The following is a 277,921-nucleotide window of genomic DNA, read 5'->3' as shown; positions in this document are numbered from 1 at the left end:
AAATGCAGCTAAATGATTCGTAAACTTTGATTGTTCTGAATTGATTTCATTCATCGTCAATCTTATTTTTCCTTCTTTTCTTTTTCCTTCCGTATTGAGTAACGCTTTTATTGAAATTTTCGTCGACGACGTTAAAGATTTAATTTTGATTAAATTATAGAAATTAGTTAATTAATTCTTATTGTTAGCTGTAATAATTTAAACAAATTTTACGTCATAAATAATGTAAATTAAATTAATTTTGTTTTTTTTATTTCTTTCAGAAGAAAGTATTTTCTTTCTTATTCATATAACATGTCAGTTATTGCTTTTATGTAGGCTTCGATTACACGAAAAACACTCAACAAGAACATTTTTGTTCCTAAGGGGCCTTGTACTAAGTGCCCAAGCAAACTACTCATCTCAGCAACAGGTGCAATCTGGCTGAGATAATTCTTTACATCACTATACACTCTTCTCACTCAGCACAATTGAATGCATGTGAAAATAATATAGACACTTTAATAATTGTTCTTGAAGTTTTATTTTAACATTTTAAACAACCTATTTTAAAATTATACAGGATGTAGGATGTCTTTATTCAATAAACTTTGTACATAACATATACTGATTATCACCATTAGATGGATATCATTCATAGTTAATGACATCAATATAGCAGTATAGTAGCTATTTCATTAGCAATTGTATATTACAATAGCTTAATACAGAATATGTGCCTCTTAGCATTTAATAACTGTTTACTCTATTAAACTATGAAAACAAACACCTTCTGCAGATTATGTAGTTACTATTAGTAAAATTGGATTATAGACATTAGCTGGGAATTTCAACATGTAAGTGAAAATCTATTATTAACATACATACTGTTTTAACAGTTTGGTTTTTTTAATTTGCAATAGTAATCTGTTGATATAACGAAATTACCTGGAAAAAATTATATTCGTTTTTAGTTAATTGTAAATCCATAAAAGAAGCACTATTTTTAACTAAATGTTAGCCAATAAAAAGTATTACTTGAGAATTTATTGTAAAACTCATTCTAGAATTTTTCTAATTATTTCCTATGCCAATTAAAATACTATCATTGGAAAAATTATGTAATTAAATTATGGTATGCTAATTATTTTGTAATAATAAATTTTACGCTTGGATAAACGATAAAATAAAGAACAGAAAGCGAAGATAACAAGCGAGTTAAGAGGGGAAAAATAGATTGAACATACCTTAACACTCAGTGGATACAAGAAATTTAATTGAAAGAAAATTCAAAGAAGATCTTTTGTTATTGTTTTTATCACGGCAAAAAGGGCTGTTCTAGCCTATATTCGTTAAATACGAGCATGAATTGGGTGTGATATTAAGTGATTTAATTTAATAGCGAATATCAAATTATACGATAAATACGAATATACGAATAAAAGCTGTTTTGATAAGACGCGATACGTGAAATAGTTACATCCATTTTTAAAACAATATTTTATCAATTTAACTTTTATAGACACTTATTTCAAATTCTGTCAACAATTTAACAATAAATTCATTGCTTATATTTAAAATTCCATTCTGGATTTTGTTCTACAGGCGCATAATATAATGTAAGCAAGATAAAAGATATTAAAAAAAAACCATATTTTCTTTATATTAAATTTATTATTCGTTAATTAGACATTGTCAAGAAATTTAAATTATCTACAACGTTATAAATTTACTGTTACAATCTTAATGAAAACTCAGATTATTTATCACGCCTGGCTAAGTTTCCATCTTTTACGATTTATTTAAATTGCAATTTCTATTCCTCTTAATATGATGGAATAATATAATTAAATTTTATCAAAGCGAGAAAAATTAATAATTAAAATTATTAAAATTTAGCATTTATATGACTATAAATAATATAATTTTGTTATTATCGAATAAAATTTTATTAGTGAAAATATCATTCATTATGTGATAAGTTTCGTAGTAAACATAAAATCGTTATACATTAACGGTTTTAATGGTTAATCGTTCTACAGAAAGTTAAATTAAATAATCTGAAATCGTTATAAAAATAGTTTTATACCATTATACAGACAAAAGTGGACACAAAAGCGTTTTCCAAAATTCTGATCATCAAATTGTTTGGAAAGGCAGTCTATTCTACCTATCTACTGCTTGCCTTCTCCTGGCAGTCAGCTGTAATGACTTCTAATTAACAAGAGTGTGGAGCAGTGTATTAAAGTGATGTAAAGCAGACCTCATCAGTAGGAGTTCATTCGATAATCTCTCCAAGACAAGGAAATTATCATCTTCGTAGCAGTTTCACATGCTTAGCGTTATTTTCTTTTTGGGAAGTTTTAAAACATACTAAAATATCCATTTACTTAAAAGTATGCTTAAATCATACTTTTGATTTTAGTAGATGGCTTTAACTTTCAGCAAAAATAATTAAATTTTCTTAAGAAATGATATTGTTGTATAAAAATAATAATTATAAAAAATACAACTGAAAATACTTTCCTTTTTATACAATAAATTATATACGTATATAATATAATCAACTTTATTATAATAATTTTAGAATTATAATAAAGTTAAATATTAATAAAGCATTATAATAAACTTTTTAATAAATTCTGTAACTTGTTACAGAGTGTACTGACTATAAATACATAAAAGCGAAGTTCTAGCATAAGAATTGTGCATTTATCTTTCACTGATTCATATGAAATTTCACTTGAAATGTTAAATAAAATAGCACCCGTAAGATGACATTTTCTTTGCTAGAGTGAGCAAGGGAAAGAAATTAGTGTCAGCATCAACGCTTCTACAAATGTCATGTTGTCACTACCCTTTCATTTATAGCACTACCAATGCTAAAGAAATTTTTCTTCCACCAAAACTTTCTTCAAATAAGACCCAATCGTTTTATGATTTATAGCATCTTCTAGACAGCCGTGGATGCTTTTCGCCAAATCTGTCACTCGACAATACACGGCTAACTTTTCTTTCTTTTACCGGATTTTTTTTCCAGCAAAAATTAACACAAAAGTGATAAGTCTATACCGTATTTCCACTTACAAAGAACAGCTTTAGATATTACTATCATAAAATTATTTATGCTATTACGACGTGTTAGCAGAAAATCCCGTTTTCTTATCAGCTTCGAAACTGCCACGAGTAAATAAAGGAGTTTCGCCAGAGATGGAATTCAATACAAGAGGATTTTCGTTCGTTTTAGTTTGTGGTCTTATCAACCAAAACTGGATGCTTTCGGATAGGAGATAACAGGTGGTATGTTGAATGTGATACGCAAGAAGATTTTGCTATCTTCTACAAAGTTCTGAAATTGAATATGATGCTGAAGTGAAATTGCACGCTCTTATGTTGAATTTATCGATTTTTGTATTTATAGAAGTTGGTGGAATTTTAATCTTCTTAACGTCATAAATCTTCTGTTAATATTAAAGGAATGGGTAAATGAGAGCGGGTATTCATTTCATTATAACATTTATTCCAGTCGCATTAAATACTATAAATTCATACAAGAGTATTTTCGTTTTATGTATTTATCGCTAAAATAATATTGTAATCTTGTTTATATTCAAAATTTAGCGAGTTTCTTTAATGTACACTCATTTGTTGAGCGAAAAACTAATTATGTTCCTTTTATAAAAGATAAAATTTACGGTTTAAAAAATGAAGGAAATGATGAATTTCCTTTGAAAAATCGAATTAAATTAGAATATCACGTATCAATTACTGAAGTTGTTTCTGCAAGATTTATCTGAAAGTATCTATCAATTCATCGATGTCAATGAATATTCTTCTGGTAGACTTGAAACAGTCTCGTTCGCTTCACTAAACGCTATAATGATGACTTTTCTCACGCACAATCACTCTCTCCAATGGACATTGTGTTAAATCACTATCATTAAAGACTTACCTTAGGCGTTAGGCTGACCATCTATTTAAGATAAGGGCATTACATCTCCGCATGAAGAAATGGTAAGTAGTGGTAATGCCTCTAGGAGTTCGATTATAAGTAGCCATAATAATAATAATAATAATAATCTTATTTATGGCTTATTTTGTAAAGGTCTTTCCTTTTTAACATATTCTAAACTCCAAAAGGAGTCAAATTATCATTATTAAACATTTAAAATTTCACCATCTTGACAACATTTTTATGTACTTTGAAGACTCTTTTTCTTTATCAATAATCTGTGTTCAAGAAAACAATATTTATCAAAAATTTTATTCTAAACCAACGATCTTCAAAGAAATAAGGCACACAAGGCATCAATCTAGCACGATATTTTCTCGATTTGATTAATGCGAACGTTGTTTATCTACATTTGAAAACTTTTAAAGTAAACACAATTTTATTTTTGTATCAATATGTCTTTCGTACGATGAGTTATATCTTAATAGAATTTTATTTAATAAAATCATTAAAAGTATGTTTTTTAAATTGAAAATTGAATTCAAATTCATTCGTTTTATTAACGTAATTCGAATATGTCTAATTAAATGACAAAAACTCGATTAATTTTAATAACTAGTAGTTAATAAATTCAACAAAAAATTCGAATTCATTAAAAAAACTATGCATCTTGATGATAATTTTTATAATGTTTAAAGAAAATTATCATTAAAACTTTCTGTATTTACTATAACTGTATTGACAAATTTTATAAAAATTAATAAAGGTAAATCTTATAACTGTAAACAACTTAATTTTTCACAGAAGGTGGTAAAAGTTAACAACATATACTCGACTTGCTTCAATTAAAAAAATTGCTAATCAATAAAAGAAGGATCCAAAATATAGAAAGTTAAATCAATCGTAGAAGATTGTATTCTTTTATTTTTTAAAGATCAAACAACTATTAAGACATCCATTCCATGGTTTTTCTTAGTTTTTCTTCTTTTTCTGTCTGTAGAATTTCTTTTAGTTGATCCAAAAACAATGTTACAACAATCAGCTAACAAAGATTTGTTTTTCTTTTACAACAATACATCACTAAAAGTGATATACATTAGTTAGAATAATTGTAATTCAGATATTAGAACTAATGATCAATTCATCATTATTCTTGATTATTATATTCATCAAAATATAAATATATGAAATTATATTTTATATTTTAAGTATGAAGAATGAACTTATATTCATGCAGTAAGATTTACTAAACGAATATCTGAAAAACTGAATAGTTGCACTTACAAAGAAAAAACTTTTTGCATAGATAAATGAAAAAAAATGATATTCAAAAACTTCAGATGGTATTTTAATGAAGATAAATTCCAATTAAACTGCTTATTGTTCTCTTATTAATAATGGAGTGGATAAGGTCAGGAATGTAAAATTTCATCTGACATTAACCTTAACATGACACGAATGTAATGACCTGTACTCCGTCAGAATTCATTTAACCGCACACATTCCCGCATCGAAGGTTTACCTGACATTATTGCATCCAGCACAAACAGCTGTGACGTCATCTGCACCCGTTTACAATTAATTATTGGATGCATAATTGGTGTGCAAAGAAGAAAAGTCTTCATAAAGCTTCTATTTAGTTGGGCGCTATCAGCGAATGATGATTAATGTAAGGAGATGACGAATGAACTTGGTTTGGCAGAATACTGGTCGATAACGAGATTTCTTTCTCCTCGGAGCTCTCTCCATCACTTTCTTGTCGATAGAAATGGTCAGAAAGACTTTGCAAACGCCATTCCTCACTCCTTTCCTCTCCAATTCCTAATACGTTTTATTGTCTTGTTTTCGGTGGTGTAATGTCATTCGGACGTTAATATATTTTCATATCGCCTACAGATAAGTTATATATATGAAATTATTAGTAACTTTTAACCTTTCTCATGATTAATATTACTATTAAATAATATTTATCATGAGAATTGATCTTTGAATGAATTGATTTTATATTTTATTATTTTCACTCCAAGAAAATCTAAATATTAATCAAGATATTTTCAAATTTATTCAAACGGAAAATTAAATTTTTTAAAAATTTTATATCATTTAATGATATATAGTATATTATAATTTTTATAGAATGTAAAAATATAATATTTCAGTATACTTTTTACATATTTAACATATTCTAGGGGCATGTTGAATTTTTAAAATTTAAACAAAATTCTTTAAAAAATAAATAAAATATTAGCAATAAAAATGGCTAGTGGAAGAAGAAATAATTATATAGAATGATTTTTATCAGAAGCACTCCAGTTCTTTTGTAACGATTCACTTCGATGATACTGCAATGATCCAATCGTTACGGTAGCATCGAAACGAATGAAAAGCTATTAACAATAAAAATTGCTTATAAGTTATAAAAATAAAAATCTTCTTCAATTATCTATCAATTATTTTTCTTTATAAATTCACAAATTTAAGTAATATCTTGTGTTTGTATAAATATCTAGAAAACTGGCGATTTTTTAACTTTTAAATCACAATAAATTTAACACAATTCTCAACAACATTAAAAGGAATTTTTAATTTAGATTATAATCTATTTAACATTTTTAAAATGAAATAACGATGATGTATACGAAGTAATAAAAAGTATAAACGATAGATAAGAAGCGACAGCCTTTTCATTGATGTGAACGATTTGTTTCTCAATTTTACTATACAGTGAAAGATAAGGTACAGATACGTGACGTCAATAAAAGAGATGCCAAACAATGGGTGGAATTTATCAGCAGAATGTCACATCCCAGTTCACTAACGACGATTCGTCCCAGGCCGTTTGAGAAAATTAGTGAAAGCTCCTCGTTATAACATTATCGTATTTTTAATTATATAGCTATCAAATTTTATAACTTTTCATTCAATTTAATCACCACATCTTCGCACGTTATCTCTTATGAGTCTCCATAATGAAGTCAATTTATGTTCGTTAATATAAAATTACATACTACTTAAATATAAATTAATTTTCAAAAATTTGTTATTCCCATTCTATGTCACTTTTCTTTACAAATTCCAATTATAATTACAATATTTAAACTTTTCGTGTTACGTTTTCCGATCGATTCAGAGGAAATTACACGTTAAACAAAGGATTTTAATTTATTATTATTATTATTTACTTATTTTTTATTGAAAGTTCTGAAGTAACAAGAAAAATTGAAAAAATAATAATATATTATAAATTCAGAAAACTGAATAAACAAATCGAGTGAAACAGAAAGAATTGATATAAAAAATAAATAAAAGATAAATATAAGAGAATATAAGTTACATATTTATGAATGCATGATGCATATTTAACGAAATTTGACGGATCATAATTTAATTTAAATTTTCAATGAGTTGTTTCAATAATATAACAAACCATAAACCGGAATAATAAACACAAAGTAGTACATTTCTCTTATTATTGGTTTGTGGATATAATAGATTGGGAAGAGAAATTATAGAACCGTAATTGTATTTCTACACAAATAAAATTGGCATTACTGGATATATCTTTCCTCGCAGCTGTAACACTTTACAGTAAGGCCAATATTCATTCTAGATCAAGTTACACCAATAAATTATCCGTGAAGACTGGCATTAAACAGAACTATTTTTACAACCAAATTCTTTTTAATATCTCTATTAACTGTAATATTTTCAAACAAATGGTGCGCTATTTTTAAAAATAAAGTTTAAATTTAAAAAATAAATATACGTAAAATTTTATAATTAACAGTAGACATTCAAATCTCGGTAATTAATATATTTAAATGACTTCCCTTACAACAAATTAACTCTTATTCTGGACAATTTAAGATTGTTATCTTTCTTAGTTAGAATGTCTGTTGCAATGAATTCAAATGATTATTTAGAATCAGTGTTGATAGGATTTGATAACATGGCTACTAAATAAATATAGTTTAATGGAATTTTAAAAGGTTTAAAATACTTTCTGTTTTTAGTTTAATAAATGGAAACGTTTAGTGTATTTCTGTATTATATTACTTACATAATTATTTTTATATTATCTGAATTAAAATATTGATAATATCATGTAAAGATTCAGCAATACTACAAAATTTTAAGCCAGTATATAGCTTTCTTTCGTGTATTTGTACACGAAAGAAAAGGCTATATATGGAATTCTCTGTATTATTATTTCGTTATGGATAATTTCAAATGGATCAAACAAATGTGCTCCCAGCATTCTTATTTACTTAAAACTTCTCTTTTAAGGAATCACCATAAACATAGATACGACGTAACTTTAAATAAAGACTAAATAGTTATACTCGTATAATATTTTATCCGAGCTCTTACTAAATGTAAAAAATAACGATTTTATTTTTTTTCCTCGTTTGTAAAAGAAAAAAGCACATATGAATAATTTACTAGTAAATTTGTAACTTGAAAATCATTAACAAAGTTCTTTTATCTATAGTACATAAATTTGATTAATATTTTATGTAAATTACTATTTAGAATGCATATATATATTTCCAGTTTTATCCTTATATCTTAAGTTAAATAAAATAATAATAATATTAAATAAACAAATTTATTATATAAAATATTAAGTAAAGATAAATCTGAATATATTTATTCTCAAAATTAAAATATTGCTTATTGAAAAATGTAATCTAAATATAATTAACTCTTATCTTGTGTCAAAGACTAACTTTAAGATTTATTCTGTTGTCAAATTCAGAAATTTTCTGTTATTTTTCATCCTGTTTATGTTAATTTCCATTATCATTATTTATATAATCCTGATGCTTCTCTCTTAATTTTTAGATTTAACAATGATCTGTTTATTATTTGCTTCATGTCGTAAATCGAATATAATTATTAAGCAAATAAAAATAGTATAGTAGTTTAATTAAATTAATTATTAATATATATCTAATAGTTGTTTATCAAAAAATAAAAAATAAAAATATATTTTCTATAAAATTTATATTTCTATTCTCTCTTTATATATATATTTCTTATATCAAAGTCTTCGCAAGTTAAAAAAATAGGACAGCATTCGATAAATTGTAAGTTTTTTCAGTTGAAAAATTTTAAATTTCAATTTTAGGTTTAATAGCAAAAACGTTCGAGTAAAACGTGGTTTTATATTTATATATCCTTACTTGTATAAGAATTAAATGTGCGATTATTCTATATTCTTCTAGTTTCATCATTTCTGTCCTACTATCATCTATTTAATTCCGGTTTTATAAACTTGAACTTTCCAGTCTATTAAAAATTGATTTAATTGCAATAAATTTATATCTTACATCGCTTTTATGCTTTTGTTTTTGAGTATATTTATAGTGTACATTTATTCAAAAATTGTAAATTTTCATTATTAAAATTTATAAAAGTTTTAAGAAAAGAATTTTACGTGAATTTATCAAATATTTTATAAAAGATTTCAAAAAATTAAACGTTGGAAGGTTTAAAGGACAGAAAAAGAAAAACTTTTGTCTAATAACATTTTTTTCTATTTAATGCATTGCTGCGATGCTACAGGCGACAATAATACGAGGCTTTCAAACGTTTTACTATAATGTACAAAAAATAGTTTACAATAAATATTGAAATAATTACCCTCCTACTTCTACACGTACTTCTGTTCAACGTTCATTATTGGATATACTATAATTGAAATCTATTGAATTATACTTAATCGTATCTGCGGTTGCTTTAATATGGAGGACTAGACCTCTGTTTTGACAAGATTCTCAAACCATAGGCTTCACATATTCCCAAAGGAATTCATCTAATGGCGATTGGTCTGGCGATTGGGGAAACCATGCGATAGGACCACCTCGCCAAATCCAGCGCCGATGAAATTTTTGTGGTAAATAATCCTTCATATTGTCCCAAGGTGATCGGAGCATCATGTTATCACATTCCAACTTCTTGTTGTAAGTAGTGCATCCTCCAATACTTCTGACAAAGTTTTCTCCAATAAAAGACGATACGATCCATCCTGGGTTGTAAATTGTAAGGCCTAATGAAAACGTTATCGATGATTCCTACCCAGATGTTCACTTCAAATCAGAGTGATAAGATCAGATAAACATCACATAGGAATTTATTTCCATTCAGTCATGACAGTTGGAAAATTAAATAGCTCTTCTCGCGTGAAGAGCTGTTGTTTTGTTCGCGTGAGAAGAGCTATTTAATTGAAGGAAAAGCAGCCTGCAATTAAGCCTATTCTAAATACAACTGCACAAACTGAGTCGTGCCAGGGTAAGATTTGCACATGTTGTCTGCTAAATGAATGCAGCCAATGCTCATACAATATATTCCACAGCATATTTCGATATACATACGGCAATTTAATCTATTGATATTTAGGGCGATAAAAGTGTTTGCTTTGTAAAAATGAATATTTTAGAGCTTGATATCTACTTAGCAGCATCCCAATAGGAAAACTGAAGAATTCCGCTTGAAAGGAGCAGTCTAACAGGGAGAACATTCTCTTCTGGGGATAGCGCCTTATTATTACAAAGACAAATGAAATGTGGTTAAGGACGTGGGTTATTAAGGAACTTTAAGAAACATTTATTAAAGTCAATTTTGTTACTATAGCTCTAATAGGAAAATACACTTTTGCTGTCTTAAATAGATCTAATTTCCGTATTTGCGGTGATGTAATTTATCCCTATTGGCATAGGCAATTGTACGGCTGCTTATAGAAGAATTGAACTCACTTGCGCGAGCTGAGCTGCCTCAAATTGCAGTGTCCTTCTTAAGCGGAATCTTCCCTGTCCATCAGATTTAAATGAGCAACCTGTTTCTCACAGATATCGTTAAGAAGATAGAATGGAGGTCAGAAATAGGTGTTCGCACAATCTTCGAGCTTATCTTTCGTTGCTGTTCACTGCTCCGTATGCTAAATCTCTTCCGAGGTATACTTCTGCATGCCGCAGTTTCTATCTTGATTAGAAACTTTGGTCAACTTTATCTAAGACGTGACGCGATGGAAATCTACATATTTTTTCATCATTACTTGAGGCACATTTAAATGCTGATAGCACCGCAATAGCACATTACAGAGAGAAATGTTGTTATCAAAAATATTTCTTTTTGTCTTTTATAGCCTCATAAACTTTGTTGATCTAATTTTTTGCAACATGTTTGGGAGAAAAGCTTACCTATAAATAAGTAGCCTACTGTACATGTAATGTTTATATAATGTTATTTATACTAAATTATCTAAAAATTAGCAGCTTAATAGAGTATAAAAGTTAGAAAGTTCTTTTGTACATATATATAAATAACTTTAAAATCAATAACTTAAAATTCAAATAATAATTCTTGTCTTAAAACTTATGAAATGATGCAATTCTTCCAAGAGATAAGCATTAAAGAAATCGATAAAAAACATAATAAATAAATAAAATAAGTAATCCCTTTTGTCTGTAGCTAATGTTTATAATATCTAGCAGACTTTTACAACAATTACATTAAACTTAAAACGTTCGATACTTCTACAGTAGTAATCATAGTTATAATTATCTTATGAATGATTTATTGAGACATAAAACCTCAACTAAGCTCTCAATGTCCTACAATACGTAGTAATGTTAACAATCCAAAACAGATTTCGGAAAGTTTTAAAATTCCACGGAATAATGAATTATGTTATCAATAAAACTCCCTTAAAAGCATAAAGTAAATTATACAATCAAAATTTTATAATTATTTTTTCGAAACTTTACAATTTTAGAAATTAATGATTTAATGTAATTTTTTTCGCAAAAACCTAGTAAATGTAATGTAAATAAAAAGATCCTGTCTATTATCTACATCTCAGTGAATGTGAATTTCAACAGATTGTTATACACAATACTAAATGCATTATAAATTAAAATATTTCAGTATTGTTAAAAGAATTATGTAAGGATTAAACATATAAGGATTGTGTGTATATCTATATATATATAAATACTTACAGAAGTATATATTTATATAATGGTTTACTATCATGAAGTAAAAATTCTTTCGTCTAATATCTTAAATTTTTATCATATTTCTATAACGATTGCTTTTAAGTGCGGTTTTCTGTCTTTCTTTAAAAAAAGCTTTTATAGTTACTTTCAAAAATTCCCTTGTTTTATATTCTTGGGATTTATTTACTGACTATTTTATATTTTCTATGCTATTATACTTTTCTTTTAATACTTTTCTGCTTCTAAAACCAAAGGAAAAATTTCTTTAGTTAATTATTTTAATTTAAAACGAATTTAATAATATTTAAACTAATTGTCTGGCATTTAATATTTAATTTTACACATATAAAAGGTATTTATATAAAATAATATTGTATTATCTTCCAATTATAATAGCCTGTAACTAGCAATATTAATATATAAAGGAATGAGCTTTTCAGTTAATAAATATTTACTTAATTTTTTCGGTCAAATGTAGATATTAAAATAAACATTTTCATTAAAACAATATAAAAGTTTCATGATAAATTTGGCAAATTTTGCAGCAGTACAATAAATAATGGGTATTGAAGTTTATTAACAAAATTTTATTTTGATATAACTGATAATTATATGTGTTCAATGTAACTTATTTTCGTATAACATAAAGTATGTAAAGAAACTTATTTTATTTAATTGAGAAAAAATGGTATTACCTTAAAATGTAATTAAGATATTACAATTAATGTTTACCATTAAAATTAATCAGCAATATTTATGTAAAGAAAAAAATAAAATAATCCATCAATTAATATACTAAATGACAATTTTACGGTATTAAATCATTACCTTAAAATGAAATATAAGAAATTACAATTAATGTTGAAAAATCCTTATTGTTGTGATATTTAGATTTATAACTGAAGTTAAAAATGAGGAAAAGTTAATATACATTACTAGTTAAATTATATACATAAATTATAGTACAGTACTTTAAACGAATTGCCAGTTAGTTGATAAACTTAAATAACTTAATCTGAGATTATTAAAGATGTTATATTAAATTATACTCTTGTAATGCCATCATTAAATATTTTCGAATCATATCCAATTGACAGTATTAATTTGAATATTTAAGTTAATTCGGATGACAGAATTCGAATGTGTTAAAGGACATTAACGTGTTTAAAACGTACGCAATATGTTAAAATTAATAAAATAATATTTTAATAAATACAAATTAAAATATATATTGAATTATTGTAGTTTGTAATATGCGATATCGCATAAAATTCGCTTTCAGACATGCAAATAAGTCAGCCGCAAATATATGTGTCTAGTCTGCTTTCAACCCCTTCATTTACGTTTTATTTGCGTGGAAATTGGTTTTCAGATAACTGTTTGTTCGATGTCGCAGACGGAACCTAAATATTGGAATGTGGTAGAGTGCAATTGGAAAGATGAAAGTAGGATAATCCCAAACCGAGGTAGCCAGATGGGCAGGTGTGGCAAGAAACATCGTTCACTGACTCTGGAGGCAATTCCCGAAGGTAGAGGATATTGCCAAAAGACAAGTCACGAGTAGATTCGGAACAAAATAACACGGCATATATGGCTGTAGTGTTTCTTGTCCTTTTGCTAAGTTACTGCATTTGGCCATATTCACAAGAACAGCAGTATTAAGATATATAGATATATAGTATCGGGAGAATTTTGTATAAACAGTCTCTGTACGCAAAAATATCCAATAGTTTATTTTCCAGTAACACTATCAGGAAAGATATGATCGTATCGTCGGAAAAAAAAGAAGTCTCAAGAGATAATATCGACATGAAAAATGTATTTTGCGTGAAAAAATTCGACATTTAGTTTAAAATAACTGAAATTTATTTTGAATGAGACAAATATTATAATTATCAATATATCAAATCATATTTCAATGTATTAGTAGAATAGCAATTCAGAAAAAGTTCAACTAAAAATTACATAGATTTTTAAGATATTTTTAGAGAAACAATTATTTAAACTAAACTATTGAAATTGTTATAAGTAAATGCAATAGGCTATTTTAAGAATTAAATATAATTATATAATATTTCTAAGCATAGCATGAAAGTAAGCTAATTAAAACATAATGTATTGACTTCATGCTATATAACAAACTGCAAAAAATAACCAGAAACATAAACTAGGTCTTTAGGGAATGAATAAATCCCACTCCACTAGTCTACACTCTCATACATTTGAAACTTTCGTGCAAAGCATGAAGAAATGATACAAAAGGCAAACACTGCATCCACGGTTATTACTCCCATTTTAGGAATAATTCAAATTGTATGTCTGATACAAACTCATTAAGTTAATAATCTTCAACTATTTCTCAATTAGGACACTTTTAAATTTCATATCGAAAAATACTTTCCAAATGTTTTACATTGCATCCATTCACATCATTAATTATAGATCTTTCAAAAATTCAGAAATTTAATTGCAGTAATGAAAATTCATTTTTATTGCTTTAGAGTTAAGCTCATTCCCCAGCAATTGTTACAGAGTATATCATTCCACATTCAAATATTTAAAAAATAGAAAAAGAAAGAAAGTAAACTAGCTGAATCATATTAATTCGACGTATTAAAAACTTTGCCAAAATATATAATAATAGCATTAATAATTTTTTACATTTTATAAAATTGAAAAAATGCTATAAATTTGGAAGCTATTTATTTAATTTGTAAACTCTTTTATACAAGTGTGTATTTGAGTCAACCCATTCTACATGCATAAGAAAACAAACAAAAATAGGATAAATACACACTTTAATCGGCATATTTGATTAACAATGATTGAACAACCAACGTGATGAACTGACAGTTGATTACACGAAGTATACAGTACATATATTAGGAATTGAAGACTACAGTTTTATCCATTTCATTACTCTATATAGATTACTATTAAAATTTAATAGAAGTAAATAATCATGATTACTTTTATGTTAACGTACGAGAGTTGCTAGTCGATAAATAATTAGTTAGAATAACCACGTATCGGAATTACGTGATCAAATAATTAAATCAAGTAGATCTAATGGTTACATGATGCATTTTTACGTGGTTAGACGACCGAATGTTTCTAAATCTAAACAAAAAAACCAAAATACCAAATCAATTGGCAACTCTCATATGAAACCTCAATACAGTGAATTGTCTAAACCAATATGTATGACAAAGTGTTTCATCGAGATGGTGGTAAATGATCACGACTCTTTCAATCATCGATACTATTTATTCCCATAATTTTACAGATACAACTTTATTATTACTATCTTTTCTGATAATGTTAGATGCTTTGTCATCTGCATAATTGAATTAGTTTAGGGAAAAAATACTGCAATCTTCTATTTTCATACTGATTCCATCTTATTAAAGAGATGTTTCGGAATTTGGGATGCTGTAAATTATGAATTATTTAAATATCTTTAATTAACCTACTTTTTAAATAGATTACTTTATTCTTAAAATATATATTATTTTAATTCCAATTTCCTAATAAAAACTATACATTGTAATGAAGTCGTCTATACATTATATAACATAATTAACTGTATATAATTTGCTCGAACCAAATTATAAATAAAACAAAAAGTTCTTATATTTTTAAAAATTTAAATGTGATTTAAAATGTTATTACATCAAAAAAAAAATCTGTAAAATCTTAATTTTAAATTTTCTATGTATCAAATTAAAAAGTAAAAAATTTAAATTAGATAATATTTTATAAAAAAAATATCTGCGAAAAACCTCATTTCATTATATTCTAGTATATGTAAATATAATTATCTCTATTAAAGTTGTAGTCTTTCAAATTAAATGAAAACCTACAGCTTTTATACTGATAATTGCATCTAAAGATGTAACAATTTATCTCATTAAAACATTTTTTCCCTCTTTTAAAGTATTTTCAAATATATTTTAAAAAATTTATAATGTAATTTGTTTATTTTAATGGATTATTTTAACTCATTTAAATCAGATTTTATTAAATAACTTGTTATGGCATTTAACAAAATCCTCATATATTAACATTTATTGATAACTTTTTTGGACTGAGATTCATGTTATATAACTAACTTGAAAAAAATTTTAAAAATTTCTTCCAGAGCTGTTTTATTTCTCTGATCTAAACATACTGAACGAAAAAAGTTAAAAAGTCTGATTCAAAATATAAGGATGGGATTTAATAGAAAACATTTAGATTAGACTGCAATAAAATGAAAAGTTTACACTAGGATATACATTCATCAGTTTTTACTGCTTTATGAAATGACTTCAAAGAAGAAAAATCACTTAGCTCTATGATCTTCAGTATTTTTGACCTAATTCATGATGCATCACTATAATATTCAATAGAAAAATAGTGATAAAACAAGTATATTAATAATAAAATCTACAAATTTTTATATGACCTGTTTCTAAAGACTCTAATGATTAGCAAAATTTGTTATTATAAGGCGTATTGTTAACATGAAAAAAAAAAATACAATTTGACAATATAGCATTTAACAATTTCTATGAGAAAATTACCCGTGAATTCAGTTATTCACTGTTCTTTACTTAAAGCCTGAATATTTTCCCTCCATAAATCTCCATTTAAAGTGGTTCTTTATATAAATGTATTTTATGAACCGATAGCTCAAATTTTCCTTACATCATCTTCACTTGAAGAAATATTCTTAAAATAAGAAATATACTACTAGTCGATTCTATCCAGATTTCCAATATGTTTTAGAAATAAATTCATAGTACGATATATCCAAATAGTTCGCATCGAATCTTTGAGTTTTTAATAAAATAAATTTATTCAAATTTCACTCTATATACTTATACTAAATAGTAATTTAATCATCAATTCATTTTTATAAATTTTAAAAAATAATTTCATTAAACATATTTTTTTTCAATAAGAATTTTAGACTAAATCTGATGCAAACTTCCCTTATTTTGTGAAAGAATATTTTATTATATTAATAAGAAATTATCACTGCCATTAATTGTTGTCGATTATTTTTGAAATTCTTTATTATTAGCCAGAAAATTTATTATCTAAAATTTTATTTTTTCACAAAAATATCATTTATTAATTCTATTATTTTCTATTTGAATTAATTCATTTATCAACTATCCAGTTCTTTGGAATTCCTCCAAGTGTCATAAAAGATTTCAAAAATTATAACCCTTATAATTTCCCCGAGGATGTTTTCCATCCATCATTTCTACATATTTTTTATGCTTTCTAATATAAAAAAAAAAATTCAAGAAGGCTTTCCTTTCTTCAGAAAGAATATTTTATAATATTTTACGTCTTCAAAAATATTGTATCATAAAAATAATACTTTATATTTTTTAAATCTAATAAACAAAATACTAACCAATGCTTTTTAAAAAATATATTGATATAAAAATGTTCATTCAAAAATATATTTTTAATATACATTTGAACTTTCATTTACATATTAACAATTAATCGAATCCTAAGGATAAAACAGAGGACGAATAATTCAAATAAATATACGTTAATATTTTTAGTATATTACATAATATTGGGGGGCGTGTGCTAGTCGTAGGAGGTGTTGGTGAACTTTTTAGCGGAGCTTGATAAGTGCGTATTGATGAATTTCGAAAGCCTTAAGTAGCTATAATATGACGGTTCCAAAGAAGTGGATATTTATAAACAGATTATCTTTGGTTTTAATTATAAGTTTATTATTAATTGCTGGGATTGAACCAAATCCAGGTCCTCTACCTCGATCTCCGCAACAAATGAGTCAAATGGATATGCAAAAAGGGGGTAGGGTAGATTACGTAAGGATAATCTCAAAGAAAAGGAAACAGGAAATCAATTGAATGACTTAATTAGTAAAGTCTATTATCAAATAGAGGAAGATCTCAGTAAGAGCAGTCCAGTGACTTCGAGAACCACAAAAATTAATGAATATTTTGAAACAGTGAGCCATAAAGAATTACAGATAAAGGGCTAATCTCAATACTCATTAAAATCGATATACGAACTGATATAGGATAAATTTTCACAGTTCCAAAATGAACTTCACGGAATTAGAACAGAGGTTAATTCTTTAAAAGAAGAAAATAAATATTTATATGGAGAGTTGTCTCAACTATCCCATAAAATAGAAGAAATGGAGAAAATATCTAAGAACAACTGTTAAATACATGATACTGTACGTTGAATACAAGGAATTTGAAATAGACAAGCTGGTTAATGAGCAAAACAATAAAAATATTATAATTATACTTATCCTATATTATAATTCATCACTTATAAGAATCCTTATCGATAAAGGAAATTAATCAGTTTATAAAAAAGGATTTGGGAATATCTAATAGTTACATAGAAAAATTGGTTAGATTCACCAACGACAAAACCAAACCTATAGTGAAAGTTCCATTAGACTCCTTATTCGATAGGAATTTAATCCTTAGAGAATTTTGGAGGAAGAAAGATAATTTAAGTGATGAGAAACGGAAGAAAATAATATTGACAACGGATTTATGTAAGAGATCAAGGATGAGAAGAAAAAAATTATTAGCAATAATTAAACAAGAAAAACTCAATGGCAACAAAATAATTGTAAGAGATGATTATTATATTAAGGATAACAAAAAATATTCATATGATACTAACTTGGATAAAGTGATTCAATTGAATGGTGTTTTGAGAAGGAATTAACAGTGAACTTCAGAAATAGATTTGAAATGTGCCCAATTTTTACGGAGGTTACTATTAATTTTTCTCATGATGGGCACTAAGTGAAAGTAGTAATAATCTAGTGGCTGTTAAATTGAAAGTTAAATTGATACAAAATGTTTTGAAATCCTCTGTTTCATGAAAACAAAGACTGTTATAATCGGAATATTCTATATGGTGTAATAGAATTCTAGAGTGTTTTATATATTAATGATTATACGCTCTGAATTTCACTCTTTAATATAAAAAAATTTCTTTATTTAGTTATGATTATATAAAAGAAGTTAACAGATTATATTAATATTAATTTTTACGAATTCCAATCTTTGTTGTTATAGATGTAAACTTTTTACCCAAAATGTATGTTTTATTTTTTTAAGAGGCACTGGAGCTATGATTCAGGCAATACCTCCGTATGCCGAACAAGTTTATTAATAGAGAGGATACGGCTAACGTTTTTAACGCGAAAACGTGTACGTCGGACGTTCAGCGCCGTCTTCCTATAAGCCTAGAAGTTTGACAATGGCGTTTAGAACGTCAGTGAAATCACGCTCGACGTTCCAAACGCGATTGTAAAACCTTTCGGTTTACAGGAAGGGGGCGTTCAACGTCCGACGTACACGTTTTCGCGTTTAAAATTTCGGCCTCAACCTCGCTATTTTTACAAAAATGTATGATTAAAGAAAATGGATAAGATGTTATTACAGTGGAAATAATATGTTATAATAAGATTAAATCATCTGTGATTGGTTAACATCTGAAATCCCCTTGTAACAGGTTAAACCCTATTACAATAAACTTACTTAATATTGAAGATATAATTATTTACGTGGATAAATGCATCTAAATAAATGGCCCAAAAGTCAGTTAATCATACTTTGTCTTTTTTTTTTTTTTTTTTTTGCTTTTTAAGTACACTTATGAATATTATTGTAAACTAAAAAAAACAACGTAATTTTCTTTTAGAAAATGGATAGAGAATTGTACAGATTTTGGTACAATTAGTTACAAAATGAGACAGCAATTTAGTCATCTTCATAGTGGTTAACTAACTTTATGGCCACTCTGTGTGATATTGTTTACACACACACACACACATATATATATATATATAATTTATAATTAGTTAAGCATTGTTTGTATGTTATACAAATAATGGTTAACTATTGTATAAATTGTACAAAAATTATAATTATTATTTGAGTTATATTAAATCTTAACTTTAAGCATTATTTTTCTTATTTGTGCATTATTAAATAACTAGAATCATCGATTGATTTTACGAGTAAGAAAATGAATATAAATAAATGACCTTCAAATATGCTTAAAGCAATCAATCAAAAGTCAAGAGAGTAAAAATCTAAGTATATTTTAAGAACTATTAAATATTTAATATCTAAAATTCATTTTAAATATAAATTTACTTTTCTTTAATGGAAAAAGATTAATACTTTGCACTTTGAAAGATTTTAATAATAATTACACTAAAAAAGTTTTTCAAACATTTAAATGTTTTAAAATACATAAACATTAATTACGAGGGAAAATTGTATTAAAAGAATAATTTAAAAAGAATTTTAGATAATGTATTCAATAGGAAAATACTTTTTATAACATAAATATTTAGGATACCTGATGCGAATCTCTGAAAACCATTAAAATTAATATTACATATATAATAAACTATTATTAATTACAAACATGTAATAAAATTCTCATCGCTCTGAATCTTATTCTCTATGGATATTTAAATTTATTAATATGGTAATATAAATTCCATTAATTTGTATTACTTATTTCTGTATTGTTAAATTAACTGTTAAGTTAATAGTTTCCTTGTCAGTCGTGTAAATATATCACAATTATCGTATTCAATTGATTTAAAATTTTCATTTTGATTGTTATAAGAAAAATCAGCAAAAAATGTTTACTTAAAATTATTTATATGTATTATTTTTATTCTAATTTTAACAATTACTGTTTACAATTATAAATACTTCTATAAATTGTAATTTTTACAAATTTAACTACTTTAAAAATTCCATTATTAGGTACTACTTATTCTCCATTTATATTAATGCAACTATTCATTCCTTTTATTGTAATTCTAATTTTTTTAAATTATTCACTTGAAAGAAAGAGAGAAACTCTATATACAGAATGTATGATAATAAAGTAAAATTTTAATCAAGTGATTTTCACCAGTTAAATTTTATGACTTTTAAATGAAATTTATATATATATCCACAAGGAAATATTCATGCATATCAGTGTATTATATAGAACAATCTTTGAATTTAATAAATGTAGAAAGCAAATGCGCATTTTAATAAGAATCAGCTTGAATATATATGCTATACTTTTACTATCGATAAAATATTATATTACTTCTACAAACATAAAATGCAATTTTGTATAGTACTAAAATGTCAACTGTTAGAAACAACACTAATATAATAAACAAGATTTTCTTAACAGTTATATCGGTTAGTTTTATTATTTGTGAGTAAAAAAGAAAAAAATACGATGACCCAAATGACATATTTTGGTTTTGTTTACATCTCTCTATATTCTTTTTCATTATCGAGTGAATAACACAGCATGGTAATTCAATAACAGCAATAATCTATTTTATATAAGAAACTGTAATATTTATGATCCCATTATGGCTTGAAGAATATTAAAAACTGAGAATGAATCGACATCGTGTACTTTCTATAGGCAGATAGATAACCATATCTTATCCGGAAGGTTTTGAATTAAGCTTATGAAAGACATTAAGGTAATGATGGTTATAATCACATATTGCTCTACTGCTGGTGCATCTAATACTTCCTATGCAAACGAGGAGGTATTTCGAAAATTTATTGCTTTTAGCAAGACGTAATTAATAACTCGTGATGTTAAGATTTTTAATGAAAACAATATCTGCCAAACGACCATTTATTAACGTTATATTTATCATTTCTTAAATTTTTTTAATGATTTTACATGAGTAACGCGACACGATCACGAATTTATCGTATTTCATACATTAAAAAAATACATTTTTCTTATTTCATATTTAAATAATTTTGTTTAAAAAAATTTGATAATTACACGCTAATGATTTTCTTATTTAAAATTAATTTATACAATTGTAAAGGTCGAATTAAATTGTATAAAATTATTTAAATTTTTACGTCTATTTGACATATTTTATTAAAAATTAAAATTAAATTTATAAACAATTCAAAGTAGAATTTATTAAATATTTTACTGATATGTTATCCATTTTAAATAACGGTGTAATTATAAATGAATCTTTAAAACTAGTAATTTAAATTGAATAGCAATTTTCCAAGGTTAAAACAATTTATTTTTATTCGTGAAAATTAGTATAATTATAGTTATTTTTATGTAAGCATTATTTAAGTTCATTATTTAACAACTGCGATTAAACAACTTATTAGAAATCTCCTAACGAATGCAATTCATCACAATAGGAAGGAGGAGAAAAAAAAAAAGTAAAATCATCAGTGGATACTCGTCCATAGCCTAGTCTTTGCTAACAATGGTATTGGACATCATATCCTAAAGGTATTGATCATCACACTCCAATTCTTTGCCAACTGCCTTTGTTATGAGCTGCCAAGGTTCCTCCAGTCATCAGATATATAGAGCCAGAAACATACCAGAACATTCCTACTTTTGGCAATTCTTCTGAATCTATAAGGTTTTACAAAAAAAAAATTTTTCTTAATGAAAAGTTATTTCAAATGAAGCGAAACTGCAGAATTTTTGTACTATAATAAATGTGAGATATTGATAAAAGAATAAAGGATAATGGTACAGATATTGTCATTGCTTATAAAAATTGACAGTAATGGCGATAAAATTATTTTAAGTAAAAGCTTTACTTAAGATCAATAAATTTCATGTTTTATCTGTAACAATACAAAAAAGTTTTACATTGAACTTACTTTTTAATAATAATTTTATAAACAATATAAAATTACATAACATTTATTTATTTTTTAATAATTATAAATTAAAAATGACGTGAAAAACATAACAAATTATTAATTCTTCCAAAAATTATCTAATAATAATTTTAAAAAATGTTTAAATTATAGAAAGATAAAATATAATTTTTTAAATATTAGAATAATTAAACAATCTTTACAATATATAAATTTTATGAATAAATAATAATTAATATACAGAAATAATTTTATACGTTTTTATAAATTATTTTACAATTTATTAATTTATAAAAATACATACAGTATTTTTAAAAATTAATGTGTGTTTTTTATAGCCTATAACATAACGCTTTATTCAATTTTGTCAATAAAATAAAACTTTATAAAAAATATTTTATTTTAATATTTAAAATAAGAATTTTATATTTCTAAAAGTAATACTTTAGAGGTTTTAGTTTTTAACCAATAAAATTAATGTATACCCTAACAATATAATTAAATGAATTTTAGAAGGAAAACAAATGAAAGAATCAAAAAATAGTGAAGAATTTTTAAACCAATTTATAGATAAAGCAATTTCTTTCAATGCAATACTTCTTACGAAATAATTCTTCTAACCAAAACTTTAATTTTATTTTTATCGATTTTTATATAAAAATTCTAAAACTAAAAATATCATTAAAAAAATAATTTTTACAGATAGATTTTAACCAACTTACTAAAAAAATATATAGTAAAACTTTTATTGATTAATTTTGTTTTATCCATTGCCTGCACTCTCCGAGATAAAGTAAAATTTTTCGAGAAAGAACTTTACACATCAAAGAAATTGAATGAAAAGAGTATAATATACAAATATGAATGAAACATAAAGATATCTTTAAAAATTCAATCATAAGAAAAGATTATATTACATTTGATTATTTTAAATGTCAATAAAAAGATTGCATCTTTATGAATTATTTTAAGAAGAAAAAAATATTAATAAATTTTTACATATTTTTTTTTAATATAGGCCTAATTTAACATGAACTGGACGTTTAAAAATAAGAATAATTGGTCAAGTAATTCGATATTTTGAAATAATATAAACAGTTTATATTAGTAAAATATTAAGATATATATTTCGTTAATCAGATATAACTTTTTCTATAAAAGATTTTTTATAGTAACACAAATTCCTACAAGGCAAAAAGGATATCAAGTTTGAAGCATCTCACATCCAATCCAAAATGGATAAACGAAGAAATCTGAAATTCCACAAGATATGAAATCTGGATCACTATTCACTATTCAAACACGGATGGACTAAATTCTCAGAGAGCACCTAGCAATATTTTTTTGTAAAAAATCGATTTTAGTGAAAATATTCTATTTATTCCCTAAATATCTTTCAATAGCTTTTGATAAGATTTTACAGAGTTAAGAGTTAAAAAGGAAGAAAATAAACAGAAAGTGAAGAATTCCTTTTATATTATTCTTATTAATAAAGAATTTAGATATTATTTATTTAAAGAATAAATCATCATATAACTTTTTCTCTTTGTCTTCGGTTTTCTCTATCACCTCAAGCACGTCGAAGTCAGGTATATGAAAGATGGAGGAAAATTAATGAGCCTGAACAGGCTGTCACCCTTTTCAACTTTTAATTAAACCTCTAACCATTGTATAGATGTTGCCGTTGTAATTACAAAAAATATGTTTTGGTGAAATATAAAACTGAATATATCTGGAGTCTTTTGTTGTATTTTTATAGTCATATAAATAAAAGAGTTAAGATTATTTTAGAATAAAAATATGTAAAGATATTCAATGGTAGATTCGTAAATGTAGGAAGTAACTTATATAGTTTATCTATTTATAATTTCTAAAAGTGTCTTTTGCAAATTACAGATGATAATATAGAATAATAGAGAATTAGGTATAAAATTAATTTTAGAGGATATAAATATAATAATAACTTAAAATATACATGTTATTTTAATGAAAACATTGAACTGTAAAGTTCTCTATTTCCAATTTTTTACTGCAAAAAATATTTTGTACTAATAAAAACAAAGAATTAGTTACTCGATAATTTAATATATTAAATACTGTACTTAGAAATTTCAAACAATTATTTTTTTTAAATTTACAAGAATTGTAATTTCAATACTTCAATATAATTCGCGTTATCAAAAACAATAAATTTACTAGAAATTTTAATTACAAACCCATATTGCAGATAGGAAATCCAAACAAACCGAGTTCAATTTATTTCCCGCATGAAGGTACTTCAACTTAGAAAAACACCGAACCGAACGAAATTTATAATACTTTTCTACTTCTTTTTACATTAAATCTTTTTCTTTATTAGACATTTAGCTCTGTTTCTATCACATCTCTACATGGAATAACGTTTAATACATTCAATAATTTTAATTTATTCCCGAAAATAAATGAATTTAAAAGAAATATATCTTTATTTTACAAATTTAATAATACAAAATTTAAGATTTTATTAAAATAGTTTTAAATTACATCTATACCAAATTTCGTGATTCTGACGTTAGTTAATTAAAATTTTTAGAATAAAATAGCATTAATTCTAATTTGCATTTCAGATCCTTTTAGACTAGCCGATTTAAATGATATATTCATTTATAAAACGGAATAAATCTCTGAAAATCGCAATTTAAGTAAGGAATGTAATGCTGATAAATTCTGTTATGAAATCAATAATCAACGGTAATTACTTATAGCAGAAATATAGTTACTGCAAACTAATTCACACATACGTCAGATTTAAAAATATGTAATAATTTAAAGAAAGTGTTATTATTAATTATACGTAAAATATATTTTCCGAAATTCATTTAATGGTATAAAACTTATCTGCTATTGTTCCCTAGTTGAAATGCGTTAAGAACTGAAAAATCTTCATAAAGTTATAAATATTTTAACGAAAAATTAGTCCAAAATATCAAATTTTATACAGATTTAAATCTGCTTTTATACTCTACAAATAAATGAAAGTGGATTATTTAAAACGTAAACTTACGAAGTGATATAAATCAAATATAATTAAGTAAACCCAATTATCGTTACTTAAGGCGCGAATTTCAATATTGATATAGATAATTTTTCTAATTTTTAAATTTTATTTTGAAAGTGCCGAAATTAAATTATGTACCGAGTTGTTGCGACAAAAAGGAAGGGTAAGATCTCGTTTACCAATTAGAGTGATTGAGTCGAAGGTTGCCTGACTGAATGTGTATTCAGTTTGTTGATTCGAGCGATTACGAAAGTATTGCTATTAAACTCTTTAAAAGTCTTTACAACTTTCAGATAAATATATTTTGTTAATGAAGAAGTAAAACTTGCTTACAGATCCTATTAAAAATCAATCGTAAAGTTTTCAAACACAGAAATAAAAGGTAATATAGAAACATAGTATTCATTTAATTTATTACCTAACGGTTAAGTGACCACAGAATGTAGTTTGCTTTAGTTTTAACAATATCAACAAAAGTGAATTATGGAGCAAACAAAACAATATAAAAGCAATTATTTTATTCTCTTAAATTCGACTAAATTAAATAAATTTAAAGATTATAAAATAACATTTTAAAACAAATCAAAATATAAAATTTAGTACGACCTTACACACGTAGATTTATCAAATTGGAATTCTGGATTATAAATTTTAATTTTAACTTTGTTATTTATTTCATTTCTACTTTCTTTAAAATCGTGTAATAAGGATATAAATCTGTTGCAGGAGACGGTGAATTCTTTCCAGTGTCGAATAAAATTGGAAATTTTAAGAAATGAAATAATAATGAAAACATGATAACTCGTTACACGTTACTTGCATACTCAATATATTTTGAAAAATAATTAATTTATATAACTCGAATTAGAAATTACAGTAAAACCTCGCTAAGTCGAACTACGTTATATCGAAGCTGTATACAGATACCGGGCACAATATATAGGGTTTTCCACATAATACGATCTCGTTAAGTCGAAATTGTTAGTACTTCTAGCTCGAAACTATTTTCCCATATACCCTCGTTCTTTGATCTTCATTTTCTCTTATATTCCGTTTGCATACAGACGATTTAAATAAACACTACGACTCCATGCCGAACACAACACCACGCCATTGCAACCTTACGTCGACTTCTTTACAGTATGTTTACCGGCATTCTGATTGGAACGCGAGGGGGCGCCTTGACAACGCATTCAAAAGCGCTACAAATTGTATACAATTTTGTAATCATTCTGTGAACAGATTCTTGAGAAACGGCTTGATGGCGGGAAATTTATGGCCATAGAAAAATTTGAGAAAATCTGGTATTAAACTCTTCTTAAGTCAGGATTTTTTATTCCTTAAATTTTGACTTAACCACGTTTTACTGTATTTGAAAATCAATTTTCTTTCTTAGATTTAATACGTGATAAATATTAGCATTAGTTTTCCTGTATTCTGAAAGACTTGTTTAAAAAATTTAATTTCAAATATTCTTGAAGTTTAGAAGCTAGGAATATTTAAAATATTTGAAATTTAAAACATCATCTCACTATAATTGAAGATATTTCTAAATTTAATTTATTCAAAAGTTAAAATTCTGATGCATCACTTCAAATCATTCATGATGAATAATAACCATTTTGATAAAGAAATGATAAGACTTAAAAAAACTCTATCCAAAATTTTCTTCCATACTGACATATTAATGAAATATAAGGTTATATAATAGCAAATAACCCGATTGGGTGTCGTTATTTCACATTCAGTTTAAAATATTCGTATTATTACAAACTTAATCGAAAGTTGAGTAAACTAGTAAGGATTCTATCCTCTAATAAAGTTTGAAGTGAGTCATTAGATATCCTAGTCATGTAAGAGTGGAAGGAATGGAGAAAACGGATAACTCAAACTGGTTAGTGCAATAAATAGAAAAGAGAATAGCAAGGGATACAGGAAGAGCATAGCAAATGATGTAATTATCTTCTAAGCAAGGAGAAACAAGAGAAGCACGTTCGAATAGACTAAAATAGAAATTATTATAAGTGCAATTATCTGCTAGTAACAGAAGATTGGATCTTTCTAATTTTAAACCATTAATAAACAGAATTTAAAAAGTTATATAAATATTATTTTGTTCAAATGCTCATTAGATGTTTAATTATAACTTTGATTCAAAAATTCATTCTTTTATGTTTAGCTTAAATTGCATTGTCATCAAAATAGCAAACACATTATTTTTATATTTATATAAACTTGTAATCTTTAAGAAAACTAATTTATATATTATTCCATTTTTTTTCTCTTCTAAATAAATGAGAAACGTATAAAAATCACACATTTAATATTTGTCTTTCTACTTCATTCTAGTTGAATTTTTAATAATAAAATATTATCACCGAAAGTACAAATAATCAAATTTGAATTTATTATATAAAAATGTAAACTTAAAAGGTAGATGATGAGCATTCCCCTTTGCAACCACTAAACAGGGAAGAAATCGATAACTTAATTATTTCTCCCCATCAATTTATTCAAACTAAAGCAAAGAAGAAATAAATATGTTTCGGCATATTAACGACTTAATAAAAATCAAAATCAATTATACCGTATTTTTATAATAAATTATTATTCATCCATCTTCAATAAATTTAATTTTATTTATGAAAATATACTAATAATATTTCAATTTTTCCTGTTAAAAACTGCATTAAAAACGATTCATTTCGTGTAATTCCGAAGAGGAAAAATCTAAAAATTATTGCTGTTTTTTAACCAAATTTAATTTTTTACGAAAAGACAAAAAATAAACATCTGCTGTATCATTGTGACAAGAAGAGTTTTCTGAAGTTTTCTAAAGTTTAAAGTAGAAGAGAATGACACTAAAAAGGTTAAAATAAATTACAAAGACGTAAGCTTTTCAAACGAAAAGAATATTAAGAAATTTCTGTATTATATTTAATTTTTATGTATTTTTCCTCATAGATAATCCTATTATTTTATAAGATAATGAAGTAAACATCAAATTTAGAAAAATTGAATTTAGATCGATTATCAGCTTCATTAAGATAGAGAAAATTTGCTTCCTTCTCTCGCGAAAAGTTTCATTAAAATCTAAGAAACAATTTCAGGTCGATAAAGTTTATTGAATTATAAAATATACTTGTAATGAAAATAACATGCTAATCTGATTTAAACGTTTCTAAATATATTAAAACATAAATTTTATTTTTTAAAAAAAGATGTTTTTACTTCCTTCTAAATGAGATAATTTCTTAAATTAGTATTATAAATATTAAAAAAAAACAAAAATATAAAAAATTAATTCGTAACTTTTTTATGATTTAAATTTTAATTTTTGTTAAGTAAAAATTAAGTTATTTATATAATAATAATAATAATAATAATAATAAACATGTCATATTGTGAGAAAATTCTTGAATACAGACACACACACTGATACACTTCTTTAATTTCTGTTTTGGTTACTATGCCTTGACTTTGGTTCGGCATAGTACTTAGCCACCGGTGTTAACCGAGTATATCTAACTTAACCCAACATAATAATAATAATAAACTCCTACAAATCACACATTCATACACCAAGGACATACAAATGGAATTTGGCCTAGATAAATGCAAAACAGTTCACATAGAAAAAGGAATCCTGAAGAAAGAAGATTTTGCACTTGGAAATGGAGACGTTATTGAATCCATGGAAGAGGGCGAGTTCCATAAGTATTTAGGATTCCAACAGGCCAAACTAACAGAACATACACAAATAAAGCAAAGATTAATTAAAGAATACCAAAGTAGGTTAAATGCTATTCTCAGAACACAGTTAAATGCAAAACACACAGTTAAAGCAATAAACACATATGTCATCCCAGTACTCACATATTCTTTTGGAGTTATACATTGGACTCACACAGATCTTGAGCAACTTCAAAGGAAAACAAGAACAACACTTACTAAACATAAACATCATCATCCTAAATCCGCCACAAAAAGATTAACCCTTCCACGTAAAGATGGCGGACGTGGCCTGATTGACATAGTTAACCTTCACTACAAACAAATGCAGTCACTGCGAGAGTTTTTCTATAAAAAACAAGAAACATCACAATTACATAAAGCAGTAACTCTAGCAGACTCGAATAACACACCATTAAACTTACACTCACATCATATGGACACAACACAACATATAAAAAGCATAGACACCATTAAGCAATCGTGGGCTCGAAAGGCACTCCATGGCAGGCATCCTTATGATCTGGCTCAGGATTTTGTTGACAAAACTGCGTCAAACAGCTGGTTAGCTCGGGGATTCCTCTTTGGGGAGACGGAAGGATTCATGATCGCCATACAGGATCAGGTCATAAATACTAAAAACTACAGAAAACACATACTCAAAGATACAACACTCACAAATGACACATGCAGAAAATGTCATGTCATGCCAGAAACTATACAACACATCACCTCTGGTTGCAAGCTCTTGGCACAGACAGATTATCTACACAGACATAATCAAGTAGCAAATATAATACACCAAGAGCTTGTAAAGAAACACAAATTAGTAGACATCCACGAGCCATACTACAAATACATTCCACAGACAGTATTGGAAAACAACACGCACAAAATGTACTACGACAGAGCCATAATCACAGATAAAACAATTTACCACAACAGACCAGACATTACACTCATTGACAAACACAATAAAACCACATACATTATAGACATATCCATTCCAAACACTCACAATATACAAAACGCATGCACTGAAAAAATTAGCAAGTACACAGAACTCGCCCAGGAAATAAGGCATCTGTGGAGGATGGATAGGGTGCTTATTCTACCTGTCGTTCTCTCTTCTACAGGTGTCATACCACACACACTACACAAAAGCCTGGGCACATTAGAATTGAATAGAAACACATACATCACACTACAGAAGGCCACTATATTGAATACATGTCATATTGTGAGAAAATTCCTGAATACAGACACACACACACTGATACACTTCTTTAATTTCTGTTTTGGTTACTATGCCTTGACTTTGGCCCGGCATAGTACACAGCCACCGGTGTTAACCGAGTATATCTCACTTAACCCAACATAATAATAATAATTTCTAGACTAAGTTGATTACTTCCAGACATAGAGACATGTTTTAAGGGAAAATATTAAGAAATTTTGTATTAATTCAAACAATAAATGCAACATATAAAATTTTAATTTCATTTTATGTTACATGTATTGTTTGAATGAATAAAATTTCTTAAAATTTTCTTTTAAAACATGTTTCGGTTAATGTTACCTATGGTTCCAAGATGGCGGCTCATCTGATTCCAGCAAGGAAACGGGACGCATGTTCTAACCTAACCTAACCTATTCTAATAAGTTTGTTGGTAATAATTATGGTAATTTATTAGAATAGGTTAGGTTAGAACGTGCGTCTCCACTGTTTCCCTTCTATTTGCTGGAATCAGAGACGAGCCGCCATCTTGGAACCATAGGTAACATTAACCCATGTTTCTATGTCTGGAAATAATCAAATAAAATAAAATTTTATATCATATTTGATTAGTTGATTAAACGAAATTTAAAAACACAAACTTTAAATAGTTTTTAATCATTTTCAAATCATTTCAAAAATATAATATTTAACATAAAACTTAGATAATAACCTGTTAGATTCAATTTTATTTTAAAAATATCGTAAAAAATTTTACTCCCGTTTAGCGAGAAGAACAGAAAATTGGCAAAAACTAAGCCCTTGACCTAGAATAATCAACCCGTTATGGGGGTACTTAGCATAAATTCTTTTATATTTCGACATCATTGCATTTTCGAAAACTTTTCAATTTTCCTCCTCTTTTTTATTTTAATATGTTAAAATATCTTCTCTAATTACATCGTAAACTAATATTATGAAAACTTATTTTAATGGAGTGGGTGCAATTATGCTCTACGATATTTGTACAGGACCGGAAATAATTATAAAACATTAAATAAAATAATATAATTATTCATTTACCTTGAAATTATTTTTTATCAAAATTAAAATGTAAATGTGAATTATCTTTACGTATTTAATATTTTGTACTTTAAATAGAGAGTGTGGATACGAAATTTTTAAAACTATTCAAAGAAATTTTTTATATATAAATTGAAAATTAAATTTAAAACTAATAGCGAATGATGTAAAAACTAGAGCTAAAGCAAGATATTATTGAGATTAAAATTCCTAAATGTAGTTGAGTTTTCAATTGCTTCAAAATTTACAAATTAACTTGAAAAATATACACTTAAGTAATTGATGTAGAATATTTATAAACATTAAGAAAATTAAATAAATAATTAAATAAGTATATATAGTCAAACTTCGATATAACGCACTCGTGAACAGCATAACGTTCATAAAGTGTCAACGAATACTTATGAACGGATCTTCTCCATAAATATTAAGTAGCCTATAGAATCTTCCACTGTGAGAATTTCTGAATTTACGATTTTGCATTGCAAACGTTACTATCACAAATAACCTGACTTTCAAACTCTCAAATGCAAACTTGTATATCGACCTTACTATTATATATAATTCATGTTGTTTAAGATACTTCAATTTAGCGCCAAACTCTAGTATAATTCCACAAGCAAACTAATGATGGCGATAAATCGAGGTTTGACTGTATACAAGTGAAACGTTTTTGTTTATTTTTATAGCATTTACGTATTAAAAGTACACGTAATAATTGGCATTTCTTATTTTTTATTATTGCATTCGCTGAATTTTATTAATAAAAATTATTAAAAATAAAATTTATATTGCAAAATTCTCACTTTAAATATACAAAAGTTTATTTCTATTCATTTAATAATATTTTTATAAATTTCATGTAATTTATACAATTAAAATATCAAATAAAAATTATAATTAATTTATGTAATTGAATAAAGAGAATAAAGTATTTATTGTAAATACTAAATTTAATTATCATCGATTATAAATAATTTATATTAGATAAATATTTACACTATTAATAAAGTAAACGATATAAATAATTGAATACATTGTAAATTAAAATGTTTTTGAAGGAAAACAATTTTAAAGTTTAAAACATAAATGTATAATAAATGTAAATCTTATGGTTATGTCATATCATTGAAAATTCCACAGCAATAATTGTATTAAAAATAAACATTTAAATTCCTGTAAGCAATTTATATCAACAAACAAAACTGAATTTTTTAAATATTTATTTTAAAACAACAATAAGAGTAGTAAAAGAAAAAATACTTTTTAAATTACATTAGGCATAAAACAATTTAATTTGTATGGTTTATTTTTCAGAGGAATTTAACTAAAATGAAATAGTGTTTAATGATGCAGATATAAACATATTTCTTTAGTTATAATAAAGTTTCAAGTAGTATATATATATATATATATATTTCCTTTAGATCAAGACAAGAATCTTTATAATCTATTTTTATATCTCAGAAATTTCGAAATTAAATTGCATTTTTCTTAAAATAAAATTGAATTGTAGTAGTAAAGTATATTAGATTTCTTACAATAATCCAAATGATATTAATAAAACTGTACTTTCTCTTTCATAATGCTTATATTTCCTTTATTATAAAAGTTATATACGATTATCAAATAACTAATAAAATACTAGAAGATTAAACAAATTTAAGAAGAGAAAAATATGAATTTTACTTCAAAATGACATTTACAAATCGATGTAAATTATTTAACAGAGTTAAACGTGTTGCAAGATGTTCTGTATATTCAGAACATCTGTCTAAACATCGGTTACGTTGTACGAAATGTCCAAATTTTAGTAAACAGATAGACAAACAGCCATTCAAAAACAAACAAAAAATTTTTATTCCTTCTTAGGAACTATAATATAAAATTCGATCATAATATGAGAGTTACTTAAGTGCCAGAAAGGCAAACAAATATCTTTCCAATATGGAAGTTTCAATATAAAGTTTTATATGTTTTTCAGTGGAGCATACATCCAATTGAAAATAAATAAATGTAATTGTGAACATTCGTATTTATAAAAAAAAAACTATAAGAATTTAAAATATAAAATCTCTGAAAAATATATTTAAGATAAATTATATATTTTAGCAGTGGGATCCATAAAGATATATCTTATCCTATAGATTTACAATCACGATATATCATCGGAATTACAACAATAAAGTGTAGCTTCCTGTTCTAAATTATTTATGAGTTTATATATATATAATATTTAATCGAATAACTAGTTTGATCGTTTTTATGTAAAAGCTTATTTTTTCAATATAAATATTTTATTTTTATAAAAACAAGTTTCTCAACGTGCTTAATTTTTGTTAAATACTTCAAACAAACTCCATTACTTTACAGATTTGTTTGCTTAAGCGATCAAGAATGTTTTTTTGATGTCTGGTCTTACTATTCTTTTATCTTCACTCGCACTTTATTCTCTCAGAAAAATTTAATTTTATTCGTTTAATATTGTTGTCGACAAACTAAATATAGAAATGTGCACGAATTTCATATTATGAGAGGAAGTGAATTAAAATTAATTATATTTTTTGTTGATTTCGTGAAGAATATAAAGAGAACTTCGTGACAAGAATTCAAAGAAAAATTTCAAATTAAATTGAATAACTCAATTAATTACATGATAAGATAATATTTATTTTCAATTGTACTAATTTGTTTAAATTTATATATAGTAAATTTAATTTAAGTACTATATTAATATAATAAAAATATTATTATTATTAGTACATATTTTTATTTATTTTCAGACTCTACATCTATTTATTAAACAGAAAAAAATATATAAAATTAAATATATATTTTTTAAACGTTCAGTAATTATTATTATTTTTTTAAATATATAAAAAAATAATTTTAAAAAACGTAAAAATAGTTATATTTTGTTAAAGTAATAAAATTTTAAGCTGTCTTTACCCTTTTTTATAAGCTCAACAAACATAAAAAGACTGTAATGTATGACTTAATAAAATCTAGATAAGTAATTCATAAAATTGTATATAAAAAATAAATTAAAAACAGTAAATTTATGTAAAACTTAATTATTTTTTTGTTTTTGTATAAAATTAATTTTGTAGCTCTAGACATTATTTTAATTATCAAAAACTCTTAAAATTGATATAATTATTCTAACTGAAAAATATCTTTAATTTAATTACAAACAACTTTTATACTTTGTATAATTTTATTTTTTTGTATTTAATTTATCATCGAATTTTTTCCTTATTTAATTAAGTAAAATAAATAAAAATGTATAGGTACAGTACAAACGTACTAAAATACATGAAGCAAAAATCTTATTATGCTACAAACGAATGTGTGTAATAGCGCTTAGTTGTTCTAACAAATTAAATTCTACAGATGTAGAGGAAATTCAAACCGGTTCAATCAGTGACGAAACTATTTTGGAATTCAAATTTCAGGACATTTAACCTTTAAATACCTCCCTTAATTACTGTTGGAGCTTGTTAGTGACAAAATATGATTTTAAAAACTATCATTTGACATTCAATTAAGCAACAAAATTTCGAAGAAAAGCAAATAATATTAGGTTGAGTTTTAATTAATATCGATACAAGTGTAACATTAAAGTTGCCTTATAGCTAATTTCTTACTGTGCTAATAACGTTATCGGTCTCAGTAGGCCTGTTCTTTGCTATTATTTAAGATAATATGAATTTTTACTTCATTTGTAAAATTTTATTACGTTTTTTTTTTTAAATTAAAAAGTAAATTTGATGACGTTTTGTTAACATTAATTCTATTTAAATCTGGTAAATTCAGAATTGTTCTTTATTTTTGCACGATAATGTATACTTAAAGATGAAATTTTCTTTAAAAAAAACCTTTAGGAATACAATTAAAAAGACGGAAATCATAGTCAAATATACAGTTAACTGTTGTGTTATGTTCCAGATGCACTAGTGGATGCAATTATTAAGCTAAGTTTAAGACGACGCCTTTCTTTTTACAAAATAGATATAATTCTGGTTGGTTCAACTGGTACTGGTTAAAAGATTAAGACAATTTAGTCTTTACAATGCTTAACTGACTTAATAAATGAGCCAGCCAGCATTTATATATAAATTTAAAAAATTCTATTTAAACATTCTATTAAATAATTTTAAAATCTGTTTAATGATTTATGCAATGATTTTAAGAAAAGTTTCTTGATATATTAGATTATTTTAAAATGAATTTAATGAATTTATTAAAAGATACAAGCAAATTAAATGTAAAATAAATACCTAACAGATTTATTAGGTGACATTTAAAACATTAATAAAAGTTATGAAACGATTTTAAAATAATTTTTGTAGAAGTACTTAATGATATTTATTCAATAATTTTAAAATAAGCCTATCAAAACTGTTAATGATTTTAGAATAAATTATATGGAATTATTTATACATTTTTATAATACAATTATAAATGAAATTAATTAAATTAATTTATAAAATTAAAAACATTTTTAAAAAGTTTTCATTTCTAAAATTATCTAAACAAAATAAAGGGAGATATTAAATTTTTAATTAATAATATATATATTATTTTAAAATATAATTTTCTAACATTTTATTTTGAATTACACCCGTGTTTAGTAATTCTAAATTGTTTAACATGTCAGAAACATGCATTACTTTACATAAAAAAACTATAAGAAAAAATTAGCATTTAAATGTAAATAAATTATATTATAAGAAATGTAAATAATAATATTATTATATTAAATTGAAAAAATTAGCATTTAATTTTAATGCTGGATCAGGAAATTTTAATTTCCCAATTGAATGTAAGTTTCGGGACTGTGCTTAATTTCTGAGAAACCTGTTCAAAATATTTTTAATTAAATAAATTATATTATAAAAGAATACAAATTAAGTTTATTTTATTTATTTATTTTTTAAAATAAGAATTACTTATTGCTTGTTATTCAAGATGGATAGCTGCATTTTTCGGAAAATTATTTACAGTATAAAAGCTCTTGAGACTTGGCAATCGCTAGTAATTTTAAACTGAATTATAGGGCCATTTGTTTTACGTTTTTACAATTAATCCCTAAAACGTTTTCTGCATGAACAACTCTGAAAAAAACTGAAGAGATTTATCAAATAAACCGTCTACACGTAAAATTTAAATAACTCGAACTTTTTATTTCTTTATTTTTTAATCTATGTTTTATATAAAGTGATCTATGACAAAATTTGATTTAAAAATGTTCCTCTGTGTATAGATATGATTTGTAGATCATCATCATTCTTCCATAATTACAAAAAAAACTTGCTCAAGAAAATTAACACGAGTCATTTATCAAAAAACAAAAGAAAAATGATATAAAAATATAATTAGATTAATTTAAAAAATTTATATTAACGTTGTCCTGATCTATAAAAATATTATCAGTTAATATTGTAATAATAATCATTTACAATAAATTTTATTCGCGTTAAATAGGAAATTATGTAATACTTATTGAGTTTAATTCATGTTATTTTATCTTAATCATATTTAAATTTTTAAACTATATTAAGCTAATTTAATATAGATAAATTATATTTCTAGTTAAATATATTTCTCTTGCTCTCACCTAACACAAACTGGAATTTTTTAAATTAAATATGTTAAATTTAAATCAAATATTTATCGATTTAATGCAAAAATAATCCTAATATATATAAAATATTATTTCAAACAACGTATTTAAACCAAAGTAGACCTATTTTAGATGATCAATAACATCTTAAATAGAGTCTAAACAACATATATCAAACATTTCACTATCAATCATATATAATTTATGAAATTATGACAAAATTATTAATGACAATATGCAAATGTGTATCTGTTGCATGCAATATTACATGAAATTACATAGGGTATATGCCCTTAAATGGACATATCAGACTATAATAAGTACCGTACTGTACTATTATACTGAATGTAATATTTTTTATTCGGTCTTATGTATTCAAAAAATAATATTTTCAGTATATTTTACATTTTTTAAACATAAGTAATGGTAATAATTCTAAAAAATATATATCTAAAAAAGTTTATATAAATCAAATTATATCTTTTGGCACGATTTACCAATAGAGTATATATTTTAATATTATGTATGTAAATTCAGATCATCCTTTATATTGACTAATAAAAGAAAGTTTTATATATATATAGTACATTAATATTTCCAAGCTTAATCATGTCTAGTTGTATCCAATGTATTTCTACTTGGTATGAAAAATGTCCTCCGATATTGCTTATAACGTGGAAATAAAGTTTGAAACGTATTAGGACGTTTCCATTTGTAGTTCTTTGGAGCTGAAGTGCTAGCCAGTTATCTTGTTAGCACCAAAGAAATCGATACAGCGATGAGACTACTGTTCAACAGGAAAGGAATACTGCTACTTTGGAGGAATTTACGAAAAAAGAATTCGATAGATACGATAAGAAGAAGGCAGAACTCGGGTACAAGTTGTCATAATCTTTTATTTGGAGAAAATCGATATAAGTTCGAGCATCATCATATATTTTCCTTCTCGGTACACACTTTCACTTGACAATTTCATTATTATGTGGCTTCAAAAAAGTGTTAGATCGTCTTCTCCACATTATTATTTGTGACATTTCAAAAGTATTAAAATTTAAAAATCGTTTATATAAATTTTTAAATTAAATTATATTCAGTTAAAGTGTTAATGTCGAATTTTAACCGTCAGAAAAATGAAATTTTAGACAAACTTTAAAGTCGAAAATTGTAGATATTTTTTCAAATATTATATGTAATTTTGGTCTAAATTATAAAATATTTAACTGAGAATTTAATTGTAAATCTATAATAAGTCGTAAGATTTATGCATCTGTCAAAGCTTTAACCATAAAATTTGAATTCAGTATTTAAAATTACATATAAATTTATATTAAAATTTCACCTAAAGTCAAATATAGACATCAGCTAAAACTTTAAATATCAATTAAATTTGAACTCATATTCAAGATTATTTTAGAGGTTTAATTAGTCGAATCTTTAAAGACTAAAATACTTTTCACACCATTTAAAATGGAAAAAAAGTCTGGAAGACATAGATGAAGCTTAAAATCATATATTTCTCCAAAATTTAAGAACATAATGAAAATATTTCTAAATGTCTTTAATATAATTAAGTATATATAAATGTATTGAGTATTTTCTTTCAGATATGCTTGACATATTATATTTAATGATAGTCTAATCAAACATGTAGGTAAACCGTGTGACGCTAGGATATAAAGGACAATTAATGGGCCGGATTTTATGGGATGTTTATCGGACATTAAAGATTGGAGTTTAGTTAAGCTCGGAAATTAATTTTCCTTCATTAGCTGTGACTGTTTAAAGGCATGGATAATTTATGCGATGCAAAGGAGCGTAACCAGCAACTTCCAAATTTGAATTTTATTACTTTTAAATAGATACCACTTTAGCATTACTTTTTATATAAAAAAAATTATTTTTAAACTTCTCAAGATAATAAACATTTCTAAAATTAATTGATTAAAAAAATACATATAAATTGAACCTCAAATTTAAATTCAATCTCAAGAATCAGTCAAATGTCTTAAATATATTTTAAAATTAAACAAAAAGAAATGATTTGCATATTTAATAATTTAGAATAAAAATATCAGTAACTATATTTCATTGTTGAAATGTAATTTTATTTAATTATTTAATTAAATTATTAATAGTTTGCTTTTATGTTTAATGATTCATTTAAATATGATTACGTATAAAATAATTTCTGTAACAATAAAAAAATGATATTAAAAGTTAAAAAAAGACGAATGTAAATAAGTTTATATATAATAAATTTTTATATCCTGATTTTATTTTCGCTTTTTATTACGGTAATGAAAATAATAAGCTTTCGTTGAATCGATCCTATTTGACGCCTTAAAAAATTGACCGCTTCTAAACAAATTAAGTTTTAGTTTTCAAAATAAAGTCATAAAAATGTTGAATATTTATGATATAAATAGTTGCACCAGCTAAATGCATCTTATTTCCATTTGTGTGGATGGCAAGCTGTCGGATAAAAATATTACTCGACGATCTTCCAGCCAATAACTCACCTGCTTCAAAGTGTGCACAGCACTCCATAAAGTTTACATTGGCAGAGGGTTTTATGAAAGTTTTCTGTCTGAGGTTCAGGTGTTCGAAGAGAATATTTTGATAGAGGAAACGCTAACTTGTTATCAGAATTTCACTCATTTTATAGTCGGTGTTTATTGCTTTAAAAATGACTAGCCAAGTCAGTCTACTTCGGTTTTTTAGTATGAAACAACAATGCAATATCTATAGTTTTAAATTAACTTGTTACTATATGTTTATTCTACTTTTTAAATGAAAAATGATCATCATCACCTCATTTAATTGTATTTTTTTATAACTATAAATTCGAAATTAAGTAATATAAAACATACTTAAAGATATGTTTGCTTGAAATTTCAATTACTGTATATGTTATTTATTAATTATATATCAAATTGTTACTAAAAATATAGATTTTTCTCTTAAAGAAACATAAGAAATGATTTTTATTTTATATTCTACACAGTTTTGCAAAGATATTCTCACAAAATGTATTTAATTGCAGTACACTCACATAAATTATACAATTAATTAATTGAAAATATAGAACAATTTAAGGTATTTAACATAATGAAATTCTGTTTTATGGAATTTGAATCTTCGTTAATTAGTTTTATATATTTGATTAGGACGATTTTAACATATAAAATTTATGTCATTTTAACTAATAATTACAGCTTTGTTGCAATTAATCTAAACACAGTTTATCGGATTATTTGAAATTTTTCAGAATTTTTCACTTAACAATAAAGCAATAATTTAATAATATTTAAAATAAAAATACTTATATTTAAAAGGCAATTACTTTCATACAATTCGTTGACAAGTTGATTATTTTTATTTTATTACCTTTAAATTAAATAAACAGATAAACTGACAGATACTTACAACTCCCTTTTAATTCTAAAATACGATTTAAAATTTTAAATTAATTCGTTAGATATTAAAATGTTATTGAATTTATAACACAGTTTTAAATTGTACAAACCAAATAGAGAAATAAATTAAAGATTAAAATCTTGCAAATTTGATTCGAATTTAAATTTTGAATATAAATAAATTTAAATACGTTTACTTTTTCATCCAAAAAATTAAATAATTTTTAATTTTAACCATTTAATGTATAATATTTGAAGAAGATAATGATGATTACCATCATAAATTGATTTTTATTAGCTTATGTTTTTGTTTAAAATTAAAACATAATATTTTATTATTAAATTAAAGTGGTTTTAATGTAATGCAAACGGATTCCTGAATTATTTTTCATTATTTTGGGTCAATTACATCATTATAAACCATAATTATCATGATTAATAATAAAATTACTGATATAATAATCATATTTTCATCAGAAATGATACATAATATACAAAATTAATCTTAATTAATAATGAATGAAAAGTGGAATTTTTTCAAAAATAATATAAAAATTACGTTTTTTTAGAATGAATATTTTGTACAAAAGTAATGTATTTGAAATATAAAATTTTAAATATGAGTTTTCCTTAGTAATATTTGAATATTATAAAGTTATACAGCCTAACCATTCATAAAATTAAAAAAAAGTATGATATTTTAATGAAATATTTCTGAAATTAATGAAATTTAAATAAAACAAAAATGTCTGAATTTTTTAATATAGAAAATCTTAATTTAGGAATTTTCAAACAGAGAATGAAACATAAAAAAATGACAACACTACTTAAAAAAAGTAGAAAACCAATAAATGTCAATTTATCTTTAGATAAAGACTTTAATAATCCTCAGTAACAAACATTGATGTAAAGTTTGTCAAACATAACTAAAAGGTAAACATGAAATATTCTCGAGATGGCTTACTGTAAAGACCAGTGTCAAAGTAGTGGAATTTCTCATCACATGTGGCAAATCTTTCATTTCCAACGGATCAGCAAGAATAGAGAAATGTCCAACAGGAACAACAGTGTAAATAAGTTGCAGTGGAGTCCCGTATTGCGAATCGGGTCAATATACAGACACCCTACGTTGAAAGAACACACAGGAAACTCTTCACTACTTTACATCCCACTTTTCGAGCTGGATGGATAGCCATGACGTTGCCATGACAACTGGAAGCACAAACGGTCCAAGGAAAGCCATTATGACACCAAGGTATTTGGAGTTGTAGGAGTTGATAGATTACCTGAAATAAGTACTTAGTTAATAAGAGGACGAATAAAATGCAATCCACGATATGCACGTCCTAGTCTTTCTGTTGATGTAAAATTCCATTCTTAAATGAATTTAAAGTGTTGTATCCAATATTAAAATTCATTAGAAGGAAATTAATTCATTCGAGTCGCTAGCAATCTTGTAGTCAGATGTTAATTTAGTAGTGAAAGATGAGAAAAGATCAACAATTAAAACTTAACGACATTTTTGTTTGTTTCTTAGACAATCACAAATACATAAATTAGACGGCACTAAATAATGAAATTCGTGACCGTGAATTAAAACATATTTAATTTTAATGTTATTAAATATTCGAATAACTTTTCCTAATGAAATTATTACACATAAATGAAAACTACAATTAAAATAATCTATTTATTAAAAAAGGGATTTTTTAAATAAAATCTCCTGAAAATAATAAAAGGGAAAAAAATATAATAATTAAATTCTTCCTTTAATTAAAATGTTTTCAAAAAACTTAATGTATTTTGTTATTCGTTAAAGGATAGAAGATATCACTCTTTCATAAACGGATTGTATGGAGAAGGTACTCTTTTTAATGGATCCTTTAAAAAAATATTTTCTTTATGAGTAAAGCAAAAATATTTTTTACTACCGATTCGTTCTTGTTCGATAATAAAAAGTATCTGAATATAGACAAGACTTTTTTTAAATATAAATTTCGATTCTTATTTTTAGTTTCCATCCGCTTAACTATTTGAAAATAGCTTTGAGATTTAAAGCTTAAAATTTCGTATTTATTTTAGTTTTCTTTGCCAATGCAAGTTTTATTTAAATTTTTTAATTAAAAAGGCATTCTGCTGAAATATATACATATATATTAAATATATATTTTAACAATCATAGAAGTTTTCCTAATTTAAATTAAGTTCATGGCTTACTTTTACTCAGCAGCTTCACATGACTTTCTATAATCACCATAAAAATTTTACTGGCTTTTGCATAATTTCGGCTATCGATAGAGAAAATTTCGACTTAAAATTTTAAAATATTTTTAAAGTACAAGAAATGCGAATAATTTCTGGAAAAGTCCTTACCATTTATTTGTTGCACCTTTACGTGTGTATCAAAACATAAAAGACGTGTAGGTACTAAAAATATATTTACATTAAAAATATTTACATGTTATGAAATACCACCTATATATCTAATAATTCAAATATTAAATAATCCAACAACGAGTTGCTTAACTTTCCCGGTAACGTTTAAATCTACTTGTGTGGCGCTATCTGTTACGATATTTAATTTAAAAAAAACTTTTTATAATTTTAATTATTATTATAAAATGGCAAAAAGCTTAATTTCTAGGGTAGGAATGGGTTTTATGAAAAATTGATGCTAATATCGAGTAAAAACGTCATTAAGTCCGGCCCTACTCGAGATATGACACACGACTCTCCTTTATATCTCACCCAGTCGACCTTTAACTAACAAAATTTAATAGTAATAATCCCTCGAATACACAAACCTCTGTGCAAAATTTCAGAAATTTTCGACAAAAGGCAGAGGAGTTATTAAGCTTCAAAGAGGATGAACAAAATTGTGCCATACACACTCACTAACATTCATACATACAGAAAAACCTTTGAATTATTTTTCATTTCTCCACGTTTCAAGGTCTCTTGAGTTTAAAATTAATTGTTTAAATTAAGAGCATTAAAAATGATCCCTACCAAAAGTCATTAAAGTGCATACAAAAATATTCAGTTTTATACCTTATTATTTGACTTTAAAATTAAAATATCATGCCAAATGATTTTATACTTTTAGAACTTTTATACTTTATGGCTCTAATTATCTTGTTATTATACGTGCTTGGATAAAATTTCAATTTTAAATTTCTTCAAGAAACAGGATAAGATATTAGGATAAGTCTCTCGTCATTAAAGCAATTACGAATACATAGAATTAGGAAAAAAACTGGATAAAGTTTATAACAAAGTGAGTTACATTGTAAACGTGTGGTAGGTGATAATAGTAGAGACTGGCTAAACACCAACTTAATAGCCTATAAACTTCCCAATAAAAATAATTTATAAGTATGAAAGCGATGGTAGAGTAAGTATGAATGTCAGGTTGAAATGAATTCTAAAGTTTTAGTCTATAGAAAAACTCTGTTATACGACATGTTGCACTTAGTAATAGAACTAAGACTTAAGTAAATGTTATTTTTATGATATAAACGGGCTATGATTTTATGAGACTGTTAGCAATGGAAGAATAACTTCGACACATTTCTTCTGATAGATTCGCTTCTAGATTGCTGATATTGCACAGTTTAACTCTTAGAACGCTTAGTAAACAAAGAAAAATATGGGACTATATCGGAAATCGGTGTAAAGTCTTTATTTATCGCTTAGATTTTGTTTCAAATAATAAAATATAATAATATACATATAATTTTGGTGTGTAAAATGAATTACGATTAACATCAACCATAAAGGGTGAGCAATATAGTAGTAATGTTATATTCTAGATAAATAGATAAATTAAGTAAATTCAACTGAAAAAATAAGAATTCTTAATACATTATATAAATGAAAAGAAAGTTTTGGAAAATAAGAAAAAGTTTTCATCAGTGATGATTCTTTGATGACCAATGCAGACCAATGTCCTTGATTTCATCTTCAAAACTACCTCCATTGAAAATGATGAGTAGAATGCCCTATCCGGAACAATTCAAGTAATTTATTTATGAACTAAAATTGAATTTTGTAGATTAGATTTTTACGTAATTTATATTCTAGAAGTGCGAAATATCGGAAATTCCTAATGTTATACATCCATATCGTTGGATGTATCGATTTAATAGAGTTTAAATTATATAACAAATTAATATTTTTATAACCAGGGAGTCGCAGTACCAGATAAATTGTTGTAAATTTTACTCTTAAATAATGGTAATACATTGTACTTTTTTTAAAAAAAATCATATATCATGGATTCCGAAAAACTTCAAACCAGAGAAAGAAGAGAAAAATCAGCAACAGAATTCTAGATTCTTCTCAGAAAAATCTATAAAATGGAAAGAAAATATTCCAAAAAACACTAAGAAATACGATTATTTTAATTGTAAAGAATGGTCTAAAGGGTTTCTAGTGAATATTTTACTTGTATTTTACGAATTAACTAAAGAATGTTCTTGAATATTGGAAAATAAAAAAAACCCGAAATTTGTAAGACATATAAATGTTATTTTTTTATATTGTAAAAATTAACGTTAAAGCTATAAAATTAATACTTCTTTGTTTTAAAGAATTTTATCAAATATTTTCATACTTAGAAATTATCTATTAGAATATATTACTAGAAATATCAAATCTCACAACTATTTAAATTGTATATACACTGTAAAGGTAGAAAAATTAATCATTTAATAACTGTAAGTTATATGCTTGCCAAATTTCCTGAAATTGCTCATTTTACAATTTTACAAAAAAAAATTAAAATTTATTCAAATAAATTCAACTTTTATATTCCACGAATTTTGAATATTTTTATACATTTCACGTATAACTAAAACAATATATAGAGGCACATTAACGATCAAATTTATTTTCTCAAATAAAATTAAACAGTAAAATCGATTTAAATTTTAACTTTAACGAAATGTTTATTGTCCCAGTTAACTTTAAGCCGCAACTTGGCGAATGTTCAATAAAATACATCTACTATCTTTAGACCAACAATAGAACAAACAAGTTGTTCTGTGAGAAAAAAAGCACTTGTTTCTTCAACGGCTATAACTGACAAAATTCGATTAAAGTTTGTTTTATTTTGATATTGTCCTAGAAACATGATAACGTCGTACCATGTCTAAAATGCCTATAACCCCGGCTAGACAAACTATTTGGCCTGCCTCTGCCTTCTACAGATTGAAGGATCCAGAATTGTTGTCCGCTTTCTCAGTGTTTGGGTCTTGGCTGAAAATCTTCGCATCAGCTGAAACACAATAGAAGGATTTCTTCAATTGTTTGCAATTCTTCTTTGTAGTACGAAGCTTTGTAAGAAAAGCATTCTTACTTTCAACAAGTTTAAATTTTACACTTTATGTATTTATCTTTTAAATATGTCGTAGTACTAAGATGCTTATATTTCCGAGAAATCTCGAAAGAAAACTATAAAATTAGTCCGATATTTGCACATAAAACAATTTTTTTTTCCTGTTGATTTTTATTTATGCAATAAAAAGTATAACTCCTTACAACGTATCGATTCTAAATTTTTCATACGACTCGATTTTTCTTATTTATTATACGCTTATAAAATTTTCAGTTTCGAAAAACAACATTGAAAACTAAACTGAAATAAAATATAAAACTGTCAAAAATAGCAAAAATGTTTTATTATTATAGTAAATTTTTATTATAAATATATACAGTAGATATCCAAACTGGAAATTTATGGTACGCTTACTGCTTGTGTTAAAATTTTGTCATTTTTAATGTAAAAAAAAAACTAAAAATGGTAAAAAAAGTCTATAAATCTATTTATTTGAAAATCATATTTTTTCAATTCATCTGAATTTGTTAAGTGTAAAAAAAAATGTTCTTACTATCTAACATTTAATATTGCAAAAGTTAATTTAAGGGAGTTAATATAGGCAGTTTGTGTTGGCGTAACTATTTTTATCATTGTGATATAATTATCACTTTTAAACTAATGCATTATTTATTATTTCTACTTTAAGATATTTTCTCATTTAGAGTTTATAAACTCCTTCTTAAATTTAAGTTAAATGAAGATTGCCGGATCGATGATATGTAAATGAAGCATCATGAAATGCATGCATGCTTGACAATGTTCCCAAGATGCAAACTCTCTAATCATGATCATAAGTCGTGCAGTTAGTTGTCAACAGCTGCTAACACTTTAGATATTTAATCAAGTAAGGCGAAGTCACCTGGTACAGTTTACCTCTTTACCGAGATGACTGACAACGATTAATACCACATCCACCCACAGATAATGATGTCAATGACCTCTTGGGATCGTCTTTCCAAATCAGACTTGCCTTTATCCTAACTGGACTCGGTTCCTTGGCTCGTGATCTGTTTCCGCTAATCACAGCCAGCTTCCGGAGGAGTCTTCATGGGTCATTAAACGTCCAGAAGCGAACCTGGACTTCTCTGATTAAGGTGATCAAAGATAGAACGAGGGGAGGGTAAGAAACTTGACGAATGAAGCAAAGTTTTATGTAAAAAAGCCACAGTAACAAAAGTAAAATTGATTTAATTCTGATTAACAGAGTGCTTTACATTCATTTATACAACAAATTCGTTTTTTTTAAGTTAAATATTTAACTTAAACTTATCTTTTCGAGTGTTAAATATCATTAAAATGAAACTACAAAGTTATAGTTACATTAATTAATCATTTAGATCAATCTTTTTCGTGTCAAAAATATAACTTTTGTATTTAAATACATTAATAAATTTTTATATTCTTTGTTTGTTTCTAAAAATGTTTACGCTTCTTAGTTTAGTAACTTCATTTATTTTAAAAATCAATAATATCTAATGCATAAAATAATAATAATAATTATCATGTAAATTTCATAATTAACTTAATAAAAGCTGATATGTATTATTACGATTTTTTTTCTTCCATAATTCTTTCGAGATTAAAGGAGTAAAATAATCATAATTAAAAGAATTAAAATGGGAGGATGGTATAAATTATGATTAATAAAAATTGACCGTTCCTTATCATTTAATCCCATGATAGATAAGAAGAAAAAATTTTTAATTAAACTGTGCAATATATAACTATTAGGAAACTTATCCTCATAAATATTTATAAGTATCTTCACGTTTTATACAACGTCAAAATGCATTTCGATCCTGTTATTTTCCTCTCCTCATCCTCTGATATTGCACTCCTTCACATATATATATCCTATCCTAATAAGTTTATATGGGATACTCTAATTACGTATTGTCTGGTATCAACATTCTTCACATGATCTAGTGTGAGTCCATATTCTTATTAAGTATCTTATCAGTAAAAAAGTCACATTCTTATCTTGATTTAGTAATAATATAAATTGTTTTTTCTATATTATTTAATCTCTATAAATATGAAAAAATTGCAGTAAACAAAAAGAAAAGTGTCTCTAAATTTCAAAATGCTTTAATAAATTTATATTTTTATTAATCATAAAAATTTAATTTATATTAATTAGATATATTATACAATAAAAGTTTATTATCAAATATAAGAGTAATATAAGAGTACTAAAAATTTCCTAACTTAATCAACGTTAATAACAATTTATCAATTTATTATATGACCAAATTTAATTATTTTATAAGTTATAAAGGAGATAAAGTCATCATCAATTATAAAAGTTCTTTTTGTAGAAAGTAATTTCTGCTTTAATTACTGCCAATAATGTTAATAATATAGAAATCCATTTTAAATTTGATGAATATCAAATAAGTGAGCAGTGAATAAAAATGAATTGTAATTATGACTCCATTTGATGATATTTATATCTCTGAGGGACTATTGATTTTGAACGTGCCAAGAACTTATCACGATAAAATGTAGTATAAATGTCATCGACCTGACTTTTATATTTCCATTGGGTGTTTATAGCCATATAGAAAATAGTATCTCGAGTCAAATGATTTGCAGCTTTTGACAGTATCTGCGCCTTAAAATACTAAGAAAAAAACAAAGTTATTATGAGACTTTTTTAAATCTGTTCATTTGATATGATATATGGCAATTGCCGCAGCAAAATTTGTGTCTCTTTTCACAATTGCAGCACATTATTCGTTTCTTGCTCCCTATACAAAAAACATAACATGCGCTGAATTTAAAAAAGTTGTCATAACACTCTTTCTTATTAGAATATATATATTAACATACGAAACATGTAAATACATTTATTTTATTTATACATACTTAACATGCAATTTAGAAAATGTTTATCGGTATATTCCACAAAAAATAAAGAATATCTTTCTAATTAAAGAATAAAATAATGCTTATAAATACTAGAAATATTTAAATTTTATATAAAAGAAATTTATCAAACTAAAACAATAAAATATTTATATTTCGTTTTAGAATCTTCGCATCCATAACTTTTGTGAATAATCGTGGAATGCATATCAAATGCTAACTTCCTATTATCTGTAAACAAACAGTAATAGAGTTTGATGTAGACTGATATCAACACTACTATTGCTTGCAAACAAACAATAATGGTGTCGATAACAATAACAGTATAGAGACCTAACGCAGAAAAAGCGGTTCTTTCTGACTAGATATGCCGAACCTATTCAAAATATCTTAAATATTATCATAAAAATTTAAAAAATTATCTCCCGATATTTTTATTTCGTTAATATCTGATATATTGGAGATACTGTACAACGACACGGACTCAACACGAATGATATATAACATATACAAAGACGTTTCGAGCCATTAACCATACGAGATAATCGAAAGAGGAATGAAAACACAGCTAGGATTATAACAACTAAAAGCCAACAATACAATTCATTCCTAAATTGACAATTAATAATTGTCTAAAATCATTTGAAATGCTAGCAACTTATTAAAAATACTTACAATAACTTCACAAATATATATGTTTATATTTTTTGAGTGAAATATTTTTGTGAATTGTATACATTTTTGAAATATTTTTAGCTCTTACTATTAAAAATACACAAAGGTATAGTAGAGTCGCGATTATCCAAACTTCGATTTATCCAAGGAGTTAGAAATGCTTCAGAGCTCTTTTAGAATAAACGAAAACTTATCGATTTATTGATTCTATGTTTTGGGATAAAACATTTATACTAAATTATAAAGTTACTACTTCTTGCTAAACTCACAAATAAAAAAATCTCTTTACTAGTAACAGAATCTACTCTTGATATGAAACCGACTGAGGAAGTAATTAAGTTAAATATTATATATTAAAATAAAGTAAATTTATGTATAAGTTAATATTTATAATATGTTTTAAATTAAATTTTTAATGTAAAAATAATTAAATATAAACTGCATTTACCTTCATATATTGAGAGAATTATATAGGGGTGCAAAAGTAGGTATACAGTTGTTACTATGGAAATAATATGCAAAAAAAGCATAGAAGAAAGAATATTTTTATGCATAAAATAATTTAACAAATAAGGAATACATAAAAAAAAAATAAAAAAAAATAATAATGAACATCAAACATCTATATTTCTCAGGTTCACAACTGTATATCTACTTACGCACTCTCCCCTGTATATTAAAATTGAATATATATTAGGAGAATACCTATAAAATAACATTAAAGGTAATTATAGTAAGAATTATCAAATTATTAAAAAAAATGAATATATCAATATAATAAGGAAGATATGAAATTAGTTTTAGGTTTTAAATTCGAACGAAAATAATCTGCTCGTCATTTCTATAATTCCTACCGAGATAATCGGATTTATCGTATCTTTAATTTGTACTAAAATAAAATATTTAAAAATAAAATATGAATTTCACTCAGAATTTAGAGGGGGAAAAATGTACATTCAACAAGTGAAAATAATTCGTTTATTGATGCAAGTAAGAAGCAGAAATGTCTCGAGTAAACAAAGAATTCGTGTTTAGGAATTTCATTATCTTTAATACTATATTTATGTTTAGGTACGAACAATGTATTCAGCATCAGTCGTGCCTGCTTCGTTGTGAGCAGTCACGCGTAGGACATATTCTCTACTGGAAACCAAATGTCTGATGTCAAAATGCTGTTGCTAACCGATATTCTTTCTGTCATTTGTTTCCATTTTCTCTGAAATTTGGGTCGATTTAAGATAGAAAAATATTGCATACGACAGTTTCCACTACGTTAAGTAAAAGATGCATGAAAAATGTTGTGGATTTTTAGCTAAAGAAAAAGCCTTCGTCTCCGATAATATAACAATTGTTGAAGGGTGGGAATAGGGGAAAAAATATTAAAATAATAATTAAAAAATTTATCAACGTGTGTTAGTACAATAATAAAAATATGTTAAAAATATTTTAATTTCTCATGTCATTAAGAGAAAATGGAGAAGATAATGCTTCCAAAAAATACATATAAAAAGGTATAATAATAACGAAAGATTGATTATAAAAATATACGAAGGGGAAAAAAAGTAATGAAAGTTCATCTCGGTGGAAGAATTTTAATAAAAATTGTTAAAAATAAACTATAATAATAACGGAACTTTTTAAAATTTAAAAGAGTTTCAATAGAGTAAAAATAATTAGAAAAATGCATATAGCTAAACACGATTATACGTTGTTTAAAAAAGAGAAAATTACAAAATTACAAAGTTAAAAGACCAACATAAATGTTATCATATTTGCATCTGAAAGTAAAAAGTTTAAATTTTTAAATTTTTATTATTTACATTTTTAACTTTTGATTTTTTTATTTTTCTTATATTTTTTATAAAATATAATAAAAGATGATAACATTTTTTACTTGTGTACACGGCCTTCTATAAATGATATAATATTTATTTAAATAATTTTATAGGTTTTTTTGGTTAATGGTATTTTATGTAAATTTTTAGCTTCCTATTTACATTTAGCAAATTAAATTCATCTACTTTTTATAATAAATTCTTTATTTTAATGTTATAAAGGTATTATATGTATTTTTAATGGTTATTTTCCTGACTTTTCTGACAATGATTCGAGTTACTTATATTTCTAGGACGTTTATTTACTTTATATTTGAAGAAATCAGTAAAGTACGTCATTTTATATCCTGTATTTAAAGAAAAATATGTGGGCAAAGTGCTTGAATGCATTCAAGAACAACCTCTGGTTCCCAATGGGGAGATATCCATGGGGAAATACATTTCGTTCCATCAAGTGGTGAAACGGTTTGATAAAAATATGTGCACTCTTTTTTTCTATCATTTATAATAAACACTTGCAAGAAATCTTTATGTAGTATATTCTCATTTAATTTTTAATATTAACCAAACTAACGATAATAAACCGATCATTATTTTATTGATAAAAGCAGAGTTTCTAGTTAAATAATACAATTTTTTGACTTATATTGAAAAAATACTGATAAATTATACGTATATATAGATATTTTATCAACCATTAAGTTAAATTATTTCTCGAATTCAGACAATTTAACTTTGAAAATATTTCTTTGAAGTTATTTAACCGTTAATTTAATTAAATTTTCCATTTTTAAAATTCTATTTAAAAATGGCTTTTGGACCGCAAAAGAATGTGATGTTTCAAGAAATATTTTAAAATTAGGAATTTATAGCAAATTCTTGCGTTAAATTCGATAATAAATCATTTTCAAGATAGCAACTTCTGACAGTAAATCAGAAATATTCGTGTCGCCGTATATTTATTACTAAAGAATATTGGAAATACTGTTTTCTCTCGTAAAGAACTATATCTGTCTCTATTAATTAATAAAAGTCGTTTTGTCGTCATACCTTGGAGTAATCAGCTAATGGAACACTTCTACATTTCATTTTAAGATTGACCCGAACCCTAAAGCCAATGAAGCATAAACTTTTCCATCTGTATTTTCTACCGAAATCTCTACTAACTTACTTGCTTATTTCTTGATATTAGTTCTCTGTTTAAATTACTTCTCTTAATTACACATCATTCGCTGTCATTTATTCAAATTTTCTTGCATTTATTTCTAATTCTATAAAATTTTTCAAATATCAATTTCGAATATATTCTTTCTTTTTCATCATTATTATTATTATTATTATTATTTTAGGTCTACGTATTAAAAAAAAATATATAAATTTATAATTAAACGACTTTTGTATAAAATTCTCTTTTTTATAATACAAATGACTGTTGTCTGTCCTTCTTTAATGTCGAGAACGTTATTAGAGATGAAAGTCGAGACCAGATATGGAAACCTTATAGAGAGGTGGCCCGATTAATCCGGTCCAGACCGGAAGTCACGTGATTTCAATTCAAAACTCTTCCCCAGAACTGTTACATAGATAACCGGTATGACTTCGTTGTTATGAGGATAAGTATGATGTACAGGAGCAAGATACTACTAATTTGAGATCGAGAGCATATATTTTCAATTAAATAAATTAAAAATATGATTAAAAATTTTGCTCGTTCACTTATATTTTTATAAGATATAACGAATTAATTTTTTAATCAAATTACTATAAGAAATCTATATATTGTATTATTCGTAGTTATATTATAAGCTTATATATTATTATGCTATGACATTATAATATTATAAGAATGCTATGCTTTAGTTTAATGTAGTAATATATATGTGTGTATTTTACATATAAACAGTATATGTAAAACTATGTAAATTATGTGTATTTGTATATACAAAAAAAAATTCTATATAAAAATATAAGATAATATTTTTTATTTATTTATTTAACGATTAAAATATATAACATAAAAATTTATATTTTTTTATAATAAATTAATAGTTATAATATTTTGCATCGATATAAAAAAATAATTTTAAAATAATATAAAATATAAGATTAATTTTTAAAATTTTTCTCTGAAATTATTTATAAATATTTCATAATATAATGTATAAAATATAAAGCAACATTTATTTATTATTTATCATCCTGCATGTTAGATTTATATATATTTCAATAATATTTTAACAAATAAAAAAATTATTACAGTAATATATAAAAATAAAATGCAAAATTGTATTCCATGTTTAGGTGATAAACATAAAATATATGTACTATTTCCGTATATTTTTATTGTTTCTATATAATTTTAGAATTCTTCAACATAACGTGCAATCTATAACATAGAAGGTTCATAAACTATAAACATAAGGTACTTAATATTTTTCTTATAATCTAAATTAATATAATATATAAATAAAATATTTATAATAATTTGAAATTATTTTTTGAAATAAAATAAAGTCACTTCTCTATATATTTCTAAATCATATAGAATACATTACTTATATATAAGCCAAAAGATTACACAATAAAATTTATTTATTACTCTGACAGAATATTTTCCCATCTTTATCAAAATTGAATGGTTTTCAGTGATAGAAAAACTAATTTGTTATAAACATAAACATGATAGAAAGCATTATTCTAGACAAGAAATGATAATCATACGCGAGTGCTTTATATATATATATATATATATTGTATATCGATCTAGTCTGGCAGTAGTCAACAACTATCAACCGGATATGGAATCCTTTTGTTACATTCCCTTTCCGGAAATAAATCTTCCAAGGTGCTAAACATCTTATCGATACTAAGGTAAAAAATGTAAAGCAACAGAAAATGAATACATTCCGAATATCAGTATATAAATATGAATAAGAATTTATTTGTTTTTTTAAGAATAGGAATTTCATAACTCACCTGGGCTTTTGTTATTATAGTAATTGAATCACTTGCTTCTTTTGCTTTTAAGCTGTTTGATCCAATCGTTTATAGTCAATAATACTATTCGCATTTAAGTCGCTTTCAGACTAAATTGGTTTCTGCTATTGCCTTTTCTCTCTCCTCTAAGTTTTATTACTTCCATTCTTTTTCTCTGATTTATAATACAGGATATAATACCGAAATATTTAATTCACTTGAAACACAGGATATTTATAGATAGTTTTGCACGGTTCACACAGTACATTATATATGTGTATATAATCCATACTGTGTATATATATATATGTCTGTATGAGATGATATATATATATATACACACTATATATATAATCTCATACCGATAATCAAGTAACCAGAATAAGAAGTTAATTAATACATTTAATTTTTTAATGTATAAATAATTTATAAATAATTTTTTAACGTTGAAAATAATTATAACGAAATATTTAAATTCGATGTAAATTATAAATATGATTTTAATTGTAGTCAATTTTATCTGTATTGCGAATTCGTCTCGCAGGAAAGTATCATTTACAGGCATAATTAACTAAAGTGATAAAGATTACTCACCGTTGTAATAATTACACTCCAGACAGAAGTTGCTATATTAAGTATGATTACAATTAATATCTCTTGTCCTTAATACACATAGAATTCTGTAAGAATTTAAATGCCTTTATAGTCAATTAAAAGTATTTAAATTTTTTTTTTTTAAATTTAAGAGTAATTATCAGAGTCAAATTTTAACTTTTTAAATTTTTTCTCGACACATAACCAGCATGAAATAAACAAGTAAGCATTCGGATAGTCATAAATAACTAGAGCTTACCTTTAAATTTTAACCATCATCATGCAGCCTTGCACACTAATTGAAAATGTTACTGTAGAATTTGTTATTAACGGAGGAAACGTCGTCGTACAGCAAAGATATTAGATGATAAGAATTCTGAGTGATGTTTACAAAATTAAACATTCTTACAGCAATATAGCTTTGTCAGTAATGTATAATAATATTTATTTTGCGCAAAGGAACGTTGAGTAAGGTATATTTCGACTTTCCATTATTTAAATGACGTCAATTTACACAAATCGTAATTTTAATATTGTTGAAAGTATGTTTGTACATTAAATTAATACCCACATCAGGAAAAATAATTTACATATTACAAATGTTACCACTTTCTGAAGATGTGATATAAAGTTTATCAGATGTAGAAATCAACCTATTGTTATTACATTCAGCTATGACTTAGCGTTAAATCTGTCGTTATGGTCAGTTAAATTTTTCCTACGACTTTCCGATTCTGATAAGGATCTGGAAACTAACGTTCTGTAACAGATGCGATAAATTTAAATTACGCGTATTATATCCTTTGCAGATAGGCTACAAATTAAATAAGGTTATAATATATCAACGTTTAAAGATAAATTTTGGGGCGAGGGGAGAAAAAAAAAATTTTTAAACAAATCTCGTGGCACCATCTAGTATTAACAACTGCAGGCGAAAGGTATAATATTTAAACGATCATAAAAATAATTTCAAAAATAGTTAACCTCGTATCTTCTCTCATACACAGCTTTCATTAATGTATCTACACCATTAACTCGCAAATTTATTGAAATTTTCGAGTTAAAGTTTTATAAATGCGCTCAGTTTTAGCCTTTATAGCGGGTTACATAATTTTTAAACCATTTTATGGCTAGAATATGAAGAATGACATGCGATTATTCATATCATCGATTTACATCTACAGTTATTATTAGATTTGGTTAGAATTGATTATCTTTTCATCCTCTAGTGACTTTGTATTTAATATTGATAATAAATACCTATTAATTAGAATATTGCATGGTTTCTCTAAATGATAAGCATGCATTAACTTGCGGTTTGATGATATGTACCAAACTGACAGCTTTATCAACGATTACAGACTCGCTCCTTTGTTATTTCTCTTTGATAATTTCTAAAATTCTAATTGTTAAAATAATTGCAATTTTTTCAACATTATTTCTCATTTTTTAAGTTAAAAAGTTAATTTTTGTATTTTGTATTATTTTATATTATTACTGAAACCGTTTTGTGTTACCATTTTAAAATTTCTTTTAAAATTATTATTTATTTAAAAATGTTTTCAATTAAATCGGTTTTTGTTATTTATTTTACAATTTATTAACGCTATTATTAATATACATTTTTCTATAAATAAAAATATTTAAAAAATTATATTAAAATAATCACAAATTAGTAAATATTTCTAAGTAGTTATATATTATTGTATGAAATTATTTTATAGGAAAAGTATTATAACATTAAAATTATTTTAACGTGCTACCATCTGGTGTTGAAAATATAAACTTCGATAAATGCTACCGGTATTTTTATTATTTTAGTTATTTAATTTTATGTAATATTCTAATAATGAAAAATAAAATTTTAATTTGATTATAACTTAATTTATAAAAACCAAAAGTTTAATATTATTAATAATATTTATTCTAACTTTTTAATTTTATTTAATCTTCTAAACTTAAATATTAAAAATCTTTTACATTTTAACTAGAAAAAGCTATTTAAGTATAATTTATAAACACTTAAAAGTTTATATATTAGTATATATGAATATTAGTCTCAGTTTCCTATATATTGTATCTGTTAATTAAGTCTAAATTGTAAAGTTATCATAAAAAATATATTAATTTTAATATGATTCTATATTAATAACTCAAAATACTAATTATGCAGTTTCTAAACATGAACAATCTAATTATTTTAGGAATTTCTAATACGCAGTTATTTGATATTGATAGTTTCTGCTTTAACATTATTTGAAAGCAAGCGAGTGAAATGGAATTTTACAGGAAATATTGTTTCTATATTCTATAATTATCATGGAAAATGAATGATTTATTATTGGATTTTAAAAATGATTTTCTATTTACATTTATCAAATTTAATTGTTGTTCCTTGTTAAATTAAAAAAAAAAAAAAAACATTAAATTAAAAATGAAGTTATTGGCAGGATTAAAAAGTATTTTACATTGTTTTAATCATTAGTTTATTTTATTTTAAATTTATAATTAATTAAATGAATAAAAATATGAATTTAGAGTAAAAGAAAACTGTAAGATAGCATATATACTATCAGCATTATTATACATTACACAAAACGAAATTTAAAAAATAATTACAAATTATAAACACAAAATTGCAAATGTAAAATATTCAACTTCTTATTAAATAAAAAATGAACTGAAATTCATAACTTCTATAAAAAATTTATAAGATAAAATGGACTCTTGAAGTGAATAGTTGTAAAATTCGTAAATATGTTTATATATAGATTATATTTAGCAAATTTAATGGTTTCAGCTTCTTTCAATAACTTGTTTTAAATATATTTTATATTAGCAATAAGCATACTCCAAAGCTACGATTACAATGTTTTATATAAAGAGTTTTTCAATGGTTGTGTATGCAAAACACTGAAAAAATCACCATTCTGGCTTGCTTGTTGGTCTAACGAGTAATGCTTTGTTGTTTGTCTGGGCCGTCCAAACTAATATTTGATCTTTCAACGGATTTTTTAATATTATTTCTGCCCTGAAAGTACTGACAAGAGAGCAAGACGTTATTCGCAGTCGGTAGGATTCCAACCGACGAAGTTAGAATACAATGGATTTCGAGTCCATCGCCTTAACACTCGGCCACGACTACACGTGTGAATATCTCTATACAGTTTTTTCGTATCTTAAAAAATAAAAATATAAAATCCTCCAAGAATAATTATTAATAATTAATCAATAATATACATACATACATACACAGACATACAACATAAAATATCCGAAAACTTCAAAAATTTTTAGTTTTTCTTTTAATAAATTAATCGTTATGGAATTTTACAGTTCAATTTTACTCTAATCCAATTTAAATTCAGAAGCAGATTTTTATATATAATGAAACTGTTTAAAAGTAATTTTAATGGAAAATCTGTGTAAATAATTTATATGCATAAACAGAGAATTGAAATAAAAAAATAACATATATTGAGTGTTTCTATATTTAAATAATATTTTGTTATCTGTCAACTTCATCGATAATTCATCATTTTTAATGTATAAATCTGAACGTATTTACAAATTTAAACTTGATATAATAAGTTTTAAAATATGATTCTTGATATTTCACTAAAATAAAATTGTGCTAAATCGATTAAATCGAAGTTTCCTGAAGTTTCCTTTATCGATTTTTTCCCCTATCGACTAGAGAAATTTATTTGAAATTAATATGACAAATACTACATTATTTTTCCATCGGTTCCATTGACATACATTTATTTGACATTATCTATATTTAATCTATGGTATAAGTGATTGATCTCTTTAAACCTATATCATTCTTTAATATTTTAAAAATTGTAAGTTTTCTTTTTTTTTAATTTTTTTGAAATGCAAGCCACCACAAAAATTATATTGTTATGACAAAAGACGTGACGTGACAATATAATTTCATTGTGATATTTATACGTTCACTTAAAGTGATGCGTGATTTTCAAGACGTATAAAAACGTTAAAAAATATACAAATTGTACAAATTTATATACAAATCGTTATATAAATTATATTATTATCGTTATATACAAATTTATAATAAATCTAAAAGCAATTAAAATAAAACTAAAATAAGATATTGTTAATAAAGGTAACAATGTCCCAGACTATATATAAATATACATGGAAAAGAAACTTGAATAAAAACCTTACATCAAATTTCTTACTTTTATTCTTATTATTTATCTATTTCTTATATTATTTGTTACATCAAATTGATAATAAAATACCTTTATTCACCTTCATTCAAATGAATATTTTTCTAATGAAATGTCTAAAATTAATAATTAATCGAGAATATTAAGATAAGAAAATAGAAAATTCGATTTAATACTGAAATATTAATCTATAGATTAAAATTAATAATTAACAAATTTAAGCCTGTGACTGAATTAAAACTATGTATAACTAAATTTCTTTTATAGATATTTAATATTTAAACATATTTTTCGGTTGAATAATTTATTTAGATTTTATTGCATAGAGATTATTATAATAAATCGGCCAAATATCTGCATTAAACCTTACGAAATCTAAAATTTCTCTTCGAAATCATTCCTGGTTTTATTTGAATTATTAAATAAAATTTTTCAAATTTAATATTTCTAAATATAAAGTATTTATTTATAAATATATTAATTTTATTTGATATTACGATGAAGTATATTTTGTCTCTCCACAAAATTGACAAATATAATTGATAATATTTACGATTTGTATGATCATGTTTTCAAAATATCCCTATTAGTGGTGATTGTATTTCAATTATTTTTGTTTTTACGCAATTTATTTAAAAATAAATATAGATACAATTACGGAATTATGAAGTTAATTAAAGAATTTAACCTCAAGCTTGAAGTTATATTAATGAAGTAGAACATATTTTATAAAGTAGACCTCCCTATAACACGGTAGATACGTTCCGTGTTATATGAATCCGTGTTGTACGAGTCACTTAATACATGAGCCAATCATTACTAGAGAAATTAATCTGATATAAATCTTTTTTTTATAAATTATTTATTTATCATAAATTTTTTGAATAGCTAGTTTATAATTTTAAAAGTTTTTTTCAATATGTTTTCTTTTTAATTTCCATTTGAATTATTTAACTTGATAAATTCAGTGGAAAGCATTTTACTAGTTTAAATTTTTCAAAGTTCTCCTCAAGTTTCCATCTTACAATTACTTTTATCTTCTCATTACTTTTTAAATGAAACTTTTACTTTCACGGCTCTGTTATAGCCTGTATAACAGAGGGAAAATAAGGAGATCGGTCTAAAGATGATTCACGAAGTTTTTCACATTTTTGAAACGTTGAGAAACGCAAAAAATTCGGTGAATTTATCAGTGTGTATGAATGTTAGTATACTTGTGGGAGCACTATTTTGTTCACACAATTTGAAATTTAATAACTACTGTGTCTTTTGTCGAAAATTTCTGAAATTTTGCAAGGAGATTTGTATATTAGAAGGATTGATACAGTTAAATTTTGGTGGCTAAAGGTCGAGGAAGTATGGAGATAAAGGGGGTCGTGTGTCATATCTGAAGTAGGGTCGTACTTAATAAAGATTCTATTTGTTATTAGCAATTACAAAACTCATCCATATCCTCAAAATTAAGCTTTTTGCCATTTTATAATAATTAAAATATAAAGAGTTTTTAAATAAAACACCATAACAGATGGCGTCACAGGTAGTTTTTCCGGGAAAGTTAAGCAACTCGTTGCTGACTTTTTAAAAGATTATTTGTAAGTATGCTAATTTAAGATTTGTCGTATGTTTTGTCTATTTTTAAGCTATACTCAAATTTATCATTCTCAATTTATAGACTCAACATTGAATAATTTCGTTAAAGTTTCCTTTATTTGTTAATATTAAAACTATGTATTGATTAAATAAGACAATTTTGACAGAAAATTTAAGAATTAAAAAGTTAATAAAGCTAATTTGAACATTTTTAAAATTTATATAGGATACTTATTTTGTCAAGACTTTTGAATATACAGAGCGGCCATAAAGTCTAAATATACAGATCACAATCTCTCAAACAAATGTTTGAGATTATATTTTCTGTTAATTACTCATTTTATTTAATTTTTGATAAGGCTTAAGGCAGTATTATGAACAATAGTGAGTAATTGCGTTTGGCATTCTTAAAGTGTAGACTTAATGTGATAATTCGTTTCGAGGCATTGTGAAAAAAGAAAACTTCTCAACTCTGTCTTACGAACGGTCGAAGATTAAAACACAGCTTTTAAAAATCAAAGAAATTGCTTTAGCGAGTTCAATTGCCAAAATGTAAGATTTCTAGGACAAGTAAAAATTATCAATAGAGAAGTGGTGCTGAAAATGAAATAAGTAACGCCCGATTAGCCTATCAAGTACTTCAGAAAATCTCTAATAACGGTTTGCTATCAATCTCACGAGTCAGTAAGTCTAAATTTAACACTCTTAACATCAAGTTTTTAGAAAATGATCGACGGACAAAATTTTTAGGATAAGATCACAGCTATTAAATCGAAGGAAAATGGTGGATCGATGTTAAACCCTTATAACTTTCATAAAATTACGTGTTTCACCGGGCCGACAGGTCATTTTCGTTCGTGTATTCCTAACTATGTAGCGATTGTGAGACCTTTCGATAATCTAAAAAGGTTTCTTCTTTTGTTTAGAAAGAGGAATATGAACATGTCTACCAGGAATTTGTTAAACGAATAACATCCAATTCTATACACCCAGTTCCCGATTGAAACCTCGAAAACTGACAAATATAACTCTGTAAGGCATGAGCAAAAGCTAATTGAAGGCGCCCGGACGTCTAATCACCTAGAACGAGTGAAGACAGGCATTTGTTCCAGTGCTCTGAGTTGAGACACGAACAAATTTCAGTGCCAGATCTATGAGTTAGTAGCAAAGAGATCCGAGCAGATTTGTCGTCTGAATGGAGATTTCATCATGTCAGTGTCTTGTGAAAAGTCTCATGCCCTCGCAATGAACTGATACTCATCCGAGTAACATCCAATTTCCGAGATTTATCCGGACGGGCAAATACTCAGATCGTGTGAAATGAGTCTAAATGAGAATTGTAAACCGTCTTTTCTGAGGAATGAGATATTAGTAGTAGTAAATAGGATTTGGAGGAATTAAGACACTACTCTTCGTAACTAGCCCTAATAAGAGGTCAATTAGCCCAGAGGGGTTAAAATCTTTATCAATTTATAAATGATAGATACCATAAATAGAAACGAAACATACAAGAGATTTTAAAATAAATATAATAAAATGCATAAACTGTATAAAATTTAATGAAATAAACGAAGCTCAACCTCTCTCCCTTGTCCGACTTGTCGTAACACCCTTCCTCTTTCATTTATGAACATCGCCTACACTCAGTATAAAATTAAACTTGCTTTTATTTTTATTTTTATACTAGTGTTTATATTATTATAAAATATGGAAATTTTTTCAAAAGAAAAACTTATGTTTGCAATTCTTGATGTTAAAAATCAAAAAACTTTTTATATAAATTAAAGGATTAGACAACTTAAAATTTTTATTTTTCAAATTGTTATAATTCAAAGATATTATGAGTTTATAAATATTTATTTACTAGATCATTATTGATGAATAATTTAAATACTCTAATTTAATTAGTATTAGTTATCTGAAATTTGCATTTGTTATTGAAACTGTGTAAAACGAATAAATGTATCATTGTAATTGTTATCATCATTATAATGGTTGATTTTAATAGAAATATTATCTGTATTATTAACAATTCAATGTTTATCACACGAATTATTTTCATCTATTTACTCTCTTAATTATTAAAATTATGCTAGAACTTTTTAATTATTTGGAATTTTCGATAGACGTTGTAATTTGTCACAATGATCTCTGTAGATTTTTACAAAGAGTTTACTTCAAGGTAATTTACGACAAAATTATTTACTTTTCAACGTAAGTTTTCTCTTAATCGATCTTACTTGTTCTTTCAATTATACATATTATCATGTCATTTGAAACAAATAAAATGGTTAAATAATGTAAAGTAATGCAGTTTAGTTTATCTATACTTATCAATAATTTATTACATCACGTTTATAACATTTTTGTATATTTTGATAATTTAATAATTAAAAGCAGATATATAAGTTGTAGAATATACAGTATATAATTTACATGTAGTAATGTTCAAAATAACACTCAGTCGGTTTAACGAAACACAAAGTTTATATTTACAATACAAATGTACAAAATAATACAAAGTAGAGTTACAATTAATTATGCACAACCACTAACCCAAGCGACAACCGACTATATCCGTACAAGTTCGTCGGAAAAACTCCTTACGATCTCCGCAAACAGACTTGTAATTAGCAGCACCTCCGAGTCAGGAACAAGTTCGTAATAAACCACTGGAGTTCACTTTCCCCAGATTTCCGCAACGTCCAAAGAGAGAGACAGAACTTCGATAACAACGATCCCAATCCGATCCCATCCGATCTTCCGTTTTCGCCGAAACTGCTGCTTATATAGCGGCCGGCGTTTAAATCCTCCACCAATCAAATTCGAATGTTTCCACAACGTCCGGCCAACGGTCACTTTCCGCCAGCCAATCGTCCGTCTGTCGTCGATTTGAAACACAACGGATCTTCTAACGGCTCTTTCTAACGGTTTTTCCGTCAAGAAAGTTCGTTATAGTAAAACAGGGTGGGAATCACGCGCCTTGGCGATTCCATACCATGTGACACTAATGTAATATTTTTAATACTCATTATAATTTTTAAGAGAAACATTTTTACAATTAAAGTTATCAATTTTTGCATAAATTTAGTTTTAGCTACTAAATCTCTTAATTATGATACATGTATTCGTGAGATCATTTATAAGAAATAACATTACTTATGACTCAAATGATTTAATTGATAAATAAATTGCTCAATAAATTTAAAAATTTAAATTACTATTTAACCTTTTAATATATAAAACAATATTAAAAATAAGTTGCAAAAAAGTTGCGACATTGAAAAAAAAACGTCTTCTTTTGTGAATAAGAAGAAAAATTTTTCGATTATTTACAGTTTGTCTACTTTATGTAAATAAATGAATTCTTAAGGGCAATCGGTATAAAGGGTGATTATGATTAAACAGACGGAGTTTAGAGCTCTGTGTAGAAAGGAACTATTGGACCACATGCAACTAATTTTGGTGTGCACATTTTCCTGACCATGGGATTTCGATTTCGCAAATAAAAAGTCTAATTTCGCGCTGATATCGCTGCAATTTGCATATTAGATAGGTTGTAATTCAGTCAATAAAGAGATGCTGAGACACAAAGGAAATGAGTTTAGTGTGAAGAGTATAAATTCCATAACCTTTAACTCTTCATAGGTTAGCATGTCATACAGAGTAATTTTACACATGTTAAATTGAGCGCACAAAAATGATCAAGTAGCCAATAAACCAGACTAACGGTTACACTATACGTATTATGCATTTTCCTGTTCTAAACCGTGTATTTAATTAACAAACGCACTCGACGACGAAATCTCACTGACTTGGGTGCAGTTGTCTCTCATGTAGCGAAATTTTGTTTTCTACGACAGCTAAGTTAGGAACATCACTGTGATAAACATTGCTCTGTAAAGTACACAATAATTAAAAATCGCAAGGAATAAAGTTTAGTGATTATGGTGGCCATGTTGTTGGAAATTAGCGGCTAACCACTTGCATTCATTCATGAAATGCTGGTGCAATAACCTTTGGCACATTAACGCCGAAATCAGGGGATGCTCCATTTTCTATAAAGATTGTGGTATCCAAAGAATTTCCTTGATGAAGTACAGTCAGGGATAACAAATTTTCAAAGCTTGTCTCCATACCTAGAGGCATTGACAAAACATGTCACTGCCCAGGCAGGGCCGGATTTACATAGGGACATTTGGGGACGGTGCCCAGGGCCCCCACAAAATAGGGGCCCCACAAAACTATGTTTAAACATAATTTTTTTTTTCCTATTACTGCGACAGCCTAGTGTGGCTTAATCACGAGAGCCACAGGCAAAGAAAACCAAACCCGGGAAAAACCTATGAAACATCGGAAAATTTCGGGAAAAATTTTACATAGGTATTTTTCAATTAAATTAAAATAATTAGTTTTACACAATAAAATATATGTATGTTTACAATAACCTTATTTTTAAATGAAATTTACAACTTCATAGTTGAAGTCTAGTTGAAAGTACAGTATTTTGTGTAAATTTTCTAAATCATCAAATTTGCCTACTCTTAAAGGTACTCTCTACCCCACCGAATTTGTGCCCAGGGCCCCTGGATTGGTAAATCCGGCCCTGTGCCTAGGTAGTGTTTTCTTAAAAGAAACAATAATAAAATACGATCGAGCAATGAAGGATGCTGTAAACCTGCACCATGGTAATTTTTGATTGCTGAAAGGAAATTTTTTTGATAAACGTGCGAATTTTCTCCGGACAAAATGTGAGTAATTGACCTCAAACGTTATTATATTTTTTGAAGCCGATATGTTTGGTTCGAATTTTTTCTTATTTTGAAGAATTTGTTTTGTTAAAAGGGCGAAAATTCCCTACCCTCTATTAAAATTAATCTCAATTTAAAAAAAAAAACTGACAACTTTTCTCTCTGCTAATTGTTGCTTATGTCAGTAGATTCCAGTCGAAATAGCATCTACGATTTGATAAAAAGTTTCATTCTCCCTTATTAACTCCTAACTGTTTGTCCGATCTGCACCAAATTTTTTATACTTTTTCTCTGGAATCCCGATGAAAATATAGACTATCATTAAATCTGGATATCCATCCCTCCTCATTAAAAATGGCCATTAAACCGTTTTAATTAATTTATTCAACTTAATAATATTTTCTCAAATATTTTACGGGAAAATTGTCGGTAAGAGAATAGTAAAACAATTGTTAACAAAAAAATATGTGGATGAGCAGCAATGACGTTAGAAATATGACGTCACTTTCAGTGCTTAAAAGACTGCGAAAGGAGAGATGAGGTATAATTTCTAGTCGATTTTGACAAATTGGTGATTGGTTAAAGAAAAGTTTGTAAAGTAGATTTACCTTAAAAGGTAAGCATTTCTTGTCGAAGAAGCTTTTAGTCCTTTGCTTTTGAGCATAATCACCAGAAAGCAATTCGTTACTAAGAGATGTTCTATAAAGGGTTAAACTGCAATAATGCCACAAAATTTTCCGCTCTATAAGTAAGGCTAATCACCGTGATACGATATGCGTACTATAGCTGTCTCGAGAATTGTCTATTCGCTACTTCACTAAGGCATTTGCGACTCTTCCATTTTCGCCATTTCACTGGTTTGTGTTACCTTCCTAGTGTCATTAAAAGCAGGGACGGATCTAGGTTTTTCGGGGCCTAGGGCTTATTGAAGTCCAATGGGGCCCCATTTTACTTAACCTAACCTAACCTATTAACTATTTTTAACTATACGATAAGTGCTCATTGTTAATGAAAAAGTATTAAAAATTTGTGATAATAATTCAATTTTTGTGGGCCCTTCTCACTTGGGGGCCCAGGGCATAAGTCCTATTAGTCCCTATGCAGATTGTCGGATTAAAAGTTCTGATTAAAAGTTCTCATTTCTTCAAAACTTTAGATAATTTTCCTGAAAGTAGTAATGGTCAAAGGATCTTATCGCAAGGTCTTTAGACATCAGAATTCCTCGAGTGCAGCATTACATTATCTGTTGCTTTAATGGTAAAGGTTATCTAGTGATGCGCGATCATGTAATTTAAGCACCATGACTTATCGCTAATCCACATTAAACACTCCTTTCAACCTTTATTAACTCAATTTGTCCTCCAACTTAGGAAATATATTAACTGCGGCAACATTAGCACGAAATTTCACCATATTGGAAATCTTGAAACTAAACTTTTTATTTGCGAAATCGAAATCCAAAGGTGAGGAAAGTATGCAAACCAAATTTGGTTGCATCTAGTTCAATAGTTCTTTCTAGAGAGGAGCAAGTCCGAGTCCAAAGCTGGAGTCTGCAAACTTCGAAAATAAATTTTAGGTATCCTTCTTTCCACATTCCTTATTTTGATTACATTCAATAAATTTTTACACAGTTAAACTTCGGTTTCCTTTACTTTGTAAATTATAATTTTAAAAAATAATTTTCGACAACATATTTAACATGAAACGTATGTTAAAGTTAAAATAATAGGGAAATTTTGACCATTACAATGGATATAGTTATTCAGTGTATACAGTGTGTATATATACATATATGGTGGGAAAGAAAGTCACTTAACACCCCTGCTACAGAATATAGATGTACCCAAAGTTAATTCGCTCATGTCAAGAACACATTAGATCAAGAGGAAACAGATTGATGTGTGTTACACGCACGGCCGCCATCTTGATGGCAGCCATATTGAATGCAACTCCGAAACTGTATATGGTCATGCGACACATTATTTAGAGTCAGAATTTCACAAGGAATTGATTTCTGAGAGATTTTATTGACATACCTCAACGGTTACAGAATTATGCACGTTACGTGATGTGCTCAATGTACGTTTTTTGGGTACATTCTATATTCAGTAGCAAGGGTGTTAAATGACTTTCTTTCTCTCCTCTCTCTCTCTCTCTTATATATATATATATATATATATATAAGAGAGAGAGAGAGAGAGAGAAAGAGAGAGGCAATTCTAAGAAGCATTATTAAACAAATTTCATTTACAGACGTATGAATATAAGTACAAAAATATAAATCAAAACAATTTGATGTTTGCTACATACAAATTATAAAAAATTTCTAGCTTCATAAAGAATAAAATATACAGTACAAATTTAACAGTAAAATAGTTTGCAATATGTCTCATCCTTAGCGGTAAGTTGATATTAAGACAAATAATTACTTTGACAGATTTAATGTTAACCATGGTCTATATATAACGGCGGATAAATATGCCAAAAAACCTGTATTTATAACTATTAAAAGTTCTCACATACGAATGCATTTCGGGGACAAATTCCCCTCAGAGTATTACAAAATAATCTGTATCACAATCTTCATATGTCATAAAACGTTCTGGACAAATGTAAAAATAAAATGAATATACTAAATTATTTGTAATATGTTATAGATTTGTAATTTCTTTAAGTTTTTAGTAGACTTATTTTCACTTATATTAACAACTATACGTTTTGTGACCGTTTTCTGCGTTAGCGCACTTATTGATAACCCTGTAAAAATACGGAATTATCTTAAAGAAGTCCGTAATTTAAATATGACTGTCATAGAAACTACGAAATATCTGTAGTGGTTGGCAACCCTGCCAAAGACTGATTTTTCACGCATAAAAAAGGAATGAGTACAGTTTGTAAATTGCATTCAATGCAGAACGTTCATAACTGTAGTTCTTACTTTACGAAAATAAAGTTCACTATAATAATCTGATAAATGTAAATGCTACAATATATAAATTTCAGTGACTTTGACAAAAAAAAAAATATTTTATAATGAACTATCAGCCTGTTCCATTATTTTTATTGATAGCAAGACATTATTTACTTTCTATGTTTTTACTATGTTTTTACTTTCCTGGCTGTTGTATAAAAGCAGGGAAGTAAAAACATAGTAAATAATGTATATAAGTATATATAACTTATATACAATATTTAACAGAGGGAAAGTACGACAATCTGTCAAAAACTGACCTCTCCAAATTTTTACATTTTTGGACTGGGACCGTGAAGCGTCGGCAAATGCAAAACAAATTCGTGGCGTTTTTTCTGTATGTATGGATGTGTGGGGGGACAATTTTGTTCATCCTCTTTAAAGCTATGCTCCTATGTTTTCTGTCGAAAATTTCTGTTAATTTTGCAGGAAGGTCTGTTTATTAGGGAGATTAATGATATTAAATTTTGGTAATTAAAGGTCGAGGGGTGGGTAGATTATGGAGATCATGTATATCTCCGGTAGTGTCGGACTTAATGACAATTTTACTCGACGTTATTATCATTTACAATTTGTTTTTTTTATAAAACCCATCCCTACCCTCAAAATTAAGCTTTTTGCCATTTTGTAATAATTAAAAATATAAAAGTGTTTGAAATAAAATATCTTAACAGATGACTCCACACGCAGTTTTAAATGTTGTCGGGAAAGTTAAGCAACTCGTCGCTGGATTTTCTCATTAGAAATTGACGAGGGTTGGATTGATGATTTACAAGCAACACGTGGGCGATTTGCCGAAATTCCCTATAAAAAATTGGCTTCAATTTAGGAGTTATGCAAGCTAAGAAAACCGAAAACTCCACGTGGCCAGCCCGTTGAAGTGCGAAACTAAGACCAACTATTACTGTTGAGTGGTTTTAGTCACTAGGCCACTGGTGGGTGGAAATTATTGTGGAAAGTAAAATATAACTAGTTATTTCTCAAATTCCGGAAAATTATAATTGATCGCGTTTCAGTCTACACTTATAGATTTAAAACTTATAATAAATATATAATGAGAACTATACGATTATATAAAAATGATATGTATGCTCAAAATGATGCCTTTGTGGATTTATCTTATTTTCTATTTTTCCGTCTTGAAGGGTGTTTGCTGGTCGCCGGAGGTATTAGTGAACTTTTTAGTAGATCTTGAAAATTGTGAATTAGCGAAGTGGAAAACCGTAAGTAGCTGAAACAAGGTGGATCGAAAGGAGTGAATATTTGTAAATAGATTATCCCTGGATTTAATAAGGTGTTTATTAATAATTGCTGGAATTGAATCAAATCCAGGACCTTTTACCTCGATCTCCGAAACAAATGAGTCAAGTGAATATGCAAAGAAGAGGGCGAGGTAGACCACGCAAGGATAACGTCAAAGGAAAGGAAAAAGAAAAACAACTGAATGACTTAATTAGTGACGATTATTACCAAATAGAGGAAGATGTCTGTAAGAGCAGTTCTGAGAGTTCGACAACAACAAAAATTTATGATTATTTCGATACATTAAAAGATACAGAACCACAGGTACAGTACACGAGGAGACTCAATACACATTAAAATAGATATACGAACTAATACAGGATAAATTCTTACAGCTTCATATCGAACTACAAGGAATTAAGACAGAGGTTCATTCATTGAAAGAGGAAAATAAATATTTTCATGGGGAGTTGACAAAACTGTCCGAAAAAATAGAAGAAATGGAGGAAATATCCAAGCAAAATGGCCAAACAAAAGGTATGTTGGAATTTGAAATAGATAATCTGATTGACGAGAGGAATAATAAAAATATCATAATTATGAATTTTCCGTTTAATTCGACCGATTATGTAGAGGAAATCAATCAGTTTCTAAATAAGGATTTGGATATAACGAACAGCTATATAGAAAGTTTGGTTAGATTAACCAATGGTGAAATAAAACCTATAGTGAAAATTTCATTAGAGTCCTTCTATGATAGAAATTTGATTCTTAAAGATTTTGGAAAAAGAAAGATAATTTCAATAATAAGGAGAGGAATAAAATAATACTGCAGACTTATGTAAGAGATCAAGATTGAGGAGAAAAAATTACTAGCAATAATTAAACAAGAAAAATTCAAGGGTAATACAATAATTATAAGAGATGACTATTATATAAAAGATAACCAAAAATATACACATGATATTAATCTGGATAAAGTTGTTCAATTGAGTGGCTTTGTGAGAAGAAATTGATAAACATTTTGAATTTAATAACAAATAATTTGATAGAAGTACGTTAATAGATATACGGAAGGCTAAAATCTGGAAAATAAAAAATTTAGAAACAGATTTATACTTGTCCATTCTTACGGTAATACTTATCCATTGTTGTTTACGACAGGAAATCGTGGAAAAATACCAATTACACTACCGAGATGATTATACTAAAAGTTCTTAATTGTTATAAAATGCTTTTGAAATTTATCTGTCTCGGGATATCAATGATAGATATAACCAAAAATTTCGTGTGTAGTAATACAGTTTCAAAATACTCATAAATTAATGGTTACCAATTGTCATTGACTTGGATGAAGAGAGTTATGAGATAGATACAACCTCCGTGCGTCGTTAAGATCATTAACGATAATATCAAGTTTTTTTTTTTTCCATATAGTAAAACTGTAACGGGTAATATGACATGCGTTTTAATTATTTCAGCTTATAAGATTAAATTGTATATTAATGTTAATGAAAATAGATAAGATGTTAATGATGTTGGAATTAATACGTTAAAATTGACAAAACGAACTGAGGTTGGTTTTCATCTGTAACCCCCCTCTGTAACGGAAAAACCCATTACGAATAAACGTTATTTACTTATATCAGGAGAAGACAGAAAAATATCTAAATTTAGTCCATAGGGTTAATGTTACGTATGGTTCCAAAATGGCGGCTCGTCTCTGATTCCAGCAAAGAGAAGAATGGAAACAGTGGGGACGCACGTTCTAACCTAACCTAACATAATAAATTATAGAATAGGTTATGTTAGGTTAGAACGTGCGTCTCCACTTTTTCCTTTCTTCTGTTTGCTGGAATCAGAGACGGGCCGCCATTTTGGAACCATACGTAACATTAACCGTCTATCGTTTATTAAAATATTTTATTAAACCACTAGACTAAAATTCTTACTTTTAATTATATATGATTTGACATAACGCTATATTACTGCTGTTATTCCTCAAAATAAATTTTTTTTCTTAGTCTCCAATTCAGAATATATATGCAAGTTTTCGAATGATAAGATATATATTTAAATTTGTATAACTACATCCGCTTAATATTAAATTCGATATAAAATTTTACGGCCAAGAATATTTTCAAAATAAATACTTTTGAAAACTTCTCTCTATAATGATGTATTTTATGCGTAATTTAAATCACATAGAAATCTGAAGAGGATATGATAGGTAATTATGTTTAAACACTATAAAAACAGATAAAGCTGATAAAATTTTTACTGGAATATCATAAACCGATTTTTTATTTTCGTCTTCTAGTTGAAATTTTAATTTATCTTATAATCTCTATGTGAGCTAATATTAAATGTCTAACTCTTCGGAGATAAATATATATACAAAACTATTTTTTGAAGAGAAAAATGAAAATTAGATCGCAGAAACTGCACTTTTGCTTATTTTCTTGTTATTCGTAAATAAGCAAATTCATAATTTTCTAGCCTGCTTTTCTCATCTTTCAAGAATTTTTCTCGATTAATCCATCACTTCATTGCTTTTTATTTCAGCTATTTATGTAAAAGATTTTTCTAGTGTCTGCATTAGATGATTTATTAAATCTTACTTAAAAACTCTATATATCAGAAATAACTCTTTATAATATTGTGATTGACGATGAAAAATTAGTTTCGACAATAGTATTGAAACTAGAAAGCTCCGGAATAAAAAGAAAGTTGAAGAACATTCCAAGTGAACGAGTTAATTATAAGGAAGATGGATGGTACGCGTAATCATATACCTAATTTCAGATACACAATGAGAGAACAAAAAAATATCAAAGTCGAGTTCTATTTAATGACAAGATCTTTTATAATGTCGACAATAGAATATAGAGTCTATTAAGTTTTACATTAATATTTGCGCTTAGAATCTTTTTAGTAATGGAAAAGGTATATCGCAGGCAAAATAATTCAAATCAGAAAAGAAAGTATCCCAATCCGTTAACTTGTGGTCCGCAATGATGGGACAGATGGTCCTCAGACCGATTTATATTTATAAAGAGCAAAAGTTTGTTCAATGATGATTGATTTTAAATAGTTTACCTCCAATTTAATTATGTTTCCGCATGTATTCGAAACACGCTTTTAGATTTATTCCGTTGTAAATGGTACAGTATGTTCCAAACATTGTTAATACCCAGAAAGGTTTTTAAAAAAATTAGGCCTACATAACTTAGTGGTTGTAGGGTATGGAATCGCCTAGGCGAGCGATTCCCACCCTGTTTTAAAATAACGAACTTTTGTGACGGAAGAACCGTTAGAAAGATCCGTTAGAAGAACCGTTGAGTTTTAAATCGACGATCGACGGACGATTGGCTGGCGGAAAATGACCGTTGGCCGGACGTTACGGAAACATTCGAATTTGATTGGCGGAGGATTCGAACGCCGGCCGCTATATAAGAAGTAGTTTCGGCGGGAAAGGATCGGATCGTTTCTATCGAAGTTCTAATTGTCTCTCTCGTTGGACGTTACGGAAACCTGGTGAAAGTGAACTCCAGTGGTCTACTACGAACTTTTCCTGACTCAGAGGTGTTGCTAATTCTAAGTCTGTTAGCGGAGATCGTAAGGGGTTTTTCCGACGAAACTTGTACGGAATATAGTCGGTGGTTACTTGGTTTAGTGTTTTGTGCATAATTGGTTGTAACGTTATTTTGTATTATTTTGTATAATTGTCTTGTGAATATAAACGTTGTGTTTGTCAAACCGACTGGGTGTTATTTTGAACATTACTGTGGTCTTCAAAATTTTTTTTAGAAATTTTACTTGTAAGCTTTAAGCTTTAAAATGTTAAGAAAGAAACAATGTGTTAACCTATATTGTAAATACATCGAATGAAAAGATCCGAAGTGAGATCTCTATTCACATCGGAGATTAGTTTTAATTTAAATCACTCTGTTAATAGTAAGTAAGTAACAAGAATAAAAATTATTTTAAAAAATAAACTAGATTTTGCACTTTCCACTTAATCCTAATCAATAGTAAGGTAAATGTATAAAATTCTATCCTGATAATTTTGATGATAATGAAGAAATGGAATAGTAAACAGTTTTATTTCCTCGAGTTTTAGAATAGACATTGATGAGAATGCATTGAGGAAATAAAAGGATGATTAATACTAAAAAGAAAGATATTCAGAAACATAGAAAAGATTACAAAGGATATTTAGTTTAGCTCCTTCTTTAGTAATTTAAGAAAAATATATAGCTTATTGCCAGAGATAACAGCAAAGAAACTGATTTAATGCTCACGAAAATATCTTTTTACTTCGAATCAATCAATTGCGTTTAATCACTCTTGTCACAGTTTGACATAGTGTCTTAAACAGCACTTTCTATTTTTTTGCAGCGTTTATCTTTTAGTAGATTTTTAAAAAAATAACATTATGTTATAACCTTCCAGATGTAACAAGTATTCAATTGGGATTAAAGGGTTTTTTTTTACGTCAGATAGCTTAAGATAAATGATTTTTCCAAGAAAGAACTTTTACCATTATTGTTAAAGTCAGAGTTTACTAATTAATTTTAAAAATTATTTAATAAAAGTTTTAGTACCGTAAATTATAATCATCATCATTAATTGCAATTGCATATTTTGTTTTTGATTCATTTTAATTCAAAATTATATTATTTATTAATTAACTTACGAAAAGTATAATTATAATGATTAAAAGTAATTATAAATATGGTTAAGTAAATACAAATTAATTTATATAAATATAAATATTTTTCGAAATTTAGCAATCAATTTTAAATATTAAAAAATTGAAGTTCTACTCTTGCTGTAGTTTTTTTAATGTTTTTCTAATGTTAAAGAATGTTAATGAGAACAGAACATTAAAAATTTCAAGAATAATTCATGCAGAATTAATAGGAAAAAATATAATTTTTCTATACAGATGAGATTTTAATATGCTTGCATTTTATTAAATACATAAATTATATTTTTACAAGAATATATATTTTAAACAAATTCTAAATTAATATATCATTTATATTTTTGGAGAGTTAATTCCAGGCCTTCTAACTGGATCCATATTTTGGTGATAAATGTTATTTGGAAAGAAAACGATTACAAAAATACTACAAAAACTGTAACTAGAACAGTTAAAACCTGTTTTAAATACTAATAAAAAATAAAAATATCGTATAAAATGAATATTACAAAATAAATATTGTGATAATATTATCGTTATAATTATTCATAACTAGATTTAGAAGTTATTCGTAATTGAATTGAATGAATGTGAAATAAATAATTACAATTATCTCGAAGAATGAAATATTTAAAAATACGAAAATAAGATTCAGAAAAACATAAGTGAATTTTTTCTTTTTAATTCTTTCCTCCTAAAGCTACTAAAATGGTCCTTTTATGGAAGTTAATCGCGAATTTCCTCACGTCAGTGATAAACGACAAGCTGGATGTATTCAATTTATTAAGCAAATTTTTTTGGATGATGATCCAAAAAACTTTCTGAGCAACACGGACTCAAACCAAGTTTCTCAGAGCAGCAGGATGTTGTCTTTATCGCTTCGTCTATTCGACTTTCATAAACGAAATATTAGATTCATATTCTTGAATCCATGAGATTATAACTCATATAATATCGTATAACCTCGATAATTTAGGATTATTGGAAAAAGTTATAATTAGAAATGTTTTCTACTTATTTATTTATATTGCTAGCTTCAATAATAATAAGATATTTATTTTGTAAAAGATAATAACAATATATATGATAAATTATTTTTATTTTTGGCTTTTGGAATTTTTTAATTCTTTGTTACAAAATGGTTTTTGTTCTAATCAATGAATTATTTCTTTTAATACTATATTTATTTATATTTTTTAAAATTTTTATACATTAAGCAAAATATAATTTTAATTTATAAATTAATATTATTTCTTTTATAGAGCTATTTTATTACAATAAAAATTTTAAATTTTCATTCTGCTTTTTAAAATTTGATAAAATACTCTTATATATATAAAAATATTAGATATAATTCGTTAGATTATAAAAATCTATTGAATTACAGTATATTGCATTGCACTGCCATCTGGTGGTGTAAAACGTAAGTATTAAACTCTAGTATGAGAGAATTTCGTTAAATAATTTAATTTCTAATATAAAATTTACTTTAAAGAACAAATTACACGTGATTTTTTAAGATGAAATTAATTAAGTTCATAAATTTTAGCAAATTATTAAAAATATTTTTACTAACTCGCTATTTTAAAGCTAAACTTTTTCCTTTAGTAGAAAATAAAATATGTAAAAAATTATTCAAGTATTAATCGTGGAAAATTTTTAACTTAAAACAAATATAAATAAATATTCTAAAACAAAATGTCTTCATATTATTTTAATACCTTTTAAATCACTTTTACAGCTGAAATCACAGTTTAAACTTATTGATAGAAATGTTTGTGTGAAGTAGTGAATAGATTTCCTATCAGTTAACGCATTCTAATTCTAACTAATGCCAACATTTCCTATAGGAAATGATAATATTTAGCTGGAAGAGTTATAAATGAGCAGTTGTGATTGTTATTCAACGTATTCAATGCATAGATTATGTCAATTGTGTTAATATTATCTACATACTTAAGATAATTTTCCGAAGAAAATCCTTTAAGAATACCCTTTAAATTAAATAATGATACAATACGAAACTAATTAATTGATGAAGTTTACTACGTTAATCTTAGTAAGATGCTTTCTAGACAAAAGCGCTAAGCCATAATCTTATCCTGGCACAATATTACTATCAATTATTAAAAAATATACACGAATATATTTATTTATATATTGCTTTAAAATTATAGAAAATAAACTGAATTTAATATTAAACGAGCAATTATTTGTGACATCGTCACAATGCAATTTTTAATCATCATTTAATTTTAAAACGTAACTTCAGTTCCAGACTCGAAGTTTCTATATATTATAGTAAATTGGAGTCTCGGGCCCCTAATTTTTTCATATCTGGTCTCGATTTTCATCTGTCTCCATGCTTGAGATTAAGGAAGGACAGACAGAGAGATACAGTGGGAATGTATAGTGGGAAAGTATACTATGTATATTAAAGTATGTATAGTTCGAGTTCGAAGATACAGCGGAACTAATAAATTTCTTAAATCGTACAAAATCTCATCAATTACATCTTAATTAGAAACTCAACATATAACAAATAATATTATTTATTTAAATGTATTTATTCTATAATTATTTCATAATGTTTTTCTGTCATAATTCAACAATTATAATAGTTTCTCTTAGAACTTCTCTATTATGAATAGCCATTTTAAACGATTCTGACACAAAATGATTTTATAATTAAGAATAAGCCATTTTGTATCACTTTGTGCCTTGTGATGATAAAAGATAATTTTGATACAACACAGTATTATTGCAATGATGATAATATTTAAAAAAAAATGATTACTTTAATGACTTTGCTATAATCACTTTGGACCATATAATATAATTAATGTTTTAATAATTTTTAAAGTAGAAAACTTTTAAAATGCTTTCTATTTTCTATAAATCTATAAAGGAATTTTTAATTATAAAATGAACAGTTTATTTTAATCGCTGAATAAAAAATTATTTGAAAGCGCGGAGTCTGGATAAAGTCTCGCCTTCTTGGTGCTGGAGCTAAGGACAGTACTGCCTAGAGCTTCACATGACTAAACCAAAGTTAGAAATTTAGAATCTTTCTCCATTTTACTTAGTTTCTGATCGTTCGGCATCACACGAATATCAATAATATACTGTTCGACATCTGTAATTATCAGCGCCTCTACTGTTTTATCTTGGAATATGTTGACCACGATTACAGCCAGGACGATCTGCTTACTGTACTTTCTTCTGAATACATATATACATGCATCCACCTTCGAAAAATCAACTTTTAACAGCTTTCATAGAGAGTTCTGGATAATTTTGAGGACTGTGTCCAACTTGATTGCAATTGAAACTTTTAATATTGTCAAAGGAAGATTTTATATTCTATTTCTTCATTAATTTGTATAGTTTCACCTGTACTTGTCGACGGAACATTATTTCATTTACAATTTGTTTATTGTGGATATGGTAATGTGTATTTTAATTTCTTTTTTTGTATTGCTCAAACTTGCTTGTATACTAATAGCGGCTACAATAGTTCTTCTGCAGATTCCAACTTCTTATCATACAATAACATTTACTGGCGATTTCATTAACCAAACCTCAATTAATCATCAAAGTTTGAATCGAGAGGGTTTTCTCAGTATTGTCAACGAACTGCATGGTGAAAAAATTTGAGTAAAATGTAATTGCTTTAAACAATTAAGCATAATTACAGATGATTTTACTCAAGTGCCACATTCGACAAATATTACGTATAAAAACATGTCAACATTTATTATTCAGATTGAAATATGCAAAAATCAGTGGTTATATAAAGTCAGTAGCATAATTTTCCCGATAAATTTTGCTTTCTATTACCTTAGACAAAGTTACCTTAACAAAGTTTGCGATGCGTAACCAATATTTTATGCATCATTGAAAAGTTCAGGTCAATTTACAGTATATAGTTTTCGTTATAACCTTCATTTTTGGTTTAGTACTTTTTAGTTTCTTAGCTTGCTTGTAAATAAAATACAATATTCAAACAATTTATCCATTATAAATAAGACACTAAAAATTTATTCCCTATGATAAAACTGCCATAAAATTGTTTTTATGGTGTTTTATACACATCCAAAATTTTATTATAATGATTTTTGATAGCTAAAGTTATGTAGGAGTTTCAAATAAACTATAAAATCCTTTACAAATGTAAATCTGTTATTTATATATTTTAATTTTAGACAAAGTCTATTTTAACTCAAATCTTGCCTTAACGTATGTTAGTTTATTTCTCAATGTTGAAGTTCTTTTCCAGCACTTTAGTCACAAAATGTATTTAAAAATCCTGTTGTCCTCGTCAATTAAATGAATTCATAGATGTTGAGTACTTAAAAAATTTTTTATATATCTAGAATATTACAACATAAATATTAAAGATCCCATTATACGCTTATCCCATAATAAAAAAATATATAGATTAAATTTCCAACTCTTTGTCACATATTATAACAACATGAAATCCAATTCCACGCACATAAGGCGTTAGAATAAATTTAGACAGAACTGACTTGGACTAAGATTGTGAATGACACGTAAGTAATTTCAATCTTTATTCGAAATCGTAGGACAAAAGAAAAGATATTGTTGACTCGAACCTTTTACGTTGAGTGTAAGTAGTTTTCTGCCATTTTATCCTTAGTTTTGGTTTCGGATTCGTGCTGAAACTAAGCCTTTCGGAATGTTCGATATTTTAGTTTGTAAAAAGAGAGTGACCAGTAAGAATAAACAAAATATGGCTACAGATGGCGTAGATATGAATGAACTAATATAGTTAATAAAGAGAACTCTAGTTAACAAGCTGAAGTATAAAAATTAAAGTTTACGGGAATAAAGTAAGAACTCGCAGAACTTATCTTGGATAACGTGAAATGTCAATAAATGAACGTATTTTTGGATTCGTGTGGGCGTTCACAGAGAGGGAAAACAGAGCACTTGCCCTCTGGGATCAAAGCATCAGTAAAAAATTTTACAAATTATAACCTTAAAAATGATTGATATATGCAACCTTACACCTTACCTTGGGTCACTTTAATGCAATATTGTATTCTATAATCAACTTGTGAAAAAAACCCACAAATTAAATAAAAATTTATTGATGTAATTATTTAATTTTTGTCTCCAAGCTTTGTTCCAATGAGAAATTTTCTGCGGACGTCCATGGGCTTGTACTGATGTGAACATAATAATGAACTGTTGTAATTCCAGCTTAAAGAGAAATAGGAAAGAAGCCTTTATTTTAGTTTACAGTGAGAAATTCACTTGCCGGTGATAGACATACATGAATGAACACGAGAAGTGATAAACACATTTCGGGTTTGTTAACACTGCGTTGTGGTCACTGAGGGAACCTATTTTTAGCAAGCCCATTATGGGTTCGCCAGGCCCACAATGGGACAACCGGTTGGTGAGGGACGGGGTTCGACATATCAGGACGAACCACCCCCCCAAAAAATTCTTGTGATTTTCTGTCTGTTATCCTTCATTAATCTGGAGAACAGAGTTAGATAGAGTTTAGATGGATGAAAGTTCGTATGTAATTAGGGGCCAGAGGCCCGGATATATACGAAGTTTCAGTCTGGACCGGAAGTCACATGATTTAATTTCAAAATTTTCATCAGAACGGAGTTAGATAGATGACCAGCATGACACTAATGTTATCAGATAAAGTATGATGTACAGGGAAAAGTTATCACTAAAATCTAGATCAGATATGGTGCTGGAGACCCCGATTAATTATGTATGAACTTCCTGTCTAAACCGAAAGTCACGTGATTTTAAAATTAAAAGATGATTAAAAATTGATGCCCGATATTGTGACGATGTTTACAATAAATAATTGCTCGTATTTTCAGTTTGTTCTTTATTTCATTTTATTAACGTTAACTGCAGAAAAAATAATCTTTAGCCGTACTACTGTCTGCTACTGCGAGAATGTCTGGTAAAATTATATATGATGTATGAGCTTTGTTCATAAAGGGAAAAGAGATCCAAGTAAGCCATTTTTTATGAGTTACTTTGTTTGCCTTAATATTTATATTCAAGTAAGTTAGATTATAAATACTTTTAAAACAAAGTATTTTGAATAAAATGCTATTATCTTTGAAATAATTTTATTCATTTTCTAATTACACTGGAAAATTTCATAAGTGATATTAGAAACTGTGTTTTACTTTTAAATATATTGTCAGGTGTTATAAAATTCTAATTTTTTTCCTTCATTCCCTTCGGAAAGGAAACCTTAAATCAATTTGAGCAAGTATTTTTTGATAGAATATTAAATAGGTTCTTCCAGATTGGTTTAACTCAATCTCGAGTATGTATGTGAATAAATAAATATCATTTAGGTCCACTGGATACAATTCTATTAGAGATAATAAGTTAAGCTGATATCTATAGTTAATTTTATGTAGAGCAGCCCGGCCAAATAATTCTTTTAGACAATGATTTCTAAAATTGATTTGTAAGCAAATTATATTCTAGAATATAACAAATATGTTTTTTGGTTTTTCTGTTTGCAATTGTTTATGTAAAATTTGTCATATAGAATAACAAAACTGTGGGTACAATTTATTAAAAATATGCAAATTATTAAATATTATTTCTACAGACTTAATTTTTAGATTAGAGATGCGTGAAATAGAATTAATTTAAAGCATTTCACTGCTCCAATATTCGTTTCACAAGTACGAAGGCGATTTTTTTCAACCTTCGATGGTCCATAAAACAAAGAAAAGCGTAAATAACAAAATGGATTTTTTACCAAAAGTTAGATACAAACATGGTTAGTTTTCGACATAATCACCGTGAAAATTGAGGCATTTGTCATATCTGTGGACGAGCTCTGCAATTCCTTCTTCATTGAATGTTGCGGCCAGTGACTTGAGATGGGCCTTAACGTTGTTTTAAAGATAGTCAATAGCGAGGTTGAGGCCGAAGTTTTAAACGCGAAAACGTGTACGTCGGACGTTCAGCGCCGCTTTCCTGTAAGCCTAGAAGTTTGACAATGGTGTTTGGAAAGTCAGCGGAATCATGCTCGACATTCCAAACACCATTGTCAAACTTCTAGGCTTACAGGAAAGCGGCGCTGAACGTCCGACGTACACGTTTTCGCGTTTAAAACTTCGGCTTCAACCTCGCTATTAGTCTCGAACCTCTGCCCTCCTAGCCACTTTTTCAGTTTAGAAAAGAGGTGGAAGTCTTTATATAGTAAAGGAGTGTGAAGACTTCCACCTTTCAGACTTCCTTTTAGACCAACTTTCAAACTTCCACCCAGCTTGGAACTTTTTAAACACCCAGCGTATAACCCGATAGTAATGTTCAAGATAACCACTCAGTCGGTTTAACGAACACAAAGTTTATATTTATGATACAAATGTACAAAATGATACAAAGTAGCGTTACAATTAATTATGCACAACCACTAATCCAAACAACAACCGACTATACCCGTACAAATTCGTCGAAAGAACTCCTTACGATCAAACAGACTTGTAATTAACAAAACCTCCGAGTCAGGAACAAGTTCGTACTCAACCACTGGAGTTTACTTTCCCCAGATTTCCGTAACGTCCAACGTAACGAGAGTTAGTTAGCACTTCGATAACGACGATCTTCCCCCGATCCGATCCGATCCGATCCGATCTTAAATAGTCGACGGCGTTCAAACCCTACTCCAATCAAATTCGAATGTTTCCATAACGGCCGGCCAACGGTCATTTTCCGCCGGCCAATCGTCCGTATGTCGTCGGTTTAAAAACTCAACGGTTCTTCTAACGGCTCTTTCTAACGGCCGTTCCTAACGGTTTTTCCGTCAAGAAAGTTCGTTATAGTAAAACAGGGTGGGAATCGCGCGCCTTGGCGATTCCATACCTTACACCGATCTAGCGCCGAGCGACTTCCACCTCTTTCCTGAACTGAAAACTTAGCTAGGAGAGCAGAGGTTCGAGACCAATGACGATCTTCAAAACAACGTTATCGGTTGAAAAAACCGCCCTCGTATTATCAAAGACAGCCAGCAAGTCTGAGTTGGATGCATTAATTTATGTTGTTTAGTATTGCAAAAGTTCTGAAACTTTTGATATTCTTCGACTGCTTTAAATACGGACTGGTCTATATTTTAGGTCTATATTGAAATAATTTATAGATTCTATCCCATCGAGTAATTTCTTGCATGCTCATTCGCATTCGTGTAGCATGCATTCCTCAAATTACGAATCTAATGCAAATAAATTTTGGTATTTCATCTTTCAACAACTTTCCCATAGAATGAGTGCTTCCTATCATCCCACTCGCAACACCAGCGATAAATTCCGTTAAATTCTTTTTATAGAAACATCGTTTTGCACTTAAAGTATAAATATCTGTAAATAAAGATTTGACAATTTCCATCAGCAACTAGTATTAGAGATAAAATTTCATCTTTTTGTATTGTTTTGCCTTGTACGCACAACAATACTTAGTGCAACTTTAATCCGTAGATTTATCGATAATTAAAGAAAATTTATTTGTTATTACGTGACTCCTTAAATTTTAACTGCAAACCGTAGTAAAAAGTCGAATCAAAGTTTCTATACTTTTAAAATGATTTTATGCGCTTATAAACGTGTATTTAATAATTTACTAGTTTCTCCTATCTACTTTATATAATCTAAACATTAGATTTAAAAGAATCTACTTTTTCTTTAATTTTTCGTTATATTAGTTTAGTAAAACTTTCTTCGGAAATAGTAATTAAATTATAATTTTTGAAACATTTCAATCAAATTTGGGATGTGCGGCACTTTTGTAACTGAAAGTAGCGAGCATGATAAAGACTCAGCAACTATGAACGTGTAAACAGTCGCATTCTTCAAGTATTGATAATAAGTCTGCTATCGAGCAATTTGTTTCAAGATACAAATCAAGTATTTTGTATTGTGATGTGTATATTTTGTATTATCTTAATGGTATGAAACGCAACAATCGATAGTTTGAGGTATTTTCAACTCTAAGATTGAAATAATCAAATTAACATTTATCCTTCGCTAGACATGACGCACCCGATCACGGAATTCGATGGTTTGTGAGAATTTACCAGCTATATTACTAGAGCTAATTTGGGGCTATATTACTAGCTGGGATTAATTAAGCTATTACTCACCTTGTGGTTGTAGGCATACTCATTGACACAGCTCAAGAATGGCATCTACCCCAAGGTTGTCATGTGAAGACTTATGGGCAGTGGCGTAAATTGTTCGAAAGTAGTTTTAATTAGAAATTACCACTTGAAGAATAGATAAAGTTACCTAACAATTGATACATTGAATATTTGATAAAAATTATATACGATGGAAGAAATTTGAAATAAAATGGTTGCGAAAAAAGACAATTTCTTAAAACTAGTTTAATGTCTTTGGATTATACAATGGTTTGACGTCAAAAGATTAGTATAAAAAATATCAACACTATTTTGGAGGGCATTATTTGTTGTTCAGGGGTACATTCTTCGTGGCCTCCAAAAACCACCATTCTCTTAAGATCTGCTGAATTTTCAGCTTCAAGCTTTTGATTAATTTAAGCCTATAATTATTGCCATAGTCTGTCGTCTCTTTAAATTTGCTCAGAAATTTTCAACTAGCTGCAACTGGGACATGTTATAAGGTTTTGACTTAGAGCATTTAAGGATTCCATTTGTGCTCAAGTTAATTTATCCAATGTTTTCTTAGCGTAATGGAAGCTGACGAGATAAGACCAGAAGATGTTACTTTCACTTTCATGTTTTCATTAATGAATTATGTTTTCTGTAACGATCAGCATTTATAGCCAACCCAGACTCGAAAACTGTGGATTGGACATTTTTTATTCGCAGATGACCAACCACAGCATTACCTTCTTTGGATACTTATATTTCATAATATGTTTTGTTTCATCAGTGGTAAGACATGTAAGATGCTAATAATAATCTCTTTGACACTGAGTGTGAAATATGTTTCATCATCCGTCACGCAGTTTATCTTGTTTTTGGCAGAGAATATCTTTTGCACAAGCTGCTTCAGCCGTCCTTTTTGAGCTTCTTTTTTAGCTTAACTCATGTCTGCTTTAGTTTTACAGCTCATCTCTTTATTCCCATGTCTCGCAAAATTCTTTTTAACCATATTTTTTATAACATTTAAACTTTCTGCCTAATTCCCAAAACCATTTTTCTACACGACTCGCAGTTACAGGTTTCAGTTTCCTTAGGATCGGTTGTGAGGGATGAGACGACAAGGGCGCCACTCAACAGCGAAAAGAGGAGTTAGTGGAGTCACGCGACCGGAAAGTTCATGGACAGTCGTCCCGCCATTTTCGGAACTGTGTATCAGTTTCCGAACAAACAATAAAGTGTATTGTTCTTAGCCTCACCCCTTTCTGTGTTATTGCGCATAGTCACAACATCGGTTTTGGTTTAATTCGATTATGGAAACGCGACACATGGGCAATCTGCCGAAATATACATTACAAAGCAAAATATACATTTTTTTTCTAAATTATAAAAATCATTAATGAATAATTTAAACATTTTCAAAAAGTCCCAAAAAGTCATCTAGACAAATTTTAATTTTCAATACTCTTTTATAAACGTATATCATAGATATATCTACAATACAATAATACAGTATCATTTTAAACTATGTACACATATTCCTGTTAGATATTATAACACAAATAAGACATTAAATACTTTAGCAGTATAAAAAAGCACCAATAAAATTCTAGTTTTCGTCAAGAAAGATCAATTATCTGCCATTAAAAGCAGTCATGTAAAAAACACTTGAAATTCTTCAAACATAACTAACAGGGTAACACAAAAATATTCTCAAGCTTTTTTACTCCAAAGAGCTGATGTCAAAGCTGGGAAATTTCTCTTCCAGAATGGTGAAGCTCATATCCATGGATCAGCAAGTACGGATATAAATCTAACAGGAACAACAATATAAATAAATTTCGAAGGATGCCCGTATTAAACGGCTGATCAACATAGATACAATCACCATTTTAAAATACGCGAAATCTTCCCTCTTCGTCCCTTTTTCCAAAACTGGAGGGATAATCATGACGTTGCCATGAAAACTGGAAGCACGAACCGTTCGGGAAAGCCATAATGACATCGAGATATTTGGAGTTGTAGGGAGCTGATAAATTACCTATAATTTAATATAAAATACGATTAGCGGATATAAAATAAAGAAGTGCATATATTTTTTCCTCAGAATTTAAAATACGTGAATCTCGTACTTTATATACTTACCATTTCATATATATTTCTCAGCACTAATGGTAAGTTGTTATAGAACCAATAAAAATATTCATATAAAGAAATTGTTTCTTAAGATATATCTGAAAAACAAAGGAATAAGATAAATATGTTAAGTTTATTTTATTTCTTAATAGAAACAATATAAATATTTTTTATTAAATATATTTTATTAAAATAAAAAATATTAATGATCATTGTTCATAATTAGCAACAGTAATTATTGTTATAGTGTCATATGAAAAAAGTTTGAAATCATTTCATTAAAAGAGAAAATGGTCCCGCGTTGATAAGCTGTTGTTTATATTTTGTTACATTTTAAAATTAATTCCAGAAATTTAAAGCTGCTTCTTTTAATTCTTATTGATTTGATGTTGCTCTGTGAAAATTATTTGAATTCATCTATAAATATTTGATAATATTTAAGACATAGATGGAACTATTGCTTAGTTATTTCATAAGTGTCTTGTTTCAATTTAAGTAAGAAAGGCTTTAATATCAACATTTGTAATGTAATGAATGTTATCCTAATCAAGAATTAGAGATTAGTCTGGAGTAAAGTAACACACTTCGAAAAATGTCGACAAGTATCTAATGTTTGTTTACAACATATAACTTGTCGTCGTATTCACAATTAAGGATCAAGAGTTACATTTATAAATTAACTAATTACCATTCTCTTTACTTTTATTATGTTAACATGCTTCGTAACCTTTCATTTTAAAGATTGTCATTTTCGTTATTTTATATTTATTCCAGATCGAACAATTGACTACGAGTATGCTAATTTTTGCAATGTCTCGTTGTTGTTATCTTGAAAAATTTATTTATTTTCCTTCTATATCATATAGATTTGCTTTTTTCTCCGTATTTTTATTTACATACTGTTAGCTATAACATTCATTTCAATCATTCATTCAACATTCAACAAGTGATGTCAATAGTTTTGAAAGCAAATTCGAAACCCTTAGAAATGATACGTTTAAGTGCAAAATTCCAAACTGCTTAACATGCTTATAAATAAAATAACAAATTATCATGGAATTTATAAATTGCTATTTTATACGATTTCATAAACAAACTGGCAATTTTTTTTTCAATAAAGCATCAAAGCAGATCAGGAGAACATGAAATGGAATTAGAGGGACTTCTATCTAATTTAGAGAATTTTACAGCAGACGAAATTAAAATTTGAAGTTTTGCAAGAAGATTCAAATTTTCTTGCCATAAACGTACCTCTAGGCTTCTAATGTTCATAAAATGACAAAACGTTGTTTTAACAGAAAGATAATTAAACAACAGATTAAAGGAAAAATAAACAAAAAAGTGAAAAAAATGTAGATAGAACCTTCTGGTTCACACCTGACGAACTGCTGATATTTTTAAGCATTGAACTTAATTAAATAGTTGAATAATTCCAAGCTTTTTCCAGATATTTCATCAATAACTTTAATGTGTTATTTTAAATTATTATATTATTTAAAAATAGATATTGAACCTTGTCTAAAAGGCCTATAACCCTCACTGGACAAACTACTTGGCCTGCCTTCGCTACCTGCAGATTGGCTGGATCCGGAATTGTCCTGTCTGTCGGTGCAAGGCACTTGCCTAGAAATTCTTGCATCGCCTAAAATATGAAGAAATCTTCGTAAATAGTTTAATTCACACGTTAATAGTTGTTACATTTAGATATTTATCTACTAAGCATTAAAAAGAATTAATTAAAAATATTAACATAACATTTTACCTGATGTTACAAGAGAGAAATTCGAAACGATTCTTGGAGGGCTTCTTTTTACTGTAGCATAATGACCATCGCTTTTTCCCTGAAAAATATTAAATATAATATTACTATTGATTTATTCGTTTTACAAATAATACTGAAAAATTATCATTGAGGTATGTCATAGCTTTTAACTGCGTTTATTATAAAATTTATAGTTTATATCTTTAATTTTCTGCTTTATTCTGACAACTTTTAAAAAATTATAACGAAATTAAATCAATTCATTATTTATCCATTATTTAATGTAGTTTATCAATTCTAACATTTTCCATCAGAGTGTAAACAGCACAAAATACTTATCAAATTATTATTTACTGTGAAGTAACTATTAAAAGCAAATTAATGAACTTAAAAAAGAAAATATAAAGATGTGTTTAGAAAAAATAATGTGCTGACTTTTGTTGTTATTTTAAACGTAAATATAGAAAAATTATTGCTAAATTAATCCCAAATCAGTACAAAAAGATAGACAATTGAGAAGGAACAAACTTGTTGCCAGAAGATGCTCAAAATTGCTTAAACTGTTAAACAAATGCAGCAATATGTAAAAGTTCTGAAAGAAGTTTACCATTTAGAATGTGAAGAAAAACTTTAAATTAAATAACAAAATAAAATTTAAAAAATACTTTATTTATTAAAAAATATTTCTAATTTAGCCAAAATTTTCAATTTTCCGAATTAAATAAAATGCCTAAATAACAATTTTGTATTAGTTATGCTAATTAGTTAAGATTATTGATAAGATTTACTGAATACTTATAATCTTCGAATTCTTCATAGAGCAATGGTTTGTTCCTGAATTAATTTTACTTGTTTTCCACATGCATTAAAGGAAGGAAAAGGAGTGATCGGTATTAAGTAGAAGAGGGCCCAACTGCTGAAAGTTCGACCCACACTTCACGCTACCATTGAGACAGAAGAACCGTCAGTTCATAATTATATATTCTAACAGAAAATCTAGCAAGTTTTAATTATAAAGTAACATTAAACTCATCTAATAACAAGTAATTCTCGCCGTTATTGTTCAGTGAGATTACATAAATTAATATTGTGTGTAGTATCACTCTATGTGTTAAACAGCATGGTCATACATCTCTTCGACAAAACTCTGTTTCCTCAATACCCAGGGTTCCAATTTTAAGTTTCTTATAATGATAATATTTTGATTTTTCTTGAATTTCAGAAAAGTAAACGAATTTTAATATTAAAATAAAATTATTCATTTTTACATTTATCCTTACATAAAGTAAAAACACAAAGAAGAAAAAATTAATGTACTAAATAAAAAAGAAAACCAATATTTTATGACAATATTACAACAATATATAAAACATTCCAAAAATATACTTCAGAATTACAATTGTATGTTCAATTTCTGATAGAATCATTTGACTTTATATATTTTTGTTAATTAACTCTATTAATATATTGTTATTATATGAGTTTTAATATCGACATAAACTTGTAGGTCTCAGTAAAAATCAACTTTGTAAAAGAAACAAATATTTTGTTTCTACGAATATCTGGCTTTAGATATACAGGATGTGCCGCTCGAAAGTACCCATTTTCAATTCGCCATAAAAATGAATGGTTTAAAGATATGTAAAAACTACAAATGATATATAATGGAAGATCTCATTAAGTTTTATAAAGAATTTTTTTGCACTGCAAGATAGCGAAGAAGTCGAATTGTCTCACCACAGGAGCAAGCGCAGGTCGTGGTCTGGTATGCCGGATAGCATGGCAGCCAATATCTCTCGATCTGATTCCCGTTAGATTTCTTTATATAGGGTTACGTAAAAAATATCGTTTATGCAACCTTCAGGATTTTCGGGAGCCCGCCATCGCCACTGTGAGACAGGACATGCTGCAGCATACATAGCAGGAAATTGCCTACCGCTTTGATATTGTCGGCATGACTGCTGGAGCACTCAGAGAAATGTGCTTATTTTTTAAAATAAACTTCGGTAAGATTTTCTCTCGTATAAAGTCTTGGTGATCTTTAATAGTTAATTTTGTATAGCTAAATCAAATTGAGTATTTTCGATCCTGTATACTAATGACTCTCTTTGACAGTTTTTTAGATCCATCACAGCATTTCTCATCGTTGAACATACTTCACATCTGTGTTGAAATTTATAGCAATTCTTTGTAAATAATATTAGTCAAAATTATTTATGAGGATTAAATAATTATAAATTATAAAATTATAAATAATATTAAACGTTCAACAAAGATTAAGCGATACGAAAATGAAAGAAATATCTTTGTTTAAAACACAATAATAAACACCATTAAAAATAAGCAAACTTTACAGACATTTTACGTTCAGACGTCGATAGACATTCAACAGACAGACATTCTACGTTAGAATTTAAGCAGACGCTTAAAATATAACACCCTTACTCAACAACATTCTGTTAGGTATTTATGACTAACCATTGATACACTTAATGTTCATATATTTTACTTTTTCAAAATTTCAGATTATTCTGACATAGTCACACCGTCTGACTAAGTCGTTTCGTTTTTCTGTAAGAAGTCGGTTTTTGTTTAAATATTTTACTTCAACAGTGATGAGAAAGCTAGAGGTATGAGTAAAAGCCAATAATAATAGCAAAACTGAAAAAAATTAGATAGGCCTATTGATAGATTCATTTTAGATTAGTAATTAAAATTTATTTCTATCTACAAAAAAAAGTTATACTGCATATTTATTAACACATGTAAGCTGGAAAATTAACATAACATTACTTTTGTAGACATAAAATCAACAACTAACAAAATAGTATATATACAAATATATTTTATGTACTGGTAAACTACAGTATTTTGTTAGCTATTGATTTTATGTCTACTAAATAAAGCTATATTAACTTTCCAGCTTACGTGTATTAAAAAAATATACAATATAATTTTTTTGTAGATATAAATAAATTTTAATTACTAATCTAAAATGAATCTATTAATAGGCCTATCTAAATTTTTTCAGTTTTGTTATTGATTTCATTTCTTAATTTTATCGTCCGGATAACCGTGCCCTAAAATATCCTCCTATTAGAAAGATTTACCTGAGAGACACTTTTGTAAGATTGATTTGATATCTATCTTAAGATAGTATCATCGTAATCTGCATACAACAAACCTAGATTTAGTCCATTTAAGATAATTCTGAATGCCTGTAATTTAATTATGTAAGTTTTCAACAGAATCGGTAAGCATGCGATTCCGGATAGATTAAAAACGGAGAATGAGATCTTAACTTTAATTAAATATGTGATCAAGATGAGACGTGAAATAGTATCTTTATCAAAGTAAGATGATATTATAGCCTTCGACTATTCTGTAATGGATCTCCCGAGTTCTCAAGAGTAGATTAAAGTCTAAAGTAGCTTCGCACAAATTTCCTATTTTCTAAATATGTTAGCTTGGTGCATTGTAAATGAAGCCATCACACCTTAATACTTTTGAAAATATTAGTTATTCAACATTGAATATTAGTTATTGAATAGTTCAATAGTTTATAAATTAATAATAAATTAAACATTAAATTTTGGATTTTTCAATTTATTCATATTATAATAATTTAATACACTGAGGTCTAAAAAATAAGCACAATCAAAATATCTCACGAACTACTAATCAGAACAGTATAAAATTTATTCAGCAAAACAACTAAAAAGCAAATTTATCTAAATTACCTCAAACTAAAAACAACACGAAAAAGTTTTAAGTATGGTCGTAATTATTTCGCACAGAAAATGATTAATAAGGCGTATGATTACTGCTTGTACGCATATATTCCGCACAGCAATTACTCATGCTGGTTATAACTTTGTTTATCGGCTCTGTAAAGAGTAAAGTCTATTCTTGAATAAGGGCAGCTTGAAGTTCCTGTAGTATTCTTGGTGAAGAGTGATGGAATGGAACTCGTCTCCCTAGTACATTCCACACGTACGTTCCTAGTACGTTCTGTGCGATAGAGATTCGGAATCTTGCTGGCGGCCATTCTATGAAGAAAATTTTCACTGTCAAGAAAGTCATTGACGAATGAAGCTCTCTCTGTCCATGAGAATAAAATCTGTGTTAAGTATCTCGGAAAAGCCTCACATTGGGTTCCAAAACCTTTTCTTTGTAACTTCTGCCTTAATGGCACTTCTTGCAAAATCATAATACCATCATACGCAAACTGGTGTAATTCCACCGTCTCATTCATTCTCTGGTTTCCTACTGTTGTGAATTCCTGTACTAGCCGATGTTGACCCTGTTTTAGTTATATTCAATAATATTGACTAAGAAAATGCGTTAAAAGTAGCAGAAAGTACCGAAATGCGTTAGTGTCCTTTCAAAGGAACATTAAAATATTTATGTTCTTTATGTTTCATAAAAACCTACAGTAACACTTGTAATGGTCTGCCCGATGGATTATAGTAACTTCTAACTATAGTACAGCGTAGTATACTATACTGTACTATAGTTCGTAGTTATTATACTTGTTTATTTTTCCGAACGAGAAATACTACATAGTGCTTCGTACTTAAGTAAAGTGCATATTATCTAATCAGGAGTTACGTGTCAAGCAGTCAGTGCCACACACCACAGTGTGTGCTACCGGTTAAGTGCTTTGTGACTCCTTTGTGACTATCGACAGGATATACCGTATGCAATAGCGAAACAAGCAAACTCGTCTCTATCGAGAATTTATTACAACAGTTCTACATGTCTGGCATTTCTAGTGATAATTGTTTGGTGCATCGCTCTTGAATCTCCAAACGACTATCCAGTATTTTTATTACAGAAGCACGTTCATCCTTTATCAAATCCAGATCGATTCATCAGATTTTCCGATTATTAATTGTTTTAACAATATCTCAATGGATTCTTAATAACAATACGATTTAAAAATATTGGAATTTTTTCATAAGCAAATTTTTTATTAAATAAATATAATTTAAATAGATCAATATCTGAACATTCATTTTTCAGTTTTAGTAAATACCGGTATGATTTTTTCAAAAATACATAGATCAGCATACAATTTCATTATAGCATTTAGTAACATACAGTTAATTGGACTATGAACCCAAAGTTGAGTTTTAATTAAACACTTGGCTTTATTTTCACTTTTATTTAGTTGAGTAAAGCCAAGTGTTTAATTAAAACTCAACTTTGGGTTCATAGTCCAACAATCAACAAAACACGGTTTCAAAGAAGAAATACAGTTAATTGTTAAATTACTTAACTTTTTAAATATCCCAGAACATAACTTTCATTTAACAACTCAATTTAGAAACTATAGTAAAAGAAAAACTGTTTTCTCGCTCCTTAATTAAGTCTTTACCGGAGAGTCTTTTGTCAGATTAGCTTTCTACCTGCCGCCATATTAACAAAGATTATATCATGCCTATCTACTGATAATAAAACAGCTTTTCGATGTCATTCCAAGATAAAATAATCTTTTATCTAAGGAACTGTTAATCCAGTCAACTTTCGGAAAGGTCTTTATGAGCTATTAACTACAAGAAATGTACTCTGAAACAGTATATTAACAGGAAAAAGAATTTGATGTAAATAAAAGTAACCATTAAAATTTATGTTAATTAGTACAAAAGTTATTTCGTTTGTATTCGGAAAACATTGCAATTTCATTTCAAAACGGATGAGATATTAACAGGTTTAATTATACTCCTTTATTATTTGTTTTGAAAATTATCTCATTCATATCAATAAAATTATATGCAGGTAATTACTATCTTAATTACTAAACATTAAATATCTGAAAATGGCAAATAATATCCTACTGCCATATTGACAAAGATTATATCATGCCTATCTACTGACATTGAAACAGCTTTTCGATGTCATTCCAAGATAAAATAATCTTTTATCTAAGCAGCAGCTAATTTCCTATTAAGTCCACTAAGCCCGGATCTATAAGCGCAAGAGTTTGAGAACGCAAAAATTGAATAAAATAATAAAAACAATAAATTAATAAAAGATGATTTTATGTAGAAACAATACATAAAAGAATTAGTGCAAATTATCAGCTTAAGTAGGGACAAAATAAGAATAGATAGTTCAGTAGCATTAATATACCAATATATTTTAAAGTAACAGAGTTGTAGAGGATTACTAATGACTAGTTTTTAGTAGCAGTACTCTGCCATTTCGATATTTAAAAATCCGTAAAAATACAATTATTGCATAAAAATTAATTATAAAATAAACTCGTTTAGTACAAAAGTTGCATTATTAATTTGGGGCACTTGTATACTGTGGGCCCAGGGCGCCTTATTTCTAAATGCACTACTGTTTCCAAGTATATACATGTATAATAAAGGAAAAAGTGTAATTTAAATACTATATTGGTCATATTTTATATATTATTACACTTTCTGTGGTTTAGAAATATTTCTCTAACAGAATTAATCATATGGTTTGCTATCTGTAATATGATAATAATTTGATTCAGACGAGTTTTTAATAACTCGTATAAGTGAAGTAAGAAAGTTAATATTCTAGTATGAACTGAAAATTAAATTTAAAAGTCGACATGTTTATTAATATAATATCCATATCTGAGGCTTTCATCAAGTGATTAAATAAGTTTCTTCGTGCACAATTACCCAAAATTTAAAATTAAAGAAAGTTATTTCAAGAAATATGTTGAGAAATTTCTGAAAATAAGAATAATAATAATTATTGTTATCTTTTCTGCGCTTAGCAATTAGTGTGTAACAATTGTTTGTGTATCTTCTTTTTTCTTTGTATATTATTTGTTGTAAAGGGCTTTAGAAAAAGATTTTTCCATAAAATCCTTAACATTGTATTTTTTGAAGTGTCAAAATAAATAAATTTATTTGTCATATTAAAGTTCGGAATTTGCTACTAATTATGCTTTTAATATGAACTTTACCGTATATATTAAAAATTTAATCCGTTTGGGTGGAGATAATTTGAAAGCTGTGTTTTAATCAACACATTAGTTGTATGAAGTTCAAATTCTGTCATAATGGTGAGGTAAGGACTCCTCCTTATCTCACCGTTACGACAGAATTTCATTGGGTAGTTTCGTCATATGACAGAAGCGAAAATGATATATTTATTAGAGTTAACTCTGCTATACACATAATGTCAATGCATTGTCCAAAGATATCTAAAAATGTAACAGTATTGCTTACAGTGTGTACGAGCACTATATACGGCAGAGTTGAACTCCAAAGACAACCGTCACAAAATTTTCCTCGGGTTACACACCAATGCAGCGAAAACTCGGACTTCTTTCTAAGGATCACAATTACAACCACCGGGATTATGGTTTAATGATTCCGCTTTTTTCTAAATGTGCAATACCATCGCATTAGGCAATCGTACTTAATTAAGCACCTTCCATAAAGATGACAAAACTCGTGTTTAACAGCCATTATATTAAAAAAGTTTCTAAGTGTTTCCTTAAATTTTTGAATAAACATAGACAGTGCAAATTTTACTTTTGTCAAGGGACAAACTATCCAATTATATTCCCGTTTTACCTCGCCGTAGTGGCAGAATTTCAACTTTATACAATTATTGTGTTTATTATGACATAATTTTCAAATTTTCCCTAACCAAACAGATCGCCCTGTATTTTTTTTAATAAATTAAACTTCAGCATGTATATATTAACAAAGGCGAGTCCGAAAGTAAATCTTACGGGGGTGATTTAAATTGTGTAGTAAAATAAAATATATATATGGCTTTAATAATTACTTAAAGTACATAAAAATACTTAAACAATACAAAAATGTAACAAAACTAAAATCTACTTTTAACATATCAAAATATAAGCATTATTTTAATAATTAAGGAAAGTTAACAGTAAAAATCTTAAGAATATGATAGCTTATATCGTTCCGTTCTTGTGTATTAAAGAAATATTAGTAAAATCTCAAATATTCTATATAAAACTAAATGTGCAATTTCGAAGAACTCTATGATAATCTTTTCTTTTTCATTTTGCTTTTCCCTATTTTATGTAAAAATTAAAATGTATATTCAAATGTATGAGTTCATACTAACTTGTAAGAAAAAATATTTACTCATATCTTATATCGTACAACACAACACAACTTTTAATATAAAATAAATTATAATTTCATTACTTGTTATTTCAAAATATCGTCACAATAGCTTATCCATTCATAAGAATAACATAATTATATTATGTAAATCATTCAAATATCTACTTCAATTAAAATTCATTCCAATATTACAAGAAATATTTGAATAAAGAAAAAACGAATAAATTTTTATGCTCTTTTGTAATTCAGAATAACCAAAACAATAAGAAAAAATTGTATCTATAAACATTTTTGAATTTTCCTTTTTCTGAAGTATTATATCTAGTGACATTGTGGAATAGTACCGGTTTGTTCTCAAAGAAATCTTTTCCATTATTTTAAACTTCTACACTACCGGAATCCATCTAAGAAATAAATTCTTGAATTCCGATCTTACTCAAAACGGAGTTCATCCTGAAAGTGATTAGAGCTTGGATCCTTCTTGTGGAAAGATGATCGATTTTACACACAGCCACCTGAGCTATCCACTTCTGGAACTATTTCCGGATTTAAAATTTTCTCTCAAGTTCTCTAAGTATAAACTTTTGAAAAATTTATAAGAAACTTAGGAGTACTGATAATCCCAGACATCAATCTTCTTATTTAATTATACGAATAATGGCATCAAAATCATGATCGATGTTATAACTCACAAATGCTGTCTGGTAGCAACTGATCGAAAGGTTTAAAATGTCGAGAAAAATTAATTTTTAATCAATATTCTAGATGTTTCATCGACTTTATTTTTTAAAGTATTTTTATTGTTTACTCTACATATTTTCATCTATTAATATTATTTAATATTCTTATTATACTTGCATATCATAGAGTTTTCTTTCAAATTTCTCATTAACATTAAAAAGTTATAAATTTAACTTATTGATGATGAATTTTTATTTAATACATGAATAAATTATATCCTTTGAAAAAAGATTATATAAATATTAATAAATACGTTCGTTCATAAAAATTTATCTAAACAGATTTATATAAGTTACTTTTTTGTGCAATTAAAAGCTTTTGAATGTATCTTATAAATATTTAATTTATCTTCTGGTTACTTTATTTAATTTACTAGTTTCTTAGTTTTAATTATTTATAATAAGATAAGAAAATTTTATTTAAAAAATTAAAGAAATTGATTTCCCATTCAAATGTTTATTTTGAATTTCTTGAAAGAATTCTCTTGAAAAACTTTCTAATATATGATATAGACTTTCTTCAATTATAACTATTTATTCTAACATTTTTATAAAATGACAAGGTACATCGTCAATAAAATACATTCAGAAAACTTTAATGTATTAATACATATGGATAATGTTAACTTTCAGGTCCAAATTGCTATTCATAATCTTTAATATTTAATTTTAACTTCATTAACATATTACTAGATAAATTTGATGATATATTAAATTTTAATGAGACATGACTTAATACTGATCATACGAAATGTGTTTGTAACGATTAATATCGAATCAAGAAATATCTTAAAATCTACATAGTGTATGCATAATTTCTTTATAAGAATTTTCTTATATAATTGAATTATTGTACAGTATAATTATAGATGTGACAAAATTTTGACAAATGATTAAGGCCAAAACCTCGAAATGCATTTTGCATGAAGTTCGGTAAGAAATATTTTTGAGATAAATAAGAATTTATTTAATAGGTCACGAGTTTGAAAAGCGACAAATTTTAAGCTTCATAATGAAAATTAAAAAGAACGGGCAATTATTTATATAAAATGCCAGGCTGAAATTTTTAATCATGTTTGTAATTTATTTAATTTATGCTCTCCACCTCAAATTAGTAGTGAGTTGCCCCTGTACATCATACTTTTCCTTTAACAATCTAGTCGAGTCGTGCCAGTTAACACCTTTAAGGGGAAAATATTTGAATTGAAATAACATGACGTTTGATTTGCATTAGGGGTTCGTATATAGTGAATCGGGGTCTCCGATCCTAAGATGTCCAAACCTGTTCTCAATGTTCATCTACCTAACTCCGTTATAGATTTTAAGGAAAGACAGGCGAACGAATGGACAGGCAGATGGATGACAGTGGGAATTTATAGGTCTACAATTTTTTTAAAATTGCAGCCCAAAAACTTTAATATTACAACAGAATTTCAAACAGATATCAATCACCAACATTTCTTTTTATTACGGAGGATAACTTACTTAGTTTTTCATTATAAAAAAAACAGCATGTCTTTGTGTAGACTTAGCTTTATATATAAAAAAGTTTAAATCAAAGTTACAAATAAATCGTTACATTTTTATTATATAAATCACATTTCTTCGGTTTTTTCGATTGAGTTTTTACCATTTTTAACGTGTTGAAATACAAAACATATTACGATTGATGGCGATTTGGTGATTCTACGTGGCAGGCAGATAACTAAGCAAACCAATACATAGTCTGTTTCACATGAAACAAATTAGAAACATATTGATTAATATTGGTTTGCTTAATTAGTTAGCTGTGTGACACGTAGGAGTATCCACTGCATGTTCAAAATAATCGCGAGTAAATTAGGAGAATTGTTATAAGCCAATAATTAATAAACGTTTTCTGCTAAACTGCTCGATGTTCACGTTACTTCAAATAAACCGTGCCGGTAACACACGTTTTATTTGAACCCCTTTGAATGTTTAACATGCCTTTATAATACATATTATATTAAACATTATAATGCAGCTTTAACACATACAGAAGACAATAGAAATAAACTAGATGCCGAATATTGCCTGTTTTGTTGCATTTGTGTGAGTTTTCTGGTGTCTTGTTACTTAATAAAATTAATTATTCCAAAATTTTTCCCGCATTAAAACAATGATAAAAGCAGAATTGAAAATCGTAGTGCATCTTAGAATCGAAGAAATACGGTATTACTAGCTAACTGATTTAGAAAATATTGTTTAATCTAGAATTTACAGCAAAACAATGAAGTTTCAATAATTAATTCTAATACAAAAATTATCTTTTGCCTGAAAATATAATAAGAAAAATCTTATAACATTTGAAATAGTTATATATTTGAACTTATTTTATGAAATTATATTTTTAATTTAATGATTTGGCTGCTAAAGATTGTATATTTGTAAATTGAAAAATAAGAGTAATTGATAGTTGCGTAACTAGAAATTTTAGTCCCTTAAGCAAAATATGACAAAGGCTCTCCAATGCTTAGGCTTTATGATGATGTAGGAATTTAAATAAACTTTTCATCTTGATAGAAAATATGTTGATAGGTAGATTAAAACTTTCCTTTATTGTAAGCAAATTTAATGTCGAACGAAAAAAGAAAAACAACTTTCCAAAAGTAATCTAAAAAGTTTTAAACAAAATAAAGATTATTAATTGTAACAAAAAAACAAAAAAACTAACAAAAATGAAAAAGTTCCAAAAATCACAAAGGAATTACAAAAATAGTCACAGAAATCACATAAGGATTTCACTCATAATCAGAACAAACATACACAAAAACAAAATAATATTTTCCTTATATAATAATAAGTTCTCGTATTTAAAGAACTACAATTTAAAACAAGCTATATCAACTTTGGATAATTTGAATAAAAGCATAATTTCTTACAATTAAGTGGACAAACAAAATATGAAAAGATAGGTAATTAATTAAATAATTTTATATTGAGTGATATTTTGCACTTCCATTGAATTATTAAACGATTTCCAAACTATTGCTCGGCGACGTCATAAGTTGAAAATGAGACAATTCATATGTTGAACACAATAAAATTTATTGAATACTTAAAGCATACTGAAGACGAGGTACACAACCACAATTTAAATTATATAAACACTTCGGTTCGTTAAGGAAATACTTCATGATCTTCCAAGAAAGAAGAAATGCAGGGATAGGTTTCATTACTTCTACTATAGACTATTGCCTATTACTGGGATTCTACCCCGGAGAAATCATAATTATAAAACTTTTTCTCAAACAAAACTCCATAAATTTTCCCCAATCTAATCTCTCTGCGTTCTACGTTCGAACTATCTTTTTGAAAATCGTTGCCAAATAATCTTTTCCAATGGAAGACGTCTTCGGTTTTTTTTTTTTTTTGGAACCATCAGTTTAAACTCGATAGTGACAGAAAAATTATTTTTTCTCTTAACCAGGATCGCGTGATTCACGTTTGGTTTTGAAAAGTAGTTTGGATTTTGCATGGTAAATGAGATATAAATTAATTATACATAACCCCAGGATTATTTTAACTGAGTAATTTATTTTCATAATTGAAAATTAATGAATAAATGTTTGTTAACGTCATAGCCTACAAAAATGGGTCGAAGTCGAGATCATTTTTAATGTATGGAAGTTTTTTATAGTGTTTGTCTGTTATTTTTAGAAGTTTTACCTCAAGTCGCCTGCTGTTTGTGGTTCCTAGACTAGAAAAAGGACTCGAACTTTGTTTGTATTGCCTTAATTTTCAATTATGAAAATAAATTACTAAGATATAACTTGTTTTGTTTATTTAACAATAGTAAGTTTAACTCACTTTGAAACAAAAACTGCTTTTTCAGACTGTAATGTAAAATCACAATAAAAAACACTTGTTTAAAAAATGAAAAAAACTTTCTATCATTTTTTTTTGTTTTGTCAGCTTATTTTTGCTATAAATTTAAATTAAGTTTTCAAAGGCATGGGAGAGGAAAGGGCAAAAGTAAAACAGGTAAAATCCACCGTAATATTTTTTTCAAAATAAAAATAAAATTGCATAAGGAAAAACTGTTTATCTCGGAATTGTGTAAAAGTGGAAAGTGAAACTTTACTTCTATGGACAAAAAGTTTACGTTGAAAGGCCAATATATCATTTTTTATCAATTTGCAATATCGAAATGATGGTTTATGACACACTTTGGTGCTGATAAGACGGTATCAAGCGCATTCTGCTTCAAAGAATAATTATATATTTTATCTTTTTCTTTCCGTTTACTTTTGTTTCTGTATTTTTTTAAAAAAAAACTTTAGTTTATTTATTCCCATTATCGACAAAAAAAACAGTGTTAACGCTTCTCTCACCATAGATGCATCCATGACTGTTGTGTTTCTCTCCCTCGTTTTCGTGTACGTAGCAGTTCCATTGGCTACTTAGATATAACTTGTTTTACATGAAGATGTTGCTTAGATTCACCTTGATTTACACAGAATAAAAATATATACAGTGCTATTAACAACAGATATATTACTTGTTTTAACCGTACGCTACTTCAGAAACAGATGAAATCCAAGGAGGTGCTTATGGTACTGCATACTTCTTTGATATCAAAACACTCAGTTTTTGAAGTAAAAATTAATATAATAACGCATATAGCATGACTTCAATTCGGCAAGTAGGTAATTAAAGTAATTCTGAAATAATTGAATAACATTCTATAAAACAAGACAGGGACATATGCCTTGCCCTCACGAATCTGCCTTCAGCAGCACTCATATTGCAAAAATCCTGGATATCCTACTGTTTCACCTGTTTAGCGTGCCAGCTCTTTATTTATATTGTTCCGTAGAAATAGAAACGAGGGCCTGAGCCTGGACTGCCTTTATTCATGGGCCCTTAAGCGTCGCTAAATCGCGCTTAATAATACTTATGCCACTGGTAATTGGTATCATGTAAACAAATCATACTTTCAATGAAAAATCTTCAGATTCGATTCTTACTTTTAATATAAGTAAAAGTTCTTGAAAAAACAAATGTAACCAAACATATTGTTTTAAACGTAAACAAATTAAAATATAACAAAATATTAGATATGCTTTTAAAATGTGAATTATGAAAGTTTTCGAATTCATTTATATATTTTCCAGGGTCTAATATTATATATTTCAGTCTACAATAGTTCAAAAATCTATTATTTACGTCAATTTAGCATAATGTATAGTACGTAAATTCAAAAGTAAGGCGCACATTACCATTAAAGAAAGAACACTTCTGCAATCAGAATCTTCTATCAAAGATCTTGGCGTTGGGACAGTGGCATATGGTTCCGCATATTCGTGGTTTTCTTCAGAACCGTCTGCGCAAATATAAAGACTCCAGTCTGTAACACTCCGAATAAATCATCTCACGTTAATTATCTCGTTAAAAGAAACTTACTAATTCATTTTTAAGATTTCATCCGAAATTTTAACTATAAATAATAAAATGCATATCGAAATTTGTTATCTAAATTTAGCACTTACCTCTTACGTATTTTAAAATTACATATGCACTACACTTACCTTTATTTAAAGTAAAAAGAATACGTGACAACTTTAAATGGTGTTTATAAAAAAATTCGACAAAATAATGGCTCGAAATCTTATGAATTGTGATAAGGGAATATGATTCATCGCATTTATAATTTTGATATTTTACTATTTTTATGAATATAATCAAGCCTTGTATCACGATAAAATGAATCTGAATATCCGTTTAGCTTTCTGTTACTCAAAATCATGATTTTAATTGTATCTCTGGTCAATTGACGAAATTGAAAATAAAAAATTCAAAGATAAATTTTACATTGCAACGATATAACCGTATATAACCGTTTATCGTTGCGTAATTTGATGTAGTAAATTTTCATTACTATCCATATTGCAATGTCAAAATATTTAAAACTGTTTATGTAAATTATTTAAATTTTAAAATGAAACTTTTTACGCAAAAGTTTGCTGTAAAAAATTCTTAATATGATATTTGTTTTTAAAACATTTTGCAGAAAGAAATTGACTTCGTCAAAATAAGTGATAATAAGTAAAACATCCATTTTATTCTTCGGATAGTTTCCATTATTATTGTCCAAACATTCATATACATGTTTTCAGTAAAAATTGGATCATCAATAGAAATTTAGTTACATCAATGTTTAAAATACTATTCCCTTTTCATAGTCTGCGCTTGTATACCTACTGCGATGCAAACTGGATTCGACACCAAGCTTTCTCTTGGGTGAAGAATAATACCAAGTCTTGCCATAGGGATCGTTGTCTTTTAAGCCTTTTTGAGAAAATTCTGTCAATCCCATTTGGTCACTGTTCCGTTCTTTTCTACCTTGACCATCTACGACAATCAATTGTGATATAATAATATAATATAATAAATGTAATACGCGAAAATTCTTTGTAACCGTTTCTAGGAAGATTACTTACCTCCGCTACTTCCTCTGCTGCTATCATCCGTTTGGCGACGTAAACAAACGATTACGGTGATGATGACAATAAGAAGCACAATAACAGATATCACAACAGGAAGGAGGACAGTTAAATTTTTGTAAAAGGGCATGGCACCATCTTTATTTAGCATAGGAGGCATTGCTCTCATCGTGGGAGCTAGAAAACAAATGATACAATTTTAAAATCAAACTATATTATCTATCTATTTTCTTGTACCGTATATCCTTTCAGTCGTTTAATAGAAATATTCTATACTTAATACTTCAGAAAAGAAAATAATTTAAAAATAAAACGTTGATTAATTTATTGAAAAGCTAAAATTTGTAACTTTATAAAAATAAATGCAATTTCAGACACTATGATTTTGTAGATAAGCTACAAAATCATAGTGTCTGAAATTAAGTCTAGTATCTCTAAATTCCATTAAAAAATCACAGATTTTACGTCTTATACTTAAAGAGCAAACTTAAATCCAATCCTCTCTTCGTTCTCTATCCCTCACCCATTCTAATCACATTTATAACAGATCACATCCACCCTCATGGCAGAAAGTAAAATTTTCTTGTATGTTTGTATATGCAGAAAAATCCAATTCAAAGAACTTCAATAAACACAGTATTACATACAAAAAGTATTATATTAATACTGTACTTACAATTCACAAATTATTGTATGTCTATTTATTTGTACAATTCCAATAATAATAGCTACACAGATCGAACAAAATAATAATTTAAATTGTATAACTAAAATTATTAAAATAAAAAAAAATTAGAAAAAAATACAGAAAGTTAAGTGTATGAATACTGCGGTAAAAGCTTCTTACTCGCGGGTTAAGTTCTGCAAAATTTCCGCGAATACAAAAAAAAAAAAAAAAAAAAAAATCTTGAAAAAAATAAGATTAGGGACTAAAAAATATATCACTAGAAAATAAAATCACGTTTTTATACAAATAAATTTTTATTTTTAGCTTGCATGCACTTATTTATTCTTGAAAAAAAAATGAATGTACTTTTCGTCTTTCTTCCTTTTCCTTTGAAGTTAAACAATAGCGAGGTTGAGGCCGAAGTTTTAAACGCGAAAACGTGTACGTCGGACGTTCGGCGCCGCTTTCTTGGCGTTTGGAATGTCGAGCATGATTCCACTGACTTTTCAAACACCATTGTCAAACTTCCAGGCTTACGAAAAAGCGGCGCTGAACGTCCGACGTACACGTTTTCTCGTTTAAAACTTCGGCCTCAACTTCGCTAATAGTTCCCTGTAACAATCTAAGTTACATTATTTAACTTCTTTCTTAAATATTAGATTCCTTGTCTATAATCGTTACATAATGCAAAAAATTCCTTTTATTAAATTTTTGAAATCACCCTTCAGAATCATTGTATAAATTTAAAAACATCTTGATTAGTATTTCCACTTTTTCTTGGATAATAAAGCCACTCAATAGGGCCATTCTTTTATGATTAATTCTTAGATCAGATTTATTTAATATTTTTGATTATTTTTGCAATTAATGTTCCTGGGACGGATGTTACTGCATTTCTACTCTATCTCTTTTGCTTAATGTATTATATATTTGATTACTTTATGAAGAACGTGTGAACAACTACATCTACTAATTTTTCTGAAAACGATCTGGCACTATTTTTGTCAGATAACTATTTCTTTGTCTTTTTTACACCTCGCAATTAGAGCTTTTTTTTTAGATTTTTGTAAGGAAAAGGAACTAATTACAATTTACTTGTAAAATACATTACTAGTTTGCTTCTGAATTTAACACTTAAGTCTTGGTTGTGAATACAGCCAATCAGTGCTATCGTCTGTTACAGTAGAGAATACAAACAGCGGTAGAAAATGTTTAACATAAAAGGATTAAAAATCATTTAATATTTTCTTTATTCGTTGTTTCATTATTGTAATTAATCATTCCGCAAATCACCTAATTTTATTTTCGCGAATACGTAAAATATTTACAAATATCAAACCGCCAGTATGGAAAATGGGAGAATTCTACTTCATATTTAAATTATATTGCAAAAAAATCTACGTTAAATGTTTATTTAATTTAAATCAAATAAAATATTTAACAACTGGTATTTTATTTGATTAAATAACCAATATTTACATAATTTTTTTATTAGTATTGTAACGCTAATAAAAGAAGGAAGAATGCAGAATTATTTTAACTTGCAAATTTGCTTGTGTTTATTCTAAAATTTCATAAATAATGTGTAACATTTCTTCCTTTATACTTAATATTAATTTACTGTTTTAAATCATTTGTAATAATTTCAATGAAATACTGAAGAAATTTTCCTGTTATAGAAGTAACATTAGTAAAAAAAAATAAAAATAAATAATCTTTAATATGAATTAATAGAATGAAATAAAAAATAATAAAATACTCAATAGGAATTATTCGATAAAAAATAATCAGAAATACAGTATATCAAATAGAATTTGATATCAAACATCATTCACAGATGGCGCCACGCTTAATTTGAAGACAAATAATAACACGTCTTTTTATAAATATAAAAAAATAAATAAATTTAATAAAATTAACTTTTTATAAATAAAAAATGTTTATTAGTTAATACGTGTTATCTAACTGATGTAAATTTTGGAATAGAATTATTTGCCTCTTTATATTCATCTCCTAGCTCTTCACAGTTATATAAATTATAATAATACAATCTTGCTTTTAGATAGGACTGTAACAAAAGATGACTAAAATTAAAACTAATCTCTCACCATGTATGAAGATTATACATGTAATTAGCAATCCCAGATCATTTTTGCTAATCTTGGATATGCCACAGATGAAATTTTTACAAATGATGATACTATTACAATCTGTTACTGTGCATAATTATATGTTTATTGTATTTTTTAAATAAAAAGATGATATGAAAATTCAGAAAACTACACATGGTATTTCAAGAATTTTTAAAATATAACATAGTATTTATAGGCTATAATCAAAAAATATTTAAAATCTCTTGTAAATTTGTTTAATCTTAAATAAATCATATCGTTAAAAGTTCACTGAACCTTGATTGTCGATAAATATACACTGTATATATAGACACAATGTAATTGCTATCTTTAATAACTCTGTGTGATTATGCAGAATTACCAATTTGTTTACAATTCCTACATCAAATATAATATATATAACTATTACAGCTATCGATATAATACAGGGAGATCGTAATTAAAATACTCCTAATCAAAGCTGTCTATGGAGAGATGCAGCAGTCCAAACTCAACCAAAGTTTGAATGCCGACGTTTTCGGGCATGGGAAAGAAATCTGTGCGGAGGAAAAACAATTTAATTTCAAACTCACCACTACGGGATTTGTGGCGCTGAAGGCGGAAAAAACCTCTACGCAATTTTTGAGTGTCATAACTCTCGCAGCTCGCTTGCAGCATTGGCATTGTTTTATTTAAATAGTTATGCACAGACATGACCATTGCTGCTGATTTGCAGTAGTATGAATGGTGTTTCGCATATCATAGGAAGTTTACCCATAAATTGCCCATAGAACGTATGCGTTATGTATTTTCTCTACACTTTTTTGCCACTTATTTTGATTGAGTTTGAACTGTTTTATATATACTTTCAGACAGAGTTGAATAGAGATATTTTAATTACGATCTCCAGTATTTGCTACAAATAATCCGCATTATGACTTTTTAATAACGAAATATTATAAATTTGATTACAAACCAATATATACATCTATTCATAAAGATGATAGAATATTACTTAAATGCGATAGTGATTAATTTCTTCTTGTTACTTGCTTTATTACACATTAATCAAGAAATTTCATATTAATTTATTAAAATAGAAAATATTCTCTACGCGAATATAATATGACATTTTAGATTTTTATTAAATGTAAACTTAATATATTTAAAATTTAGAATTTTCTGATATAATCTCAACTTATCTTACCTACTATACTTAGGTTTAATGTATGAATAATGTATTCAGCCTCAGTTGTTCCTGCTTCACTATGAGCTGTAACGCGCAAAACATATTCTCTTCCGGGTACCAAATGTCTGATTTCAAAATATTGTTGTTGAGCAGATATTCTCTCCGCTATTTGCTTCCATTGTCTCTGAAATTTGGGACGATATAGGACGGAAAAATATTGTATGGGGCAACCACCACTCTGCCAGGACTGCAAGTGAAGGATGACGAATGTAGTGTTAATGGACAAAAATACTTCTTTCTGCGGTGATACTGGAGCTTTATTAAAATAAAAAATAATTACGTAATTATATAAATTTTATTTTAAAAGTGTTAACTTTGTTACATGAAATTGAAATCAAAATATGTGTTCTAAATTTTAAATTATTTTAACGTTTCAAAAATTGAAATAAAGAAAAAAAAGCATAGCAATTATGAAATTTCATTCTGTAAATTATTAAACATATCAAATTCTTTATTACATGTATAGCTATACTTTCTAATCAAAGTATCGATTCTTATGTTACAGATAACTAGACTTAATGATGACAACAACTAATGATCATCCCATTAGACACATTCTTAACTTACCTGCACCTTTAGTTCTTATACTAATTGAATCACTTGGTTCTCCAGTTCCTAAACTATTAGATGCTGTCATGTGTAGTCGATAACGAGTTCCACATTTGAGTCCTTTCAAAGTAAAGTGGTTGGAGCTTGTACTAAGTTTTTGTTGTTGCCATTCTCCATTATCCGATTTATAATGTAGTATATAATCTGTAAAAATATTATTGCTGATTCAATTTTGTTTGTATTATAATAAATAATTTGAAATGATCTTTCTACAAATAAAATTCTATAAGTCGATCAAATTAAAAAATATATATAGCCTATATCTATTCATTGTAAACAATAGACAAACCTTCTAATCTTAATTGGTTTATGCTTTGCTGACTGCAAGATTTAATTATTCTGAAGTATTCGCAAGTTTTCGAAGGTTTAATGTTATTATACACAATTACTCAACTAATGATTACCTCTAATCCCAGTATCATCTTGTGGTCTTTCCCATTGCACACTAATTGAGTAAGTTGTTGTCGAGCTGGCTACTAGCACTGGAGATGTTGGAGGTGCTATAAAATTAAATTAAATTTAGAAGACAAGTATCTTCAATAGGTAAACATTTTGACAGATACTTTTTAAATGCCTAAAGATTCTCCTAAAGTTGGTAAGAGTATAATTAGTCATAAGAATGACTAAAAAACAAATGGAACATTATTACTTATTATTACACATTATTACAATTTCTTTATCTTTAGGTTTTCATATAAAGTCAAAATTAAATTCAAATAAACCTTTACCTGCTTCGAAAGTTGTAGCATATACTTCATCTGATCTTGGTCCGGCTCCAACGTTATTATACGCTTGAACTATAACTATGTACTTAGTGAGTCTTTTTAAATTAGTTAAATAAGTTGTTTCTTCTGTCATTCCTTCAGTTGCTTCCACATTTTTATATTGATAAGAATCACTAGAGTCAAATATTTTGTATCCAATGTAATAACCTTGTATAACGCTATATTGTAGCTCTTTTCTAGGTGGCTAAAAGTTATACAAATAAAAATAAGTGTTGTAAAAATAAACAATCTTGAATATTTAAAAAAACTAAAATAAAGTAAGAAATTGTTTTAAATATTAGAAAAGTTACCTTCCAAGTCACTTTTAACGATTGAGATCCAGTTGCTTGTACTTTTACGTCTAAAGGAGGACCACCAGGAACTAAAAACATTAATGTGTATATTATGTAAATGATTACATAAATACAAGCATTAATAATAAACATACATGTATATAAATAGTAAATTATTCGAAAACATTACAATTAAATCAAAAAATTACGTTATAAAGCATTAACAACGATCATATAATAAATGTATACTTTATATTTTATATATATATATAATTTTAAAACATTTTCTTAAGCATTTTACAGTTCGTAGCAGAATTTAGCGGAAAGATATTTCACAAAGGAAGTTATGCGTTGTACAAAGACAGAAATACTTCGTAACTACTTGAGATTAATTCCGTAGAAGTGTTCGATGCTGCACAAAGCAATGGACAAATTGCAGGACGATAGAATCGATTGCATAAATGATCGGAAGGAAGGAAGGAAGTCTTTATTGTACCACGTTGAAGGAAATACGACATATTCATTATGCAGAATCGAGACGATGTGTCTCACGATTTAACGGAATGATTTCGTCAAAGAACAAATAAATTAGGATGTTGCTCTCGAGGAATGTTGCTTTGATGTGACAGATATTTCCTTATGTTTTATATCTATTTTTGTATAGTATCATATCACTGTTGCTGAGTCAAACAAAACGAGGAGCTACAACTGGAACTACACTTGTTTTAACTATAGAATAGTGTTTAATGGTATTATTATCGCAAGATTCCGTATTTCGTACAGACGAAAAGTGCTAAGTTTCAATGAAATTAAAATCTTGTTACTGATACATCAAAATAAAGATCTGCCTAGAAACACCTTTACTCGGTTAGATGGAAACAAAACTGGTTTATAAATGCATTCGGCAATTCAAAGTGAAATAAATGATTTTGGAAACCATTAGTGAGGTGATATCTGCAAACCACATTGCAGTAAAAGAACCAAAAGAGCAGAACAGTAAAACCATTTTGAATGAAATCTCAGAGGGAAACATTTCATTGACTATCGATGGTATGAAACCGAAATTGAAAGCTCACAATATACGAAAAAGTAGCAGCTCAATTTGTAAATATCTGAATGCAGTTAACATCACCCGAAAGAGAAAAAAGCTCGATTCTATAATAATAAACGTACGAGTGTGTTACGCAAGAGTATCAGCGATACATAAAATTCAGCATTATTGATTTTTAAATAGAAATATAAATATGCACACCCGCCGACATTATGAATATTCATCTGAAGATAAATTACATGCTTCTCAAATAAAGGGAAGAATATAAAGTCTAGTAACTATTTTGACCCCACCAGAATTATGAAACGTAATGCCAGAAAGGTTTGTATAATTTAGACCTGTTTATATCCTTTCTAAGTGGACATTGTAACAATGTAAAGATTTCAATTTTTGGCATTCTATTTAATAAGGAAACAGTCCATAAATTACAAAAACCAAAGCTCGCTACAGGTGATCCATGCAGAAGAATTTTTATTTTCATTCAAAAACAAATACCAAAATGTGACATCTAAACCTACAATAACTGATGAATTACTATGTGTAATGATACATTGACTATTGTCAATGCTATGGATACGGAAGTTGACTCCATCGTATTTACCGGCTTATGATAACTCCTAACAGCATTTAACATCATCGAACACTAAATGCTGAAATCTTATTTCTGTATCAGTTCCTCTGTCAGAGTTATAAGTATCCATTGTAACCTATAATTGCCTATATTAGGCGAGATACTCTAGTTTTCGAGTTAAAAACGATACCGAATGGTATTTTCTAAGTTATATTATTTACATAATTATATCTTTTCCCAGGATTATTCATTGTAATGACCATACAAAAAATTTGGATTAATTCAATTCTTTTCCTATATTTCATCAGAGACCAACAATACACATTTCGAAGATAAAACATAAATCTTCTTTAAAATGACCGACAAGATACCGCTAAAACACACGTGTAAAACACTCGACGCCGACATTTCTTTGTAGGATCCGACTTCAGTGACTTCAAACAGCACTAAAAAGTTTTTCAATATCAGCAGTCCTAGTTGTATTTATAGATGAAATAAACTGTAAAGTCTTATATGTAAAATCGGGGTACTCAACAATTTTTACGTAATTATATCTTTTCCCAGAATTATTTACATATTAAAACATATTAACAAGGTCGGCATCGAGTGTTTTACATGTACTGTACATGTTTCCAACGATATAAAGAAGATTTATATTTTATCTTCGTGTATATTGTTGGTCTCTGGTGAAATATAGAAAAAGAATTGAATTAACCCAAAATTTTTTGTATGGTCATTAGTGTTTATATTATTTAGTGAGAATTATTTCTTACAAATACTTAAATAACGCAACAGATTTAAAAAAAAATCATAAAATAATTTTCGTAAGAGCAACATACTAATCTGTCCGAACTTCCATCCGAGAAAGTTTTAACTAAAGAATAGAAAAGGTACGGAGCACAAAGCCGTCGACGAAAAAAAATTGCGGGAAGAAATTGTTAAAAATCTACGAATCACACAATACATATAACCAAACATATCAAAATTAAGGCGAAAAAAAAAAAATACCGAAAACATACAAGCTTAATGCGAGAGTGTAAGCCAAAGGAGACCACTTGGATGCTCCTATGAGTACAAAGTACGTGGTACAACTGTATTTAATCCGTAAGATCCCATGAATCCATCAAAGCAGCACATTTTAACTCATCACAGAATTTTTTTAAACACAAACATAAAAATAGCAATTTTCGGAATTTCGAAGCATCATACAATGAAACTTCGGTAAGTTGAACTGCGTTAACTCGAAGCCCGAGCACAGTACATAGTGTTTTTTATGTAATACGGTTTCGTCAAGTCAAAATTATTGGTACTTTTAACTATAACCTATTATTCTGTGTAACCTTTGATAGGTCCGTGATCTTTACTTTCTCTTATATTTCATTCCTTATGAATAAGAATATTAGGTTAAAAAACACTATGGCTCCAAGCGGAACACAACACCACGCCATTACAAGCTCGCGTCAATATCCTTTTACTAACCCAGCGTTCTGATTGAAACACAAGAGGCGCTTTGGCAACGCACTGAAAAGTGCCATAAATTGTATAGAATTTTGTAATCATTCTGCGAACAGATTCTTGAGAAACGGCTTGATAGAAAATTTACGGTTACAGAAGAAAATCGAGTATTAAACTCGTTAACTCGAAACAAAGTGGAATTTGAGACTTTTTATCCCTTAAACTTAGACTTAACATGGATTTACTGTATATATATACATCGATACTAACTTAAAACTACATAAAGAACACACTTTATTGAATGTTTTTAAAGTATTTAATCGTGTTCTTATTGTAGTTTCAGTGTGGTAGAGTGTAGCGTATTTTTGGAAAGGAAACGCTGTACAAATCCATGGTTATATTTTGTATTCACTACTTAAAATTATAAATATGAGATATTTAATTAATTATATAAGTTGTTTTTTCATTATATTTAACACTATATTAAATACTAACTTGTAAGTAAATTAGTTTTTAAATAAATAAAAAATATTTGTAGAGAATATATTTAAACTAAATTATGATTACCTTTACTCCATTAATAAAAATTACTAATGAATTTTTCAATTTAAAAATGCAATATTTAGAATATAATTTACTTTTTGATGATAATTTTGCTTAATTTTTTATGAGCATGTTTATGTCATATTTTTGACAGATATTTTAAAAATAATTCTTATAATTAGCATTTTTTTTTTCATTTTCTCTAAAGCACGAAAAGAGGCAAATTATTATATTTAGCAAATTATCAGCATTTATTCATGCAAATAATTTGCTAGATATGTATGTCTGCTTTCGTGCATGACGAACCACATTATCATTAAACAGAGTAAATTACCTTATACATGAAACGGTGATATTACATTGATACTCGGTAAATGATAATAGTTAATTTAGCAAAAACTTGTCAGATGACTTCGAAATTATCATTCTGTGAAAGATTTATAATTATATTATTCGACAGCTTTCTTGTAAAATGTTTGAATAAAATTTTATGTCCCATTTCGAAGGTACTATTGAGAAAATTTAAATATCTGTTCGTTCAGTTAACGTTAGAGAATTGAATGACTTTTGTAAACTTTTAAACTGTTAAAAAAACACTTATTTTATTACATTGTTGAACCTATTAATTAATAGTAATTAAAGAAAAGCGTTTAAGTACTGTACTTTTGATTTTCTCTTAACAAAGCTAAAAATTCTAAAATAAAGTACTGTATAATATTCAGAAATATTTATAAGTTTTTCTTGAATATAGAAAGAAATTCTTAAATTTTACAAATAGGAGCATTTGTAATACAAGATTCCCAATATGCTGTCTTGTCAAATAATTCTTAAAATCCATTTTCATTTACTGTTAATATTAGTTCTTCAAATTTATTATCTCTCCCTTCTCCAGAAATAGTCTATTCAGTATTGATAAAGATTGATTGCTATGCAGCCTAGTGCAACCTACTGAAAGGTATGAACCTGTCCATATTCCTTATATACCTGCTTTCTACACTATGAAGAGTGATTGTCATCTGCCTACTAAGATTTTCAGAATAGTAATCTATATTCCTATAATTTCATTCTTTAAACTTCTAGAAATTTCAATTTAATTAAAAATACTGCAGATAATGTATTATTTTTTTATAATAATGCACTCATTGTAGTTAATTAGTAGAATTAACGATTTCACTACCTTCCTCATCAGTAGTTCCAGTGACAGCTTCACTAGGTTCACTCAATCCTAAGTTATTTTCAGCAATTACACGTAAGTTATAAGTAGTTGAAGGAATTAAACTCCTAATTGTGGCCGAGTGATCTCCTCCACTCACCGATAACTTCTGCACAGGATCTTGCCAACTGGCTACAACGATAAAAAAATCACGTGTAAAATATACAATGGCTGTATATTTACATGTGCTGCCATCTGCTTTCGAAATCATAAACTACATAAAAAGTATTGAAAATAATTAAATATTTGGCTTGCCTGATAGATTTTTATATTGAATAATATATTTAGTAATAATACTATTTCCTGGAAAAGACGGAGTCCATTGTATTGAAATTGTTCTGCTTGTAGTTTCTTTAACTTTTACTTCAACAGGTGCTGCCGGTGATTCTAAAAAAATTTATAAAAATATTTATATGAAATATAAAAATTTATTTCATACTTATAAATGTTTATTACATCGTAAATTAATAGTGTTTTTAATTAATTACATTTAACTTTTACTTCTGTTGCTTCGAACAGATGGCGACACGTGTAGAATTTGATTAAAAGTATTGGATAAAACGATCAGCATCTTAATGAAACTTTACAATTTATATATGTGCTATTAATGGCACATTGGGGACTTAGCAGTGCAATGTTTTGTAAATTTCTTTTGTTCCTGCTAGCTAACATTAGGTCGATCTAATCAAGATTGGAATCATTTGTTTTATTTTATTAACTTGAGTAGCTTTAGTTAATACTTCGCAATAAAACGTGGAAGATTCTAAGGAACAACTAAACACAATTTTAATTCAGACAAATGATTGTAGAATGTAACAGTTATCAGCAATGTTATTGATTTTATACGATACTTAAATATCTATAAAGTAAAACCTTTCTTCACTCTTTTATCTTAAGCATTAAAAACTAAAAAATATTAAAAACTATTAAACTAAACTAAAACACGAAAAAATAATACTATAAAATGTTAATTATGCGATGAATTTTGAATTAAACTAAATTCATATTATTGAAAAAAGTTCAATTTTTGGAAGCTATTCCTCGGACTTAATACCTAATTAAATTGCATTATAAATTCGTATTAGTAACTGGAAATCATGCTACAGTTGGGTTTAGATATAAACTTATTAAATTCTACATTTTATTTAAATAACGTTCATTACGAAAATATACTTTAATCCTCTTTCAAATATTTATGATCAGCAGAAATGCTAATAATTCCTTTAATCTAGCTTAGAAAATTTTTTGATGATTAAAATTATTATTTTTTTTCGTATTCTTAAAACATTTTAACGTAAAAATTACGTGATATTTTCAATATAAATTACAAAAAATAAGCCAATTTATTGATATATATCCTATAAAACGTATTATGTACAGTAAATTTATATATATAACTAAGTAGAAAAATTAATTTAAAATGCTATATCTCACTATTATATATTACTTTTTAATATAGATTTAAATTCAATATATCTAATGATTATTTAATAAATACTAAAGGAAAAAAACAAAAAAGTATTCAATGTAATATATTTCTATCATTCAGTTAAGAAACAGTAGCTTGGAGCAAATCTACAAGACATTTTAAAATCGGAAATTGAAGTAGAACCTGCATAGTAGCATGCCTGAAATACCATCATTCGACCAATCTGGTCAACAGAAATAGGAAAACTTCAAACTGCTAGTATCAAAATATCAACAAGTTCCGCATCCATTTTCCGATATTTTTCTTTCATTTCTATCGTAAACGATTCAGTAAAATATACATATATATAAAAAAAATCGATAATAGAAAAAAAACTAAACTTTTTTTCATATATTTCACACAGTGCTTATAATAGCAATTCTTGTAGAAGCTACTTATAACAGAAAAACAGAAGTAGATATGACACATGTTTCAAAAATCAAAAGAAATTTTTTTTTTTTTTTGATATTTGTGACACAACTATAGTGAAAAATAAATGATACTTACTGTAAGCATTTTATTTAAGTATAAATTAAATATGTTTTAAATCAATGATATGAGTTCCGATTCTAAAGGGTATTTTAAGTGTTTCCGCAAATAATAATACATTAATAATTATGAAAAAAATAATATAGAGCATTATTTTCAAACAATTTACAGTTAATTTTTTAAACAAATTATGTACTAAATGCATTTCGATTTTCTATAAATATCATTTTAATTTATACATTATAACGCCTTTAAAATATTCTTAATAAATTTGTAATATTCTTAAAAATATTAATTTTAAACTTTGTTCATTGAACATAATTTTTATATTCTTCAAGATAATTATTGCAGTTACATTGTACATGAAATAACTGGATGTAATATAACTACTAAAATGGGAACTTTGGGACAAATAAAAAGAGTTATTCATAGGAATACGGGGGATAGAAAATAAGGAAACAGAATTCAAGAAGGAAATTGATTTGTTATAACATCAAAGGAAGAAATTTACAGAAGATTATGTATAAAATATGAAGAATATTCAAATTTCGATTGCATCTGCTGGATATATATTTCTATAATAAACTATATTGACCAGTCGATATAAAAATTTTCTAGTTAAATTATGAGATAAAATTTTATCTATAAATTTTAATAAATTATATAAAATTATTCCAGATAATTTAACATATTAAGCCTTCAACTAAATTGAAAGAAGTTTCTAAATCAATTTTTTAAATCAAAAACTAAAATAAAATAATTTGGTATGCTGATAAATATAGTTTTCTCTATGGGTATTTTATGATTTACACACACTAAAACATAAATAAATAAATAAATGTAGATAAAATAGTAATTTACTAAATAATTTAGTATAAATATAAATCGTTATTCATTTATTTTATTTAATAATAATCAATATAAAGGGTCGTAATCTTTACAAAACGTTGAGTATATTCGCACGTAATTACAGAAACAAATCTACAAATAAATTATTAATTTCAAATAAATATAGTAATAGACCTTAACTACAGAATATAGAAAATGTAACTGAAATAAAAAATAAAATAATTTATATTTCATATTTATTTTAGTAAAATTTAAGAAATTTCATACTGAAGTTTGGAACTATTAAAGATGTTTTAAGAACAGAAACGTAGTCTAAAATTGAAATATTCATTCTAAAAATAGAGCTCAGATCCATAATGCAATGCATACATTAGTTCTTTGGCAGAGGAAGTAATGGAAAACTTCAAAAAATTTCTTTCATAAAATAAAATAAAAGTTAACAAACGTGTTTATAAATTATACTAAATAAGAGAACAAGTTTTCTATATCACACAACTTAAACATTTATTTATAATATAATTTAACAAACTGAAATATTAAGAATAATTTCATGGAAGAGTGTTCTGGACTAAATAAATTACTTTATTTCTACGTTTGAATAGATAAATATGACATTTATACAATTACACATTGTTAAAAATGTATAAGTTACGACCTTCTGTTAACAAGCAACTTGATTCTCAAATCAAACATCTTATCCAGAAGTTAAACTTTTAAAAGCATTTCAGTAAAATTGACTTTTCAATCATTTCAACTTATTTGCTTATTTTCATCTTATTATAAATAAAATTTATATTGAAAAGTTCGTAAAATTTAAGGGGAAGTTTACTTCAATTGCTATAAATGTAAAAATAAACAATTCGTTAGTAATAACATTAAATTTATCTTTATTATAACTTCATTTTTCTTAATTTAATTCCATAATTTTATAGAAATTAAATTTAGTAATTTTTTAACATTTTTATAAAATGTTTAAAATATAATTTTACCTTAATCCTGTATTATTTAATAAAAGTACAAAAAAATTAATATAGATAATTGTGAATTAATATTTTAAACTTAATTCTGTAAATTTATATAAATTTTTAAAGTTAATATATAATTATAATAATAATATATAATAAATGGAAATTAGAAGATTCGTTAAATTTAGTAAATAGCCTAAGTTTAAATTATGTTAAAGTGAATGAGTACGTGATTATGAAATTTAATTACATAATTACATAGTAAAATCATTTATTCGGTTTAAAAAAACAAATCAGGTAAAAATATGTTTATATTTTTTAAGCTTTTACTTTCAAGAAATCTGATTTCAGTCTACTGGATGAAATAATTTTAATGATTTTGCTCTTAAATATAATTTATCCGGCACCAAGCTCATTAAAATATTGTTTTTTTAATGTTAATAAGCAAAAATTATTTCTGATTTACTTTTAATATTAAATGAAATCTTTTATTTTTTGCATTAGTAGAATTTTTTTTTGCTTATTCGATATGATTGTAATCTTTATTTAATTATTACTTTATACAGCATTTTTTATAGTAAAATATAACTAAAATGCTTTTATATGAGAATTATTTCTAAGTTTTTAGAAAATGGAAAATAATCAAAATTTAATTATAAAAAAATCACAATTTTAGTAGCAATTAGAATTATATTTACGTGAATTCCATCATAAACATTTTGGAATATTTCCTATTATTATTATTATTAATTTCTCTAAGAACATTTTCTATTCTTTTTTGTACTCTTTGCTGTTTACAATGATTTTTTTTCCCTTCCAGTCCTCTGAAAATTTTATGCTTTAAATTTAATTTCAAATAATACAAATTTTTGTTTAAAAGATAAATTTTTAATATTATAATACTTATAACCGATTTAAATAAAAGATAAATCTGAATTTGTCTAATTAAAAATACTAAAAAAATTACTTGGAGCTGTTTACTTAGTCAATCTGCATCAATATTTTTTATAGCATTTGCTATTTATAAATCCACTTTGAAATTTATATATATATATATTACGGTTCATAACTTGGATACCACTTTGTCCTCAGATTTATTAAAAATACATCAGATTTATCTGACTTAAATTAAATTAACTGATCTCTTTACATTTTTAATGTATTAATGGAAGTGTTCGTAATAATTTAACAGGTAAAACCTATTAAATAATCACGAACATTTCCAAATTAATACGAAGATAAAAAATTTTTTTTCTTTCACGAAAATAAGCTATAATTTCATTTATGCTAATAAGCCAATTCTACGAAGAAAGAAATCAATTATCTATCAGTTTATAATAGACTTTATGTATTTTACTTATCTACCATAATTTTGTTTTATTGTAACTCATAATTAGTGATGATTCGTATGAAAATCAATAGCTTCACAAATACTTTTATTGTCAGTTTATGAAGGAACCAATCAGAAAAATATATATCTTCAAAATAATTTTAGACTTTTCAAATGAGTTCTTGAAGTTTCTCACCAAGCCACATTTTCTCTATTTTGAAAAGAACCGAAAATTACACTGAAATTGTCAGATTTCTTCCAATCAAACGTTATTCAATTCTTCAATTGAACTCATTTTGCTCAAGAAAAGGATTATTTTCCTTCTTCCCAGCTTCGCAAATCTTCATATGTCAAATATGAAAGTCATGTTTTGTACAAAGAAAATATAATTTAGAATATCAAAGAACATAAAAAAAGAAATTAAATAATAATATTGGTGGAGCAATATAAAATTTAAGCTCTCGCTATTAATACTAGTTTTATTTATTTTTTTATCAGTTATAATATTTTATATTTAAAAAAAATTATTAGTTTCCCAACAGCTATATGAAATTTATGAAGCACAGAATATAAAAATTTTTACCTTGTACGACAAGCTGAATATTAGTTTCGTCAGAACCAAATTTATTGGTAACAATGCAAGTATATAAAGCTGAATCGAGTCTACCAGTTTGAGCGATTGTTAAAACTGACACCAATTTTCCAGGTAGAATTTCTTCCTTTACTTTATATCTATAATAAAGTCTCCGTTTTATACATCATTATATATATTTTATAACATTATTTTATGTTTTACTGCCTCGAGAATTATTTTAATTATTTATTAAATACATATATTTTATATTGTAAAGCGTATGATTAAATATTTTCAAACAAATTTAGTATAACAAGTTCGAAGTAGCTCCTCTTCGAATTAACAAGAGTGTCATCATCATCAAGATCTAATTAATTTGAATTAGGAAATTAATTAATTACATTATTCAAGTTTTTATTTAAAGAATAAAAAAATAAGAAATAATTTTAACTTTATCTTAAAAAATTAGTTTTAAATGGACAGTTTAAAAAATACAAATATATAAGATATACATTAAAACTTGTAAGGATATATCCTTTTAAGTATCGCCGCTATCATATTTCAGATTCTACTTTTCTTCTATTGTTACTCATAAAATAAAAATTTTTTAAAATTTAATTTGAACAAAATATATTATATTAACTAGACTACGTCCTTTTTTAAACCTAAATATAAAAAAAATTAATTGCATATATAAAATTTCTGATGTTTTTCATGTATTTTAAATTGTTATTGATTGGCTTCATAGTTCTTTATTAGGAAATAAATGCGTATATAGAAACATAATAATGATAATAAAAAAATAAATTCTAGTAATAGAAAATTTTAAATGTATAAGTATAAAAAACAGCTTGAAGTTTCTGAAGATTTCTAATAATAATTTTTGATTTACTTCCTATCAGAAAGCAAAGGAGGGTATCGATAAAGATATCGAAATCGTATTCAAATTCAACAAATACTGATCGATAGAATGATCTATCGATCAGTATTTTTTAAACCAATTGAAAATCTGATCATGTTACAATTTATGGTACTAAATAATTAAAAAGATTATCCTCTAAGTAGAGGATTTCTTTGCTTATAAATTTACTGTTTAAATAGTGTTAAATAAATAATATATATCAAAATAATCTACTTTATGTAGTATTTTAAATTGTTTTATTAGTTTTTGAATCACTTAGTATTTTCTAAATACTTTTGTAAAAATAATCTATATAAAACTGAAAGAATTAGAGTAAAAATATAAATTCATGCTTATTGTATTTATATTAAAATCATTCATAAATTATAGTTTTTAAATACTTAAATTTAAGAAAAATTGGTTTTAGATTAATATATTATTTATAAAACGAAAAATAAGTAAAGCTACCATATTACATTGCTAAATATATGAAATATCTTTATAATGAGAATGTCGGTAATTAAAATCATTTAAAAAAAATTCCGTAGCGGTATTTATGACCTTTTATATTAATAAAATGAATATTAATTTTTACACCAGAAAGTCGAACAATTTATGAAACTTTCGTCCTACTAAATAATTAAAAAGATTCGTTTTATTAAAAATTTTTGCAAATTCTTTAAAGTGTTTTATTTAATTAATTAAACAGCATCGTTGTGGAAAATTACAAGGATTAATTAAAAGAATTTGTTGTCTTGAACTTTTTTTTATCTCACATATCTTATTTGATCCAGTTTTACGATGTTCAAAATATTTAACTCACACTTTCAGAAAAATAAAGAGAAATAAAAAATAAAAAAGAATTACAAAGAGAAGATTTCGAAAGAATAAATAAGAAAATTTCATTTTACAAATTCTTTTTAAATATATTAAATGATTGAATTATTTTCGGGTAATTAATATGAATTTTACGAATTTTCGAACGGTAGTTGCTATTTAAAATATTCGCATAATAAATATTATTTTATAACTTCTTTATAATTTTTTATATGCAATTATTACCTTTTATCTGAATCGGGATCAAGTAATTGTTTATCTTTTTCCCACGTCAATGTCAATGGAGATTCTCCAAGGGCTTCGCATTTCAAAATGGCCGCTTCACCTTTAGCAACAGTATGAGTCCCAAACTTTGTTTCAAACGTAGGTGGCGCTGTGCTCCGGGGAGAGAGAGGGCAACAAAGTAAAAATCTTATTTCTAAATCCAATTCTTATAAACATTTGATACATTTTCAATGCAAACGGAATTTTCCTGCATTGAAGAATGCAACTACTTAAAACTTTCTATCGCTATGTTTTTTGTAAAGCTGGCTTGTGTAAGGGACTAAATATTAAAATAGTTTATTAATTTTCGGTCTTAAAATCAAGTAATATATTATATTTTTCATGTAGAAAAATAAATTAAAAGAGATTTTAAAAATTCGTACGTAAAGAATATTTAAAACTTCATATTTAGATAACAGTTCAATGGCTGAATACTCACTGTGAACTGTCAGATAGATAACTTTACTGAGACCGGCTCCTATGCCATTGTTAGCATGGCAGAGATAGAAGCCACTGTCAAGCTTGGTAACTTCCTGGATTAACAAAGTGCCATTGTCGTAAACTCGCCTCTGGTAGGTTGAAAGGACATCGCGGAAGTCGGTAGGATGTTCGCCTAGTAAATAAAGAAAAATCATACTGAATACATAGGATATAGAATGATAAGGGGAAGTTGTCCTGTCACTTTAAAATAGATAAATTCATAAACATAGTGAGAAACAACTTAAATAACAACTTTTTAACATGCAATGGAAGGGTGAATATTTACAATGGTAAATAATGAGTTGATACCGACGGAGAAAAAGTCAAAATTCAATAACGAACACGTTTTATTGGCATATTTTAAAGGTTTTCTAAAGAAAAAATAAGCTTTAAAAAAATCTATCTCAAATGACGTTAAATCCCCGGTAATTAAATTATCGATGCCGATAAAAAAATATGAAACAATAATTAACATTTTATTGGAAATTCACTTTTTCCCCGTTCTTTTTAATTTTTTAAATAAATATCTGTAATGTATTTTAAGCTTATTCTGTAAAGTTTTCTTTTTTAGAAAAGCTTTTTAATTGGAGCAAACATTTAGAAATCAATACAGACGTTAAGTTATTTTATTATAAAAATACAGCTTGATTGTTTTCATATTTGACATTCAGGAAAAAGTAAAATAAAACCATATTCTGACATATCAAATATATATTAATAATTATAAATCAGAACTTAAATAAAATATATAAAAAGAATATGCCTTTTGCAATTCTCCAATACATTCTTGGTTTGGGATGTCCATCAGCTAAGCAATCTATAGTCACTTGATGATTGAGAACAACAAATGCGTTTGATGGCTCTATTACCCAACGAGGAGGCACTGAAATTTATCAATTAGAAATATCAAGATTATATATAGGCCTATTATATCCAATTTTACACAAAAAACAATTCTGAAATTATCTTAATTATAAAATATATATGTTAAGTAGGAATATATTGATGTTATATTCAAGAAAGTCATAAGAGTATTATATAATGTTGCTTAATTTTAATTAAAATAGTTTATTTCTACGTTATAATGGATCACTCTTTTATAACATTGTTAAGTTTTAAAGGAGTGGGTTAAAACTTAATCTAAGTTTGTTGTATTTATTGTATTCCTGAAGCAGTAGACGACTGATTTAACTTCTATATATTTTTATTATAACTTAAATATATTGAAATTCTAAGGAATATAAGTTTATGATTTCAATTTTCTAGAATTTATCTTTATAAATAAATTTTTTCTATGAATTTATTCCTTGTTTAGCCAATGTATAGCCATATATAATATGCAATAGAACACTGAAAGAAAAAAAATTTCTACTTGTTAATTTCTCGATACTTATAGAAATTTTATTTACACATTACAGAGAATATTTTCAAAAAAAAAAAAACAGTTATTAAATTTGAAAAATATTTTATTTATTTAAACAATTTTCAATCATAATTTAATAATACATCAAACGTGAATAACAAGATTTACGTAGATAAATCGTCATTTAAAAAAAATCTTATTTCCTTTAATTAAAAACTACTTTTGTTTGTCGATTATTTTTTAGTAAAAGTATTCATTCATTTGTAAAATAGCACAATATCGAATGAGAATCACGTGTAATTGAAGTAGAAACTTAAGTATTTTATTTAAGCATCAATAAATAATTAAGAATCTACTCCAGTTACAATAAAAATTCGTTGAATGTCTTCAATTTACAGTTTATCTATCATATGCCTGTAATATAATATTTTATTTTATTCCATAAATTTTCAAACATTTCTACGATGAAAGTTTATATTTAAATGGAAATAATAATGTGTTTACTATATCTAATTAAATAAGAATTTTTCTTATTTTTAAAGTATATTTATAAAAATTTTCCATTTAAATTTGTAAATCGTTGCTTAATAAAAACTCACCTTTCACTACTAATGCCGTTGTTCTATTTGTAGTAGCAGCAACATTAGAAGCCACACAAGTATAATTTCCACTGTGACGGAATGCCACCTTTCGAAACACTAAAACAGACGAATCTTCCATATGCTGTAAGGTCACATCTGTTTCTACAGTGACAGCGTAATTATTTTTCATCCAAACCACTCTAACAGGAGGATCGCCTTCCAACACACTACACATCAATTTGATCTTCATTCCTTCGTTAGCGTAAACAGTTGGTGGTAAAGGTTGAGGATCAATCATAGGTGCAACTGGAGAAGAAAAGTAGAATGTATAATGAGAAGCAGGAGATACTGGGTATTGTTTTACGAAAGTTAGAACCTAAATTATCTCGTTATTAATAAACAGGGTGTGGCTAGAGACTGCAAAAGATGCATTTAAAGAAATTTTCCTCAAACATTTATTAATAGTAACGTCACATTCATGCGTTTACACGGAATTAATAATTAAGTTTCAAACTATTCTACGGTGGTTAGATTGCCACACCCTATAATTAAACATACCCAGAACAAAAATGTAAACAGAGCCTTTAGCTTTTTCTCCTTCTCTATTCTTAGCAATACAAGAATAATCTCCTTGATCAGCATTTCTCTGCACATTTTCAATTGTCAACACTCCTTCAGGTGTAACTTTCTGACGATGATTAACTGGCAGCGCTAAACCACCTAAATAAATATTTCATACAATTTTAAGTAGATTTTAAAACAAATGTAATATAATTTCATTTGTCATTTTTTTCATTTATTATTTTTTATGAATATTCATTGAAACAAAAGTTCTTTTCCCGTCATAATAAATTGAATATTTCGTGTTTTGTCTCGTCTTTATCGATTCAAAACTTAATTCAATAAAACTTTAGTATTAGAAAACACACATTTACGAAATTGAAACACTTTCTTTTTCGACACTTCACATTTTTATAAAAGTGGTTATCTTCCATACTTGGAAACAAAAGAATTTTTGTTCGAGGAAAAAACAACACGCTCTCGAAAACACAAAAAGAAAAGACATTTTCAAAATCAGATTTGTGGTACTTGCAAATGCCGAAATTACAGAAAAATATACTAAAATTATTTTTTGTAATAAAAACTTTAAAAAATAAATTTATAAATAAATGATTTTAATGAATAACACATTGAATTTTATTACTATAATCAAAATACGTTTAAAAGAAATCAGATCTCTATTCTAAGTTATACTTATATTGAACCATTTTTTTCCAGGAGAAAAAAGGTATAATTTGTGTTTTACTGTTTATAAAACAGATGAATACCTTCATAGAATACAACATTATCTCTTTTATACCTTTGTATTTTTTAAAGAATCTCTTCTTAATCGATAATGACACAACAGTCGTTTTTGATGGAATAATAAGAAAAAAAAAAGAATTCAAATAATCGAAAATACCTATCATACACCGATGTTATCTTTTTGAAGTTCAATGCTTTCTCATTGATCCTAGTTCTAATACTGATATTACACAGACTAAGGCAACAAAAGTTCTTCAGCTACCACACGAGTAAAAACAACTAAATACCGGACATTGATTGATGGCCAAAACTGAAGATGGATAAAAGAAAACATTACCTTTTTCCATGTTCACTCTCTCTTATTGTTCCTGGTAACTAGAGGATCGCAAGTTGCTACAAAAGGACTTCATTTTTATTATTGTTTTATTAGCTAATAGAGTTATTTTTAACATGTTTGATTTTGTTATAGCTTTATCTCTTATAAAATAAATATTTTTTAAAAAAAACATTGACTATAAATATTGAAACATATTAAATCCAAATTATCGTGTGTTATTCCATTATAATCATTTGTTTTAAGAAAAATTGTTTAAGTAAACAGTTTTAAAGAAACAATTTAAAGATTTTGAATAAAAGTAAACAATAAAGAATAATTTTTATATCTGTTTTCTAATTAAAAAGCGTAATTACTTTTATTGATTTTTTAATTTCGCCTGGAATAATTTCAACATTTTAAAATTTCAAAACAATTATTTCCCATTAGAAAATTTTTAATTCAGTAAGAGAAAAACATTAATAATTTCGAGATAAAAACTTAAAAAAAAATTATATTTATTCTCTACGAATTACTTTAGTGCTTTTTAAAATACTTTAATCGATTGAAATTCTTTTTATATACCTCTCTCCCATATAATTGATTCGATAGGATACCCAGCCACAGGACATCTAAGTGTCAAAGTGTTTCCAGCCACTACAGAAATGTTCTTCATCATTCGAATAAGTGGAGGACCATAAACATTAATTCTCGCTGAGTGACGAATCGTATCCACAACATTGTTGGCCGAACAACTATATTCTCCTCCATCTTCAACTCGTACTTCGGAAACATTGACATAACTGACTACGTGAGCTTCTGACGTCACGAAATCGCCAACTCTATACCTCAAATGATCAGGGATTCCATTATCATCGAGTGACCAAGTTATCTGTGGAAGTGGATTCCCTGAGGCTGCACACTTTAGAGATAGCGAGTTTCCTGGTTTCATTGTATCTTCCAGAAACGTATATATGAAAACCGGAGCTACGTCTGAACAAATAAAAAATATATATATATTTAATACTTTTCTGAAATAAATTTTTTATCTATAAAGTGCTAGAAATTTTATGAAACAAATTTTATTACTCGAAATTTTCACAAATGCTCATAAAATTTCTTTTTTAAATTGAGATAACGTGATTTTCATTCTTCTTTTTTTACAGTTTTAAATCTATACATAATTCTATTCTATTTTTTTATTATGATATTATTTATTGTTTAGTTAATATTTATATATATTAAACGGGTTACTGACCTCCTAGCCTGAGTTCCGCTGTGCCTTGAACAGATTCTATGTTGTTGTAAACGAAGCATTGATACATGCCTTTATCTTCTCTCTGCACTGAGGATATATGCAATATGTCACGTGATAATACTGTTATTCTATCAGATTCAGTAAGAGGCCGTCCATCTTTCATCCATACAACAGATGTTACTGGATGTCCAGTGATGCTACAATTGAAGGTAGCCGCTTTTCCCACATCGATTACTTGCCGTTGAGGATAAATATACACAGACAATGGGGCTGAGAAAATATTATTCATGAATAGCTTATCGCTAAATCTGCCTTCTACGTACGATAATTTTAGAGAAAACAAATTCACTTTACTAAAGAGAATTTTCTAAACAAATGTAATTTCAAGCCGAAAAGTTATTAGTGATTACTAATGAAACTAATTGAACAGTCTTATTTATTAATATTTTAAAAGTTAGAATTTAAATTTAACATTTCCTAATTAATATTTACTCTTAGAATAACGAATCGCTACAATATAAAGTCGAATGATTTGTTATTTCTATTCAATATTTTAAAAGCTTTAAAAATATATTTTAAAATTCAAAAAGTTTTGTTTTAACGTAAAAAAAGACATTAGAATTAAATTATTACCGTAAAAGCTTCAAAACATTTATAAAAAAATAATCAAATTTATTTTTCACAGCTCTTATTAGAACGAAAAAAATTATTTATCATAAGTTTAAATAATGCATAAAGTTTTCTTTTTTACATTAAAGATATTCTTTATAATTATTTTAAAACAAAGTAGAAATAATCACAAAAAATTTCAAATACAGAAATTTAAATAAGAAAATATATCTCAATAAGAAAAAAAAGGGAGAAATGGTTACCGGAAACAGTGAGAATCGTTGTGACTTTCTCTTCTCCAGCAGAGTTATTAACCACACATACATATTTTCCACTGTCATGACTACCGACATACTGTATAACCAAAATACCATCCACTGTCATTGTTCTTGGATTAGCACTCAAGGGGATAAATTCTCCATCTTCTTCTTTGTACCAACTATACGAAGAAGAATGGTTATCTGACATTTATTGATTTTTGGGTTTACATTAAATCAAAGTTGTCAGGAAAGTCTCTATCCGATCCCTGTCAGCAAACTCTCTATCCTAAGCATGACATATTTTCGCAAAGGGGAAATTTGTTTGAATTTCTTTACAATATTTTCTGGTTTTCCAAATAGTTTAGTAGACCATCAGTGGTAAGGTTTCTATATCAAAACAGTGTTTAGTTTTTGTTTAGCTCTCGAGGGATGTATTATATCCTCAAAATAGTTGTTTTTCTCATAGCAGTGTAATGCTTCCTTTGTTTATTCTTTAACTTTATCAAAGTTATAAGAAATTAATAAGGTTTCTATATAAATAGAAAGGCGTTTAGATTAAAACCGATTCTTTATTTAATAAACATTTTAAATAAAATAATTTCATTTACTTATGATGAAAATATACTTAAAATTTAATAAATAAAAAGCCACGAGAGTAAATTCTATATAAGATTTTTATTTCTTTTATTCTCTTCGAACTTAACGTAATTTATCGATAGTTATTTTATAAAGTTTTGTTGAATTTATGCGCGATTGCACAGAAACTCAGTTGTAAGTCAGATAAAACAAATATTGAAATGGACGGAGCAAATAGAAGATTGAGAGTTTAGTATGTAATATTTAACTAATGTCTTTATATTTTAACGCACTATAAGTAAGACTATTAGAAGAGTAGAAAAGAAGACAGAATCTTGTGTCAATACACAAAACACCATCAATATATTATTCAAAATGACAATATAAAATAAAAGAATGTTTAGCTTTTGCTCTACTGCGTGTATATATATATACGATGCAATAAATATATCAAAGTATCATCCATAAATTACTTAAAAATATTAAATATTCTGCAAATATAAAGAAAAACTTTTATAAATAATATATTTTTTGAAATATACATGCATGTATTTAGCATGTAAGTTAATTAGAAGTATTTCTAAACAGAAAATTTACTGTAGTAAATAGAAAAACAAGCGTTTAAATAAATGTTTTAGTATATATAGTCGTAAAATTTAAGATAAAGTAGATAGTATATCACCTGTAAGTAGGTAAAGGGAAAGCTTCTGCAGCACAGGCTAACTGAACTGTTTCTCCTTCCCGAGCTGCAACAAATAAGTGACTATCGGTAATTCTTGGAGGAGAATTTCCATGCGGTTCTGTAAATAATAGAAATTGTCACTATTATTTTGAATATTAACACAATTATATCTAAGCCAATTTATATATATTAATTTTAATTTTATTTTATTGAGCACTGTTACATATCAGCGTGGCATTTAACCATTTATAACAGTAATTAAAAATAAAATATAAAGATTCTTTGTAGTTAGTTTGAATGTTGAAATTAATTAAAGCAAATAAAAATTTTATGTAAAACATTTTTTAAAGTTTTAGTTATGTAAATGATAAAAAATGATCTTACAAATTAATTCATGTAGCCTTTTTTTCATTAATCTTTGAATTTTTTTATTATTTATAAATTAAAAAATATTATTTAGATATTAACTAAACACAAATTTTACTTTTAATGTATCATTTAAATTGATAAAGTAAACAAAACAATAAAAGTTATAATGAAAATAGTCGTAACAGAAAGACAATTGAGAGTTTCGCAGACGTATTACATAAAAAGTAATTACATTTAACTTTTGTTATAATACATTTTGGCATTGATTCGTGACAAAGTTCTTGTATTCAGTTCCTATTTTAATGTTACAGAACGTCTGCTACGAGTTGAGTGAGTAAGTATCAGACCATTTATCCTTTTGTTTAGACTAAAAGCTATCCAACTGTTGTCTAGACTAAAGAAAAGCGGTACTAAGCCATTTCTATGATACATATGTTGTTGCAGCTGGTCTGATAACTTACTTTTTTCCTTCAATTTCCTTCTTGCCAAACCTACTTAATGATATTTTCAGAAAATGCTCCGAATTTCTTATAACAATTAGTTTAAAATATTTTCTAAATTCCATTACAAAATTCCTTTCTTGAATAAATAGTTTAGATTTCAGTTATCTTAAACAGAATTAGAATTAGGCAAAACTTATTATTTCAATATATTTAATAATATTCTTAGAAGTTAACCGATTTTATCCTGTTTTTTAGATGAATAATGATAATAAAGAATTAAAGTTTATTTACTCAACATCATGACATATATATAATTACGTTTATAATCTCATTTTTTATAAGAATTTTAACTTAATAATTTTTGTAGCAATAATTAATTATAGCTTAAGGAAATTTGACTATTTAATTTGATCATTTATGCCAGAGTCTTTATAGCGATTAAAACTGGTATCGCTTAAATAAGTGATAAATATACATCGAAATTAATTTTCTTATAATTAAGATCCAAATTTATTAAATTTGATAATAAATTATGTTTTAGGAAATTTCTCTAAAAATTATAATTAGTTTCTGTATAGAAATTTAATCTTTTTTCCCCATTTTACTTATTTAATTTTGTTTTCTATTCAAATCACTTTGAAGAATTGTTAAAGAATTTTTACTCTACTGGAATTACGTTTAAGAATATTTTTCTGAACTAGAATAGGCTATTTAAGAGGATTTCTACATCATCATCATAATGACTATTTCTGAGGATTTATAGTAGAGGAAATAAATAGCTCTCTTTTATTCTTCTCTGCAGTAGAATAAAATAAATATCGTGAATTGTTGTAAATAGTAAAGTCATGAATTGTTAATTCAATTCGAATGACTTTACTTTTACTTCTTTACAGCCATGGAAAGATTAATTTTTTTTTCTATCATTCAAATAATCTTAAAAATTATAAGAAATTTTCTTGTTTCGAAAACTAATTTTTAAAAATTTCGTTACACATCATTAAATATTTTGATGTACTTTTAATTTACAAATAATGATTCTTTCTTTTCCTTAGTTATTAAATAATTAAACTTTATAACTAAGTTTATTTAGAATTTTTGTTAATTAAATTAATTAAACAAAATTTTAATTTTGATACTTTAACCTTACATCTATATTAAATAACATATTTTAAAAATCTCTATTCTATTTTAGTAAATATTTTTTTTTTAAATGAAACTTCTTGCAGGAAGCAAAAAACTATAGAATTAGAGAACGAAACCAGAATAGTGTCGACTACTATTCTAAAGTTCATCCCTAGCTTTATTTGTTCTGTACTTTGGGATGATTCATGGATCCAAACAGAACATTCTCTAGCTGTAAATCTTCTTTTGTGTAAAATCTTCAAAGAGCATCTTTCAGATATAGGAAATCACTTGGGATTTGTTAGTTCGAAAGTTTTTACTTTTACTTTTTGAATTTTTTTACATTTGTTATTTAAGCGAAATGTTTTTTTAAAATATCAATTAAATTAATTATATATATTTTGATAAATATAATTTAGATAAATATAAATTATTTATAATAAATTTTAAAAAAAATTAATTTATTTTGCCTTGTTTTTTATTAAATTTAACATAATTATATATTATGCTGTTGTGTTAATTTTCATTTTACATATGTATTTTATTATTCTCGATAAAAATTTAACTGTTTCTAATTTAATTTACAGGAAGATATTTATAAATTCATGCAAAAAAAAAACAGTTGAAATGAAAAGATAATACAAAAAAAATAATAACGTATTTATAATTTTAATATTGCTATTATTATTTTATGCATTTTTAATAACACAAAATGACATAAAGTTAAATATAATAATAGACCTATCGATTTTGTAAGCTGTCCATCATCATCATTGCAAACAGTTAACAATGTCTGACGCTGAGTCAAGTGGACTATTTGTCATCTGTTTGTAAATGCTGGACATTATTCTATAACTAGTTAGAAAATTAATATTTTAATTGGACATCACTTCATATAATAATTATCCAAGTAATAAAGCTAATTTTTGAACAGTAAAAATTTATCACTGAACAGCTTAGAAAACTTTTATATGATAATAACAATTTTATATTGATTAAGCTAAACATAGATTTAAAATCTGTGGATATATTTTGTAATTTTTAATGGTTAAAAATAATGTAAAAACATACTTCAAATAAAAACAAAAGAACATATTGGTTAGAAAAGAACATAAAAGGTAATAAGACCTTTTATGTTCTTTTCTAACCAATCAATTAGTCGTTATATAAGTAAAGTTTTGACACATTCGTAATTGAATTTTTTTTATTTCTTTATGATATAAATTGAAATTTCTATAAAGACTCTTCTATGTTTAATAGCATCAATAATATATCGGAGCCACACGCAAATCCTCACGGCAATCTTTCATACGATCTTGATCGACTTACTTGTATCGAACGCAAGAAAATCTTGAATATCCTCAAGGAATGAACACACGCAGGAAAGAAAAGGAAAAAAAAGCAAATACGGACTTATCAATAATAAGTAGATTATAAATATTACTTCAAAGAAATTGATACAAAGTTTCTATTTGATTTCTGTCTTTCCAAGGTACTTTCCAAGTTCAAAGAATGCAATTTAAATGCCACTTCATATCTATATCTTAAGTATGAAAAAAATTGTGTTAACATATTTCTTGGTATGAGAATCTAAACAATTTAAAAAGTCGTTATTCAGTTAAGAATGCAGGAATCCGCGCTTATTTCGCAGAAAAAAAGCAAAAAAACGTAAACAATCTTAGAAAATATTACAAGGATGTTATATAATAAATCGTTTCTTAACAGTGGTTGCATAAAAATTAAAGAATCATATACGCTTAAATAATTTAAGAATATATATAAAATTTTATATGAATAATAATAAAAATAATGGTATAAGTACAAAAACATAGTAATTTAAATTATATTACTTATTCATTTTAGTATCATTAATATTTGTTGATAAAATAAATGTGAATTGTATAGTTCAATTCTATTATATATTTTTACAACAACAACAGGAAGGAACAAAATATTCAAAAATTTTCTGAGGATTGACTACGTATAGATTCGTGAAAAAAGGAACAGGATGCGATACATGGAAATCTGTCAAAATTTTTCAAAGAATGATTTTGTCAAAGAAAAAACTGTCAAATATTGGATACTTTGGGAAGATATTCTAATTTTTTGGACAAAATTCTGTGGAATTTGGAAGAGGAAATTTCTTAAAGTAGAAAACTTATACAGCTTATATCAATTGCATAAATCTAAAGCTGAATCAAGCGAAACATGATTCATATTTAGAATATTTATGAATGAGAATTGTAAAGCATGATTTTATGTAAGGATATTCGCTATCGTAGCTTTAAATCCCGCTTGAAAATATGTGCAAACTACATTACTAATGTCCACTTTTATCATCGAGTTTTACTCGGAAGAAAATATAGCATTCTAGAAATGTTTGAAAATGTTTTTAGAGTTTAAGTCAAGAAAATATTAGAAAATTTAACGTATATTGTTTTAGAATTTAGAAGCATAGTATGAAGCAAATATTTCTAATATGTTAAATATCACAACATGTGATATATTAAAATATCTTAATAAAATTAATTTTAAAAATAATTAAAAATAAATATTTTTATTTATTAAATTTTTTATCGTTTAAATTAAATTAATAACCACTTTTAAAAATTTATGACTACTTGCAATACATATATTTCAAAAGTATAGACTTTAAAATACATAGTATATATTTTAGAGACTATATATATATATAACGTATTATACAAAGCATTTAATATATCTATTTGTAATTTATATATAGTGCATTCATGTCTTCAAGACAGAAAAACTGAAATTGTATCTATCAAGCAGCACAAAATGAACGAATATCAATCATATACTACACAATACATCGTTTTTTTATATCTTAACTTAAAAAACTTTTCCTAGAAATATATAGGACTAATATCCGCAATAAAATTGCTGAACTCTTCGAAATTAGAAACACGCACATTTATAACTTACAAAAGTAGGATTCTGTAGTTTTTTATATCTGTTTCCATTTCATTTTTTACACAAGAGACAAAAAAACTGCTAAAACATTTCACCAAATCTGTACAAATCTTGAATAATACGTTTCTATTTTGAAACTATTCAGATACCAGTATCTTATAGATGCATCTTATAGCTATATAAAAAAGCATCATTGAACAGAAAATAAGTAGTCACCCATGTGTGAAGAACAAACCATCAACCTGGAATATAAAGCTATATTTTAGAGTTGTTTTTGTCATTAACTCAGTATTAGCGTGTGTATTAAAACTACAACTATTATTATGAAATGTACTACCACTCACAATATATTGATGTGAAGATTTATATTCATGTTTTAAATTACAAGAGAAAAATATCAAGTAGAATAAATCATAACCAACATTACTTTCCCTAAGCAATATTCTAGAAATGAGACCTCTCTACGAATAAAAGTTTGAGAAATATTCAACAAAATAGCTTTTAAAGTTTATTCGTGATCTAAAATATCACAGCAAATAGTCTATAAAAATTTTTAATACACGAGTTTGGATAACTGTTAATTTTCTTCCATTAATTTCCATAATTTATTCTTGATTATAAAAGAAAACAAGCAATTATTTATTGTGACGTCGTCACAATGCCAGACTGCAATTTTTAATCATATTTTTAATTTATTTAATTTAAAATATACGCTCTCCATCTCAAATTAGTAGTAGTGGCTTGCCTCTGTACATCATACTTTTCCTTTAACAACAGAGTCGTGCCAGTCATCTCTCTAACTCCTTACAGGGTAACATTGTCTGAATTGAAATAACGTGACTTCCGGTTTCCATCGATAGTTCTTATATAGTTAAACGAGGCCTCCTACTTCTAAGCTTCCGATATCTTCTCTCTGATTTCATCTGTCTAACTCGTTCTTGTGACAGACAACGGACGATAGTAGTAATTTTTAGGTCTACAGAATTTCAAATTGCAGCCCAAATATAAATTTTCATCATTTCTTTAAGTACATTTTAAGATTTAACTATCAAATTAATTTATGCTGCATCAATTAATTTATTTTTATTGAATTTTATTGCGCATTAAATGCACCGATACTATTCAAATCGTATAGCCAACATCTCCTCGTTTTATATAAAATTCCTTCCATTTCAAATCACAAAAAAGTAGATCTGTTGAAATTCTTATTGCTGTAGTAGAAATATAGAAAGTTTATGCAGATAAATAAAGAATTCTATGACGAAGTATTTTTATATAAAATAGTTGAAGTAGAAATTTTAGTAATATTTAATATATAGAACCCTACACATTATAGTGAATAATATATTTTAACTATATTGAAGAGGATTATTATTTAAGTTATGTAAAACCCATTTAATACTTATTCTTTATAGATTTAATGGAAAGGATTACACGATATAAAAACGTTGAATTATTCATAATGTACATTTAAATGAATATTACATAAAGTTTCTACGTTATATGGTATTTTATCATTTGTTATGTTTGACACCTATTCGTCATCTTGACGTTAAAAACCAAACTTCGTTACTAAATTATGAACATATTTCTTTTATCATACCGAAAAATTCATGTGCGCGTTCTACTTTATCCTTTAAATCGAAATTTTTTAATTTATCAAGTACTTCCATTTAGCAAAGTTTGGCTTATAGTTTAGAAATATAACGTGCGAATCACCATTGTTGTTGAATCTATTAAATGATGTCACGACATGTCTTCGAGGCTACAACACTGATATTTACTTGTTAAGTCAGAAGATTTTTCTCACTCACACACTTCACAAAATAACTCACCCGTGACAAAAAGACGTCCAGATGTGGCACTGCTAGTCACATCTCTTGTAAGCTTGTGTCGAGTCTGACAACTGTAGGTCTTCAGACTGTCACCCTGGTTGACGTTTCTTATATACAGTTCACCTGTCTGTAGAATAATATATTTCCCACCTGAAAAGGAAAGAATAGTTTTAGGAATGATGTAATGTCTTCGACAAAATGACATCATTAAATCTTAAAATTTCAATGAATTTTTAAGATTTTATAAAGCATTAGAATTTTAAATCTAAATTTTTATAATAAATCTCCGATTATATTTAGTTTCCATTTAGTTATATAATTACCTTACTTGCCCGAATTATTTTATTAAAAAAATTTATTTATTGAATATAAAATTAAACATTTCTTATTTATTCTCTATTTTATCAAGGAAGTTTACTTATATAATTATATTATGAAGTTATTATTATTAACACAATGTTAATAATATATAATTTTAATTTGAACTCTTAAAAGAAGACCATTTTAGTCTCTAGAATAATAAATAAATAAATAAATAAATGTATATATATAAAGTTGATATTATAGAAAATTTTTCGTTTGTTGTAATAAAATTTCAAGTGTGTTTGTATAAATTTTGTATACAATTTTTTCACATTGTAATGGAAATGAAACAGTTTTATACGAGACTGCCTCAAATTGAATGTTTTTCAGGATAAAATTGGTTTATTTTGTAGATATTTTCGAATTTTGTTGCGAAATTTAAATGTTTTGAAAGTATTATGAGTGTCAAATTGAAACAGTTCTATAAAAACGAAAGAAAAAAATTATTATTCATATATTAAGTTTAAGTAATATTTCAAATAAATACAGTAATACATCTGTAATTATTAATGAGTTTTCTTCTCTAAAACATCGACTAAAGCAGAAAAATAATAATATAAAAAGTTGTATATAGTAAATATTTTAAAAAGTATTATAAATGGTATTTTTATCGAAAATTATTATATTTTGATAAATTATTTGCAGTAGTATAAAGTATCGAGAATTTAAAATGCATTTCTTACTCAAATCCACGATCTATTCGTATAAAAATTGTAATATAGGCAGAATATATACTGTTATTTGACAAGCCGAAAAATATATTCTATGCTGAATAAAGCATTTTTTGTGGATTTCATAACATACGTTTTGCATTACGTATTCCGAGTGTAATTGAAGATAAAGTTCATCGAAAATTGAAAAATTGCATAAATGTATATACTGTATATGTAGTGAAAAGTTTTCGAAATGTTATTTAGATGCTTTTTTTATTGCGCTATAAAAATGGTAATAAGACAAATATTGAAGTGTACAGATTATTCTTTAAAGGAGTTTCTCTCTGTAGGTAAGACAATGAAAGTCTCCAATGGCCAAGTTTGTTATCAGGATGTTCATATCTCTCGATTTATCTATGTCAGACGGGATTTTACTTGATTTTACAACTTACGTGTTTGGCATTTTGATTCTCAATCCATCCTTTATTTTTATTAGAAATTTTCGATATAAAAAGAGTAAGTTTTCTCTTTAAATAACAGTAAAGTAATTCAGTTATCCACTCTCTGATTTTAAATCGTTTTAGATATTTAAATGTAGCAAAAAGTTTTTTAAAAAATTATTTTAAAATAATACGACTCTAGATGTTAATTTTAAAAGGTTTTAAAATTAATTCAATCTATATGAATTTTTTTTTATAATTAAATTTTAAAAATTCAATAAGAAATTTTTTCTCGAAAAAATTCAACTTATGTTTATAAATATACAATTCAAACATGAATTCTTCCATAAGTTTATTTTAATTAAAATTGTAATATTGATATTTTTGTATCAAATAATATTAAATACATTTTTGATAAGAAAAATATATATGTATATATTTCTTATTACAGTAAGGAGTAACGAATGAGAAAATTATCTGATGGAGAATATTGATTTTAGGAAGCAGTGAACGTTCTTGAAGAAATAGGAAAAAAATATAACAAAAATTATGAATTTTTAAAGATAATTTTAACAGACTTATTTGATTTAATTATAAATGGCGATAATAATAATAATACAGTAATTTACAAAATAATTAATTAGATAGAAGTACAATTAATAATAACACCATAGATATCTCAAATAAATAAATGAGGTATATTGCAGAAAAGTTATTATAAAGGCCTACTAATAATTGATTTAACAAAACTATTTTCAACAATTTTTATTAATTAGTAAGTAAGTTGTAGAATAATTATTAATAATAAGATCGTAGATACCACAAAAGATTAAATTTGATATATTGCAGAGAAGTTGTTATAAAAAACCGGTTAATAATTGATTAATAAAAATTTATAGTTGATAATTTAATAAATTTGGATTAAACTTTTTCTGAAAAAGACCAACATAAACTTTTACGTGAACCAAATTGAGTAAAGAAACACGAAGAAAGAGCCAAAAATAATAACGTCCTTTCACGCGATAACTTTCTCGGAAATGATTTTCTGTCATCGAAACTTTGATATCAAATTATATTAGGGTCAAGGGCTTAGTGGATTGAAAACATCCACATCCTTTCTGATATTACTAAAAACAAAGAGAAATCAATTGCACATAAAGCAAACTACACTCGTAATTTTACTAAAATATCTTAATTCTATTACAGTAAAAAAGTCAAAATTATTGATTTAAGTTAGAAAGTTGGTAATATTTATCATTGATGACAGACATTTATCGCTTTTTTCATATCTTTTGCATATTTAATCTCACATATAATGCGCAGTTGCCAAAATTTAACTGTATAATATTCAAATCTAACTACTCGCTTGGGTATATACAGCTAATTTATAAAAATCTTATTTTAATTGATCATCCCAAGAGCAGCATTAAAATAAATATATATTGCTTTTAAATCGATAAGTAAATTTTATCAGTAATGAAAACTATTTTATAACATCATGAAAGTTTAAAATATAAAATGATTTTGAAATATTCAGAAAGGCGATCTTGAGCAGCCATAAATTTCTCATATTGCTGACTGGCTTCTCAAAAAAAAGTTGAAAAAAATGCCGAAAAAAGAAGATAAGCGAAAATTCACCGATAGGTAAATGTCATTGATTTCCCAACTAAATTTCATATTCAATATTCCAGAGCATTTATTATCAAAAACGATCGTTTTACGATCCAACTGGTAATTTCCATAATTTCCTACTCTGTATTCAATCTTTAATTATACATTCGACAGAACATAATCAATTAGGCTTTACAGTTAGACCTTCTCTAAGAAATTTATAAAAGTATAGCAGCATAAACTATCTGTTATTAACGAAAAAACTCGAAAGATTTAAGTATTCTAACCTTTATTTTTTTATATATTTATCGTATAATTTTTTTCTTTATCCGATTGTATTTATCATCGATCTAGTCTTCACTTTCGAGCAACAAATTTCGTTTCGCTAACAAAATATAAAAAAAATAGAAAAAAGAGCATTTCGCGACGAGGAAAAAAGGTATCACTTGGAAAAACTTCCGTCTTCTATCTGACTTCATTTCCCTAGGTCATAAAACCAATGTGATCAAGAAAAGTGTTCGGAGCCACGATAAGCCATCTATCTTCTTTATGCCCCCCTTCGGGCTGTCTATCGACTTGGTACCCGACCATTATGTGGATCAGTAAATCTTGTGTCAGCTGGTAGACAGTGGGAAAAGCGCAAAGAGTTTCTAAGAAATCAATCCGAATGAGTAGGAACACGTAACTTAGACTGATGCCAGCTTAACACGGAGTTTCCGGACTCATCGAGCTCCTAACACGTGCTCAAGTGGCGAAATATGATCGATTGTCAAGTACCTGCAGCTCCGAGACTCTACAGACAGCAAAGTTATCTAGTATTCGTTAGATAGGCAAGATAGATGAGAAGACCGGCCTTCCCTCCGGCTCTACTCTGGCCGAGGTTTATGAAATATCCAACAGCTCCTGGACTGAAGAGATAGATACAGTACAGATCGATTTCCAAGTCCTATTTCCAACACAATCTCTTCGAAACAGAGTTTTTTTTTCTTCTTTCTGTTGCCATTGCTCCAATATTTCTTCATATCTTCAGTTGGAGTGTAAAGAAAATTAGAATGGTTGTACGTCATGCCAAGTTAGTTTGATATTAAATTCCTAAAGTAAACTATATTTCAATCATTTGGATATTTTAGGAATACAGTTCAAAAGAAACCCTATAAATAATATTAAGTTTCGGTATTCAATTTACAGTTTCAATTTCTTACTTCGTGTGGATTATTCATGCAGGAGAAATCCATAAAAATAAAATTTTCATAATATATTTTAACATTTTTATAAATGTTTTTAATTAACCTTAACATTATGAATAAACAAGAGGCACAAACGGAATATTTATCTCGAGAAACATTTTATTTATTTTATATTGTTACGAATATGTGTATTACATGAACTAAATATTTTTCTTAATTTTCTATTATTTATTTATGTTCTGGACTACACAACAACAACAGAATTTATTCTTAATTAATTTGATTACGATTGTTAACAGCATAAAGTATGTGTTCTCTTATCTTTCATCAAAAACTTTAACTGAATTTTATAGGTGATGAATTAGCAAACTATTTGGGTTGCAATTTGAAAAAAAAATTGTAGACATAAATTCCCACTGTCGCTGTCTGTCCGTCTGTCTTAACTTAATCTGGAGAATGGAGTTAGATAGATGACAACCGAGACCAGAAATGGAACCCGTATAGGCGGGAGGCCCTGATTAATTATATGTGAATATGTGAACTGATACAAACTTGAAGTAATATTATTTCAATTCAAAAATTTTCCCCTGAAAGCAGTTAATAGATGACCGGTACGATTCTATTGTTAAAGGAAAAGTATGATGTACAGGGGCAAGTCACTACTAATTTGAGGTGGAGAGCATATATTTTAAATTAAATAAATTAAAAATATGATTAAAAATTGCAGCCCGGCATTGTGTTGATGTCACAATAAATAATTACTCGTTTCTTTAAAACATTATAGTAATTAAATATTACTTTTTTTATTAAATATCTTAATAGAGATTATAAAAATTTAAAGATTTTTTAAAAAAAAACTTTAATTCTGTATATAATTCTGACCGAGCTTTATTTTTAGAAAAATCTTTAAAATTACGTGAGATTATATATCATTCTATATAAACTTAGACAATAAATCAGACTTCTTCAAAATCGATTTTTTCATTTAATTTGTTGAAAATCATTTCAAATATAAAGAAAAATACATCATTATATATTTATTTTCACTTAAACTTACACTATTCTTTTATTATGTATAAAAGTTTCGTGTTAAAATAAAAATAAAAATAAAAAAATAATGATTCATAGAAATCAATTTTAAATTTTAAATGACAGCGTTATAATTCTTAATGTTTATATTATTCTAAAATAAAAATAATAAATTAAATTTTAAAAGTTTTACGTAGATATATTCTGTAATATTTCAATATATTGAAGTTTAGGATATAAATAAAATGTTTAAATGCTCGTGAAAATGGTGAACATTATCAATTTTTGGGGTAATTTTTACGAAGTTTTGTCTTGTAACGAGTATATTAATTTCAACAATTTTCTTGTTAAGTGATCCTGAAAGTAAAACTTAGAAATGTACCACATTAACAAGAAACTTTCTGATAATAATGAGTTGATAGGGTATTATCTTCCTTATCTATCCAGCATTAGATAAAGCGTCAACAAGTTTATCGCACGCCACAATTAAACAAACTTCTGACATAAAATCCATAAATAAGGTATAAAACATGTTTTTTATTGTGCAAATATAAAACTAAACTAATTCTTTTCTGTTTGTTTTATTTATTATTATTATACACATGTACTATATAGTATTTCATTATCTTAAACTTCATTCCACTAATTATTTCTCTATAAGAAAAAAAACTTCAAGTTTCAAATATAAATGAACGTTAATTAATGTAAGTTTATATTCGAACAAATTGTGGAATAATCTTCTTAGTAAAATCATATTTTCGGATTTTAATATTTTTGATATTAAAACTAATCCTCGTATAATTTGAATAAAAATTTAATCTCCGACAATCATTAATACGTGTTTATTAGAAAAATTATATGCCAAATAAATTAATTATCCTTTGCTTAAAACAAAATTATAAATTTTTTAAAATGCATCTGTACTTGATGTAGAGTACTTAATATTTTGTTTATAATTTATATAATTTTATAAGTAAAAACTAAGTAAATATTATTATATTATATATATAATATATATTAAAGGATCAATTTTAATATAAGTAATATATTTGCTGCATTAAAAATATAACTTAGATAAGCTTTCCTGACATAAAGCCGTTGTTTATTCTACCTTGTATTAAATTAGTTATCTAAGAGATAAATTATAAGCTTAGAAGAAAAAGTTGTTTATATATAATAGGCAATCGTAACATCACCTTTTGTTTATGTTATGTTATAATTTAATTATATTATAATGAATTTTGCGAGATAATTTTGTAATAACACATAGACATAAGAAACAACAACGACGAAAAAAGAAATATTAGAAACAAATAGTTTTCCTATCTTAAGATAGGATTACTTTGTAATACAATATTAATAAAATATAATTTTTATATATTATATAACAAATTTTTCTATGAATAATATAAAAACTTGCTAAATTTTTCAATTATTGAAACATGGAAAAATATAACAAAAGAAAAATTCAAAAGAAATCACTAAAAAATACATAAAAAGACATATAAAAATAGTATCGTTGCATATAATGAATATAAATTTCATTTTATTACATTTTTATAAAAGTTGCTTTTAATATGTTATAAAAATAAAATTATTTTTTTATCAAGAATAATTTTTGTAAATAGTTTTATAATTCTATTTACATCTTTTACACAGGAATGAATTTTATATCTAATTAACAATCAGAGTAAATACATTTAATTTCATATAAAAAAATAACTTTTTAGAAGTATATTCATATAAATACAGAAAAGTTTTTATAATAATTTAAATAATTGGATTTTGAAAGTATTTTAAACGTAGTTTACTTAAATCAAGTAATATTAAAAACATTTTATTCTTATCTAAAGCTTGTGATTTTATTATATTCTACTTTTAATAAGTTAAAAAGAAATGAATAATTTTATTAAATAATATAATTTAACTATTTATTTTAAAATAATGAAATAAAATATAATGATCAAATTTTATTATAGTTAAAATTATGCTCGTGGCTAAGAATTTACAACAGAAACTTTAGTGTAACTATCATTTCATGAATAACATCACGTTTTACTACACTGAAAAAAAGCGATAAGAATCTAGAATTGAGGAAAATCAACAATTGTAATAATAGTTATACGCTACGATAAAGCATAGTAAACTCTAATAATAAATAATTAGCGATTGCACTTTTTATTCTAACGAAAAAATTCAATTTATAAAGTCACGCAGATGTCCTGAAGCAAGAATTAAAAACAAAACAATTAACAAAGAAGAGTAAATTTTATAATAGAGTTGTAATTTGAAAAAGTAATTGGGAGTCCTATTGATTTTGCTATTCTAATCAAAGAGATTCCTCAACAAACAACAATGCTAAAGTATTAATAGTTTTAATGAATCACAAAAGCAAATTATTATGATAAACTACAAACGAATAAATTAAAAATATATATTTAATTTACTACAAAAAATTAAAAAATAATAATAATATAAAAAGAATTTGTATACAAATTTATCTTCAGATTAAAGATACAAATTTAAATAAATAAATTATTATTTAGTAAGTAATTAATGGAAAACGTATGATAAGTGGATCATTAAATGGTAAAAAAAAAATCACATTAAAATCTATTGACTGAACATAATGTAAAACTTAAAACAGATTAAAAATAGAAACTGACTTAATACTTATTACTGTGATACTTGATATTTGAAATAATTTTTTTTAATTTACAAAGCTGATAAGATAATTTAATTTGGAATATTTTAACAAAAGTTGAATAAGACAAAAAGAAGTAAATTAATATTTAGTATAATTACCCAATTAAAATAGCCAATTTAATTCTATATAAAGTGAATTTAGATAAGTTCCAAGGACAACATTTTTGTTATATATTCAGATAACACTTATTGGTACAGTTTCTACAAATTAGTGCAGGATTTACTGTACCAATATTTCAGATAATATGTTTCATTTAAATTGAATAAAACAAAATACCATAAAGGTAATTTTCATAAATATTATTTTATAATATAATTTTATTTGTACTGATAAAAAAAAATGAAACGATAAGCATTACACAAATAATTTAGTTTGAGAAGAAGAAAATTTTCGTAATTAGAAATTTGCAATTGTTTTTTTATTTTTTTGAACTGAAAAATATTTTTTATCTAATTGCATCTATAAGTTTATTTCATTTCGATTAAAAAACCTCGTTAATATTATTACAGTAGAGACTCGTAAATCGGAACCCCGGTAATCGGAATCGCCGGTAATCGGCACGATTTTCAGTCGGACTGTGTCGTGCTGAATCGAACGTTTTTGATACTAAATTTACTTTTAAAGTATAATTTTCATGTTTTTATATTCTTCAATATATTTATTTTGTTTGTACAAAATGCAGAAATAATTTTTAACGATACGATAGCCTCGATTATTATTATAAAAATTTTCGTTAGGCTTAAAATCGACGAAAATTCAACACGAAGCGACACGCAACGGAGAAAAATTTGAACATCGGACAGGTTAATGTATTTTTTTCGTACATAATCCGTAATCGGAAGAAATCCCTAATCTGAACAACCCCAGTCCCCAATTGATTCCGATTTTCGGTTCACTACTGTATATTATTTAAGATTTAGAAAATATTCGTAATAAAGACAAAAAAGATTTTTTTAAATTAATGTTATTTGTGCTAATTTTACCATTCTATTCTTGAATAATTTATAAAAATTAAAATGCAATTGTGTATCGAATTTGCTATCTCACAAATAATTCAAATAAATGCAAGAGTATTGAAATTTTTCATATTTTATTATCTATTCTATGATTTATTAATAGCAGTACAAGAGATTTTTATAAATTAATTAGTAGATATTCACATAACTTTACTTTAATTAAATTAATTAAGTTTCTCAAATAATTCTGAAAACTAGAATTTCATATTTAAACAAATTCAATATTTTAATTCTTGTGATAAAATATTCAATTCAATTCATATAATTTATTCAGATTATGATATTAAGTATTCTAAATATAGTTATTTATATCTTACATTAGGCATTTTTAAACATACGCTTTTAATATGCCATTATTAAAAGAGGATTAAAGCATGAATTTAATTCTCTTTTAATCCTTTTCCTTCTTTAATCCTTTAAGAATTATACATGTATAAAAGTATATTGATATAAGCAATAGTTTATCTCATAAACTCCTTAAAATTTTCCTAAAATGTACTGTACCTCATAAGCATGGCATTTATAGAAAATTTATTATTTAATCACACAAAGACAATGAAGAAAACAGCAATATAACAGAATAATTATGTGTAAAATAATATAATAATAATGAAGTTTTAGCTATTATAAAGTTAATAAGACTAGCTTAAATATAATTTATGTAATGGATGAGTGATCTTGCAACGATACGTACTGTACATAAAGTTACATTTCAGGGCAATATAAGAGAGAATAAGGCTGTTGTTTAACATATGAAAATAATTTACTACGAAGTAAAATAAGTAATTGAGTGCTGAGACATTTACAATATATAAAATAATATAAATGTATTCATAAACAGCGAGTATGCCAATTTATTTTATATTTTGTAGGCGTATCAACTCAGCTAGGCCATTTAAAGACTCTTTCATGTTTCTTGGTAAATGATGTATTTCATATTTATTTAGAAACTAACGAGTTAATAGGGAACCGTATTAAACATTTGGAAAACATTTTTAATTTAGAAAATAAAATTTATACTATTTAGTTATCTCTCCATCAATTTTTTTCAAAATTAATTCAGTAAAAATTTATTTTTATGAATATTTTTATATCATTCATAAAATATAATTAACGTAATTACTAAAATTTTCTTAGTTTTGTCAATATAAATTGTAAGTAAAAACCTCGAATATCTGATATTTTAAATCAGAAAATTATATACAAATTTAATTTTAAATGAAAACAAAACTTGTTTTTGAAACAAAATTCACATAAATTTCAAAATTTGTTAAAGAAACTTTTCATAATCTAAATATAAGTTTAATCTCTGTATCCTGCAGCTTTAATTTATCTGGTTGATGAAAGAATAACAAAGGAAATAATAACGAAAATTTAAAACAAATAAATCAACATTGTTCTTAAATAAATTTATATATATACATTTTTTTTTCTTTATGCATTCCAAATGTTATCAATGCAAATGCATTAACGTATTCGAATTTGTTTTCACTCCAAGTAACAGCTTTTTATTGAAGCAGAAGTTCTTGTCAAACAATTTACCAATCAGTTCGTGTAATATTCTAATTAGTAAAACAGGAAAGTTCTTAAGTACAGAGATAACTTATGTTATAGACACATAAAATAAATTGTCTCGGTCATTTCCTCTTTAGCATTCAATACTCCGGATAATAAATTACTCTAAAGCTTTGCAAAATTCGATTAACTTGTCTTGTATTTCTTAGATCGATATTTAAGTTGCATTAAATCTAGATGAGCGTTTTCTATTTAGATGTCATAACCAGATAACTCGTTTTTTGACAATTCTATTTTGTATTGAGAATTGTGTTTAAATACTTTTTCATCTGAACAATCTCTATTGATGCTGTTGAACAAGTTTCCCGAAGAAGTTACGGTTTGCTCTATGTGATTTGTTCTAAAAGAATCACGATTTTCTGAATCTATTTCCCAAAAGAGTACAAAATCTAAACTGTAATCTTCTCTGTTTTGTAACCTTTTCCATTGTTCAATATCTTTTCTGTAAAACAAACCGACCTTGTTTATCAAGAACGAACTTCTTATAGAAGTCTTGTATAGTTTAGCCTCTTTCTTGTACTTTCTTTGATACAAAAAGAAAAAAACAGTTTTATTAAGATTTATGTTTTACAATAGTCTAGAAAAGCTGTATTCGAAAAATAATGTAAATATATGTCAAAACTTGTATTACCAGCGGTGTTTACAAAAGAAATCATATTGCTATATTGCTAACTTATCATAAAAATCACTATTGGAAACGTCCGATTAAAGTTGGAAAAATATATATTAATATTGAATTTATTATTGAAAAAGTTATAAAATAATAACGAAATTAATAAAACTTTAAATTTAAATAGATTTTAATATTTATAAAATTAAATTTAGGCCCTTGATAAATTGTTGTAATGACGTGTATCAGTTCTTACTGGAATTAGTAGTTGTAAATTGATATTAAAGACATAAAATTATTAAAAGCATTTCTGTGCAGGAAAGTAAAAATTATTTTAACTACAATTAAATTTAATATTGAAAATGTAAATTATATATATTAGCAAATATTTTATTTCGAAAATTTCATAAATTAATCTTTATTTTAACGTGATTAAAATACAAATTGTATAAAAGTTTAATGAATTTTCATTACTAAATTTGAGAATAATCTATCTTAATGTAATTAATAAAGGTTTGTTAAACCTTTCTTGCAACTTAATATTAAATATTTAATAAATAATTTATATGATAATTTAATTGAATCAATTATACAAGAATTATTAATTATTATTACATTAATACGTATTAGTTATGAAAAGACTTACACGCTTCTTACATCGAATTCAAGTAACTCAGTATAATTCCATTTCCATTTTATTTTAAAAAAATTCCTAAAATATTGCAATAATCTTCTACAAACTTCAAAGGTTCTCCATTCTAATTGTTGCTGAGATTTAATGATAATTTTGCAGATTGATTGAGAGTAATTTTCTGTATCTGAACATTACTAATGGTTCTTACTTTCCAAGACAATTAGAGAATGAATCATCATCTCTAAATGGATTCTGTTCCGGAAGCTGACGACATCGACTAATCGAAATTATCAAAATAAAAAATTTCACTCAATGTTTTCTAATGATTCTCACTAGTACATTTATAAAAACAAAAAGTAATGTTAGATTATATTCTTCTTATATGATTTGTTTCCTCTATTAAGTATTTTTTATGTTGTTTGTTTATGCAATATTTATATCTTACTGATCCAGCTAGATGTATTTTTCATGTTAAGGTATTGATGTAAGGTACTGTACATCAATAATATGTGGTATGCAATCTAGTTACAGGATTTACATTGCTATGTATACATATATAGCTAAATAAATTTAATATATTTGTCTAATCTGTTTATAATTCTCATTAATTTCTGTGATAAATTTTCCATATTAAATTATTAATAATATAGAACTGATATAAAACTTTATTCAATTTCGCATTATTAATGCAAATGATGATATATAACAAACGAATTAATTATAAATTATTTATAATTAACAATAATTCGTGTTCTAATGGAAAGAAATGATGAAGCAGACAAAGTTATAAATAATTAATAAAACTTGCGAGTAAATTATTAAATAAGAAATTCAAAAATATATGTTATGATAGAATCTTGTCATAGTGAAGATGATTATGATGTATAAAACATTAGATATGTGGCTGATGATTAAAATTTAACTCGTATCTTTCAAAGAAGTTTTGAACAAGAACCGTTATTACGAAAATAATGCAAACTTTAATAAGTAAGGATTTGTCTAAGAAAAAATATGTCAAAATAAAACTATATTAATTTTAATTAAATTACATAAATATGAAACGTACTTTTTCATATATTGTTGTATGTAATTTAATTAATTAATTGAGAATGTTGTATAATTATACAACATTATAACTTCGTTTTATTTGTTCAAGAGATATAAAGCAAAACTTTTCTTTTGAAACTCTAATATATATAAAATCCAGCAATGAGTCACATAACTTTCCAGGCAAAGAAGTTAAAATTGTGTGTGATGCCATCTGTTAAAAGATTTTATTTTAAAAATCTCTTTATATTATTAATTATTATAAAATACTAAAAAAAAACCCTTAATTTTGGGAGTAGAGATAAGTTTCATTTAAAGAAAACTGTAAATGCTAACAATGTATAAAACCTTCATTAAAATCTTAAGTCTGACCCTACTCGAAATAGGACACATGACTCCCTTCTACCTCCCACCCTGTTGACCTTTAACCATAAAAATTTAATAGCAGTCCCTCTGACATACAAACTCCCCTGCAAAATTTCACAAATTTTCGATAAAAGGCACAGGGGTTATTAAACTTCAAAGTGGGTGAACAAAATCATGCCTTCATACGCACACTAACGTCCATACATATAGAAAAAACCCCGAACTTTTATATTTCTCGACGTTTCAATGTCCCCCGAGTCCAAAAATATAAAAATCTGGGAGGCATTTTTTTGTACCGATTGCCATACTTTCACTCTGTAACAACCGGGAAAGTAACAATACGCAGCAAATGTTTTTGATAAATGCTAAAATGATATTTATATAATTTTAATATTAAAATTCATTAAAAATATTTTCTGCTATAATTAATTTTTAAAGTAGTGTTATCTGTGCTTGATAAAGCTAATTTACAACAGATGTAGTTAAAAATATTTCAAAATGTTTTCAGAAAAATAAATTATATGCGTATATATATATTATTTATTTATTTACAATATTAAGTTTTTTATAGTAAAAAAGCGATATTCTTGAATTTATTGCGATATAAATACACATTACTTTGCTTATCTATAGCATATCTGTTACAAAATGGCGAAGAAAAACATAAATAATTCTTCCTGAGCATCATTCATGTGGAAACACGATTCTATCAATTGAATGTTTCTGAAATACACAGTAACTTATTAATGAGAAATACAATGTTATAAATATTTGACGAGACAACAGATACTTCAAAAGTCACTACGTTTTATATAGGTATATATCACAAGATAAACATTAATCCTGAAAAATATTTTTCTATACAAAACTTATAATCAACTATTTTAGCTATGAAGAATTTAAACGCATAAATACACAATAAGATTGTGAAATTCATTAGAGAAATATATTAAAAATAAATAATATTGTGTATTAAAATTGAATAAATCTTTAATAATATTAAACTGAATTAAATAAAAATACAAATTTTTCTAAAAAAATGTTTTCATCAATAGAATTAAATACTGTAATATACGTGAAGTTTTCATCTTATTGTAACGGTATCATTGTGAAATATTGATAAATCATAAAGTAAAATGTAAGATTCATCGACAAACTATCTCATTATTGGTAAAAATTAGTACTCTGAGTATATGAGAATTAACAAGGAATTGCTGTATTATGTCAGTAAAAAGAGTAGTGAAGCTGATGAGTAATTCTTAAGTGAGAAAAAAACATTTTGAAACGAGCTGTGCAATATCAAAATCCTAATCTGTGATACTACAAGTATGGTCTATGTCTCCTCTCTACAACAGTTGCTCGTCTTAGATCTTAATCGAAGACACGTGCAGTTACTAGACTTTTAGGTACTCATTTTCTTTCTATAATGCATGCTTTATACATCTCTCAATATAGACGATTTGGTCTGTAATAAAGATTTAGTACTGATATAAGCAATATGTTTCTCAAATAACACGTAATTAATTTAAACTACACAATTTTTTTTCCTACAAAATGTTCCTACGATCTTCATTAAAAATTTTCAAAAAATTATAATTTTAGTTTATTTTTAAGCATATTCATAAATTTAAAAAATAGTAATAAAATTAAAGTGTATTTTCATTATCAATTTTTATTTATATTAATAATAGTTTAAAAAAATTGTAGGTGTATGATCTTGTTGCTGATTTTTCTCGGGTTATTTTTGAAAGAAACGTTGAAGAAAACAAAGTTCTATACATTTACAGAAAAGTTTCAAGCAAACAGATGACTAAATGTAGTATTTTAAATTGGATAAAAACTATGTTTTAAGACTATATTCACAGCAAACTTGCTGCTTATTTAAATAGCATTAAAGTGAATTATACGAGTGTGATTTAATCTATAAAGTTATTTTATTGATTTAATAAAATCTATTATATTTAACTAATATATTTATTTTGAATATTTAAAAAAAATTACTTTTTTATGTTTAAAATCAGTGTATAAAGTCGAATAAATGATAATTCATTTATTTTTTTTTATTATTTCAAAAATAAAGTTAATAAGATTTCTGCTGTTGTAAATATCCTTATTTTATATCAAAAAAAGACGTTTACTTGTTCATATTTAGGAAATAAAAGTAGAAATTATTTGTCAATGAAGCAAAAATGTTAACGTTTTAAATGAGATTTTAGAAATCGATAATGGAGATGAGACGACAACCAATTCAATTTTGATTTATTACTAAATATAAATAAAACTAAACCGAAAGAAAGGAAATTAGAAATATTAAACATTAAAAACATTCCAGAAAGAATTTCATCAAAAGATCTACTACAACTTTGATTATATTTACTACAGTAAATCTCATTGTTGGGTTACTTTATTGCATCCATTCAATAACTACGAATTAATTTTGAAAATAAATATTTTCTCTTACTAATCCACACTGAAAAAAATAATTTTTACAGACAAACATTTGATAATATTTATTTTTTGATCATAATAAACAATACACATCAGGGATTATCAACCTGATCGCTTGCCACTCCCGAAGGGTCAATCGATATATCTGAAGGGGTTGATAAATTACTTAGGGGTCGTTTGGGGATAGGCGAACAAATTTATTTTGATTATATTTTTAAATATAATAGAAATAAATTTGTTCAATAAATAATAATGCATAAAAATCACCGATAAAACTTTAAAGTAAAAACACAGTTTTGAATTTTGATTCTGTTTAATAAAAAATTATTATCATTAATATTCGATTTTTTTACTTTATCCTGTTTGTAATTTATTCTTATTTTGTATCATATAGAGAGGGGTTTGTTGAATTAAATATAATTTTGAAAAGAGGTCAACAAAAAAAAAAAATTGTTAAACTCTGATTTGTAGAATGTAAGTATGACTAGAATATAATAAAATATATTTAGTAAATAATTTATTTAAAATATATAAATATCTTTATTAAATCATTTTAAATTTTTAAAACTTTTTAATTAAAATTTTAAAAAGTTCTTTAAAACTTTTATTTTCTTTTTTATTGCAATAAATAATGCATTATTATAAGTTTTTACTTTTCTGGGAATAATAAAAATATTAAATAACCTAATTTTTTGGCTGCATCGAGAAACAATATTAAGATTTTTTAAAAAGATTTTCAATAAAGAATAAATTTATCGAAAACTATTCTAATAAATTAATACTAGAACATAAAAATTAAAAATATCTTTGACTACGATGATTTATGTAGTTTGTTACTCTTATTCTTTGGTAATAAGGACAACATTTTAAAAATTTTCCTTTCTAATTTATGAAAGAATTTTTACTAATAAGTCCTAAAATATTCTTTAAATTCCTTAATTTACATTTAAATAAATCAAGAAATTCTATATAAATATTGATATTATGACATTGTTTTTAATTTTTTTCTCTAAAATTGACATTTTACTAATAAATAAAGCAAACATGACCCTAAGGTCTATATATATATTTTTTTTATTTTAAATAATCTTTTAAAAATATATGTTTTTTGAAAGCATATAAGTATTTGGAAATTCTTTTATTAAGAAAAGCTAAAGCTTACATGATACATTAATTCTATTTATAGTTTAAAATGTGGAATGAATAATACTATATTATGAAAGCGCTATCACAATTTGAAATGACTAAATGACTAAGATTTAAAAAAGTTCATCGTGACAGGTTTATTTTCGATTCATATCTGCAAAACAAGAATAATTCTTGGAAAATATAATTACAAGAAACATCGCATCAGTTGATGAAACTTTCAGATATTACCATACAAACAGAGATGATTTGACACATTATTCTGCCGTTTGAATTATTTACTCAGATTAACGAACAAAAATAATCCAAGTAACCAAATCAGCTATCACAAAGTTGTTCAAATAATAATGTTCATTTATATGTATTCTAAGCATTTATTTATTATTTATTTATTACAAAAAAAAATGTTTGGAAATCTCATAACGCAATGGTAGCCTTCTCCGAAAATAACAATAAATAACATCCCGATATAAACAGCAAAAGAAGTTTACAAGGTATAACCACGGCATAAAATCCATTATATAAAAAAATGCAGTAATATGATCTAGTATATATAAAAAATTATATTAATAAAATACAATTTATTCATAAAATCTAGTATTTAAAAAAACACAATGAGCATTCACAAGGTAAGAAAAATAATTTTCTTTAAAAATATTTACGATATTATAGAAAATAATCTATATGTGTGAAATACAATATTATTTCAGAATAATTTACTTGTGCTAATATACATAATCTTGCTCACATGCTGCCATGTTATTCTGCCACACAATTAGCGTAAATAAATTAATACACACATATATATTACATACACGCAAATTACAATGAAATGTTGATAAATACATTACAAAATCTATCATTAAAGAATTTACTTTAAAATTATATAGTATGATATTCTAAAATATAATTTTTACGCAATTAAATAGGTTATTTATTAAAGAATATTAGATAAACATTTTTAGAACAATATTTAATACACTTGCTTAAAATATTTCAGATATAAATTCATTTTATAATGCGAATTTTACACACTATTTAATACCTGTAATTACCTGTATTAAATACTGTAATTGTAATTAAAATTTTTGTTTTATAGTATCATATTTCTGAAAACTTATTGTTAAGTAAAACTTTTAAATATATTCTACCGAAAAAATATTATAAATAATAATATATACCGGTATTAGCGTATACTTAATAATATTGATTAAAAAATAATATTTCTGGCATAATAATTAATAAGATTTACATATAAAAATATAAAACATTTTTAGATTATAATTTTCAGAAAATAATTAATAACTAGTTCAATTGACATTTTATCAGAAATAAGATTAAAAATATCACTCACAGATCAACATCAGCATTAAAGTATATATATATATATATATATACGTAAATATCTTATAAATAAATAAATATATTATTTATTTATCAAAATCTTCTAATTATGAATATAACTTAGCAATTTTTAAAAAAGTTATTTTAGAAAAATCGGAGTTTTGAATCGAAATACGATTTTTTTTAAAGTTCTTTATTGATATAAATTTGTAACATTTAAATTCATACGAATAAGCAAATAAATATGAATAACAGGTTTATATTTATTTAACAGCTACTATAATAAAAAATATTTCTTGCAATATTAAATAAATAAAAATTGCTCATCGCAAGAGGAAAAATTTAAAAAATGCCTCGTTTTTTATACTGATAAAAAATTTAACTGAATTTAAACATAATTTGGTTGTTTATGTAAAAATACTTTTTAGTATTTGCCATAAATTTTCTATTTCATCAAGTTACAACTAAATACCGATTGATCAAGAAGTCAGTCACTTTAATCCATCCGATCATTTATTTAAGTAAAAAATTAAAGTAAAATTATATTAATAGATAGCTTATAAACTTTATTACATAAATAGTATATTTACATGAAGTTAACAGAAAGTTTTAATTTCTATTCACCCAGAATTGATTTATGCTATTTTGAATCAGTTGGTTTCTAAAATGTTACTTAATGAAATGAGAAAATAAGCAATATTTATCAGTTTATTCATCGAATAATAGCTAGCAAATGGTTTTAAAATTTATTTAAAAAATGAAAGTAAAACTTACATAAAATTATTTTTCTTGTTTTCTAAAGTATTTTATGCAAAATTGTGTATTTTATATAATATGAGAAATATCTATTTTGTATAATGAAATTATATATTTTTCGTTCTTAAATGTGTTTTTAACAAGAAAAAAACATGTATATAAACTTTGCTATTTATTTTATATTATTTTGGAAATGTAAATGTAAATATCAAACATAACGGAACTCTGTATCATTCTTTGACGATTATATAAATGTAATAAATGTGTAATAACTTTCTAGAAGAATTTTTGGTTGTGGTATTCGTAAAGAAGATCAAACTCTTTACAAAACGATGTACAGGACATTCGTTTTGATGATTAATTGATACCAAGAAACAAATAATGGCTGTCCATGCTATTATGTCTTCTTCCTTGACTAATCACAATACAATCCGCATCTTTGCCATTCACGCTTGTCATTTGTTACCTATCTCCAATCAATCAATGAAACGAATACATGTCATCTTTTAAAGATTCCTATACTTTTTTAATAATGTTTCTGCCGAAAGTTTTCCTTAAATAAAACTTATTTGTCTTCATGCTCTCTTACATCTTATATATCAATTTTTAAAAATAAAATTACATAATTTATTTAATTAAGTATATAATATTTAAATTTAGAATATAATACAATGTTTTAAAGTTAGAAATTTAACATTAAGTTAATTCTATAATAAAATATGATATTAAAAATGTATAATCAATAACTTTTACTAATTCCTATAAATTTATTATCATTTCAGCTTTCAAATGAGTAATTATACACTCTGGAAATAATTACTTCACATTATTTAATTTCATACATATCACATAACTAATCAAGTAATGAAGCAATCGCTATAATTTTTTCACATTTTCTCTTAAGCTATAGTATGTTACTCACATAGCTTATCTTAAAATTATATTTTAGTAAGTGCTAATTAAACAAAAGTTTCAACTCTTGATTAATGGTTTATATATTAAATTATTTTCAAACAATAACTTTTATGATGATAAATTATTTTTTCTCAAGATAATTTACGACTTTAAAATTTATGAGATAATGTTTAATAAAAAAAATAAAGTTTAAATTATTGTTGTATATCTAATAAGAAACAAGGATTAAAACCATGTAACCAATAATGATTTAATATGTGTAGCTTATAAAACAGATTAAAAATGTACTAACACATTATTATTGTTTTCTGTTTAGGAAATGTTATTTTTTCTTGAATTAGTTGTAATAAAATATATATATATTAATTTGTTATAACTTCGTCCCGTCTCAATACTATTTTATTGGAATTTTACATTATTGTTTTGTTGTAGGAGGTGGCCATCATATGCCATACAGAATTAAGTAAAATAACTTATACGAAAACACAACTTCTAATTGATTGAATTTATGGATATCGTGTAAATTCCAATGGAATTACATAAAAAAGATATGCAGTTTTTCTTAACTAAATAAAATATTATTTAAAAAATTACAAATATATAGTTATTTATTAAATTAAAAAAAAATAATATATCAAATCAAAGTTATCCATATAAATAATAACATTATATTTTTGATTACTTAACATGTAGAATGTAATAAATATATTTTTTACAATAAATTGTAGTATTTTTTTTTATTTTTTGTTCGTATTTTATTGTTACTATTCTACTCGAATTCATATCTTGTATATCATACTTTCAATCATGTCTTCAATTGCATTTTCTAAATAAAGAGTACAAAATCATTCATTTTTTTTTTCTTGATTTTGTTTCTTTTCTTCGTCATATCGAAATACAATTTTTTATACTAAAATTTATGAATCAAATCGATCAAAAATGCAATTATAACTTATATAAATTTAATCAGAGTTTCAATTGACAATATATATATATATATATATTATTTCATTATATATTATATAATCGAAATAATTATTAATCATTTGTAATAAAATAACATATATTGCCACATTTATTTCACTGTTTTATATTTGAATATAGCAAAACAATTTAAAATTTAATTTATTGAAATATCTGCTTTTATTTCTCATTAAATTACGAGAGAAAAAATAATAGATAAATATATTTTAAAATTCTCTAATACAATAAAAACGATTTGATTTTTGACAAAATATAAATATTTTTTAATTAGTTTTAAAAAAGTTCAAAACTAATTATTTTGTTATATTAAAATAATACATGCTTTCAAAATAATAATAATAATAATAAAGTTTAATGCGTTTTTTAAATCCATTTAACTTATTAAAATAAAATTTTAATAATTTTAATAACAAAATTTGACAGGAAAACAAACTTCATTCCAATTTATGTTTTTCTAAACATGACTGCGTAACTCCTCGGAGAATTCATCGCATTTCTAATATCAGAAAGGAAACAACAATAATTCTTGTTCTAGAAACCAATCCTACGAGACATAGAATTCATGAGATTTCATCTTTTCTCTTATGTATAAAAAAATGAAGCTTCAAAATAAAAAAAAAGAAAAATTGAAAGATGAATGATTATTTTACTCATGCGAATTCTCCACCGGTCAAAAGAAAATTACTCTTAGTGGCTGGAGTCATTATGTTCTTTGGAGCATGCAGATCGGTTAAGTCAAAAAAGTATTGAAACATCAATGTAAGAATTAAAGAACTGATAACTCTCTCTTATTTCGTTATAACAAAAGATAAAAATTATAAATATTATATTTTTTTATTATAAATTAATTATACATCTTTGCTATAGTTTGTAATTTCATCTGGGCCTATTAAAAATTTCTTAAATTCATACAGATAAAAAATATGCCTTATAGTAATTCTTAAATATAAAGTAACATATTAAGGACGTCTTTATTCTAGAAGAATGCGATAATATTTATCATAAATAAATTAATTAAAATATATTATGATACATATATTTTTATTAATTTACTTCGAATAGGATTATATATAGTGGGAAAAGGAAAAGTGACATTAATTTTAAATAATACTCATAATAATCCGTGGAAAATAATATAAGATGTTAGGTTTAAGTTAATCATATATACATTATTAACATATACATTCTTGCAAATTTATCTTAATATATATCATTAATTGACATGTAATGTAAGATTTATACATACAACAAATTTTTGTATTAAACATGAATACACAGAATCATAAATGAAAAGATACAAAGAATAGATAGCAGGAAAATAAAAGTAGCAAGAATATGTTCAGTAGTTTATTATATTTATTATTAAAAATGTCTATATATGATAAAGATTATTGAGTTTTTGATGGGTATGCATTTATGGCATGTTTAATAGTATAATATTAAACAAAACTTTAATTTGTAAAATATAAACATTTTCAGTTTTTTAACTTTTAATATATTTCATATTTATTTTAGAGAAAAAAATTTAATATATCCGGCAGCAAGATTCCAAATTATACACAAAAGTAATTTAATTAATTTAATAAAGAAAATATTTAATTTATATTTTTTATATTTTTTATAAAAATAAAATAAAATTCGAGAATTTTCAGTTCTTTCATTTTTATACATCAGTTTATAAAATTTGATGTAAATTCATGCAATCAAGATAAAAAATTAAATAAATTTTATTAATATACAGTATTGTGATCACGAAAAATTTTATTTAAAATTATTTTCTCAATTTAATATAAAATTTTCGTTGATTTTAATACAGTAATTATATATATATATTAATATTTTATTAAATTTATTTATTTTTGTCATTAATCATAATTTTAATTTATCTATGTGATTTTTTAAAATAGATACACATTATTTTCTATTGTATAATATTTTTAATTGCACTATTTAATGTCAAAAAAGTTAAGTAGAACAATTAGAAACATTACTAAGATATAATGTGATGTGTTATAAAATTCGAAAATAATCCATTATCATATTTCAAGTCAAGATTTAGGATTTTTTTATCCAGAGAATTCAACTCTGTAACGGAGTGGAGTTCACTTAGGTTGAAAACTTCCCTAGAGACACTTTTTCCTTTCCAGATTCACTCACCATGTGCAATATGTCTATTTCTTCCCTTTCTTATAACACATGAAAGATCATGTGTTATATTTCTGTACTTCTTTTAGACCAGAAGAATACTGAAACTTGTATGAAATTGCTAAAAGCATTTTTTATATATAAATCATGGAATATGAATGTAAGTAATATAAAAATTAATATTTAAGTATTACTTAGAAAATGTCTATATACGAATAAATGTCATTTTTAATATTATAAGTTTTTATATAACTGAACTAATAAAATTATGTTTATAAAATTGAAAAAAATAAGCTAATTTCTTGTATAAAGATGACTTATGTTCATTTAAATTTAGATTAATTTTTGATAGAATTGTAATGATATCTATAGCCTTTAATCAAAATTCTAATTAAAATTGGTTATATGTAATTACAAAATTTTATTAAATAAAAACCTAATTTATATATTATTCCTATACAACATTTAATTTTATATTAAGAAAACTATAATTAAAAGTTTTATTTAGTATCTAATTTAAACGAATTGTAGTTATAGAATAAAATTAGTGAAAAATAAACTAGTTTAATTTATACTCCACATTTAATTACCATAGAACAAACCGTTTATTCAATATTTAATTTTAAAACCGTAACTAAATTAAAGCGAGTTTGATAACGTTGTAATTAAATTTATTTTCATAAGACAAATAATCAGTAACAATTTCTTATAAATTTCATTAAATAATTATTATAATTAATTGATTTTGTTTTGTTGTTTTAAATTTTGAGTGTGTAATAAAATACCGTTTAATTTTTAAAAATAATTGTTTTACGATTTCTAAATCGAAGAATTCGTTTTTTATGAGCTGAATCATTAAATATAGTTTTATAATTTAAAATTAAATGAATAAAACTTTTTGTTTTAATTAAAAATATTGTAATATTTATAAAATTTATGGAAACAAACAAATACTTGAACAAAAAATATGAAACAAATTTTTATTTACTAAATTAAAAACAATTTAAAATTCATAATAAAGTTTTCCAAAAATATTTATTAAAAAAATTATAAAATAGTAATCTGCTTTCTTTATTTATATTTTAATTAAAAATTTCTGGAATGCTTTGAAATTAATATTTTTATTAAATATTACTTTTTCGTTTGGAGATGTTTACTTTATTTCTTTATTTATAGAATAATAAACTAAAGTAGTAAAATAATATTGGGGAGTGTACTAGCCGCTGGAGGTACGGGTGAACTTTTAGTAAAGCTTGATAATTCTGTTTTGAGTGAATTGAAAACCCATAAGAAGCCAAAATATGACAATTTTAAAGAAGTGGTTATTTGTGAATAGACTTTCCTTGGTTTTCATTGTGTTTATTAATAATTGCTGGGATTGAGTCCAATCCAGGCCCTTTCCCTCGATCTCCACAACAAATACGTCAAGAAGATATGCAAAGAAGAGGACGAGGCAGACCTTGCAAGAATAAGCTTAAAGAAAAAGAAAGGCAATTGAGCGATACAACTAGTGAAGATTATTATCAATTAGAGGATGTTTTTAATAAAAATAGTTCTGGGACTTCGAGAGCTACGAAAATTTACGATTACTTCGAAACTTCAAGAGATTTAGGGCCACAAGTTCAGGAAGAGTCACAATTTACATTGAAAGCAATATACGAGCTAATTCAAGATAAGTTCTCTCTTCTTCATACGGAACTACAAGGAATTAGAGCAGAAGTCATTACTTTGAAAGAAGAAAATAAATATTTGAATGGAGAATTGTCAAAATTATCCCAAAAAGTAGAAGAATTAGAGGAAATATCTAATAATAATTGCCAATTGAAAGGTATGTTAGAATTTGAAATAGACCAGCTAGCTAACGTGAGAAATAATAATAACATTATAGTTATAAACTTTCCGTTCAACTCGACTGATCATGTAAAAGAAATTAATCAGTTTATAAAAAAGGACTTGGGAATAATTAATAGTCACATAGAAGGAGTGGTTAGATTAACCAACAGTGAAATCAAACCCATAGTGAAAATATTATTGGGGTCTGTATATGATAGGAATCTGATTATTAAAGAATTCTGGAAAAAGAAAGGCGACTTCAATAATAAAGTGAAGGAAAAGATAATAGATAGTTCGGATTTATGCATGAGATCCAGAATGAGAAGAAAAATATTATTGGCAATAATTAAAGAAGAAAAACACAATGGGAATAGAATTATTATAAAAGATGATTATTATATTAAAGACAACATAAAATATACATATGATATTAATCTAGATAAAGTAGTCCAATTGAATGATTTTTCGAGAAGGAATTGATCGTCGTCATAGTTCTGATTATGGCTAGATAGAAGAAATAATAGTTAGTTTGAATGTTTAAATGCTAGAACTATGGTAATAAAAAAATTGAAACAGATTTGGCCTACACTTATTCCTTATGATAATCATTATTAAAGTTTTTTCTAAGTTATGGGATCGAAAAAATATCAACTATTCCACCGAAGTCATTATATCAAGTACATAATTGATATATTTTTCCTGAATTCTGCCTATCTTAAGATTGTTCTAATCTGTCAAAATCTTGTGTGGTATAATATAATTTCAGAACCTTATATAGCAACTGATATATGTTTCAGAATTTTTTACCATTAAATTTCTCCACCTGGCTAAGATTTAATAATAAGAAGATAATTCAATAATAATAATAATTACCTTGCAGTTGGTGCTATCCTAGATGTAGGGGTTTTTATCCCCCAAAAATTATAAGTGTCGTTTTATAGCGAACACTAGTTTTACGAAATAGATATAACCTCCGTGCGACGAACAAGATCAACAATGAAATACTAACTAAGCATTTTGTATGTGGAAAAAATTACAATTTGATGATAATTTGCATAATTTAAAAATTTTTTTGTAGTTATGTAATATGATATAATATATCAAATACATATGTTTGCAGTATTGCAAATGTATATCAATGTTGAACAAATTAGATATTATTATAAGATGTCAATATTTTATAATTATTAAATAACAAAATCAACTAGTATGTTAGTATCAACTGATTCTCCCCCTTGTAACAGGTATACCCTATTACAATAAACTTTACTTACTACTACGACTAGTAGTAAAATAATATTAATTTTTTAAAGTAAAATCTATTCTAAAATAAAATAAAATGTTGAATTGTACTTTGATTATACTTCTTATCAATATTACAGAATGTTAAGATATAATAAAATATACAAAGTTTATTTAAATTCTAAACTTTAATATTAAATAAATTCATTTATATAAAGTTTATGAATATAAACAGAATATTTAAATAAATATTTATAAAAATATTTATCAAATTTTTATTTAAAAAATGAAAAAGAAATTTAAAGTTTCAAAATAAAGTTTTTAAAAAATATTTCACGTAAGCAAAATTATAAAATAGTAATTTACTTTCTTTTTAAATATTTTGAATTTAATATTATAAATTATTTATTTTATTTATAGAATTATAAAGTAGAATTATATTTAGCAAGGTATATTTTATTTTAAAAATGAAATTGCTAAGAAGAGAATCAAACTACAATGCATCGAATAGTGTAGAATGTAAAGATATAATAAAGTATATGAGATTAAGTTACACTTTTTGTCTGTAGTAAAGTTTCAATGCGTTATGCGTATTTGAATTACGATATTATTCAACATTGTCATGTAATTTCATCTTTCGACGTGAAACTTTAAGAAAGATAAATTTTTCCTTAAATAAATCATTTTGTCGATAAAAGTTGTCATCCGAAGTACGTCTTTAAATTATCTTTATCGTCAATCATTATAATCTTGAAACTATTTGTAAAGCATTGATTTATTGTCAAAACACTCGGTTTTACTCTTAATTTTGTTTATAAATGTAATACATCTTTTAAAAATAGCATTTTTACATGAAAACATAAAGGCAAACTTTCAATATAATAAATTCATAAATTCATTTTTAAAATGAAATGTTTTCCAAACTTCTCAGTTATTAATTTTCCAAAAAATCAATGAAAAATAAATTACAACTTTACAATTTCTCTACAATAAATTTTCTTTAATTTCTTCTTCTTTTCAGTCGTAATTATTTGAAGAATTAATTTTGACTTCTGTTAGATAAAATTAAAGCAATAACAATATTAATAATAATAACTTTCTGTAAAATTATTAAGAGAAAATTATATTTAAATAATAATTTTTACATGTTTTCTAATAATATTAAAATTTATAAAATTTCCATAAAAATGGTGACTCTCAGCAACTCAATTATAATAATTTTACATGATAATATAGTATTTTTCAATATGTATGTTCTTCGTGTTTTAAGCAAAATAATTATTAGCACAATGATATCAAACACATTAAAATTTAAATGAGTATATATAATAGAACCAAATGTTTATATTAATTTACAATTGAATGCTTAAATTGAATCAATTTTTTTTTACTCTATTCAGTATAAATGTTAATAAATTTTTCTTTGTCGCTAGCAAAAACTATTTGTCTATAAATTATGTAAGTTGCTAACGACAAATAAATTGATATTTTCTTTGGAATAGAAAAGAAAGCGTCGAATATAAGCAACAAATGCAGCATTTGTCAACATTTAATGAACCATTCATGCAAACAATGTGTGGTTTGCGGCCGATAAGAAAACATTAATAGGAAATGTTGTCATAACGACTTTCCATCAAATGCTTTGGGCAATATATGATGAGCTGTAAACATTCGAGAGATGAATCTGACCAACAAAATTCATTTTGCACAGGGGATGACAGATGTTAATCCTAACAGCAGGATGCGAGTGGATCCCAAGCGATATCCGGAGATTGACTGTCTGCCATATTAAGGAACAAGATAACAACGAATTCCGGTGGATCTGACGTTAAGCTTTCAAATAAACATCGTGTTAGTATGTGTAATCAATTCTTCTTTTTCAATGATTATTTTCTTTCTATCATTTTACGTGGATTAAACCAAGGCTGATGATAATACGTAAATTTTTCAAGAGTTATAATGCAGATATATACCTTACTTTTGTTTAAATATAAAGATAAAATATTTCTCGTTTTTTATAATGAAATTTATCTTTTATCTCTACACACAACAATACAACGAAAATATTGTTATTTATATTAAGCTTGTTTTAAAACATATGCAATATATTGTGTTAATTATTTTTAAAATATTTATAACTGTATGGAAACTTATAATGTATACAAGTAATTATAATATCAAATGAATGTTATATAATAATAATTTCTATAAAAATGGATCACATTTTATTGAATAAAATGCATAGGAAAGAGCATTAAAACACAATAATTCATTATTAAAGAAATTTTTGGAATGCATAATTTATTTCAGTTTGAGAGATGCTTCGCATTTTTATTAATATTTTAACGTAAAGTTATTGTATATTGAATTATAACTGCCATTCAAAATTTTCTCTAATGCTTAATCGACAATTAATTACCGCAAGTGTGATAGTTAATATGACAGGCAGAATAACAAAGTGAGGTGTCTGAAAGGCGATCGTAGAATACAGATTCTTCATAGTTTATGCAATTTTCCTAACTTATAGCGGAAGTAAATTCAAGCGTTTGCTACACGTAAGTAAATGTACAGCCTTCATGCATAACATTGACAAGGCAATTACACTGTAGATACTCAATCACAAATAATTGCATTCAGTAATTTCCTAGTTCCAATTAGTGAGTAGAATTAGAAATTTGGAATGTGATAAATAAAAATCATAAATAAATATTGCAAGTAAATTAATCGGCATATTTAACATCACTAATTATTATTAATACTAAGAAATTTTGCAATCAATTGTGCATCGTATAAACTAATATTAGAATCAAAATATTTGCAAGTTTTTATTCTGTGAAAACCGAGAAAATTAATAAATAAAATATTAGATTATTAAGTTACATTTATGAAATTAAATTCTAAAAAGCAAGATTATTTGATAGTGTTAGAGTTATAAACAAAGTTTTTTTTAAGAAAAACTTCAACATATTTTTTGCTCAATATTATCGCTTCCTTCTACGTGCCAGATGTTCAAATCACTTCTATAACTGCCAAGCTCGATTGTCAATATCCCCATAAACAATGGACCAATACGAACGATCTATCAGTTCTCAATCATACGACTCACAAACATGACAAAATTTCCAAGTTCCATCGATGATAGAAGTTTTTTGTGAAGTTAATGTAAAATTTTTCAAAAGATAAATGTCTGAGAATAGAAATTTATCGCTGCATTGTACAACTATTCTATCAACAATGCACTGCATGATTAGCTGATACTTTTGAAATATATATAGAATTTAGATCAACATTCGCAAGAGATTTCTCAGTGAAGCCTAACTACTTTAAAAGGAACAATTTAACAGAATATATTATTATAGGGTGGACTGAAAACAACCATACAAACTTAATGTTAGAGGCTTGATGAAATTCCCTTGGTACTCATTTCTAACTATATTTACGTTCTTACGTGGATCCTGTTTCATTTATTTTCTTATAGTACTTTCTTTTACTAAATAATAGTCTTATTTACAATTCCAAAGGTATCCAAACAATAAATAACATTTTTAAACATACAGCTAACAATCATGATTTTAACGTTAAAAAACGACATTATAGATTTACTTCGATGACTATTTTAAATATTAAAATTCATAAGTGATTACCTATAGCAAATACCAAACACAATTATCTATCTAGACATTAAGTCTCCACTTGATTCATTAAATCTTGAAATCTTAATTAACTAGCTTTTTAATGACTGCAACCAGCAATGTGTAACTAGTTTCAATCTTTGTTAGATTTACTTCCTTAATATTATGTTTCACTGATTTTATTTTAAATATCGCAATTATTTAAGAAAATTCTTTCTTCTTTATTTCTATTTTTATTAATCCAAGTTTGTTTAATTTTACTAAAAAAAAGTTAGAATTTTAGTAAAAATTAATATTTTATATTAATTACACAGAATTTTCTACAATATTTCCGAATCGTTTAATTGAGAATTGACTTCTAGATCGTATTATTAAAGGTTTATTATAAAACATTACATCTGACTATTAAAATTAAAAAATAAGTAAAAAATTATTCTGCGCTGATTAAACATAATAAGAAAAATTTAATGATTATTAAAGTCAAAATTCTATTGTTTTTAATAAGCCGAACATTTAACTATTTAAGCGCTATCGAAAATAAACTATAGATGAGACAGATACTTCAACGTAGTGATTGTAATTAAGAATAGGAAAACAATATTCATTATGAATAGCACTAATAGGTATGGGACCCGAAAGGCCATTTAGCCAACGTTCAGGGAAATTTGGTCTTTTATGTTAAAAAAAAATGTGATATGAAAAGTGACTGAAAATAGCTACTGTCTCACCACTTGGGCACCAATAATCGCTGTTTTTTATCGATCATGTTAACATTAACATTGTTTATTTGTTAGTGGATCGATATTCTGTACAAAACATAAAAGTTAAACTAAATAGTGACTTATTTTTTGTAGTTAAATGCTAAAAATTCTTCAAAGTTTTCAAATTCTGAATTAAAATTCTTTATTACATATTTTCTAAGGAACGTATTTCTATCAAGATAATTATTTCTTTCAGTATACTTGTAGAAACATTCGTACAATATAATAAACATTATTTCAATCTTTCAATATTTTGTATTCGTACTTATTTCACTTTCTGTTAATTTATCATAAATGCAAGAAAAATAATTAATTATTTAAAATATCAGTTTGATAGTCGTTATTTTATTTATTTATTGGATAATGATAAATTTATTCGAAGTGTTTTCTTTGAACTGTCTTCATTTAAAATGTTGTAAACAAAATACAGATCTAGTTTATTCTCGATTAAAGTGTAAAATTGGTGTTTTTCACCATTCTAAAATAAAATATTTGTAAAATATTCTATTCTAGAATAGTTAAAAACACCAATTTTACATTTTAATCAGAGAATTAAGTATAACAACATAGTTAAATATATATATAATCAAATCTTATATCTATATTTTTGTCTTCATACGTATCGTTTCCAAGAACAAATACTATTTTTTATTTCTACCTCTAAAATGTAGATTTCTATCTACTTTCCTTTTTTTTAAATTTGTCGTATATAATTGATAAACTCGCGAATAATTTGATTTAAACCATGAAAAATCTGTTGTAAATTATAATGAAATTGATACTAAATTTAATTCCTTTTCATTTCAAAGTACAATTAGATTCTCTCTTCTTTTATTATTATTATTATTATTATTATTTTTAATAATTAGTTTTATTTCCTTAAATATTTTTCCTTTGTGTTTGAGAATATTGCTTATTTTTTACTGTAAACAAGACTTAATTTTGTATGAGATAAAGTTACCATAAAATCCCACTATATAAATAACACGTACTGTTTATTATAGGCAAGATTTTATAAATTTTTACTAAAATATCGTAAAAATTTTGATGGTTTCGCTTTATTTTTTAAAATATAATCTTAACTTCCTACCTGGCTACGTTTTAGAATGACCTGAATCTTATAAACTTATTTCGTGCAAACCTTATATAAAATAAATGAGATATAGCAAGTAAAAAAATATTACCTAAGATTTCCTGAATTATTTTTATCAATAGAAAATCATTTTTAAAAAATGTTATAAAATTCTTTTTCATAAGAACAATTTTATGTTAAATGTACTTTATTTTAAAATAATAAGAAAAATATAAACATCTCGATCGATTGGAAACGATTTTCGAGTAATTTAATTTATATTTTAATGTTAATATTAATTTAAAATATAATAGAAAGGACACTCAGGACAGTCGAGAGCTTGTATGTGGCTTGGAGTAGAGCCGTTTAGTGGAACCTTTTGCCATATATGTAATTGGGCCTTTTCCCCTAATCTTTCCAAATCTGGCCTCGACTTTCATCTATATATTACCATTCTCAATGTTTAGAAAGGACAGACAAACAGACGGACGGACGGAGAACAGTAGGAATTTATAGATCTACAGTTTTTTAAAATTGCAGCTTAATGAAAAAGCAATCTTTAGCATTTTATTTTACGATAGTAAAAATAACATTAATTTATAGAGGTAGGTTCCGGGAAAAATCCCCATACTTTCAGTACCTTCGAGTGGGTCTCGAAGGCACTGAAAGTATGTATAATTTAATTTTTATATACTTTCGTGTGAATGTTAATTATAAAATATTCACTTTTGCTTATGAATATTATTAAGTCTTAGATAAAATTCAAACTTGTGATGCAAAAGTCGTGATCCTATCGTGATTGATATGACGCTAGCTATGAATATGAATAGTGAAAGAGCTAGAAGCTATTCTGTGAGATTCTCGAAACTCTTAACAAATAAAATATCGAGTTTAGTGATCTAGAAGCCCACCGATCGATACAATATTTATCTGAACTATTACTATCGATCGAATGTTGCCGATCAAATATAAGAGAGAAACAAATTTTACGTCTTCTTCTGAGAAAGGTTATAATTGTAATTATCTATAAAAACAAATTAATAACTTATATATATTTACTCCACTGTAATATTATCTTATTTATCTATTTTTAATGCTAGAATTTGATTTCAATACTATTCGTTATCGTTACTTTGCAAATGGAAAGAGAAATCAGAAAATTGAAACTTGATAGATATTTAATGTAGTTGGATAGATTAATAAGTTTTAAAATTTCGTATTCCATACTCAATTACATATTATATATATTTATTTATTTATAAATGGTGTTAAAGGCAGAAATTAATGCTGTTAACAATATTTAATAGTAGTTTTTCTGATTGGAATAATATCTATAAAATAAAACATCATGTACTAAAAGTTAAAGAAATATTTGCCTAAATTTGTTTATTCTAAATTTAGAGTAATTCGCAATAGTTTCCAATTCATTTCACATTAAAACTTCGAGAAGTTGAAGGTATTTACTGAAATTAAACTGGGTATTTGTAATGTGATTGTGCTTTCTCCATTACATTTCAATAGTAATTCTTAACAGATATCCGTTCATCCGTTAGGGAGATTACTTTTAAGCAGAATGGTATCAACAGTTTTCAAAATTTTTTTTAAATTTATAATTAGACTAATAATATTATGAATATTAGTTTATTTTAACATTTTATCAAAATTTAAAATAATACGAGCAATTATTTATTGTGACGTCGTAACACTGCCGGGCTGCCAAATTTTTATACATATTTTTAATTAATTTAATTTAAAATATATGCTCTCCACCTCAAATTTGTAGTCTCTTGCCCCTGTTTATAATACTTTTCCTGTTAGCAATAGAGTCGTGCCGTCATCTATTTAACTTCTTACGGGGAAAATTTTTGAATTAAAACAACATGTCTGCATCGGGTAAGATTTTATTATCTAGTATGTTTCTCATCTATCTAACTCCATTCTCGAGATTGAAGAAAGACAGGGACAGACGTACAGACTGACGACAGGGGAAATTTATAGATTTACAATTTTTTCGAATTGCAGCCCAATTATATAATTTAGCAGCAAATTGTAACTTATAGTTGGAAAATTTTAATGAAATATTTAAATGTCTACTTCTAAAATTGTCTAAACGAACTTATGAATTAATATCTCTTAATAGAGTAACAAATATGTAATGTGCTAAAGTTAATGAGCCGAAAACCACTAGACATTTACGAACTCTCATACTTTACTTACCAACAATTTTACTGTATTGTCTTTTATATAATGAACTGTAAGGAACGAATATTATAAATTTATCTATAATAATATTTTTTCGATTCAATTTTATTTCAAAAAGTTTTATATTTTGAAATAAATAAATAATTACATTCCAAAATTAAAATTTTCATTTATAATCTTTCACTGAAGGTAAAGAAAAGTTTAATAAGAATTAATTTTGTTTAAAGTGCGAATTATGAATTATTATTCAAGAATAATCCGCTAATTTTAAATAACTAATAATTCAACAATACAAGCTATTTTTACTCATTGTTGCAGAGTTTAAATTAATTGCTGATTAAACAAAATTGTTGTCTCATTATATTATATTATACTATTATTTAACAGTACTGGTTTATATTTACAGATAACAAAAATTAAAAAAATGCTTAAGTTTTCTCTATAATCAACAATAATTATATATTATTCAAACATAAAAAAATTTTTGACGTTGATTATTACTTTATTGGCTGTTTAAAAGTAAAGTTTAATACACATTTTTATAAATTAATGCAAGATAATCGTTTCATATCATTATAAAATTTAATTTTCTTATTTAATACAAAATTATCAATGAAAATATATATATATATATATATATATATATAATTCTGTTTAAAGGCATTTATAATTTAAAAAAACGTAAGTCTTTTCACAAAAGAGATGTGAATAAAGCTTCGTGTGTTTAGAACAATTCTATTTGGTTTATGTTCGACAAAGAAAACACTTTCTCTTGTTTGATATAAGAGAATGTGGTGATTTGTTATCGTCGTATACTAAGCAGTTAACATTGCTTGTATGTAGGCTATATATATCCAATGGCAGAGAAATGCAATAGTAAGTAATTAACATCTGTTTGTTTAGGCTACGTAGTGTATATCGTATAGCAGTATCGAAGAAAAACGCATCGTGTTTGAAGAGCTACTGTCCTCTTAATGGAATGAATAGATATCTGATAACTTTACCATTTACGCAAAAACTGTATTCAAATAAACACTTTTTAACTTCTTTTTAAACTTTATAAATGTTTAAATTACTTAAAGAAGTAAGATTTTATTCCTCTGAAAACTACTCTACTTCATTATTTATACTAAAGATGCAATAAGTTCCGAGATAATGAATGCTGAATACACCTATTACTTTTCCATGTAGAAATTCATAGTATCGATACAGAAAATACAATTTAAAATATTCAGTTGATGTAATGTTAAATTAATTGTTTGAAATGTTAAGAATAATTGTATAAATATTTATTTAAAACTTTTGTGTCATTAGTTAAAACGTAAAGAATAGAGTAACTCATCAAACAACATATAGTTAAATAATAAAATATTGATGTTCATGTAATTTTAAACGATACAAACATAATTAAAAATTAACTAAATATAAAATAAGCTTTAATAAATAGGTTGTAAGTGTGAAAACTTATTACACAGCCTTTTTAATTATTCTATTAAAGAGTATTAGACTAACATCAATCAATTTTGTTTCAGCAAAGATAATAAGATTGCATTAAACTAACTTCAGGTAATGATGTTCCTATGTAAACAAACTTTTATAACTTAGTATCATTATATTAGGTAAATACTATGCTATATATTGATTAAAGTCGAAGGCTTACTAAAATACCAAATTGATTAAATTCAGAATCGGCATGATTGGTGATAATACAAAATTAATTTATTTAAAAAATAATTTTTTATAAAAAAAAGTAAAGAAACAATTTTTTTTATTTAATCCCATCCAATAAATGAATTTTTTAATGTTTTTCTATAGTAAAAATGTGAAAAGTCAATTTATATTTTTTATGAGATTAATTTAACTTTAAAATGAGTTATGTTAAATGTTTACTTAGAGTTAAAATTTTTTTATTGTACACAAAATTTCTTTTTTCTTTATTTTTATAAATATTCTTAATTAAATTAGTTTCTATAAAATTTTAAATATATATATATTATTATATATATTATATATATATATATATATATATAATATATATATGTAAACAAGTTCATAAAATATGAAAAACATACTTTATATTTCATTCGTATTTATCACATTTAATAAACAACCATAACTATATTATTTAGAATTATATATTAAAATATGCTTATAGAAAATTCGTCTGTCCTATATGTCTTTCCTAACAATAAATCCGAAAGATGACCTTCTTCGGCGAATAAAAAAAAAATAAAAAAATGTTCAAACTGCAGATCACATCAAATCCGTTACTTCAGTAAGAGCCATTTCCAACAAAATTGATTGGTTTGATTGTAAAGTTCCAAACTCATTTAACAATGTCGTGATTATTAAAATATGTTCAATTGACTTTGCTCGAGTAAAACTGAAAATGTTTTAGTACTTTTCAAAGTATTGATTAACTTAACGGTGCGAAGAGATTATATTTACTATTCTTGTTTATGAATATCAAAGCATCTTATAATCTAATTGGAACATATATTGTTCGTCATTATTTTTTGCTTAAAATATCAAAAGTAAGTTTAATTTAAAATAACGTTTATTAATTTAAATTTTATAAATATTTTGTAATTCGTTTTTTTATCAATTTTCTCTCAAAAGGAACTTATTTTTTAGAACAGAATTTAACGTTTGTATACATTTGTGTTAGGGCCCCGATTAACTATATATATATAGTAGAGCAGTATATATAACAGATATATAGCAGATATAGTATCTACAGTAACAAGTGTAACAGTATATCTACAGTATAACAGTAGATATCTACTGTTATATATATATAGCAGATATATATAACAGTAGAGCATCGATTATCCGACCCCTGATTGCGGTTAACCGATAACGTCGGTTAACCGACCGCGTTCTAGTCGGCAAATTCAAATGTCCGCTAGTGATGTGGCGCTACAATATTTGGTTATGTCTTGGCTACTTTAATATTATTTTTGTTAAATTTTTGCATGTTTTAGCTGGCAGCACTGGCTCGACCATGAAAGGGAGGCTAGTATTTAAACCAGGCCTAATACGCTATACTAATAATGTATTTTTTCATACTTTTCGGTTATCCGACTTTTCAGTTATCCGACCAACCCCAGTCCCCAATTAAGTCGGATAATCGTTGCTCTACTGTGTATATGAACTTCCGGTTTAGATCGGAAGTCACATGATTTCAATTCAAAAATTTTTCCCAAAATGGAGTTGCTTACATGATCGTTATGACTATTGTTATCAGGAAAAGTATGATATACAGGGAAAGACACTATTGATTTGAGATCGAGAGCATATATTTTAAATTAAATTAATTAAGAGTATGTATTTATAAAAATTAATAAAAAATCAAAAATACCTTTTATAAATTATTTAAAATTTTAATATCTAAAAGTTTACTTATATTACCTTATAGTGATATAACAAATATCAAGCATCATATCTATTCTGATGCACGTTTAACTCATTTAAAACTTTTGGTTTTTTTAAGTATTACATTTTATACATCAAGTTAATATATGTTACATGTAAATATCCATTTTATCAATTTTTATAGCTGAAAGTATAATAATACAGTAGTTTAAAATGCTTCATAACAAATTTCTGAAACTAATATTTGGCAACAAAACCATTAAAATGATATATAATAGTAATTTTATTATATGAATTGTTAAATGTTAAATCTCGACTATAAAAAAAAATACTTTACAGAAATCCTTTGTGATTTCGAGATAATAATAATAATGTAAAAACGTTTGTTTAATATTTAAATGGTATTAAAATAAAACTTTTAATTGCATTAATGGTTTGTTGAATATATTAAATATTTATAGATATAATATTCTAAGCATTGTTTATTTGTTAACAATTTACACAATTAAAGTTTTCTATTAATTAAAGTATCCAATGTTGGTCTAACAGATTTAAAAGAAAGTTAATTTGAGGCGCAAAGTAAATAATTGAAGTTTAATTAAAAGCCAATAAATTTAAAGAAAAGGTTAAAGGTTATAATGCGTATTTAACTATACAAAATGTCAATATTTACTAATTCGATTAAAAAATAAAAGAAATCTAATCTAATTTTGAAATTAAAACTTAAAAATTTAATTAAAAATAAATAAAATATTAAAGGTGATTCTGTTTATATATGTATGCATTATGCATGTATGTATGTATGTATGTATATATATATATATATATATATATATATATATAACATACACGTGGTTATACATGCAAATAGAATCTTGTTGTTGGCAAGGAAATCTAATTAGAATCATTGTCTAAAGTATGTATGTGCATCAATCTACTGATTTTACATTTTTATCACGAAAAAGCAAGTTAAATTGAAAATAAGAAAAATATATATGTATATCTTTCCCCTTATGGCGCATTAATTATTCATGTCATGAATTATCAAGCTCATTTTTGGAATTTTAAACCATCTTAGCGGTTTTAAAATTTTATTTGTGTGAATTTTATTCCCATTACACAAATATTTGTTATAAACACGAATAAATTTGCGGTAAACACGATAATTTAGTCATTTAATAAATATATATATCAAGAGCATTTTTACAACTTAATAGCGTTTTCTATAATGAATACTCTTATTAATTTTAGCGCTAAAGTTAATATATGTCTTAAGTCTTATAGCAAATTATTGATAGATTTTTTTAGGAAATATACGCTTTATAAACAAAGTTTTGAATAATTATTGATAAATATTATATATTATTTTTAATGTTAGCTAATTAGATTTTTGTGCATAAAAGTACTGTATACAGTACTTTTATGCATAGTTAACCCATATATATAATGAAATAAAATTATATGATGAACTATTTTATTACATCATGATATAATAAAATCAAATACTTGAATATTTTATTTTTCAAAGTCTTGTAAGCGAAAACCAAAGATTTTAGATATATTAAAAAACAAGTTATTAAATTTTAAATATTTTACAAAAAATTTGTAAATCATGTCAAAATATTTACAAATAATTCACATCGAAAAGGAAAACTTTACAAAAGAATTTATTATTTATAGTTTGAAAACATCTTCCATTTAATTCGATTAAATCAACTAAGATATGAAAACAATACCATAACACCATTAAAAACTTATACTTAATCAAAAATATATTTTAAAAAATATTATGAGAAATGTAAGAGAAATTATATTCAGAGAATATTACGCACAATTTAAGATCTAAACAAGTATTAAATTGATTTAAAGGAATATTTTAGTGCAGCATCGACAGGTAGAACTTGATTTAAGAAAAGTGAAATTGTTCTTTTTTCTCTTGGAAATATCGCTGAAATTTTTACTTAATAATTTATCATCTATATTCTAGAAACGTAGTTAATATGTAAAAGTATAATTTTATTAATTGAATAGTTCGTTAAACTTAATGAATTTAACTGTTTACTTGTGATATATTGACTTTTACTCTCCATTTTTTTTCCAGTTTGAACATATTTAATTTATTAAATGAATTATTACGTTATTATAATTATACGATGTTTCATAAATATAAAAATAACATTCCATATTATTTAAATGAAAACTTTCAGAAATCCTTCCTTCAAATATTATTTTCGAATAATTACTTTTCAGTTTAATTTGTAATTTAAAATTTAAGAAAAATTAAATATATTAAACAAATTAGATTTATTATTAAATCCAATTAAGCAAATGCAGTTTCTCTTAGTAGAGTGCAAAGTACTTGTAAGCTGCTATCTGTGCCACAACACAAAATTTATTACAAAAGTATAAAAATTCTTTAACGAGTAATTTTTTTGTTGTAATTGCTTAAATATATAATGGAAAATAAGAATTTACTTTAAAAATTTTAAGTAAGTTCGTATATTTTTGTTATATATTCGCTTACAACGAAGTCTATTTTATTTTCGTTGTGATTACTTATTATTAATTATATATAAATTAAATAATTTTTATTTTCGAAAATTTTTAAACAAAGATTAAAATAATGTAATTTACACGTCAGATTTTTAGTTTTATTTATCGAATATAATTATTATTATTTAAATAACATACGTAAGCTTACGTTATTTCATATACTTTATAGCTTTACAAGGTTGTTGACCACCCTTATTAAGTATTTGATATACAGTATCTACCTTGATATCTATAAGCCTATATTATATATAATTTTAAACAGTTAATAATCTTAAAAATAATTTGATTATTATTCTTATTAGTCAAAATATTCTGCGGCCACCCACGTTCAGTGACACCTTTTGCAACCCACCAGAAACGGCCCTCGTGATTACAATACATATAACGCAAACAAGTATATTATAGCAAAAAATAATGTATACAATAATATTTTCATTTATAAACGAACAGCAAAATAACTATTTTAAATCCTTTATATTATATTTATTTTCTTAAAAAAATTATAGATTTTAACGGATTTTGATTCATCAGCTTATGCAACACGTTTATAGGGTCTAATTTATATAAAAACATTTACATAAATTGCAGCTTGAGAGTCTTTTCAACAGTAAGTTTGAATTACAAAATATTTGATAAGATTAAATATAAATAATTAAATAATTAAAAGAATTATGAATTTAAAAATAAGATGAAATGTGTGGTTATATCGATTAAACCGATTGACTCATTGATACGTTTCGTAACACTAATTAGTTTTTCTTTTTATTTAAATATGAAGATAAGAGCTGTTAATCAATCGAAAACATTAAAAAAATATTTAATGGATAAATGTAAAGTAAATCTTAAAAAATAAAATAAATTAAGAAAAAAACGGAGCTTTCATAAAATATGCAAGTAAACAGTGTACAATTACTTTGTTTTAAAAGTTGATTTTTCATTATCATATAATGAAAAATAAACTGAAAAATTCTTCTCTTTCTTTCATTACAATCTTCGTATCAAAAACTTCATTTTTGAAAGTAGCTGTTTATTCCCAGTGGAAGATACAAAGTATCGCATTTAATTAAATTTAGTAAAAGATGCATAAGGTAAAAAACAAACTTTTTCTTAAAAGAAGAAGTCGTTTAAATTAAAAACGGTAAGTTTGTGCCAGATCATAAAAACTTCTTTAAAGAAATAAAGACACTTTGAAAATAAATATATGAAAAAAAATCATTTTAATTATTAATGAAATAATTTTTATATATTTTGTTTATTAAAATTTTATAGAAGTTTTCATTAATTTAATTATATTATATAGAATAATTTTGAACAATCAGATAAACAACAAGTTTAAAATATACTTTCGAATTAAATAAGAATAATTTTTAAATTGTTTAATTAATTAAAATTTCAGTTTTCTTTGTGCATTAGAAACAAATAACTTCAATGTACTGTATTTATTTTTTTTATTTTTCTTAATTTTCTTAATATTTTTGATTATTTGCATTAAAATAAATACAGTTATTGCAGCATTTACTTTTCTTTTTGAAATTAAAATAATTTTGAATTATTTTCATGAACTGTGATTAATTTGTTTACTTCAAAAATTATTTTTTTAATGTAATACTTTAAGTTTTATGAAATGTTACAAAATTTTGCAAAATATTTAACCTTTTTTTTCCCCTAAAGTAGAAGACTTTTGCAATTATTTATCAATTTTATCTGAAGATTAAAGTCAATAAATTTATAAAATTTTTAATAAAAATATTAAGTAAAGTATTAAATTATTTACGAAGCAAAATATTAAATTATCATATATCTCTATTGTTAAATTTCCGGCTACAGTATATCAGTATATCGTAAAAAATTGATCTTAATTTTTATATAAAGATATTAGCTGTAATATATAAATAGCCTTATTTAAATATTTATTATAATAATAATAATAATATTGAAGTTAAATTTTAAATAAAATATAGGAAAAATTTCTAGATTGCATTTTGAATTAAAGAACTGCAACAAATCCAATTGTCTATTTGACAGAGAGGAAAAACCCGACAGAAAATAATCCTTCAGGAATAAGCATTAATTAAAAATGAGAACGAAAGAAGATCTGTGTTAATAGACTTTCTCCATCACAGTTAACAAGAGGAAAAGTAATTTCTATAATTGCATTTTAATTATTCTTGCCTGAAGTGATAGTCATTAGTTTTGGTCTTTCGTGTAGTGCGATACGAGATATTACAAGCATTTCTAGTTTAAATTGAAGACGAAAAATATAGTTTCCGACTAAGGTAAATGATTAACAAGAAAATACTCGAAGGTTCCGCAAGTACTTCTAGTTTCAGATAGTAATCCCAGGCGTGTCAGGATCTCTGCAAACAGCATGACAGTTTGATGAGGTTCAGCATTTCACTTCTGTTCTTTTGGTCAAGCACGAAGAATTACATGACTTGAATTGAAAATAAAACTTACTTTAATATAGGAGAATTCTTCATTTAAAAAAAAACGGTTTTAAATCGGTTCAGGGATAGATCATCTGTTCTGTTAACTTACTTATTACTAAATTTAAGAAGTTTAGGTGACGCTCCTATTAGTTATTTGCACAGAGGACTGTTTCAAAGTATCACAGATTGTTTTTTTGAAGTAAGTTTACAATCTTTTGGAGGGGTATTAACTATCTTTCTCCCTTCCTTTTATTACCATTGAGCACCATAATTGTTTTCTTCATTTTTGCACTTAAATTGGGTATTTTAAGTCTTTTTCTAATTACCTCTATAAATCTGAAATACAATTTTTAATTAATAGGCTACATTTTATATGTTGATATTTAAATGCCTTCCTCTGATGTAAAATAAAAAAGACGATTCCATTGTTCACGAAGGTGAGGAAAAGATGTGGAGGTTACAAAACTTACCAGTTTAAAAATGCCACATACCAAAGTCAAAACTGAGTTAGTAAATAATTTTAAAGATGAAAGAATTACAATAGACGATAGCATTTTGAGATGTGAACTATGTGATGTTACCATACATTTGAATGAAAAACGTCTATCTTCATAAGTTAAGCTACACATTAAATATGCAAAACATATTTCCAATAGGGAAAGAAAGAAGAACGAAAAGAAGGAACAGAGTTTTATTCTGGCATCATTAAAGTCTGCAAAGAACAATGCAAGAAAGAAGAATGAATTTTCATGTTAACTAGCTACAGCTTTAATATAGTCAGGGATTGCTCATGACAAGGTAAATCATCCTGCATTCGGAAACTTCCTAGGAAAGTACACCAAGCACTTAAAGCTCTCAAGCACTCAAATACTCTCTTATACAGCATGCTAAGGAAAACCTATGTGCCGCTTGCATATGAAGCAACTTTCAAAAAATTCACAGGAAACAATAGGACACAATCCAGCTTTTTTTTATTTTGGATGAAACAATGGATGTGCTGAAAAGATACGTGCTAGACATTTCGTCGGTCCGTTAACAGGGAAGGCAGAACAATCCGAGCTGTTAAGAGTTCACGAATTAGTAAAGACAAATTCCATAACTGTTATGAGGCCTTCAATTATGCAAGTACCAAATTATAGAACTCTGTCATTTCCTATGAAAACATACATGCTAAGTGCATCCTCAAATATAGAGTTAATGTATCCCAGTCTGAGTCAAGTTATTTCTCCTGCTCATTCTCTTAACAATCCTCCATCCTCCTGCCCATTCCCTTAACAAGGTATGAAGCGATTAGAACATAATTTTCTTGGGCCAACGATTTCATTTTAGAAATGAAAAAGTATTTGATTAAATATCTTGCGAATGTTCAGTACTGTTCATCTATATAAAGAGATAATTGTCTTGCCACTCCAGAAAGCCCTGTAATAATCAAGTGGGACATGTGGATTCAAGTAGCTCATATGCCAAAAATTCTTCCTCATTTATGGGAGCGTTCATTGATACGCTAAACGAAAAGTCTTCATTAGCTTCGTTGTTCAGAATTCGTGTTAAAGGAACTATATGCTGTTTATTTTTACAAGTTCCTGTGCAGTTTAGTTTCTAAGCTTGAGGAAAAGTGTCAGTCTACTGAGATTTTTAAACACGGCAAAATCTGTTGGATGGATTTGCTTTAGAGAAACTGCAATACTCCCTGAGCAGAAATCTGAATATTCAAAATATAATTCCTATGTCTAATCAGTCACAAAACCTCTATTTTTAGTGAAAACCAAATATGTTTTTCTTACATCCGTTGATGTTGAGAGGTGATTTTCGCAGTTCAAAAATTTACTTTCTTCACGGAGTCTGCGGCAATCATACAGAATATAGAATGACTGTATGTTTGCAAGTGCATTGCTTTTCTCTTTTTAAACTACAAAATTGATGTATCATATTCCAAAAGTAACTAACTGGTTCGAATTTTCTATTATTTTCTCGAGTTTTCTGTATATGATGAGTAATGTTCAAAATAACCACTCAGTCGGTTTGACGAAACACAAAGTTTATATTTGTAATACAAATGTACAAAATGATACAAAATAGCGTTACAATTAATTATGTACAAACACTAGTCCAAACAACAACCGACTATTCCCGTACAAATTCGTCGAAAGAACTCCTTACGATCAAACAGACTTGTAATTAACAAAACCTCCGAGTCAGGAACAAGTTCGTACTCAACCACCGGGGTTTACTTTCCCCAGATTTCTGTAACGTCCAACGAGAGTTAGTTAGCACTTCGATAACGACGATCTCCCCCGATCCGATCCGATCTTAAATAGTCGACGGCGTTCAAACCCTACTCCAATCAAATTCGAATGTTTCCATAACGGCCGGCCAACGGTCATTTTCCGCCGGCCAATCGTCCGTCTGTCGTCGGTTTAAAAACTCAACGGTTCTTCTAACGGCTCTTTCTAACGGCCGTTCCTAACGGTTTTTCCGTCAAGAAAGTTCGTTATAGTAAAACAGGGTGGGAATCGCGCGCCTTGGCGAATCCAAACCCTACATGATGGTTTTACTTTTATACGTTTTATGAGCGTTTTTAAAATGCTTTCTTAAATCCTTAAAGAAAATTTGAACCTTAACTTTCAGGTTTACTCATTACTCAAGTGCCATGATCAAGTTTTAATTAATAAACGTTAAATATACGGGTTAATCGTATACTTTGACTATATAAAATTACGCTTACTAAAAAAATAATATATGCATAAGAATTAGCTACAATTCTAGTTATATAAATAGCTTCATATTTTTTTAACGTATAAACTTTTAAGTTTTCAATAATTTAATAATATTTCTTGCATTAATTTCTGTCAAAAATATTCATAAATATGCTTTTAAAATTTATGGAATAAAAATATTTTAGGAATGGTGTTATAAATATTGCTTACGAACATTAACTTCTAAAACGCTGGTTAATTTTTGAGTTCTTATATAAAAATAAAATAAGCACGAAATTATATATATTAGTAAATGAAATCATTTACATCCTTTTATAAAATATTAAAATGTAATTTAAAGCATGTAAATAAAAATTAAAAATAAAAGCCAGAAGAATGAAAACTTACAGAAATTTTAAAAATTAAAGTTTTATTTGCACTTCCAAAGTAAATTATTAATTAAAATTTATAAAATTTTCAACAGTAATCTATTGATTTATATCCAGCAAAGATTCTGAAATATTTAAATAAAGTCCATAATTTTTAAATATTCTAAATAAATAATTTAATAAAGCTGAATCTAATTTTATACTTTGAGGTCAGATTACGTTTATGTGTTGTTAATATACATATTTAATTTAATTCAATAAACTTTTATTGCATAAAGAAATAATTTCTTATGTTAAAGTGGAGGTTAACGTTAAGATACAATACATATAACAATTGTTAGTTTTAATAACAATATAATTACAATTGTTTCTCTTACAATTACTAAATATAAGAACAAATGAGACTGTATCAGTCATGTACAGTTTTTGGAGATAATGATACAAAGTAAATATTGTCTTTACATCAGACTTTTTAAAAAATAAAGTATATAAACACATTTCGTCTTTAATTATCTCCAATTTAAGAAGATTATATCGGCACCGCTATTCATGAGCTTCCTTACATAAACAAAAAAACGTGAAGTTTAAAACTTTTATCGTTATATCTGTAACAATTCTAGAGAAACCATGTAATCTTATTAATTATAATAAAGTCTTTATTTAACCTCATATAGATGTAAAATTTTTAACATTAAATGGCAAATGAAGAAATAAATAGTTATTGATCTGTGGACAGTCTAAAATACTAGTATACCATTCGTGGTTCTTCGTTTTCTTAATATAAATATATATATATATATAAACGTTGAAAATAATGAAGCTCTTATGATTTTTCGTTTATATATATATATATTTATATATAAACGAAAAATCATAAGAACTTCATTATTTTCAACGTTAAAAAGATACATGATTTCTGTTGAATCGAAATTTCTGTATAGGAAAGTGCCAAATATCAAATAGTTTTTACGTAAATAGAAATGTTTTATAGGCTTGCCTCTTTACGAAATGTAGTGTATATTTGAAACTTTACTTGTTATGTTGCAATTAATTAAAATTTTGTAAATGAACATAGGTATTCTTGATTAAGTCTAGCGCTTTTATACTTTGTATAGACCTTTACATATATTAGTAACAAACAATAATAATTGGGACTAAAATCACCTTATTTATCTGTTATTTACCTTTGATTTTAACATGTATCCTTATTTATGATACTTATTATTATTGTTATTATACTGAACAGACTAGCAGAACAAGTATACAACTGAACATAATTATGATCGGAATGTATTTTATTTATTTATTTTCTGGAAGTTATTTGAATACATTCAAATTTAATACATTATTAAATTATATTTTCTATTATTTTCGATATAATGTTTCGTTTTGTCAACAAACTTAAGGCATAAACATATTTATATCTATAAAAAGGTGATCGATCATCCGTAATGATATAAGTTATGTCTACTAACGCCATAAATATGTAAAAATATAGATTCATCGCAATTACTTTATCAACAGTCTTATATAAATACTCATTTATGATAATATTTCTAATTTATAGCATCGAAACTAGTAAATAATGAGTATAATTCTAAGTTACAAGATTGGGAGAGAATATATATATGAATTTATGTAAATGCAAATGAAACAAATTATATAAAATGTGGAAATACTTTCAGTATATATTATATAAATCAAATAAAATTATAGAAGGCAAGAATAATGATAACTAAATAAGTATAATTGTTGGGAAGTGAAACAGATGCGGAGAGATATAATGTTATAATTATCATACATACAAATTCAGTATCTAGTTAATTGGAGAGTACTTTGTTGCTTATTTGATTTTGAAAGTTTCAAATTACTTTGAGAATCAAAATATGAAATTTGATAAATATCATTTCCTTTCAATGAATACCTGTCAGTAAAACTGGATAATTATCCTCCGAGCGAAATAATGCAGTAATAATGATTAAACAGAATATTATTTCTAAAGATAATTTATAAATTTCAGCAAGAGGCTTACAATAACAAAAATTTTAAATTAATTTTTTTATTAATTAAATAAAAACATTTAAGATTAAAAACTTGTTTTAAGTATTTATTAAAGTTATAATAAAAATTTAATTTAACGCTTTAATTTATTTAAATTTTATACGTGTTTAAGATTAGAGGTGCACAATAAAAATTCTAACTCTTTCTAGTATAAAGTTTTCTCCTTTAAAATAATTGATTATATAAATCAACAAATTTACTTTGAATAATTGATTAGACGATCTCTAATTTCTTTCATTTCTTGAAATGAGACACTTTCTCATTAAACTTAAGAGCTTTCGAGAGGTTTTACAATTTAACTACTAAGAATTGCTAACAAGTTTCTTAAAACATTTACTTTCAAAGAACTTTACTTATTAATTTTAATTTATAGGAATATAAATTTAATTTTCATTATCTTGCATGATTTATAATTACCGAGTTAATTTTAATTTACTTTTTCGAAAAAATTTTTAAACGTTAATAATAATCTTTTGTTAATAAACTTTTATGTCATAAATGAAAATTTTCTCTTGAAATATGGAACTATACTAGAGGTAATTATTAAAATTACTGTTAATTCTGTTCAAATAAATACAAACCTTTTATAAAAATATTTTCTATTTCTTATTTTAAAATAATTCTTGTTAAAACAATAAATTTACAAATAGTATTTTTTTTTTATTATACTTGTAAATATATTATAAGTAAGGACTAATTCTTCATTTATTTATGCAAAATATAAAAGGTTTGTCGAAGTTTCTAAGTGAACAAATAACATTTAACATTCAAATAACAAATATAACAGGAGAAAAGTCAATAAATTCCATTTCCATTTAAGGAAATGCAAAATAATCTAAAGGTACTATCAAAATAAATAATGAAATTTAAAGCAGAACCTGCATTAGATAGACTTCTGTTGATCCACCAAAATGTATTCTATACCAGAAATATTGCTTAATAATGCAATACATTTAAGTCGTTTAGAATATTTTGATTTCATTTAGTTAAGAAAAAGTTAAATTTTTATATAAAATTAATTTAAAATCTTTTCTACATCTACATTAAAAATCGTAGAGTTACTCAAAATGTTATATAAAACATTATTATAGAAGATTTTTTTCTGATTTGTATTCTGTTGTCTGATAAAAGAAGAATTACTTTTAAGATATTTGCTCTCTAATATAAATAAAATATGAGCCTGGAGTCATATTACAGAACAATAATCAACAATAAGAGCGGATCATTGGCTTCTCTGCTGTTATGCAAGTAGTTGTGTTTGTTACTGTATCCGTTATTACGAAAATGTTATCGATCATTAAGTTTCAAAGTTTACTTATATAACTTTTTTATTCTATATAATAATACTTTGCTGGAACTATTCGGCAGTCGTTTTTAATCATTAATCGTTCACTCATCTCTTTAATGAGTTATACGGTTTTCAACTTATAAAACGAACTAAATTAGATCATAAAATTATTTAAAATTTGTGTTTAAAATTATTCCATTCATATATTTTAATTTAACATTTTACAAATTTGTCAATTATTAATTCGTAAGCTTTAAATTTAATTAAAATGTTGTTAAGTGTGAATTGATATACCACGTTTTTAAATTTAAATGATAGAATTTATCATTAAAAAAAATAAGTAATGTAAAGTACTTTTAGATTTTTTAAATAATTCTACCCTTTAAAATTGTTAGTTCTATTTAATTTTAAGTATTATCGTTTAAAATAATATTAAAATATTTAAACGTGTATCAGTCATATTTAAACTGATCTTTCTCCCTAATAAATTTGATCTCATCTAATTATTAAAAATGGTAATTATGTTACTATTAATATTAATGCTGTAATTAATTTCATTTAAAAAAATGATTTTAAACAATATTTTACAACTGTATTTGCAAAATTTAATTATATTTAGTTTATAACATTACATATAACATTAACATTTATATCACGTAAAAGACTTTAAAGGATACATCACCTACGTGTTGATATACCTTTTATATGTTGTTTTATATGTTAATTCTAAAAATAAGTTGTTTTCCAAATTATTCATGTAAATGTGTAAAGTGTCTACGTGTGTTAACGTATATGATTATAAATAATTTACATATATATAACTATTTTAAAATAAATTTTATAGGTTTATACATTATAATTATATTTATAATTCTGGTTATACACGATACTTTCTAATCAATCAATGACGTGATTATTGTTGGATACTATTTCAGAAAGGTCAAATCATTATAAAAGGTTATTATCAAGGATGCCAAATCAGTTAGCAATGATGAAAACAGCTTATCTTTCTCGCATGTATGCAATTTGTTTTCTAACCAACAATAAGTATGTGGTTCGAATTAGAAGTTTGTATACGCTGCCTCTTAAATAAATTGAACAATGCCTTGGCAAATTCGAACAGTCAGAACAATTTGAAAGCTATGGCGTGCAGAAAAATTCATTTTTTTCATAATATTTATTGTTTTTATATGCTAGATTAAATCCATCGAATAGACTTTTAATTCATTATTTTTTATTATTATTATTTTGATGTGAACTTTTTCTTCCTTTAAATCTTGCAATGCAACACTGTCGAAGATTTCATTTGCTAAAAATTAAGCTCTAATAATTAGGTTTACTTATCTGAAATAAGGATATATAGATCATGGAAAATATAATCATTATCTGTATTTTTCTATTCGTATCTCTGTTTTCCTCTTGTCTCTTCTTCCGTAGTAAAATAAATGAATTGTCATTTATCTTGATATTATTGTAACTATAGAATTATATATGTGAATACATGTTTAATAAGATAAATTATATTAATAATAATTTGGATATGTAATAAATTAGACAAACATAAAGAAAACTCTCGTTGATAATCGGAATTGATATGAATTTTTGATCAAAACCATTTTAGTAATTGGGCTGCAATTTAAAAAAATTATAATCATACAAATGCCCACTGTCTGTCCTTCCTTAATCTCGAAAACGGTGTTAGATAGATAAAACTCAAGACCACATATGGAAACCTAATTATAAATGAAGTTTCGATCTAGAGTGGAAGTTCATATATAGTTTTAAGATGATTTCAATTAAAAAATTTTCCCCAGAACGGAATTACATAGATGACCAGCATGACTCTGTTGTTAGTAGGAAAAGTACGATTACAGCGCGCAAGACACTATTAATTTGAGACGGAAAACATATTTTTTAAATTAAATAAATTAAAAATATGATTAAAAAGTGCAGCCCGGCATTGACGATGTCTCAATAATTTTTGCTCGTTAAAATTTAGCATTTATATTTTAAAATAAACTAACACATGTTTCCTAGGGGATCGTTGTTGACATGTTGCCGTTGTATATGCCTATGAAAATCTTAATTCTCGGTAATGATAGAAAATGGATATAAAAAGAAACAAGATGGATCTTCAACCTCATTTCGAGTTGCATGATTATTCAATTTTCCAACTATGAAGAGCATGCAGAATCTCGAATTTCCAAGCTTATTTTAAGAAAAGAATTACATATAATGTGAAATATATCCTTTCTGATCTTCTTTAGTGAATTTATAAGATGATGATAGGCCATGGTAGTTATTATACTGCTTATAGTATATAAACGGGTGTATACAGTAAAACCTATACAAAACAAAACCCGAATAAAACAAAAACCTTCCTAAACGGAAAAAAAGACTGTATTTTGTAACGTGGAATTCCGGTTTACACAGATTTCATTTTACATATAACTGCATGTAGATCAACATATATATATATATGTTTATATTTATAATATCTAAAAGTCTGAAAATCATTGTCGCAGACTTCTATTAATTAAATATTTATTTTAAAATACTGATATTCATTTAATAATTTTAAAAAACAAAAAGTTATTGATTAAATTCCGAAGAGTAAAGAAAGGCTTTATAAATACTATTAGATAGCAGAGTAGCGTATGAAAACATCTATTTTAATATTAAGAAAATCAGAATAATTTTCTTTTATAAAGGCAAAAGGAATGTAGCAAAGTGCTTCTAGTAAATACTTCGAATTACTAGAAAATATGTTAACATCAAAAATGTATTACTGATATCATTAATGAAATTCTCTCATTTAATTCGATATCTGATAATTATTTTTTACAGTTTATTAAAAAGTCGATAAGCTAAAATATTAAAAGCACTAGATATTCGAAAATAATTAAATGAAAGTAAATTAAAAATGAGCAGAAGTATTTTAAATAAACGTTATAAAAATTATTATAAACGTTAAATAATCGAATGCATGAAACTATTCAAGAAAACGCCTAATTATGATCACATTACTTATTGCAAATTTTTGTGTGTAATAATGCATTTTTGAAGAGAAAATGAAATTTACTTGTAATAACGAAATGAATTATTGCATGCAAATTGCACTATCCTCTGACTTGCTTAAGTAAGACCTTTGATGTAAAATAACACTTCTCTATTTTAGCAGATATACAGATAATAACATTCTTATCTAAAATATAGGCCTATATTTATCCATTAAATTTCCATAAGTATCTGTTCATAGAGATGAAAAATTTCTATTCTATAATATTATTTTTTAAAACAGATCTAAACATTTTTAGTAGGCACTTATATCACATATATTGGTTAATAAGAAGCATTCAACAGTGTATTGCATACAATAATAATTTTGATAAAACTAAATTTTTTACCAAAAATGAAATTATCCAATAGCAGAATCTATATAAATGCTTACGTAACCTACATTTTATAACGTTCTCCTTTTACAAATTCTTCTAGTTATATACTTCTTAGGCAGCAGTTAATAAAACGGTCGTTCCAAACGTTCAGAATTTAGAAAACTGTAATAATGTTATGCTTTCTATGAATTTCTACATTTTTATAGACTCACGTTAAATAAACTGCAATACATAACTCTCTACTGAAGAAGAAAAAATTCACAAAATAGCCATGATCATCAAACCTGGCTATAAATACTGATATAGAGATAGAAACTCATAACTTGTCTGAGAAATTTTTGTCTACATTTTTTTTTTATTTCTTTGTCATAATAAAAAGAAATGTTTATGGAGTTTTTATTTAAAGATTGTATGAAAGAAAAATATGTTTAAACTATACGAAACAAAAATTTATAAGTTACATATAATATATTTTTCATTAAACTTTTACCGTTATTGATAGTACATATCAATATATATATATATATACAGTACAAGAAAAGGCAATTGCTGAAATTTATCTAATGCATTTCTATAGATGAAAAAAGTGAAGACTTCACTGACTAATTAATCAATAATTCTCAATTTTCTCATTTCGAATTAATCAAAGACTTAATACAGAAATTGTATCATAAAATTCGAATGAAAATGGGCCTTTAGAGTTGTATAAAAAGTCAGAAAACATCTTATGATAGTTTTAGTGAGGAATTATATACCGTACGTTCCTGAAAAATCAGTTATAAATAGAGAATTTATCATCGACTTTACTGAAATTTTAAAAATAAAAAGATTTTAGATGCATTGACAAAAAACGCACAGAAAATGTTTTTATAAGCACACGTCACTCCTATTAAAGTACATGATAAATTGCATCATTAGATACACCCGCTCACACTATCTTCGTTTCGAAAAACACTTAAATTGACTTGTAAGATATAAGTTATTAAGCTGATATATGGTCACATAACATTCCGAGCACTTCATAATTTGTCCAACACAAAAACTTATATATAACTTATAGACCAATCTGTAATATTCAACTTGAAACAGCTGACATTTTCCTCTTAATAAAACATGTAAAGATAGAAAAACGGAAATTTTCTTCTCACTAAAGACAGTTTTATAATATATAAAAATTGATTCTTTATGTCTAACACGTCTAACTACGCTTTGATGTTTTAATTATTCAGAAATTTACATTTTATCGCTTTAAAAATTTTGATTTTATAGTTTTTATGACGTGTGCAAGATTTTCTAAAATAATATAATTAATCTATAATAAAGTAAAAACAATTTTTGAAGATGCGTGCTACTAAATGGTAATTACTTTATTAGAAATAAAACATTTATAAATAAAGATCATTTAAAATTAACAATGTCTTAAGTTTATCTGATTGAATTATATAATGTATATTATATCAGCCAGATACACTATATATTGTTTTTTAAGCTTAATTCTGAAATTATATTTAAAAAATATAAGTAAAAAGTCATATTTCTATATGCGCAACTACATTATTTCACAACCTAAAAATAACCCCATGTAAAATTTCAGTGTTTAAATTTTCTACGTAATCTATTGAAAAATTTCATTTTGATTCACTATAAATGTAAATTATTACTTATAATTTTTATATATTTTTCACCATTTAAAATATAATTTTGACTTGTCTAACTTTACATTTTGTATATTGGATTTGTTTGGATTATATTCTTTGTTTTGTACATTCTTTGTAGATAATCTTGAAACTTTTGTTATTCCTTAATAAAATCACGCAGTTTTATTTTATATCTTTAAGAAGTTTTAAGATTTTTGTTCTCATTTCTTCGTAGTGAGATTGTGACCTTTAAGATATCTTTATTGTACTTGTTATCCTGTCCGGGTTCTTCTTCGAGTGCTATAGTTGATACTATGCCACGAAGGGATACATTTCTTACAAAGAAATCGATAATTCATTATTGTACTTTTTCTATAAAATATTTTAATAAAAAAAATTCCTTTGTTATTTTTTCCGTTATTTTTTGTATAGTAAAAACTACTTTAAACTATTCTGTAGCTAACAGAAAATTGAATATAAGTTATAAAATAAATATTTGCTTACATGATTATCATTTAAGAAATTATAAAAATTCCTTTTAATATACATGCTATTGATTTTTCTTTGAATTATTAAAATATTTTTTAATATAATTTAGCGTTTTATTTGATATAGTTTAACATTATTCCAATATTAATCTTATAATATTTTTCTTGTATCTTTCATCATCATATATCTTCGTTTATCTTCACGCAATTTTATCCACGGATTCTACTAAAATTATTTGATAGATAACGCTTCAACTCGTAAAATTTTTCTTGTTTTATCACTTTTAATCGTTAATCTACGTTTCTTCAAGACAACATCCACTAAGTTAAGAGCTTATTCTTTGATTATTGAGCTGCAATTTGAAAAATTGTAGACCTATAAATTTCACTGTCGTTCGTCTATCTGTCTTCTTGTCTGCTTGTCCTTTCTTAATCTCAAGAACGCTGTTAGATAGATGAAAATCACGACCATATATGGAAAGCTTATATAATCAAATATTCTCCTTTAACACGTGAAAATAATCGAAAATACAGATTGATCCAAAAGTCAGTTAATTTTGCTTTTTGCAAGGAATTCAGCAATTTGAGAAAATACGTATATTAAACTATACTATTTAAGGTATTTGTATAGTATTTTAAATTAGACTGAAATATAGTATTTACGCTGATTAACTGACTTTTAGGCCTTTCTCTACTATGAAAACAATATTTAGCCTAAGTGAAATAATTAAAAATCGTTTTGAATTCAAATAATTTTAGTTCAACTTATTTGCATATTTTAAACCTTTTTAATCTTAAAATTTTTATATTAATAAAATAAATTAATACGATATCTGTGTTTTTACTATCGTATTAATATTTAATAGCTTTTACTTTCGTACATAATTAATTCGGTAAATATTAACATGGTTTTTTTAATAACTTAATTTGTTTTTAAACTTTTATAAATATTAAATTTTAAAAAATTCACATAAATATACATACGGATACAATTTTTTCTAATAGATAATTTCTTTATTTATTTTATAATAAAATTTTTATTTCATTCAGAAAAATTGGCATTTTTCTTCTTTAAAAAGTTATCAATTATAAAATACCTTTACAAACATTTTAGTTAACTTCTACATATTTAATAAGAAAATCGAATATTTTATAAATAAAATAATATGAGAAAATAGTGTAAGTAAATTCATTCGAATTAATTTTTCATGAAAAATATGTATTACATACAGAGTTTTCCATTAAAATCTTGTTTAAAACTTTATAAATATTTAATTATATATTATATGTTCCTACAACTTTATTATTTTCAAATTCCTTTAATAGACACGTGGATCACACGTCTTTTCGTAAAGGATAAAAGTATTTTCTTAACTGTAAGTTACTTCCTTAATTGCCATAAAAAATAATCAGATAAATACATCCTACTTTGTATTTGTATAATTACAATTATGAAATTTTAAACATTTATCAGGAAATGTATATAAAAGAAAGTGGACCAAAAGTCAGTTATAGACATCTAATATACGTTCTTAAAATAATCTTACAATATAATTCGTTTGGGCTCTGGGCCCAAACGAATTATATTGTAAGATTTCGACCTCTGGGCCACTGTACATATTTAACGAAACGTATATTTAATTTTATTCACGCTATTATAAGTTTAATTTATTTATTTTACAATTTTTATTCCATAAATACAAATTTACATTTAAAAAAATTTAAATTGGATAAATTTGATCGCATTAACTCACAATTTAGCAATTTTCAGATTGAGGAAATGAATTAAATTGTATGTAATTCTTTCACTTGAGAAGTTTTTCATAAAAAATAAAATAAATAAATAAATAAGTGTATTTAAACTTGTTTTATATTCAATATTTCCTAAAACCTATCAGGAAATATTAAATATAAAACAACATATTTTATTTTTTTATTTAACATTTGATTCTGTAATATCAGTTTACTTAGAAATAGAAATATCCTTTACAGTTTTTTAAACAAGAGATAAAATATAAATATATATTTTTTATATTTACTTTTTTTATAAATAATGAAAGAAGCTTTAAAAATAAAAATTTCTCCATCATCTAAATACTACTGGAAAGAAAATAATTTGAATTTTTCATGTGAAAAACGAACGTCGTCATTTATTTCCACAATGCTGATTATATCAAACAATGTTATGTGAATTATAAAATTTGCAAATGTTTTAACTATTATAAATACTCGTACATTAAATTTTTTCCATTTATATTTTCTCTATATACATTCTAATTATTAAATTAACAATTTATATTAATTAGATAAAAACACAAATATATTTGTTTTTAATAACACTAATGGTTTCAACGAACTAACGAATTCGAAGTGTTCTTCAGGAACAATTTCTTGTTTTATATTTTGTAATTCAATTGACTTTAATTGTTATTAGTATTATATAAATAAATTTTTAAGTATTGTATACATTAATTTTAATTAATTATTGATTACTGTTATAATAATAATAATAATGATGATTTAATTGAATTTAGCTTCAAAATCATACAGAGTATTATGATATAATTTAACAATATCTTCTTGGAATAATTTTATTTTTACGAATATTTTATAAAAATATTTATTATGTTAGATATGTTTAATGTTAGAAATAAGCTAAATATAATGCTTAAACTATACCTATATATAATTTTCAAGATTTTAAATGAAAATTACTTATTCTTTGTCAGTTATTTATTGGAAATGTCACAGCTTCAAAAAACAATGAAAATTATAATATATTGTTCCTGTTAAAGATTTACAATAATTATTCAATATCTTGAATAATTATCCCAAACTCTAATAAACATTTTCAATTTATTATTCACCGCACTTTTGTCAATAATGCCAACAGGGCATGTTAATATTACTAATGTATATTATTTTCCAAGAGTTATGTTAGTATTTGCCATGTATATTTGTTTATCAATGACTACAATAAACGTCACGGAAATTTTACAGAAGTAAACTGAGAATTTAAAGTGATTATTGTAAGGTATCTTTTCAATATGCTATCTTCAGGAAAGCTTCTTGAGAAGTAAAAATATATCCTTAACAAATTTTAATTAAAATTATCCATAAGACAATGAACTTATTTCTTTTGGAAGTTGTAAACTTTTCCAAAGGAAATTTTTAATGTTCTATTACCATATATATTAATATACAGTTGTATCGTACTTCGAATTTAGCGTTCGAACTCTGAAGCGTTTGAAGTTAGAATCGTTTGACGATTAATAAAATATAATTTGTAATAGAAAGTTTATATTTGTTACATTCAAAACCCGTTTTTAGTTAGAACGCGTTTTAACTAGTTGAAACTAGTTTATACTGGATGTCTTTGTTAAAACCCGTTTTGTCTAGTTAAAACTAGTTTTAACTCAAATTCATTTTTGACTAGTAGTAAATTCTAGTTATAAACTAGTTGCAACTAGTTAAAACGCGTTCTAACTAAAAACTGGTTTTGACTGCAACATATAGAGTGATTCGGGGTAAGATGGTAAGCAGGGGAAGATGCCTACTTTTTGATATTTTCAAACGGTGACGTCAGATATTGTCATGTGTTTATATGATGAATCGTTGGGCCAATATTGAGTGCGGAAAGCTGTAGTTGGCGACCGTTACCTCATTTTCTACATCTGAGAAGAATGAAAGCAAGATAAGAACGAAGTTTTTGTTGTGAAATGTTTCTAGAATCATTTTAAAACTAAAAGTTAAAATAGAATTTATTAAAAATTGCGGAATTAATGTGTGATGTAGTTAAGGTTCTAAAGTTTCCATTGTGAGCTACTGCCGATTCCGATCAGACATGCTAGAACACGTACAACGTAGGCATCTTACCCTGACAAATGGAAAAGATGCCACATTTTTCATGGGGTAACATGCCTATTTTTTGTTAATTGAATTCTAATATGCCTATTTTTAATAAATTTTTGTTTTCTCGTTTTATTGCAAGATATGCATAGAAATTATATAAGGACTTCTCAAAGAGATTTTTGGACTGAAAAAAGCTTTCAGCTAGCTATAGAGCACGTTAGAACGGGCGGAAACTTAACAATGCTTATACTGTGCTGTTATACTTACTATGAAGTACTTTGTACTACATATGCAATAACTGAAAATTTGTTTAAGATATTCGAAAAATAATTTTATGCAATTATATTTGTTATCTTACCCTAATGGCATTTGGCATCTCACCCGGATATTTAGGGTGAGATGCCTAAAATGCCAGACAGTAAAAAAGTCGTCATTGCAAACACAATATACAATTATTTTTCATATACTCCAAAGTTTTATTTGAAAAACATGCTCAAGAATATGATATTTTCGTTAGAGGCCTCCAAAACCCAAATTATCGCTATACTTTCCTTTATAAGCATAATGTTAGGCATCTTTCCCCGAATCACTACACATAACTTTATTTCCCCCAAACGTATTTATGTAGCTAAAATTAGTTTTAACTAATGTTAAAAGTTAAAACTAGTTTTATCTAAAATCAAAACATGTACAGCAGTAAATTAACTAGACAAAACCCGTTTTTCTAGTTAAAACTAGAATTTACTGCTAGTCAAAAATGAATTTGAGTTAAAACTAGTTTTAACTAGACAAAACGGGTTTTAACAAAGACATTCAATATTAACTAGTTTCAACTAGTTAAAACGCGTTCTAACTAAAAACGGGTTTTGACTGTAACATATTCATGTAAATCACATTCACTATTATTTACAAGTACTGTGCATTGCTTTCAACGTTATATTTCTGATTTCCTATATTATAATAAAGGACAATCGCAAATATATAATAAACTATTTACGCTCTCCGCTAGAAGTTTAAGTTTAAATTAAAATTTATTTTATACAAGTGTCTACATCACCCAAATAGTCTCTAAATAAATGCCACTGATACCTTTTAAAATAATTGTTCTTAAAATATTAAGTGAGTAGTTAGTGAATAAATATTATTCAAGTCATACTATATAAATGAAACGATTTTCCGAAATACTACGAAAAAAATAAGATATTTGTGTTTGATCCAGTCGATGACAAGATGAATTTCTTATCGTGTAAACAGTGTTTCTTAATTTAGAATGCCTCTTATCTGGGAGTGGAAGACTTCGCAACACTTCTGGGAAATAAATTTTTTATACCATTTTTTTACTTTTTCGTTAAAAAATCAGCCTTTTTTAAAGCGAGAGCTTAATAAAAATGCGCCAATATCCAATTTAAATGTATAATTCTAATGGCTATACATTTTGTTTTTGTTATAAATCTCTGGCCTAAATATAAACATTTATACGTTTTGATATTAATGAATTGTTTGAGGTGAATTTTCACTCTAAATCTGTTAGTTGTATCTAAACCTAGATCAAAATATGTGTGGAAACATGCACAATCTTTCCTTTTCACATAAAAAACAGAACGAACTTTTTCTTGGGGATATAAAAATGCTTCTTAAGAATTCGAGGAATACAGATAGCTGAAAAAATTAAGAATGACTGATTTAAGCTAAGAGAATATGTTTAGTTTCAAGTCCTATCCGAAAAGAATTTTTTTCTTTTAATCCTGATGTATTTTCTTTGGATGAACGTATGATTTATAACCTATACTTTGGATATTTCTGTCTTAATCGTTACTTTTCAGATTATTCTATCGATACCTTTAGAAGCTATGAGAAGATCCAAATAAAATTTGATAATACTCAATTCCAATTACATATTTTTATTTAAATTTAATCTGTCAATGTTGAGTAATATGTACAGAAAAAATCCTAAAAAATAGTTTACTATAATTATTCTTCGTATGTGTAATTTTCATAATTATTATTATTACCACATAACTGAATTATAAATAATTCATTTACAAATAGTAATAATTTTTCTTAATTTTTGTTCTAAAAATTTTTGAGATATTTAGCAGGATATTATCTAATTTTAAAATCAAATTTTCGCTTTAATTTTTTAATTAAAAACACATTTTATATATAAATTTAAACGCTTTCGACCTTTGATATTGCTTCAAATTCTATGACTTGGAATTTACAGTTCCTTCCACACAGAAGCCACATAACTTTACAGTATAAATTTTTATACTGTAAGCAATTTTATACTCATAAATCTTTACTTTTATTCTCAAAAATAAACTGTTTTCATAAGATTGCAAAGAAATTCCCACTTGAAACTTATATAGCCTTTTATAAAGAAAAAAAATATATATATATATAAATATAATATTATTACTACCTATAGGAAATCGAAACTTATCTAAAAACCTGTGAAACAAATTAAATTTTTATGAATTTATTTTTGGTACGATCATAAAAATTAATTATTTTCTAATTACGGAAATATTACATGTTAAATACTCAAATATATGGTAATTTATTTGCATAGTTATTTCTTTTCATTTTTCTTATTACATATTCCCTTTAATTTGGGATATCTGTAGAAATATATCATTCGACTGTATACCTAATTCTATTTAATTGATGATAAAAAATGAATGCTATAGTAAATATATGAAATTTTAATGAATATTTGTCCATAAAAAATAGAGGGGAAATGATTTCAAAAGAGAATAAACAAGCCAATTCTCTATAATGATGGCATTGAGATATACATAATTTATGCAATACAACTTTATTAAATTACTAAAGACTATTAAACGTTAATTCACATTATTGACATTTTAAAAATTAATATTTAATGTTGACCCTTATTATTGATTCTATTTAATTTTAAATAGTTTTATAAATAATTTATCTCGTTCAAAACAACAATAATTAAGTTAAAATAAATGAACATAGAGAAAACCAAGACGAGAATCTGAAACACAGTTTCTGATTTGTTAAAGCCGTTTACAGGCAATTTACTTTAATTGATATATGTAAAAATAATTAGTTTTATCCGTCTGGGAGACAATATAAAAGCTGATTTTAATATTATTTAAATAAATATATTATTATGTTATTTTAAAAGTTGTTCTAATGGATACGATTTTATTGAAAAATTTATTTTATTTTAAAATAGTACTATTTTAAAAGACTCAAAAACACATTTAATCGTTATAATTTATTTTTTTTAACGTTAATATTTGTGTTTTTAATGTGTCGAATTAAGTTATTAAATATAATTACTTATCTAAATGCTTAATTTAGTCAAAAAATTTCGTTTTAATTTAATAATTTTAATATTTTAAATGCATGAACATCTATTTAATACTATTTTTTTACTAATGATGATAATTTAATAATGTATTTTTTAAAAATTATAACTTATACTATGATTTATTATTTTCATCAGTTTTTCATGAAAAGATAAGAAGCGATTTCGACTGATCATCTATAAAGATTTTCCATTTGATGAAATAAGCTTTGGAACAAATGGGTGACAAAATCTTTGTACCACAATTCTTTTTTGCTTTATTCGATTTTTGGATTACTGCATTCTTCTCATTTATTTTGTACTTTCTTATTTCAGCATTTTGTTGAAAAATAATGCGATAAATTATTGTAAATAAGGAAAGTTTATCAATAAATTTAGTATGTTTTAAGAATAAAAGAAACTATAAATATAGTTTCACATATTACAGAGTATTTTTAAACGTATTATACACTTTTTTATACACATAGGTTATATAAAATTTGCTGTAACATTGATATATTTTTATTATTACTAATTTTAAAATGTAATTTTGAATATATAAAAATGCACATTGTTAATTTTTCAATAAAATTGTGATGTATAATAACATTATAGATTCATTTTAAATTATTTTATTTTAATATTTTATTAAAAATTATTGCAGATAAAGTAAATTTATAAATAACGAATGCTTTAATTTATAATAATAGTTTCGTTTATTTTAAAATAAATGAGTATTATTATTTTGAAATGCAAATTTAATGTATAAAAATCTATATTGTTAATTTTTCATAAAACTTATGAAGTATAATAACATTTTAATTTAAATTCCGACAATGGTTTCACGGAACACTTACAACCATTCACTAATTTTACTATAAACCTTTGTAATCTCATTCTGAATACAACATTGAAAACTCTCCTTGCGTGTAATGTAACATCAAATGAGAGAGACATTAAATTACCCATTATAAACAGAAATTTCAATATTAATCTAACTATCACATAGAAAATATATAGATATGAGTATATTTCATTTCAGATAACTAAAAATTTGTTGATTCTTGGAAAATTGGTGTCAAATAACTTTTATCGCCCGTTTCATCTCGACTAAGCGAAATGATGCTTTACAAATATTTGTTCCGACCTTAGCAAATGATATAAATTCCATGTTTGCTTGTCACAGTTATTATGACATTTATGTCTATTTTTACTTTATGATGTTCATTTTTAATCTGTATTTGAATAATATTATAAATGTAATGTTTATTTAATATTCTAATTTAATAAACTTAAAATAAATTATTACTTCTTTGAAGTTTTGAGAATTTGTCTATAAATAAATATACAGTACAGTCAAACCTGTATTATGCGCTCAAAAAAATAGTGTAAGTTAATAGTAAACTATATATATATATATATATATATATATATATATATATTTATTTATTTATTTATTTATTTTTATTCAACAGACTGAATAAAAGAAGATATACATATAGATACAAGTATATTGGACAGAATTCATCATTCTGTCTTCAATGTTGAATCGATCTACTTCTCCAGTTGATATACTTATCCAAATCGTTATCTAAGCGGATTTATTCCTTGTTTTGTACAATATATTTTATCATATGTCTGTTTATTGGGAAGTTTTTCTGGGTTATACATCGCCACTTGTTTTAAAATTAAAGCAGTTTATTTACTCCACTCGCCCTTAAAATTCATTTTCTACGATGACGATTCATCTCCGTGCTACTACATCTTAGTTAATAATGAGTTTCTTCGCTATTTATTGTAAAAGACTGGCGATTAACCTCACTAAACCTTAAACGAATCTACATATCACCATTTGTTAGCAAGATTTAAAACAGTTTAGACACTCTAGATGACCTTCTTTCATTCATCTTTACTCCAATTGTAAAACCAGCTGCTTGAAGGCAGCCGAGAAAGCTTGAAGGAATCCATTGAGTTTTAGTCAATAAAAATTTCCTTTTAGAGCAAGTTTCATTATTTATCCTCTCACAATCTATGAGTAACTGTAAAGTGCTTTCGTTGAGAGTAATTATGCATCATTAACCTGTTGCATTAAAACGCATTTACAATTTTCCTCACGTATAACAGCATCCCAAGACAGCTGTTCTTATAAGGCGATGATCATTAATATAAACCCTCTGATTTATCTTAATGATTATGAGCATTGACCTAGAAGAATGGATCGTTTTCGGACAATTGCGCGAGCGTGATCATCTTCATGAAATATGATCTGTATCTTTCTTCGATAATCAGACTCCTATCAATAGTTAGCAAAAGCATCTTCTCTATTTTTATAATCAAAGAAAGAACTGTATAGTGAAATTTACCGTTGGATAGCTTCGAAGCACACGACTGTCATTAAGTACATTTATCGTACCTTGATTATTTGAAAATAATGTCTTTCGATCTTAATGCCAATTCTCACGAAAGTATATTTCTTTGGTAAAGGTAGTTTACACAGTATTTTTTTATCTACACGATCGGATTTTCCATGTTCTTCGACCTATAATTTTATAAAGATTTCGTGCAAACAGTTTGTAAATCTTTATAGTAATTCAGCTCATGATCATCAATGCTAATGCTTCAAACTCAACAATTTTTAAGTTTATTTTATTTTATTTTATTTTAAAAAAGAAATTATGGAGAAACTCTCTTAACGACTTTCCTTTTAAATAATCTTGATTCTTGAGAAATATTTTTGTTTGGTAAGAAAATCAATATATTCCCATATTGTTATTACACATATATAAACAGATACATAAGTGAAACTCACATGTATTCCATAATCTATTTACTGCTTAATAAAGTTAGAAACTTACAAGTTTATATACCAAATATAAATTTCTTAAATTATTATTTACAAAATAAAAATTTAGATATATATATAAATCTGGAAAAATACAATAAAAATTCATTATTAAAGTCATTTAAATAATTTCAAGTTTAATCATTATAAACTAATCGATAAAAATATTTGTTCTGTGTAATGGTTTAAATAATAATAATAATAAACAATTTAAAATGACTTAATTTCATTAAAAATAATTATTTGTAAATTTGTCATGAGTAATAATTTCTTTTTAATTGCAATTTATTTGCGATATAATCTCTGATTAATTTAACGCAATGAAGTATTAATTTTGAATAAAGTGTATTATTTAGTAAATAACATTAATATTGTTTTAACTTTTACAATTGTAATTATAACTTTTAAAGAATTTTTAAATTCTTGACATTAGTGTGTTAGTCTATATATTTAAAGAAATTCTGCTGCTAAGAATACATAATTGTCATAATACAATAGATAATAAAAATTTGAAGAAGATTTTGTATTTTAACTAACACTAATTTGTTGATTTCATTTTGAAAATTTGATAAAATAATAGTAATTTCATTTACAACAAAAGTAATAAATAAATTATTTTTCCCGATTTATCGAAATACACTGCAAAAAAAAACGCCTAATTAAATCGAAATTATGGTGCAAAACGTAATGTTACAATATCAATGGATATTGTAAAATACACAGTAGCCCAAAAGTTACTTAATCATTGCAAAGACTAAATTTTTTGTTTGATGTATGGTACTTTATTATTCATATACTTTGCAAAAATTGTTCGAAATGAGATCATTCTTTCTCAATACACAAATTACAACGCCTTGACACACTTTCACAAATTAGCAACTTTCTTCCAAAAATTGTTGAATTGTTTGAAAACACAGATTTATAGTTATAAATTGACGAAACCATATCTCGAGACATAATTCTTTAATTTCTTTTTTGAAAAATAAGAGTTAGTTGACTTATATTAATATATTAAATTCAATGAATCTATTTAGGTCTAGTATATTCCGATACTAATAAAACTAATATCAAACCTTTATTAGTTGTAGAGGTTATAGTAACATCGTCACCCCTTGTCCATGATTCAAAAAATACATAATCTCGGACGAAAGTAGGAACGTGACATCGCAGGACGGCAGTGTTACCTTTAATCACAAATTCATCATAAACTTGAGCTTTATATTGTTGAGGAACAACTAGAAAGAGAAAGAAAATATCATAAGTTTTTACTTTTTATCTCGTTAATACATTTAAAATTATTTCAAATATATATATATATTTTTAAAATTGTGCTCTCTTAGTGCCCTTTTTTCAAATCAATTGTGGGTTCGGCCATACCCACAATGGCGGCCGGGTGGTGAAGGGTGAGACACAACATATCCGGAATTTATCGCTCATGAGAAATTCCTGTGGTGCTCGCTGGTTTCGATCTCGGGTACCCCAGAGCGGAAGATTGATTGACGCACTGACCACCTCGGCCATCCGGCCGTCAAATTAAGTAGGTTAAAATAAGCAAGTTACATTAACAATAATTTAAATTTAAAAAAAAAAAATAGATAATTCAACATAATAACATTTCTATCCATAACTGTAATAAAGTACTATTAAACAATTTTTTCCTCTAAAAATAATAATTTATATATAAAAATTTTGTTGAATATTCTATTTCTGACTTGTCGTAAATTATTATACATGTTTTTGATTCCGATTTTTACTGCAAAAAGAATAAAATAATAAGTGTACTACCGAGAATCAGTGAAAGATATTTTATCCTTGAGGCGTTTTAACTCCTCGCAATAAAAACAAGTCGAAATAGCGAAAATTTTACAGAAAATATAAAAATAGAATCTGATTAAATATTTATATTCAACCTTTTAAAAATCTTTTTACGCAAGTCTCAATTAGAAAAATTCCTTTAATAATCACAGAAAAAAAATAATGAAAATAATTTTTCCTCAAATAGAACAACTTGCACTTCATTATCCTTATTAAAAATGTCATTAAATTTAACATTCTAGCTTGTCATTTGGAATTATTTTTTAAACATATAATATTTTATTGATTACTTTCAATTATTATTTTTTTTATTTTTTTTAAATTTTATACATTTATTTGTTATAAAAGACTTAATGTTATGTAGTAGAATATAATAATAAAATGTTATAAGATTCTTTAGTTTGAAACGATATAAAATATTTTAAAGTGTGTTTTAATAGTTATTTTTATTATTTAAAACTTATTAAATAATAAAAGTTAATAAGAAATACTGATATTTACTCAGGCGAATTTTTGTCATTCATGTTCCTGTTTGCTTCTGAGCTTATGAACAATGAATGTGATAATCACTAATTAAACTTAAATTTCCTTTTCTTATAATTATGTAAAATTTACTTTAATTTATAAATGAATTTTATTAGTTAAATTTTCTTGAATTTGAGTCATGATAAAAAAAGACAAATAGATGTTAAGGAATATTTTGCTTCAGACTCTATGGATTATTTTGCATAAACATGATTTTAAAATGTACCTGAAATGGTAAATTTTTCAATAAACGTAAACTTGTGAAGAAAAGTGAATAAGTGGCAATCCTCAAGACCTTATTTTCTGCCTATAATCATCAATTCTTGAATGTTTTTTATTTTTTAATGTAAAGTTTTGTAAAGTTTTGTGAAGTTTTTAAGTATTAACCGTATTAATTCTGATAAATATATACATTTTTCTAACATTCTTTCTCTATCTGTTTTTCCTTTTGTCTGAATGATTACTCACTTACACTCACAAGTTAACATTTAATGCAAATCTACGCTTACAATAAACACTAACTTATAAATATAAATATAAAGTAGGCTCTGTATAGGCTTATATAACTGTAATTAAATAAATGATAATGCAACACTATGGCAACATTTAATTAAAAAATTGTTGCGATGGTTTACATCATACCTTAGAATTTTCCATTGTAAAACCGAATCTATATTTTTAATATAAATTTACAATGAAATACTTTAACTCTATACTTACCATAATATATTCAGTACATAATTGAAAGTAGTTTATAATAAAAATTTCCAAATACAAATTCTGATAATATAAAATACCATTAATATAAAAACAATACAAAATGTCTTTTATTTTAACTAGCCACTTAAGCAGAAAAAAAAATATTAAATTCGCATAAAAACAGTTATCATTTCAAAATACTAATTAAAAGTTTAATTTTAGTTTCTAAATTAAAAAAAAACTGCATAAGTATTCCATAAACAATGCTCCTCGATTCTTAATATAAGAAAATCGATGCAATTACAATTTTTTAACGTTAACAACGTCATTTAATAACTTTTATGACTGAAGTAAATTAAATTTATTAAATATCGATTAATTCAAGAAATTTTAATTTACAATTACGTCACTAATCGCTCGCATGTTTCAAAGTGACGTATAGATCGCTATCCATTTCCTATTAGTAAATTTAATTTTTTTAAGAATTTTTTTCCTGAATAATTAATTTCATACCTAAGTCACTAGAAACGTGAGTATGTTGTTTAATTAAACAATCTCATTTTCTTAATGCTCTAGTAATAAAATGACTTTACTCTATGCTAATTGTTTAATTAATTCTATTAATCAGTCTCCTTCATCATTAATTTCTTTAGGATTAATATAATCTCTCTTAAGGATAGTTTTCATATTTGCATAATTATCTAAGATCTAAACCGCAATAATGAATTATTTAACAAATATAGTATATAATAAACCATCTATTCTATGCCACATATTGCATATGCATAATTATATTAGTATTTTAATTATAAACTAAAATGCAATTAAGCTCTTCAAACGACTGTTAAAGTAAAAGATTTATGATGGTTTTCTACGGTCTTATTTTCAACAATTGATGAGAAAACGAGAGATAGAGAGAGTTAATCATGTTGAAGCCATCAGAAAGTTAACTGAATTTATCTGTTTAAACGTCAAATTACTATTCAGTTGAATAGAATAATACAACAAGCCGAACGATCTCAATCCCATCATCCAGAATATTGTCTGAAGCAACAGAGAAAGATTAGAAAGATGTCAAAATGACAAAGTCCGGTAAGGATGTCGTGATCGAGAAAAGGGAAAATTTTCTGAGAATTACGTTGGAAGATAGGAGAATTTATTTTCTCACGACAACATTACATTAAGACTGAACGTAATTACAACGAACGTAGAAATTGATGTGCTTTAGCTAGAACGTAGCTATGTCGTGTTTGTCGTGTCCAGACATCAGCTGTGCCATTCTTCCAGCCATTAACTTGTCATCTAGCAGAATTTATTCCATTCAACGCCGGAAGTTGGGTGGAGGTGTGGCACGCGTTCCAGCTGTCACCATAACCTCATCTGGAGAATAGCTCCACGAAATTGTATGCTGTCTTATTTGATAGGGTTTTGAGAATGAAATTCTGTCAAAGGCGACAATGACTGAGTTGCAAGATTGCTTTTTTCTTCTTCTTCTTCTCTTTTTCTGTTGTTCTTTTGTGTTTTCTTTTGTTTCGTGTTTAGTTATTAATATATAACTTTATACACGATATTTACTGCACGCAAACTGCAATAAGGCAAATTTAATTAACGTATAAGGCAAATTTTATCACATTTGTATAAGAAACCTAATAACGGTATAAAATTGTGACGATTATAACGATTATTCATTAAATATTTATTTAAAAAATGCTGTTAATTGAATAAAGGCAAGTGTAGCGCGATAAATTACTTACTTTGGAAAAAAAATGAATAATACATCAAAGGAAATTTGATTTTTAAGTAAAAAGCCTACTTATGATAAGTATCGCAGATCTTGTTTCTACAGAGCATTTGAAAATAAAGCATAATTTGATACAAAATGTAGGAAAATTACTCTGTAACATCATTTTAAACTTGAGCTCTCGTTATTGAATTTTTTTTATATTGCGACATTATTTTTTAAAAAATCAAAAAAAACTGTCTTTTTTTCTAAAAGAAATTTTATTAAAATACTTTTCTTAAGAAAATATATTTGAAAAAGTTTCTTTTAAGAACTATGATAGGTCGATGTTATTTTTTATATCGATATACAAGTTACCAATGTTATACAAGAGAGTTACAGTATAAACATTTGACAGTATGACAGATTTATTCTTTACAAATGCTGATACGCGTCTTGCATGTTTCGCCATTTTTGCAGGTCTTTCGTAGTAAACATCCTCTACCTGACATGGCTCCAGAGATGAAATATGAAACGTCTATGCCTTAGTCATTGCATTGGTCCATTATATATATATATATATATATTGAAATTATTCAATTATATATATATATAAACTTCAATAAAAATATACTTTTCTCTTTACTTGTATTTTTGTACTCTTTACTTGTACTGTTATCTTTACAATAATTGTACAGTATAGTACAAGTATGACTTTTAGACACAAGCTGATAGATGAAGTTTACAGTTTAAACATGATATAATTTTGTTTTAAATGTAAATTATCAAGTTTATATCATTTAATATATATATTATTTTCTTCTAAACACTAAAGGATTTAAATTTGATAATTTATATTGTTCGGATTCTTAAATTTTCTTTTTAAAAAGTAAAAGAGAAGCCGTAAAATGTACACAATTATATAAATATTAAAAACTGAAATATTTTATTAATATCGCTAGCAGAGTATTGAATTTTGCTTTTGTTCTAACACAATTTTCAATTATAGATCGTTCAATACAAGTAAGTTTATTCTTCTAGCGAAAGAACGACTCAATTCAGGTTTAGTTACAGAACAATAATTGTTCTACACTTCCGATCAATGGAGCGATTTAAGAACTTATCTCAAGACAGAAGTCTTGCTGTATATCTTTGTCATCACACGGTCTATTACAAACAACATATCAAAATATTCCTTACTGGAATAGGTACAGAAAAATAACAAGTTGAAAAAATATCGAGAAACTCTGCTCTTCGCAGAGTTAATGCTAAAAACTGCAGATAATAAGCACAGTCATCTCAAATTTTTTAATATTTTCTAATATTTTTCAAAATCTGTGTGAAAAACAACAGAACTGAACATAACAAAAAAGAAATAAGTTTCTTGTATAGACAATACATACAAAATGTGTCTATACAATCTGTCCTTTCCCACGCAAACGAAAGATAAGTATGGGGGATTAGTATGAATTGTCCATACAAGAAATTTATTTCTTTATTGTAATTAAATCGTCATGGCCTAATTTTAGAAATTAGAACTGAACATAATTTAAATGTTAACGTTATCATAAAAAATGATTTCTATTATAAAAACTGAAGAACATACGAGTTATTTTATGAAAATCTCCGAACGTATTTCAGAAATTATTAAAATAAAAATTTATTTCTATTTAGAGTTTCTTAAATAATAAAAACGATCCTTTAAAACATTCTTCGACAATTTAATTATAATTAATACTGCCTATCTGAATTCATATGTTTAAACTTTGTTTCTCGTATCATGTCTTTATTTAATTTGTAAATTAAATAAAATTATATTAATAATTTGATTGAAAGATTTATGAAGTTAACTCTCTTATTAATTAATTATTTAACCTCATTCTAATTCCTTCATCTTTTATAGCCTATTATAATAATCTTATTGCATATAAAGCAACATTTTATAGCTGGATTGTAAATTTTACAGAATTTGACACGTCAAAATTACAGTAGACTTGAAAATAAATTTATAGATCTTAGTTTATATAACAATACGCTTCAAACTAACTTAATTAAGTTATATTTTACAACAGAAACAATGACCATATGCTGACTTTTTTTTAATTTACATAATAACTTATTCAAAAGGAACTTAAATAGGTTTTTACTTAATACGTTTTAGATAATTCGATTAAATTCTGGAAGATAATGAGAAATTAAAGAAATATGCAAATTTACTTCGTTTATTTTGATATTATAACTTATTTAAATATATTTTTTCTTTACATTTTTTTCTTGTTTTCATGCATTTCTCTAATGAACAGACTTAAAGTTTCGATTTATTTAGTCAATTTAGTTATAGAACATAAAATGAATTCAATAATTTTATGATATATGAATCATGTTATCTGATATATACGTTGTTTATCCATTTGGAAAGACGTGGTCTTAATGTATTTTGAACGGTATTATTTAAATAGAAAAGATTAAAATGAAAAACTAATTTAAAAACTCTTTGAATTTAACTTCATTGAAAATATACGCAGGTCAAACTCTTTAAAAATATATAAAGTAAACAATTATATGTACTGTAAACATTTGTTTATGCAAGTAAACATAGCGTTGTAAATTCATATAATTTTTAAAATTTAATTTAGGTAGCTATCACGAAAACAAAGTACAGTGTATTTATATTTGTATTCAGTAAAGGATTCTTCTTCGTTGACTTAAAAAAAAGAAGAATTCTTATTAAACTTGAGTATAGTCATTAAAAAATCATTAAATTAACTGAATAAATTATCACTAGCCTTAAAAGAATTTTTTTCCTAATTACTTTTGAATTCATTTAAGTTATATGATACATAATATTAATTAAAGTTCTCAAATAATAAGATTTTTCTCGAGGTTTTCATTAAAATGATAAGTGTTGCAGATAAAATCAAATAAATGTCTATAATTAACAGTCTAGTTTCTTATAAAGCTTAACGTGTTAAGATTTACAGATCAACAATAGTTCTTAATTAAAGAATTCAGTAACAAGAACTATTTGATACTAATCAAGTTAAATATTGAAAAAAAAAGCAGTTAATTATGCAAAAGAATAATTTTAAAAATAATAATAATAAAAAAAGTCCTTTGAACTTAAAAATTTTTAGGGTAGAAGAAATGGAAATATTTGAAAATTTATGGCTCTGAAAGTCTTTAGTCTTAAACATTAACTATTACAAATTGATGCTATAAATAATGTTTGTAAAAAAAAAGTAAAAAAGATACTTTTCCTTGTTATTATAGAGACTTTTAAATGTCAAACAATTTAAATTTATAAAAGCAAAGATGTAAAAATGTTTATAGAAAATAATATCAATATTAACACACTTATATTCTTAACACAAGAACAATAATTATTCAATAATAATATACTTTATTATAGAAATTTCTATTTGAATAAATAATAAATTTTTATAAAATTTTATTCAAAAATCAATAATTTTATAATTTATATCATAGATTTTATTATTGTTATTACGTAATTTAATTGTAATATTATTTTACATATAAAACAAATAATTAAAGTATAAAAATTTTTAACAAATATGTACAATATTCATGTAAAAAAATAGCATAAAGTTTTAAATGATGTTTTCAAATATTTTAAATTTACTATTTTGACATTTTATCGTCTATTTTTGTTATTTCTTTAAAATTTTTCTTTTTCGAAATTGAATATTTACTAAAACTCTTTTTTTACTTCAATTTTCTATAGTACTCTGCATAATGAAATAACTTTACACCAATATTTTTATTTTTAGTTATCAAAATATACCAAAACGAAAAGTTAAAAGGATGAAAACTTTTGAGATCTTGAAAAAAAAAAGAGAGAGAGAGAGAGAAAATTTATGCAATATTCCCGAATTTGTTCAGGAGAAGAAAAACTTTCCTTTCAATATTATTAATCCTTGTATGTTAGATTATTATTCAATGTATAAAACAAACAGATGACTATGAAAATTCGATTTGATTTTCTATTTTAGAAAGTGCAACAACCTTACATGATAATAGACCTTTTGCAAAGTGCTTCTTGAGAATCTGTAGAAGACCGTTCTATTAACACTAAGGATGAGTTCGCGTGATGTGCACAAAGATATTTTACACTTTAATGAGTAGATTTCGTGTACAGAGTCGAAAATTAGACACGTTGAAGATTCTATAGTGCGTAATATGGAAATTAATGGAATCTATAACAAAATGTAATATCGATTACACAGTTTTTCACGCTATTTTATTTTATTTTTTGTTTTCCAAGATATTTATCCACTTTAAATTTCTTTGATCTTCATGCTTAACAAGATTTATCCATTTCTGAATACAAATTTCTGAAGAATATTCTTAGCATTTAAATAATGAATTATATATTTTGGAAAGAAAAAAAATTAGGTAACCTATATATATATATTTGTAGATACTTTCTGGAAAAATTATTCAATTTTTAAAATAAAAGCAAGTCATCATATTAATGGAAGATTGGAGAAAATGCAAGCGAATAAAAAACAATGAAAAAAATAGCATTTTTATGTCTCGAGTGACATATCAAAAGGTAAAAGTGCATTATGAAGGCACCCCAGAGATAATATTGAGATCATTACGAAATGGATCCGGGGCTTTGCTACTGGCAGTGATTATGTATAAGAAAACCAAAATGTTAAGATAACATCCACCCTAAGGAAAGACACGTCAGCAGAGTGGACAGGTCAAGTTGACAGTTTCTTTCTTATTTCTCTTACCACATGGCGCCAGATGTTCCTCGATTTCTTTTCCAACAAATACTTCAGCTTCAAGAAAAGAAAAAAAAAACAGTTTCTTACGAAAGAAATTTTAAACATTATGACATTTCAAACAATTTAATTTTTTAGATTAGAATAATTTTATTCGAGGGAAAAAAATAATAATCACCTTTAGTCATTTAAGATAAAAGTATATCAGAAAACTTTTTCATTAAAACACAACACAAAGCTATTTCTTTATTTTATCGATTTTTTTTCGCTTCCTGATATGTATGGAAATCATCACATAATATATAATTCATATAATGTATTCTAGAAAACGAAAAGTAATACGCCAAATCTTGTGGATAAACTTTCATTATCGAAAACCAATATTGAAGTGTGCTTTTGGCAGGAATCAAGCAATATAACAGAAGAAATGAGTTTTAGAAAAATGAAGAAAATAGAGTGGAAATAAAAACTACTTTTTCCTATCAAGTAAAATTGTTTCAATAAGAACTTTTCGGTTTCGTATTGCAAATGCCAGCTATTTCTCTACTACATAACTGTTATCTTGCTAGATTTCAACCGCTTTGAAATATTTAAGGTTAGAAGACTGCAGTCAGTTTTGGCTTGTCCAAAGCTTTTAATGGCCACCTTAACCCAATTACCACACTATCAAGACGTGCTACCAGAAATGATGAGATAATGTAAGTGTTGTTTTTTTTTGTTATGGATGGCGATTCTACTGTATTTGATGTATTTTAAGTAGAATCCAATATTGAAGTTTGTTATTTTTGAAATGCATGAAATCCGAGTTTTAAATTTAATGAGCTGTAGTCATAGTAAAATTTTCTTTCTTTTTATATTTCTATTATTTAAAAAGAATACAGTTCAAAATTTATTCTTTTATCTTACTCTTCAAAAAAATAAAATAAAATTGCTTTTGAGGAAACAATTTTTCGATAACTCAGGGAAAAAAGAAGAGAGAAAAAAACGAATGCATCCTTAAAAAATGGTAAGTCATCTCATTCTATTCCATTATTGTATAAAGTTTTGTGGTATTCAAAAAAATCTTTTTTTAACTTTCAAAGAATATGATGATAATAATAATAATTTCTAATATTTTTGATTTTTTAATAAAATTTCATTATTTAAATATCGAAAATAAAGAAAGTAATGTATCTGTAATTTTCATAAAATGCATATTTTTTTTGTTTTAAAAAATAAACAACTGCAACTTTGTAATTTAAAACCCTTGTAATTTTATATTTTAAAAATATAATCTTTATAACGAAAACTACGTTAAATTTTCAAACAATTAAAGTTTAATATATGAAAATTTATTGTGGTTTAATAAGAAACTTTAAACAATATCATATTACTTGACGTTGTAAACTGAGATGCGCTTCATTTTATTACTTTAGGGTTTAATAATATAAAAATATATTTTTAAAAGATTTATAATTTTAATTTAAAAAAATATATAATACAGAATAATTAAATATAATAAACCAAATATAAATGCAAGTTTATATATAATTAAAGAACAACATTTTAAATGTTTAAATATTATATACTGTATTATTAAAACAATTTTTATTAAAAAATGAATAATTTTATATAAATATAATAAAAAATTTTGTTAAAATATATGTTAAACAACTTTAAATTATTCAAATACTAGTTTTCAGATAAAATTAATTATTGAATTTTTAATATTGAATAAAATCTATTGTATATAAAATTTTAACGAATTTACTGGCTATTACAACTAAAAATAATTTTTAAAAAATTTTTTCTTATAAGTTATAAGCTTAATTTAATCACGAAATATATTTAATTACTTTTCAGCTTATTATTGCAAATGAAAATAGGGAAAATTTCAAAAAAAAAAAAATTCATTAAAAATAGAAGACAATTTTCTTTGTATTATTTAAGTATTAAAGATTGAAATTAGAATGGAATCACGTATTCTTTTGGAGATAACTCAGTGGATGAGACTTTATACTTTCAAAACTCGAACTACACATATAAAATGATCACTCAACCATTACAGCTTTTATAGTCAAGAAATAACGAGTTTTCGCTGTTAAGAAGGTAAGACGGCTTTGTTATACAATAAAAATAAATAACTTATGTTAAAAAATCATTATTCTTAGTTTAATATTGCTTGTTTTTTAAAATATATTACACGATTCCTGTAAAATTACACGAAATTGAGAAGAAGTGTTTTTGTTTTCAAAAATTTTGAAAGTAAAATTTTTAAAACTTTCTAAATTTATTTAAAATTAAATTCTTAAAAAATGGTTTATTTTTAAAGATCATTTACATATTCCAATATATTTTCTGTATTAATTTTAATAATGAAATCATCTTTAAATTATTGAAAAGTTAATTATTTTCATCCTGTACATTTTAATAAATTTATACTGATTTAATTTAGTATATAAATGTATATAATTTAATTTAATTACCTTTATATTTTTATTAATTAATTTATATTTAATTTAAGAAAATTTAATTAATATTTTCATATTTTAGATTATTCTCCTCATTTCATTACATTCGATTCATGATTATGAATCATTATTTTATAATTATTTACAATATTATAATGAATTAAACTTTAATTTGACAGTAAGAGCAGATTAAAACTTTTGCTTCATTCATTTTATATGTAAACGTAAATATATTTCTATAAGTTATTTTAATAAAAAGTATAAAAATCGCTCTAAACTTTCTTATGAGAGTTATTATCTCTTATGAGAAAGTCTGGACAATTTCTGTTATAATAACGTCGAATTCCCAAATCTCAGCTCAGTAGCTGGAGTATGAAATGCAAGATAATAGTTGTAAAGAACGTCTCTTCTGATCAAAGTTCTGCCTAGCTCAACTGGTAAAGATGCTACAGACTTTAAGAGCACAAGAACCAAATATATTTCTTCTTTACTAGAAACTCTCCTATATAGAATAAAATATATTACTAGATACATAACACTAAAGCATTTTGAAATATTCTTTACATAGGAATGTATAAACATCCTTTTGTAAATCAGATTTTACACGTTTGTTCAATTTATAATTTAATTTTTATAAAATAAAATTAATGAATTCTTTTTATTTCATCTAAGTTTTATTTAGTAATTTAATCCAAAATTTAAATTAATTTTTTATTTCAAGAAAATATTTCTTTATAAAATTTCATTCAAACTACTTGAAGAAAATTTCATAAAATTTCTTTTTAATTGATTCTTATAAGTACGAATAACAGGATCCAATAATAAAAATGAAAAAAAAAAAATTCTGAAGTTTCAATGGTTGTTAAATCAAGATTCTCACGCAATACGAAGATTCCATATGAGAATTGCATCAATATTACTTTTCTGTAATTAACTTATAGATTACAGAGTAAATTGGAATATTTAATTTAATTCACCAATTTACTGGAGTATTTATTAGTTGTCATTTTTTAAAATTTTATGCGGTTCTTCCTTGTTAAAGTATAAAATTTAATATAGTTTATTCGACTTAAATTCTTATACCAAACATCTACATAAGATTTTTAATTATCAAAAGATTATGAAGAATTAATAAAAATTTTATTTTAAAATAATTACGACTAATTCTAGACGCAAATTCTACTCATTTTTCACATTTATATTTAAAAAATTAAATTGATGATACGTTATATATTCACTTACTAAAATGCATAATTTAAAATAAGATCCAAAAATAATTTTATCGTAATATTTCTTATATATTTATCGATTATTTTCAACGTAAACTTTTCATATTTACATAAAATAATATAATGTATATATATATACATATATAATTTCTGTAAAATAAAGATATATATTTTTCCAAAATTAAATGCTTTTTTAAGGACTTTTCTAAAATATTTAAAAATAATAAACGTATAGCGTGTGTCCAATGAACTTAAATTTCCAATATATATGTGGATATTACATTCCAATTAGGCTTCATTAATTACTAATGATAGAAACTCAGACAAAAAAAATCAAGGGAATCTTAAACAAATGATTCTATCCTTTAATATACATGTTAAATTTATTGATTTAAATGTAGACTAAATTAAAATACAGTTTCATAAAAATAACATTATTTGCAGCTTAGATTATAGCAGTTTGCTTTTTTGGATAAATACTTATATACTATAGAAGATGAAATTATCTGTATAAATTTATTACATTTATATTCTTTACAACATTTTACATCACACACACAAATATTCCTACATTCTCATTGCATATTTCACATTTTTTTGTGATAGTAAATATTAAAAAATGCAATTTTATAATTAATATATTTTCATGTATTAATTATAAAATTTCCTGCTGACATAATTGTTACGAAACTACAGTAAACTCTCGCTAATTTTTTCCGAAACGATAATTTAAAATTTCTTGACAATAGAAAAATTATAATTAACGAGTGTTTTCGACATCCAAAAGTCTTTGCAATACCGCGCATTATATTACTGTAGTCGGTTAGTTACTAATGACTGTATACTGTATAGTCATGAAATTTTTTGAGCTTCTTCCCTGTGATAATAAATTCAGCAGTATAATTTCTGCACAGAGCTGATCGTAATAAATTACCTCACTGTACATTCACGTTGTCGGAGAAAACACAGCTAACTGTAACAATATTCACCCACATTAGACCGAGATAGTGGGGTTTACTGTATCCAAATTTTTAAAATATCTTCTCTACTGATTATTTATTTACTCAACACTTAGCTTAAATAATTCATTAGTGAATATATTATTGTTAAATCCTTGCACATGCAATTCTATTGTCTAATATATAAATAATTATAGTGTTTAAAATTATTTATTATACATAATTTAAAATAGGTATTAATAAATATGACATTAGTAATTCATTTCGAGTAAATAATTATAACCTGGAGCCAGCTATTTAATAATAACATGACCCATTAACAGCTTCTAATTCGAAACTAATCGATAATCATATAAGAATAAATTACCTTTATATATTAATTAAATGAGTAAATAATTTCAACGTGAATATTGTTTTAAAATAATAATTACAAGTCGTATAATAGTTTTATATGGCGCATATTATAAGTTGTTATAAATAGAATTTGATGAATGTAATAAAATTGCATTTTAAATTTTAAAACAGAATGATGTCGTATTATATATTTATATTATATTGTTGAAATTTAAAATAAAATATTCTCATATTCATTAAGCAATTCATAAGAAATTGCTCTGTTATATATTCATATAACAGAGGGAAAGTATGGCGATCGGTCAAAAAATGACTCCCCCCAAGATTTTTACATGTTTGGATTCAGGGCACCTTGAAACGTCGAGAAATTCAAAAAAAACTTGGTTTTTTTTCCTGTGTGTATGGATGTTACTGTGTGAAGGAGCACAAATTTGTTACTCTTTGAAGCTTAATAACTCCCGTGCTTTTTGTTGAAAATTTCTGAAATTCTGCAGGGAGGTTTGAGTATTAGTGGATTTGATATTAGGGTCGAGAGGATGGAGAGATAAAGGGGAATGGTGTGACGTGTCTCGAGTACGGTCAGACTTAATGAATATTTTACTCGTTATTAGCACTTACAAATTTTTCTAAACATCATCCCTATCTTCAAAATGAATTTTTTTGCTATTTTATAATAATTTAAAATTAAAAAAAATTTAAAATAAAATATCGTAACAGATGGCGCCACGTGAAGTTTTAAATGTCGAGAAAGTTAAGCAACTCATAACAGTTCTTTCTTTTCTGACAGGCGTTTTTCTGTTGAAGTTTTTACTCAGATTTAACTTATTTTATTTTATGTTTTAAGCAATTTCAACAATTTTATTCATAGATATTTATTTAATTTTCACAATATTGTACGAAAATCCTAATTTATATTTAAATTTCCTAACCATTTTAAAGAACCGTTATTAAATAAGTAACACGTTTTCTATACTTTTAATACAAAAATTCATGCAATTTTAACATTGCTCACTATCATCTGAAATAAGTTGAACTAGAATAAAAAATTAGGTACAGTATATCATCTTTATTAAGATAAATACTGTAAAACGTTTTACAGATTCTATCCTTTAATATACATGTTAAATTTATTGATTTAAATGTAGACTAAATTAAAATACAGTTTCATAAAAATAACATTATTTGCAGCTTAGATTATAGCAGTTTGCTTTTTTGGATAAATACTTATATACTATAGAACAGTGGTCCCCAACCCTATGCCCGCGGGCACCATGGCGCCCGCCAATCGTTTTACGTGTGCCCGCCACTGTGCGACCACGATAAAAATAAAAATATTTCGGTTTTCGATAAAATGCTATGTAAAAGTTTTTTCACTTTGAATGATTAACCCAGAGGTGGGGAACCTTTTTACCATTAGAGGCCACATTTAAATTAGGCAGCAATAAGAGAGGCCGCATAAGCTGATTGACCTAAGAAAGTGACTTTTGTGAAATTATTATAGTTTTTCTATAGATTTAACAATTTATTGCATTATATAGAAAAAATGAAATATAATACTACAAAATTTTAAATATAATATACATATAAAATAATATAAAAATATTATAAAAAAATACAATAAAAAATATTTTTTTATTCACTAAGTTAGTGACTTATTTGGCTTTGTTTTTTGTTTGACAGTAATTGTATATTTGGATCAAGCTTCGTAACACACAGCTTTAATTGATCCTCTAAATGTGCATCTGTAATTTGCGTTCTTAAATTTGTTTTTATTTTTGACATGAGAGAAAATGTTTTCTCGCAACAGTAGGTACTTCCGAAGCAGGAAAGTAAACGGCGAGCATGTTCTCGAAGGCATGGATATTCAACAGCATTTTTCCAGATTTCTATGGGATCCTTTTTAGCGTTAAAAAGGGATTTGATGATACTATCTTCCCCTAAATCAATTAACTCCATTTGTAGTTCTGCAGGAGCCTCGGATATATCTATTAAATGTGGTTCAAATGCCAGTTTCATAGCAGGAGTGTGCTCGTCAAAATCAGAAAATCTATTAGTATACTCTTCTATTAAACAATCCAAGACACCTACATATTCATCGAATATTTTATTTTCACAGTTCTGCTCATTTAACATTTTAGCTAGCTCCGGGAAGTGTTGTGCAGATATTTCCGATCGACAAAGCAATGTTTTGAAAAATGATAATTTTTTTCTAAACGCTTGGATCTTTTGCCACATTTCATAAATATACCTCGTTTCACCTTGCAGGCAAACATTTAAATTGTTTTGTTTTGTCATCATATCAGACAAAAATGCAAGGTTTCTGAGAAATACTTCATCTGATAGATCACATTGTTTTCCTTGTTCTTGATAAAAGTTTAAAATTTGTCGTCGTAAAGACAAAACTTTTATCAAAACCTGACCTGTTGATAGCCAGCGAACCTTGCAGTAGTATGGTAGGTCAACACTATACGTTTCCTCATCTAAAGAGAGCATCTGCCGAAATTCACGATGACGCATTGCATTTACGCGAATATAGTTGACAATGGCAATGGTTCTATCCACAGTGTCTTGCAAAATGGTAGATTTTGCGCAAAGATTTTGCTGATGCAAAATGCAGTGAAATGATATCAATTTTTTCAAGTTTAAGTTTTCCTTTTTTAACAAAGCAACGAATCCTTCTTTTTTGCCTCTCATGGAAGGTGCGCCATCGGTGCAGACACTGACTAAATTACTGACATTCAATTGTAATTTATTACATACTTCTTTGAAGTTTTCGAAAATATCGGCTCCGCGAGTTCTTCCAGTTAGTGTACCCAACGCAAGTAGTTCTTCGTAACATTGAAAATCTTTAGTTATAGCACGAATAAAATATAAAACTTGTGCCGAATCTGTTTTATCAGTGCTTTCATCTAAAGCAATTGAAAAATAAACATCTTCATTTTGTATAATTGTATGAAGTTGCTCTGTTACATTTTGCGCTAATTCGTGCTGTCGATCTGTTACAGTTCTTCTTGAAAGAGGTAATTGTTTGTATTTGTCGACATTTCTTGGATCTAACATACTCACTGCTTCAACAATACATTCTTTAATTATTTCAATGTCACTAAATGGTTTGCCCCTTTTTCCAAGTATATGTGCTATTTTATACGTAACAGCAACTGCAGCGGAATTTTGATTTACAAAGGCACTAAAAGATGCCTGCTGATGATGCTTCTCATTTTTCAACTTTTGAAGTGCAGCTTTTCGTGATTCACCTTCTAAAGCGAAATATTTATGTTCTTTATGAGTCAAATAGTGTTTATTTGCATTCGCTTTTTTTAAAGTATTTAAAACTGTATTGCACAACAAACACATCATTTTATCTTTCTCAGCAGTAAAGAAAAAATCTAACTCCCATTCTACATTAAATGTTCTGTTATCATCACCTAATTTTCTTCTCTTACTATTTGACATGATGGATAAAAAAACGAATATCAAATAATATCTTTAACAAAGTGTATACTTTCTAGAAATACAATAAAACCGTGTAACTGTTATAAGCACGCACTATTAACTACAGTTTGCTGAAGATCGCAACAGGGAAGCGTTGAGAGATGCGAGTCAGAGAAGCCAAAGCAAGGTGTGACACTCAAATGGGAGATCTGAAACCGAGTTTTGTTTACTTCTTAGACAAGGTAGATGGCGCTGCTAGCGCTAATTTAAATTTTTTTTTTGCAAAGACAATCAGCTGACTAATGAATTGTATGACAAATTTTGTAAATAGTATTTTGTAATTTTAATTTATTTTCAAATAAATATTACATAGAACATTATTCGTTTCTTTTAGATATGTAAATTACATAAACATACAGACTAGTATTCTGACGTCATGTTACAATATGACTGTCTTTGGCGGGATTTTTCGCGCAACTGTCATGGCGTTGATGTACAATAGTTGTTTGAAACGAACTCTACCATTTTGTACTAGGTGGCAAAGGGCCGCACAAGAACCTCGCGGAGGCCGCAGGTTCCCCACCTATGGATTAACCATCCAAAAGTAGAAATGGCGTCCAACACAGATGAAAGCACAAAGCGAAATGTGACCGATCTCTTTTTCCCCTCCGCCAAATCTGCACCAATTCAATTTCCCATACCTGAAATGAAGTAAATCGGTCCGTTCTGAATACCATAAAATCAACGTAGGGAAATGTGTAGGGCCTGTAACTTGGAGTGACCTAGAAATTTCAGCAGTCGTGAACTAAAAAAAAAAAAAAAAAAAAAAAAACAGGTCAACAGCCATCTGTGTGTCAGAAGTAATCTCCGCCACGATATCTCTCGCACCATCTAGAAATATTCCTGGGTGACACTACGATATCCGCACCGGGTGTCACCCATGCTAATGTCACATTATATAAGATTTGTTTAGAAGCAACTTATTTAAATGGGGCCCCAATTTAAATTTTGTCTAGGGCCCGCTAGAGGCTTAATCCGGCGCTGTTAACTATGTCCAAATATAAATTCACCTTGAAAAAATAAATGGTTAACGTCGTCCAACCGGTATTCTAGAATGTGCTCTTAGGTACAAAAAGGTTGGGGACCCCTGCTATAGAAGATGAAATTATCTGTATAAATTTATTACATTTATATTCTTTACAACATTTTACATCACATACACAAATATTCCTACATTCTCATTGCATATTTCACATTTTTTGTGATAGTAAATAGGATAATGACAAAAAATATAAATAATTTATGTTCAAAATTAAACTATATTATATAATCATAGACAGTAATTTATTGAACTAAAGAAAAAATAAATTAAGATATGTCGAGTATATGAACTAAACTTTTAAACATGATGTAGGGTTTGGAATCGCTAGGTGAGCGATTTCCGCCCTGTTTTATTATAACGAACTTTCATAACGGAAAAGCCGCTGGGATCGGCCGTTAGCAACGACCGTTAGAAGATCCGTTGTGTTTCAAATCGATGACAGACGGACAATTGGCCGGCGGGAAATGACCGTTGGCGGCCGTTGTGGAAGAATTCAAATTTGATTGGCGGACGATTCGAACGTTGGGACTATTTAAGCCGTAGTTTCGGCGGAAACGGGAGCTCGTATTGTGAGTTCGTATCGGAATTCGTATCGGGAGGATCGGATCGGATCGAGATCGTCGTTATCGAAGTGCTAACTAATTCTCTCGTCGGACGTTACGGAAATCTGGATAAAGTAGTCTCCAGTGGTTTAGTACGAACTTGTTCCTGACTCGGAGGTTTTGTTAATTACAAGTCTGTTTGATCGTAAGGAGTTCTTTCGACGAACGTGTACGGGAATAGTCGGTTGTCGTTGGATTAGTGTTTGTGCATATTTAATTGTGACTCTAATTTGTATTATTTTGTACATTTATATTGTTAATATAAACTTTGTGTTTCGTCAAACCGACTGAGTGGTTTATTTTGAACATTACTCATGAAAAAATATGAATATATCAAAATTAAATTTTTGTAAAGATTCACAAATAAATTATCGATGTATAAAAATTTTTATACTGACGTATTTTAAACAATAAATAGCTGTTTCTTAATTTAGTTGTATTAAAATAATACAACAAAATTTAGTAAATGAGATAAGGTATTTAGTTAATTTTCATAGAGTGCTCCCCAAAAAAATGTTTTTTAATATCTTTAATGAAGAAAAAACACCGAAACTATGATAATTAGCATATGATAATGTTAAGAATTTATATAACAATACTTATTGTGTAGATTTATCAGTGGAGAAGAGACGTATAATCCGCAGCAACAAGGCGAAAAATCAAAGTTAAAAAAAAAGAAATTCTAATTTCAAGAAACATCGTTTGCATTCAAATTGATCAATATTCATTTCATTTGCTAATAAAAAATAATACTGAATAAATTATTGGATTATTTTTAATGAGAATATGACTTTTCTCAAGATTTGAATAATCGAAAAATAACAAATTGAGATGCCATTTACCAAGCAGAGACAATGTTACTTCATAATAATATTAAATTAAAATACACTTTTACTCATCTCCAATCATCTAAAATTTTCATTTTTTAGTATCTAAATTCTTTTATTATGCTTTGCTAAAAATTATCACAAATAAAATAATTTAACATTAAAATTCTCAAAGATCTAAATTTAATGCTTTAATTTTACATAATAATTTTTATAATTTTAATTAATAGCCATAGTTTTTTCGATCGATCGCATCGTACAGACAATACAACAAAGACAAATTTAAAATTAATATAATCACAAATAAATTTGTAAAATATTTTTACATTAGAAATTAAGAGAATTAATTCTTTAAATATCAAAATGTATCTAAAGAGACACTTTCGATGAAAAATAATTGAAAGTGTTTCTTTAAATCCCTTTAAAAAATCTCAACATGTCGATCTGACTTTATTAAACTGATATTTATTTCTCTTATTAGATTTATTTGTTTACATAAAAAGAATGTTTAAATAGAAAAATCGTACAAAAAATCTTTATTTCTTTTATCTTCGTCTTCGTGAAACATATTTTAAAGAAGACAAATAACACCATTTAAACAAATCTAAAATGATTTTAGATGTGGTTATTTCTTGTTTAATACCAAAAAAAAAAATTTAACTCGCATGCGAAATTCGTTTTAACCATTAATCAAAAATAAAACGTTTAAAAAGTTTGTTTTACTTTTTATTAATAAAATTACTCTTTCTTAAAATTTTTTTATCTATTTGATAAATTGCATTTCAATAACTTTAGAACTTTTAAAATGATAAATTTATTGTGTGTATTAACTTGATTTTTTGAAGAAAGCAAAGTTTCTCTTTTCATATTTTACTAATGTAAATAAAAATTACTGTCACTTTGCCCTTATACACATTTCTACATTTATAAATTATTTCTATTATGTAAAATAGCTTTTCAATGTTTCAACTTGTTGCATAGTTTTGTAGCATTATAAATTTTATAATTTCTGTTTGAAATTAATAGCGGAAACTACAAATATAAATTAATATTATAAATACTTAGCATATAATTTTGCATTATTTTATTATTAATATATATTATCTAAGACGTAACCTTAATTCGTATGTCGTATAGTTTTCTCTAGAAACTGTTAGTTTTTCTATAGAAAAGCTACAAGAAGAATAATTCCTTAATATTTTTTTCCTGCTTAAAACTGTTTATACAGAAAATAATTATTAATAAGATGTGACGTAGTTTTTCTTAACAATTGTTTTTCTACGAGGTCGGAGTTCGTGCCACCCATTTTCTTCCTATTGTGTTCTTAGGACTGATTTTTTCCGTTCGTTCTTCCGGTGTATCCTTCTCCTTCACTTGCGGTTGTCAAATGTGAAAGCCCCATAAAACGAACCTTATTCCTTGACTTAATCTCTGATCAGTCACGTCATAATGACGTGGCTAGTCCCTTCTTCCTTAAGGAAGAGATTACCATAACTGGGTATCAAACAAAATAAAGTTAGCGCGTTACATAAGATTGCTAAAAAATGGCTCAGTATTTAGCAATATCATAAAAAATAATATTGGTATCAACAGTTTAAGATTTATAAATGTTCACTATGTAAATAATGTCTAAAGAAGACTATCGATACAATTCTTTTCGCGTTATCTATAACTTGTTGCAACCATTAGGAAAATTTTCCATTGTAGATCTTGATATTCATCAAGCTTGAGATTGTGGAAAACAATATTGTCGTTATTTATGATTAATATTACCCATTAGATATTACTTTCCATAATACCAATTTCTGTAATTTTTTAAAAACTTTTACAAAATACAGTGTCAAATTAACATTAAGAATTACTTTTTTAAGAACCATTCTGTTCTTTATAACTTTTTCTTTTATAAAATTATCAATCTTTAAAGTATTTTATTTATAATTTTTTTGTAGAATCGTCAAAACTGGAAAATTTTTAATTATAAAAGTATTCTATATTTATACCAGCGAAAAATTTAAATAACGGACTCTTCAGTAAGAAGATACGATTATTTTGCAATTTAGATAACAAAAATGCAATGTGTAAATTTATAAATAAATTTAATAAAATAGTGAAAAAAAGAGGTTCAGTAGTTAAATGGTAATGGAAAGAACATTTTACGAAAACCACATCGATAGAAGCTGCATTATTCTGTTACCGCGTGTTGTTTGTTACAATGACAATACACGTTTATCGTCACCTTTTCCTCCACCATTATTTAAACAATTAAATATAAAATTTTATTCTATTGTTTTATTTTTAAATATATTTTAAAATTTACAAAGCAGAAATAGCTCGATAATGAACGTTATAAATGTCTTTATAGTTGTATAAATTAAATTTATTTGTAAACATGTAATTAATCAATGATTGCTTATATTTTCTAAGTAAAGTATTTTTAAATTAAACGGAAAATAGTACAATGTATATAACCGTGTGATTGATGTTAATTACGGTTTTAATTATGGATTATATTACTTAGATTAAAGATTCTTCGCTGTAACGATTGAAAATAAATATACTGGTTTTTTTAAAACGTTACGTCGATTTTTAACAAATAATTTTAACATTATTATAATAAAAATGACATTCAGCAATTGCAGTAAAGCATCAAGAGATATTTTGATTTAATATGATCGATGTATTATACTTTAAACGTTCCTCATATATTATTATACAAACATTAGAATTTGTCCTGAATAAATTCTATGAATTTAGAACATAATGTTTAACCATTTTTATTGATGGATAATAAAACATATCCTGCTTTTTTAAAATTTAATTTCTAAATATATAATTTTAAAAAAATAATTTTATTATGTTAGATTAAATGTAAAGTTTTAAAAATTATATTTTAGCTCAATAAATATGTATAAAATTAGAAAAACTAAATTCAATATGCTTTACATATAAATATTTTATTAAATAACTTTTAATATCTGTTAATATAATTATCTTATAATATTATAAATAAATATATATATTTTTTATTTCAAAAAGTATTTTATGTACATTTTTAAGAATTTGTCTTCAAAATATTTATTGAATTTCGGCTAAAACAATAAACAAACAAAAATTTATTTACCGACCACTTTGAAAGGAAATCATCATTTATAAAAGATTTCTCTCATATAAAGTCTTTAAAGAGAAACTATATATCATCCAAAGAATTAGACATTTCTTCAACAAACTGATACTAATGACTTCTTGCTATACGTTATCGGTTCCTACAGCCACGTTTATTTTCATTAAAATCGTCAATAAAAAAAAAAAGATTTTAAGTCTTAAAGCAATACTTTATGCGCATATATTGTAATTTAAATATTTCTTTCCTGGATCTTTTTTTCCCCTGGAAGAAACATATTTTTATCTTCAACAATACTATGCAATTTTTGAAGTTTATTCCTTGAATTCATAAGTATAGCTGGAACGTAGTGAAAGGTTTCATTTTTTCCCAGAATAAAAACGTTATTTTTAAAAAAAAAATTCACTTATGAAAATTTTAATTTGATTTCATATTTTTATTCTTTGACTTTTAAAAAATCCTATTTTAGAATTTAGGAAAAAAAACTGAATAAAAATAATACGTAAAACAAGATGTAAATTTCGAAATAAAAAATCATGCATTTAGCATTAAAAATATTATTTGACATCAAGAATAAATCACACAGTCTTAGAATTTATTTTTAAGTCTATTTAGATGTTAGTCTAAAGGTACAGATTACCTTTAAAGATTATTCTTAACATAAATCTTTCAAATGGGATACTTTAGTCTGTTTGACATAAAAGTGTTAGTTATTTCAATTTTTCACGTAAACTATTTATTTAAACAGTTAGAAACTTCTTGACAATCATTGAAAATTTTGTTATTGACGGCAGCTAAAAAAAAATTATCATTCAATATCAAATTTCTAATATTTTTACGAATGAAATATTGTTTTTTCTAATTCATTATAAATAATTATTTTCTGACCTTAGCTATATTTTTCTCTATTCTACAACAATTAATATCCGTTTTTTCACTAATTTCTTATTTTCCAAAATCGTTAACGAATATCCAAATGTTCTTATCGATTTCATTAGAAAAATGAAAAATTATTTTATAAAATAAAATATCAAATATATATTTTTCTAGATACATTTAATAAACAAATAAAAGTATTACGGTAAATGATAATGATGGGTATGATCATTATACAGTATATAATAATTACAAAAATTTATTGTATTTATTTAAATAATTTAGTTTCTCTTGTAGTTTTAACAAGTGGAATATAAGGCAATATTTATTAGAAGTTATATAAGTTTATTATCCACATATATACAAATAAAGCATTGAGATAGAAGATATTCAGATAGAGAATATCAATAGATCAACTTGACCATTTGACCCGATTCTGACAAAGGAGTTCCAAGTTTTAATGTTTTATGTAAAAAAATCTGATAGGAAGTGATATAAAATTAAAGTTTATTTTTATAAGTGAAAACTCTGTTTCTTTTTATTCAATTTTATTATATATTTTTATGCTTTTTTTTCTGGAAATAAGTGAGACTCTATACTTGTAACTAGCCTTAGCTACAATTACCTTTTCTGTTATCCTATTGATACTATTTATATAGTTTTAAATCATTAAAAAAAATCTGATTTTTAAAACCGTTTAACACTATTTAAATGTAAAATAAATAAATAGAAACGTTTTGTAGAATTTTATATTCTCATTTAACAAAAATTTAATATATTAATTGAACTAAAAATATGCAGTATTAAATTATAGTATCGTAATTACGTAATAATATTAATATAATAAAATAAAAATATGAATAAATTATTTGTGTATTTTTCTACGAGTTCTGATCATTTCTTTCTATGTTTACCTTACAAAAAATTATACTTTATATATTTAAATTTCAAATATAAACACTAGGAATCCTGCATATAAATATATGTTTCTTTCCTTACTCTATCAGTAATACATTGCAAATTGAATAATGAAATAAAAATAAATTTTAAATGTTAATTTAAATCTATATTTTAATAAAAATAAGAAACTTATTTTTTAAAAAGTTGAATAAATTATAAATTTTAATTAATAATGAAAGAAATTGTACTTTTTGTAAAAATAAATTCATTTGTCTGTTTCTTATAGGATTTTTTTTATTATTAAGTTCTACTTCAATAATTAAAGACAACAATTTCTTTTTTTTTTGTATGTAACATTTAATTAAAATTTACGATTACTTTAATGGTTTATTATATATTTACATAAAACAAAACTGTAAAATGAGAAAATTTAATATTGGAATATTTATTAATTCTTTTTATGCTTAGTACACAAAAAATTATGAGTGTTTGTTTGCCAACCTCATTACCATTCTGTGTTTACTGTGCATAAAAACATACATTGCTGCTTGTTTTTTTATTTTTTGCAAAAAGTGTCCTTCTTGTAGAATTCCAGATCACGTCCATTTATTGATTCTATCTTTATTTCGAAAACATTTTTTTTTCTCTCCAAGAAACATCGATTGTACGATATTAAAAGTTTGTTTGCAAAGAAGAAATATTTCTAAAGTATTTTTCAATTAAGTTTTTCATAATTGTATCTTTCTTAGAATAATGAATACATTTGTTTCTGTCATAGAAAAAGAATTAATTTTAAAATAGAAAAATCATTCAATATGTAAACTTCAATATGATATGAAAGATTTAATTAGATTTAAATATTTTTCATTTTTATTTAAAATAATTATTAATTATGTTTTTAATAATTAAAATTAAGTAATTTGTAATGTACTAAACTCACGTTGTTTATCCTTGAAAGTTAACGTATAGAATAATTAATATTATTTATAATATTGATTTATTAAAAGTATAAGATAGATTTTATTATTTTTTATATTCATTCTGTAATTTATTTGTCAGTGTAATTCATTTAAAACTTGAATTTTAAAGGTACCTTTTTTTAGTGCTTAAAACAAATAACTACAATATATTTTCAAACCAAGAAAATGTTCTGTACGATCGAAAATAGTATGATTTTTTCGTATATAAAAAAGACAAGCAAAGAAAGTATTGCCAAGGAAGAAAAATAACGTTGAAACATGTCTATGACCATACCATTCTCTGCATTAGGATGGATGTTACTCTTAAGAAAATAAGCATTTTTTATATAGCTTATATGAGAGAAAAAGAGTGAAAGAATCGACATTGAATAGATTGAAAACAAAATTCGCACTTCACTTCAAAAAATTGCAAAGAAAACTGTTGAAAATCAAAGTTTAAAACAAAATAAATATTGCATGCTCATAAGACAAAATTCTATTCTAGTTTTAAATTACAATAAATTGTTTATTTTTTAATATTAATTTTATATTTTAATGCTGTATTTTTTGTATAATATTTTCTTTTAAGAATTCAATTTTTTATTATTATTTAAAATTTGAAAAAATTATCCATCCAATTATTATGTTATTCGGGAAAAAACACGAATGTAATTTATTTATAAAAAAAATGTTCAATAGTTTTCATAAATGCAACCTGTTTCATATCGAACAATGTCTAATTGAAAGAAGATTGAAAAGTAAGATGCTAAAGGAAGAAGGAAAACCGAACTTGATGACCTCGAGCAAGGATATTCTGAACTGAAAGGAAGAATCCGAGATATAATCGGTTGAAGAGACGAGAAAGATGAATAATGCACGTTGAGGACTTGCCTAAGGTCTAAATACAAAAGAAAAGAATTTCTAATTCTTCTTTTTTCCTACTAAAATAACGTAATTACCCATGATAATTCGTATTTTCTTCATATTAAAATGCACGTAAATAAATACTAGCGCTGTTTCTGTTTCATTTCTTTCAATTAAAAATAAAAATATCATGTTTTATTAATCTAATACTTTAATATAATAAAATATAGATATGAATTTATTAAAATATTTCTTACATTTGATGTTTACATCGTAGTAAGTACAGCCTGAGATTACAGAATCGTGTAAAACATTGTATAAACTTCAGGATAAAAATATTACAAGCAATATTTTGTATATTTGTTAATGATAAAGAATTTATGAAAGAAATATTTTTACTTAAATATATTTAATTTTTTTTATTTAGAAATGTAGAAATATTATTTGTGCAAACTGAAAGCTAAATTGATTTGATTATTGCCCAAAGAGCAACATAAATATATTCTGAACATTAAAATTCTATATTTTGATATCTGCAAAAATAAAAATTTTATAATATTTTCTCTTTCTTATTTATAAAATTCCTATTTTAATAAATGTACAATGTTATAAACGAGAAAATGTTCTTGAATTTTTTATATTCTTATTTTAGCTAGAAACGTACAAAAGATACTAGTAAAAGTTCATCCTCATTAAAAATTTATCAACGTAAAATATATAAGATTAATGAAACTTCTTCGTTATTACTTTATTAATTCTTATTTTATAGAATTTTGTTTGACTGGAACATTTTATAGAACATTGTTTTACTTTTGATAAAAGAGCTTCTAGTGAAAAATAGATTTGAAGTCACAGTTATGAGTGCAATATTTCTGAACACATATTCCTATATTATTGATCTACAGTAAAGCTCAGAGTTCAATACAAATCTATAAAAGTTTGAAACATACTGCAACGTCCTTACAACTCCGACCAGACATCAAATTGATAATCTGTATTTCGCTTCTTCAGATATAAAATTCGATAAAAATAAATCACGGTTAATATCAAATAACAATTTATTAAATACGTTTTGTTTATTACTTTATTGAAACTTTAATCAATTTTTGAATAATATGATCAAGTTTTTTTTTCTATAATTTTTCTTTTTGTTAATTTTACATTAGAAGTTTCTTGTATTCTTGTATTACTATAAATTTTTTCATATAAAATTAATCGTTAATTAAGTTTTTTATATTAAAATTTAAAATTTAATTTTGTCCAATTGAAGGATGTTTGATTAAGAATTGTGCAGTTTAATTTTATTCTTGAGTGATATGAAATTTAATAATGAATTTCGATGTTTTTTCTACTAAAATCTTTCCTCGATATTTAGATTATACAACTTACTTATTAAAGTACAATGTTTTGCTACTAAAATCTTTGCTTTAATATTTCAATATTTAGATTATACAATTTACTTATTACAGCCTTTAATTTTGGTGAATTTAGTCATTCATTTTCATGTATAAATTTGTTTCATTTTTATATTCAAAGTAATCTACAGTATAGTACATTGTGTTATGTGCTCTTATGATTCTTAAACCTTTAAAATTCTGCTATTTGCATATCCTTACTAGTATGCTAATTAAGTCTTAAATATTTAATACCGTGTAACTACATTTTGCTAAAATAATTATACTGAAATTAAATTTTGATATACTCTCATTTAATATTTACATATTTTAAATGCTTACAATATTACAATATAATCCTTCTAGCAATATTCTATGATTCTCTTCTGAAATTTTAAAAAATTTAATTCTATATTTTCAGTCATTTTTAGTTTATTAATGTAATGTATGTATTTGATTATTTTTTAATTTTTAGTTATGTACACTGAACAACTAATAGCAAGTAAGTGGATAAAAACTAATTTGGTTCTCTGGCATTAGTTGCTTTTAGATTTTAGAATTCTTTTAGTATTCAGAAATTTAATTATTATATCATCAGTAGCCACTATGCTTCAAATCCTTTCTATTTTTTAATCTTATTATGTAATTATAGGTTATTTCAACTTAAGAAAAACAAATATATAAAATTTAATTAACAGATTAAGAATTTTAGTTTTGAATAAAAGAAAATAAATTTTAACGATTAATACATTTCATTCAAATTCTATGCATATTTTATTGATAATCACCGTTAACTTACATTAAGAATGACGAATAAAACATATTAGAAAAGGCCCACTATGCTAATCTGTATTAATTCATTGTGTTTAAATATCAAAAAAATAATTATTAAACTTTCTTAATAATAAAAATTTGCTGAATTTACATAATATTGTCTTCTATTCTTACGAAAAAATAAATAATAATTTTCTAACAGGTGTTGCAAATAATAATCTCTCCTCTATAACATATTTTCTTGGAATTCGAAACTGCAAACTTCCACAAAATTTTATATTATTTTTGTTTTTTACTTTAACTTTGTAAACAGAATTTAATTTAATGGAATAAATAAAAATTTTGTTTAGAAAACTTTGAAATTTTCTGTGTCAAATAATAAAAGAATGCAGACAAGTTGAAATTTCTTTCGGAATATATAAACAGATTTCTTCTTAGTACTTTATAAGGAAAATATCATGATATTGAACTCACACTCCTTTGTTTAGTATCACGAATTTTGTTTTCCTTTCAGTCTCTCAGATAAGAATAGTCTGAGTAGTCACTAAACTAGTTTATAATACTCAGACTGCTCGGATCGATGTAGAAGCAAAATCCACAACATTCCACACGTTCCAAGAAGGAGACGTTAAGATGTAACACTCGAGGTACATAAAACATGTAATAAACAATGCCACAACTGGTAAGATTCCATTTCTCTGCTGTCATAATTGCAATGCATAAAGATTTCGCCTGAATAAATTATTTTGAAATTTATCGCAAATATTTAAATGTCTTTTTAATGAACCAAACTCGAATCGAATAAATATAAAGTTATAGTAACTTATTCACGTATTTTCTTATATACATGTAAAAATATTCCTGTTGATCATGTAAGCAATAGTATTCACGAAAACAACATAGGGAATATTAATGTTTTCTATGATATCAATTATTTGATTATATTTTTCAAACTTTGTTGAATATTTTAAAATTTAATTTAAGAGATGAAATTTTAAAACGATACATAGCGTTTATACTTTTAGATATTAAACATAATAAACTTTATATAAGTAAAGTAAATAAAATATTTATATAAAATAAATAAAAGAGAATTTTGTAAAATTTTGACACTTATTACTTTAAATGATTAAAGTATATATATATATATATATCTGTTACTTATTAAATGCTTGTTTACACAAAGAAATATTAATTTAATGAACAGTCAGAAGAATATTCAGTATTAGCTGGTATAAAGAGTATTTTATTCATTTGTTTATGAGATTACAGAAAATATATGATAATTGATCTTTAAGAAAACATGTTCTGGTACTCCAATAACGTAATTTCCAAGTGAGAGTGAGAGGAAGAATACTTATTTGCTTAAATTGTATAGGTACTTAATGAATTCCTTACTTTGTTGAAAGTGTCTATGAATGTTTAATTTTGACATTATATTAAATCAGAGAAAATGTAAATAAATTTATAAAATATCTGCAAATAAAATTTTACATTTGAAATAACATAATTTCGTACATATAAATTGTTTTAAAATGAAAATCAAAGTTTTAATATTTAAATTTGATAGATACATTTACAAGGAATAACTTAATTAGAAAATTAGTTTTAACAACAAATATCATCAAGTATTTATTTTAAAAACTTAGAAATAAACCTTTAGACATAATAACTCAAAGCAACAGACTAATCAGTTCAAAATTATTTTTTATAAAATTATTATTTTCAGTTTTAAAATCTATTCAACTGAGAATAATTTTTTGCTTTATTATTTTCAAATAAATATCTTCCATAGTTGAATTTCTAACTTTAATTATTCTATTTAATTCTGAACACGTTCTACATTAATTTTAAGCATTACGAACGATGGCGAATAACTTTAACTTGAGTAATAACTTCATATAATTTAGTTTAAAAAAATTAAAACAATAAAATTTAGCTAATTTATTTTTATTCTTATACAACACAAAATTATTAATTAATTTAAGTATTTTCTAAGAAACACTTTATTACTATTTTAAGTTAAATCACTTAATACAAATATCGCTCTGAAAGGTGATGTTTATAAGTAATTCGTTCTTAAAATATTCTATATATTTATTTATATCTTATTACTGGCATAAATTTTCGTTATAAATAAAAATTATTATATATTAAAATTTTAAATCCTTCCTCAAATTTGACATAATAATAAATTACTAGTAAAATTGGTATATATTTCTTGGAACGAACTTTCATTTAGGAAGAAAAATTGGTGGTGGACCTCGAACAATCTCATTTCTTCTATGATCATCGGAGCAGTTCGGAGACTTATTTAAATAATTCTGAATACAATAGAGTAACAGTAATGAGAACCATAATAAAAACAAAAAGAAATTTTGTTTTTTTATTCCGCTTTTTTTCTGTTTTAAAATGTAAAAAAGTGCAAGAAAAATATATTAGATAATAATATAAACATTATGCAAGAAATGCACAGCAGTCATAATTTTTGTACAGAAAAAAAAGAAATTTTTTTCGGAATTCCCTTACAAAAAGTATTGATATTGATCGACACGTTTCTGTAATTAAAAAACTAAAATCTACAAGAAAGTTACGATGTTTATATTTAATTCGTAAAATCTCGTAAATAATTTTTTATTATATAAAAATTTTGATTAAAATTCAAAGTTTGTAAAGTACATCTTTACAAGTTTCTAGAAAATATCGTAAATGTGAAAGCAAAGGACATTACAGTAAGTTACCTGTTATCATATTACTCCAACGTTAATTTTAAAAATATTGTTAATCTTAACTCTTGTGTAAGAGGTTAGGATGAACAGAACTTATCAAATTAATTTTATGTAGTTTTTAATGAATTAATTTTATAAATTGTAGAATATTATTACTTCATTAAATGTCACGCTCCAGCGAGTAATGAATAAGATAAGTTTTATCTAAGAAAAGAGATTAGAATAATTTCTTGAACAATATGGCATTTAAATGTTTTCTAAATTAATGTTTCGTATCAAAAGGGAAGTAAAAAAATTTAAATAACTGCAACAATATATGAAAAAGTCTCCAGGGAAATTACAAAATGACGCTAAACTTTGCATATATGCATGTAAATTAACATACAGGCTACATAGTCAATATTAATTTGATTTAATTAATTATTCTATTAAATATTATGTTTTTAATTATATTAAAGCTGACTTAATCTATTTTGATCGCATTTATTATATTTAAAAGTTAGTTTTTAATTATAAACAAACTAGTATTTTACTTAATTAAAAAAAAAAAGTTAATAAGTACATCTATTTTTAAAATAAAAGTTTAAGATTTTTATAAGTATAAAAAGTAATTTAAATAATTCTAAGAAATAAATTTGTTAAGATTTGAACTCGGAAATATATAAATTGAATTGGAGTTCTATCTATTTTTATCTTACTTCTGACAAAAGAAATTTCGCTTTTTTTTTTTTTTTTTTTTTTTTCATTTTACTGTTTGCAATAAATCATTCAATTTAGAATTTAGTGATTTGAACTCCTTTAAATTTCCTATAAACGAATCCATTTTGGTTATAGAAAATGTATTTAAAATTCTATTTTTATAAAATTATATAACATATATAATTCTATTTATATAATTTTTTTATAAATGCGATAAAAAGTGGAAAGTGCGAGATTCGAAATCTTGCTTCTACGACAATCTTTTTTTTTTTTAATATAATATAATATTTACTATTATCGATTATAATGTCAAAAGCGAGAAAATTTTTCCTCTCTTCTTTATTTATATGAGATAAATATGAAAATAAAATAGAAGTGATAGCGTATGTTAACGTATTGTATTGATATTCTAAGCATTCTAAATCTTCCTATCTCACTTCTGAAGCCAACTTTTATCTTCAATAACCCGAGATATTTCCATATTTAAGAAGTATTTATAATGCAAATACATTTAGCAACTTAATTAACATAAATTAATAATTTAAGTCTTGTAAAACAATCCAATAAAATGACATTTATTAATGTTTTCGTGTTATCAATAATATCTTTATTTTTTTTATTTTATTAAGTATGCAGGGATATAATATTAATTAATAATTTCTAATTTGCAAATTATATTATAAAATTATATATAAAAGCAATGAGATAATTGCAAATACAATTTAATAAATTACAACAGAATAACAGATTTTTTAAAATTATTATGTTACATTCTTTTGTATGTTATAAACCGACGTGTAATTGGGCTTCCCGTAGGTTGATTTAGTAAATAAATAAATAAAATTTGGAAAGGAAAAATTAAATAAATTATATAAAATATAAATATGAAAATGAAGACAGAATAAAAAATAATTGGTTAAAATTGTCAATTATATTTATGCTCTAACTCATGGAGAAAACAATAAAATTTTAAAATCTAGACGTTCTTTTAAAATAAAATGCTTTCTATCGATCATTTTTCTGAATAAAATCGATCATATTTTATTTAAAATTGATAATTAATTCATTAATTTATTTCATTTATTTAATAATTTATTACTTTTTATGGGTAACAAAAACTAAAACTCAATTTATTCTGAAATTTTTTTTACATTCATTATAATTATATTATGATTGTTTCTAAAAGAAAACTCAGGAAAATTTTTTACACATCTTTAATGGGAACCTGTTCCTTTCTAAATGAAAACTATTAATATATCTTAATGTTATATGAGTGTAATATATATTTTCTCTCAAAAGTGTTTATATAAATGAAATATATGCACTTTATTCTGAAAATATTAGACTCATATTTGCGATATATTTTAGAGTCATTTAACCAAGTTTTTTCCCACAATATTTAAGGTTATGAAACTTTTCAAAAGCAATATTTATCATTTTAGAGCTGTAAATGTAAAATATGCAGATAAAAATTTGATTGCAATGTTAAGATTTATATATTTTAAATTCGTCAAGTCAAACTGTTTGCATTGTAAGTCATGCCTCATCATCTGTGCTTAGTGCATAAAAAGAAATGAAATTTTTTGATCAGTTGCATCAATACGAAATGAGAGACTCAAAATTTAATGTTAACTTTATATTTGATACGTAATTAAATATATTACCAAAATGGTTGAGTATCTGAATATAATATTATCGTCATAATCTAATAATAACTCATTTTACTTTCAATTAATGCAAATATCTCTCTTTGCTTATAACAATTATTCAACATACATTTGTATATTAATATTATTGGAATAAGCTTGTCGTATTCATAATTAAGTGAGACATTCTAGTGTACTCTGTAACTGCTGCAAATTATTTGAGAATGCAACAGAGATTTATTGCCTTTTACCTATGAGATATCTTTAATAGCGAATACTTCATATGCGTGGAAAGTATCAAACAGGATAAAAATGTAATAATAAATTACATTTTGAGACCCGTAACTTCGTTACGAAATAGATTTTGACGAAATTATTTTTGTTTCTGCTAAGTAAAGATGTTGAGAAATATTTATTAAATTGAGGTATAAAATAGTTTAATATTCCAAGTGCATATAATAGTTTAATCAAATAACAAATAATAAATTTTATATATTAAAGTATAAAATGGAGAGAAAGATAATACAGAAATATTAATTGATATATATTGATATTAAAATTAAAACAAAAAAACATATTATCGATAGTAAATGTGAGACCAACACATTAAAATTATAAAGGGGGCAACAATTTTGCTCATTATGCGCTCTTTGATCTGTAATAGGGTTGTCCAATATGAGAGGGAGAGTAATGCCTCCATCCAAAAGGATTAACGGATTTCTAAATCCTCATTTGTAAATAAGTATCCAGTGAATAAATGTTTATCTCCCAATTAGTTGTTTTTACATTTATCTCAGACAATTTCATCTAAAATTCATAAATTTATCTACTTTTAATTTTGGTTTAATTTTGTATCTTGATTATCTAAATTCACTAAAATACTTTCTAAATTCTTATATTAGAATCCACATGTTAACTTCTATGAAATAAATTATAAGATTTAAATTCCTTAGGATTAATTCCTAAATTAAAATTCCAGTGATGTAAATGGAAAAACGTTTCACAACTGTATAATTTAATTTTAAATTAGCTATTCTAAACTATACAGTAACTATTTTAAATTATACAGTAAGTCTTTTTACCTCTATGTCCTTACTCTTATAAATTTCTATGTATATTCTGTCTACTTGGACCTTTTTAATTAATAGGACTTATTATATTGGTGTAGTTTCTGATTAGCAAATGGAGAAGATTCACACTGTTATTAGGTGAAAATAAAGATATTTTGGTTTGATTTTTGACTAAGATTTTTTTTACTAAGATTAAGACTTTTGACTATGAATAAATAAGTTATAAGTAGACAGGATATACACAGAAATTTAAACTATACAGTTTTGAAAATCTAACTGAATAGATTTACTTTGTTTTCAATTTAATCTATTCATTAAACAAGACTACACCAAAATAAAAATAAATCATGCAGTGAATTTGAATTTATATTCATTAATAATACATCGCATCGCTTCTATATAACTTATAATAATTTAAAGATTCACACTGTACTTTATATTTATTAAAGAAATGCATAAGCTATAAATCTTTAAGGGTATACTTAAATAAATAAATTATAATCATTTGTCATTTACTACTGTTTTAATTTAATGATCCAAACCTTTCTACAGAAATTCCATTCCGGATCCAGCTTGTTCCACTTAAATGTATCTTTATTGATAAAACTATATAATAAATCTTCTATAATGATTTTTTTGAGAGATCAATTTCTAACATCTTATAAATCTTTCCTTTACTGATATACTTTTCATTAAAAATCAGAAATTTTCTTTTTTATTGTCAATATGACAGGAATTTACAGTTATCTCCAGGGCCGGATTCATACATGTGGCTCTAAGCTATAACATATAGGAGCTTTTCCTTTCACAAAAATAATAATAAATTTAAAAGTACGAGGTCTTAAATTGTAACCTCGTAATCTTTGGCTCTAGGATGTAACTTCTTTAACTTATGTCTAAATTCGGTCCTAGTTATCTTTATACCTTCCAGAGAAATGGACAAAATAAAGCCTATATTTCATCTAAATACTGTAATCATATAATTTTCTTTCTTAAGATGTTACGAGATTTAATAATAATATAGATTATGTAAAGAACAATAATTTTCCAAATTTTTAAAATAATTATCTTTGAAATAGAAGGAAATTTGTTTTGTCTGTTAGTCCATTTTGCATATGAAAGCTTATTCAATTTTTATTCATATAATTTTACGTAATAAAATAATAAGTTAGCATAGGATTACTGATCTATTACAATATACTTTTCATTATCTTTATGATTGTAATTAATTACTTTGATAGCAACACACGTAATCTTCAAACGTAATCTCATACTCTGTTTACTTATGAAATGTTTACTAAAGTTTATAATGAGATATTATATTTATTAAAATATTCCATTATAATATTTTACTATACTTGTCATAAATTTTACATTATAAATAGCATAATAAAAAGCTATTTTAAAAATTTTCTATCGAGGTATCCTCACACAAAAACTTATATAATCAAAAAAACATTATAAATCATATGACATAAACGTATTATTAATTGAAATTAAGATTATTTTTTAATTTTCTATTTTTCTATATGCAGGGTTTAAGATGCCAAGAATTTGAAATTTATTTTGTGTCATTAATATCAAAGAAATAAAATAATAACATAGTTTTGTTACTATTTTATTTTATAGTCATAATCAAATCAACCAATATACAAAGGAATAAGCGTAGAAAATTGTCACGTACGGTCAATTAGAATCAGAGTTTCATATATGACATGTGATCTATATTCAGCCAATCATACACGTCTAACGTCGCACTCCAGTAAACCGGAAGTGCCACCATTATTTCTCTCGCTTCCGAGATTTAATCGAAGATTTAAAGTACTTACACCACATTTCGAGTTAAGAGTTCGCCGTAGTCTGCATATATTTTGAGAGTAGTTACACATTTATTAAATATTTTCCTAATTACTTTATGTTTAAACTTGTTCGAGATGAAAGTGATTTCTATTCTAGGCGATTTAAATTGCAGTGTATCCGATTCTGTTATAGCGCGGTTTTATTATATCTTTTTAAATTTACTTTCTTAAATTTTTTAAGTAATATTTTAGTTAAAATTTTTATAATCTTAATTTAATTTAATCCTAAGTGTCAGTCTCACGCATAGCCAATCAACGCAATTTATTTTAAATTATGTTTTATTTTATAAACATAAGGATTGTCTATAAATTTATTAACGCAGATATGAGTAGGTAGATATGCAGATAACCAATACAATGAGTTACAAAGGGTTGGGGTGTTTACAAAAATTTACCTAATGCTCGACTCTTGGGTAATAGAATGATTCGTTTGTTTCCGAAGAGTTGCAAAGCAAACCTACTGTTTAAGTCACTGCTTTGTAAGTACTTAATAAAATAATGTAACGTTCAGTACGCCTATGCTGTATATTATTCCTTTGTGTATTAATACAATTAAGTGGTTTGATCGAGGGTAAGCATTACGTAATACTGGAGGTGGGTATGTGCAATGCATTATGGGAATTATAGTTGAAAATAGCGTTACATAATTTAAGGACGATCCTATACAATGATTCCTAAAGATTATTATAGTTATTTAACTGCAACAAAAACAAATACAATCCATATTGAAACACAAAATAAATTTAATACAGACTACATCATGTATATAGTGTATTAGCAGCGTAATTGTGCTAATATAAATATAACGAATTATTACAAAAGTTAAAATATGCTCTTATATATATTTTGTTTTGCATTTTACTGTACATAATGTCTGATTTAACAAACAATATATTTTTTAAACTAACAACTTAGGATATGCAAATTTTGCGAGAATATAAAAATTTTCTTGTTGCTATGTGCATCATTTTGTTTATTGTAAACTTTGATAAATCTTGCGTCAAATGGCACAATAGGAATGAATCATATGGATACATTTTTCAAGGGTGTATTATTGGCAGACTGGAAGCTGGCCAATCTAGAGACCCAAAAAACTTTAAATGTTGCTTAATATATACTATTAAAACTTCGGAAACAATTTCAGAAACTTAAAAGCATAAATCGAGATAAGTATAGAGTTGTTTGTCATAACTACTCGTGATGACCATTATCTGGCATTAATTTCCAGTTTTTATTGAGCTTTCAATAGAGATATAAAAATTCTTCGACATAAACTGTGTAGAAGAAGATTAGGAATACTGACTTGAGATCGAGATAACAAGGGATGGTTAGCACTCATGATATATTTAAACAAGAAACAGATTGTCTGACCTGCTGTCAATAGTATTATAATTAAGCATTATAACAAGGGAATAAAATCTTACTTATAGGTAAGTTCCAATTTGAACAATAATTGTCGTCCAACTACAGCATAAAATTCGACATAAATCCTCTTTATCAAAAAATACAATAATATAACAGGATGATAGTGAGATGCGTAGTGCTAAATGGTGGGCAAAGTTGTATATTTTCGAAGAACTTAAGTTTCAATAACATATATCTTAAGTCGACAGACAAAAATTTTGGGGATTTTTTGGGATGATCTTTTTCATTTAAATCTTTTTTCGGTAGACTAAAACAAAAATTTTGTCATGACAGAACCTGTGAAGTACTGTTTAAACATTGTGATCAAATGTGTTATTCAGAATTATTCATTATAAAATTATTCAAAAAATGATTCCTATTACTAGCAAGGGGGCAGGGGGGAGGGCCAGACGTCTTCGGGTCTCCGATTCAAACGAAACTTGGTGACCACATAGCCCTAAACACAAACAGCTCGCTATCCAAATAATAGAACCCATTTCTCAAACGTTTCCAAAAATTGAGCCTCTGAAAATTTAGTGTTTAGCTTATAAGTCTTTGAAGTTTCAAATCTTTAGATAGCCGAGCGAATAAGCCGCTAAGCACTGAATCTAGGTGATGTAGGTTTGAACCTTCGGAGTTTGGTTTAAGTTTAATTAATTTTATGTGTAACTTTATTATTTTACCACATCATTAGCATTATTATTAATATTATTCCAATAAAATAACAATGTTACACAAAAAACTAAACTAAAATTTCGAAGGATCGAATCTACATCCGCTAACTCTAGTGCCTCGTATCTTATTCACACGGCTATTGCGTGAAACTTCCAAAGACTTATAAGCTAAACACTAACTTTTTAGAGGCCCATTTTCTGGGAACGCTCGAGAAGTGGATCCTATTATTTGGACAAGGGGATATTTGTGTTTAAGGCTACGTGCTCATCAAGTACGAATCAGAGACCGAAACGTCTGGCCCTCTCGTTGTAAGTGATAGTTTAACATGTTACTTACAAGGTTAAGGCTACCAGCACCTACATTAATTAGCAAGTATCAGTAAAGCTGGTGGCGATAAATAATTTGAAGTGGCGAAAAAAATTTAAAACTGGCGAAATGGTGGCGATATTTTAAAATTTTCCAGAGCGACTCCTGCTTTATATAGTTTTTAAAATATGCAGAAGTGTGAAAATTACGCTTAAAGTTTGGACATTAATACATTATTTAAACATAGAAGGTATTTTCCATGTCATATAGAGTAGGATTATAGAATTGTCGTACCATGATATGGTACAAATATTATCATTATTATTAATGTCACTACGATTAGAATGTCTGTCATTTAATAACAATGAAAGATTAATTTGCCCTAATTTACAGTTAAAAGCATATCGCATCCTATTGAATTAATGAAAATGTGTATGGAAACAATTCGATTTTCATCTCACCATAATCCGCACGCCGATCATATTTGTATACAGTATATAAAAATATTGAAAAATTTATTTCGTATCAAACATAAAATATACGAGTTATGTATTTTATAACTTGATTGTTTAATATATTCTTTTGGCATGTCATGAAAATAAAATATCTTCGAACACCAACAGAAATAATAGAAAATTGTACTTTACACTTACGAAAACCACAAAAACGGCAATTCCGAATCAAAATTAAATTCAGTAGAAGTGAAAGGAAGTCAGATAAAACTTTTTACAAAAATATAATACAACAGGAAGATTCAATAGAATCGGATTATGCATATCCTGAGAGAAACTTTCGTTCAAGAGGGATGTAAAGTAGCCATATACAAGGTCTATGGCTACTTTAAATTTGTGTGATTCTATTTATTCTTCTGAAAATGAAAACTATTAATAAATTTTTAAATTTCTAATTAGTTAGGTTATATACTAAATTTCATATTTCATAATGTCTTTCATTTTCTGCTCTTTAATAATAATAAATTTTATATATCAGCTTTAAATTAAATTGAAAAAATTTTAAATCCGCAACAAATGCTGAAATTTACTAATGTCTTTCATGTAATTTTCTATAATAAATCTGTTATGTTCGTTATTTGTTGTAAACAGAAAGTGCTGATGCGTTCTTCAAACCGATTTAGGGGAAACTGAAGAGAAAATATATGTCAGTGTTTCCTTCAGATAAGGACTCCGTGACGAGTAAAATTATTTTAGGATAAGAGAAAAGAGAAGTTACGAGATTGAAAATATGGAAAACTTTAACAAGAGAAGCCACAAACTCGGATTCGTTTAATTTGAAAAAGAACAAAGCTAACCTTTAAAGAAATAAAAGTATACTATTTGTAGAAAATAGATATTCCAATATGTAATGTAAGAAAATTGATAAGATGTGAAATGGAATTCGGAAAGTGATTTTTTATAATTTTATTTCAAAGCTTTCAATGAAATTGTCTGTAATGATATGCATTTAGTTCAATTCTTTTGAAGAGATGTATAATATGATAAAATATCTGAGATGATCGGCGTAAATGTTAAAAAAGTATAGGAAAATTATATCCAGTAAAAGAGAAGAAATTTGTATATTTAATATAAACAACGGTTATTCAAATATTTTAAATATTTATTCGTCTCTCGAAATATCTTGAAAAAGAGATATTTCGATAGATTCTACTTTATAAACTGTAAATTGCTGTAGAAAGTATCATGATTCAGCTTAGTTCAATGCAGTTATAAATATTTCAATCGTTTTAAATTATAAATTTGAGTTACATTATTTTACTCCAGTTACATTATACGAAATAAATAGGTTATTGCTTTTTATATATTTCATTAATATGAATAAACGTTTTTACTATAATCGAATTTTTCTATAAATTAATAAAATACTGCAGAATAAAAAAACTCGTATAAAATTTAATATTTTTAACTAAGGAAAACACATATTTTCATTATTTTCTTAAACATTCTCAATACGAGAAAAAATGAGGAAATTAAAAATGAAAAATGGACAGATTATAAGAAATAAAGAGGAAAACGCTTTAAAAATGTCTTTTAAAAACTTTAACTTTCTACTTTATCTAAAGTTGAGACTCTCATTCATGTCACAAGTTCGCACAAACATCATACGTTTTGTTGATCACCGTGTTCCATACGAAATTTACAGTAAGCTGTAAGAGAATTGCATTTCTGATTGTCACTCACGGTGTTTACTGAGAAATATTCGCAGCATGATTTCTCACCTTATCCCTCAAATAAAGTAGCTGCGAATGTTCTCTCAATACAATTTTCACTTCGGATATCCCACAATCAAAAACTGTAACAAGTTTGATCAGACGGTTCAGAAGTTTTGGCACAAATGGTTATTAGAAAATTATTCATACTATATATTTCTAAAGAGCATACTTAACCAGTAATATCAATCATTTATTTATTTACTGTTAAATAAGTGTAGCATATAGCTAAGAAGTTCATTATATATTAAGCTCTTCAAGATTTAAATGTGAAATAATGCGCAGAAAATTCGCTTTCTCATATTAGAATATTCAAATCTGTTTATCCAGAACTTCTCACATATAAATTAAATATTTATTTTCTGATATGCGTGCTTCAATTTTGTACGTCATAAGTACAGTAGAAGTTCCTAATCCAGCACCCGATAATCCGACACCATCTGAAAAATAGCCGATAATCTAAAATTGTTCCATAATAATCTGAGATATTAGTAAAAGTAATCCACGATTGGAATTTGTTTGTTCACGTGGTGCACTGAAGACCCATGCAATAACTTGTTCATTAACGATATTCAACGAATTTCAATCGATCTTAACAGTGTGGTCATGCATTGTATCATCTTCAAATTGATTAAATAGCGTGCGTAAACAAATCGGAAACATGCAACAACGCAACTGTGCTAATTTTGCCAAGCTCTCTGCCAATTTTGTGAGAATATAAAAATGTCTGGTAATCCGACATTTACGACAATGGGGCGGCACTCTACTGTAGTCCCGTAGGTGCCGGATTCACGAACTTCTGAAGTTCGACCACAATAGAGTCGACAAGTGTTAGCGAGAAATGAGGAATAGCGTCTAATCCGCATTATCCTCGAAAAATCATTAGGATTCAAGTAAAACTTGTATGATTTTCGTTCAAGTAAACGGTAATATGATAAATTATGTTGAGATAGTGAAAAAAATTAGTCTAGAAAAAACAATTAACAATGATTAAGGCTAAAGATGTCTCTACTAGACGCCAATAAGTAATACTGAATCATTCTATATCTATTTTTAAAAGAAATCAAGGCTATGTTTAGAAAATTTGGTACGAAATTATCTAAAATGATTCTTATAAAATGTCACATTTTAATGTTAGGCTGTACTAAATAATAATTAAATAGCTAATCATTTTATTTGTGTTTTTCGTTTCCTCTAAACAGCGCCGGATTTATAAATGGGACTTCTGGACTTTACCTAGGATATCAAATTTTGAAAAATACAAAATTTGGAACTAATGCCTAATAAGGGAATTTATGATTACTGAATGCATTTATAATAAGTTATTAAATTAATAACTAAATATTTCAAATACATAGGAGCAGTTCAAGCTATAATAGCAATGTATAGTGAATATTTTGTAAGTGTTAACGTACAGTACGTGAAACCTGAAACAGAGGGGTGCTAAAGCCTAGTAAGCCCATGTTGTCTAGAACTCTAAATCCGGATAGATTAATGGAATGAGATAACACAACGCACGGACGATTTGCCAAAGAGGGTGTTTCCCAGAAGAACTTTCTACAGGAAACTAGCCCCTATATGTGTGTTAGACACGTGAAGAAACCCGGAAAACTTCACGTGTGGCTAGCCCGTTGGTCAGGCACGAACCCGCGACCAACTACCAGTTTTCAGTGGTTTTATCCACTCGACCATTGTGGCCCCTAAATCCAGAACAGCCACTGAAAGTGCTATATAAACTAGCATTAAAACGAGAATAATTTTTTAATTATTCCTTATGAATGACGTATTGAACGCATTAAATTTTCATCAGGACAGTAACGGATGATCCTATAATCAAACTGGACAAGAGCTCCAAATTCAGTTAGCAAGTCAGTTAAGATTCCAGAGAAATTTTTCTCTCTACGTTGTATTTTTAGTATCAAAAATTTATATAACAAAGACTTTTTAAATAATTTAATATTTTACGTCGCATATAAGATTTTTAAATAATATAACACTATAATGTAAAAAATATGAACATGAAATAAATGCTGATAACTTATACCTGCAAGTAAACAGCAAATCGCAAATAATATTGAAAAATAGAAAAATGGTATTTTTAACAATATACGGCGTATAAAATGGATAAAGTTCGCAAAATATATCTGTTTTTATATTCTGATTATTGATAATACATTAAATGAAATTTTCAGTATCGATAGATACAGGATGATACAAAACATTATTTTAAAAGATCTTTTATATTCAATAATTCCTTTCACATAAATCTTTTGTAAAATTTTCTGCAGCTAGCACGTTTTGTGAATAAGATTATTGACTTTTTTCGACCGTTAATGCTAAAGTTATTTTTTAAATAAATCAGAATTAACGACATGTTACAAGAGAAGAGAATAATTTAGAATTAAATTTCAAAATTGAGAATATTCAGGAAAGAAAAAAGGATTTTTTCATCTCCTCTCCGATCAAATTATATTCTTGTTTAAACAAATCAATCAATAAAAAGCTATAATTATCTATTTAAATGAACTCCAATTCTTGTTTATGATGTTAAAAAATCTTTTTTTAATACTTTGATACAAAAGAATAACGTTTTTATTAAATTATTCTATGAACACGTTTCTTTGCAGGTTCTTCAAGAGATCACGTTTCTTGCCAATTACAATAATTTCAAAACATTTTTAGAAAATTAATTGCATTCGAAAAATGAATTTTTTTCCATACTTATTGCGATAATTATCAACAATTCTCTTAGAATCTCTACAACCTAATTAACCCTGTAATATAGTTTTTCTTCTAGATGTAATTTTATATGTTTTAACATATAAAATTACAGGTAAAATTATCTTGTGATGAATATATATATATATACACTCACAAGATACAAAATGAATTATAAACCTCAAAAATCAAACAATCTATATACAAATGTATATACTATCGCTTTTAGTCATGTCAGGAATAACTGAATTTGTATATAACTTACTGTACATAATCTCAAATCTTTGACTTAGAACAGAATTCAATCAGCATATTACAATTTTAAAATATTCTCTAATAATATAAATATATCTGCAAATTAATTTAAATATAATTTAAACTATTTTAAATAAAGTTTCACGCAAGTCTATATGATCGATTCGTCTAATTTCATAGACTAAGTATAAATTAAAACTTTATAAATAAATAAATAAATAGCAGTAATAATACTGATTATAAACGTAATATTTCCACAAAAATTCACATTTTGAATGACTTTAATGTTAAATTATACATATAATGCGTGTGTGTGGCGGTGTTATGTATAAATCCATAAATTGTTTATTTTTACTGAGGACAAATTAATAACTTCATTCTTATAATGAAGAGTTTCTTATATGAAAGTTAATGAATTTGTGATAAAACGTAAATTCTATTCTGGTTGAAATCCTTTAATTAGCGTTAATATATCTAACTTTATTGTTTGTCTTCATATTTAATTTCGGGGTCATACTCAGGTATTGTTTCTTAATGCCTTAGTTGTTGTTCTATATAACTTTAAAAAATTCTCCCTTCATCAGGTCTAATTAAAGGTATGTTATATACTTCAATTTTATGAAAGATATTTCACTTATTCTAATAAGTGGGATATCCTTTTATTTACTTTTATCAAGGATATCCCACTTATCGCTATAAGTGAAATAAATATCCTTGAAAAATATGGAGTATATGAAACATCTTTGATTAGACCTGATAGAGAGAGTATTTTATATAGGGACAACAATTAGGTACTAATGTACAAAATACACGAGTGTAAAATTAATATTAAATATGAGAAACAATAAAAAATTTAGCTAAATTATCGTTAAATAGACAATTTTTAATCAAATACAGCGGAGTAAATTTATGTATTAGAACGAATTTAGAATAAAAACAATTTAAAATTTTCAGCAAAAATAAACTAAAAGTACATATATAATATAAATAGTAATTATTTTTTAATTGTAAAATTATCCAAAATGTAAATTTTTGAAAATGTTATATTAATAATCAATCTTATTACTATTGCTATCGTTTTAAAATTACATTCTGTTGTTCGAATTCTATTGTAAATCAAATTTTTTAGGCTATTTATATTCGAATTCTGTAGTCCCGACGGCTTTAGATCAGTGATTCGCGAACTTACCTTGCTCGCTGTCCTTCCATAAACTCATTTCCAACACTCCTTCCTCTATCCTACTAGTTTTATTATTTATTTATTAAAACATCGATTTATATGACTAATTAAGAAAAACACTTAAATTCAAAACGATAACAAAACATGTTTAGTTATATTTAATGAAAACTTTTAAAATGTTATTTATTCGACATAACTAATAAATTTAATTAATTGATTTTAATTTGTGAAGTGCATCGTCATTAGGCAAGAATCTTAAAAATCAATTTTAATACCTTCTTCAATATTAGTAAATTATTAACGTGAACGATGAACCTGATACGTTTCTCGATTCCTAGTCTAAAGTCACTTACAAAGTTTTAAATCGCCACGTTCAATAATTTAGAGTGGATTTCTTTGCGTGGGGAGAAGTCAGATGACTGTACCGTAAACATATTCTATCAAATATGATGTGGAAAATGCGAAGAACTTCTTAATACTGAAGTCTGCTGTTGCAATTATTCAATATTTATTCAATATAAAAGTATTATAGTCCAGTGTAGGTAACGCGCTCGAAGGGACTCATCTCTAGTCATCCCTGCTGCCCACTTTCCTCTTAGTGCTCATTTGGATAATTCCACCGGGGCAAAGAGGGTACTAACACTTTGAAAACTATTACTTTAGATAATTAAAAGAGAGATACTTGAATGTATTTGTAGTATTTAGATTTTCATGGTTTTCAATTTACTTTGTGTAGCTAAATTGTGTATATTTTCACATTAATACAAGTCTGTTTAATTGGTTAAAGTAGTGTCGTCATTCTTTAGAATGTCTCATCGCAAAATTGAAGAGATGACGTCAAATTAACTTAAAAATGTGAATTATTTCAACCAAACGAGAAGACCCTGCATTTAATTACTTACAGCGAGTAAGGTAGATATTTATTTTAATAATTTTATTGGAGATTATTTGTAAAATTTGTTTATAATGTAATTAAACATCTTTTAAATCTTGGATTTTTTTCTTTTTTGATTAGATTCCGTTTAGCCAAACAAAAGGATTAATAGAATTTATAATAAATGTAATAGTTTATTGAGTATGACGTAGGAAAATTAGCGAGTTTGTCATTATTAAATAGTAATATCAATAATTATTATTGATTTATTTAATTACTTTTAATTGAACATGTTGTTTTTCAATAATTTTAAATGAATTTATTTTTCTAATTTTTAGAATAAAAATTAAATTTCATACAAAAATCTAAAAGTAGAAAAAATAATAAATTTATAAATTAGAAGTAAATTTATAAATTTACTTACTTTCCAAATTATAGTTTATATTTAAATTTAAAAAGGATGTAAATTTAAAATAAAAATTTTAATAATTTTTTACCAAAAATTCAAAAAAAAAAAAACATATTTAAATCAGCAGGAAAGTTAATGTAATAATTAAAAAATAAATTAATAAAAGAATAATTTGTAATTAAAAAATTCACATAACTTTTGGATTATAAAATACGAAAGTTTAAGATTTTGAGAAGTTTTTATTAAAATATAAAATTAAAAATCATCTCAGTTTTATTTTAAATGTCATTTTTAACTTTTTTTATATTTATTTATTAATTTTCTAAAATATTTTACACAATTTATTTTTAAAATTTATACACAATAAAAAAGAAATATTTTTACAAATAAAAGCGCACAAAAATAATTATTATAAATATATTTGAAAATTAAGAAATTAATATTAAAATAATATAAATTTCTCCATAATTAACTATCGATTAGAGCATCGTAAATTACATTTGTATAATATGAAATTTTGTGCAAGAATATATTTTATCTGTAAAAATATTTATGTGCAGTATTTGTAAATGATGTAAGTTTTGTTTACCGTTATTTATTTATTTTCTTAACTTGTAATTTATTTACATACCTGCCCTTACTTGTACTTCTCTGCTGAAAATGTTGCCAACGCTGTTCGATGCCACACATCTATATATATCATCGTGTACGTCTTGTCTGTAATCTTCCGCTCTAAATGGTGGAAAAACCAATGAACCGTCAGGTCTCACATGACGTAACCCGGGTATTTCTCTTAATGGAGTACCATCTTGCGATGTCCAAAATACTAATGGAGTCGGTGTACCTTGAGCCGAACACGAAATCACAGTGCCAGTAGTATTATGAAAATCTACATGGCTTGGTGGTTCGTTAATGAATGTTGGTCCGTTTTGAATTTCTGTCGCGCTGCTCGCACATAAAACTGTAAATTAAAATATTCATTTATAAATACATGTAAAATGAAATACTATATTATCGAGAAACATGATGATAAATAAACATGTTTTAATATTTTAAAAGTTTAAATGAATTACTTTATTAGAACTTTATAGATATTTATATATCCTTTAAAAATATCCTTATGTAATTATGTAATATTCTCATAAGAATATTTTCACGTTATTTACTATTAATGAGGTATAATACAAAAAAGTATTAATTAAACTATATTACTAGTTTAAAATTTTTATTATTTTAATTTAAAAGCCTCGTAAGCTTTAAAATTCACCACAAAACGGTTAAAAATGAAAGAAAAAATAAATTTTTATTCAATTAAAATTCTATTGATGCACATAAAATTACATTTACAGCTGCTAGAAGAATGAACATTTCCTTAAAACAATAAAGACTTTAAGTAAATAAAATGTTTTAACAATGCAGATTTGCATATTTTTACTATCAATTTATAATATATTGTATATAAATTTATATTCTTAACAGCACTTTAAAAAATTAGATATTTTTTTGACATCTACTGTTTCCAAATATTGTACTTTGAACTTTTCCATGGACTAGATATTGATACACTTTGACATCTATTGATTGATCACCAGTTCTTGGATTGCAATATTTAATTACTGCCTCTATCAATTTTTAAAATACTGAAAAACAATCTTCTTAATGATTACAGAATTTTATTTATCAGATTAATTAATTATTTAGTGAAATAATAGTTTATAAATATAAATATGAATCATAAATTCATTGATTTGTCAGAATTTAAGCGTTAATTCTGTTGCATTTTTATTGAAACTATGTATACATAAATGTAATATATTCTACTTAAAACTTAATAAATTTCAATGTGTCTTTTATATTAGTGTGTTTAATATTATTTAATTAATTAGTTAATTATAGTAAAAATCACAAAATTAACACGATAGCACCATAACATTAGAATAAGAGGAGTAAATTGCACAAACATGAATCAAAATTTCATTCATATTCTGATTAATTCAATGACACATAAACTAACAAACTTTCATCAAATTTGTTACTAATCTTTTATACATTAACTAGCTTCATTACAACTGACGACAGATTAATGACAATTACATTTCTATTCCTCTTCGGTAGAAGAAACAATCATGTGCATTAAAACTTGCAGATCATTTCTATCGAACATGATGATTTTGTTTATCTATAATGAACATGCTTTAAGATCTTTAGAATCGTAATTAACTGATATCGATTTACCATTCACAAGAGTTGTTAAGACTATGATTAAGATGTAAATTAAACTAATACAAACTTTCGAAAAATGATTTTTCGTTTAAAACAACAGATATATATATATATTTTCCTTTCACTACACCTTTTGATAAATGCGATTTATAATATTTTCAAAAATAGCATGAATATGATAATTTGATATTTCACTTTTCACAATTGTCAGTTTACAAATTCAAAATCTCTATTCAGTGATTTGTTTGAATTTTATCTCTTATGGTTTTTGCATTCTTATTCAACTAAATCTGCAGAGACGTCACAAATATTTTCTTTCTTCAAAATTTCGTTTCCTTCTTTTTATTTTTGCTTTACACTGGGTTCAGATTTTCCCTCAAGATTCAGCCTTCTTTTACTATGCAAAAATGTTCGTCCCACTAGCAAAAAACTTTCTTAAGCAGTTGTATTTTCAATTCGCAAACATACTTCTATATTTATTCGACATTAAACTAGAATTTGAATTTATTTTATCCTTTTTTTATTATTATAATACATCTTCATCCCTGCAACGGATGGATAAACGAAAGAATGTTTTTCCAGGATAAAATTAATCATACTATTTTTTATTAAAGTAAATTATTTAATTTAATATTTATAAATATAATTTGCACTAGTTTATAAACAGAACTATATTATTTTTGTTATAATTATATATAGGGTTTTATAAGGACGTTGTTTATATAAACTTCCCGGCCATCTGTTGAAGTTAAACTTAATTTTTCTAGTTTAGAAAATAAATATACCGGCCAAACACCTTTATTATCGAAAATAATCTAAAACATAATACGATAACAAAGTGAGAATGGAATTGGATTGATGAAGAGACTTCACAAGACAGCCACTACAGCCACAATTAAGGATGATAAATCAGCCATGTCAGATTCATTCGTTTATACACAAATCCCAACAAAGATCAAGATATTTAATTATTTTATTAAATAACCGAGGCTTTCTACTTTATAAAATATTCACACGTTTACTTCAATATCCGTTAAATTTACCTAATAATAAATTAGTTATTTAATTAACATCTCATAAAATAATTTTATTTAGAAATTTCTTCAATTAATATTCATCAACATTTCTTAGAAATTAAGAAAATGTTTCTATATTTTTCTTTTCGTAAAATTTTTCCAACTTTATTTCTTTATACTTTACATGATATTTTTAATAAAAATGGTATAAAAGTATAATTAAAATTTAAAGAATTTTATTTAAAAATTTTTAATTAATTCCTTTTATAATCAATATTTAAAATTCATTTATTTTAAGAATTTTATTTTATTAGGATAATTAATTATTTGGTGATATAATAGGTAATAAACGGAAATGTGAATCATAAATTCATTGTTTTAGTGAATAAAAGCGTTAATCCTTTCGATAAATCCTTACTTTAAAACTTTTCGACTTTAAAATGAGTCAAAAATTGCAAGTAAAACTTTTAATAGCTTTTCAATCTTTAGTTAAATTGTTTATCACCTCCGGTTAAACATAATTTTCAACTTTGATATATTTTTTAATATTTATTCAAACTTTAAACAAATTATTGCTTATTAAACTGAATACTTACTTCAGTTATTTGATTGCAGATCATTACATTTTGAATTTTTCTCATAACTTTTTTTTATAACAGAATTTTATATGCTTAATATTAAAAATTATAATACATTTTAATGAATTTTATAATAAATTACTATTATTATATAAAACTTAAACATTTAATTCGCATGATAAATTTTTAAAATATTTATAAATATATACTATTAAAAATTATGAACAACACTACTTTTACATAGAATTATATAAAAATCTATTCAATTAAAATAAAATGTATTTAATTTCATATAAATTCTTGCGAATTTTTATAAAATTCAAGAATCGTAAATAAGAAAATAAGAAATTCTTTACAAAATATAAAATTAAAACTATAAATTCCATACTTAGAAGCTATTCTGTATATAATTAATCTTTCTAACAGCTATATATGTAAATATTACAGTATATAGAACTTTATCTTGTATAAAGTATAGTAATTCACCAGTACTATGTGGCTGATTTAATAGTTAAATATAATAAATGTTATAATGTTATTTGATATGCAATCTTTATTATCATGATGTTACGATAGTAAATTAGCTAATTATTAGAAAACGTTAAACATTAAATTATTGAGTCGTAAGATAATATTTGCTGCTAAATAAACTTATCATGAAGTGAAAATTCCAGAAATGTCTGCCGCAGATGTAACAAATACAGCTATCAAACACTCGAAGAGCATTCGATTAAATGTATATCTACACGAATATATATGTTTGTATGCCGCTAAACTATAATTTACAAACAAATGCTGTATATTTAGGGGCGGGATTTTTATTCATAGAATTGTTTGGCGCAAAAGGTTAGGAGCCATTTTCGATCAAAGTCGAGCTATTTCAATCACATACATTCTGTGACGGACTGTGGTCTTAAGCACAATTTCTTTTATCGGACAAGTCCGGCGGGCAAAAAATAACAAGGAAGAAACTCAGAGAAGTGGAAAATTTTTCACATCATTGATGGGTGTTTCTGGTTGACAGCACATCCCGCTATCGACAAGAAGGGAGACCGATGTGCAGTCCAGCAAATAGCTGACAGTATACCAGGAGTAGAAATCATTACTTGGCTGATTGAGCCATTAGTGAAGAAGGTGTATTATTAGTGACTCTTCCAAGACCGTTAGATCATCGAACAAACTGCGGGTGTTCCTTTGGATAGAATGGTGATTTCTGATGGAAAGACTGTTGACAAAAAGGAATGAAACCAACAAACTATAAGAACAATTCTTTTTTTAAAAAATGTCATAATTTTGCTATAATAGAAAATCTATCCGAAGCAGACTTTATTAATGGGTTTTATATTTTAAAAAATTATACTTTTTTTCAAATTTTTATACAAAACTTTTCAAAGACTCGAGGTGATTCGTGTTAACAGTTTTTTCGTCCTAATCGATAAAAGAAAACGAAAATTTTCTTTCATAAAATAAATGATCTATTCATAACCTGTTACTATTTAAAATCATTAATTTTACACTTAAACAAATATTCGAAATTCCATATTTATCTTTTTATTAATAAAATATAAAAATTTTAATTTGTTTTAAAACTTTATCTGTAAGAATTCAAACATCATCTTAATGCCATCCAGTATGCACTAATTTGCATAACAAAATTAATTTAGGAAATTATTACAAATATTTTAAAATATTTTGCAAAACTAAATAAATTTTCATTAATGTTCATTCATGTGTAAATTTCTCGACTTTATTATCATTTACAGAAGTTATAACGTTATTACTTCTATAGTCAGGTAAATAGTATGTGTTGATATCTTTTGACTAGAGATATTATTATTATTATTATATTATTATTATTATTAAAGTCCACAAAATAAAATAATCAAACTTATTTCCATTTATAAAGAAAATTTAATAGTTTATATATAATAAAGATAAACAAATTCTCTTTATTTGAAACTTAAATTACTTATTTATCTTAATAAATTATAGTAGGAGGGAAATTTAAATGTTTTTTTTTTCCTTTATTAAATAATTAGTTGTCTGATAGTTTTCTTTTAATTTTTAAATATTATCGTTAGGACTCATCGTTGTTTCTTCACGCATCTGCATCTTTGTTCATCATTAATTTTCGATTCAATGGATCGTAAACGTTAAGGTTTTTTGAGTAAGAAAGAAGAAGAAAAAAAGAAATTCCTATTTCTAAACATACAAACCGAGAAAAGATGAAATTATATCTATCTTCAGTATGTAATTTTCTGTATAATCATTATAAGATGTCATTAGATAAGAATATTACAAAAAGGTTTCTTCAATTTATCATAAACTGTATTTATGTATAAAATATCGTTGGGATAGAAATGAATGAATTGAAAAAGAAACAACATTTTTTTTATTCCTACAAAAGTACAAAACATCATTAAAAAACATTTCGAAATATTTAAAAACCTGATTTTTATTAAATAGTAAATTTTAAAATATTCTTTACATGTTTATTCATTATTTATTTTTTTCAAATTAAAATTCTATTTGTCCACAGAACATTATTTTAAAAACATATTTTTTAAAAAAAAAACTTGTATTTGTCTTAAAAACTTAATTTAAAAATTAATTAAAACTAAACTCATTTTTAGAAATGGCTTATAAATTAAAATTTAAAATTTGAATTTTAAGAAGTTATAAATAGACCAATTAGCGCGATGCTAACTTTTTGCGTACAAAAAAAAATTAACTAATAAGATTAGATAAAAATTTTTAATTTAAATTTTTCAGTTTCTTCCTTTGTAAGTTAATTATACTTAACGTTGTACTTTTGAAATTTATAACGTAATATATACATATTTTGAAAAAGGTTTAAAAATTCAAATTTAAAATTTAAATTTTAAATAGACCAATTAGCGCGTTGCGAATTGTTTGCCTATAAAAATTGACCAATAAGATAATAAAAAAATTTTGAATTTTTATACAGTATTATATATTTATAATGTAATGTATACGTGTGCACTTATGCTAAAAAATAAAAATAAAATGTATTTTTTTTTATAGCTCTTCTACTCAGCTTCGGATCGAGCCATCAAGTAATTAATAATATAAAGAAACGTGATTAATAAGATGAAAACACGCAATATTGATTTTAACTAAACTTCAAAAGTATTGATTCATTTAATAGCTTATAATTATATATTTATACAATAAATTTTTATACTTAAGTAAACCTTTTTTTTATAAACGATATTAGTGATTATTTGAAAAATTATTTAATTACATTACAACTATATTGTTAATAGGAAAAATATGTACAAATTAAAAATAATCATTTATTATTAACTAAAAAATTAAGAAATTGATTTTCAGTGCATTTTTATATTAAAAAATTTTCCGAAAAAATTTAAAATTTTTTTATTAATATTAAAAAGTTTTATAATAATATTTTCTACAAAAATTTATTTATTTATTTTTAAAGTAAACTAATTTTACTTCCTTCAAGTTTTAAGATAATGCAGGAGGGAAAAAAGACTAATCTTTTTATAAAAATATTTCCCTTTCTAAAACGAAACCATTTTTGCAAATTCTTCAAATCTTTAACTAAACAAAGAATTCGATGCTTATAGAATATAAACGACAATTTTATTCTTACTGTTTCCAATCTTTCAAAGCTGTCTGCTTTTTCGATACGCAAAATAGTTTTTCATGGGATATTATCATATTTTGTCCAGAAAATTCTTTAAAAATGGACAAAAATGTCCATATTCTACAGTTACCAATAGCCAATGTCGAAAAATGTAAAACGGAGTAAAAGAAATGAAAATTCGTTTCGTTGCATTGATTCTTTTTAAAGTTATTTATTTATATTTTTTTTTTTATTTTCCTCTTTTTATCTTTCTAATACAGATGCGGTTAGAACACAGCCGACTACCATTAACTATAATATCGTTACGTAAAATAAACATTTCCAGTTAAGAGTTGGGTTAAAGAATAGTACACGTGTATAAGGAAGTTTTCGTCCTCAACAACCATTTGCCATGATTAGTGTAGACAGGCTGACAGCTGCAGTCTTTCTAATTGGTTTCCTTGACCACTTTCCAGACAACTAAAACCTCATTAGTCTGATGACCAGGTCGTGTACACACAACTGATCTCTTTCTACGCATTGGTCTTGCTGTACTTATCTACCAGCGTAATGGTCTACAGGGACATCAAAGGCCGATTGATTCTAAGCAACTCCAGACTTTTTGTCCTAACTACGTGCACCACTCGGTTTATGAGTGTGATGCTAACATAGTTTTGATTTAGATATACAAGAGACCCTATTCTAAGATGTTACAAGTCCCTCGAGAATTGCACAAAGCTTGTTTTTATTACTATGGAACTGCGTGTGTCGTGCCTATGACATAGCTAAAATATTACATTTTAATGTCTCGAAGCCATATAAATAATACATACAAACTTCTTTATGTTGTTATTTTGATTAATTTTTTTTATTAAAAATTCAACTTATTGAGTTAGATAGAAGAAATTAGTGTTTTTTTTATTTAAAAAAATTAAATTAAATTTTATATATATAACTAAATTTAGAACATTATCGATTTTTAACGTACCTAATAGTATACTGTTTGATATATATTTAAAAATTATCTAAGCAACAGTTCAGTTGGAAATATTCCAAGCAACATGTTTCGAGATATCAGGATATAAAGCCATTCAAATATTATTTTGCACGAAGGAAATGCCCATATTTTTCTTTCAACGCTTCGATGAAGAAATATATATATATATATATAAAAATTTGTTATTAAAGTAGAGAATATTGTATTTTTTTTTCTTTTTTATAGAACGTCTATCAAGTACAAGTAGAAACGTCCAGTTTCGAGATGGAATATTACAAACAATAATATTTTCAATATAAGAATGACATGTGTGAATATACAACTATAAAAAAAAATAAGACATTTTTCATACAAAAAATTTCTCATGTATATTTTGATTTTTATGACATTTAAAACAAATTTCAAAGAATGATGTTATCTTTACATACTTACAAATGTAATTAATCTAAATATGCAAATATAACAAAATTTAATCTCTTATTAATGATATTTCAATTTTATCATTTCAGAATTTTCCTTTATCTAGATAATTACAAAATAATAATTTCGGATCAATATTATCGTCATTTCCTTAATCCTAGTATTTAAGATAAATGAAGAATAATTGAAAAGCTTACAGTAAATTTTTGGGGGTAATGTCTATTAAATTTATAGGATGTAATTAAAGTTTCTCCCGATATATTCAGAATAATGCGATTAAATTTTATATAAATTACTTTAAAAATCGGATAAGAAAGTAGTATATATTTATATATTTTAAACTAGTAAATTTAAATTTATATTTAAAAATAAAAAATAAAAAATAAACTTCCGACGGACCATAAACATGTTAAATCGCTCGAAAAAATTATATTTAGAAATATGTTTTTTATGATATTAGCATAAATTTTTATCACTTTTAGATAACTTTGCAATGTTTTTTAGCAATTTATCTAAGAAATATTCGAACTAGTTTTTTTTACCTCATTAGTTTTGTGAAATTTTATGAAGTATAAACATAAATTTTCAAAAAATTTTCTGATAAGCTAAATAAAATTATCTAGAAATTTGTTAGAATTTCCTATACATTTACATTATAATCCTCATAAAATTATATAAAAAATGATATATTCCTAGTGAGATATGAATTTTTAGATTATTTATAAAATACATTATTATAAATTCATTTGAAGATATTCTAGATAGTTTCTAGAAAATATTGAAATGAATTTATAATGATAAATTTTATAAACGAGATATAATAAATGTATTATTTTTCAAAATTTACTTTAAAATGTATAAAAATTTAAGATAATTTTATATAAATATTGTATTAAAAAATACTTTAGATTTTCTTTTAAGAGAGTTTCTTATATTTAAAAAAGAAAATCTATTGTAAATAATATAAGAGACATTTCGAGTTTTAAGGTGTTTATTTCTTATAAACACATTAAAATTTGTAGAATTTATTAGAAGCTTATGTTACAATTTATTTCTTTTGGAGTAGTTAACTATTTAGAAGAATGTTTTCTAATCTAGTTTTCATTCGGTTGAAGTAACCACACTTGTATTGCTCGGAAAGGCATTAGACTCGAAACGAAACAAATAGAAATTGGATAAAGCTGAACTGTTTCCCTTGTTAGAAGTTAAAGATACTTATATATAAGAAATAATAAATAAAAATTAATAAATTATATATTAAATTCACTATTTTTTACATGAACTTAAAAAGCACGAATATTTAACTGTCACTTTCTTTAAATTTAAAAAAAAAAAAAAGTAAGAGGAGAGGGAGGGAAAAAAACTGACAAGTTGACATCAGAAAATTTTAACTTTCTGATAAATTTTGGATTAAAAAAAAGGAAAAAAAAAGCTATCATATTTTAAGACATTTACACGTTAATCGAAGCTATAAATCGGATAAAGTATGCAGCGAATTTGATTTAATGGTTTCTAAATATAGCTAAATAAATGCATTTTCTTATGCTATTCTAAAAAATCGTTATGTACGTTTAAAGTATTTTTTTTGTTGTTGTTTTTTGGGTTACTTTGAGAAATCAAGTTGGTTTATTTTATTTTCTGTCTTCCTTCTTCTTTTTTATCATATGTTCTCGAACAAAGCGCTTACAGAATTGTGAGCTAAGAAAGCTGTACCCTGTAAAGTCCGTTCTATGCCTTCTTATTTGTCTGCAGAAAAGACTTCACATCTCACTCTAGAGATGAATAGTTGTCACCTGCAGGTTTGTATCTTAGCAGCTATATTCCATTTTGATTGGCTCTTTAAAATGTTTAGTTTAAAAATTAACTGGTTTTTCCCCCTGAAGTTATTTTTTTATTTCGAAAATATTAAGTAATTAATGTTAATTAAATTTTACAATATAATATAATTTCTAAATATAAACTTTTTTAAAATAAAAGCTTTTATTTTAAAATAATTTTTTCTCGTTGTATTGTATTTTAATAGGCAATTTTATGTAAATTTGCTTTTTTAATATATATGCATTTTTTTCTATTATTATTCTGCTTTTAAAAATTTCTTTCTTTAGTCGATTTTTTATTTTTTTTCTAAAAAAATCGATATAAAAATTATTTTGATTTTAAAAACGACTTTTTTTTATACACGAAATTTATAATGATATAAGACTTTCTATGGAAACTTCGTGAATAGTTTGTATAGTTTAGGAAATTTTGTAAGTAAAAAAAAATAAAGGTTTATTTGATTTTTGTAAAATTTTAAAGTTTTATTCAATAAGCTTTACGTTTTACTTAAATTTTATACTTTAAAGTTCGTCTGTAATCCGTTAAATATATGCATTTGTATAAAGCTGATTTACATTCATCCTTGATAAAATCGTAAACAAAACTGGAAAAAATACATCAAAACTCTTACCACTTTAAAAAAAAGTGTATAAATTTATGTACTAAAATAGCATCAAAACTCAATTAACAGTTTTAAACAGAAGAAAGTAAGCATTAAAAAATTACACGATCATCATAAAAACTAAAAATTAATTTCCTAATTAATGACTTCAACCAGAAATTAATTAAAAGTAACGGAAACTTACCTCTGTGAGTAGTTAATATTAATAACTGAATTAGCACACTTCCCATATCCATCATTACTTAATCAGAAATTTATCTTTCCAGTTTTTATAAACCGAAAACGATAAATAGCAACAACTCCATCACGTGGTCCACATTTAAAATATTTTTTTCTTTAAGTATATGCACACTATCCCATCTGAATCGTGATATAATGTTTGATAGATAGAGCAATATCACACAGCAAACGAAGTATGCACCTGTATTAAAGGAAAAAGTAAGTAGTCGTCCTTTTTCCAACGCCTTCAGTGGCAGACTGAGAGCATCTAGAGGCTGCACGCCGACCTGATCAGATTGACTGGAGATATACAAGCTTGGATTGAGCGCCCTCTGCTCTCTAGCCACGTGAGTTATACTTAACTACCACGTGGTTAAGTATAACTCAATCATAACAAATCGAATGATAAAGTATCATAGCGTGATAGAGGATATGGGACAACAATCCGTTTAATAAGCTAACAGATTAATATGATGTAATTTCCAGAGTTAAATATTAATATCATTTTTTATATATATGATTCAGAATTGCTTGAATAAAACGTTGGCGTAATATATTAATAAATCAGTTTATATTTGAAAATGGTCAGTTAAACGGAAGCATTTTATGTTGTTAGTTATGCATGATTTTGTTATACTTGCATAAAATATTTGTATAGGATAAATTTAATATTAAAAATTTTATGCTTTCATAAGTATGTCCCACAAAAGGAAAAGATGTATCTTATATCGTTAAGAACTGCATCATTGTTGCTGATATCGTCAGTAACAAGAAAACATCGTTATGGTCAAAGCTTAGTCATTTAGAATGATTGATTCTCATTTCTCTCTTCGACTTTTTTATCCATCTAAACGCTGGTTAGGCCATTGCCACTTATACACAGATAATCGTTGTGATCATCAGAGGAAGGAAGATAAGAAGACTTCGTGTCTGTTCTGCTATACATTGATCTCCGTGTGTCAGTTCTGCTAAACATTGATCCCTTTGTGCTGTTAGTGAGGCTTTGGATGATCACTACAATCGATATCCATAAAAAAGTAGTAAGAATGATAATCCTCTTCTCACCACAGCCAATGATAAGGAGCGAACTGATAAACTGTCACATTACTTAACGCTCGTACAGAACGTTAAGATAGAGACTGATAGTTCCTGGTCTGATAGGTCATCCGGTAATGAATTATTCTGGATAATCATTTCGCTAGCTTCCATTGTCATAATATTTTGCCTTTTGTACTAAATAATTGCATAATAAATTCATATTATAATCCCATTAAAACAACTCTTATCGATTTAATGTTTTATTAAATTTTCATAAAATTACTTACAAGAGAATAATATTTCAACAAATTTTTCTTGCGTAAAAAAATGTTTAAAAAATGCATTTTAATTAAACTGTATTCCAAAAGAAAATTAAATTACTCATTTATAATATAGAAAATGTATAGAAACTTTTTAATTATTTAATTTTTACGGCGAAGAAGTTAAAATTGTTAGAAAAATATAATTTTTAACAGATATATAAACTATTATTATTAAATTTTATGATAGACAAAGTTAGATTAAGCTGACAATTATGATTTAAACTTATAAGGGGTAATGGAATCCATAAAATCCAAGAAAAATCCAAAGAAATTTAGAAGATAGAAGATGAAGGATATAGACTATCTTCGAGAAATTGGGTTCTGAAACAGGGAAGAAGAAATCCATTGAAGTTAAATTCATATAATACAAAGCTACTTCTATTGATTCATCATTTCCTATTTATTGAACTGAACTGAAAAATTACATAAAAGTTCATCACATATTGAAGCTCTCTATCTTATATGACCATAATAAAAAAAATAGAATCGATAAAATGCAATCATATGATAACTTTATTTATTAATTTTATGTCTTCAGTTTTATTAATTTGGGAAATTTTCCATCAAATATTATATAAGTTATTAAATTTTAAAGTATCATCTAAAATATATTAATATTTAATTTTATAATACATTTAATTTTTATACGTTTAATATATTATAAAATAATGCTTTTATTATTTAAGAAATTAGAATAATTTCAAAGTATGGATATAATTTATTTCTATTATCTAAATTTTTTGTCAGGTAATGTATATTAAATTACGGCTTTTCAGACTGATCACTTACCTTTTTTTAGACCTTTCAGAATGTAAAAAATAAAAATAAGTGTTAAAAATCTTTATTTTTTAAATTAAATCTTAAAGATTTCTTTTCTTAATATATTAATACAAGAAATACAATGAAATGAATAATTTTTAATAAATATTTTTGATTTTCCTTAAAATACCTCTTCTAGCCTTCCTGTTTGAAGGTCTCAACATAATAACATTAACGAATATATTTAAAATATTATTTTAAAGCATCATATACATTTTTTAAATCACTTAATATATCAGACTTTTCAGTTATCATCTCACCTATGGTTTTGGGTCCTCAGTATAAAAACATTAAGATAAAACAGCGTTAAAAGTTATATCATAACTGTAAAATAATAAAATTCAATTTAAATAATAAAGGTTTTTTACTTTTTTCTTCCTTAATATACAAGAAATGCAACAAATGTTCTTGTGGCACCTTAAATATGGGATGCCCACCTTCTTGTAAGCTTTGCTGGTCCCCTTGTGAGACGACCTGAATGTATTTAAATATAGAAATTTAAAGAATATTTAAAATATTCCTTTAAGTATTATAGGCATTGATATTGTTGTTATTCTAACATTGTTTCCTAGAAAACATACAATATATATTCTTTATGCAAATATATATATTCGATATATATTCATATGTTTACAAAGGGAAAAAAATGTATATATATATATATATATTATAAAATTCCGAATTATTTTTTTTATGTAATAAATTTATTTTTCTAAAAATAAGTCGATCAAACCTCAAACAATATCATAATTAAAACATTTTTTCATTTAAATTCTCTAATTTAATATTTAAATTTTCTGTACTACATTGAAAGTAAATTGCATTTTAATCTACTAAAATAAATAATATTTAATATACATTTAATTAAATTTTACATTTTTATTATATAAATAATATAATATTAATTAAGCTTTAATTTTAATTATAAATTATGTTTAATGCATTTAAATTATCCCCTTTTTTTACATTTTAAATAAATAAATTTATTTATCAAAGTTCCGCACCCTGTTTTTTAATTAATTAAAATATTATTGAATAAATCTTATTATTGCTTCTCAACATTAATTTTTAATGATGTAAAGTTCATACTGTATACTTTACGTGTAAATCTATTTTTGCTTATTTAATTAATTAAAAGTTTTAATCAAAATTCTACATTAAGAAATCTGTAAATTGAATTTTTAGAGCGTATTAACTCAGAAAAATTGCATTTTTTAAATGAAAAACCCGATTTTTTCTTTACGTATTAAATAATAAAAATACAATTTTTTATGAAACTAAACTACATTGTATAAAAATCTATTTCTAAATTATTTACAACAGAATATTGAAGAATTTTTTCTATATATATACTTTTAAGGAACATTTATTGATTTACGAATTTCATTGCTATCAAGTATCCATTTTTTCTATATTTTTTTTAGAGTATTTCTTCTTACAATTTAATCAATATTTAAATATATTATATTGGTTTAGTTAATAAAAAATCATCCTATATGGATATTATAAATAAAAATCTTTAAATATATTTATAATAAATTATTTAAATATGTTTTTAAAATCAAATTTCAATGCTTTAAAATGCAATTGAAGCGAAACGTATTTTATATTTATTTTCATAAAATTTAATGATTGTATATAGAGTAATATAAATTAAATAAATCTTATTCCAAAACGGAATTATAAATCAAATTTTATATTTTATCTTTATCCAACTTGCTTTAAAATCCATCCAAGCTGCATATAAATATTCATTCAGGGTGACTTGAAAATTACGATTTTCGTCACGTAATAAATAAGTTCTTCGTGACGTGATGGATTCAAAAATTTGAATGATGTATTTTTATAAATCACATTATTTATTTAACATACACGAGATAAATATTAGCTTAGATGATAATAAAAAAAAGATCATTTTTATTAACTAAAACGTGTAGAGAAAGATAGAGAATTAAATTATCAAATCTAATTTTTATATTTATTTTAATATAATTAAATTGAAGTTTATTACTTTTAAATTTATTAATATATATATATATATATTGATTGATTTTTCTTAAATTAAAGATATTCCATAATTGACCAATTTTTCTTTCATTATCATTAACTTTTAGCACATTAAATTTGAAGAAAAATGTGCCATAATTATACGAAAATTGTAAAGTAGAATCTTTAATTATGAAAAACATTATTAATTATTATTGAATTTCAGGAAAGTTTTATATTAATAATAATAATGTATAAAATACTAATAAATGGAAACTTTATAATTTTCGGCATTAATAATCGTTATAATTCAAACGGACAATATTGAATATTATAATGCAGAGAAGGGAGTAGCTGTCTATTCCATCAAACTCATATTGTGCATAGGAGATTAATACATTTAACAATTGCCAGAAGCCAACTTTGTTAATTCTCAATCGAAATGGGAAAACATTATACAATTTTCAGCCAAGTAGGTGTTTCTGACACATCACTTACACAATAGGGATTACTATGACGACAAATGACATCTAGTATGATTAGATTAACACAAAAGGATACTTGTCATTCCATAGTTCGGGTATCATTCATAATTACCCGAACACTATCGTTAAACTTGTCCTTTATCACGTCATCAAAACACTCTCACATCATGAAAAAAGTGATTTTTTTAAGTAAAATTATTTAAAAAGTAATAATAAATATGTTTTCTTATCACTTAAACTATTAAAAGAAGTAATGTAAACCCATGTAAGGTTTTTTTATAAGTAATTCTTTTTTTAGAGGTGTTATTAAACAATTAGTAAATATAAGTCGAAATGTTAACCTTGTTGATAAAGCATTGTTCAACCACTTATGTGGCATTAACCAACGTTTACTTTCCAATCAAACGGTTCATATCGATCAACTTTGTTGAGAGATCAAAGACATCTGAGTCGAATCTGCCACGTTGTTTTGCAGGTGAACTTTTATTGCTGATTCTCTGCAGAAGCTAGAAAAATGATCGATTCTGAATGTTATCCTCGAGGCCCTCTCTACGGCACGTCTCCTGAACAAATCGAAACCTTCTCAAGATGCTCTTGTTGTTAGCATTCTATAGTGTCAGTAAATTGGAATCCAGAACTTCTTATGCAGTGAATGTTTACGTCTTACCGTAAAAAGCTACCCCGAAGCAGTAGATACTTCAAATCTTCTGAAGATATAATGTTATGTAGGAAATGCATTTCGCATTCGATTTGATGGTGTGATCGTTTTCAAAATCAGTCTAGCATAATAAACTTATGGGGTTAGTAGATTATTCAATGTTCTGAGCCGAACTGTGATTATTTTAACAAACAAATTTTACGAAGGAATATTTTACACACAGCTCCCTATCTAGAAAATTTCAATTCTCTTTAGGTTCTATAAAAACATTTATGAAATTTATGAATATTACACAAGAATAAATTTTAATATATTTAATTTGCATGTAAATTATTTAGTTTTAAGAAACTATTTTTTAAAATTTTAAATCATTTTTATATAAATTATAAAACGCACGAAATTTCTTAACTTTCTTAACTTTTTACATCATTAATATTTATTTAAAGTTCGAATCGTGAACGTGCTCCAATTTACATAGACTAATAGTAATTTCTTTTTACTCGACTATGAATGTGAGCGAAACAAATTGAATTCTCTAAAAATTATATATCATATGATTGGATTTTAATTTGATTATTAAATAAATGATTTGACTGAAGGGAAAAAGTAGTTTTAAACTTTCACTCTTTTGTATCTGAAAAGAAATTTTCGTTGTCAGTTTTCTTATCTTAGAAATATTTTTTAAATTCTCTTATCTGAACTGAAAAAATGTTATATCATTAAGAATTGACATCAATATCCCTTTGGGAGGATACCTTCCATTTTTTGCATCTACTAGAAATTGTGAAATGGAGCGAACAGAAACCAACGAAAACTTTGAAGCATTAGAACATGATAGGACTTTGAACCTTAACTAGTTTCATCATCTTTTATCTTACTTTACCAAACTTGACATTGCTCTTTAATATTAACTTAATTTTTTCATCGCCGTAAAAACATTATGTATTGTTTAAAACATATTTTAATTTCATCAAAAAATCAGCTTTGAAATAATAATTTAATTATTCTAAGAGAAATACTAATTGGTTATAAAACTAAACGAAATCAAGTTATTGTTGTTATTATTTTTTGAATAAAATATAAACTCTTCTACGTTATAATAAAAATAGTTTTTATAGTTATAAATCATAAGCTTCGTTTGACTGTATAAAGTAGCCTAACGAAGCTTACATTCATAACAAGGCAAAAGTTTATTTTTAGAATATATAGGTTATATAACAATAGTTCCTATGGACGGTGAAGTTGCCTGTTATTTTTTATGTTTAAAAATATAAAAGTTTTAGAATATTCTTTATATTCCTCAACGAGTTAAGAATCTTAACTTTGGTAATATCCAGTTCTCTTGTAAATAGTAATGGCAGCAAGACGTCCACAATGAAGCAGGTGTTCCAACATTAGCATCTCCTGTGGAGAGTGATTAAGATCGACTTCATGGTCATCCATCATGTGACATCAACAAACAATCCTGTGACAGTAATTAACACTTTCGCTAAAGGAGTAAAGAGTAATTAATTCTTTACTCATTTACTGATTTCACTACAAACATAATTAATTTAAATTAGATAAATATTTATTTTTATAAAATTTAATTATATAGTTTTTAAGTCGTTTATAGTGTTTTGTCGGTTGTATTTTTATCTGCTTACGGTAATGCATGATAATAAAATTTCACGAAGAAATTTATGCAAATTTATCCGATTTTTTAAGCTTTTGTTCGTTTTTTTTATAATGTTTGTAGTAAATTGACTAAACTTTTAAGATTTTTTTTAGTATATTTTCAATTTTTATTATAATGAGCTTAAAATATTTGTTACTTTGAAATTCGATCCTTTCGTACTATTTAGCATTTTTTTACTTCTTGTTTTTAGCCTTAAACCAACAAATAATCTCTTGATTTTAACATTTTAATGCTTAAGCTCATTATGATAAGAGAAAAGGTAATGCTACTTTGATAATGAAACTAAAAATTGTCTAAAATCTTGTTATCAAACGTGTTTTCTAAGTAACGTAATAAGCAATGGCTGTAAGAGCTCAGTTTTATCTCTGTTTTTTATTTTAAAAACCTTAATAGAATCTGACATCAGTCGTGTTCTATCCTAAAAGAATGCAATAACGTTTGTCATTTAAGTATATTGACCTCAACAACTTTCAAAACGTGTCACTTGCCACTAACATCTGATCCATTTGAAATAAAGTGCCCGATAGGTAAAATGCTATTTTCTGTTTAAGAACCAAACATTGAAAGTGAATAAATCAATACAATTTTAAAACTAAAAGGCTGAGTTGAATTTAGTGGCCTTATTCTTTCCCTTTTTTCCTTTACCGTACGCTATTTTCTTTTTATTTTTTCTTCTTTTTGTGTGTCCAACCACGTAGTTAAAATCGATGTTTTCTTAAGAGTTTTAACACATAAACGTAGAACGAATTTATAGCAGACAATGCAACGATGGCTACTGACAGGAGAATTCTAGATAACAAGCAGTTGTCTCTGCAGGTTTTAACCTACTTATAGCCTGAAAAGGGGAATACAAAATCAATATATGTTCTATTGACAAAAGATATGACGAACTCTTGCAGAATGAATCTTAAACAAATAAAGAAACGAGATTTTTACAAACCCCGACAATGTCATCAGAATATTCTTTGTACTTTCGTCTCCTGGAATGCAAAGATAACTAACGTTTTCCATTCACGGATACAGGCAAATCATTCACTAATATCTATTATAACCCGCATTTTTGAAGAATCGTGTTCTGCAGCTGATAACGGTGCAAAAAGATTCTTAATTTTCATTATGATCACGTAGCATTTTCTTCATCCAACTCCATCACTTTTGACGGACTGGAGTATGTGAACTGACTAGGGAAATGGAAAGAAGACCTTCAACCAAGAATGCCATATCAGCAAAGCGTGCGTGTCTCCGAAAGGTTGAAGGAAATATCCTAATGCGTTTCCTGTGCATGGACTGCACTTGCCTAATATGATCTAACTGGCAATTGCACAACAATTTCCTGCTCTTCAACTCCATTAATCCTACTATAGCTTAAGGAAATTGACTTCAGTTCTCTCCCAACTGGCCGAGGCAATGCGATACGATGATAATGCCTTCGTTAATAACTGATGTAAGATTTAACTAGCTCAAATCGGTTAAAAGTAAACAATTATTAAATAATTACAACGTACATCATTTAAATAATTACGAATTGAAGAAGAATATCTTTGACACGTGAATTAGAAACTAATGCATGCTTAATGTTTAGATGTTACATGTGACATGTGACATTTATTATTGGTAATTCTGCCATGAAATTTTTATCATTATACCAACAAATAAATTATTATAACCTCTTCCATATATATTTTAATATTAAAATATATAAATATAAATTATGTATATCATATAAACTGAAAATAAATAAAAAGGATATTAAATGTTTTAAATCTGTATTTTATAAATTTTATTGTATGTTATTCTCCATTAAAATGTTTTTGAATCGTCATTCCTTTTGAATAGAAAAATAGATTTTATAAATCTAGCCACGTGGCTCTCTTTAAATTCGAATAACACTTCTTTCTTGTTGTACAAAGTGTATTCAAGCTGGAGAGGTAAACATCCACTAGATTTTCTTCAAAATTGCTTGCTATTAGATAGAAGAGTAATGCTGTGTATAAAGATTTCATATATATTATGTTATATTTTTTCGTTTGTAACTATGCAAACAGTTTTAATTAAAGTAAAATGTATTTAAAATAATTCTTAAGCTTTGAGGGAAAATGTATGCGTGGTATATACAGTATAAAATAAAACTGAAATGCGCCTGAAGGAAATAATAAAAAATAAATCTAATTAAATATAATGTAAAACTGAATTTAATTACTTCAACTTTTCGAATGCTTTTATGATATTAATTCATGTTTTTGTAGTTTTTCAATGAAGATGTTTTGCTGGAAATTATATTTATCTAAATAAATATTTAATATTGTAGAAGCCTGTAAGGTTTATCTTACAAGCATCAAGATGAATCTCATTTTTGTATAAATTAATTAATTATAAATTATTCAATTATATTTTAATATAAATATATAAAATAACCTTATTAATAATAATTAAAATTTAGTTTTATTCTTTTTACTTAAAAATATTTCATAAAATTATAAAAAAAATTAATCGGATAGAAGCCTTATTGGCATAAAATATTAATAAAATATTTTATATAATATTTTATAATTTAAAATACATCAATTTTATATATTTATTTAATATTATTTTAATTCAAATAATTCTCAGTTAGCAATAAACAGTTTAATAAACATTCAAACTAATTACAAGTATTAGGACAATATTTTTAAAACTTAGCACTATATAAATCATATTTTTAAATATTTATTTTATGCAGTTAAAGAATTACGTTCTAAATATATAATTTTAATTTATTAAGCCATTATTTTTCTATTTTCATGTATATGTGAGCAACATTCCTTTCTATATATGTCTGACTAGATATGACTGATCTATCTACTATCTTCCCTTCGTATGTACGACTACCTTCTATCTAAAGCTATATCAAAGCGCTGAATTCTAAAAATTAATATTTTTACACGATTAAATTTATAGAATTTTTTGATATTTTCTCGCATTCTTAATAATCCAATATTAGAATAATTTTTCGACTGTTAGAAGAAATTCTAAACAGAAAAGATTTCTGATTGTTTTCCTGTATATTCGAATTTATTGTATTGTATTTATATAAATAACTAGACTGGATTTGCCATACTTGTATAAATATTAATATTTTAATTACCGTTGTATATTCTAGTTATAGAGAAAGTTTGAGACTGTTTTTACTTTCTTTAAAAAAAAATCTTCTGCGATACTGTATGTTTTTTCCGTGTATTGATTTCTTCTCTGAAGATGAATCGATTGATGTCGAAGTTTACCAAAAATTTATAAGTTTTTTTTTTATTGAAATTTAATAAATTTGACGTTTTTATTGTTTTTATAACATTACTATTGTTACGTGTATTTTCAAACAGGTTTCAAAACAGAATACAATAGTAACTATAACATTACTATTGCATTATGTTTTGAAGCTTCTTGATGATTCGTTGAATGGATTCATCAAAATAAAAAAAAAATTGTTAAAGGTGAAAGTTATATATCTACACATTTAAATATCACGTTTTAAACACTCGTCTGACTTCACAATTTAGTAATCTGAATTTATCAACGATAGAATTGATAAATTCAAATTACTAAATTGTGAAGTCAGACGAGTGTTTAAAACGTGATATTTAAATATGTAGATATATAATTTTCACCTTTAACAATTTTTTTAATTGTCTTCTTTCCTATTATTATTGTTTTAGTACAGTAACTATACTTCGAAATTTCATAATCCTATTTAACTTTCTACTTCTTTACAAGTAATATTATTCATAATGATTATAAAATTACCATCGTATGAGTGAACATACTTCATAATTTACTAGTAAAAAATTACGCTTATAAGGATTTGAGGTGTTATTTATTAAATAAATTAAAACAGTTCTCTTGATTAATTAATTGAAAAATCTTTTATCTTAAATGAACCATCCTCGGATATTCTTCCTAATGAATATTAAATTTAATTGTTATTAATGATGATGCATTGTCAGTATTATTTTTTGACTATTAATATAAATTACAGATTTATAATGTAAATTTGGTTCTAGTAAGCGAAAAATTAAGTTTCATACATATTATTCTACAATAAAATATAAATATATTACTTGTAATATATGTTATTAGAATAATAAATCGCTATTATTATTGTATAGGAATTTAGGAAAAATAACTATTAAATATTATTATAATTTTTATTTTTATTAATATGCAATGCTCAATTTATACTTAATATATATGTTAAGTTACAACACATAAGACATCTTTTTCTTTTTATAATCAATAAATTTAAAAGCTTGGAGCATTATATTATATCCCAACAATGTTAGGCCCTAAACTGTAGCTTGTTTAGTCTATGTGTATATGTATAAATCTATTAAATAAATAAAGATTATGTTAATAATAAATGTAATAATTTCATTTTTTAAGATTACGGTACTGTGCAAATTATGGAAACAAAACAAAAATGTGTATAATATAATACATATTAATTTTCTACAGATTTATTTATGTAAAAAAACATACAATTAATATGTACTGTGACTATATTTTTTGATAAATAAATTTTTTGTCTCGTTTTTATTAATTTGCACAGCTTAATTAATATGCATATTTACACACACACACGAATTTAAGTAAGAAAAATTTATTATTTTGTACGATATTATTAAAACATTTTCATTTCTTATAATTTAAAATTTCTTAATAAAATATTCTTAAAGTTTTTGCAAGCTTTTCTTTTGGTTGGATAAAATTACAAACTTTAAAAGTAATCAATATTTTATCTGTTCGTTTTTACATCAGACGTTCATAAGAGATGAAATTATATTTGTTTTTTTATGAGTTACAAACACATATCTTGGGAGTTTTTTTTGTTAATTAAAATAATACAGAAGATTAAATTTAAAATAAAGAAATAAACTATTCCTTTATTGAAGAAAAATTCAATTAATAACAAACAAATGCAAATTTTTATTTTTTAGAAATAATTTTAAATTACAGAAGTGAAAGTAATGTTATAAATTATCTTTACTTTTGCTTTCATTAGTTTACGTCAGAATTTTTTTATCTTTTCGTTAAGAATAACATTTGAAATAATCCGCTAGAAATAATCAGAAAACAAATATATTTTTATAATTATATTAAAATAACGTATAAAAGTATTTTTATATGTTAATCAAATACGGGAAAAATATAATTATTTATTACATTGTCACGAGTATTTTCAATCAAGAAAACATTCAGAATTATTCAATTATAATTTATTATATTATGTTAAAAACATAATTTATAAAGCATTAAAGATCGAAATAAAAATTTTATACAACTTTAATTTTATTTATTTATTAGAAATTATAGCATATGACTTGAAAGTATTATATAAACAATCGACACAATCATGCAACATTGCAATCATACACAAATGCTATTTATAATAGATTATATAGCGTATTAGTGAAGTTTCTTATTAAGTTTTAAGTAAATTTCTCTTTTATTATCGATTTTTCCTTAAAATATAAAATTGTATTATTTTAGTAAATAAAGCATTCAATTACTTTTAAAGTTTAATATTAAACTACTTATTATATACAAAAGCAGGTAAAATTTCTACCTAAAATTTAATCAAACATTTATAGAACTTTAAAAAATATAAAAACACAAAGTTACTGTCCTTGGTCATTTATTTTTCTTATATAAGAATTGTTTACCTTCATTTTTTAAAATTGAATATACAAATTTTTATTGTAGAGTTCATCGATTATTCATATCCAGTACTAGAAATGTTCAATATTATTAAACATAAGTTTACAGACAAAAATAAATGATTTAATATATAACTAATTATTTTACTTTGATTAAAATATTAACATAGTTTAAATATTGGTTTAAACTTATTAAATTAATAAATTTTTTTATAAATTAGGTGTAAAAAGTTTCGAATATGAAGTTGTATACATGTTTATTTAGGTATAAAATAATTATTTTACTCAAAGTAGAAAGATTTTCTTGTCTAAAATAAAATATTACAAATTTAGTTATGTCATTTCCAACCTAAACTAATTTTCTATTAAAATGATAAGCGAATTTATCATCAGTAAACAAACTCAATCCAATAATTTCTTCAAATGAGAAGATCTATTTTGATGGAAATGTGAAAGGAAAACTATTTTAATAATAATAATAATAATAACAACAACATATTTTTAAAAAATCTTCAGAGAATTACTTTGTTTATAAGACTAGATTAAAAATACAATATTTCAAAATTAAAATTGGGAATAAGTTTTCTCATATTAAGCAATTTTGATTCCCAAGATATTCTTTTGGATGACAACTTGGAATAAATTAGTAAAACAAATGTTGTTTTCAGATAAGTAGAATTGAAAGAATTACTCCCTTATCTAATATATATGAGATTTTTAAAAATAAAATATTTTTTCGCATGATTTGTACAAAAGAAATATTTCAAGTTCACGAAACTATTTATTAAATCATTCAAAATTTAAAATTCAATATAAAAATTAATTACATTTAGTAAAAAAAAAGTTCTTTTGTTGTTAATTAAAGATTACGCTTGATGTGTATTAAGAATGACAATAAATAATTAATGAATTGTTCTTTTATGTATTTTCTTAATATCAGCTGTAATGGCAGAAATTCTTAGTGATAAATAGCGAGTAAAGATGAAACTTAATCTTGGATCAACTTTGACGCTTAACCAAACTTATCATGATATAACCCATAAATCTTGCACAGGATAAATGACACCATGGACATAAGACCATAGAGAAATGTGTCAGTTAACAACGAAAAAGATGTCTGCTTGAGAAAGATAAAGTTTTGTTTGATTTTTACGTGTAGTGAGTAATTTAAATTGATTTTTCCTAATTGAATTAACATTTTTGTTGCTTGAAGCGTTCATAATGTGAATTTCCATTTAAAGTTTGTTTGATAGCAGTGTTTTTCAGAAAATCATAATGGACATTGACATCTTTTATTAAATTTTGTTTATTTATTTATGCTTTAATTTCTTAAATATATCTATATTTCACCAAGAGATATTTCTCATTAACTACATTTTGTTATTGATAATTATATTGGATTATATAATAGTAATATACAATAAATTATATTGAAAAAAATCCAAGTCGAATTATGATGTGTTATAATGATAATATAAATAAACTTCAAATATATGAATAAAAAATAGAATTTTCCTTATTATTAGTTTGTATTTTATTTTAAATTGAAGAAATGCACTATGTGTTCTTATCATATCTCTATTATAGTTAATATATTATGTATACACTTAATAATTTCTTGTTTTATTAGTTTAAAATTATTAATATGTTTAGTAGTACACAAATTAATAAAAACACAATATTTATTATTCACATTCTAAGCTGTTTATTTATAAGGTTTTTTCTATATATAAAGAATGTTTAATATTTAAGTAACCAGATATACGAGCTAATAATTAACACTTAATGGCATTGCCACGCACAATCAAACTATATGATACCTAATAATAAATATATATATATTTTAAATTTCAATTGAAATTACATAAATGTTTTAAACATTTTACTATAAGTGATAATAAACAGAAATTATTAATATCATGAGATAGAAATCCGTCAGTAGCCAAATGGATAAAACCACTGAACACGTCGTGATTCCCGCCTGGTCTCGTGGAGTTTTGCGGAATTTCTCTACATATCTAACACCTAAATAGAGACGAGTTTTCCACAGAAGTCCTCCCGGGAAGTACCTCCCTTGGCAAATCTCCATGTATTGTGTCGTCTTATTCCATCAATCTATCCAAACTATAAATTCTCGCACCAAGCTCTTCCAAGCTGAACAATAAATCCAAAAACAACAAAAATGTCCATATATAATTTACTTGTAATCATTTTATACCTATTTATATCAATATCGACGAGTATAAAGTGGTTAAACCCGTAAATATACCAGTTTAAATATAAATTTAAGAACTTCTCTTATATAAGACAGTAAATATATTAACGTATTTTGATAAAATATTCAAAATGATCTTAAAAACGGTATTTTTCAAAAATAATTAAAACAGTTTTAAAAACGGAAATAGCATGTTTTATCCAATAGTTTGATAGCGGTGCTATATGGCTATTCTCGTTGAGGGATGACAGGTATAATGGATGCAACGCTCATCCATCACACCTTTCGCCCTCTCAAGATTTTTATCATGTTTAAAATGTATAGAGATGTTTGAGATTTTTATTGCAGGTTTCTTCCTTCTTTTTATGTTTTCGAGTTATATTTTAGCGTGATGATTGCCTATTTTTTATTACTTCCTAAACATATTCGAACTTTCAGATAAGTAAACGTAAATGATCATATATCAAAACTGACTAATGTCAAGATTTAGAAGTTGAATAATATTAACTCTTAAAATAGATTAAAGGTAAAGTAATCAATTTTTGGATTATTACCGAACATTTTTAAAATATTTCAGTCTTAGAACTACTTTATGAAGGATAATTTAAAAAGTTTCAAAGTTATTCTGAAAGATATCTTTCATTTTTAAAGATTAAATAAATATTTAGATTATTCGTAATACCTTTAAAATATCTACTAAAATTAAATACTATAAGGCCTAAGTAATAACAATTAGTTTACTAAATTTATTATTTTATAGTTTATAATAATAATAATTAAAATTCATTTATTCCGATGATAACTGATATTATTTTTTTGGAAAACTTTTTCGATTCTTTATTATTTATTTTATTTATTTTTCTTCATTTTATATTAATTTTAGTATTTAAAAGACAAGATTCTCAGACTTGTTCTGTAAGTATTAACGAAAGAAATGAATTGAAAGTCAGCCCAAAACTCTCAAAATTGCTATACTACAATAGTACAAGATGAACACCAACAGATACACGAAAGACGACAGAAGTCACTTCCAACTGCAGACAGTCAGTCACTCCACCATTCAAGATTTTTGTAACTTATCTGTCTACTTTTCTATCTGTATATCAGTATTTCCTATTTCCTTCTACAGTAATACAGTAGTTATAAACTCCTGCTTGTTATTACACTTTATAAATGAATAATAGAAAGCATTCAAATCATGTTGAAAGTAAATAACAGAAAAAAAAACACAATAACTTCCAAGATTCAAAACAAAATTAGACAAGAAATGTCACAACATTTAGAATTTGAAAGCATGAATACAGTTTTTCCTCTAACGCAAATCATAACAAAACAGAAATCTCTATAATATGCAACGTCTACATTAAAATCTTATGAACTACAATGGGTTTTCGCTTTCAACGGAATAAACGGATTAAAATATATTTTTCTTAAAGAATTTTAAAGTTTATTTAAAAATCCAATTAAGATTTAAGATTAATAGCATCTAGTTCGACTGACAGTTCAAGGGAGAATATATTTTTCAACTAAATAGTCTTATAAAACACTTCCATCTCTTAAAAATATAAAGTAAATTTTTAAACTTTCTAATAAATGATTTCCATTGTGAAGAAAATTAAAATAAGTAAACTTTTATTATAATAATTCTGTATTTGTGCTTCTGAATTGAAGTATGAAAATTTTGCTTTCATTAGGAAAACCAAGATTTATCTTTCCAGTGGAAGATAGAGAAGATCTGTAGTGTTATATAGAAAAAAAAATTAACAAACAAAATTATTCTGTACAGATAAAGATAAGAAGCCACCAATAATTAATTAAATAACATTAAATTTTAGTACATCGTTAAAAACGTATAAAAAATAACATTTTGTAAATGTACCAAGTCTCTTTTAACGTAACAAAATTAATAAACAATTTTATTAAATTTTTAAAAAATGAATTTAAGGATACATTTTGAATAATACAAACTCGTAAAAAATAAATAAACAAATAAAATAATAATAAACTTTATAAAAGAATAATTTCCAAAAATAATCAATATTAATTTTTTAAATTAAATTTCAATTGAAGTTTAATTTTTAGAATAGAAAATTTTATGAAAATTTAAAAATTCAGAGATAAGTAGCGAAATAAAAATTAGGTGGATAATGTATTATGAATTGAACATATAAGAACTCTAATGTAGCATGTAGAAAATATTTTGTTTAGAATATTTTTATGTCCTTAATTGAAATTTTTCAGATGTGGTTCGCGTAATGGAAGAAGAATATTTTTCTAAATCAAATATATTTTTTATTCACGAAATAAGTTTAATCCTAAATAGGGAAAACATAGAAGAGAGCAGAGTAAATTTTAAAAATAAGTAATTTTTGTGAATTAGTTATTGTCAGTTTTAATATTTCGATGACATAAGAATTAATTTAGTTCATTAATACAGAATAGTAAATAAATGAAAATTATATCTAAATATTTAATTTTACTATTTCTAGTATTTTAATTTTGATAAAAATAATCTTTACGAAATTTGCTACATCTCTGAATATAATAACTCTCAGCTTTGTCTTTCCTCATTCTATTCCTTTTATTAATAATATAAGTTTCAACGTTGTTTATTTTTTGTTTATGTGGAAACCTAGTATCGAGCAAAATGAAAATATATTGGTAAATCGTTTATGAAGATGATAAAGAGAAGATAAGAGTCTCTCTGGAAAATCGACACATTATTAGTCTCTATCACAGGCAGACCAGCGTGGCTATTTGGCCCTGGACTCACATTTACGGGGTCTCGAACACATTTGTTACAAGTTATTCATTCTGTTTTATTCCTTGTATATTGAGAAACAAAATGTTTTTTGGTCAAATTTGTTATTTACAAAATATAATAATTTTTAAATGGCGTCCTTTTATGTACTGAACACTTCAAAAAAGAAAACCAAAACGTTTATCTTCGACAGATATATTAGTAAACAATTTGCTAATTAAGTTGATATCATATAGTAATTTTTTAATGTAAAAATAAAAACGAATGTGCTGCACAAGATCACAACATAAACGTTGTCCTCATCTAGGAACTATGGCTTATACATTAAATAATAAGATAATCAGGTATGATGCTTGAGAAATTTTTAAACCAGAATTAAAACTGGTATTCTGTCTGCAACAAAAACATAGAGGCTTCACTAGTTACACACCATATACGATCACGTACTATAATAGCACATTATCTAGTTGAGCAGGAGTAACTACTGTGCTACTATTTAAGGAGTGTGTCATATTAGGCAACAAAGTTTTCAACAGCACAACCTCTAAAGCCCTCTGTTGGACTGTAACACATATTTTACCATGAAAATCCTCACATGTTAATACTGACTTGCCGCCAATGAGTCCCGTTCATAGTTGATGTCCTTTAAAACTATATTTGTATTCTGTATCAGGAAAGTAGGCATTACTCATATACATATTATGTCTGTTATGATGAACAGTAGACAGTTGCTAAATTCTGGATAAAATTTCTGTCAGGGGTCGATACATCAACATAAAAATTATTTTCAGTAGTAGTGAAACATATAAACAAATATTAAAACTAAAGCTGATTGGAATCAGTTCCAAGAAACCCTTTACTCTTGCTGAAAAGACCATTGCATTGATCACATCTATATCCAGTAGATATACATTGTTACGTAACAAACTATTTTTACTATGTGCATAACTTATATTCATATAGGACACAACGTAAACAAATTGGTTTCATAGCGGATCCTGAACTGAGTTACAAAAGTGCTAAGGTTAGAAAACGAAGATGACAATACTGGAGAGTACTTCACCATCGCTCGAAGCTAATCTTTCCATCACTTAATCTACACTGCTTTTAAACAGCGTAAAGTTATTATAAATTTCACCCACTCTAAATCCTAGAAGGATTTTTGCTCTAAATCTTGTGGTTCCAAATTCTGGGCAGACCCATAATACATTATCTATAATAAATAGTATAGGAAATTATTTCTTTCCCATCACGCAACTGTACACTGGGTTTTACATTTCCACTCTACAGGAAATTTTCCGCTATATTCTGTGCCGATTGTTTACAATATATCCAACAAGATGACACCCTTACTAATAACTATAACCACTAAATTGTCAGGACTGATTTTAGTACCTTTATCCCATGTTTACTTTTACAGAGATAGAGAGAGAAAGCCTGAAGCCTTTAAAGTTGATAAAATCACTTCTGTTATGCTTAAAAATGCCTATATAACATTCTAACTGTCTTTGTAACGCTATTTAATCTCTGTCTTAAACATTGGATTTGTCTTATTTCTTGGGAAAAGCCTAAGTTAAATTTATCCCAAAAACAAATGCTCGCACTACCACGCCCAATGACTACAGGTCAATTTACTATTCTTTACGCTTGGTAAAATACTTGATAGCTTAATGATAAAAGAGAATCATCTGACACTTATTTCACACAGAACAAGTTCATAACGATCAATTTGTCTTCACGGAACAAAATAGTATCACTGAAGTTATAGTGGATCACATAAAAGAAGCCAGGAAGAAGCAGAAAACATACTGTTAGTCTCTATTGACTTTAAAAGGCTTTTGATCATGCATAATAGTCAGCTATTATATAAGATCTAAAACTTAAGAACCCTCCTAGAAACCTTTATAGATTACTACAAGGCTACTTTTATAACAGAACTTCTGCTAAATAACACAGACTCACACATACACATACACACAGATATATATATATATAACGAATATCTAGAGGCTGCCCACTTCCTACAGGACTCGAAGTTCTGTCCAGACTCTAAACATCTTTATGATAGCTTCCTCAAACTCTTTACTTACAGATGCCCACA

General features: G+C 25.5%; 1 protein-coding gene across 2 annotated transcripts; it reads right to left on the bottom strand.

Annotated features, from left to right (window-relative positions):
- Positions 1-41,860: 41,860 nt before the first annotated feature.
- Positions 41,861-258,469, bottom strand: LOC136985434 (cell adhesion molecule Dscam1-like). Of its 2 annotated transcripts, none has more exons than XM_067282718.1 (28): positions 258,136-258,469; positions 247,299-247,628; positions 200,340-200,501; positions 135,222-135,371; positions 128,519-128,636; positions 127,264-127,439; positions 126,392-126,661; positions 125,719-126,126; positions 124,074-124,235; positions 123,534-123,821; positions 122,335-122,454; positions 121,531-121,704; positions 121,053-121,200; positions 119,099-119,247; positions 113,670-113,801; positions 113,379-113,546; positions 108,600-108,670; positions 108,253-108,493; positions 107,929-108,024; positions 107,483-107,668; positions 106,874-107,170; positions 102,886-103,065; positions 102,647-102,796; positions 101,665-101,768; positions 87,583-87,661; positions 87,334-87,462; positions 85,830-85,918; positions 41,861-42,036 (listed from the first exon to the last, which is right to left on the bottom strand). In XM_067282718.1, the coding sequence occupies exons 1-27, from the start codon at positions 258,188-258,190 to the stop codon at positions 85,908-85,910; spliced, it is 4,554 nt and encodes a 1,517-aa protein (XP_067138819.1). In that variant the 5' UTR covers positions 258,191-258,469; the 3' UTR covers positions 41,861-42,036; positions 85,830-85,907. The 2 variants fall into 2 exon arrangements, with proteins under 2 accessions (XP_067138819.1, XP_067138818.1); XM_067282717.1 differs by lacking the exon at positions 41,861-42,036 and adding an exon at positions 85,119-85,725.
- Positions 258,470-277,921: the final 19,452 nt, after the last annotated feature.

This window comes from Centruroides vittatus, unplaced genomic scaffold (genome assembly GCF_030686945.1).
Source record: "Centruroides vittatus isolate TY-2023 unplaced genomic scaffold, ASM3068694v2 contig_970, whole genome shotgun sequence".
In the NCBI taxonomy this organism is placed as follows: domain Eukaryota; kingdom Metazoa; phylum Arthropoda; class Arachnida; order Scorpiones; family Buthidae; genus Centruroides; species Centruroides vittatus.
Note: the sequence above shows the minus strand (reverse complement) of the source record. Positions and strands in the feature narration are given on the sequence as shown.

What these genes read in the sequence shown, in the direction of transcription:
- LOC136985434 (XM_067282718.1), bottom strand. Translation starts at nt 258,190, where the DNA reads ATGATGGATATGGGAAGTGTGCTAATTCAGTTATTAATATTAACTACT. An exon ending in TGGACGTCTTTTTGTCACGG is followed by an intron (nt 128,637 to 135,221) that starts GTGAGTTATTTT and finishes TATTATTTACAG; the next exon opens with AACCGCATGGAAATTCTCCT. An exon ending in ATCAATTATATGGGAGAGAG is followed by an intron (nt 124,236 to 125,718) that starts GTATATAAAAAG and finishes ATATTTATTTAG; the next exon opens with GTGGTTTAGCGCTGCCAGTT.